This window comes from Vanessa atalanta, chromosome 2 (assembly GCF_905147765.1).
Source record: "Vanessa atalanta chromosome 2, ilVanAtal1.2, whole genome shotgun sequence".
Taxonomy (NCBI): Eukaryota; Metazoa; Arthropoda; class Insecta; order Lepidoptera; family Nymphalidae; genus Vanessa; species Vanessa atalanta.
Window position 1 is genome coordinate 11,430,468 of NC_061872.1, and position 268,827 is coordinate 11,699,294.

Below are 268,827 nucleotides of genomic sequence, written 5' to 3' on the forward strand. Positions count from 1 at the left end.
TTGTGCCTGTAGTTACATTGGCTCACTCACCCTTCAAACCGGAACACAACAACACTGCTGTTTAGCGGTATAATATCTGATGAGTGGACGGTACTTACCTAAACGGATTAGCACAAAGCCCTTCCACCAATTAAAGCACCAAAATTATGATACAAAAAGAAAACTCTTTCGACTTACAATATAATTCGCAGAAATAAAGATTCCTTTCAGATAAATCTTAAATTTACCATAGAATAATAAATATCCGATTTTTGATATCTGTTTAACAATTAATAAACTAATAAAATTATTTAAATAAAATTATTTGATGTAATATATAAGTAAAAAAATAAAAATATAATATCACAGTACTAAGCTGGGTAGCTTCCAGTAGATAGTAGGGTTACTATATACTGGAACAGAACGCTTGGAGATAGGTATACCAACAAACTACTCCAATGTGGTATGGTAGATCCTTGAAAATATAAGCTAATATTGGACACGTGATAGTGGTTGCCCGGGGTTGTCACGGCCATCTAAACTACTACTATACGTGTAAGTTTCATCATTATACATCGAGTATCGTTTCATCTATAAAATCAATATTTGCCTTTTTATATGAGAAAAATGATTTAAATAAAGCACCAATAAAATATGTTATTTATCATAAAATGATGCAAACGGATGTCTGCGTAAATTCATCATTAACAAACCAGAGTTGACTTCGCAACTTATTAAATGCCATCAGAATATTTTCGATGAGCTAACGGCGTCGAGTAGCACATATTGAATCAAATTACCGTGGCACCTTTGTGAAATTCGAAGCGGGTTCTTAAATATTTATGCACCGTTCAAGGTCCCATAAATTTGTTCTACATTCAGCCAATGAAAAAATTTATATGGACGACGGGAACTTTTGATGTTACCGCCTGCACCTACATTTATTTTTGTATAGGACATTAATTAAGTCGCCTAGTTTAAATTAAATATTGACATTGAAAGTATTGATTTTGTCAAATTATTTATTTATTTAATTAATGATCATATATTTGAGTCACGTCTCCTCAGATCACTTGACAACTAGACTCCGTTACCCATGTATGTTTCGCTCATAAATATATTAATTAAACTATATTCTAAATCCTGTATAGTTTGCAAATACTGACCTTAAAAAATTGCTATTAAACAATTGGACATAAACATTGGAAAAATCCAAGGCTCATAATTTCGACTAGGTTAGACTAGTTTGGTCACTTATCGTGTTTATTCCGTTTTTACAAATTACATTCGTCAATTTTTTTTCCAACCAACAAGCGTGATGATAACTCGACACTCGAAAATCCGACTTTTGGAGCAAATAATAAAATCGCACATTTTGGTAAACTTAAACAAAGTCTACAACAGTCACAAGATTTTAACTGATGAACTGTTACATTAAATTTGTTTTATTGTTACGACTTGACTTGTACTTTTAATCAAATTGAAAAAGATTCAATAAAATATTTTTTATGATGCTCTGTTTTTTTTTATTATCCGTTCCGATCCGTTAAAAAAAAACCATCATTCAAATTCTAATTTTGTCAGCTGTCATCTGTTTGAATTTGTTGTTTGAATGATTGTCAACTAAAATCAAACCATGTGAATCCGTTATTATTGAAAGTTGATTCAATACTTATTATTTTACAATATTCATAATATTATTATTTGTTTACTTTCTGCAATGCCTGTATCTTTCTAGTCGATAAACTTGTATCTAACCCACTTACTAGAACTTGAAATAACGGTACAAACAACTAATATCAGTAAATGCGTTGGATATTTTGTTCTATATATAGATCTAAGAATCGTTCATGGTAATAGAGTCAGATTTGTTTTCGTAAATAAACATTGTATATACTAATGACAACATTAATATTCCCAAAACGGTAATTAATAGGTAATCATTTCCACAACAAATCAACAGAGAAAGCAAATATATTCATAAGTAAATAAAATACTTGAATCATTTATATATACAATGTCGCACTACGGAAGAACTAAAACATTTTTTTTTAATATCTTGGTTTGCGTTATACTACTTTACTAGTGTGCGTGTACTGAGTGGTCAAATATTGGCCATTAATATATTTATTTTTTAACTATTTTTTTTTTCTAAAATATTAGCGTCTGATTTAGTAATTTGACTAAATTTTTAACACTCATTGGTCGTATATACATATATATCTAATTATATCTATTATAAATATGTCAAATATAATATATATAAATAAATTGTTATAAATTTCATTTCCATATACAATATTTGTAACAATATTACGGTAGTTCCAGACTGATTTTCAAAAGACTTTAAATATAAGGCCGTCGACTTAATATATTTTTCAATTGTTTTCAATTTATGACGCCTATTGTCTATCCATAGTCATCGTGTCCGTGTTAGCTGTCCCACTTTATATCCCGATGGGCAAAATGTCACACATATCAGACCAGTGTAACGGAAGCACGCGCGTGCTCCGCTAGCCTGATTACTTCAGACCGCGTTTGACCCGCAACTTAATAATTAACCCTATTCGATTTGTGGATGTTTTATTATATATAACAATGATGAGAAATCATTAAACACTATACTATAAAAAATATAATTTATTGGAAAAACAAAATTGCAAGTGTTATTCTATCTCTATAGAGTAATCTTTTCGTATATATCGACGTATATACAGGTGTAACATTGTGCTTAGAAGATATTGCATGTAAATATCCAAGTCAAACATTTAATAAATCAATATTTTAATTCAAATATAAGAATAAACTGTCACATGTGAAATAACATTGTAACATTTAATAAGTTAAATAAACAAGATATGTATTAATTACATACATATTCAGTAAAAAGAAAAAAATATTCACGTATTAACAAAGAAAAAAATTACTAATATTTATGTGGGTTTCTTGCTGTCTGCAAAAATGCCAACTACGCGTAATGTATATTACATCAAAATCTAGTGATATTAATGGATAAACAAACGCACTTTCACTCCATGTAATAATCATTCAGAACTGACTAGAGAGTTCAAATACTGTTACTTAATCGTCTCATTAGAGGCGTGGCTCTTATTCAATAAAATATTTTTATGATGCACTGTTTTTTTTTTAATTATCTTTGTATTACTGACAATGATGCACGGTTTTCCTGCGATAAAAGTCACTGGATCGCACACGTAGGTCATAGCATAATGTAATTTTTTAAATAAGATCGTTTATAGTCTAGGCCGAATTTACCATCTCTCTAATAAATTAATTATTATACAATACACAAATGATGACACCCCTGCATCATAATTACTCGATATTTTTGATAAAAATAAATAAGAACAACATTTTTTTTCTTTTATTTATAGCTATATATTCAACTGAGAAGCCCCTTTTAAGTTATAAAGTCAACTCGTGTTAAGAGTTACACTGAATTCTTAAAACATACTTTACCATACCACTCAAGCTATGAACAGTTAAAGTTTTATCTTGAGATAAATCTCTAAATCGATACAATTTATCTTCTCGCTTTAATCTTCTGATGTGTGCCCATAGAAAATATATATAAATAAAATAATCGGAAAAATAATTTGCTACCCTCAAAATCTAGGTCAAAATATGTACTGAATATAAAAGGTTTACATTGCAAAATCATTTTATCTGTAAACATATGTTTAAAAATGGCTTATTCAATTGTTTGAAATAAATATTTTAAATTAAGAACCTTATTCGAAATCCTGTTACTTTTGTATTATTGTTAACCAATATTACTTTATATTACTTGGAACTAGCGTTATCATCGCTTAAATGGTAATATACAACATGTTATGAATCACAAAATTTTGTGATTGCCAACTATTAACTATGCTTGTAGTAAGCATTGGTATCTTGTGTCACCGATTCTTGGAACTAGTTGTAATACTTTTCCATACTAGTTACGGCCAGCGGAATCATCTATTGCAATGTATAGGTATTGCGTTACTGATATAAACAGCGATACAAACATACGAGTGTTTACAATATTTTAGTATTTTATTAAGTACTAAAATAAAAAAAGATTTAATTAAAAGAAGATTTATTTAGATTCTTATCTTATATATAGTACTTTTCATATCAACAAAGTACGATTTAAGATTTTGAGGAATTTATTTAGGAAATATTAAAGAATGATATTAAAATAGTGAATCGTAATTGTATAAACGTAAATCGAAAATAAAAATAAAAAGACGTGAATGTTAACTGATGATTATGAGCTCAAACCCGGGGCAAGTACCACTAGACGCATGTGCTTTAATTTGTATTTATAAAATTATCTCGATGGTAAGTGAAAACATTGCGAGGAAACCTGCAAGTGGTGGATGATAATCTGGCACGTATATCACCGACCCGAATAGGAACAGCGTGGTGGAGTACATTCCAGTCCTTTAGAAGAAATAAACTTTTGCCTAGCAGTATTACTTTACATTTCCTTTTTTTCAGTTAGTAACAGTTTTCTATCCAAAACAAACTTTTTTCTAAAAGACTTTCACATATATATATATACAAATATATATATATATATACTTATATATATTTGTTAAATCACAACTTATTTTACATTTTTCAATAACAAATGGTTAACTGCTGCATGATTTTAAAAAAAATTGGGATAGCTTTTTCTACATTCCTGTTAACTAACACTGTTAATATATAAACATAATACATAATAGAATTATTGATTTGAATGTAGTCATTGAAGCTAGATGCGTCTTTTAGCGGTACATTTTCATTAAAATATTGCTTCTGGAATTAGACGTCAGGAAAATAGCCTTGATCGGTAACGCAAAACGTCAAATTTTTGCAACAAATATTAATTAAACTATATTAATCATTATATTACCATCAGAATCTAATTTCATTCGATACACGCAATTCAAAATAGTATAAGGCTTTGCAGCGATACCCGTGTTTTTCTCATTACTTAATTATTAATTTATTTATAATCAAATTTAATTGTTTTATTGTATTATTATTACAGAAAAAATATACTTAATAATAACGTAATCATTTAATTTTATTATGCCACCAATCAAGATATTAATTTATGGCTTAGCGTAATGCATTTATTACATTTTTGCGCGTATCTTGAAGCGGATATCAGATTAAATTCACTTTCTCGTTTCTTTGTAATTTGAATAAAAATCTCGTAATAATTCTCTGTGCGTCCAAATTTTGTACGACTCTTGATTGTCTAAATGTTATCTGCTTAATATATCAGTCAGATTTCGTTCCATTCAAATAGGAATACAAGATCCGATTTCCAGAGAAATCATACTAGAGGTTTAATCGATTGAAACACCAGTGTCGGAGTGAAATGATTCAAAAATTAATTAAAATCTCTGCAAAAAATAATTATAAATAACTAGTCTTTAGTATACTGAACAGTGTAAATGTTAGTTTATTATTATTGTGTTTAGATACTTTATATAAATTTTGTAATCCACCACCTTCCCACGTGTGCGATTTATTAACAAAGAAAAGTGTATGATATAAATATAATTTATACCTTATAAAACTTAGAAATAAGACAATTTTTTACCATTGAAATAAATATTTAAAATGTATTATTAGTACCCGAAATTACCCTCTATATAAACAATCAAACCTTACCTCTTTAAAATCTTAGTTATAGATTTATATATCACATAACTTAGACAAGCCTGTATTTTAGACGATGATTAGTTTACACACGAAAATATGTATTCATGTTCATTTCTGGTCTAACTATTGTATATACTAAAATATTCTCGTTTTTAACATCTCACGCATGTACACTCCCATAAAAAATAAATATTAAAACTTATAAAACTGGTAACCAATTGGCACACGCAAAATTGTATAATCATTTACCTGTTTGGGATTCCACAATCCGAAGAAGCATCGTTATGCAATAGAGGTCGTATTTAGATTCAGGGGACAGGCGAATTGGCATCGTATCGAACATAAGCAATGTGATGAAGTGGATACCATCTCGCCCACGGAAACTATAATCGAATACAATAATGTGTTTTTTATATTACTGAGACGAATTCGACACGATATCTCTGAAATACTTTTATATCCTTATTTTAATTAGTTTTTTATTAAATCATCACTTGATTTATACAAAACACAAATTTAATTATGTATAGCTTAAGGTTTTAACATATTATACAGCTATCATATATTATATTAAAGATCTCGTTGTTTTTTCGAATATAATCCAATGAGATGTCATCTTATTGATAAGTTCTATTAAAAAAATCCGTCTCCAATAATGAAAATTGGGTAAAATATATTTGCAAATAAATTGAAATTCGAAATAAAAGCTGTTGATGTTAGTGAAAAAGTTACCGTATACTTATACTTGTAATTAGCAGAAAATAGATAATGAACAGAAGATAGAAAAACGATAAAACTGACTCTGCACCAGTCATCCAGTACCCTTAACTGCTTATTTTTATATAGAACAAAAAAAATCTAGAGGGTTTGACAACACAATCTAATACCGTATTTGATACCATATAATCAACTAGTCATTACTATTAGCTATTTCAATTATTGATCTGCCACGTGTGATTGTGTGATTAAACTTCAAAACTTCTCCTCAAAAGAAGAGCGTCTATCATTTTCCATCTATCTTAAAACGGCTAAAGACCTATACAATTTTAAATAATATTTAAGTTTTGTCCTAATAATAATATTTTAAAGATATTCCTGTAGAACATTAACTGTTTCTAAATAAATAAATTTAAGTCGCAGTGCATAATAAATCGCACTCAGTAAACAAGACCCATTGAAATCGCCAAAATGCGAGGTCGGCGACCGCTCGGACTCCCCGTAACACCACACTTACATAATACTTTATGTTGGCATACATTCATGTTATCGCGTTTAAGAGTTTTGATAAATGTATTTTAACGTATTATCTAATATAAATTATAAATATAAAATATACTTTACCCTTAAAATATTACTAAAAACTTTATTATACATATATTTTTTTTTGTCGCACACTGAATGCGTATTTTTTTAATTATTATTTTAGGAAGGCAATTAAAGGAAGTGTCTGTTGACCTAGACATATTCATTACTGGCACTGCAAGAAGTAAAAATATATAAACCAATCTTTTTATAATTAATGCGATGTCAGCTGTTTAATCTAGCATATTAAATCCTTTGCAATTGTGATTTATTGACTGCCTCGTTAATCTAATGGCTAGACTTAAGGCCACAGATTACGAGATCCTAGGTTCAAACTCTAGGTCGGGCCAATAATACATTATATCGAATAACGTACTATTGGCCCAACAGGGTGTCAATAAACTCTAAATAACAGGGCAAAGTATGGCAGTTGGAAGTGTGTACACTCCCATACTTCGGAAAGCGTAAAAAGTTGTTTGTTTTGCGGCTGATCTACTTCCGGTCTTTTAAAATTTGCCGTCCGTGAAATTACAATTAATAATTGTTATTTTCATTAAAAGAGGAAAACTACTACGTCACTTTAGCATTCAAATTTAAGTTGACCTTATTGACAGGATATCAAAATATAGAAGTGTATTCGATATATTTAATTTTCAGAAATATAAATAGATAAACATCGATGTATTCTGAAATTAAAATACATTTAAATGTCGATTTAAGTAGACTTCGATTGCTGATGATTACCCTGTTCACCTTAATTTTCAACTAACTCTATTTAAAATTAAATAACTTGACATTAAGAAGGTCTAATATAAGGTAGAGCAACATATTTATGTAATAGAGATTATTGCTTCCGCTTAAAAACAACCTACTATAATAATCAAGTTACAAGCTCATATTAAGTAAGTACATTGACCTACATACATAATTATTATTTTTGAGTAACGACCTTATTGATATACTTTCGGTAATCAATAAATTTGTATTAAAAAAATAGCCGTAAATATATTTTATATTCATATTAAATCCAATTAGTAGTACATTGGTAGTACGATAAATAGATCGTTTGTGGTTTAAATAATCCTTTTATTGTTGGACGAATTCCAGTTTTTTTTATACACATGTTGCATTAAGTTTTGTAAAAGTTTCATCTCATCGTTTTATAATAAAAACATAATAGACAATTTTCAATTAGTACATATTTTGAATATATATTAATATCGCATATAGTTGAAATAGTTTTTAATTATTTATTTTTGTGTACAACTATACTATCGGGATACCTTTTATGTTCAATAAATTACATTGATTTTACAAAAAAAAAAAAAACTTCTTCATTAATTGGATTTTTATCTATTATAGATAAAACAATTCTATGATAATTTGGTCCCATAAAATTTAGATATTTTTCATAATTAGCTTGTATTCAAAATTTAAAGAAATTTTGATAAGCAGTTTTCAATTGACTATATATATATATATTTTTTATTTAAACATTTTGATCTTTTGCATTAATCAATTTAACAAAGTGTATATTTATGAATGTTTTCTAATCTTACGAATGTTAATCCTTTATATTTACTGACTATGCTTCACAAAATAAACGGTAGTTAAAAAGAAAAATATTTTATAAAGCGACAAAAGTAAAACTGTTAAAACGTTTTACATTCAAAATTAGGTAAAACAATTTAAGCCACAAAACCGTTACAAAGCAACCGAATTGTAGGAAACAAACTCAAACGGTATCAAAACTCGGTTACGTCTTTTTCAATTCGTCACTCACGTTACGGTGATGTGACAAACAGAGGCGGATTTCACGGCCCTCTTCACTTGGCAAGAGACAAATGCATGCGGGTGCTTCTTCGAATACGTTCGAACGAGAAAGCTTTGACGGCATGCTAAAATGCCTTTACGCAACGCATCTGCACGTTGCGTCACCGCAGGGAGCGCAGACATGCCATTTGTAGGCAGTGAAGTATATTACTAGATGAAAACCCATCTTCGCTCGTGTAAAATAAAATAGAACTAAACAAATACGGTTTCTCATTTAATTTTCATAATGTTTTCATAAACTTTGTGATTATCAAACATCTATATAAAATCACCCGTAAACGTCAAACATGGCTGCCCATTGAACTGTAATAACATTGAACTTTATGGATTTAATATCAAACTATCTCAATTATACAAATTTTGCGGATATATGTTGTCGACAAAAAAAATATTATTTTTTAACTATCTTTAATTTTGGATAGGTTTCCATCGGGTCTACCATAGACCGCACGAAATTATTAATAAAGATCTTTAAAGATTTGCTATGTATCTTATAATTTTTATGTATAATATATATTCGAAAAACTTTAAATATCTCAAAGACCTTAATTGATTCTACTCGTATTATGAATTTAATTTAGAAATTCACGAAATTTTTTAGTCCTCCCTGATTTTCTATAAATTTTATTAATTAGTAGTTTTTCGTTAAACATTTCAACGACAAAATTATAGTAAATAAATAGTGCTCCTGAGTTATTTTTATGCATAGCTTGAAATAAAACAAAATTCAAATAATAATTAAGAAAATAGCAATTCAATTGTATGTTTAAAAAAAGGTTACAGCTGAAAGTATTGATTTTTTTTTAAGCTGAGTATTACTCTTCTTTTTCAAACATTACCCCATATAAATGAGTTTATATATATATACATAGTAATTTAGCATTAATCTAATAAATATAATTAACCTCCACACCAATAAGATAGCAAACTGAGCTCTATTAAAAGCTACTCACAAATCGTTAACAGTTGCACTTTTGTCCTTATTTCATAGGCTTTCCCAATTTTACCCAAGTTGGCAACAGATGATGATTCTTTTTCCCGGTATTTAGGTTCATCATGACATCTGTAATAAAGCGGTAAATTTAACAATTGCCGTACACCAACGCCTGCACGACGCGGGAGTTTCGTCAATCGCTCAAAACAAATTGTTACCGTAATTGCGGAATATTTTAATATTACATAAAAAATAATTGCATTTTTATTTCAACATATATATTTCATGAAAAAATATTATTTCATTATGTTTTTTTTTTCTACAATAAAGTTACAAAAATATTAATACTATATGGTTTGACCTTGGATATACAAATTAGTTATAGGTAACTTGGAAACTAAAAGTATCCAGTATGGAAATAACTTGAATTTATATTATAGCAGTAATCTGGATAATCGTAAGTAGATATGTATACGAATTATAAATGTCCTGTTATAAATATTAATGAGAAATCAACTCAAACTGTATCTTGTTCATATTTAAAAGTTATTAAATGACTGCTTAGATAATAACATTTCCAGAGAGACTTTGGCTTTCATTCATTATCATACAAATATAAAACAAAGAAAACAACAAACAATAGAAAACATTTAGGCAACAGATGTGGGATCTGTAACCCAATAGTTATGCTGTCACCACCTAAACAGATGACTAAGGAATCCTTGAATTGGATGCAAGTCTAGCATACATTAAGTTGTATCCAAGCTTGCGACATGAAATCCTAGCAATTACTCTCTGTGTGCAAATAATTCTCCCCTCTACGCTTGAGTAATAGAAATCAAATTCACGTGTACCATTTTTGCTATTTTTATGCACAGCTGTGTTTCTCCTTACAGTGATATTGCATAGATGGCACCATTGTTGTATCGAACAATGCATTTGGACACCCACAGACACTCTCTGTAAGCTAAGCGATCGGTACGCCCTTGTGAACTCCTCTACGCGATTTCGTGACTGATGACGTTCCTATCTCGCTATAAAGTATTCAATAAAATTATTATTGCATTAGCATCATAAGAAAGTAAAAAACAATAAAAATATTATAGATTAATTTATAAGTATAATATTTATAAGTTAAATGCATTTAAAGTCACGAATGAACTGAACCAAAAAAAAAAAACGACAAATGTGTAGTATTATTTGATTTTAATGTGGGATATGTTTAACATAATAAGTAATATATAATAGAAGTATAAATCCGTATAAAATTAACTATTGAGTTAGTTTCTTCATTTGAATCTACATTCAGAACTCCTGGTATGGTTAAATTGATATACATATATGTATATAATCTACTTAACAAACTTTGTTTTTATTTTATTATAAAATATAGAGCAAAAGAATGCTCTTTGACTATCTCTGTAGAGTCTGCAATCTATAAAGATAATGTACCAGTTGTAGTTATAATAATGAGAAATTGAACTTTTTTTTTTTAATCTCCATATTTCTTGATCAAGATAAATAAATTCAGCCAAGATCAAATATGTTGTGTGCAAAAAAATTTATAAGTAAACATTTCTAAAATTTATATAAAACAACTTATTTTTTAATGTTTTAAGTAATTATATTTTTTTATATTTAGTTTAAGGGTAGGCATATATTGTGTATAGTGACACATAACAAACCGTGAAAAAACACCGTTAATACGTTTATTCTTTTTTCTAATTGAATTGTATTCAACTGTCACTAGATTGTTATATATTAGAACAGAATTTGTAAATAGATGAAACTGTTATGTATTAGTAACAGTTATAGTGTTTTATTGCTAAGGACAGTCGTAAATTAATTTGATTCGAATAAGGCACGTCTAGACATCAAACTGAAATCTGTGTCAGTGCGGAGTCATTGCACCTGAACACTACTGGAATATTGACAAGGCTGTTGATTATTGACACAACTTATAAAAACTGATTAGCTGTATCACTTTTTATATACACATTTTTTTTTTACTGTAAGTAAAACAAACAAAGGATTTATGACATCCATTATCACTTATTCTTTAGACAAATTTACTAATCCAACTCATTGCTCATTGGTCGCCTTTTGAGTCATCGACCAATAATAACCAATAAAATCAATTAATCTGACTTTAATCAAAGTTTATGAAACTGGAGCATCAACAAAAATCTAGCATCATTATGCATCTAACCTAGCATCATCATATAATATCTAAAGTCGTCGTGTGAAGTAATTTAACTTTACTGTTTACGCTTTTATTAGCAACCAATAGTTTAAAAAATCTAGAAAAGCTATCATTTATACTTTGCGCTATATAATCCACACAGTAAAATATTTTGTCTTGAATTTATATTTTTAAATATATAAAGTCGACCCAACTTTGAAAAGGCTGTTATATGATTGGATAATTCACAAATAATCTGCGATACTGTAAATAAAAACCCAAGCATTTAGATTTTTTAACAAAAACCAATATTATTTATAACCTAAAAAAATATATCTCAAACATTATGATAGTAACTAAAACTAGTAAGTGTTGCTTCTGATTTTCTCCTTGACGGATACAAAAAATATTTACTTTGGTTGCATTTTTTGAACTGATACCTAATCCTTGCTTTGCCGCCTAAAATTTCTACCCTGCATAGAATACCAATTACCTACTTCAAAAGATTAATTAATATAACAACAACAATAAAAAAATACCAAGAGTCGTCTAAAGTCAAGAATGTCCACTCGATAAGTGAATTTTTAACGAAGGTCGTAAGATCACAACCTTGCAACTATCTCTGAACTGGTAGACTTATTTACTATTTATCTTCTACTTGAATACATTATTCACACAACCCATATACGTACGTCCTCAGTGGAGCCGCGGTAGATAAGCGTCGAATACTTAACCAGAAGAGGTATTTGTCACTTGAATATTTATAGACTCTGACTTACCGTGAATCTTTACAAAAATAAAAAACGCTGTTTTATAATTAAAAGCGAATTTTATAAAATAGAATTAGTTTCATTTGTTAATGTAATACAAGAAGAATCATTTCTCGTATTGAAAAATATATTTAATTATTATTATAAATAAAATATGTTTATAATTATATAAATTGTATTATATACTTATACCTTATAGATACATTATAGAATTAATTTTTTGAAAAATATACAAGTACGTAGAGACGTAACAACACCAAAATATGTTGTCGTTACGCACACGAACAATGTTGATTTAAAGGAGAACCTGTATTGCAACTATTTTGGCTGTATGATGCTTTAACGTCTAGATTTCTGTCGTAAAGTAATAAGGAAGATAATAAAAACGATTCAGCATCTGTTTTTAACTCATCATCGTTACCGGGAAAATATGGCACAGAGTAAAAAAGTCAGCATTCACGGATGTAGATAAATAAAGGTTTAAGATAGCTTACCTTCGTTTGTAAAAAAACATTAAACTTATAAATTGAGCATATTTCTTTATTGCTGATGTCAGATAAACTGGTAAATTGCTATTGCATTATGGATGAATAAAAAAAGGAATGCATGATCGTGCACAATTTAATTAATTGTGTTATTTTAAGCGTATAGAATATATACAAGAGGAACAGATGAACAGATTCCGAAATGAATCATTTCAAACCAAACTATGAGCCCTTTTTTCAATCGTCGGGTAACCTAAATCATTAAATTTTTAACTATGACAGTTTGTATAAAAATGTGCAAACTTTCTTCTCGATTAATATTTAATACAATTTTAATAAAATCAAGTACTATAATTATTTATTTCAAATTGTATAAAAGCATTATAATTCTGAAGACATTTATTCATGGAAAAAATCTTACTGTCATATATAATTTCAAGGTGAAACTCCACTTCGTTCCCCAGGACCTTCATAAGACTAAATTACATTTACGGCATGAAAAAAGACCCATCGTTATAATTGCGATGAAATATAAGTACGAAATGCTATACATCGTATCGAATTCCCATTAAAAGGTCGACTGGTCAGAGGCGCCGGCGTGAGTTATCATTTTCAATTTATACAAAGGCTTAAAGACTCCATGGTACATACATACTTCGTTTACATAAAGCATTTTAAATAATAATAATAATAAAGGCAAATAACCATTATAACAATAATCAGGATGTTTAACGAATTATTTATATATATCGTATATATATAAGCATTAAAAACTGAAGTCATTCTGTCTAATTGCGTTCAATAAAGCCATAAGATACTATATGATATTTCTGCAAAAAAATCCTAGGTCTAATAATTATATTTCTGATTGGTATTCCATAAAGAATTTACAATATTTATTTGTTTTACAACTTGTAAAATATTACAAAATGTATTTTTAAGTATATGTAACACGATGAATGCCTCGTCTCGGAAAACAATGAACAATTCAAAGATGTACTTGTAAATAATATAACGCTGTCTTCCGGGATGTTATCTTTATTAAAACCTCAAAAACAAATTGTTTCTTGTAAGAGATTGCCTATCAAAGTAATTTTATATCAAGATAAATGGTATTAAGATTTATTAACTTGAATTTACTGTTTATTAATTTAAAGTATATATTGATATAAATGTATTTGTAACAAACTACTAACATTATATTCTATTAACACAGCTAATTGAGTAGAGTATCTTATTAGTAAATCTTAATATTGACATTTTATTTGCTTAATCATTTACGTTGCTTGGCTTTTTTTTTCGAAATACTCACGGACTCGAAGGTTGAAAAGTACAAAATATTAAAATAATGGAAAACAGTGGCAATAACATTAAATATTTTTTTGGTAACCGCCTACTGTTAGGTACTGTTTTAGATTTAAAATGCTAGTTGGTTTTCAACAATTGTTTCAACTAAATTGGGCTTAGTTCGGCTCATTAGATAGTGGTTGTGGTAATGGGAATATTATAATTCATGACTGTTTGCCACGAGTGGTGGTACCGTTACGTGGACAATGAGGATCCTAAGGGACTCAAACCGAATTTTAATTCGACTGACAAATTAGACTCTACGTGGTCAGTGGTTCATACAACGATATGTCGAAGTCATGGTATTGTTACACTTTTTAACTATCGGTTTTTCTTATACATTACTAGCGATCCATCCCGGCTTCGCACGCTTGCAATTTATTAAAGAAGCTTATATGATATAAATATAACTTATACCCAAAAGAAATATGTTAATTTCTACGAGTGAATAAGTTACCTCTTTATTTTACTTCAGTAAGATATTATACTAATGTTATAATATAAGCTGTTACCTTTTCACATCAATTAGTCTTAAACAGGAAATAGGTTTCTCAATTATTATTTTTTTATATACATATATTGTTGTTAATCATGTCGTATTATTTTACAAATGATCAAAAGAAACAAAAACCCGCCATTATGAGTATCTGTCAATGTCCATGTTGCCAGTTCTAAAAATGTAAAATGTTTCTAAAGTCACACGCACAGATAATATTTGATAATAATTTGTATAAAAATATATAGAAAAATATTTCGATTGCCTTAAAGAGATAATTTATTACGAAAGGCTATTTTTTACCTGCTAGTAAATGTTTGTACACGCCCGTATGGGTACAACCCAATTATCATATATTCTGCAGCAAATCAGTAATGCTTACTAGAATAGTAGTAGTGAGTAGCATTTCGGTTTCAAAGGTGAGTGAGTCAGTGTAATTACAGGCACTGGTGATACGAGGATGATGAATATTCCTTACTACTACACACTACAGTACTAGTTGTTTATAGTCTATCTTGACCACTTTTTACGAGCCTATATGAAATAATAAAGATAATAAAAAATACCTATTAAGAAGTATTAAATATTTCATATAAATTAATTAATAATATTAAGAAATGTATTGAATTATTAATATGAATCCAAGAATAACCTATTAAAAACCCAATACGCTTGAATTTCACAAATATATTTAATAAAATATATATTGTAGGCTTTTACCTCACAGGCCGCGTACATATATTCATTATATTAACATTATTCTGCTTAAAACTTTAACAAAAGACTATTTTTACATTCTGCCATCGATACCGAAACAATGGCATTGCATTACAGACATTACATTATTTTAATATTGATTAAAATCAGAACAAAAACCGGAGCTTTAAATCCTTTAAAGTACACGTACCTTCGTGTACTTATACGCGAGATATTATATATGCGAGTTAAACGTTATTTTTTATATTATGTATGATTGTCAATTATAAATTACATATATACAATATACTATCATGCTATGTCGAGTAAACATGCTTATAAGTATTCTTAACAAACTTCCCACTGAATACATTAATTCCTTGTGGCGTAATATACAAAAAAAAGAAAAGTGCGTGATAGTCCGCTAGAGACTCAGACTCACTTTTGGCGCGAAGTTTGCGTTCTTCAGTCATACAATTACTGTGTCATAGATTTTTTTTGTACCTTTTCAGTTGATTTTTATTATTAATTATAATTAATTTAAAGCAATTAATAGTTTCCCTCATATAAAGCACTATCTCTATATATCGTATTATATGCGTTAATAAAAGCCAATTTGAAAACATCTAATGTATTTCATCATAGGCCGCCATTTTTTTTTTCAATTGCAAATAAGTATTTTCAAACTCAAAATATCTATTTTCATTTCATTTACCCTATAAGTAATATCTATCTTATGATACAAGTTGTAATCGTTCCCTTCTAAAGTGCTATTGAACTTAAAGAAATCACGTTCACACATACGAAGTATTGCGTGTTATTTGTATTAATGGTCAAATTAGTCTCATCACGTAATCAGATTTCGATCAGTATAGAGTGGAGTAATTTTATGTATATTTACGATAGACTGTGGGGATTTATATTTAATGGGAATTTAAAAATAATATATGGTACGTGACGTACGTACGACGTCACGTCAGTGCGCTTCCGCTCCCTCTTCTCTCTTGTAACTCGACGTCACTATTAATTAGCATATCATTATTTTAATTCATCGAAAAGATCTCAAAAGATTGTTCGTTATATATTTTTATGTGATATTTCTGAAAGGAAATCATGATTAGGATTTTGACTTTATAATAACATTTTTCTTTGTACCAAGCGTAAATCAACCTGATCGTATGTCAGTCATATTAAGAAGTTTACTTTGACCTGCTATACATAAATGCTGTAATTAACCTTCCTACCATAAGACGACATACAACTTTTTTCACCACTATGAATATTTATTGTTCATTCAAAACTTAAACAACATTATAAGTGCTACCGGTGATTCTTAAATATTTAGCTTCTACAAATAAACGATAATCTTATTCACAATAAAAGAATCGATTAAAATCACTGTATTTTAAAAAAGAATATGTTTTTATTATATCGGTAGGTAGACGTATAAATGGGCCACGTGGTAAGTAATCACCACCACCGTTAACCTTGGGAACTAAGATATTATGTAACTTGTGCCTGTAGTTACACTAGTTCACTCACCCTTCAAACTGGAAGATACTAAGTACTTATTGCTATCAGGCGGTAGAAAATATTTTGAGTAGATGGTACCTACCCAGATGGGCTTGCATAAAGTCCTACCCCTAGTACCAATGTTAACTATCTTTACATTTATTTATTACATCATATTTATCGTTGTTTGTAGTTTTTTTTTTTTTTATTTCAATAAAAATCAGTTCGATTAAACACAAGTAGAACCAATGCAAAGAACTAGTGATTCTATTAAGTTATACTTTTTACTTATTAGAATTAATAGTTGGTAAAGGTTTTTGTGATTCTTAACACAACACAGCTTTCGCAAAGTGCAAAACATTAGCAGTTAAGTATGGAGAGGCTTTCCCGCTTACAACGGATGCTCATAATTCTATTCCATAATAAAATACATTCTTTCCCTATCATAATAAATCTTTCCTAAAATGATTTAGCTATTTAACATTAAACAATACGCTCTGAATAGGTTATATATATATACATACTGTGTCCATATTGATTACGTTGTTTAAATATCAATTAGTTAGTAAAATAATTCAAAAAATACAAGTTCAAAGTTCAATCGCTTATTTTCAAAGACCGTATGTCTTTGAAAATAAGCGATTGAATTGCAGGAACTCGTAGAAAACGCCAATATCTTAAAAAATATATTTTTAGAAGCGTCTCAATAAAATATATTAAACATAATTATTTTTTATTTGATTAAAATCAATAATCATAAAAGAGAAAGTCTTTGACAGTTTACATCAAAACTATAAATATAAAATACAAATGTTAAAATATTTTTTGATAGGATACTATTACTTATTTCGTAATCCACTCTTAATAAATAATCCTTAAAACAATTAAAAAACACAATTAGACATATTATTGTACTCTATCATAGTATGAATTAATAAAAAAAAAAACCAATATAATACTATAAAGGATGTCTCTTTACTAACAAACTCCTTTATAAGTCCTAGCATCACTTCAGGATTCAAAGACCCTCGGACATAGGAAGTGCGTGATGCAATCATACAATTTCCGGTCGGCATTGGCTCCACACTTCATTTATAGCGAGGTCATTCAGACGGGTTGTCACTTTCAACGTTCACCGTGAAATAGGTCTTACACAAGGAACATACATGGCGTCCGTGTATCTTAATTGACTGACTTAATCAGCGATCATTAATAAAACATCCTGTGTATTATAAAAAGTCACTTATGTAGAAATTTCAAGTATTACAACTTCATATCATTCATACTATCACTATTTCTAAGTAGAATTTTATTATTATCTGTGGAATGGAATGCTGTTTTTAAACTGTCTGCAAAAAATATTCTTTATTTATTTTACGTATGTGTGCGTTTATAATTGGTTTAATTGTATGTTGGTAACGGTTTTTTTTTTTCTTTTATTTATTATATATTTAAATTTTGATTTTTCGAGTAACATAAAAATGAAAATATATATATATTTACACAAATTGTAAAGCTGAATATGTTCAAAAACATCCCTATGTCTTTATAAACTATATTTATAAAACGTAAATTGCATTGTTACAAAAAAAGGACTTAGTATGTAAAACAATAAAATTGAGAGTTAAATAGATGTCAAATACGAGAAAGATATCACTGAAAAACTTTTGGTCTTAAAATCGATGTATTAATGACAAAACAAAAGACTTATTGAAATCCATTTAAATTTTAGTAACGTACAAAACAGGATACCACATTTAAGACGAGGAAGTGGTCTTGTACAATTTGCGATACAGTTGCATCTCGCTGTACTGAATATTAATGCAAAATAACGCATTTTACAGACGTGAAAGTACATGTAGATATTGTTACGAAAGCCAAGTCTTATTCTTTCTTTTTTTATATAAATTTCGTAGATGTACGAGCTAATGGGCCACCCAATGGCAAGTGGTCACCATAGTCATTGGCACCGTAAAACATTACCTATTTATTCCTTACAACACCAATGCACCGCCAACCTTGGGAACCAAGATGATGTTACACTGGCGCACTCACCCTTCAAGCCGGAATACATTACTGAGTATTGTTGTTTTTCAGCAGAATATGTGATGAGTGGGAGGTATCTACCCAGACGGGGACGGAGACATTAGCAGCCTATAAATTTGCCACTGCTGGGCTAAGGCCTCCTCTCCCTTTGAGGAGAAGCTATGGAGCACATTCCACCACGATGCTCCAATGCGGGTTGATGGAATACACATGTGGCAGAATTTTTGAAATTAGATACATGCAGGTTTCCTCACGATGTTTTCCTTCACCGCCGAACACGAGATGAATTATAAAGACAAATTAAGCACATGAAATTCAGTTGTGCTTGCCTGGGTTTGAACCCGAAATCATCGGTTATGATGCACTCGTTCTAACCACTAGGCCAGCTCGACTCTTCGGCACAAAGCCCTACCGCCATGTAATTTACTTACATACTATATCAGTATCTACACTGGGGCACAACTTACAGTATATTAAAAATGTATAGTAATATTTTTTATAGCGCAATTTTTTTGAATTTTCTCATATATAAAAAATTACAAAAATTTCGAAGTGTAGTCTCTGTAAGTCAGGAAATTAGTTATAAATCAAGTACAAAACTTCACCTTCACTGACATTCCCTAATGCGAGTTCATAAAGTCCTAGTATAATGGATGTTGAAATGTTCGAGAATTATTCTATTTGAGACTTCGACGCTATTTGACGATCTCCACTAAGGTTGGCAGTAAATAAATGACTTTTTCAGGATATATATGTACATATGACTTTTTTCTTTGTGCACATATCACGTGAAAACTACTGAAATGTATGAGACTGATTAATCGACGCGGTGACGCGTTTATAATATTATAATTTTTGAATTACTTATATTTTGTTGATACTTCCCCCTTTTTATTTAATGTCCGCGAAATGGGTGGATAACAGCTAGTAGTATATACAATGATACATTTAGTAGCACAGTTAGGATACCTTTACAATATGTAAAAATGTATTGTCTATATTTTCTTCTTTATGTATGTATTTAAATTAAAACCGATTTACGAAAGTAAACTTATTCTGTCTTATTCTTCTAATTTCATGTAAATTATTGTACTCAATGTAGCGTTTCTGAACATATATTTATTATTTATCAGTTACAATGACTACTGCAAAGATATTGGGAAATACTGCAAATGTTTGGTGCACGTTAAAAGCAAAGACGTCAAATAAATAATTAAATTCATTTGAGCGATGTAAATTTTTGATTTAAACTTCTGTTATAAAGTAAATATAAAGTAAAAATAAAATATAAAGAGCCGAGATGGCCCAGTGGTTAGAACGCGTGCATCTTAACCGATGATTTCGGGTTCAAACCCAGGAAGCACCACTGAAATTTAATGTTCTTAATTTGTGTTTATAATTCATCTCGTGCTCGGCGGTGAAGGAAAACATCGTGAGGAAACCTGCATGTGTCTAATTTCAACGAAATTCTGCCACATGTGTATTCCGCCAACCCGCATTGGATCAGCGTGGTGGAATATGCTCCAAACCTTCTCCTCAAAGGGAGAGGAGGCCTTTATCCCAGCAGTGGGACATTTACGGGCTGCTAATGCTAATGCTAATGCTTCTGTTATAAAAAATAAGCAACGCAATCTAAGAAAATTTAACATTATAAGATTTATTTTATAAACATTGTAAAAATGCTGTACGAACATAACTAGGTAGGTTCGAACCCGATCTTCGGTTAGGGTATAAACCTTAACAGAAAATTGCCTTCTAGCCATTGGCCTATTACAGGTCCTCCTTTTTGCCCTCTCCATACAAAAGACTCAGTTATTGGTAACTTATTTCGTAGTAGAGCTTTATGCAAGCTAAGTACCAACCACTCATCATATATATTCTACCGTCAAACAGCAATAATTAGTATTATTTTATTCAGATTTAAAGGGCTAGAGATTCAGTGTTAATACAGGCACAAGGGACGTAATATCTTATTTCGCAATGTTGGTAACGCATTGGCGATTTACTTCGTTGTAGGGCTTTGTGCAAGCCCGCCTGGTTAGGTACCACCTACTCATCAGATATTCTACCGCCAAATAACAGTACTCTGTATTATTGTGTTCCGGTTAGAAGGGTGAGTGAGCCAGTGTAATACAGGCACAAGGGACATAATATCTTAGTTCCCAAGGTTGGTGGTGCGTAGGTGATGTAAGGAATGGTTATATTTCTTACAGCGCCTTTGTCTATGGGCGGTGGTGATCACTTGTCATCAGGTGGCCCATATGCTCGTCCGCTAACGAATGCCATAAAAAAGAAGTAATTAATGGTTAATTATTCTTACAGTGAAAATGTCTAAGAGCAGTGATGATCACTTACCATAAGGTGACACATTGGCCAAGCTGTCTGCCTAATTTAAACAAAGGAAATGCTGAGTATATTAAATCTTAAAGCTTGATTTATGAAACTACAATGCTTCAAATTATTTACTCGACAAAATTATCATTCGGACATATCCTAACATAATTCACTTCCATGGCAGCGCAACATTAGACAAGCATAATAAAATCTTACTTCATTACATATAATTTACATTTGTACCCCATTACTCATACATTAGTCACAAAATATTTGAAACATGATTTACTTTAATATCAAGGACTATTTTTTTAAATTTATGTAATAAGATTATATTTAAGAACAAGTTCTCGATTACGTTAATAAATTAAATTTATGACTATAATAACTAAACACATTATAAACTTGGTATAACGACAGTAACCACACTTCATTATTACATTAAGAGTTTCTAATATTACAGTTATGTATTATTTTGACTTTCACGTTATGTAAATAGTTTCTTTACATATTTTGCGTATTTAATATAGAGACATAGTTAATAAAAAATAACCACAGAAAGAGAAGAAGTTGCGATGACCACAGAAAGAGAAGAAGCCACAAGCTCATCTCACTACTAAACTCAATCAAAATAATATTAAAATAAGGCGACAAACGACGAAAGAAGAAAAATAACGTATCTGGAGTATTATAAGTTGGAAAAAAATATACATCTTTGGAATACCGGCTACCGTTCCTTTTCGCCCCGTAGCTACTAAGATTAATCTGATATAAATAATTAAAACTTACAATAAATGAGGGGAAAATAGTAGAATAATATTAGTAATTCCTTAATTAATTTGGGGCATTGCTAGTCTTAGTTTAAAAAAATAATCGTGCTTTATGTATTATCGTAAAGGAACTGATTATACTTAGACCTATTCATACCTAATTGGTCCTGTAACTGAAATACGTCTAAAATTGCCTCTAATGCAAGTTTTCTGAAATGTACTTCTTATATAAAAAATTACTGGTACCAAAAGAGTTATCATTTAAGTAAATTTTGATATAAAACAACAATTTGATCTCCGATCCCGATGATCTAAGTCATATTTCGAGTAGGTACGTCGAAACTTACTTAAATGTTGAAATCAGTCAGCGCCATCTAGACAGTAACATACGCAACATAATAAAACAGCTTAGGAGCGTCATCTAGCTTCTCGATTAAAAACTATTTGAATGTAATTTAAAGTTCATTTCATAGGTATTTTAAAATATTTTTAAATAAGAATCAAACAAAGCGTGAAAATTAATATTTAGCAAAACCTTTTTATAATTTTTGAAACTCTATTTACCCCCACGGTGTAAATGGTGGACGTAACGCCATCTAGGCATTATCTGCAAGCCTTTATACCAATGCGTTTACGGTGGCGGCAATTGTTTAAAAATGTTTTAATAAAAGACAGTACGTTTTTGTTTGGAAATTTGACGTTTTGCCCAAATAAAAAAACTACTTAACTAATTTACATGAAACTCACTCGAAATGCGCTTTGGAAATTAACTATTAACGTGACAAGAGTGAATTTCATATTCATGAAAATATATCCGTGTGCACTTAATACACGAATATGTACTTAATTATGCAAATTAACAACATATCCCATTTTTTTTAATAATAAGTAATATGCTTTATTCATAAAAAATTAATTTACGGATAATTATAGTTAAATGAGTTCCGTGGTTCTTGTGATAAGCAAAAGTCTGTGCCACAATGAACCAGTCTGCACCATTATTTACTTATTAAAGCTAAATTATACATATGAGAACTTAAGCAAAATATACATAATGAAAAAAAAATTCAATATAGTGTTCCATTTTAATAAAAAGCGTGTCACTGTCATTTAAAACGAATTTAAACATGATTATTGTGATAAGTTAGAAGGGAAAAAATCGCTTGGCGTCAATACCTATTATGTTATTAAAGCATTTTCTGCCATAGAGTGGTTTTTCGAACCAAATCGCTGGCGGTTTTTCCAAACTGATATGATTTGTGATCCTTAAAGAGCCTGCGCATTCCTTAAATGATGCAACGACGACAACGACGAATTACAAGTCCCTGGTGTTGCAAATGTCCATGGGCGGACTTTAAATCCGTTTGCTTACGATAACATAAAAAAAAAATTATATTTGACAATTTATTACTCAGCATCAATAGTAAGTTATTGTGTTTTAGATGCGTATATAAATACTTCATGTAATGTACGAAATCATTCGATATACATATTTACAAGACATAACATAAAATTATCACAAAAATAAAGCATTCTCAAATATTTTCAAGCACCTAGTTTTAGATATAAGTTTTATTTAAGACTAGCTAACCTCTCTCGGCTGCACACGGGCAGAATAAGAATGTACGTAAAACATTTACATATATCGTAATGTACAAAACTATATTTATTGACTCAGCGCACACCAATAAAGATCCCATTGGGTATGATTTTTTCCGGCATCTTCAGTTATAGACGACATGTTTCGTTCGATACTTTATTAATTTATCGCGTTCGACCATAAAGACAAACGGCCTTTGTTTAATAATACGAAGTGATTGATTAAACTTCGAAAGAATATGTGCGTTATTTGCTTATTAAAAGCATTTTCCGCTTAGGTAATTTTGAGTTTTACGATAATAAATTTTAAATGCCAAAAACATAATTTTACACTATTAATCGATTAATTTCAGATTATTCTTATCTCTCATTTACAGTTGTCGTTTCCAAGCTTGAATATATGTATTCTTATAACTAGTAAGAATTCTTCGGCATTAGAAACAGTTTCAAATTTAAAATATATTATAATTTCGTGTTAGTCGACGCGCATGGAATATTATACGCGAATCAAGAAATCAGCAAGCAAAAAAACCAAGTTGGCTTAGTGGATAGAATATGTAAATTTCAACCGAAGATTGCGTGTTCAAATCCAAGATCTTAATCTTAATTTGTGTATATAAGTGATCTGAGTGCTTGGTTCTTAAGCATCGTAACGAAATCTAAGTTTATGAAATACGGGAGTATTGAACGCGTATGCCCATGATACGCGACAGTTCGTTTTCGATATAAAAAAAAATACAATAACCTAACTTAATTTTTACAAAAAGATTTTCTATATTAGTAGTATTATATAGTCTTATTCGTGCTCAAAGATTTAGAGCTTAGTTTAAAAAAATTAACTAGAATTATGTTGTCATTGTTTCAGAAATCGTTTTGTATAGAAATGGTTAATAAGCATTAAAATTTATTTATGTCTATGAATATAGCTGATAATTATAATAATTAATCATATTATCCTAGTAGCTAAGCATTTTGCTTTGATTGAAACAATAGAATCGTGAAAATGATATTTTTAAATGTATCGCAATACTAAATATAAACTTTTTAAACATTTCAAATCAATATTTTTGAAATAAACAATATGATTACGGGTATGATCATGATTACAGGGATCGAAAGGAATAATACATTATATTGTTGACGTTTATTTATATACAATTCATACATAAAACATTTAAACAAATGATCTAAGTTATTTCATTAAGAGTCTCACATAGTGAAATGAAGCTTACTCTCTTTAAACATTTTATTACAAATTAGCGAACAGTACAAAATTAGCTAAGCATTTTTTTATTAAATATAGTTTTACTTTATTTTAATAATATTCTTGAATAATATACCTAATGGCAACCGAAAAGATTCCTGAAGCCACACCTGTTGTGTGAATATTACATTCTTCTTGTGATACATTCTGATATCTTGTATTAAAACCAAATCTACGCCCTTCAAATGATTTCACCACTTCTGGACTAATAACTGTAGTACCAAAGCATCCAATAGGCTTTTGGAAGTATAACATATGTCGAAGCCAGGTACGACGTAGGAATTGAGCGTGCCCTTCCAGCGAGCAAAGACACACTAAAACAGTGAAATTTTAATTTTAGTACTCAGTACCCATTAGATTATAATGCAACAGATCCTGACGTCATCGTTTCAAACATAGCCATTTATTAGTTTTCGTTGGGAATGTTCATCGTTGCTGAAATCGGTCAGGATGCCATCATCATCAGACGCTCTTTCTGACCTTATAAACAAATATTGTCTTATCAAGCATCACTGGTTATGCTTGTCTTTATACAAAAAACTCTATATATAATTATATTTCTGCTACCAATAATATAATCGGAACTAGTTAAAATATCCCTTATACCTTCTAAACTTAATAAATTGCTAGCCCGCCCCGGTAAGTTACCCACCGGGTAGGTCACCCACTGATCAGATATTCTACCGCCAAACAGCAGCACCCAATGTTGTTATGTTCCGGTTTAAAGGGTGGGTGGGTAAGCCAGTGTAACTAAGGTACGTGTCACATTGGCCATGTGAGAAATGGTTAATATTTCTTAAAGCGCCATTGGCGCGCGGGGGTGCCCATTGGCGTCGGATGGCCATAAAAAAAATCAAACTACTATCTGAATAACAAAACATTGATATGTCTATAAATACTTACTAATTTCCATCATCAAATCGGCAATTTCATAATTGTTTATTGCGATGTATTCCACTTCAGCGTATGCCATTGAACAGTATTTGTACTTCAGAGCTTTATCCTGTTTTGGAGAGAGTATAGAGCAGCCACGACCTAAGTCTGCCACTAGTAATAACAACAACCTGAAGTCATAAGGAGATAAATGTTTCAGATTATATTTATTAATTTTTTTCACATTTATTATACAAATTTCATGTTTAAACAGCGAAAAAATAAGCTGTTCTAAAATTTATATAAATCGCCAAACTCCATTTCTTTGATATCATAAATGGTAAAGGCAAGAGGTTGTACTGACTCTACACGCAAAAAATACTGTACAAAATCGAATCGTCTAGTCAAAATCTAAGCTCATATCAAAACTCAGATCAATTAGAAGTATGGGGCTGAACGAAAGTTACTATAGACATCAAAGGTATACCCTAAACATCCAAACCCGGAATTTGCTTGAAAAATAATCACTAGCGATACGGCATACCATACTAAAATCTTAAACTTATGGCTTTAATTTGGTTCCTAGGTGTATAAGTTTTAATATCATATTCGAACAAAAGTTTGATGATAATTAATTCTATTCTTTTTATATTTTGGTCTTAATTATAATAGAAACAAAACTGTCGGAAAACTCTGTCTGCTTTGTATTATGTACTAAAACCTTCTCCGAAACGCGATGCATGCATAAGTTTAAACATAATAAAGAAATTGATTATTATTTTTTGTTTTAACTGTAACCTGCTCGTTGATAAATTCATCCGATGTTAGTCATGTACTTAATTCTTTGTAATATTTTGGTATTAATAGTACTCTGCATTACATTACAGATTATTTGTTTTATTTGACTTTAGATAATTATATGTTCCGTTAATATTGATACATTAATTATCTAGCATTATATAAATGTATAACTATTTATATTATATATATATTAAAATGGCTTACCTATGAGTTAAGGCGTAACCGAAATTGCTCCCTTCAGTCAACATTTCGTAGCAAGAATCTTCTAAGGAACACCATGATTGAGAGCCTTTATAAACTATGTTACTAGAATATAGAGAGATCAGGCACGAGTCTAAAAAATATAAATAACTCATATAACACAGTCATATTTTCTGCCAGACACGATTATTAATAAAAATATAAACATATTTTGTTAACTTATCAAGTACCTGAAAGTTCAGGGTCCGGCGTCCATTTTTCTTTATTCTTGACGTCTTGTGAATAATACTGCCATGATGGATATATATCTTCTAATTCATTTAAATTATAAGAGTTTAGATCCGTCATAACCAAATTCTTTAAACGATCAACCCACTGAGAACTATTAGTAAATAGTTTAAGTACTAAAAGGTAAAAGACATACCCAAATTATAATGACGATTAAATACTACATAAACATTTGTATAACAATAAACAAAATTTATAAGTTTAAATTTTATAATAATATATAAAAAATTTAAAACACCTTAACCAGAAACAAGGATTTTGTGTAAAAAGGCTTTTATTTGTTTTATTTCGTCAGGCTAAATAATATGTTATACAGTGTTCTACTATTTAAAAGATATTATCCAGAACATTTTTATCATGAACTGTTACAATCTTAAGTACATAAATTTATCTTATTAATAATACATAACATCTCCACATATGTTAAATAAATTGTAATTAGTATACAATATATAAATTAGAAAAATTAACTTAATAAATAATAGCGCGACTGCCTACGATAGCTAAATCTTGAAATTTAGCTTTAACTTGGTTCCTTGTTTAGAAATTTGAATTTTACGTTATCTTAAGTGTAATTCATAATTTGTTCTGTTTTTTTTTATGTTTTATATATTTACCTTGCTGAAATTCCGTCGTGTTATACGTAGTATCATACTTCGTTGATTTCAGAAATTCTTTTAAATTTTTATCATTTATCCTTACAATTTTTTTGAGCTTCGTTTTGATTATGTATGGCAGACCTTCTTTTTCCCTAAGAATACGTTTAAAGTTTACTGAAAATACGATACGATATTATTTACATTTTAAAATAAGAATCAATTTTATAAATATTGTTTTATCGTTAAAACTTTAAGAAACTTAAATTTTGAATGAGCGTTGGTATGTATAGAGATACACCAAAGCTCTTTTAATTTTCTATAATATAGAATCAAAACAATAAATATGCAATTTACAAAATTACTTAAACCACATAGTTTACTACATAATTTGCTAAACAGTGCTACACATTCGTAGCAAATCTCTCCAAGTTTTTTTTTTTTTTTGTATTAAAATAGTAAAAATAGTTTAAAAATGTCTAGAAAGTGGTTTATTATGTAACTTTTTGTTTAAAAAAAATGATTTGATTGTATTACGACCTTAAAGTTACCGCAATAATTTTTTTTTTTTTTTTCACTACTCAGTTGTATTTTAACAAAAAATCTTACCGTTGGCCAAAAATATACCAAATGCGTAATTAATATCGATTTTGTTTACGTTTTCAGAACAATAAATAGTCATGAATTCTATTGTTTTTAAATATTTCAACAAGTCTTTTTCTAAAGGTAATTCATAAGCCCTCAAACTAATTACATCATTATTTACTTTATTAAATTTGGCAATTGAATAGAAGAAATTTTGAAAAGTAAACAGACACAAAAATATTTGAATACACTGAAAACGTAACATTATACTTTTTAATCAAGCGAGGCTTATAGCTAAGACGACAACTGGTCGTTCGAAGAGCAAATCTCGACTGGCTATTTTTACAAATTGTCTGGGCTTTTATTTATCAACAGCGAGAAAATACTTAATGTGATTTGATACAGGTTAAATTAGTACAGCGATTGAAATGCACTTAATTTAACCAGTCCCTTCATAACTATTCCAAAAACAAAAACTAAACATACTAACTATCAATACTGCATAATTATAATATTAGACCATTCCTATACTTATTCAGTTTGTACTAAAAAAAAAAATAACGAATGTTTTATAGAATAAAAATATAAGGATACAGTTAATCCGTTGTTGTTGTAGTTTAAAATACTGACATGTGATTTGTCAAGCATAAGTTAAATCAAATAACACAATATAATTGAGTAAACCAGTTGTACCATTGACAGTTTTCCCTTTTTTCCTAGTGGCTTTTATGTCTAGATAGCAATAGATACAGAATAGAAGATTATTCTCAGTTTTAAGCATGCATTATTTATTTAAATATTTTTTTCCATATTATATTTATTGACAAAATTCTAATATATTCATTTTTAAACTGAAAATTAGAAATAAAAAATTAGAAACTCTCTGAGATAAAAACAGGTTTCTCTCTCTATATATATAATTTCTTGCAAAAACTTAAGTAATACATATTCCAAAACATAATCAGATATGGAACATTGCTAAATATTATGAAGTATTATCATATTCATAGTATAGTTTGTAATTAGTACATGTATAGTATGTATGAATGATGTACCTAATCATTGTTTGGGAAAAACAATAAAATCAACCTAGTTAACGAAGAACTAAGAACGTTAGGGTTTTTTATACATAATAAATATGGACCTTACATCACAGAACTCATTTATTCTAAAAGTGTTTTTCAGGTGTTTTGAAAATGTTTCTTAATAGGTTAGAAAGTTAAGATGTTATGACATGGTTGAATTTTTTTTATGATATAGGACGTGCAAATGTGCAACCTGATGTTAAGTGGTACCACCGCCCATAGACAAAGGCGTTTTAAGAAATATTAACCATTCCTTACTTCGCCATTAAGCCACCGACCTTGGGAACTAAGATGTTATGTCTCTTGTTCCTATAATTACTGATGATGGTTGAATTATAAACTATTGATGTATAAAAAAATTCAGTGGTGATTTGACCAAAAGCACACGCATTACGAGTCAGAGTCAGACGATACCCATTTCCGAGAGGATATAATATTTATATTGCTCTCTCATCATAATACGCGTCTACTATAAAACCTTTTTTTTTAATTGTGTATTCACACGCACTTACATGTGTGTGTCCAGAATTGAATTAATTTGAATTAATTTTAAAAAAGTAAGTGTAAAGTCACTTATTTACTTAAAACCAATTAAAGATGTTGTAGTAAAACCTTGTACCAATGCTTGTTTAAAACTGCGTAATACGGTTGGTCCTAATGACCTCTACAGCGTGAGGTGAGTAAGTAAACTAAAATTCTTAAGCTCAACCTCATATAATTAATTTAATAAATGAATTTATGATGTCAAATTTGGGTGCTGTGAGTGACGAACAAGGTGAAAGGATCCATCAGGAGAAGCGCTATCAAGGGGAATGGAGCAGAATTGTTTGGTGGCCCTTGTATAATCATAATTTGATATAAGATTTCATATGACAAAAAAAAAAATTACAAATTCGTTGACCAGTGTTATTTGCATGAAATCGAAACAACAGCACGACTCAACTCAGTTCAGGTAATAATAAAGGTAAACAATGCCGTCCAGGTAAATGAACAGCTTACACGAACTAAGAACCTAAGGGAATATTTGTGAAAATGGGAATATTAACAAAATATACATAATTAATAATTACTATTATAGTACCATGCCTTCGAGCTATCGTCAAAAAATATTGTGCATAGAGATCTTATTTGCACCAGATCTGGATTTATTAATTTATATTCCCTTATGTACATACTTTATTGAAAAAAAATAAAAATAAGATACACTTTTTATTGATATATTCTAAAAGCAGAAAATAAGCCTTACATTTTAAAAAACTCATCGTTTTGTTACATTATATAATTTTATGGAATAAAAAGCTTGTCGCGGAAAATATTATTCAATAATTCCCTACTACGTGTATTTATTTAAATAGACCTACGTCTTGCTTGATACAAGTTAAAATACAAATAAATCATATAAGTATTTTTTCTTAAAAAATATACGAGAAAATCTTGCACCTTCTGCTGATTTTACCGCATTTAAAGCAACATAGGATTAGTCAGCTCCAAAGATCTATGAGCCTAAATTAACAACAGTACTGCCAGTATTGCCCTGCATTTTGTGTAGCGAGTGTCGTGACTATATTTTGCTAATAATTACAGATATTTGGACTACATAACGTGAACACCAAAGATGATACTAAGATATTGTATCACAGATATAGATATTATATTCGATAATGTTAAAAATATCACTTATCCCAAAAAAAAAAAATACGTATTTATGATATAATGTGTAATCATTACGCAGTTCCTTCGTCAGACATAAACCCTGAGCGCAGTAGCTTTTCATATAGAACGACTATCGGCTATTAAATTCGTATACGAAATTTAGTGCCTCTGTTGTTAATTGTTCCGGAGTATTTCATCCGGCGTCAATCCTCGGTGCGTAACCAGGTCATGCTTACCATAACATCGTTATCGGAACTGAAAAGTATTTTTTAAATCAATTATGGTTCTAGATTCGTTTTGTAGGATTCCACATAAACAAACTAATTTACCCTAGCACCTACTACTAGAGTATCAAATATTAAAAAAGTGCCTTACGAAAATTTACGAATTCATATTGATTTACAGGAAATATTACATGACGATGCGGTGTCAAAAAGCTGGAATAAAAAAACAATTAAGTATATTATTTTATGTAAAAAAACTGATGTAAATAGCAAATAAATCATAATCTAGGAATTGCTTCGAATAAAAATAGCAAGTAATACTGTAAATCAAGCTTATGTAGAAAAATAGATGTAATTTGCGTGGCTCAACATAAATAATTGCGGGCTTAAACTTCGCCACAGGCGCTTTGCGATTGCCTACGTAGGTTTCAATTCGAAAATTTCTACGAATTGAAGTAGCTGAAGTGGTTATATAACAACAGAAAAGTTTATAATTTCTTTTTAAAATTTATAATATTAATTAAATTTATACTATATATTAAAAACGATAATGGAATAAACTATAAATAAATATCTATCCTCAACTATTTTGGGTAAGTATTTATTATTTCAAATACAATATATATACACTAATATTGAGTTATCGTTTTGTATGGACATTTTGATCTGATTGGTCAAATTTGGATGTAGGCCGATTTCGATAACGGCGGTCAAACTCATGGGAGACCAGACAACTACGCAGGATATTTTTTTGTGAACAAGCGTGTGCACAAACACAAATGCACTTTCTATTTCATCACTCTCATCTCCGATGGGACGGCAAATCCGACACGACCGGCAAAAGTTCAGGCGCAGAACCAACGGCTTTTCGTGCTTTCATGGGTGTGTACACACTCCGATTTATTTAACCGAGAATTTCTCGAGCAAAACATCCAATAATTTTGAATCGACTGACCTGGGGTCTGAACCCAGAACCTCGAGATCTGTGGCCGTATATCAAGCGACTAGACCAATGAGACAGTCATCACTTATTCTACCGCCAAATAGCTGTACTCAGTATTATTGTGTTCCGGTCTTAAAAGGTGCAACTACAGGCTCATGGGACATAACATATACTTCCCAAGGTAGGTGGTAATATTTCTTACTGAAGCGAAGCATAATGTGCCAAAGAAAGGAGCAGGTGGCGGTTTGACTCATATTGGCAGAGGCCTATAATATTATTCTATTTCTTGTACGCCCATGTGTAAAAGTGATGGTATTAAGTTAAATATCAATTTATCAGGTGATAAAAATATATTCAGTTATTTTTTGTACTACCAGTCATACTTTTATTATTTTATTAAAGTTAAAAGAGCATTAAAAATATAACTTTAATGTCGTTATTAAAAATTATTGTTTGACGAGTGCCACAAGAGTAATTATTAATTAATATTCTCTTTAGTGGTACTTCTGTCAGTAGTCTATTACTCATCGAAGTCGAAGTTTTGTGTACTCTTTGGTTACCAGTTTTATAATTATTGTTTATTATCTATGGTCAAAGTTCGGGTTGACAACCATTTTGAAGTATCATCGTATATATCGTCTGATTGTTGTCGTTACTTTCATATTTTAGTATCTAGTGTAAATAACAATGGGTTTAGCTACTGTAATAGAAAATGAAGCGCATTTTCAATCTGAAATGGCTAATGCGGGTACAAAGCTGGTTGTTGTAGATTTCACAGCGACTTGGTAAGTATAACCTGACTTAACGCAATTCTTCCAGTCATCGTTCAAAGTATATTTTATATTCACTTAACTTTTTCAGGTGTCCACCGTGTCAACGAATTGCGCCATTTTTCGAACAGCTTCCAGCTAAATTTCCCCGAGCAGTCTTCCTGAAAGTAGACGTAGACAGGTGCGCTGAAACAGCGAGTGCACAGGGTATCAGTGCTATGCCTACCTTCATATTTTACAGAAACCGAGTAAGTTTACCTTTAATATAGATATTATATATGTTAAGGTTTAAATTTTATAAATCATAAAACTTTTCAAATTCCTTTGTGCATTTGTACTTGCGTTTGTGTAATGTATCATAATATAAATTAAATATATTTTTTGCAGACACGGATTGATAGACTACAAGGTGCGGATGTTGCAAGCTTAGAGAATAAAGTGAGACAGTACTATGGCACCGAAGACACTGGAGATGATGACAATGCTGTCGCCGGACATGTAAGTTTTTTAGTAGACTAAAACTAAAAAAAGATGTTCTTTGAATCAAGATAGCATAATAGTAATCAATCATAGATCACTTTTCATTTCAATCAAAATAAAAATATGTATATTGAATTATCAAAAAATATGGAATAATATAGACACCAGGAGAACAGTACTTAGGTAAATAAGTTACCTAGCTATAGCAGATTTTTAATCCTGGTCAGGATTGCCAGGATACTAGTGCCCTACATTATTATGGAAATATTGTATTGTTATCAGTATGGCAGCTGAGATGGCCCCGTGGTTAGAGCCGAGATGGCGTAGTGGTTAGAACGTGTTCATCTTAACCGATGATTTCGGGTTCAAACCCAGGCAGGCACAACTGAAATTTCATGTGCTTATTTTGTGTTTATAATTCATCTCATGCTCGGCGGTGAAGAAAAACATTGTGAGTAAACCTGCATGTGTCTAATTTCAATGAAATTCTGCCACATGTGTATTCTGCCAACCTGCATTGGAGCAGCGTGGTGGAATACGCCTAAACCTTCTCCTCAAAGGGAGAGGAGGCCTTTATCCCAGCAGTGGGACATTTACGGGCTGCTAATGTAATAAAAAAAAAAGTGTAACAATTAAACAAAAAAAAATGTACCATTGGTTAAAACTAAGTTATTTTATTATATAAAATAATTATTTTTCAGATGGACTTGGGAACATTCATCGTGAAAAATGAATGTGAATGTCTGAATGAAGCCGATGACCACCCCCTAGCACAATGTCTAACCAGTGGGGGAGGATACCTGGCTAGTGACTGTGATGAACAACTTATCATTAACATCTCATTTAATCAGGTAATTTTGATCTGACTGTTCATTTAAATAGTTGATTATGATCTTTCTTTCTTTATATTTGTCATGATTAAGTAATAATGAGAACAAAATTTAATTGTTACAAATGACCATTTACATTGTCAAATGTTATAATATGTTTTTTATATATATTTGAACTTTATTTGTCTATTAGATTAATATTATTGTTGTTGAATTTATTACAGTCATGATATGTTTTTAATATAAATAATTTTATCATTTATCTATGAATTTTGGTTGAATATTTAAGGTGGTGAAACTTCATTCACTGAAAATAAAAGGTCCCAGTGACAAAGGCCCCAAGTTTGTGAAAATCTTTATCAATCAGCCAAGGACGCTTGATTTTGATCAAGCAGCTGGAAATGCATCAATACAAGATTTGGAGTGAGTAATAAAATTTTTTCATGCTTATGTATTTTGTATTGTCTATTATTAATTAGTATTGGTAACAAAAGGATAGCTGGTAGATATTTTTGGGTAGGTATTTGAGGGATTTGGTCTTTCAACTTACTCTATAAACTGATAAATGCTACACTGGCATGGCAGGTAGACTGTTCCAGCTAAATGTATTTTTCATTTTCTACATACCCTTCAGTCATGTCTATATTATTGTATCCTGGAATACAATGTTTTGAACAATTTTACACTGCCTCATCTACCTACCCAATAATATGATGATAATAAGAAAGATCTAATAGACCAAGAGCTCTACCAGCTCTTGGTGGTATCTATCTTTCTTCATTAAATCCTAGAAAATGTAAGGTTTACAATAATCTAATTTGACTACTAATATAATATTAAACTGTTATTTTTGCAGAATAACTCCAAGTGATTTAGAAGGAAATCCGATTCCTGTAAAATTCGTGAAATTCCAGAGTGTTCAAAACATTCAATTATTTATAAAAGATAACCAGTCAGGCGGGGAAGTAACTCAGATTGATCATCTCGCTTTCTATGGATCACCCATATCTACAACTAACATGGGCGAATTTAAACGTGTTGCGGGGAAAAAGGGAGAAAGTCACTAGCCCAGACTTTTGCAGTGTTGTCGTTAGTTTATTTCCTTGAAGCAAAACATGCATTTTATTTAATTTAAATTAATAAAAAATATTTAGAAAAATATTATTACTAATCTATTAATTTTTTGCTTTAGAATTTTACTCTTATTATGGCTTCAGAAGGAAAAAAACTAAGATAACATATTGCAAGTAAATGTGAAAGACTACTTCAAGTGTGGTAGTTATATTTAAGGCTAAGTGGACAAATAATAATGTGTTTAGATTTAAAAATATTCTTGGTAATATAATTATTGTTCGTACTGTGTCAAATATATAGCAGCCCTAATATATTGTCATATATTTATCTGGTAGTTGTGGTACATTCTAATTATAATTATGGTTACACTCAATTCGATGAACTCTGAAATACAACAATTTGTATATTCAATAAATAAAACATATAATGTCTTAATACTATTTTATTTATTTATACATTAGTCCTGCTTTAATTCATATATTTGTATATAAGCTTCAGTGAGAGTGATCATTTGTGGTAAAATACTTGTTACATGAAGATCTTGCATTTCATACCTGTAACATATTCACACTTATAATTACATTAGTAAATAAATATTTTATTCGGATTTTAGCCATGTTCATCACTTTTTTACTATAATTTCAACAGAGTTGCATGTAGCAACATATTGTGACCATGGCAAATAGTCATACAAAATAAAAATAAAAGGTTTTATTGTGGTTAGAACCTGAATAAATGATATAAAATGAAAAATAATAAGCTATGCGAAAGTTTTAAAGTGAAAATAAAAAAATATTTGGTTTAAATAAACTGTTTTCCCTTTAATGTTCATTAATAACATTTTGCTGCATCACATACATCTAGTTTACACATCTCATAATTTAACTTTATTTCATTCATAGTTTTATTGTAAACAGCTACCAAGAACATAGTTAATCGTCAAAGTCCTGAGCATCAACACTGTCAACTTAATTTTTAATGATAATGTCTCTATTATAAATGTCATGTGCTTAATTATTATTCAATAACGTACCATTGTTGTGTGGGCGTGTGTAGAACGTGAGCCCTATATGTGCCTTTTTCTGGAGTACCATCATGCACTATGTTGCCAACCAACTCGTATGTTGTCTTTCCATTATGCTTCTCCTTTATTTCTGGTGTTAAGATATCACCAAAATCAACATTTCTGGGAATATGATAAATATTAAAAATTGTATGTTTATGAAAGCAGATTTTACTTCTATTAGCAGATTATTTAAATTTATTTTAGTTAGTACTTACTTAACAGGAAAGTTCACAACAGTAGGATTCTTTTCAACAAAAAATGTGTTCTTAGTAAACCTCTTGATATACAATATCAAATAAGGTGGAAGTTGAGTAATTTCAAATCTCTTCAAAAAGTTTTCTTTATAAGTTTTATACTCCTTGGATGTTTGTCCATTAAACTTGGATAGAAGTTGGTACAAATTAACCTGTTATAGGAAATAATTATCAAATAACTTGATTATCAAAGAATAAAAACCAAGATATTTACTCTTAACATTACATACCTGAGGAATAATATTTTCTCTGAATTCATCAGTAAAAAGTGGTGTTGGGGGTAAGTCACAAGTCAAATAAAGGAATGGTGATTCAGTTATCATCTCTGAGTACTCTTCGCTATTTAGATCTACCTTAGCTGCATCATCTGCATCTGGAGGTGGCAACTTCCTAAAAATAAAAAAAAATAGATTTTTCAGTTCTGTGATACTTTATATAAATACCTGGTTTTTGTTTTATACATTTATCTGTGAAAACTAGGTAGTAAAGATTGCTCAATAGCATGTGAAAGTTATTGAAATTGTAATGTATGTATTTCTTACCGTGTATATATTCTCATATGACCAAGAAATGACTTGTATATAATTGAACTATTTGGTTTCTTCGTTCCATTAAGAGCAATGTGTAAGGAATTAAGAAACCACGAAAGAAAATCAATTGGATCACCTGTAAAAATAAGTACAATATCAAATATATTCATTGTTTAATTTATTTATAAAGGATTTATTATATAAAAGCACTTTATGAAATATAAAAGCAAATTATTATTATTTATTATATAATGGTAACTAATATTATAAATGCAAAATCAGTCTGTTTGTTATGCTTTCACTTCTTAACAAATCAACCAATCAGGGGTACAGATAAGCACAGAGTACCTTACACCTGTCTACACATCACATGTGGGCAAAGAAAACGAGTTAATTAACTTACTTTGTTTAATAAACTGAAATTTTTTCTTGGACCAAAGCACTACAGCTTGTAGCATTTCATGAGGTGAAACATGTGCTTTAAATGCTCTAGGATTCCAAAGTTTACGTAAGAGCTCTCCAAATCTCTGCACCAGCAAAAATGATGAATCTCCTGGTGGTCTCTTTACACCAGCATAGTTCTCTTCTCGCAAAAAATAATTACGAAGTGGTCGAACTTGTGACAAACACTAAAAAAATAATTTAAAAAATATATATTGTTCTCATTGTATTTGTAATTATAAATTGTATAATTTTAACTTTCATGATGTATATTAATCTATTTAAAAAATATATATTTGGGTTTATTTTATCTTTATATGATATTCAAAATGATATCTATCAAAGCTATAGCTTTAGGTTATAACTTCTAATTTTCAAAAAACTGTGTAAAAACTAAAAGTAATTACTAGATAAAATCAAAAATAATATCCTATGAATACCTGTAATATAACATTGCAGTAATCATTAGCCTTGATGTTGTTAAGGCCTACAATACCTGGCATGTACATTGTACCGTCTATTGCTCTAGACATTTTTGTGCTTTGATCCAGCTGCTTTATCTGGTCAGGTGTGAAGATTGGATTCAACACATACTTGATATCATTTAGAGAAGAATCTGTAATGATTATTTTGCTATTTCATTTATATAAGTAAATATGTAATTTTATAGACTATTAGGTGGTATATTTTTATTTAGTTTTTATTGAAGAGGACTATTTTTGTATGTGCAGTATGTGCCACCTGTTGGTGAGTGGTCACCATTGCATTGACTTTAAGAATAAATGTTATTATTTAACATTTACTGAATGCAATACAGAGTATTGTTGTTTTTTCACAAAAAACCCACCACCAAATACATATGGATGTACACCGACACGAATAAACATCCTTCTAAAGATCAAAATTAAAGTAAATAGTTTTTTCCAAGTTTAAACTACCAATTGAATGCTAAGAAAAGGAAACAACAAAAAATTGAACTATGGAATTCATAATTACCTATAACTTCATAATTGTCTGGCAAGCAGTAGAATTTTAAAGTATGCAAATTAAGAAAGACATGATGACTTTCAGCCACTGAATGTGTGTATGCATGTGTATTAGTACCTCTACCCTGGAATGTGAAATAATAAATAATTTATGCCTATATTTTAGATAAGAATACTATTTGATTGGAATTATAAGTTACGGTTATAATGATTTTTCTTATATTTCTGGAAAACAGTATTTTGAGGCAAAAAAGTGGTATTACCATGATCAGGTAACGAACTGCTACCATAACTGACACTAGGTTTCCCTAAAATCATACAGCTGTATACTTTGAACTATTTTTGGGAACTTTGTTTTAAATACTTTAAACAAGTTTAAATAAAATATTATTTACCAACACAACAACAATGAATTTTAGGAAAATATATTTATTTATTCAATTCTTCAATATCTAGTTAATTAAGATTCATAAAATTATATTTGGTCATCTTGGCCAGATATATCCTATTTAAGACCTACCTGGAAATATTTACCACACACCAGACACGCATACACATTTATCCTGGTAAGAGATACTGAACAAAGTTTCTCAAAATCAAAGTCCAATACATGTCGGTTTATTGTATCCAAATACGGGCATTGAATAGATGTTATTGAGTTTTTAATGGGCAGTTCTGAAAATCAAGTTGAATGGTTTTAAAATCAATTAATTATTGTATTAGCTTTAAAAATTTAAAGGTTAGTTTATGTTTACCTGAAAAGTCTATACCGTTTTCATCATCGCTCAATTTCCGTTTTTTAGCTCTCTCTTCATTCATTATAAAGAAAGAGCAATAATATTTATTTCAATTAAGTAGATGTGATATTTAAAATCGCGGAATAAAACTTAAATCAATAAATCGCTACTTTTTAAATGTTTAAATTCGACTAAACTGTCAATTTGTCAGAAGAAAATGTCATTTGTCATATAAAATAGCCATTTTGCCAATTGGCTTGCTATGATATTGAACCATAGATATAAAACTGGGCTACACGGGCAATAACCATAAACCTGCCACCTACACGGTATAACCAAGGTAAAACATAGTATATTGCTACTCGTTGGGTAACAGATATATAGATAATTTCTTAATATCGGTACAGAATTGATTGTGTTTCAAATATATTTGAAAATATATCAAAAGTGAACTTTTAAAAATGTTACTGAAGATTGTTCACTAATTTTGACTTTTATCTTTCTGTATTTCTGTTGTTAAAATACTTGTGAAAGATGTATTTATTTCGATACATCAATGAGCAATCCATTTTATGATAAAAGCAAAGTTTATGGTTTTCTTTTCTTTCTATTTTTTATCGAATTCTGAACTAAGGTTCGACACGTGCGTGGTCTGCAGTTCGAAATGATTGTTATTATGAGGGGAATCCCTTTATATGTCTCAAGAATAATAAATACATCTACTTCCTGAATATCTACATCAACTTACTTCCTGTAATAAATCATGTTTGTCGTTTCAGAGTGACCGATGGTCTATAACAATGACTAATGACTACAATATAAAATATGGTATTGCACTCTGTCGTTCTAGTCTCCTCTTTGGTAGTCTGTGGCCTGTGGTCTGCGGACTGCATGGAAGTAATATATACTACGTATAACTGGAAGGTTCACTGTCAACCAAACGCGAGCCGAGAGAGAATGACTATTAAGGCGTTCTGTCTCTCTCTAAAACTGTACCCATGATTTCAGAGTTCCTGATACTTTTTGAGAATATTCACATCTCATGTGAGAGGTTCTGGGTTCGAAATACCCTATAAGTAAATTACCTATCATTAATTTCATAGTAAAAATTGCCACTAGCTTTATGACGAAGAAAATGAAAAGCATCGTGAGGAAACCAGCAAATCCAAGAAACCATCAAGTTTGAGGACTTGTGATATCCAACAAGCAGAAGTGGGCTACAAGTTGATGTGTATTGTGTAGACAAAATAAAGCAAATAAAAACATGTTAAATACCTAACAATTTATTTACTACACTGAAAACTTAAATATTACTAAACAATATTGTTTTATGTAATTTCTGCCGTAATGTTGCGCGATTCCCCAATAAGTTCACGGTCTTATTTTTGCCATAAGTCGTCATTCTATCAGTTAAATATTTATTTAATAAACATTTTACAAGTGCAATATCGTGCCTATCTTCACAAGCAATTGAAATAGTTGGATGTGGAGGATCGAATAAAGATTCTAATTTATTATAAAAATTTTGCACGACCAGTACAGTAATTTTACTTTTAGTTGTTTTTAACAAGGAATCCGACACCATTATTGTAAAATTTTTTTCAGTGTAACATATTACTTCAAACGCAAATTTTGATACAAATTTTAGGCCTCTTCTGTTAACAAATGAAGTAAATGAGGAGTTTGAATCTATATCAAGAACATAGTCGTGTTCTGTATTTTTTGGCCTGTCACTTAATAAAGCGGTTTCACAGTGTTTACATGTAATTTTTACTCCTTAGGGATAATTTTCGGCAAAAGTGAAGGAACTGCTTCAGGTTTTAGTTGTTTTCTAGCTTCCGTTATATAATCTTCAGCCTTAAAATGTGAGCTGCATACTACTGCATATTTGGATAATTTTCCAGATATATTCAGTACCTCAGTACACCTTTTTTTAAAAACTTGATTACTAGGAAATCTGAAATCCACAGAATAAGACAGCTATGAATAATGTCCTAAAATCTAATGGATACCCTATCTAGTATTTTAAAACAAAATGTCGTTACCTGTGAAAGGACAGCCCATAAACGGGATATGCCTCTTTTTTACATCCGTTCACAATGCAAGTTTGAACCATTTTATATTAGATTATTGGACTTACAAGAGATTTAGATTACAAATGAATAAACAAATAAAATACTCAGCACTTTCCGGAATCACAAAAGAACCGCCATGTTTGTTTATATCGTAAACTGGAAGTGTTACCAGAAAATTGCCGCTAAATAATTATTATCTCTATTAAAATTATACACTGGCAACTGTGCGACAGAGACACCACGCCTTAAAAGTAGGTCTTTCTCTAGACCGTTCTTAAAGTTTAAAAGAAAGTAGACCTTAATCACGTGGAATAAGGTTTAGTTTATTTCTTCATTAAACATGCAGTGAACCTTCCAGTTATACGTAGTATATAATACTTCCATGGCGGACTGTGATTGAAACAGTGACAACAGAAAATTTTTGACACTTCGCGAATGGTCATTCTCAAAAATGGCTGCTTCGGGAGGAAATATAGAATGGTCTACAGCGGTAAAACCAATTTTAACAGCTCTTTACGGCCCATTTTTCGATAAAAATGATGCCGTAGAAATAATTCAAGCTATTATTAAAAGGTCGGTAAACAATTTTTAATTGTTTAGATAGTAACGTAGTTACAGTTAGTCATCTTTCATTATTCAGCAATCAGCATTTATTTATTTATATTTCATTGATCGAATGATATGTTTGAAAATAAGTGTTTGTTTTATCTACGAATATTAAAATAGGTCACGTTAATTTAATTTAATTATACACAGTTAAGAATCCAATTATATTTTTCTAATATGAAGGTAAAATCATAATAATTATTTATACTTTTTCAATTTGTTTTCATAGCGAAAACGAATTCGAAAATCATGAAGACGTCTACGATCTGTTCTACACCTGCTTTGCGTGTCTTTCAGCGCACTTTATCAGCATCAATGCAAATAACTGTAAGTACAATTATTGTTATAAATAATTGTTCTAGATATGTTCAAATCTTGACCATTTCATAAAATGTAACTTATCAACTGCTAGTTTTCGCTCGTGTTTTAGTTGGTCATGATTGTTTCTTGTAGTTCTAAAAAATGTCCTTTCTTGGGGTTCAAGTTTGCTTCATACCAAATTTCATCAAACTCAGTTCTGTTGAAACGTAACACACAGAGTTCTTTTCGCAAATTAAATAATATTGGTATAATTTTTCTAATTATTTCTTAAATTTATCATAACTAAACAAATGACCAGAAATGATAAAATATATTATAAATACACTAAATGTAGAAATAATAATTACCAAGTGTGAAGCATATTATTTCATTATTCTAATGGATTAATTATTGATATACACTTGAAAAAATCTATAGATAAAAGTTTTGAGAGATAGATTGTTATGCACTTCATAGTAGAATAGTATGACACATAGGGTATTAACAGACATAAATATGTTGATAAAAATTCAAAATAAAAAATTGTAGAAATCATACTTCAATGCATACATTTTATAAGTTAACATTTAAATTTTTAAGCTTACTTATAAAATCTTAAGAATAAAAGCAGTTTTTAAGCTTTCTTGTAAATTTTTCATAACATTATGCAATTGTGCAAACAATATATCAAACAATATCTATTTAAATAATAAATGACTAAGCATGCCTTTACTCAAACAGTACCAGCTGACCAGCTCAGCACAGCCCATGATGCCTTCAGAATTATGCTACGACATATTCTCAAGAAGATTTCTCAAGCCGTCTTGACTTATGACGACTCCATTAACATGGCTGCACCCAAAGTCACTTTTAAACAGGTAATGCCTCAATGAAAACAAGTACAGTGTAAACTCTTTATAACGAAACTCAAGGGACTGAGCATTTTTTGTCATTATGGAGAGTTATCGAGGAGTATATGGAGATAGAGTGAATCAAGAAAACTAATCAAAATTACAAGAATTTGCTTAAAAATTATTGTTTACACATATAGTCTGATAACTTTGTTTGACTTTTTTGCTATGCCAGTACTTCTTTTGTATTATTTTACATATTCTATTCATATCTAGATATGTGGTGGAATCATCTTAATAAAACAACAAAAAAAATTCTACCAACTTAGTTGCACCTAGGGCTTGTTGAATTGTTTGTGGTGATTCGGCTTCGTCAAGGCAATTAAGGATAACAAAAGCTAGACGAACCTCGGATGTTTCAGAGCTTCAAAGGCTTTTGTTACCTGATAACATAACATAAACTATAATACCGATAATAAATATATACTGTCTAAAAATGTGAACACATTTCTTCGTAATAGAGAATTGCTGTATCGCTATAAAGAGTGTATCAATATGTGGGTTTTTACACAAACCAACCAAGTTGTGCTCCCTTCTACTTTATAGGGAGTTTATCATTATAAAGGATAATGTTATAAAGAGTTTACACTGTATATGCTATAGAAAAATTAATATGGATTATTAAGAAAGAAAATTATTGTTTATTAACATTACTTTGCTAATATATTAAGGCATTTTTTAATTTTTTTGTCTTTAAAAATAAGGTAAAAATAATATTCCTATTAGAATCTCTTTGTCTGAAAATGAAATGGAATAAGTTCCATTACTTATTTTCTAGTTAACTCAATGTCACTTGATAGTGTTCTTATCAATAGTTCACTTTTATAATGGTAATTACCTTATTACAGCTGCTTTTGCCAATTCTTGGTCTGTGCGGCATTGATGGTGGGGGTCTCCCACAATCAGAACTTGCAATATTGACATCTCTTCTCAAGTCATCCAAACTTCCTGCACATGTTAATGCACCAGGTATTAAGAGGATTTTAATAATATTATTATATATGATATTTTAATGCTATGTAATTTGGGGTATCAACTAAAACACATATTTATTTTAGAAACTCAAACAACAAAGTCATCAGTGATACCGAGCCCTATCACATCTCTTGCATCTCAATCAGCAACAACAGAGAAGCAGCCTCCATCAAATGCTCAACGTAGGTCAGATGCATTGCTGGAGCAACTGACCCTGCCATTAAGGAATACAATGACTTGTCTAACCCAGAATCAGCCAGCTACAGGGGTTGTGTCACCCGGAAGTAAAGATAGTTTGGAAAGCACCAAAGATGGGAATGCTTCTCAGCAGGCTTCAATAGATATAAAGGTAGAGTTGTTTTTATTTGTTGAAGTTGCCAAATCCAGACATGATTCATTTAATTTGAATGATTGGTTATGATGAATTAATTTACACAATATTAGAAGTTATCCATTTTACTATTTTGTAGAAGTGGATGTATGCAACTTGTGCATCCCTTTTAATGGAGCTCCGAGCTGGACCCATGTTACTGAAGGTTTGCTCGTCGCTGCCCTGTCTGTACCGCTACTTGACCCGTTGGCGAGACGCTAAAGAAAGCGCCATACCACCACAATTTAACTCTGAAGTCAAACTGTAAGTACAATAACAGCTAGATAAATTGTTCTGAGAACTATCCATAAAAACATTATTTGTGTTTTACATTCTGTAGTAACACAAAAAACTGTGAATTTGATATGAATTAACAGAAATAATTGTAATTTTTTACTTGTACAATTCAAATATAATCAATAATTGTATATATCATTGTAACATAAATATAATGATAAATTTTCGTTAGCCTCAACTTCTTGATGAATGAAGCTTATGTGTGTCGAATGGCATTATCTTTGCCGTGTCTCGAGCCCTTGACGCCGGAGCGCATTGCTCTGCTCAGCGACCTCGCCACCGCCTGGCTCGTGTGCGCAGTTACCGCGCAGGTACTTAATATTTCTATATTATAACTAACTGTACATATGATTTAATGACTAGAGTGAGTGAAAGTGAAAAAAATATAAAGTTTTAACAGTGAAGTTTTTTAAAATTTACCTCTTTTCTGAAGGCAACTCTTCATCCAAGAGATGATGAAAATGAGGAAATGACAGCAACTTTAGTTGAGAGAGCACTCGGTCTCTACAACACAATTGGAGAAACTTTCAAGCAGTCCACTCGGGCCGGTGGCTACGTAAGTAGTATAAACTTTTTGTACAATTATTAGATTGAAATTAATAATTAAAAATAAAATTGTGAATCATTGACTCTTATACTAGGTTTATCAAAACCATCTGATGATCGGTGCTTGGGTTCTGCTATGCGGCTTTCACCACGCGCTTGGTGGAGCACCTGGAACTACTGCGCCGCGGAGTCCTGCCAAGGCACCCTCGCGACCATACAACCTCACTAAAATGTATGTAAATGTACACATTTATACTTATTAAAAATTATTTTAAATGTTTTAGTGAACTCGTACAATTTGTGGTTTTGTATTATTTAAGGATTAGATGATTTGTCTCAGTTTTTATGTTTAAAGTTTTATTATTACTCTCCCACAAACAGGCAACAAAGTCTGAGCGTGGTGTGGGTGGCGCTGGGGGACCGTTGCCTGGCGTGGACCGGCGCGCTGCTGTCGGACGCGCGGCTGGAGGCGCTAAGCGCGGCCAGCGCGCCCGCTGCCGACACGCCCGCGCCGCTGCAGATCCTGGCGCACCACACGGCGCACCAGAGAGAGCTGCGACTCGCTTCGGCTGCACCCTTGCACCAAGTACACTTTATTTCTAATTACTTAAAGAATACTTGTTTCGGTGCTATTTCCATTTTTTTATACATGTATTTGAATTAAAAAAATGTATTTTATTCAGTTGCTGGTATCGCTGGCTGTGGTTTGTTACCGCAAAGCGACGAACTTAAAGCGAGCGGTTGTGCAGAAGCAGAACCAAGACGCCGATCCCGACAGATCCGATTCTACTGTTTACTTCCAGGACATGATACTCTGCTCCGAAGACTCTGAGACTGACGATGGTAAGACTCATAAAATACAACATAAAGTATGAAATTGTAATGCACCTTAGTCTTCTCTATTAGTCCAGAGAAATTCAGCCGCTTACTTAATAGTAATATTAGTAATAATAGTAACAGTAAAGAGCATTTTACCACTATGTTTATTTTACAAAGGAACAACACAAGATGTTTAATATTTATAGAAAAACATTTACATATTATGGCATATAGTGATAATATTATTATTATTATTGTTTCTGTATATATTGACACATTACTTTTAAAATTTTTGAAATGTTACCATAAAGAGAACTGATTTTTGACATTTGGTAGTTGTTAAGTACTATTTTATAAAATATAAGTATGTTGATTACAAGGAGCAGCTTTATCGTAATGACAGTTAGTAGAGTAATAAATTCTCACACTGTTAATTGTATTCTGGCTCCCAGAAGACAGCGAGCCACTGTTCGGGCTGTGGTTCGAGTCGACGCTGGTGGCGCCGGACGCGCTGGAGAGCGGCCTGACGCGCGCGGGCGCGGCCGACAGCGACGACGTGCCCGACGACAACGCCGCCGCGCAGCAGGCCTTCATGCTCGACAAGGCGGAGCCCTACTCGGTATTATTAACAATTATTATAAACCACTTCAGTTATCAAAAACTAAAACTGTATAAGCAGTAACGAACAGAAAAAAGTATCTGTATATTTTGTTTGTATTTAAAAACGAAAGCGAAATTAATGTTAAACATATACAATAAGGTGTACTTTAATTGACCAATTTATTATAACCATAAAAGACACAAATATAATGACTTTCCTTTCTATTTTTTTTTCAGTATATAACACTGGCTACTGAAATATTTAATCTATTAACTGAAGAAATAATTGGCGAAGGTGTAGAACGACTGGGAGCTACATCACAGCAATTGCATGAAGCACACCAAGCATTGCTGGCTGCACTTGCAAAGGATCTCGATAGAGAAACTGCTAGAACTGACACCGGTATAATGTTTTTTTATTATTTATAATAAAATTACATGTAAATTTATATTATTATACCAAGTACACTAAATTGCGTAATTTTTATAAATTATGAGCTTAATTTCAATTCAAAGAATTCTAAGTAATATTTAAATATAGATCTTATACCACAGGGACAATATCGCCATGTTTCGGAGCACGTCTCGGCGCGCTGTACGCCTCGTTCAGTTCCGCGCTCGTGCGATACTTGCACAACTTACAGCCGCTGCTGCAGCAACAACTCATTTCCACAGGCTCCGATAGGAACAATATGACCCCTCTTCAGGTAAAAAATAGATTTAGTGATGAATATAGTCCATTTATTAAGAAGGTTAAAATAAAATGTTGAAGGAATCTGCACTTTGCATAGCTAGTTGTGATATATAGAGTAACTTTATGAAATATATAATGATAAACTCAATTTCTATACAAAAAACATTTTATTAGTCTATGTAGCGATTATTTACTAAGTATTGTAATTACTTATAAAAATGGTTATTTAAAGGAATCTTCAAAAGGGAAATATTGCAATATAGACAGTGATCTTTGACATTTATAAAAAAAAAGTCAAATGAATGTACTAAAATAAATTTCTCATTTTAGGTTGGTCCCAGAGTAGCGAAGCTGCTTGGTGGTATGGTCCTCAGTAAGGTAGCTGCGGACCGTGAGAACAGCATCCTTGTGATATGGCATAAGATCATCAACACTCTTCAGGAGTGTGCTCTACAAAACCAACCCAGCCAAGACCACGATTATGAAGGTAATTAGTTAACTGTTAATATGGAGTTGACATATCATAAATTTGCTTGACAATCTCAAATAATATAAATAGAATTAAATAAATAACAAACACATCTTAATAAACAAAAAAATACTTATGGTAAAAAGTGTACATATGTGTTATTTATTATCCATTTATAAATTTAACCACTCACAAAGGTGCATCTCTCTATGTTAAATTATTATTAGCCTGCCTGGCTCATAAAATAAGGTATATTATTCAACACAAGACTAAAGAGATGATAAAAAAGTGGAGCTTAATACTTCTTGACTTTCAGACATTATACATAATTTTATTTAACTGACATAACCTTGTATTTTAAATGTTGCAAAAAGTGTAACTACTGAGTTTCTTTTCGGTTGTCCTTGGTACCAGTGGTAACTTTACGTGTAATTCAGTTCTGAGAAATTAATATTCAGAAGTGTTTGTGAAAGCCTACTTGACTGAATTATTTAATTTTATTTTGCGTAAGTGAAGCTCGAGTGCGTGACAACTACGAGTAGACATAAAAAAATAATACTAATTAGATTATATTTTTTTTAGACAAACTGAACTAATATAATTTTTATACAACATATTTTTCTCTATACATAATGTAGGTCATGTATGTAATCTCTATCTTTAATTCGATAGAATCTTTTGAATTAATTTTATTGTTGTGAGTAGCTTTTATGAAACGAAATAAAATATGTTGACATTATTTATATTACAAAATCTTGTTTCAGACTTGAATGTTGAACATGCACAGCTTCTTGTGTACTTATTCCATTCTTTGACACTGATGCAGAAGAAATCTGTATTGCTAATGACGTCAAATGCGATTATTAAAGTAAGTAGTAACAATAAATCAAATCTTTATTATTAAAGCGAAGAATATTATTAAATACGTATTTTTTTATTTAGGTTGTTGAAACTCTCGGTATAAGTGATAGAAAACGAGCTATGAATCTGGCGCCTCACCAGTTTATGTTGACAACGAGACTGATGCTTCTATTGGAATATCTGATGAAGCACCTCTATGATGCACCCCAGACCTTGCTACAACAGGTAAATTAACTACTTAATACAAAACTAAATTTTGACATTTGCTCAACCAAGAGAAAATAGTTTCAGCAGAACTGTCTTTTATTGCTATTATTGTATTTCTTTGTTTTTAATCAATTTTCGTGAATAGATGATTTCCAAATCTTGTTTAATACAAAAAATCCGTTTGTATTTTCCTTAAATTTAAAAATATATATAGTGATCATATAAGACTCTTAATCGGAATTGAATCAAATGATTCGATTAAATTATAATTCAATTTAACTGAGCATATGATTGAATATATAATTATTGTTTTTAGATTGAATGGAATCTGGTAATAGCGCCCGGTCTAGCTCAGCGTTCGTCGGATGCGACTACTACAGGCGTGAAGACTACCACAGACAACGGCCAACTCAAAACTCGTATATATTGCGAAGTTCCTTTTATTGAACTTGCTTATAGGACACCAACGCAAGACGACACTTCCATGAGACCTAGGTTCTACGCACTCACTAACGCGGAGATTAATAACCAGGTATTTTATTTATTGTATCACTTATTTTGTTGCATCGGAGACCCTTTCCTTAAAACATAAGTTTACAAAATAAAGGTTGAGGATCGATGGTATTAAAAATATAATAAATTACTTTTGCAGGAAAATCCGAAATTAGACGGTCTGGCGTGCAACTTCGTCCTGGGAACTCCGCACAAGTTGAAATATCCCTTGTTGTTAGACGCATTATTGTCCTTGTTGAACTCAGCGTGTCTCTGTGACAACCCGCAGTACCACAACTCGCCGGCTGCGCTCGCCGCGGCGCATTACTGTTTTCAAACTGCTTGGAGGTAATATCAATTGGCAATCATTAAAAAAAAAACATTTTATTCTAATTTAATATTACTTTTTTTTTTAAATAAAAATCAATGAATACATCCTACAACTGTATTGTTATTTATACTATCCGCTCGGCAGTTTGGCATTGACAAATCAAATTGACAAATTAAAAACAAATACTGACTACTACTATAAACAAATACTACTCCGGTACCCCAGACTGGTGATAAGCATGCCGCCGGCCACCCCGCACATGGACAAGCTGCAGGCCGGCATCGCGGCCGAGCTGCCGTCGCCGCTGCCGCTGCACGCGCTGGTGTGGGCGCCGCGCGCGGACAACAAGAAGGTCTTCAACCCCTGGCTCAAGGATGCGCTCGTCAAGCAGGGCATGTACACGCAGGTGCGAACGTCTCGAATAAGTTTTTGGTGCTTCAGAAGAAATGTATGACCCATATACATATATTAAACGTTTTACTTATATTGCAGTATGCGGAAAATTTACTGGCTGGTGTGAGTGCGTCGTGTGACAATATCAAATACACAGCGTGGCTCGCTTCTGAGACTATGAAACACCTGAAACAAAACCTTACATGTAAGTTATCTTCGCTAAGCCTCAATTAAAAATTGATTCAATTTAGGGTAATGTCAGTTAAATATACATTACAATATTAAAATATATTATAATATTATGACATTCAACTATAACATTGAAGCAACTAAAAGTATTTTATATTTGATAAGATTTTATATTTATAATACACGATTTTTACGATGTACGCGAGTCATAGGAATTGGTGACGACTTTTGGGTGTGCTCTAATTTAACTTATTTATTTGTAGCCGATGGTCTGCCGTCACTCCTTGATGTAATATCATGCGACGCAGCTCTGATGAGACTGAAGGTCTGTCTCGTCGACTCTGCAACTGCGTCGGAGGCACATCAGTTCATGCCCGACTTGCTGGATTTGCTCGAGACTATTCTCGAATGCTGCCGGTCAGTCAAGTGTCCTCAATACGTAACTAAAATATAACAAATATAGTAAATTTATTGCACATTTGTGATTGGGATCAATGCAATAAAATGTTTCCGTATTCTTCACCAAGGCGGAAACACGATTAGAATTTAAATGAGATGAAGCCGTCAAATGTGTCGGTGCTAATCCGCCAACCGTTTCCGTAGACTGAGCGTGGGTATCGAGATCGAAGGCTCGGCGGAGAGCACGAGCAACGCGTCGGACGCGGCCGTGTCGTCCGTGCGCCTGCAGGTGTGCGGCGCGGCGGGCGTGGCGCGCGCGGCGGGCGCGGCCGGCCCGCCCGCGCTCGGCACGTGGCTCAAGGCGCAGCTGCCGCCCAACGTGGCCGCGGCCGTCGAGGCCTGCGCCGTGCCGCCGCCGCTGGCCGTCAACGCTGTTAGTATCATATGGTCTAAGTCTCACTCTAATGTAGCCACGTATTGTCTAGTACATTTTTCAAATAAATAGCCAAACCTGCAGGAAAAAATACCACTAGTAAAGGGAAAGAACAATGTGTACTATACTCTATTCCAATCATTAAAAAAAACACGTGAATGCGCAATATAGCTGAGCTATTTGCAAATCGCATGAAATACGTAAATTTATAGTTTGTTTTTTCCATTAAGGCTGGTTTTTGGTCATTAAGTAGCACATACTTAATGTGCAACTTCCTATAACCTATGCCATAGATGCAATTTAAATTTGAATTATTTTTTACATCTTTGTCCAGACCTTGTACGAGTCCCACATCATACCATCCGAGAGCGCTGTTCTGCAACTTGTGTCGTCCCACAGCGAGCTAATGATTGTCGGTGGGAAATACTCCATCGGAGCATCGTTGACAATGCTAGCCTATTCTGCTGCAAAGCTTCTAGAAATTGGCTCTAGCAAACTAGCTGAGAATACAAATCTAACTAAAAAGACCTTGGAGTTAATTGTTCCCGCCCTGGTAAGTAGACATTCTAATTTAAAATAAATAAAGTATAACTTCTTATGACAGTAATTATTACAATTTTGTTTTTGTACAGACCGATGGCAGGCTTCAATTCTTGGCAGAACCATTAGCAGCAACATTGAATGCTTTAGTCCCACAAGTCAATAAAGCGGAGCAGCTAATCCACGAACATATTTTGAAGACTACATACTCTGTGCTTGTTGATCATTTACAGCCTTCCACAGAGAATACCTTAAGGCACATGGTAAGAACACTTTATTCATTAGATAAAAAATCAAATATTTAGAATTTTTTGAATTTGATTCTAATATTGGTAAACAATTAAATTTTCATTTATACAACTTTGTAACTATTATTATTTTTAAACTCTAAATAAAAACCTTCATGAATATAAATATGTGTATAAAATAATATGTACTTTTCATTATAATTATAGTTACATTATCTTAATTTTTTTTTTTTAAGTTTTTCTAACTTTCTTGTGTTTTTGTTTAGCTAACATTGTTTATATTTAATTTGTGCAGGTGATTTACTGGGAGAAGATTCTAGATCGTCCAGCAGGTAGAATAGCTTACGAGAATGTATTCGCAGATAACTCTGGTTACTCTCTCGGTAAAATACTCCTAGCTGCACCAAATGGAAAGAGTGCATTTACTGAAAGGGTCATAAAGTAAGTTATCTACTATTCATTTAATAATTTTGTACCATTTTTAAAAAAGTTATATAGCTTTATGTATTGTTAAGGTGTAACCACACAATACGAAGTAACATTACCTCATTAATTTCACCTTTATTTATAATCCACTACCATTCCGTAAAAGAACTGCGTGTTATATAATATAAATAATATTGATAATTTTACATTAAAGTACATAGCAATACCATTTTTTTTATAGTCAACCTAGGCTACTACTAATATAAGACACTATTTTACAGACTTTTCATTAAGATATTTACCGGTTGTGACAACTCCGAACTGAACAGCGCTTTATGCGTATCAGTTTGCAAGTTCATCGGCGTCGCGGATCAACAAAAACTCCTCAGCCTACTCTCGCACATTTGCTTAGTCACACCAGGTAAGTTGACATTTTCAAGCCAAGTTGATACAACAAGTAAATTCTTTTTTTTTTTTTATTCTTACACTAATTATTACGATAAGCGGCCTTCGTCTACTTTTACGTTGGCGTAGCGATATACCAATCGACTATGAGTATTTCGAATGCCGCAGCCCCCACGAACGGCAACGTGGGCACCGCGAACGCGTCCCCGACGGAGACGGAGCTGCCCACGCCCACGTCGTCGGCGCCCGACGGCAACCCCGCGTCCGTGGCGCTGCGGAACGCGCTGCGCTCCGTGTTCCGCACCGACGACGCGCCGCGCAACGACAACGCCAACAGGAACGACCAGGACTTGCCCGTCTTCGACGCCCCGTTAGTGTGCTGCTGCGTTCTTCTCGTCTCTTAATATCGAATAATAGAAGCTACTATAATTTTGCTTATAAAATATTCAAATCATTTGTATGTAGGTAGTTTTTTGAATTAGGCTCATCCATTAAAGTTTTAAAGAACCTACTTGATTAAATATGAGGAAATAGAAATAGTTTTATTGTTTGATTACTATTTTAATTTATTATGTCAATTTTCCTCAGTATACCTGCGCCTAGACCTCCGTTAGAAACTGTGCAACAATCTAGTAACTCAGGTGAGAGACGATATCTATTTATTTATAAAAATGTTTGTTTTCACTCCACCACTGTTCAAATAAATAAATAATAGTATAATAACAAAAATAATGATAAAATTTTAATTGCATATAGAAAATGGAAGTTGGCCTGAAGGTGGCAGCAAGGAGAATACAAACGCGGTAGTCGTCAGCACCGAAGCCGGCAACCCCTTTGATTCCTCTAACGATAATGCCACATTGCTTTCTTTGCTTTGTAAACACATCGTCCATCACGGGTAAGTGTCGATTTAGTAAGAAGTTTGGTGTAATTTATTCGATCTCACAAGACTTCTGCAATATCTGAAATGTCTTGTTTGTATTAAGTAGTTATAAAAAGTATTTTATTGACTTAAATATTCGATTACTAGAAACGCTAGTCTAATAAATCAAAAATTCTTCTCAAACCAAGATTCACATATAAATAAAAATAAAATGTATTAGTGGTGTGGATTTTATTGAACAACGTTTGTCCGTAGCGGCGAGAAGGTGTGCGAGCGCATGGTGGGCGCACTCATCAACGTGAGCGGGACGACGTGCGCGCCGGTGCTGCTGCGCGAGCTGTGCCGCCTGGCCGACGCGCACGCCGGCTCTGACCACCGCCACCTGTTCCCCGCTGCACTTGGCTGGCTGTCCACCTGGTATACCACAAAAGCACATTATGATTGTCATTGATTTTATCAAACATTTTTTTCTAAACTATAGTATTGAGTAAATATTAATAGTAATTTGTATTTCTGCAATAGTGTGGAGAACCTTAGTAGTCCCGAGGTGTTAGAGAAGTTGGAAGAAGGTCAAACAGACGCTAATATAACCTCGCAGATAGAATCAGCATGTGTCCTTCTATCTTATCTGACCGATGCATTGCATACTATTGGTTCTTCTCAGCCTCACAGTAAGTATATGTTTTTAGATTTTTTTTCTCAATGGTTGTATAGAAATTTTTGTTACAATACTTAAGCTTTATTTAAGTGTCGTGGTCTTTAAACATCCGTGTACAATATTATTGTGCTTACGGTTTTATAAAAACTAATAATTATTGCAGCTTGGCGCTCTGTTAGTCCCACGTGGGAATCTCCGTCGGATCTTGGATTTGACTTAGATTACGCAGATGAACAACAAGACGAAGATGATACGAGTGCTGATGATTCCGTACGTACCTTTGAAATTCATAATGCATATACTAATGATTACAAACTTGACACCTTTTGAACCTGCTTTATGCAATAGTGCTTACGTGTAGTGTCAGAAAAAGAATTTAGTCAATCGGACTGAGTACTAAATAGATGTTAAATAAAGATTTTCAGCAAATATTGGTAAAATGATTGAATGAAATACCTAATTATGAGAGAAAAAAAACTTTAAATTACTTACCTTTTTTCTTGCAGGATGAAGATGCGATGCTGCAGTACAAACTATGCACGTTCACGGTGACGCAGCGCGAGTTCATGAACCAGCATTGGTATCATTGCCACACGTGCAAGATGGTGGACGGCGTGGGCGTGTGCACGGTGTGCGCGCGCGTGTGTCATCGCGGACACGACGTTTCCTACGCCAAGTTCGGGAACTTTTTCTGCGACTGTGGTGCTAAACCAGACTCTAGGTAAATTATTTTTTAACATATATATACTGAATAAACATATAATTCTAATTATATGTTTTTTTATTATACTTCTATAATAATTTTTGTCTAACATAATAATCTATTTAAACTGAAAAACACCTTTTTTAGCTGTCAAGCTCTAGTAAAGCGGTCGGTGACCCTCGGTGGAGCTCGCGGAGCTACCACCGGGATGGAAGAAACTCCACCTGCGCCTTCTATTAGACGTCGGCCCTCCAGCCCTACGCCCCCTGCGTTGCTCGCACCTCCACGTCGACCAGTCCTCGCCCACAACATTCAAGGTACTGAATAAAAGGAGATTGGGAAATCAAAATAATAAACATTCTCTTATTTGTGTAACAAGTTTAAAAATGATTTAACGTTGTCGGTCGTGTAGGATGCCGCTCGTTCCTGCTGTCGTACAACGGCTGGCCCGGGTGCCTGGAGCGCGTGCGGCGCCTGCTGGGCGCGCTGGCGGGCCCCGTGCGCGCGGCGTGTGAGCGCGGCGCGGCGGTGGGCGCGCACGGCCGCGCCCAGCGCGCGCTCGCGCAGCTGCACCTCGGCGAGAAGCGGTTCACGCACACCGATACGCTCATGTTGCCCACACTAGGTACGGATTCACGTTCACTATTATTTATCGAAACTATTTCGATAACCACAAATAGACCCGATGAACATGTTGATAATAGCTATTCAAAAATATGTCCATGTTAAATATTTATAAAGTATTATAAGAATTACTTTTAAAATAAGCTGTGTATATTTGTCGGTGTAGGTTCGCAAGAAGGTGCATTTGAGAACGTGCGCATGTCGTACACCGGTGAGAACGGACAAACGATCCGACAGTTGATGTCCGCGCACAAGCTTCGCCGCGTCGCAATGTGCTGCCTCGCCTCGCCGCATGGACGACGACAGCATCTCGCTGTATCACACGAGAAAGGTATACGTACAAAAGTTGTTTTTTAATTCTATCTTGACCTTTCATTCTAACTTGTGTTTGTAAATTCTGTTAACAGGAAAAATCACAGTTCTACAACTGTCAGCGTTACTGAAACAAGCCGACTCATCTAAACACAAGCTGACACTGACTCGTCTGTCTTCTGCGCCTATACCGTTTACCGTGCTCAGTCTCAGTGGAAACCCTTGGAATGAAGACCTGTTAGCTGTGTGCGGCTTAAAAGAGTGCCACGTCCTTACGTTTAACAGTGGTGGTAAGTAATAGTTCTGATTTGTTGATCTTATTTAACATCAAATAATAGAGTCATCAACAGGTTAAACCTATATGCTAATCTAATTTCATGTAGTGAAAACATGGTGAGATAATCTGCTCGATGTGTCGAATGATTTTTTTTTTAAGTTGCGTTAGCCATCAGTGTATTTGACCAGCGTGATGGGATTAGCTCCGAAAAGTCTCCCCAAAAGAAATGAGGGGACCTTAATTTGGTAGTGGGACCGTTACTTGCTAGTATCAATTATATAAATTAATGTATATCCTCAGGTGCTGTAGCTGATCACTTTGTTTTAAATACGGGCTTGGAAGCAAACAACTACGTGATCAAAGCAATCTGGTTGCCGGGATCGCAAACACAGCTAGCTCTGGTTACCTCTGACTTCGTTAAGATATTTGACCTGAGCAAGGATTTAAATAATCCGATGCATCATTTCCTTGTGCCGAGCGGAAAGGTGAGATTTAAATCTATAGTTAAACCATCATAGGTCACCTTTATTTGAACAGTGATTTAATAATAAAATTAACTTCAGGTCCGCGATGTTACCTTTGTCAATCAAGAAGATATTATGCACATGTTGTGCATGAGCTCTGCTGGCCACATTTACTGGCAGCCCATGAGTGAAGAGTCTCGGGCCACTCTGGGAACATTCTATGTTACCAACACCCTTGAAGTATTACATCCTGAGATTCAGGTGAGTTTTAATTTATATTTTATGACTATAAATTAAATGGTGATTGAATCACTTATTAACTTAATAGTTTTGTATAGCCTGTAATAGAATAATACTAATGATCGATATCAAAATGAATATTACTGAACTATGAGGATATTGTCATTAATATATTTTTTTCTAATATAGGACGTCGCTGGATTAGTTGGAGGTGGTGGCGTGTCGATATACTACTCGCACATATTGAAGATGCTTTTCTTCTCATACGCTCAAGGAAAGAGCTTCCTTGCACCACTGAACACCGTCGAAGACAGTGTGAAAGGTATAATTGATTCCTTATTCACTTTTATATTTATTTGTACATTTTTTTATAATAATAATGTGCCTACGCTATTGTTATTGACAAGTATATATAGAAAAGTAAAAGTTCTTCTTGTTGTGTATTAGGAATACTCCTTCCTATGTTCCTATTACCAGGTGCCCCATTTTTTTGATGTTTGGATTTGAACTGACGAATAAATTGTTCGTTGGCGATTTAGGCACGGCGATGATAACGCTGTCGTCGTCGTCGGCGCAGAAGGAGGGCGGGCGCGGCAAGCAGGGCGGCGTGCAGTCGCTGTGCCAGTGGGCCGAGGTGCCCGGACACCCCGGCCTCGTGTCGGCCGTCATGCAGGCCTCCAACAACCCCGTCGTGCTCATGCTCACGCCTTCCAACATATACGTCCAGGAGATCAAGGTGAACCTTTATTCTAATCCTGTATTTTTGTTTAACCCACAATATTTCTCTCGTACATTTATTTATAGTTTTTATTAAATACGCTCCATGCATATAGCATATAAGTCTTCTAATTTTTTTATTTACCCTATAGGTTGTACCGGCGAAAGCAAAAATAACAGATATGGTAGCCGTCCGCCATTGGTGTGGAGGCGGCGGAGAACAGAAGAGCACGCTTATATTGCTGTGCGAGGACGGTAGCTTGCGGATGTACGCGGCAAACAATGAACACACAGGTTATTGGTTGTCACCTGCCATACAGCCCGTGCACGCACCCAGACGGAGACCGAGACTCCTTACTCATCACACGAAGGGAAAAACTCAACAGGTAAATTAAAATACTTACTGCCCTAGATAGCTGAATACTTATAAATTTAATATATTGTACAAGATATAGTATATATACTGCTTAAGCAATTTATATGGTTATGACCACCAACTAATTATTTCAGGTTGTGACAAAATCGAATTTAAATGGAAGTTCACAATTTCCGATTGACTTTTTCGAGCATTGTGTCGCTATGAGCGACATCGAATTCGGCGGCAATGACTTGCTTCAGGTTTACAACACAGCTCAAATTAAACATCGTCTAAATACTACAGGTAAGAAATAGCACCATGACAAATATACGTATATATTTCAACATTGTTGTCAAAGGAGCTTATAAGAATGTTTTCTTTTATCTAGGTCTATATGTAGTGTCAACAAAAATGAGCGGCTTCTTAATGGAAGTTGTCAATTCTGATCCTAACATGGTCATTTGTGGAATAAGAGTGTTGCTGGGCAATCAAGACCTTGCCAGGACGCCGGCTTATGTCGAGGTATCAAAAATGAATTCATTATTTTTACAGCGAGTAATGTTTAGAACTGTATTAATGAAGGAACTATTTTTTTCAGATCCATGGGAGATCGATACAGACAATAGTAGTCAGAAACCGTTGGTTTGATATTCCTTTGACTCGTGAAGAGTCCTTGCAGTCTGATAAGAAACTTGTCATAAACTTTGGTCCCTCTCAAGACCCCGATGGTGTTACAATGGTTGATTCTGTGAAGGTATACTTACAAACAAATACATTGTATATTATATATATTTAAAATCTAGTTCATTTGACGTGATGTTTTTATTGTAGGTCTACGGCAAAAATAAAGAACAGTTTGGGTGGCCAGAAGAAAACGAAGACCCCTCTACTTGTGCTTCATCGAGCAAGGTTGCTCAGGTAAAATTAATTCATACTATATTAATATTCATAAAATTTCATAGAAATATTTTTTTAATCATTTTAAATCTGCATAAGTCAATTAATTAACTGAATCGTGTAATTCAATCTAGGAATCAGAAAGCAGTAGTGGATCATGGAAGCCGAGTTCCTTGGAGCGCTTAGCGTGCGCGGCTCTGGAGGCACTGGAGCTAGGCGCAGGTGCGCCCGCCAGCAGCGGAGCAGCGGCAGGAGCGGAGGCTGGCGCTGAAGCTGCTCGCAAGCTGCTGTGTGCACCGGCCTCTGCCCATTTGCACGCAAGAGCGCAATGTCTGCTACGAGCCGTTCATCAGTCGCAGTATCATCAATTCAAGGCTAGTGAAGAAATCTTTATATTATTATTATATTTCTTGAGCGTGTCTTTAAATTATTGTGCATTTTTACGAGCTAGCAATAAGTTACTCCCCCAAACGTTCGCACGTCAGTATGAGAATAGCGATTAGAGGTAATTTTCTAAATTACATAAGAATAACCAACCAATATGCGTGATTGCATCTGTGACCTTAACTACCGTTCCTGACTATGTCTGTGATGGGAAAGTTTAGTTTGCGGGTTTGATATCTTATGTCTTTATAATCGTTAAATATAAGTGATGACAAAAAAAGTTTGTTTGCAGTTACTTAACCCTTTAAAAATGAATGCGCATAAACCAATGTTAAATATATATAATGAAACGTCTATTACTCGCAGGACCAAGCAATCCTCAAATACATATCGATATCTCTTCGGGAGCTGCGCGACACGACGGACGCGCGTAACATCGACCCCGAGGCGTACTTCCGCCTCGTGCTGCTGGCGCGCGGCGTGGCCGTGGCTCGCCCGCAACACCTCGTCAAGTACAGCGCGCCCACGCCGCCCAAGCCCGCCGACGGTATACCATATCTTTAATTTCACAACCTTGCCCATGTCAATCAATAACGGCTCGATTGCTAAGTTAGTCAAAACTTGACTATGGCGAGATAATAATTCAAATCATAGAAAGGTACTTTATTGTTACGTTGTAAGTGGCACTTTTTGGGTATTGCTATTCAACAAAAATTTTAATTAATTTTAGGAGACTGGTCAATGCTATGGAAATCCGAAGTACAAGAAGAACCGGATCGAGAGCCGCATCTATGCGCACTATTGAGCAGTGTGCTGTGGAAGCTAACTGCTTGTCGTAGTCAGACCACGGGCCCGCCCGGCATCCTGTCGTACGGTCTGCGGCATGCCGAGCACACCCTACACGCACTCGCTGATACCATACATGCGTTCCAGCTGCATGGCGATTCTGATTGCGTAAGTATTTTGATATCCATCGAATTAATTAACATTGTTTTTCTTTGGTAGTCATTTAAAATAAATTATAACAAACTAGTAGTTGTTATTAAAGAGTTGGTCATCAAATGTGAAGGACACTTGGAGTTCAAGGTTGCTTCATACCTAATTTCATCAAATTCGGTTGAGTCGTTTGGTCGTAAAAGAGTAACAGACAGACAGATAAAGTTACTTTTGCATGTATAATATTAGTATAGATTTCGATATTCAACTATTGTTTTTTTTTTTTTTCAGATTGACTTTGGAAATCAAATCTACTTATCTTTACTGTTAGCCGAAGATCAAAGTATAAGCTTCGGTGCCAAGGCTGCTCTCATGCGGGTGCTTCGTCCACGTGTTAAAAGACGTAGAGTCTATATACCGTCACCTCCAAATACTCCAGGTATTTAGAAAATAAATACGTTTGTATATAATTGTAAAACATTAGCATATCCTAGTTAAATTAGTTATGTAAAAAACAAAGATCGATCTACAATAAAAAAAAAGTATATGACAAATTTTAAAACATAAAGAATATATGATATTATTCACTAGGTGCTGGTTCTTCGGTAACAACAGCTCAGCCAGCCAGCTCAATTACTGAAGCAGCAGTGTCTGAGTCAGAATTGAGCGCAAACCGCGATGATCAACAGGAGAACCAATATATGGACGTAGATGACTCACTGGAACCCATGGTGCTGCTTGCACCTGACGGAGGTCAGTTAATCATTACAAATTGAAAAGTATGTTAATGTATATAATTTCTTGCTGTGATGAGTTCCGTCACGTTTTTCTAAAGTTTTCTCTTACAGCATGCTTAGCAGTAAATGTAATGAGTATTTACACGCGCAGGTCTCGAGGCGTTGCTCGATATCCCCACCGACGCGGACGACGAGACCATGGTAGAGCTGGCCATCGCACTATCGCTGCAGGAGCAAGGCCGTCGCGCGCCGCCCCCCGCGCCCGCGCAGCCGCCCGCCGCCTCCGCGTCCGCCGCGCCGCACGCGCCCGCCTACAGCGACGCCACTGCGTCACCCAACGGGTACGATTCGAATCTTCATTCTCTGACAGGCCGTTGACGTTACTTAAAAACTCCTGTATATTTCGTCGGAACCGAGATTATTCCACCACGCTGCTCCAATGCGGGTTGGTCGAAATATACCTTTAACCAAACGGAGAAGTATATACACAACTTCTTAGTTTGATTTAATTGTTTATTTTTTTCAGCTCTGACGACGAAGGCAGTACGGCCGCAACAGATGGCAGTACATTGCGCACATCACCAGCTGAAGCCGGCGGTTCTGCTGCTTCTGACAGCGGTGGCTCCGCAGCTGATAGCATCGGTGGTGTCTCCGGTCGGAGCAGCGCTTATGGTAAAATTAAATTAACAGACTAAATTTAACTAGAAATATATACATAAAAAGCGTCAACGAAAAGTGCTTAAATTGTATTCCGCCAAGTAGTAATAGTTAAGTCACTGTTGTCTTTAAAATAAAAAACGTAACAAATTAAGTATTTATGTGTATAATTTAATTTGAAAGCGTTGAGTAATACTGGGCATGGCTTATGAAGATATGTATGCCATGCCGCAATACTTAATAAAAGTAGTTAATTATTTTGTAGTAGGAAATATAATGTTCATAGTTAATGTTATGGTTGTAATATAAAATAATGTAGCTGTAGCGAAATGCACTTAGCATGGATGTGATATGCTTGATATTGTTTGTGAGCGTACATCGTTTTGTAGGCGAGATGTCAGCGCCCTCCGGACAGCCGTGCTCTACTGTCGTTGAAGTGCCGGCAGCGGTCGCAGGCTAGTAGTAGTTTCTTTAATTGCCTATGTTTGTTTTTATTCTTACTTATTTATTTTAGTATTATTTCTCCTTGGTGAGAATAAATGATGTGAACATATAAGATACTAATAAAGAAGTTAAATTAACCAATAGAATGTATGGTAACAGCAGGTCCGTCGAGTTCATCTCAACCAATGGCTTCAACGTCCCGTGCCGTAGAAGTTGAAAACGAAGCGAGGAAATTGCACACACTACGTCTGTCGCTGCTGTCCGCTGCTTTGGATGCTGTACCAACGCTCAGAACTCTACCTGGAGTTCGCGCCATACCTTTTGTACAGGTTAATATGTATTCAATTAATATTACGACATAACCAAATATTAATTAAATTTAATAAATAGTTGTGGAATTCACCATCTGATTAAAATGCATGATATAATTATAAAAAAATGTTCGAAAATGATACTTCTTAAAGTGATCAATATCAGTGTTGATTTTATTTTTATGTAAAACCTAATCTTTATACAGGTGGTTTTAATGCTGGCTGGTGACTTAGACTCGAGCGCGGAAGGCGACCGAGTAGTCCTTGAGCGTTTACTGGAAGTACTCGTTGGTGAACTAGATATTCAACCCGTAGAGCCCACAAGTGGTGAAGATCGCACGGAAAAACGGGAGCTACAACTAGCTATAATGAGGCTCGAGTTGCTCGTCTCAGAATTGGATGCGCAGGTGGTCGAACATTCGCCGCCCGTACACGAGCGTACTAATAGGAGGGAACTGCAGCTTATCATTATGAGACTGCTGAGTAAGTAGTTTCTTAATAGCGCCTTACGTGACACTGTCCAATGGCATGAATTGCAATGATATGAAAATTACTTTGTTATAAATTAACATAGTTAAGGTCTGGTACCATTTTCCGTTTTCGATAGATCTCATCACATCGCTCCATACTCGAGTCAATAAGTGTGATAAATTTAAATCTTAACCAAAAAGTGTAAATACTGGCCTCGTTGTTTATTCTTCTCGGTAGAATCTACACCTTGAACCCGTGGGCTTTAACTTTAACATCATAACGTAATGAAAACCGTTGTAGGTGTGCTAATGGCTCGCTGGAAGACGTGCGGGACGGGCGGCGGCGGCAGCGTGTCGCGCGGCGAGGTGTCGGGCGCCGCGTGCGCCGCGCACGTGTCGCGCCTGGCGGCCGCGGCGCTGGTGCGGGCGGGCGCGCCGAAGCACTGCTACAACGTGCTCGCCGCGTTGCTGCCCTACTGGAAGGAAAAGATGTCCGGTGAGTTAACCTATGGAATATCTATAACTTGTTTCATATGAAATGCATTCAACAGCAGCCTTTTTCTTATAAGTAACATCTAATAAGTAAATAGTGATAGGCCAATAATGTAATGTATTATAATTGCATTTAAAGGTAAAAACTAAACAGATTACAGAATTAGAATTTTTTAGCATTAGCAGCCCGTTAATGTCCCACTGCTGGGATAAAGGCCTCCTCTCCCTTTGAGGAGAAGGTTTGGAGCATATTCCACCACGCTGCTCCAATGCGGGTTGGCGGAATACACATGTGGCAGAATTTCGTTGAAATTAGACACATGCAGGTTTCCTCACGATGTTTTCCTTCACCGCCGAGCACGAGATGAATTATAAACACAAATTAAGCACATGAAATTTCATTGGTGCCTGCCTGGGTTTGAACCCGAAATCATCGGTTAAAATGCACGCGTTCTAACCACTGGGCCACCTCGGCAGAATTAGAATTAAATATGTCAAATTTGTTTTAGCTTCCGGCACGACGACTACTGTTCAACAGTTACTCAAACCACAACCACCACAACCTCTACCGGATATGCAACCATTTTTTGTTAAAGAATATGTTAAGAGTAAGTACTGATTTTTATATGATTTATATGTTGCTTGTTCCATAACATCCTGACTACATAAAGGATAAAAATGTACTTAAATTTTTAATTGTTTTTGCACTTTAAAAACCTTTCATGGTTTATAAGAATATTTAATTTGTAATTAATATTTACAGGTCACGCATTGGAGGTGTTTGACAACTATCCCCAACTGGTGATGGAGATGGCTCTGCGGCTACCGTGCCAGATTCATAAGCACTGTGATCCGAAGCACTTTGATGCACGCTGGCGCACATTACTCTGCGAGTACATGATGAACCAGCAGACACCGCTTAGGTAAATAAATCATTTAATTACCATAAAAAGATTTATGAGCTAAAACTCTTGTTTAATACGTAACTTTCGACTCCAATGTTATTTATAGATAAGATCAAGTTGCAGCATATAGAATATGTCATACTGAATACATGTAATACTGAATAATTAATGTTTTAATAGAAAACAAGTCCGTAAGCTGCTCCTGTTGTTGTGCGGAACACGCGAGCGTTACCGGCAGTTACGCGACGTACATGCGCTCGACACGCACCTAAATGCAGCGCGTGCTCTGCTCGCCACAGATGCGGCCTACGATAAGCTAGTGCGGCTGATGGATCATTTGAAGGTAAAAATTATTTTTGTTATGCAGTAAAATTAGTTGGAAATCTCCTTAGTTTGTAATAATATAATTTAATTTTGAATGTATCGTCATATCAGGCCTGTGCGGAGATCGTGTCGGCGCGCACGGGCAACTGGCAGCACACGTGCTCGACGGAGAGGCGCGAGACGCTGGGCTGGCTGGTCGGCATCGCGCGGCGACTGCACCCGCACGTGGCGCCCACCGTGCTGCAGCTGCTGCAGGCGGCGCTGTGCGCGCCCGCGCCGCCCGCGCCCGCCACGCCGCCCGGCCCGCCGCCCACCGCGCCGCGCCCTGGCCAGGATAAGGTCCCTAAATATTATCATTGCATTTCATACACTATATATATCAGATGTTAAAAAATATTATTATTATTATTTTTTTAATTGAACTATTTAAAATTATTTGGCTTTGTTATACCTTCAGAATGCGTCCGAATGGCCGGATCGCGAGCGAAGTACCGAGAGCGATGCCTTTGTATCTGACGGATCTAAATTCCAGGAACAGAAAGTTCCACTACTAGTGCAGCAAATATTGAAACAGGTAAAATATTTCACAAAATTAACTGACTATATTTGAATCATATTTACACACATTACAACTTTAATTTTTAAATTATATTTATGCAAGTGTATTGTCTAATAAATATTGTTTTTCAGGTTAATCAAGATGAACTTAAACTCTTTGTAAAAGCATTCCTTTTGGAAACTAATTCGACAGCGGTCCGTTGGCAAGCTCATGCTTTACTTCTCGCTATTTACAAGTAAGTAAAGGACATGTTACTGTTAATTATTTTCGGAAATAAGTTTTGAAGTCATGTTTTATAACATTGTCCACGTTTTTTTACAGCAATTGCTCACAAACTGAACAAGCTTCGCTTGTTTCTTTGCTGTGGGGCTTGTGGCCGACATTACCTCAATATGGACGAAAAGCCGTCCAATTCGTCGATCTACTTGGTTACTTCACACTGAAAACTCCTAACGTTGATAATGAGGTGAGTGTATTACGTTTCTTAGTCTTTAAAATAATCAGCTATCAATATAAAATCTTTCAATCATCAATGTTTTTATTAATTAAATTGAAAATTTAATCGCATGTCATCTATATTTTGTTATATAAAATAATACAAGTTAAGAATAACAAACAGTTATTAAGTTGTACCTAAAGCATAAGTAATTTCATCTAAGTTAACGAATAACAATAATGCTCTCGTACAGAAATACATCGGTAGTGCCGTAGAACTGCTTCGCAATCAGAACCAACTGCTCTCGTCCCACGGCAACTCGGCGCTGTACGCGGCGCTGGGCGCGTACGTGGAGCTCGACGGGTACTACCTGGAGTCCGAGCCTTGCCTCGTCTGCAACAATCCGGAGGTGCCCATGGCGACCATCAAACTTCCAACTATTAAGGTTTGTAAATGATTGCTTTCTTTACCACGATTAATGTACTCGGTTCTTTGGTCAAGAACTGGTATGTTAATATTCATTTATTCTGAGCACTTCTATTTGAATATTCTTTCATCAATAATAAATATTGTTCAATAAGTAATAGAATTATCATTGTGCTTTTACAATAGACACAAGAAAAAAATATATATATATAAAAATAAATTATTTATAGAGACCGTCAAAATTGGTTAAATCATAATTGGATTGAATTTGTTTAATTCTGTTTGTCAATTAATCAAAATTGAATTTTATTACCTTAATATATGCAATATATTATATTAGTATAGGTAATTGGTTGCATGTAATAAATGTGCTTATAAATGTAAAACAAAAATTAGTTCGATTCCTAAATTATTTCACAAAATGTATCGCAATCGTAAATGATGTAGTTAAATTGTATTTCGCAAGCACGCTTAGTGTTGTTTATTTTGCATGATCGATGTCAAGTAGAAGTCGCACGTTACCGCTGTTCTTTAAGTCCTTGCTTCTACCAAATAAGAGCTAATCGCATATAACTGGCGCAGATCGACTCGAAGTTCACGACAACGACGCAGATCGTGAAGCTGGTGAACAGTCACATGATAAGTCGCATCAGTCTGCGCATCGGCGACATCAAGCGCAGCAAGATGGTACGCGTCATCAACTTCTATTACAACAACCGCACCGTACAGGCGGTGCAGGAGCTCAAGAACAAGCCCAGTGAGTACCTGCTATAATACCCGGCACGAATCTTGACTCTGCGCAGTAACAAAAAATAGATGTCGTTTGAGGTGCGGTCTGAGGCGAGGAGCGCGTTACTATAGCAAACAAGGCCGCCATTACTAGTAACCATAGCAACGGGTGGATGCGTGGCCCCGCGCAGTGCCACCGCGTCTCCCGTCGCCCGCGCATGTTCCTGTGTTGTCTTAGTGTACGCTCATTAAGGGGACTACATGAGCTAAATGCAAGTTTTATAATGCAAAAAAGTATATGATCCAATGCAGTAAACCAAATGAAAAAAATATATGATAATCTTCAGGATACATGCTAAGTATTTGTTATTTTGAAAACATGATGTAATTAATTTGGTACGATAGAAAAAAATCACAAAGTCACCTCTAAAAAGATCTTCTAATCAATAATAACTATACTTATATACGTTCCATAATTCTGGTTTTTTGTCAGATTATTCTACAAGCAATATACTATTTAACCTGGGTGTCACTTTTTTAGTAAAATCAATAGATTTTTTTTAAATCCGATATTCTTATTTTCGAACAAAATGCGTACGCATGTGTGCGTAAACGCCGTGTACAGACAATGCCGGCCGAGGCCTGATGCTATACAGACGTGTCGATCTTTTCGCCGCATCATTCATTACGTTACGAGATATTTATTGTAATTTTAATTGTAAATTCATTGTTTCATGTTTTCTTATAATAAATTTTATTCTTTCTTGTAAATAAATATATTAAGATAAAATAGTGTAGTAGTAATTAGGCATTTATTTTTTTATTATATTATTTGTTATAAATTTTAATTGTGTAAATATGGGAAATTAAGTGAAACGCGTGAGGAAAACTAAAAAACGTTTATATAAATCAAGCGCCGAACATACATATGAACGATATTAAAAGGTAAGAGTATTTAATTAGTAAACATATTTTTTTTTATAAATTATGAATATTGAAAACATCTATTAGAAAAATGTGCAATCAGTTCGCATATAATCAGATTTTTCGAGCCATTCTTAATAATTACGATAGAGTATTTGGTCAAAGGAAGGAAAACATCAATTGACTTTCATGGGGACCAAGTGACTACATTCGATCCCCATGAACTAGAAGCATTTTTTTTCATTATAACTACTATGACATATTAAGATACATATTTTTTAAATACATCATTTTATAATTAATAAAAATGTAATTACTAACATATATTTATTTTTTACAGAATAAAGAAAGTCGAAAACAATAACACGGAAGCTATTTATATTGCGTAAGAGTTTAATTTTATCGATTGTTTATAATAAGAATTAAAGTTATGTATGAACTAATTTTAATAATAATAAAAAAAAGTAAAGTCGTAACAAAAAAAATGTAATTGTTGTGAACCAGAGAACTAGAATATTTAGAAGTGTCATTTGTACGTAATTCATAAAATTTAAATTTTTTTGTAACGTCCGCCATATTGGATTGAATATAGCAGCAATTCATGAATCGTGCATTGTCATCGAGATTAAATATGTGTGCCAACTTTCAGCTGAAAGTGGGTGTAATATTTATACCAAGATTCCAGGACATATGTAATAACATTAATACATACAAGTGAAATTAAATAAAAAAATTAACACTAAATGTTTTTTTTTTGTAGTACTAAATATAAATAAAAATATTTTAAGTTTAATTAAATCAGTTTTATTTTTTAATCATTTTCGAATAACAGTCAAAAGCAATACAAATAATTCTAATACCCTATCTATTTTTATGAGATTTATGATTAAACCTATTATGATTAACCTTTCATTCATCAATGATTCAACCAAATCGAATTGACAACATTTTTTTCTAGTAAATATTTAGATTTTTTTTTTTTAACTTGAATATATATTTTTTCTTTATGAACCAATATTAATAAAACGAACAAATACTACGCTATATGTTACCCCACGGTCACTACACTACAGATTTCGAACATATACGATTTCATTATATAAATAGATCATTAAACTTTTATAAAATGTTAAAAATTGGTATGTTTCAATATTTAGTATAAGAACTAATTGTGGTATAATAATATAAATAATAGAAAAAAAAGGTTTAAACTAACTGTCTATTTTATTGTATACAAAATATAAATAAAAATATTGTAAGTTTAATTGAATCATTTTTATTTTATAACCATTTGTTAACTAACATCGAAAGAAATAAAAATAATTCTGTTGTCCTATCTATTTTTTATGAGATTTATGATTGATCTTACGTCGCTCGGTTTGGCGCCATCTATTAGAATATTTGGGCGTAATCTCGTTACCTCGCTTAACCCTTAGTACACGGGCTTGCCGTTTTTGTCGATTTTGTAAGTGTGTGCGTGCGATTCTCAAGGGCACTTAGCTCTTGTAGTCCTCTTAACATAAGTTATTATTATATAACGGTTTTATTGTGTAAAATTGTGTTTGATTATTAACTTTGTTTTTGTATTGTTGATTTTGTGGGTTGTTTCTTTTGTTATTATAGTAAGATTTTAACGAAGTATACTAAAATGCCAAGAAAAAATAATATAGTTCTAAAAAGACAAGCTCGGAAAATGATTTACGATGTTTACTGTTTTTTAAAAAACGAAGCTAATGGCAGAAGTGATACTCAAATTAAAGAGAGAACAGCTGAAGCAACAAAAACCTCTCTATGCACTGTTCGGAGAATCGTAAAAGAAGCTGAGCAGTCAGAATTTCTCACAGTATTTCGGACGCCTGGAAAAAAACATGCTAGATCGAAACCTGTAACTGGTATAGACAATTTCGATCAAGGAGTTATCAAAAGATGCATTCATAATTTTCATTTAACAAATAATGAAATCCCAACAGTTACGAAACTTCTGACAAAACTGCGATCGGATATAAATTATCAAGGATCTGAACGGAGTCTTCGACGCATCTTAACGGATCTAGGCTTTAAATGGAAAGCAACAGAAAATAATAGAAAAGTTCTTATTGAGAAAACCAGTATAAGATTACAGCGAATCAAATATTTAGAAGCAATACAAAAGTACAGACATGAAGGAAGGCCCATAATTTATACTGACGAATCGTATGTCCACGCTTCGCACACAAGTTCCAAGGCGTGGACGGACGGTTCAAAAAAAGGTTTAAAAAAACCGATATCCAAAGGTCAACGGGTAGTTATGGTACATGCAGGGTCTGAAGCCGGTTTTATACCAAATGGTTTATTAATGTTTAAATCCGGAGCCAAAACGGGCGACTATCACGACGACATGAATTATGAAAATTATTCCAAATGGTTAACTTCACAATTAATACCAAACCTACCACCGAGATCCGTCGTGGTAGTAGACAATGCATCCTACCATAATACACAATATAATTTGGCCCCAAATTCAAACTCCAAGAAATGCGACATGCAAGCCTGGCTGACTGAAAAAGGAATTTCGTTTGATCCAACAATGTACAAGCCACAGTTGTACGAACTAATAAAAACGAACAAAGAAAATTTAAAAAATTATAATATCGATAGATTATTAGCACAACACAATCATAGTGTCCTTCGCTTGCCGCCCTATCATCCGGATCTGAACCCCATTGAAATGGCGTGGGCCGCAATCAAAGGTTACGTTAGCAGCAAAAACGTAGCGTGGAACGTCACACGCGTTATGGAACTGGTGAAACAGAAGGTAGATGCTATGGGATCAAGTGAATGGCAAAAGTTATGTTCAAAAGTAAGGTCTATTGAAGACGACTATTGCAAAAGCGACCATGTAGTGGACCAGTTGACAGACCAACTTGTTATTCAAGTGGGAGATTCAGATAGCAGCAGTAGTAGCGATTGGGAAGTCTTTGATGATGACGAACCCGGTCCGAGCACCAGTACCAACCCCAGTACCAATCCAAGAACTTCGACTTCATTTGCTGATTTTGAGGGTTTCACACCGTTGAGTGATAGTGATTAATTTATTTTCTAATAATATTTCTAAATTTTATTTCTTTTTATTTATTTATTGATACAATAATTACTAAATATACAATAATTAACCCGTTGTGTTTTATTACGTACCTACCCTTTAATATATTAAATATTTATTTTAAGCTTTTTAGATAGTACGTGATTTTCGCAAGGACTGTACCTGCGCAGAGGACGCCATGTTAGGTCAAGTTTCGTGCCGGGTAGTATAGTCTTATAGACAGCAAAATAATTGTCGTTACCTTGCATATATTTTTGGAACGAATGTTTTTTACGCGGCTTACTAAATCGTCACGTAAAGGAAAAAGCGTTATGCCTCTTCAGGCGACCTATGCTTTTCTTTCTCTTTCTCTCTTTTTATTTTATACGGTTTTATTTATATTATAATATCGAAACTTATTTTTTTTTTGTTTTGTTACTGTTTTAATACACTCGCGGTTTTAATACACAATTTTGTAATTGTCAAACGTTGTTATATTTTTTTATAGTGAAAGAATCTTTGTTCCAACCCACGATATCTCCTTACAGTGCCGCCTTACTCTCAGGCTTCTGTCGTCGTGACAGTCAAATTGCTTTGCGTTACATTTTATCCAATCTAATTTTATTCTTGTAATTAATCTTCTAATATTAAATTAGGAATTATATTAAAATTACATTGTATGATTTAAATCATTTGTAAAAAGTGTTCCCAATATTCGTAATTTCTTCTCAGGTATGTGGCACAAAGCTAAGCGTGTTCAACTTCAGTCTGGTCAATCCGAAGTGCGTGTCGACTTCCCACTGCCGATCGTGGCCTGTAATCTCATGATGGAGTATGCTGACTTTTATGAAAATCAACAAGCAACGGGTACTTGAAATTTATTCAAAATATTTTAATTACAGAAATGTATATCATGATTTAATATTATAATACTATTATTTTTTATATAATAGGTGAATCCCTGCAATGCCCGCGTTGCTCTCAATCGGTACCGGCGAATCCTGGAGTGTGTGCTAACTGCGGTGAAAATGTCTTCCAGTGTCACAAATGCCGGTAAGTGTAAAATTTAAATAAAGTAAGCTGTCAGTCAATGATGTAGTTGTGGTAGGCATAGGCATTAATAATGAAATGTTATTTTTAGTGCCATAAATTATGACGAGAAAGATCCGTTCCTCTGCCATGCCTGTGGGTTCTGCAAGTACGCAAAGTTCGACTACACACTGACAGCGCGCCCCTGCTGTGCCGTGGACACCATCGAGAACGACGAGGAACGCAAGAAAATGGTACAGACCATTGGCGCTCTGCTCGACAAGGCTGACAGAGTCTACAGACAACTTATTGCCAATAAGCCCATACTGGAGGTATGCAGTTCAATTTCTAAACATTATTTGAATTTTCTTCTTTCTGGTACTATTTTATTGTGTTTTATTGTCTAATGAGAAAATTCAAACCAACGATTGACGATGCATTACTGTTTTGGAACAACAGTCGCTGGTTCATAAAATAAGCGAGCACCGCGTGGAGGGCCGAGCCGACGAGAACTGCAACGGCGGCGGCGGCTCCTTCGGCGGCGCGCAGATCAACCGCGTCATACAGACGCTGGCGCACAAGTACTGCGTCGAGAGCAAGGGCCACTTCGAGGACCTCTCCAAGATCATACAAAAAGTGCTCGCCTGCAGGTGCGTGCGATTGCATAAAATTTACATTTCAAAGATGGGTGATGTGAAAATTGTATATTAATGAATATTATACTTGTGTAGAAAAGAGTTGGTGGCCTACGACAGATCGCAAAGCGAACAACTCGAAGGAGATACTTTACCAGTGTACGCCGGTTTAGTACAAAACTACGATGGTGATGTTACAAAAGGTATGTTAATACATGTAACTACACTTATATTTATTTATTTTATTTACTGTTGAAATAAAAATACCATAGCGGCATAATCACAAAACAAAAAAAATTATCACCACTAGACATTTATAACTAAGTATCCAAAATAAAATTCGTAACAATTTCAACTTTCAAGACAGATATACTGCTTTTTAAGTTATCGGCTAAATGGACGCGATCGCTCACTGCACTCGTGTCAAGGTCATAAGTTCCGTTAACATTTGGTCACAAACCATGTCGTCGCAGAGAGCGGCGGCGGCGGCTGCTACGGCTGCTCGCTGGCGTGCGCCGAGCAGTGCCTCACGCTGCTGCGCGCGCTGGCCTCGCAGCGCGAGCACCGCGCGCGCCTCGTGCGCTTCGGCCTCGTGCACGAGCTCGTGCACCACAACCTGCACCGCGGCACGCCGCAGGTACCGCCCCTCTCTTACCGATGCAGCAGCACCAGTTTTACATCTCGTGTCACATTGAGTCCTATCGTGAAAGTCTTATCCACGATCTGAAAGTCGAAAGCTATACAATTCAAAAGTAGATATGAGGCTTTGACTTTTTAAATGACTGAAGACTTTTCTGTTTTAGTGTCAAGACGAAGTTCGCTCCCTTATCTGTCTAGTGACTCGGGATAATCTTCCCGCCACGAAGCAATTGTGCTATTTGCTTTCGCAAAGAATTACTCTGTCGCTGATGGGTCATGCTGCTTCACAAGATCACAACAATTCCGTAAGATTCATCATAATTATGTATTAATTTTATATTTGTACAATGCTAAGCTGATGTAAAGCTAATGCTTATATAAATATTTGTTGTAGGTGCGGCCTCTGGTACTGTTGCTGGGTGCATTGGTTAAAGTTCAAGACTCTGTGGAGTGTTGGGAAGTGCGATTGCGCTGTATTGTCAAGCTGTGGGTTTGGTAAGTATATATTTTTTTAATAAAATATTTATATATAAACAAAAGATAAGAAATATATGCTTTATTTTTCGCAAAGGTGCTGTCCCCAACTGACGGAGGTTGTAGGAATTCCACCGGCAGCTACAGCCATATTAAAATCTGAAGCACTATCTGGAATACCAGGAATTAATACATCTTCACCTAACTGTAAGTATGAGTCGATTTTAGTCGACTGATGAAAGAAAAAGTAAAAAAAAAATACCCTATTACAACCATAACTGGACAAGTAAACAACATTTGACAGCAAATTGACGCGATATCCTTGGTTGATTAATCTATGATATTCAATATGGATTCGCGAAAAAATGGCGTTTTGAACGTCGACGAAACTGTTATTGGAAATATGGGAGTAAAATTAAAGTGGAAATGAGTAGTTAAGTGTAATAGTATTGTATTATAAATAAAGATATATTAATCAAAAGCTCTAAGGTTTGTTTATCTTTATTCCTACTTAGATTGGAATAGGCTATAGAATTATCTTGTCATTATAATTTAACTTGAGAAGGAAAGTTCTGTATGTGTTTGGTTGATGAATGACTGATCTAAGTAGGATTAGTAATAAGGATAGGTTTTATTAATTTTCACTCATAAATATACATTGATGGAATATAAATTGGATTTAACTTCAACTGGTAGAGAAGGCTAAAATAATATTTAAAATAATATAATAAAATAAGATAACATTAAAATACAAAAATATCGAATCAAATCGAATACGAAGAAGTAATCTTCTGAAGCGTCATTTATTTGCGACATTACTTATTATACGATCGTCAAGCTAATTCTGACGCAAAGACAAGTAACTGATCTCACGTTCCGTGTGTCCGCGTGTCCGTGTGTAGCGCACCAGTTCGCGCTGCAGCAGGTGGCTCTGCCGTGCCTGCGCTACATGCAGGAGCTCATGGTGCCCGCCGCGCCCGCGCCGCCCGCGCCCGCGCCCGCGCCCGCGCCGCCCGCCGACGAGCAGGGGAAGGATGATAAGGTATTTTCCTTACTCATCATACTAGGCTCTCTCACTCGTCTGGATAGGTCACGAGTCACTGTCTGATGACATATTCTACCGCCAAATAGCAGTACTTAGTGTTCCCGTGTTCCTGTTTAATGGGTGACAAAATATGGAATACTTATGTATTGATGAAATCCTTAATAAAAATAGTTTCCAACGTGTACTTTATAACAATAACTACATTTTTATAGCTATTATATCTTTAAAATAATCGGAAAACACATAGAAAGCATTATTATTATTATTTAACAGGAATCTACCCAGCCAACAGCACCTCCACCGATCGTTCTACAGGCGAATACTGGCAACTTAGTGGTAGATTTATCTGCATGGCTAGCCGGAAGAGTCCCGCACAACCAGTGGAGGAAACTGGTCGCTAAGAACGAAATACCACCCGCTGATACAACTCTACCGACGCGTGATCTACACCTCGCTCACAAGTATCTAGGCAAATGGAAGGAAAAGGTAATCTCAAAATAGTATAATATTTAAAAAAAATACATAATTTTAAAGTGCAAGATGTCACTGGCGGAATATTTACTTCAAATCCACAAAAAATAAAACACTTTAAATTTATGACTAATTGTAGCAATTTACTTAATTTCGGAGTTAAAGTTTTTTTACATACAATTTCCTAAAGTTTGCAGTATTTGCTGTGAAGTTGACAGAAATTGATTTTATATTCGTTTAAAGTAACGTCCAAAAGATGACGTATAATGATTCTTTCTAAGCCTGTATTTTACGTTCGATACTTCGCTCAATACAGGATCTATTCACTTACGAAGGCGCTCTACATTCAATTATTATCGGCTGCATTAATAAGTGAATTACGTTTACTAAGACAATTATAAATAATATAATAAAATAATAAAATTAAATTATATTTTTTAAGTTGTTGTTGTTAAATAAAAATGTTATTTAGATAAAACAGACAAAAACGACCCAATTTACATTGTCTAGGCATACTGATTTGACCAGTGATTACGAGTATCATCTATCACACCATGAATTACTTATTGGACATTTACTATTTACAGATGCTGTTGTCGCACGGCATGCGTACTATATCGCTGGACGAGGGTGGCTGGCTGCGACCAGTCATGTTTGATCCCAGTTCACGTATCGCACGTGACACTGCTTGCCAGATGGTCAAGTCGCTCTGTGACTCTTACGACAGGACGAAGGCGGTATGAACCTTATTCAGCTTTTAATTATGCTTATAAAATCGTATCTATGTAGAACTGTATTCGAGAATGAGTAATGCCCAAACGAATAGTTTGGGTTTAGTTGACACAGCGCTGTCAGTGAAATTATTCATATGTATGTTTTTATTAACCATACACTGGATGATAAGTTAATAGTTTGTATTCAAATGTATGAAAGAGTTAGGAAAGTGCTAAAATTACTTTAAATATTCACAGGTGCTTATATTATTGACGAGCTTCTTACCTGAAGTTGGATCGGCCGGTGAAGCGAGCGAACAATTTCTGCTTCTGTATCAAAGTAAGTATATCACTGATGTGGAATGGATAAAAATTTAGACAAATGTAACACATGACTAATAATCGGAATTCGGTTAAAGGTCTAGCGTCCGAAGCTCCATGGAAACAGTTCCTGGCACTGCGCGGTGTACTGCAACAAATAGCCGATTTGATGACCAAAGAGATCGAACAGCTACATCGTCTCGAAGAAACAACACTTACATCTGATCTGGCTCAAGGTAATGAGACATTTTATTGTTACTATATGTTTTATTGAATGTCATACATTGAGGTTATAGGTGGGATAGAGGTCGGATGTAAATTCAAACAGAAATAAAACTTATGTATCAATAACCCAGGCTACGCCCTGAAGCGCCTGACGGAGCTGCTGGCCATGTTCCTGGAGGAGGCGGGTGCGCGGCGCGCTTACAAGACGCGGCTGGTGGGCGCCGTGCTGGGCGGGTACCTGTCGCTGCGCCGCCTCGTCGTGCAGCGCACGCGCCTCACCGACGACACGCAGGAGAAGCTGCTCGAGCTGCTGGAGGAGATGACCACTGGTAACTCGGATGCCGAAATGTCGCGGCCGTGATTGTAATTGTCCGAGGACTATTTGTAAACATTTGCATTGTATGTGTTCTAGGCACGGAAGCGGAAACGGCAGAGTTTATGACGGTCTGTATTGAGACGGTGCAGAAGTACCCGCTACACGATTATCGAACACCCGTCTTCATATTCGAGCGACTCTGTTCTATCATCTACCCCGAAGAGAACGACGTCGGAGAGTTCTTCCTCACGTTAGAGAAGGATCCACAGCAGGAAGACTTCTTGCAGGTTAATACGTCATTAAGTTGTTACACCATAAATACCAATAATATATAAAAACATCTTGAGTAAGTCAAAACAATGGTCTGTAAACTAGTCTATTCCATGGACAGGAACATTGATAAATATTTTACATGCGATTTGTAAATACATGGTTTGGTACTATTGTTTTTTTTTTTACCGTTGTAAGTAAAAATATTCTTCAGTACCATATGTATTTTCTTTTGTTATATAACATCATTTGACTTAATGTTTTAAATTAATTCTTATTTCTATACATGTCAACATATTTTTCGATTTAATAGGATTAATAATTCGTAAGAAAATAATAACTTAATAAATTTGCAACGAATTTTAAGTCTGGCATCCATGAATCTATTCTTTTTCTCACTCATAAAAACCATTTTTTTAAATCTAGGGTCGCATGTTAGGCAATCCGTACTCATCTCTCGAACCAGGCATGGGCCCACTTATGCGGGATGTGAAGAACAAGATCTGTACGGATTGTGAGCTGGTTGCGTTGCTGGAGGACGACAATGGCATGGAGCTGCTCGTGTGTAACAAGATCATGTCGCTTGATTTGCCAGTTAAGGAAGTATATAAAAAGGTAAGTCAGTTAATTACTAAACTATTATAGCTAAGTGAAAAATTATTCTATCTCATTTACATCTTCTTTTAAATACTGCTGTAGTAGTAACATATTATGATTTGACTTTAGATGTGTAAATAAATTTAAAAGTTAATAAATTACTCATGAAATACAAATCGTTAAATTGAGTTTAAATCTAACTTTTATAAAAATTGAATAAACAATAAATTTCGTCACAGGTGTGGTGCACGTCGGGAGAGGGCGTCGACGCGATGCGTGTAGTTTACCGTATGCGCGGTTTGCTCGGAGATGCGACCGAAGAGTTCGTGGAGACCCTCAGCCAAACCAACGCGGAAACAGTAGACGACGAACAGGTGTATCGCATGGCGAACGTACTCGCCGACTGTGGTAAGTGATGACCGATGTATATTTATGCCTTAAATTAGCATAAAAGGAGTTGACTTATTTAAAAATCAAACTGTTTTTAGTTCTGAGTAACAAATAAATATATTATTAATGATAATGGTCAATATGTGCAGGGGGCCTGGAAGTGATGCTGCAGCGGCTGGCGGCCATCGGGCGCGTGGGCTGCGCGCGCTCGCTGGTGGGCACGCTGCTGCGGCTGCTGGCGCTGTGCGCGCGCGTGCGGCGCTGCGTGCGCGTGCTGACGCGGCCCGAGGCGCGCGCGCTGCCCGTGCTGCTGCACGCGCTCAGCCTCGCCGCCGCCGACGAGCGGGAGATGCAGAGGGCGCCTCTAGTTTACCAGTTGCTCGAGGTCATTTCTATTACTACTTTACAACTTGTCCTCATTTTAAACGATAGATAATATTGCTTGCTGTGCCACCATTTCAAGTTAAACGATAAATTATTTAGTAATATTTTTATGTTGTTACAGATAATGGAACGCATTCTTTCCGTCGCAGCTAGCGAAAGTCTCGAATCGTTTTTGCAATTCTCGCTCACTTTCGGTGGGCCGGAGCACGTGCAAGCTCTACTCAATTGCACTGAATGCCCAGGTGAGATATCACAGTATTACCACAATAGATATACCTTAAAAAAGATTGATAGATAAAAAGATAATTGTAAATATATTTTTAACAGGGATTCGTAACAATTCCGTTGCACTCGGACATCTCACTCGTGTACTCGCCGCCCTCGTTTACGGCAACGATCTAAAGATGGCAATGTTAGTGGATCACTTCAAACCTGTACTGGACTTTAACCGACTTGATTCTGAGCAATGGAGCGATGAGGAGTTCCGTATGGAGCTGTTCTGTGTTCTATGCGCTAATATAGAACGTAATTCCATCGGTGGCACACTCAAAGATTATTTGATTTCGCTGGGCATAGTTCGTGATGCTTTGGAGTATATTGTGGTTAGTATAATTTTCGCCTTTTACTGTCTGTACTTGTTATATCTGTTGGAGTTTCGTTAGTATGATTACGTCACATACGCAAACGTTATAATAATGCAATACAAATTGGACAAATTCAAGATAATATGTTTCTATGTTTATGAATAGTAGTGCGTTTCTCTGTCATATCATGTCCAGTATCTCAAACTGGACACGATTTATTATGGTTGATATGTAAGAGCTTTATGTCGCGTTTAGAAACAAAAATTTATTCAAAAACGATTTATACGAATAACTTTGATATACTTGATACTATTAATGTTGATTAATATTACTGTGCGACCTGTGATTTCTTATATTATAAATTGAATGCTTTTATATAGAAACATGCGCCGTGTGTAAAACCGACTCTCGTGTGCACGGACTCGGACGAGTTAAAAGAGTTCATCAGTCGGCCAGCACTGAAATACATCCTGCGCTTCCTCACCGGGCTCGCCGCAGATCATGAACCTACCCAGGTAGCGTCAACTTATTATATCGTAGTTTCAAAAGTGAACAATTTAATTGGAATAAGGCTTTTACGACGTAAGGCAATTAAATCAATATTACATACTTCTGAAGATTACAATCAAAATAACATTACTATTTGTTAATAGATGCTAGTATGCGAGAAAGTTATTCCGATCGTACATCGCCTAGAGCAAGTATCGTCCGGAGAACACGTAGGTTCTCTCGCGGAGAACTTACTGGAAGCGCTACGCTCTCAGCCGCAATGCGCCGCTAAAGTCCAACAAGTTCGAGACTTCACTAGACAGGTAAGTTGTATAAATTTTGGTACAGCTTGGTGCTCTAAATTGATACATAAACGGTAACCATTCGATCGTGCCAGTAAGCGATACCGGTTTTGGTACTATGATAAATCTTATGCCTTAATTTCCTCGTCGATCAGGAGAAGAAGCGTCTAGCGATGGCGGTGCGCGAGCGTCAGCTGGGCGCGCTGGGCATGCGCAGCAACGAGCGCGGCCAGGTCACGGCGCAGTGCAGCCTCACGCAGCAGGTGGCCGACCTGGCCGAGGAGGCGGGCGCCGTGTGCTGCATCTGCCGCGAGGGGTACAAGTACCAGCCCACCAAGGTTCGTTAGTCCTCCACCTCTATTGTGTTCCATACAAACTCATTTTCTATTGAATAATTAACTTTCAAAGATAAAAATATACACATATGATCATTTCATATGTTTTGAATCCCGGTTGTCATATAAGGATTCAATTTTCATTTATTTATATAATTAAACAAAAGTAAAGACTTAAATTATCAATGAACACTTCTCGTGAAGTATTGCTTAAAAGTATTTAACAAACTAAGATATCTTATCTTATGTAATATTTGAACTGATCGTGATAAAATTTAACGTACCGATGAGAACTCAGTAAATCTTATATGATAGATTTTAATTTGAGATATTATTAATCGAATGTAATTCACCCTACACACGTGCAGGTGCTCGGTATCTACACGTTCACGAAGCGCTGCCCGGTGGAGGAGTACGAGGCGCGTGCGCGGAAGACGCTCGGCTACACGACGGTCTCGCACTACAACATCGTGCACGTCGAGTGCCACATGGCCGCCGTCAGGCTTGCACGTGCTAGGTAGTAAACAAGTGGAATGGGCCTTGAAAGATCCTTAATCTCTTTAATTGATTAAATTTATAAAGGGAATCAGAACATTCCTGACTAGCTGATTAGTAAAATTATTAAATAATCTTATATTATTTGTAATATTTCCTTAGGGATGAGTGGGAGAGTGCGGCATTGCAAAACGCATCGACGAGATGCAACGGTCTCCTACCTCTGTGGGGGCCGTATGTACCCGAGTCGGCGTTTGCCTCTTGTCTCGCTAGGCATACTACATATTTACAGGTATTTGTTCAAAATAGATTTCTAGTGAATGTCGATTAAATATAATTTATATTAATTTTTATCCATCTACGATCTCTTCCCTTCTCTACTCCATCCGTAATTTATATGCCCGTGTCCTTATCCACTTCCCAGGCTTTACCTCTATGTAAAATTTTTGATCGGTTCACTGTGTTATATGTTTAATTGCTCTCATTAGTCCTTAGTTGTCGGTCGCGTTTTAGGGATCGGTCCTTAAGTGTAATGCGGTCAAATGGTTTGGCCGTGAAAGAGGAACAGACTTAGTTACTTTCGAATTTATAATATTTGTATAGATAATAAATATATTATACGCCTATGTAAGATCATTTATTTTAAATTTTTTCATAGGAGTGCACCGGACATCGCGACATCGGACACACTTGCACAGTGCACGACTTGAAGTTGCTCCTCCTGCGTTTCGCCCGCGGCCTCAGCTTCCACAACGACACCGGAGGCGGCGGCCCGCTCTCGAACATGCAGCTGGTGCCGGCGCTCATGCACATGGCACTCTACGTTATCAACACGTGAGTTGTTACCATCCATATTATCCCGTCGTTAAAGAAGGACCAATAGAAAATAATTAAGTGTGCAATTAATACACGATGTATATAATATATCCTATATTCGGGATCCATTCTAGCTACATCGTGTATTAAATTGCACCTTGTTTTGTCTTATAACTTGTTTATCTCTAACATAAATTAAACGCAGGACCCGCGTGGCCGCCCGTGAGGTGTCTGCGTTGGAGGCGAGCTTGGCGTGGCCGCCGGCGCGCGTGCTGGAATCGGCACAGGACGCAGATGGCCCGCTGTACTTCCTCACACTCATGCTGCTACTGTATCCGCATGCCAAGTATGTCTCATTTAAAAGTCATTATCGATGATTCCATATTGAAATTAAAAACATATATCTGAGCTTCGAGGTAAATAAAATTATTTGCCAAAAAGTAGATTACCTTTATGAATGACAATGTAGAGTTATGAAGTTGAGTTTGGCTCATCTTAACACGAAACTTAATTTGACATTCGTCTGATGTATCACTATTAAATCGAATACAAAGTTCGGAGCCTGTTCTAAGTGAGCCCCGACTCCCGTGTCACTCAGATGGCGCGCGCTGCGCCTGGACATGATCAAGCGCATGCTGCTGCTGGGCCACGTGCGCGACGTGACGCGCGGCGGGCCGGCCGTGCGCGCGCTGACGCCCGAGCAGCGCGCGCCCTGCACGTGGCCCGAGTACAAGCCCTACGTCGTGTTCGTCGCGCTCGTAGACCAGCTCTACAACGTCATGTTCAAGGTCAGTGGACTAACAAACTGCAACAGTGATGTTCCTTATCTTTGCTCTTCTCCCTTCCACTTCTTCCACAGGAGGCGGTCTAATAGTTTGCTAATATTTTATAAACGTAAATAAATGTATTTCAAATAACGCTAATATCAGTCTCGTACTAAATACTTTTACTAGTCATAGTACACTAGTTTTAACAGTAAACTTTGACGATAACATTTACCATATTTAAGTAAAGTTTTAACTTACTCATATTTGAAACCTAAAAACCAGTAAGAGTAATTGTAAAGTGATAATATTAGTATGACATTTTAATCTCTTAATAGGACATTAGTTTACTTATTCAATTTATAAATGTAGCTTAAATATTTTTGATAACGGAATCGACAAATTTAACTTTCATACTTTTTTCTATTTTTTAATATTACTAATTTATATAACCGTAGAACGTGAACGCGACGACAGTGGAGCAGTGGCCGATCAAGCTAGCCGAGTACATCCGGCACAACGACGAGGCGAACGCCAAGGCGGCGGAGCGCGTGGTGACGACGCTGACGGACGAGCTGCTGCCGTGCGACTCGTTCGCGGAGTTCTGCGACGCGGCCGGCCTGCTGGAGGACATCCCCGACCCAGACGCCTTCCTGCGGGCGCTGCTGGACGAGCAACCTTGAGGAAGGCCTTTCGCGCCCTACTGCCTCAGCTACAACGGGTGCATGGCCTGTTGAACATAGACGGCGCCGAATTTAACACGTGAAACACGTAGACAATCGTTGGACTTTTGACTTATAACAGTATCCGCATATTAAATTTTAGTAATCACTCTTCGTATATTAACCCATATATTCCTGTTTATCACGATTCTGGCGCTTGAAATGTATTTGCTTGTTTGGCTTCAATAAATAAATAGTTTTTCGCTTCTATAATGTTGTTTTATTCATATTTAACACAGCGTCATTATATAAAAGGAAAGAAACAAAATAATATAACTAATTAAAAGTTAGGTAATAAAAGGTAATGACGAGTGTTTTACTCTCGTTTCTCGGGAAAGACGTAAAGCAGTTGGGCCTGCGCCGGAGACCTCTCCAATCGTGACGGATTTGTTTAGTTTATTTATTTAGTTTGATGGCTGTGTTATGATGCACGGAATTATGTATTGTCCAAAATTAACTACATTTTTTTATGATAGGTGGCAAACGAACAGGAGGCTCACCTGATAGAAAGTGATTACCGCCCATGGACAAAAACCGTGTGTGTTGCCGGCCTTTAAAAAATAAAGAAAAAAATATAAGTAATATGTAGGCTCTTGAAGGTTCCCAAATCGTATCGGTTCGGAAAAACCGCCGGCGAAAAAACAATGTTCGTAAATATTATTAGTGATATATATATATAGTGAAAATATAGTGAAAAACAAATATGTAAGTTAATTTGTACTATTTTTAGTTATATTAAAACGTTAATTTACACGTCACCATTGAAAATCAGAAATGCTCACTAATATTATAAATGTGAAAGTGAGTTTGTTTATTTGTTTACGCTTTAATTTCTTGCCTACTCACCCGACATTCATGAAATATTGCATACAAGGTTTATGCGCAATTTCAATGCTCACCCCCTCACACACGAGGACGAAGCTGCTGGCAGAATTTAGTAGATGTACCATATGTTGACTTTATTTTTAAGTAACTTTTAATTAAGCTAAATTACTTCATAACGGTTACGATATCATTTTTGTTTTTGTACATATTCAAATACGATATATTGGAGCTAGAGCCTTTTCGGGATGTTTTAAGAAAGTAGGAATACTTCTGTAGGTAAATACACTATACCCGCATTGGAGTAGCGTAGTGGAATATGCTTCAAACCTTCTCAAGGGGAGAGGAGGCCTTAGCCCAGCGGTGGGAAATTTAAAGTTTGTTTATGTAATGTAAATATACTATGACGCAACTGTATACGTCATACTATATTTACGATAGTGCTATTTTTATTCAGAACATTTTGATAGATTCAGTGATAATCACTGCAAAGAGCTTATCCTTACTTCTTTTGTTACTAAACTTTTGAGGTACCATTTTTTAATACTACTTCCTATGGTAACTCGTTTTCCGTTGTTGCCGCTCGCCTATGGAACTCTCTTCCAGATAATATTTTCCATAATAATGTTACAATAAGATCGTTTAAAATCAGAGTTAAGCAACACTTTCTTGCCACTTAAGTTTAATTTATTTTATATGTATGTATATATATTTTTTTGTATCTATGTAAGTTGAATGTATATATATATATTATAGATAATGGTATATATTAATGTATTTATTTGTATTTAGTGTGTAATATATTCATTTATCGTTAAGTCTACTTGAATTTTATAATATAAAATTAATTGATATTGTACCTACACCATAAATATGTATTACAAATAATCTCCACTAGATTCAGGGTTTCTGGAAGAGATCTCTTGTTAGAGATAAGTTATCCCTTTGTACACATTTTTCATTTATATAATTTTCTGTATAATCTGTTGGTACATAAATAAATAAATTAATTAATTAATACATATGTATGAACACGAGAAGAAAGGATAAGCTTATAACGCCAAGTTTCCGACTCCGCAAAGTCAATAACAACTTCTTGGGGCAAGGTATTTAGCTTCGATACTAAAATTCTGCAGACATTATTAACTTTGCCGATTTAGAAATTCGAACCGCTTCTTAAAAAATATTAATAAATTAGGCATATAATTTAACACCAGATCGTATTGGCGATAAAAAGCTTGCAGCTAATGCTTGTTGACTTTCCTTTCGGTAGAATCTAAATTTCGAATTGGTTATAGCCTTTCGTTTAATACAATTTTATAAAACAACGATTCCAAGGTGCTTGAAATAGCCAACTCGAATAAATTGGCTTTTGATTTTGACAACAATATTAACTAATATATTACTTATTAACTAACTAACTAGTTAATAAAAGTATAAGTATTAAAAAACCTTGTAAAAGATTGTTTGTCTTAATTCTATCATAGAATTACTTCTCAAATACAAGTGTCACTTCACTCTCTATTTGGAAGACATCTTAACCTTGAATTATTCTTTTAATATGTAAGAAGAACATTACAATCGACATCCCACTATGCTTGGCGAAGACAATACTCGCCGAAGAAACTGACCTTGACATGAGAACGACACATTTTTAATAGGATCGGTATTGCGCAGGCGCGAGTGATATGTCACGGGTGATTAGAGCGCGGGACTCACGACTCTTGCACAATATATCCAGTGAAGATTGTGAGACGTCGTGATGAGAGATAATAGCCGATAGCTATTCTTATATTAAATAAAATGAATTAGGTCTAGGTAATTGTGTTGATACTAGTTCTTGATAATGAAGTTATATTCTGACATTAAGGCATTTTGATTTATGGGCGCTTGACTTTTATTAAGCACTAACTGCCCGTCCCGGCGCTGCACGAGTTGAATAAGGGTCTACATAAAAAGATTTTTTTATACAGACTAAAAAAATCTTTTAAGTTTAGGGTCAGTGACTTGGCTGATGTACGAAAAACAGCTTACCAAAAGTTTCATTACATTCGGATTAATAGCTTAAGATAACAAAGAGGTCACACAACCACGTCCATATTTTTTTTATTTAAGTAAACGAAATTTAACACAACATAAGTAAAAATAAAAACAATTTATCATTACGAAATATACAGAATATTTTTAAAAAAAAGTTATAGAAAACGTATGTGCAGAATTAATTTATACATTCCAATATCATATATATCAATACGAGTTGGTAAAAAAAAATTAAAACATGCAGCGACCTTGCATGCATACAACCTACTCGCTAAACTCGCCCACGTCTGGTATTGTTTTAGAAAAAAAAAATTGCATTACAATGTATTTATTATTTGTATTTATTATACAATTAATCCATATAATTATGTAGATTCATAAGTTTAAAGCAATGAATGAATAATAAACATCTCATCCCAACTTGCACTGCCCTATTGCCAATTTCAGATTTAAAGACCTTATTTTAAAACAACATTTATTTGATAAATAATCAACATATTTATTTTCTAAATCAGGAACCCTATATTTTTTTCTTGAATTATTAGTGACCAAGATATTTTACTTTCCTTGTTAAGTTAGCCTATTTTCTTGTGCCGTAGTAGTGTGTAGGAATTTTAAAGTAAATATTCGTATGTTTTTTTTAATTTAATTAATAACAATTAATATTGTGAATACTATTATTATTCATAAACTTATCTTGTGTAGGTTTCGAAACTTAAAGTTTCATCTCTATTTGACAAGAAAGTCCTGAGTCGTAGGTATATTTTTTTTTTAAATGGTTTATTTGATAATTTCGCAGTTTCTCATAAAACTATGTAAAAAAATTACTAGCATAATCAATAATAGGTTCCATCAGAAATGTTGCAATAAAATCTCATAGCGAGCAGATAAACGGACGTATTTAATGATTTCTGAATAAATATACATTCTTGATAATAATAATTGTTTATACCCATACGTTCTTAAGATATCAGATTAAATTAAATGCCGAGAACATTACATGAGTGAACTTTGAGAAATAGTTTAATACAATAGTAGGCAGTTGTGTACAGACTACGGAGTACGGACTGTAGTCTACATTGACACAAAATAATAGAGACAGTTCATTGAACCTAATGCAATCAAACACGATTACATTGTTAATGAGTCTAGCATTAATTATGGACTTAAATATTTAGGTTAATATTATGTGGGTTGAATGTTATACCGTACATTGCATTATTCGTTGTAATATGTAGATATGACTTTTTATTTTAAACTTAAATCAAAAATCTGATTTTCTTTTTCAACTAGGCTCAAAAACGCACTTTTGATTCGTCATGCTGTCAGTGTTAAATGTACCACAGGCTAGGAAAGTAGATTCTTCCAAATAGAACAGGCAAGAAATTCAGTAGTTACTCAATAGTTACTTTTTTCTTAAGATTTAGAGATGGTAAAATATAAATTTTCTTTATGTAACATTTGCATTGTGGACAATGAATACCAACAAATGAACATTAGACTATTAAACTATCTACTGTACAAATCATCTTATAATGGTGGGAAGTATGCTAGGGATTAATCGCAAATTCGATTATCTGGCGTAAAAATGATCCAGTCATGTCCTCAGTGGTGGCAGGGTTGTCAATAGATTAGATTTTCTTCTCACAATATTTCTCATTACTACAAGCTTTATAGTACAAGTCTAATAAATAGTGACGAAATTTTCACCGTTTTTTCTTCAGCATTCCACACTGCATCGCTCTCTGCTCTTGATATTGTCCCTGACTGATAACGCAAAATTCCCTAGGCGAATTATTTAAATTCGAATAATTTTTTGTTATTTTTTTATGAAGTAATTTGCCATTTAGTTTTTGCAACATTAACTTAAAAAAAGCATGAACCGATATATTTTTTTATTTCAAATACATTGATATAATATCTATAGCAACCCCATACTAGAAATAGCATCTTAAAAAGTATACAATATTAAAAATAAATACGTAATTCTGAAACTATTAACTATCATAATAGTAATGTTCCTTATCAATTTGATTAGAGGTGATTATACAAACAAAACATACAGACAACGAAAACTTATATCTTTATAATAATATAAGTATGATATATGATCGCCTCCTTAGTCGAGTGGCTAGCTTATAAGCTTCTAGAACCCGATGTCTGGCGTTCAAACATCTAGCCAATAAAGAGTTTTCATGTCGAGACGTTTAAAAGTTGTAACTTGTAAAGTATGGACTTTTAAGTCCTGCTGAGTCCATCTGATTATGAGAGGGCTTTATAACTTTTTTTGTTCAAGGAGGGTTTTTCTTCAAGGTAATGGTTTAAAAATGTAACATTTCAATGGACTCAAAGAATAAATTGTAGACATCGTAAACATCGTAACCCTTTGTCTTATTTGTGTCATCGTGTTAAGTAATCTCAATTTTATCGTAATAAATAATATAAATTAAACAATACAAAGGATTTTAAATTAACATGGTTATTTTTATTGGGCACTAACAGTATTTAAAACGGGATATTTACCATGTTTTTTATTTTTATTTGTTGGAGCTCGATATTTTTTTTGTTTGAAATACTGTTAGTAATACAAAGGATTTAGGAAAGAAAATGAAAATACATTTTAGGATTAGTATATATTTCGCAAGTAACATTTAGTGAGTGATGTCTGACATACGACATATTGTCCTCACGTTGCAAACCACAGACGTTCAAATACAAACACGTTGTATTATCCTTAACTTAAATATTCACATAAATAAACTTAATACTTTTGTAATCCCTATCTTATATAAATCTAAATAATATAATTTATCTTATATACGACCGTTGGAGTCTTTGTATGGTTGTATTAATGGAGAATAAAAGGCGCTAAATATAATTAGGAATATGTATGAAATTATAAATGATATTGTTTAAACAAAATCGTTAAACAATATTTCCTTTGTACTTGCACCAAAATATTCACCATTAAAATATAATTATAAATTTCGACATTTCGTTTCAAAATTGACTTTGGAATTATTATTTATATATAAAATAAAGAAAATATAAGCTCATCAATAACACATAACTTGATACTATGATTATATATAACAGTGTATTCAAAAAGTTTCTATTAATGAGCTTATAAAGTAGAAATCTCTCGCATAAATTCCCCAAATAATATCAAAAGTTTATATAAATAAATTGATATTGTGTGTTTTTATAATGTTTGTAGCATAATCAGATCTTTCTTGTTATTGATAATTTATTTGAATACAATAAATTATATGAAAAAATTCGCTACAATAGTGCATTTGTTACGCGAGAGACAGCTAAGGCACATGGTGTTGATGCGCGGGCGCATGTAACTTATAAATCGTATGAACCGCTGTCACCTGTCTTGCCGATACGTAGCACGTACTTGTAAAGGAAGCCTGCGATTACACCTCCGACAATCGGACCCACCCAATATACCTAGAACAAAAAAAAAGTTTATAAATATACTTACATAAAACTAAATGTCCGTATGTACACTTGGTGGTAGGGCTTTTGAGCAAGCCCGTCTGGGTAGGTACCACCCACTCAACAGATATTCTACCGCCAAATACCAGTACCCAGTATTGTTGTGTTCCGCTTTGAAGGGTGAGTGAGCCAGTGTAACTACAGGCACAAGGAACATAACATCTTAGTTCCCGATGTTGGTGGCGCATTGATGATGTAAGGAATGATTAATATTTTTTACAGCGCCATTGTCTATGGGCGGTAGTGACCACTTACCATCAGGTGACCTATTTGTTCATCCGCCTACCGATATAATAAAAAATATATATTGAAATCAATTAAATGTCTGACTGACTAAAATATATTAATATTTAGCGATATACTGGAAACGAAATTCGTTAACAGAAACAGAGATAAGTTAATGTTAAAGACTGATCTCCTTATTATTTACAAAGGACTGATTAATAATAAATTCAAAAATTCAATCTGTCTTATAGGTTTAAATTTATAGAAAAATTGTTAATACAATTTCAATCACGATAATTCGTGAAAACTGCAAAAGCTAAGTAACTGCTATGACGCATTGTAATAAATACATAAAAAACTTAAGTGTGTGTCATCTATTTTATAGAGCGACGTTAAATATTTAATTTCCGTGGACAATAATTCGTAACATACGTGGACGCTAACAAATTTGACCTTAACAAATTATTTGCTAACAAACTAAACTTAATGGGATAAACTAACACACAACTATCAATATGTTTGTTAAAATCTAACGCCTTATATAATATTTATTTTGTGGAAAACTCCTGACCTTGCACTAATTTACACTGTCATGGCGGTGTTTACATTTTACACTGTCATAAGTTTACAGGAGAGCATGTCTTTGTCCGACAGTGGTAAACTGTTTCATATTTATATAGGTAATTATTTTCTTGAAATATAATTGTTGAAATTTAACATATTTATCTTTTTAATTCGATTGTAACTCTTTTGTAACAATATACATTAAATAGAATTATCGTATGAAATAAAAATCGCAAATATTTTTAATTGCAATGTATATTTTAAATTGTCTAATTTTAAAGTCTTATTTTATATAAATAATATTCCTATGTATGGAATCTTTATTCAGAATACTACAACACTATTTATTGGGTATTTATTTTGTGAATATTTGATTAGCAGTTTCAAGTACTTATTAATCCGAGATATAAATAAAAGTGGTTCTTAAAGCATCTATTAAATGTAGTCTATAAATAAAAGTGTAGAAGACATAATTCGACATGCCATTAAAGGTAGTTATTGACCAATTATTTTATAAAATATTTCGTTTCTACAATTTTATGCGTATAAGTGTAATAATAAACGCATTATACCAAATATATAGTATTAATTATATTAAATATCATTACAAAGGTTTCGCCTCTACAGCACAATGTATGAGATTATGGCCACTGTACACCTGGTAGTTAGTTAATTATTAAATCGAAGCTAATTATTTATTAGAACCCGGAATATTCTACCGGAGAAAGGTAAGGAGATTACACATTATATAAGATGTTTTATTATGTCACGTGTGTTAAATCGGAAACACGGTTTGTACATAGATATCTACATAATGTGGTCGTTTGTTTCACGTGATGCAGTGAAAGTAATGGTCAGTAACAGGATTAGCTCGACGTCTCACGATGCAACTGGGCTTTCATATCATACCAACTTTAATATCAGATATAACGTGTGTAAACATTGACGTCTCTGATGCGGGCGATGTGCATATGTTTTAATGATTTTATTCAAAATTAATATCGCCACGTCAAATTAAATTAGCTCCAACAATATTGAACGCGAAACTAAAGTTCTCCCTTCAATGTATTTAAAATAAGAACCCGTCGTAATAATCCCAAATTACACATATACTAAATGGATCCATCATAAAAAAAGATAAAATTTCACGATAAAACCTTTTTATGTCTTAAATTGGGTAAAAAACTTGTTTTAAACTAAGCAACTGATAACTGTGTCGGGAATACAGATTAATTTATTAAGACCAACGGTTAACTGCGCTTTCTTTACTACTTACATAAATATAAACGGAAACGAGTGAAAGGCTTAACAAGCGTAGTAATCGCAGTTCTATAAGCTTATACGTTTCCTTTTAAAATTAACTTCTTCGTAAGTGTCTTCACTTTACGTTACGTTTTACGTTACTTTCATTATTTTACGTTACGTTTTACGTTATTATCATTAATCTATGTCATTGCTTTTTTCTTCATTTAATTTAATGAAATCCTATAAATGTTCTGTCAGTCTCGTCATAGTTTTAGTCCTTGTTAAGTATTCTAAAAGCCTTCAATAATTGCATTATTAATAATGGCAATGATTGGCAGCCTAACAGACTATCGAGGCTGACACTTACAGGCACAATAAGTATTCATTCGGACAGCTGAAGCCAATGATCAGTTTAATAATGACACAAATTGTAAACAACTTCATACTTTCAGTGTTATCGTAATCAGTTATTCAAATTGAAAACGATTGTGTTTGCGAGTGTATTCTAAAAATAGCCTGCGGCTAATTTGCATACAGCCTAATACAGTTTATTCGGACGTCAATCATATTCAAATGTATTTATCAATGACATATAGATATATATCAGAAGATATTTCTGTATCATAATTTTGTATCTTTGTGTAAAAACATTGACATACCCAGTGAGAAGTCCAATTGCCCATGACGAGGGCGGGGCCGAATGAACGCGCTGGGTTCATGCTAGAGCCGGAGAAAGGTATCTGTTGAATAAAACACATATTAGTATAAACTATGAACACTTACTTGGTAGTAGGGCTTGGAGCAAGTCGGACTCAATAAGTACCACCCACTCTTTATTTATTTTACCACCAAGCAGCAATTTTTAGTGTCCGTTTTGAAGATTGAGTGAGTCAGTGTAACTAGGCACAAGGGAATGTAACATAAAATCTCAATTAGCAAGGTTGATGACGTATTGGTTATATTAGAAATGGTTACAATTTCATACAGCACCAATGTCTACGGGCTGCAGTGACTACTTACCATCATGTGGACCATTTGGCTGTCCGCTTATATGTGTAAAAAAGTATATAAATCTAGGCATAAGCAGAACACTAACTAAAATAAGGAGATCTTTATCTGTATCTGAGCTATGAAGTAATCAAATCTTTTAAAATTCAAAGATTAATTATATTTAACTATAAATTAACCCGCAACTTCGCTTAATAAGATAATGTATTATGAACTCACGCAAGCAGCGTGGCAGGCCGTGATGCTGAGTCCAATAGCTAGAGGCGCAGATCCTTTGAGGTCGTTGCGGCGCGCGTCGCACACGCCGTGCACCACAAGCACCAGTACGAAGGTAATCAGTGCTTCTATAAGTAGAGCCTGGACACAAAAAAACAGTAAGTTAGGCATAAGATGGTCTAAACAGAAATAAATACAATATAGAAAATATGTTTGGTGTATATATTTAGTTTTGTATTTTTTTTACATTTTCATGTTACAAAACATCAGTTATTACTTTAGTTTGACCTTAATCTAAAATAAGCTTATATATCTTCATAAAATCCACGGTCATAAAGATTTTGTTTTTCCTACAGAAAATATCAAATACAAGTTTAATTTTATACATCATTTATATTACCTGGGCGTCAGTGACATTCGCTCCGGGTAGAGTCATTCCGAAAGACAGAACTCTATCTTCTGGAACAGCCAGCTGTGACAAAGAAAAAAACATGCTATAGTAATTGATTTATATTTATTTTTATTTAATTCATCGTCATTGTGCTACATCTAGTGTTTTTATATATGTGTACATGCATGCATCGCCTAAGCATATTGTACACGGTTAATTTGAGCATAAGTTAATTCTTCGTAATAAATGAGATAAATTATATTTAATACGAGTCGTGATCTATTAAGTTGATGGTCTTTACTTGCTCTTTGCGAGTAAAATGTCGCATCTTAAACATTGACGCGAGGTCGGGCCACGATGATTTTGCAAATATTAATTGCATCTTGACAATAATTAATGAAACAGTTCAAAACAGTTAAATAATTGAATGTATTTAAACATTACAAGCATTTATTATTAACACGTATATCAGTACGGTTTTCTTTTCAGATAATTATAAAATTCGTCGCAATTAAAGCTGTGTAATCGATCTGAATAAAAATCGTGTTAATATCGTCTTAATTGCTTGCTGTCCATCATTTTTTTTATCATCGGTTTGATATTTATATAGTAAAGTGTTCGCGATGGTCGTAACTTATAAACTTGAGGAAATCACGCTACATGAATGTTAAAAACATTCTTTGTGTACTCTTAATATTCAATTGTTTATTGAAATGAATAAAGTTATTGTTTAACAAGCAGAGGAAAAAAAGGTATTGAAATTTTTTATCTTTGCCTATTTACGAGTATACTTTATAGAGTAAATTATTTCTGTAGGTATATTGGTATTAGATTTTGTTTCAAGTCTTGATGTTAATTATGTATTTCTAACCGATTCCGGCCACATTAGACATTCTCAAGGGAGTCTAGAAAATCCTAAATTAAAAATTGCCCAAATCTGTGCGAAAATTCAACTTCCATATATATTCTGACAGTAATGGTCCGATGTGACAACGAAACCGACGCGATCGAAAAGAGTTGGAATAGTTATGTTACAATTATTTGAATTTACGATCAAACAACGCAAATCTTTCACGCTAGTCGCCATAAAATAAATACTGTGTATAAATACTTAAGCCGTAGCTTAAGCTACAACTGAATTTAAATTTCGTCTGTCATTCCAATAACTTTTCAATCAATTAATTTGTATTAAATTAATGCTGTCATTATAAATTTGATTAATCGTAATATTGTAAATGAAAAAAAGTAGATCGGCGAAGTCCATCTTAGTATAAATAATTCAGGTATATTTTTTCTCACGCGGATTTTTTTGTTAATGACAAGCTAGCGAAGGCCTTTGCAGATGTTTCTTTATTATGAGACCATCAGTGTCACGGCAAGCAGCACTTTTTCACTTTAACACACGATTATGGCGGTGCTTTAGAAGGAGATTAGAATGTCGAGCGCTCTTGACTGTATTCAGAAAGGAAATTCATAATTACCTTCTTCAAAAAAATACAATAAAAACGTTATAACTGTAACGCTAGTATCTTGAATCGTAAATTTAAAGTACTTTAGCTGTTTTTTTTTTTTTTTTAATATTGCTCATGTAAAGTTTTTATCATAAAAATACAAATGTATACGAATATATTTCGTGTGTAGAATTAAATATAAGTTTGTATAATAACGGTTTCTTATAATAGCATAATATCTAAACCATGTGTAGCCGGTATATATGATGAATATATGTGCGAACTTATTATTCTGAGTATGAGTATTGAGACTAAATTAAATCGCACTTACTCTAATGAACGCAGCTCCAGCTGTCGCCCCAAGGCATTGCACTACGATGTAGAATATCGCTTTCAACAGTTTGATGTCACCCGCTGCAAACAGGCCGAGGGTCACCGCCGGATTGATGTGCCCACCAGACACATGTCCTATACCCTGAAACAAAAGAAAGTTTAAATTAGATTATTTTGAATGATTTAGAAAATTCGGTCGTTCTTATAAGATAAACCTACTGTATAGGTGATATTATTGCGTGCAAACAGAACTTTCTATGACTTTCATAGTCCGATGGGATGGCAATCCGAATGTTGAAAGTATGCTCACGATAAAATAATGATTTATATCATATTTATATTGTTAAGCGGCACAATTACGATGTATCTATAATCATATGTATCAGAGCAACAAAATCAAAACATGCGATGAGGCAAACGTTCAAGACATACGATATATTTTAATTGATAAATTATATATTGTTTAAGATTTTTATAGGTCTTAATTTAAATAATCAATATAAATATTGAGGCAATTGTTAATCGTTATCATATAAAACCGTCATAAATCACTCCATCGACATTTAACCAGCTCTCAGAACCGATTAAATGTCCTGTCAGTTACGAGTTCACTTATATATGATTGCTCGTGTATTGAATCTGTAATGGTGCAGGCAAGTCTGATTGTTATCGAAATATTGTAAGCTGTTGCAACATATATTTATAGTATAAGCGTATTATATCATTATTCATCTATGAATTGATACTATGAAAAGTAAATCAGATACTGTCTCTCTATACAGTACATGGTTTTTAAGTGTATTAACATGAGTGTTTAGAACGATGCAAACAACACTGAATTTCGATGTATTTTGATATTAATTTGCGTTTATAAATAATCTCGTGCTCGGCAGTGAACGAAAATATCCTGAGGAAACCTGCATGTGTTCTGTTCTGTAAAATTCTGCCAGATTAGTACATCCACCAACCCGCATCGAGCAGCCTGGTGGATTTAGCTCCAAAAGAACTCTTCGAAGAGAGAGGTTCTCTACCCCAGGTGGTTACTTTTTGACATTACGTAACATAAGTTTACAGCCTAAAGACTAAAATTTGTGTATTCATATGTAAATTTAAAATTTAAATAGTGATGCTGATTGGAAATATTAAAACGCTCCGGTAAATAAAAAAAAACGTTAATCAAAACGATAGAAAAGCTACACCAAAGGTACCGACAACATTTGTTAAGTTCAAAAAAATAATTACAACAAAAAATATATGCATAAGTCCTGGTAAAAAGTAACCTTTTTTGTTTAGTTATTTTGGTCGTCACGAACTTATCCTATAGAGAGCTGTATAGACACCGTTACTTCTCAATTTTACCCGAATTGTTAAAGTATACAAATCTATTTGCGATGCAATATAAGTATCATTTTATATTACGTAACAACTTTACGATTACGGTGTATGTTATGTACAAAGTATGTAATTTAGTAAGGTTATAATGTAGATAAAATCACAGGGAATCTACTACTTACTCGTGACTAACAGTGTACATGTATTAGCTTTAGAACAGCACTTATGACTTGTTCCTCAGTCTTAGGTCATGCCACAATGAAATTCACACACGTAAGTAAAGTTTATTGACTTGTTACTTAAATATATGCCAAATATTTACTAATAATAAATTATTTATTTATCTAAATGATCTGTCACACTATAAAAGAACCAAATCATTCGGGCCTTTTTTATCTTGGTACGTAAGAGCTATGGTTGACATCAAACGTCATACTACTTTAATAGAAGCCAAAAGTTGTCCACTATTTTATTCGATGCGTTCTCAACTTTGACAGTCAATCTAGACATGTTATAAATTATCAAAGGATATATTCATTTTTCTTTTAAATGATAAGTCTAGAAACTTCTGTATCTGGGCCAATGTTTTGCTCCGTTAATTCCAATTTTGAATTTCTAATACACTATATACATATCTATCTCATATAATATATATTGACAACCGATGATTTATTACAAATAACGTAATTTTACTTTCGAGCTAAGCGTTTTCATACTGGTCAAAATAAACTTTTCTTGAAGGTTAGTGGTCAGATTAAATGTTACGCTACCACCGGTTGATTAATAGACATTGACTATAGAGAGAAGATATAACTAGAAACATAATGGTTACACATATATATGTTGCATTAAAATCAACAAATTAAAAAAAAATGTGTTATAATATTTTATATTTATAATTTTTTTGACATTTAAACATATTAATTCAAATTAAATGAGGGCGCTCAATTCTGTTAATAGCTTATTTATCGTGTGTTTAATTGCAATCGGAAATCATAAAGAAATTTATATTAGACAAAATCATCTCAGCACAATCATTGAGCTGTCACAAATAGCAATTAATTAATAAATAATTTTATTATATTACAATGAAAATGAAATAAATCACAAAATTCATATTTGTAAAAATGCAATTTGTGGGAAGACTGGATATACTAAAATTTAACATTTGATACGTTAAAATAGTTGATAAAAGAATAACACACAATTTTTATATTATAGATTTACACAATCCTAATGATATTATATATTTTATTATATAAATAATAGGATTTGTTTGTAAAGTTCAATTTTTCTTATCTAAATATCAGGTTGGTCGTCAGGTTAGGCATTTAAAAGTAGCCTATGTCCTTCCTTGGAGTTCAAGCTTGCATCATATCCAATTTCATCAAATTCGATTCCGTGGTTTGACCGTGAAAGAGCAACAGATAAATAGACCTAGCTACCGTCGCATTTACAATAACAGTAAAGAAGTATAGATGACCATTCTTAGCGTTAAGGATTTAAATTATTTCTATTTAAATCCGCACCACATTATTATTATTTTCATGACGATCAGCTATATAATTAAATATGTAATAGATCTCTTCAATAAAAATTACGGATAAACTTTTATAAATTTGACAAATGCTTGTTTTTTAAATTATGATTGAAGTTTATTGGTCAGTAAGATGAACTCTTAGTACTAGTATGATGAATAACAAGATAGGCAGTTTTACCTCAAGATATAAACCTTCAAACTATACAAGCAAAGTCGAGACAGATGACTAGTTTATAATAAAAGTATTAACGTAATTTGCTTAACGTGAATACATTAAAGATCAATGACATTTCCGAGGTGAACAGTTAGTCTAGCCGTGACACTGCAACGTAGGTTATATAATTTTTTGAATAAATTAACCATTAAGCGAGTTATACTGCTCTTTGAATCGATAGTGGTCGTTCAATGAGTGTTTTTTTTTTTAAAGTAAATCTCGTACAGCCTAGTCACATTTGAGCATCGTTATAATTTATTGGTAAAGGTTGACCAGTAGATCTCCTCGACTTCAGAACGACAATTTAATTAATTGTAATGTTCTTTATACGGTCTAATTATTTATAAATTAGTAACAAACTGATAATTACTTATGTTAATTAATAGCATTTTAAAGTTATATAATATTAGATTTCGTTATTAAATGTACCTCTTTATTATAATATCGATACCTTGAGATTCAAGGGATGTCATAAAAGTATGTTTTTCTAGAAGGTAAAACGTTTTTACAATATCCATTTTGGGTTGAGAGAAGTTTACCTATGGAAAATTTTAATAAGTTTCTCCGAAAATACTCCGAGACATCCGAGACAGAAAGGTATATTTATAGGTATTTTATAATAATTATGTTTTATTTTTTTACATATATATTTTTTAATAAAGATACTTTATGTTATAGTTAAAAAAATAAGACATAACATAATCTTCAATCCAAAAATATCTCAGTTAAAAAAACAGAACTTATAACTACATACATACATTTGTTTACAGGCTGACTTTGTTTGTATTTACAAGTAATACTTTAAAAAAAATAACGCGAAAGAAGCAATATACTCACTCAATTCAGTTTGTCAAGTCAAAGAAGTTACCTATTTTATCAACAACATTTCGTTTATAGCATGTCGAGAAAGAAATTATAAATCTCTTTGAACTTAACTACTTATGATTTTTCAGTACTGACCTAAATACTTTATACGTTTTATTTAATTTCAATATTATTTATGCACTAAGTTGTTATCATATGTTATGTTGCGTGTATCGTAACGGTTCACCCATGTGCCATGCGTACAGCCTGCGGTCACCGTACGATCAAGGGCGCCTACAATCCCTAAGGTGACAGTGGTACAAGTAAGAAGAAAATAAAACAATAATTACAAACTTTTCTAATTAACTATTATATATATTAAATTATTGTTTACGAATTATGACACTAATATAATATACGCGATTGTAATATTGTAAGTGTAGTCTAAGCCTAACGACAGTCTTGCCACCTTAACAATATTAATAAACATATTGAATTTAGATTAATTTAATTCTCAATTTTAAAATAATTCCGTAGTTTTATTTGGCACAATAGATTACAATAAAGATTTTCTTTTGATGTAATATTTTTTTTTAAATAGAAAACCAATTTTTTTTTGTCTTGTTCATAAATGTAGTTACAAAGATTTGATTGATAAAATGTTACATTAAAAATAAAGTCACATTTAATTTATATTTAAATTAAAAAACGCTGTAAGCCGATAACTTTCATCAAAAACAACGGTAACACACATTACACACACGATTCGCTCGGCGCTGTATCCGACTGCGCCCGCGCCGGATATATTAATCAGTTTCCAGTAATCTAATAACCATTTAATTCATAATGTTTTGAGAGGGCATTGATTTACGCCGCAATTAAACAAATCGTGCTATAACTTTGTAATCGATGTTCGTATGATGTCATTCAATTTAAAATCAAATTTCTTATGATATTCAATTAAATAAAAAGATAATTGTATAAACAAAATAAGCCTTAATCGTTTTGAACTTCATTTTTATGCTACACTACAGTACAGCTATAGAACGCGTAGGTAGTTGGTCTATAAAAAAAGTAACATTGATAAAATCAAATGTAGGTAAGTTTGTATAATAATTAGTCTTCTTTAAATAGCTCCGATATTGGCCCGTATAACGCTACTATTCTTTATAGTAATTACATGTACCCACAAACTATTAAAGTTAACTAACTAATAAACATCCAAATAATATTAATCAATATTAAAAATGTAATAATGGCATTTCAATGTCAAAGATTAATTAATTCTATCGAGAAAGCAATTCCGTTGAATCTTAACAAGCTTGTTAATTTGACTTGTAAGTTTAAAGTAACAAAATATAGCAACACTACAAATAAAAAAAGAAACACGGTTAGTATTTGAATATTTAAAGTTATTGGGATTTTGCATATGGAGCCCAAAACAACTCCAAAGATTTAAAAAAAAATAGCCTTGTATGGTCAATGGTAACCTAGAAGAGTAAGTTAAATGTGTATTTAATTTAAATATTCTAAACATGTTTTTATATTTAATTGCCGTACTCTTGAATAATCTTTCTCATAATAAAATGCTTTGCTAGAGATAAGTTATAAATCCATACAAGGAAAAACATTAAATGTACTACAGTTGTCAGTGTGGGTATATATGTGATAATTGTAGGCATAGGATTTGGGTCACACAAGCCCACATGTCGCGGAGAACGCAATTATCAACTACAAACAGGCGTACGCTACACGCCACGTTAATGATAACAATGCAATCAATTCAATTACCGTTTGACATTCACGATAATGAACTGATCGGAATCAGTTGTTTTGAACGTAATTTTGCTTATTTTAATTATCTCGTTTACCAAAACCGTATCTTACAATTAACATATACAGTTTTGATTTGCGATGGAGTTACACGAGCTTTATTATCATATATCGACTTCTTTTTTTTTAATAATTAGGCCATAGATTCCTTAAAATTTATTTGCCTGTATTCCCTGCGTTCCTTTTTTGAAAAAAATAACAATAAATAAGAAATATTTAAAACATAAGTTCTAAATAAATTCATCCCAGGCTTAAGTTTTTTAATGTAGAACATTATGAAATATAGTGTGGTATATTGAATTTATACCTAATATTGGCATATTTACTATCATAATAGGTTTAACGAATAAAGTACAATTATTTCTAATTGTAACAAAATGCATAAAGCAAAACGAGATTATTGTATTACTTTAATCATTTGTTTTATTAAATACAACGATGATCATATTCAAATTGTGCCAAAATGCACAGATTATTTCGCCAATGTCACGTGCGATAGACAAAACACGATATAGATTGATCGGTACAGTCGCTCTCGACTGGACCGATACGTCCGTACAGGCTCAAATTATTTTTGAATTACTATTAAGTAGTTCAAATTTTAAAAATGATGACGCGATTTAGTCTTTTATAAAGTACCATCAGAATATTGATCCGTCAAAGTTAATGCGATCCTTTCGCTACGTAGGGTATTTAATTAAATAATTCTTTACTGGTTTCGAGGATATTTTCATCAATGAATAATTTTTAAGGTGTGGATATTATAAATAAAAATTAATTTGGGTTACATTGATTTTTTTTCTAGTAATCGTTACTAAAAAATCTTGTAAAAAGTATGTAATATCCTCTTCTCCAAATCATATAGAAGTAATAGAAAGATGCAAAGAACCTCCTAAATATATTATGTTTAGCTTTTTCTTTCTAAACTATTTTATCACAAGATTTTTTTATTCACATTGTAATAAAAAGTAACAGAATACCAGAGCAACCTCTAGCTTATTTTTAAAATATATCTTTTCTAATATTTTTTTATGTAATCGATACGCGCTATTCGCGATGTAACCCCAATGCATTTGTTGCCTTATAAATTGCATGACGATAAGTTGTGAACGGACGTAGGGCACAGGGTATTTATCAGAAACGCCCAATCGAGCTAGGTCAACGACGTATATCAACCTCTTAATATAAAGAATGAAAACTGCCAGCTGGTTTGATTAATTCATGCCGCGTGTGTTTGCGTTAAATACTTATTAAACGTGTGTAACCTGTTTTAGGACACTTTCCTACTTGCATTTAATTGCAAGTAACTTGACTTCAAAATTGTGATTGATTGAAATAACATTTACTCTAGATATTCATATGTGTTTTAAATATTTATATGTTTTTAGTTGAGTGAGTTGAAATAAGATGAGTTTTGACTTTGGTTAATAACTTAGGCTAAGTAAATGATTGACTCTGTTCATTCAACATCTATTTTTTTATCAACCAAGTGTTCCTTGTCATTTTAAGAGACTTTATGTAGAATTATTTATAAAATTATAAATTTTTTTCAAGTTTTATTTATCATTTGAAATATTGTGATAATTATATGTACTTGCACTTTAAATTTAAACTAGACAAAAAATCTCGAATACACTAGTAATTTAGTTAAAAATAGGTCTGTGCGATTATTGAACGCATGTATCATGTCTGTCTATATAGTTGCGTCTTGTTTTTATCTTTTATTGTAATGTAATCTTAACCTACCAATACAATAATTGTATTATTTTAAAATATGAACAATATTAAAGGAAAAAACATATATTAAATTGTCAAAAAAGGTAAAATTGACACCGCCGCAGATACCTATATAAATCTACCGTAATGACGATTTGTATGTTAAATTAAGGTAACCCACATTTTTAAGAATCCATTGCCTGCTACTGCTTCTAAAAGCAATTGTGTTTGAATTGTAAATAAACTTGATGAAATGCTTGCGCATGCGCCCACTGCCAAATTGCATTAAGATACAGTTATATTAAACGTTCTAGATGTTGAACGCTCTGTGGAATAATAAATATTTGTAAGATAACGGGTGTTTTTTTCTAGAGTAAATAGTCTCGTTACAAAACATGCATATTATTACTCCCAAGAAATGTTGAATAGAAATTGAAGTCCAACTCAAAATAGCCGTGTAACAATATTATTAGGATATTTTAAATTAGTAGCATTTTAATCGCAGTGTATATATTAGCATATAAGATTCACTTGATTATCTAAATAAAATATATTATTTTTCTTTCCATTTTGTATGAAAGCTTTATTATGATAGATTTATAAAACCTGGCAACCTGGACACTAGGAAAGAATATCTTGGTATAATATAAAATATCAGTATGATTTGGATTGTCAAATACTTATTGGAGTTATTTTTGAAAGACGTTTAAAAACAAACTTATAGAACTGAAATAAAACTACAAATCATTATATTCTTATAATTAAATTTTACTAATGGCGTCGTTTTGCTTTAGATTTATTTCAGTATTAATTCCGTAGTTAATCCTTATCGTAAATTAAAAGCAATTACTGGCCATAAAGTGTGTGCCCTTTAAAACTGAACAGCCGCCAGGGGATCTTCTACAAACATACTATGATCGTAACTAATGGTTTAAGGTTATCGCGCGCTGTCTGTGCATCGTAAATTCAAAGCTGATTGCTGTTACATCTAACCAAGTGCGTTTACATATTCATCGTGGCCATTTTAAGTGTATGGTAACCCTTATAAACGCTTTTTAACGAGCATCAAGGCTTAAGAATAAATTTAAATTTATGTGTTGTTTTAAATCTAGTGGTATTTTATGAGATATACTTTTACTATTTATTAAAATTGTTTTAATTTTTATTTCTAGCAACACTATCAAAGTTATAAGATTACAGATATACTATTACTACTTATTATAATATACATCGATTTTAAATCGTTTTACAATTTGTCTCTTTCGATTCTATGTGAAATTTAAGCACGGTGTAAAATTTGCTATTTTTTTAATTGTAATAAATGTAAAATATGATTATATCTTCAGGAATAACGGAAGAGTGTTAATGACCCGACGATTTTTACATACTTACATGATGTTAATGTAAGTTAAAATTAATAACGGATTATCTCTTATTATGTAATAGTAATATTTCAGTCACGTAATACATTAGCGAGCTTATAAATATTTATGTTAACAGTTGTAAAACGTTCTTTTTGTAAATATTCTCATTTCCAAAGATCCAACTCCAATTTACAAGTTATAAAATAAATATATCAGATGAAAAGGAATAAAACGAGTTTATCGAGTTAAGGAAATAAATTTCTCTGAACTTGGAATAATAAATGTCCGAAGTCTACTTATTTCTGCAGTTATCGCTATCGTTAAATTAATTTAAGTAAGTCAATGGACACATACTGATTAAACAAGTATATAAAGATAATAATTGGATTCCAAGACGCTGAAAACAATTTATAACGGTTTTTAACGTCATTTTTAATTTTATCTTAATTATCTGTGCCAATGACTCGATCTTATTTTTTTTTAATCAAAGTCAGAAATTGTTACCGGTACAGCCCAATGCGAATAATCCATCATATTCCATATTTTACTTAAAATAAAATTACGTTTTTTATTTTGTATAAGTTATATTAAAATAATTGCATTACAATTTATAAGGTAATTCTTTACTTTTTTAATATTTTAGTGAGTCTGGTTTCATTATCTACATTCTACAACATTTTACGTCCATTTTCACGACTACGTACCTATTTGTAACAGCTTGAACCCTTTAGAATGCCTTAGACGCTGTGAGCCCGTTGAACTTCAATCATGAAGTCCTTATAAGTTCGATTTGTTATCATTATAATATAAGTTTATTTCACTCATTAACTTTTAAAAACGTAACTTATTTATATAAATCTTATCTTTTCAATAGAATAATCCAAAAATTGTTTTCATAATTGACTACTAATTCCATAATAAAATTAATTTATATGATATGCTTAATCTGAACGCAGTTAAAATAATATTAATAACGAAACCGCATAAATATTAAAGACATGACGTACAGACGCCCTCAGCCAGATTGACGCCGTTGAGAAGCAAGTTGTATTGAGCAATTATTACTTAGGCTTAATACACATGATACATGTACTGTTCGTGCATATATATTTTACAATATGACAAAACTTTAACACTGGCGTCATTCATTTAAGGATTACAATTTATTAAGTTTTATTTTTCTTGTTACATTTTCTAGATGAATGTTTTTTCTTTTCAATGTTGTACGTAAACAAGAATCTTAGAGTTAAATGTGTTGTAACTCCAACAATGACTTCCTAATGCTTAAGACGCCGCACTCTTACGTAAGACTAGCTCGGAGAATGGAATGTTATAAAAAATAAGCTATGGTTAATACTTCCAAAGTAAAAGTAAAGTAAAAGCCTACAGTCCTACTATTGGGCCACCGCGCTGCTTCAATGGTTGCATTGATTGATTACATGTGGCATGTGTTGAACATGCCTTTCCCCAGGATTATTTCTTACACCGGATGGCACGTGATGGTTATACTAATTACTAACATATGCGTATAAATCTATACTAATATTAAAAAGAGGTAAAGTTTGTTTGGGTAAACGCGGCAACAAATGAACTAATTCTAAAAAAAAAAAAACAATTGCCGAAAGCTTTATTATTACCAAGTGCTATAGGCTATATACTCTATATATATATATATATATATATATATATATATATATATATATATATATACGCTATAACAATTTTTGTATAACAAGTTGGAAAGAAATGATCTAAAACAGAAAATATCTACTTATTACGTGCAACGAAAAAATCGTTCGCTGCGAAACGGCCAGTCAAATTCATGGCTGTAACTATAAAAAATATAACCATTTTTTTATTAATAAATTGCACCCGTGCGAAGCCAGGGCGGGACACTATTCATTTACATATGTACATATAAACATAGCATGTCCAATATCAATTTTATTTAGTCGAACTTATCTCGTTATGAAGGTAAGTACGTAATATGTATTAAAAGTAGCAATGTATTTTACATAAACAAACCACTAACAAGTGTCTCTATGCCTTATTAGGGGTAATATATGCGGGTATGAAAATTTAAACTAAATCGACTTTAAAGTAACAGTGCAACGGTTTTGGATATAACGGAGTATTGTGTAGCTTTTAACGTTTTGAAATACTTTATCAATGTAATTATTTTATTTAAACTAGCAACCAGTCGATTTACCCATGGACGAAAACGGCAACACTTAATGAACGACTTTACTTAGTATTATTGTATTCTGGTTTAAAAGCCAGTGTAACTGTACTCTATTCCAACCATTTCAAGAGAAAAGCCAAATAAACAACATTTGACAGCAAATTGACGCGATATCATTGGTCGAGAGCTTGATTAATCTATGATATTCTATCGATTTGAGAAAAAAATGCGTTTTGAACGTCGACGAAACTGTTATTCGAATTTATAAGTAAAATCAAAGAGGATTGGGGTAGTTAAGTGTAATAGTGTTGTATTATAAATATAGCTGAGCTATTATCGAATCGCATGAAATACGTAAATCTAATGTTTGTTTATCTTTATTCCTACTTTGATTGGAATAGCCTATACAGGCAAAAGGGACATAACATCTTAGTTCTTAGGGTGACAATGGCGATGTATGGGATTCCCATTAGTATATTCGCTTACTTATATAAAAAAAAAAACAAGTAAATGTTTAAATAAAGGGTGTTTTTCTTTCTATTGAATTTTAAAGTTACGTTTCGTTTATCTGATCGTGCTAACGGTACGCGCGACGCCGTTTGCGTATCAATGTCTTTATATTTAAAGGAACCGGTATTAGTACTAAGTATCACACTGACATACAATGTTACCTCGATCTGAGTAGATCTTTAGATAGTATCTCTTTATAGTTGACTGACGTTTATTTTTTTCTAAAATACTAATTGATATTTTATGTTAATCATTATATGATTATAAATCAAAATAAAAAAAAGTGTTACAAGCAAAAAAAAACTTTGTATCGTTATTTTACAAAATTATATTAAATGCAAATCTGGCTTAGGAGATGAAAAATCTATTGTTGGAAGAAATGATTTAGACTTACTCACTCAGATGGTACAGATGAGTTAATTATTTTATATTGTATTAGTTGTTTGGGTATACTAATTAATATTGTAAAGTTAACGACATGACATGACATACTGACTAAACAATAACATGTTAACCATGTACTAAAATAAAAATATTAAACTAATTTTTATTAGGAACGTTTATATCATTGTACTAAAAGCTCTCAGTCGACATGATTTTTCCCGACAAGATCGGAGAGATTGATTAATACATCTTAAACCTTCCTCATTAAATATGAAATGAAAATTTTATGATAATCCGTAGGTAGTTCTTAATTTGAGTTTTCTGAAAAACTGTGTTAAAACTTTTTATTTTACTTCTTTTCTAAATACTAAAAAGTCGGTGTCTAAAATTAATTTTATACTATTGGAACTAATATTTACGTATTATACAATTGCTACTGCGATTATTTAACTCACTTGAAATTATCATTAAAAAGAATCTTATAAAAATTAAACAAACAAATCTATTTTTCATCAATGATCAATGAAATAGCAATTTTTGAATGTCGTTTAGAAATCTACGGAGCATTTGTAACTTATATTAAATGATAATTTTTTAAAGGATATTATCGAGTTTTTATGTAAATTTTTCTCGATAAAATAGACATTGCAAGGCGCCAGCAACGCTCGACGATTAGAGAGTAGATCGAACTCGTCGACTCGAAAAAAAAAATGTGTTTTTTTTTTTTAATTTAAATTAAGATTAACCATGTATTTATACGAGACCTTGGAACATATTTCATTTAAACACGATTACTTAGTTTATCGAAATTATCTACAATATAATCGACGCATTAATATTAAAAATATAAAGGATTATCATTTATACGATTTAGAGCCCGACCTTCACATTCCAGGCCAAATAAATGACAGCAATATGACAAACGAGATACAATAAAATGTTTAATATGAGTGAGTAGCTCGCAGACAATGGTGTGTGGAGCGATTGCCGATTAATAATAATATTATCATATTAATCTATCGATTGTTTCGACTAAACTACGAGAGTTATTATATAATCCGCGGCGACTTGCGGTTTTAACCGCGTTCAGTTTTCATTATACACGGCTGTTTCATCCACATGATGAGCATGTGCATTCTGTCAACCGTTTTAAACTAGTTTTCTAGTAACTAAACTACGGGTATAAAATCTTTCCTTGGAGTTCAAGCTTGCTTCATACCAAATTATATCAAATTCGGTTCAGTTGCTTAGCCGTGAGAGCGTAACAAACAGGCAGACAGACATACCGATAGGCAGACCGACAGACAGACAAGAGTTACTTTCGCATTTATAATATTAGTATATAGATATATAATTTCTTGAAAAATACAATTTATGTTATATTATGTTTAGGGTCACTGCTCTACTCGTGAGGATCGTAATGTGGAGTTATATTACCTATCATCTACCTCAATAAACGGTTTATCTAACGCAAAGAGAAATTTTCAAAGTAGACTAAGATTTGCGCTTTCATCCTTATAAACTTGGAGAGCTTTTTAATTTAAAAATAAATTCTTCGTCGATTATTATCGAACAACATTTTATATATTGTTAATATGTAAGTATCTTGAGCTGTATGCAACGTGATGTGATTAAAGTAAGCTCTTACTAACTTATTTGATGGTCACTTTAAGAGTAATGAAGCTTCTAGCGAGTGTCAATATGGATTCGGCCGAGATGCTTTTATCCTATAATTTATACTGTGTTATTTATTATCAATATATTTATGATTCTTACAATAAACCTTCGACTATCAACTGCTATATCTTTTATTTTCTAACGCAGATTAACTCGCTTCATTAAATTTATTAATTAAAAAAAGAAGCAAATGATTTATAATTATTATATGCAAGAACTACTTAAGTGCAGGCTAGTTTTTTGTTTTTTATGATTAAATATTTAGTTTTAGAAAGGCTGTTTTATGTATATTTCAGGAGAGTGATAAATTTGAAAAACTCTATAACTTTCAAATATAAACCATAGATAAGAAAGATAAAACGAAATGGACCTGTTTGACGTCGAGAGAAAGTGCATCATATCCTACTATAACATTACTTTCACTGTAATAAAACTTAACCGTCTGTCGGGTTTTTGTCTATCGGTAAAAAGTAGGGTCATTTGATGTTTCGAATAGGAAGAGTTCCGTTCGGTTGAAGCGTGGACCGGTTGCATGTAGGTCAAGTGTACTCGGTGGCCCGTAATTACATCATATACACACCGCTTTAAATTGATCTATGTACCGTTATAATCAAAATATACTTTATATATATTTCTGCCTGCATAGCGAACGAATTTTACATATATTTAATGACGTGATAAATATTGCGATGATTTATTTATCAGTATTTTATCGGGTTTTTAGGAGATTGAAAAAGTAAGATACATTCCATAGACTATAACTAATTTTCGACGGCCGCGAATGTAGTTTCCAATTCTTTAATGTTTTCATTTTTAAAAGTTTACAAATTGAGCTATCAAAATCGATGTTGCGAATATTAGACTTCAATGGATAATATTTTTAGCGCAAAAAAAAACAATCCAAAAAATATATAAATAAAATTGGAATAACCATAATAAACTTTCTAAATCAGTATATCAAGCACGTAATGAGGTTAGTTTTTGTATTTTTTTGCATTTGTGACATGTTATTAACTATAGTTTTATTTAATAAACTCGCGACCCTACCCAGCTTCGCTCAGAGGCAATTCTATAACACTCAGGAATAATGTAGGTCTCTACTACTAAAAACAATATTAGAATTTTACATATCCAAACAACTAAACAAACAAAGTTTACCTTAATATTAATATAGATAAATCATATATAATGATTATATATTTCAATATTTTATTTTCAATAAGAATATATATATTATCTACTTATAAGTAGACTAAAAAAAAAATTACGTAAATATTTCTTCTAATCATCGTAAAGCTTTTCGGTTGCGTTTTATCTTTCAATATATTGTAAACTGACGGGTCAAAATTCTATGAATTAAGTGATAATATTTGAATTATGTTTATTTTGGAAGAAATTGCACCTTATATACTTAAAATTAATTGTTTTTAAGCATTATTCTGTAGTACTATATTGTTGTGGGGCTCACTAAAGTGTAAATAAATAAAAACATTAAACTACGAACATGGCTGACTCGCAAAACAAATTTAGCAACAGGTTTCACAGACCATTGTCGAACGAGCCCTGAGGCAACGTATAGAGTATATTTTAATATTGCTATTTTTATTAAAATAAACAGATCAGACAAGGTTACGTCTAATTGCCGAATGTAGTTAATTCATCATTAATTAAACTAGACATTATCAAGTAATACGAAGATCCTTAGACGTTGCAATGCATAATGAGTTTTGAAATTAAATTTTTTGATCGATTGATCGAGCCTTCACCTATTTTTAATTAAATAAATAAGCTTAAATATATCAAATGAAATATATTTATGCATAACGAAATATATAAAAAAAAAAAGAACTCTAATAAAATGTTGTTAGATTATTAAAGTATTAGTTATACTTAAATAAAAATCATATACGCCATATATTTATATTATAAAGATATATCAAATGTATGATAAATTGATTTATTATTGAAAGAAGTCGGGTTAATCCACAGCGCTTTGTTTTGACGTGCGATGCCAAATTGATATTTGTAAATTCTCTTAAAGTGTAAATAGGTTTCGAAATATTGTATGATCATAATATTATCTTATAATATATGTTATATATTGAAAGCGGTGATTGTAATAAAGGAGCAAAGTTTATATGGAAATCAGTATTAAAGGGTTTTTTGTCGCGAAATGATATGTTAATTATCACGCTTACACGAAGCTTAATGGTTTCAAATTAAATGTTTGATTTTACAATGAAAACGTCAATTTAAAACTGACGTATAAATAAGCGCTTATTTGAGCGACTGAAAAGAAAATGTCCAGTAATCCTTCTTTTTAATAGACGCGAATTGAAAGTCAGGGTTGTCTTCAACATTTAAACGCTACAAACAGACCGACATACACATAAAGTGTGCTAGCAATTAGCTATAGACAGCCAACAAAGCGTGAAACGTTGATTGATAGTCATTTTCGGCACAAACATTTCTGTATATTGATGATATAAATATGGCAATTTTTTCATTGAAGTATCGATTTCAAGGATTAGAACATTACGTATCTAGCACAGTACAAGCACAGTAAAATGAATGAAGGTATTTAGCTACCTACGTATTAAAAAAACTTATTATAATCGTATTTTATTCTTTTGAAACAACAGTTCTTCGATATTCGATTTCGAATCTGCAAATTCTGAGTGAGTCTAAGTAACTATGTAAATTGTTATTTATAAAATGTTCTCCTGACCGGCTTTCGGCGACGGTTACTAATCTCAAAAGCTAGACAGGATTTATTATAGAAGTAAATTTTTTGATTTGCTATATTAGTTCTTGTGGATAAAGATATAGTCATATAATGTATCTCTTGGCTTATTTCAGTAGTAACTGCTACAAAAGGGATAAAACTTCGCTGTATAATATTATTACTAGCTGTGCCCGCAACTTCGTGCGCGTTTGATTTGGCAAAAAAGTTATTGTTGTAGTAAGTTACTCCTTATTACATCAGCTATCTGCTAGTGTAAGTCTCGTCAAAATCGGTCCTGCCGTTCGAGATATTAGCCGGAACAAACAGAGAGACAGACAGACAAAAATTGTAAAACAATGTTATTTTGGTATATATACTGTGTATACATAGACAGACTTAGACACTCCAATTTTACTATATGTATATAAATAGTTGCTTCAGGGGTACTGGACTGTAAACATTCCCATCTTCTCCAGTCCAGGCTTAGAATTTCTTGTCAAGAAAAACCCAGTAACTTTTACTGAACGGACCTGATTCAAACTCAACCTCCGGGTCTGCTACCATATAAACTAGTTACTATGTAAATAAAACAAATATCAATCTTATTACAGCCGTTAATATATTATAATAAATGTTATCTAAATTAATTTATGCAATTCTTTCTTACACTGGACCGATTTCGATCGTCACAGTACGAAAGCGATCCTGTGGCGCCCGCTGAAAAGACGGAGAGTATACCGCTGGTTTTTTAGTGGGTTATCCGGTGTACTTAGCGCAGTCCTGGGCAACGGCGAGTCCCACATACTCCCCCATCTTACTGGGCGAAACGCGTAATGCGTGTTTCCAGCGAGAAAAAAAAGAAAAAGAAATGTGTGTTTTAAGTGGGTGGTTAGATTTGACCCGGTAGGTTGCATCTGGGAAGTGAATACATTTCTTATTTCACCCGGACGAAGTCGGTACGGACTAGTATTATCATAAATATTATAACAAAAGTCGTAAAATTGCACAGTGCACTCTATTTGGACTCACATAAATTATTACGAGATTACAAATTCAATTAAAAAAAAACGTTATAGCTGTAGACAGTTAGTGAAAAACTAACGTCCGTATTATAATACTAGGTTAAGAACGCCGTAATCATCTAAAGTTAATTTTTTAAATGTCACTAGGTCATTTACTCCAACTTGCAATCACATGACTAGAAGCCGAATCGGCGGATTAATTTTGATCACACGCGGAAGTACAGTTGCGTAAAGAAATCACGAGATTATAAATATTTAACGTCGTTTTGTTACGTACAATTAAATAAAACATTTTATTAACGTAATACGTTTCACATATTGAAATTATATTCCAATAAAAAAGCAATTAAAAAAACTAAAGTGTCTGATTGTCAGTTTTGAAATTAATGTATTACAATATAAATAAATGTTTTTATTGTAGCAAAGAAATACAGTGAAATAATTGTTAATAAAATAATACCCAACTGTTATTATAAAGAATTTTTAAAGAGCTTTTAAGTTTTTAAACAAATGAAAATAATATTGAAAAACTTATTAATGCAATTTTCACGTCAGACGGGATAAGGTCAGTCATTTAAAGGTCAGTGAAAAAAAAATCACTGAATTCGAAACACTACAGACAAATAAAGTCACTTCGAACGTCTTTTTTTTACAGTTTTTACGCAAATGTAGCGACCGATTCCAAGCCTTGTTTATTTGACGAGGAGCAAGTAGCAAAATAAATTGATTAGTTACATTGAAGTTCGGAAACGACAAACGATCTAGGTTACTTTCGTACAGGCTGACAAAAAATTGTAAATATCAGTCTTTGCTTTTTATTTAACGGGTTGTATATTGAAAATACGATACTGTAATCGAATTGCAATGACAAGACGAAAATGTATTGGGTTTTTAACTCGATTTTCAACACTGTATAAATAGATCTTATTATTACTAACACCAACGTCAAGAGAAAAAAATATTTTAACTAGTTTTCGCGCGAAGTTTTGCGAGCGTGCGATTGGATAGTGGGAACCCTGTTAAGACAATTCAAAAGTTCATTGGTTGAACAGTTAAGACGCGAAAGGGAACAAACAAACATTTGAAGCGAATAGTTAAACGCAATTGCTTACCGCCTCCCTGTCGCCTAACAATGTAAAAAATCGCAGAATCGATCCTGAACCCATTGGCTATTGTCGTACCCACTCCTAACAACAAGACAAGCAAGTGACAAGCTAAAAAGGAGAACTAAATAAGTATATTAGTAATTTCTTAATTAATTTGAAGCATTGTTAATATTAAAAAAGGATGTGTTATATTAGTGTAGTGGACTAAGTATCAAAGCCGTAAAGATTCCATTTCGAGCTAGTCGATATGTACGCTTTTAATTGCTGTAGATATATTATTACACCAAGTGATCATTATAACAGTACAACAAGCCACAGTTTTTAATAATACAAACTCATTTCTAGACGATCCTAGCATACATATACAAAAGATTAACTTAACGGTATTAGTGCGAAATCCAAATTACTAACTCTAAGCTCGCGGTCAGTCGTACCATAATTATGTTTTATGACAAATTCTTCTAATATTTTCTTTTGAACTGATTTACCTATAAGTATTTATTATTATATATAATTACTTTTTAATTATGATTAAGTTCTTCTTTATAGATATAATTTATGTTTATCTATATATGTAATTAAAGAAACTTCAAATTAAGTTTACATGATTCGATATTTGAATGTCGCGTTAAAAATATATATTTGTAACGTTACAAATTAAAAAATATATACTTTATAAAAGTATCAATATTTACTCTTTGACTGTGAGTTTGTGTTAAAATAACTTTTATTTGAAGATATTACTTTTAGGATATATCTTACTGTCTGTCTGTCAACCGGTCTACGGATCAGTCGAGCGGAGCGGACACGTGCGCAACCTCATACTTCATTACCCTTGAATTGACAAATCAAGACATTACCACGAACAAGCTATTATTATTTTCTTTGCGCTTGTGTTCAATTATTGTATACGTATTTATATAATTCAAAGAAACTATAATCAATACCAATAAATCCTAAATATATTTTATTTTAATGCTTTATTTGTGAAATTTGTATTTGAGTAGGTTTGCAACTCAATCCAACTTAGTATAGAACTTGATTATGTTATAGAAATCATTAGATACTTTTTTATTTATTTTTATTCAAGTGATCGGTTGTACGATTTATGTATATGTATATTTATATATGTATTCGTATATATTGTTCTGACAATGGTAGCGGATGGGGAACAGTTAGTTCTAGCTAACAAGTTTATAGATAAGTTTTAATTGTAGTATGGATTATAGAGGAAAATATTTCAGATATTTCAAGATAGTTAATGAGCCTGCAACGGTGTCGCAAACTTTGATTATTTATCTGAACACGTCAAAAACATTAATTTAAAGAACGCCGGTGAAAAGAGGCCCTGATTTGCAAGTGAGCAATCATTAAGAGGGTGACGAAATCGGAGCGCTATAGGGTTTGTAATAATACACACCTGATTTTATAAGCTTTACAAGTTTTCGAAGGAATCTTGCGAAATAAAAATGTCACGGTCGGGTATCAAAATTATTCGTACGGTACAAAAGGGCATTTAGTATGTACCATGTTAATATGCAAAAATTTCTTATCTCAGTTATTACATGAAAGATTTATTATACAAAGTCTGGTTTGAAATACTAATTAATTTCGTATTTAATGGAGTGCGTTCAGCGCGGTTCTTTTTTCAATGACGTATGATATAAATGCTTATTTATTTAAAATATATATATTAATATTACAAATATTTAAAAAAAAAAAAACAAACATTTTATTAATTTAATATGATATCACCGTTGAAACACTGTTTTTTTTTTACAATAAACTTTCAAAAAAGGTCTTTGTCCTGTTAATGATGATATTAAATATGGTAACTTCATAAAGTTTAGTGTTAATTTTATAAATGTCTTGTTTGCAAATAAAATATATTTTATTTAAAATGTAGAAAATTTAGAGGCGATGCTTTAAATTTCGGTAAACTAATAATGTACTTAATAGTATTGATAGGCAATTTGTTAATGAATAATTAATGAATCTACACTAATGTAATGATTAATGATGTTATGATAAATTATTATAAAAATGGCTTGAAATCTTACTATTAATTAGTAAATTATTGTGACATTATTTTAAACATAAAACTGTACATCTAGTTACAATATGATAAAAGTATCATAAGATTTCTTTCAAATTTGGATTTTTTATTTTTATTAAAAGTACAATAAGGATTTAATATATTTTTAAATTACATAATTTAGTGTTTATTGTAGAACTCTACTATTAACAAAATATAACGCGATTATTTCAAATTATTTTAGTATCTGTAACCGTAACCATTTTAGGTACACAATTCACTGTCACGAAATTACATCGTGCTGGGAGTATTTAAAGACAATAAGAGTCAAGGTCACCATGATCTGTTGTCTTATCTATTTATCTGTTTTAATAATTATATGGAACAACATGACGAGATGTAAAAAATATCAGTATTTCCACAGATTAAAAATAGTTAATTGTATGCCTATTTTTTTTTTAAATATACTTAGCTCGTCTATGGATTTTTCTATGGGTAAAACAAATATGTTTTGTTTTATTGATTCGTTTTTTTTAATAAAAATATTAAGCCTTATTGTTAAAGTTTTCGATATTTTTTTTTATTTCATAATCTAAACCAATGAGAATCGTTAAGAAATTAAGCGATTCGCTTCCTAGTTACACCGCTAACGATGTATTGTGTAAATACAATATAATAAATATAGATTGTTTTTTTTGTCCGGGTACATGACCTCTAAATTATTATTACACATGCACTAGTTCAAGAAACTGTTGTACAGCAATTTCGTATCACAATGAAGATGTCAATAAAACATTGTGATTCTTGGAATATAAATAAATTTACAAATTGCACAAATGTCGCACTGCTGGGCTAAGACGTCCTCCCATTTTTGAGAAGAATATTTGGAGCTTATATCACCATACTGCTCCAATGCGGGTGGGTGAATACACGAGGCAGACATTCATTCGCCATATGCAGGTTCCTCACAATGTTCAGTTACCACTGAGCAGGAGATGAATTATAAACACAAATTAAGCACATGAAATTTTAGTGGCCTGGTTTGAACATCCAATCATCAAGATTCACGTCTTCTAAGCAACAAACCATCATGGTTAACAGAAATCATAGTCACATGAAATTCGTATGAACACTTTTTCTATTTATAAATTTTAACGAAATATTCGTACAGCAGTAAAATACGGTTGACGAATTTGATTTATGATATTCGTAGGTGTATATTTAAATGTGATTACAGTCGTGCAACGCCATTTCAAATTAATTTTCTGTTCTTAGAATACGATATGCGAATTTTATAACAGGAAAATTTTGAACGCGACACAAAAACTAAATTATACACTTGAGTTTAACTGTAACAGCTGCCACATACTGGTGGTGGGACTTACAAATATCACAATCAATTATGAAGCCACAAGTTGTCTGGCTGCTTGCCTGTCACTGGTTTAGTAGCTGAACTGTTTTGCTATTGATCAATTATAGTTCCAAGCTGGAAAGGATCAGGTCAAGGATCGGGATAGAGTTTTTATAGTCAAGGAGTTTTCATGCACCGTGCTCCGAAAAACACGTAAAACCATTAATCCTCTCACCGATCAAGTGGAATTGCTGACTCAAATGAACAATGAGATATGACGCTACACTTGTGTACGACAATAATTCCTGCGCATATAATTTACCGGTTAAGAAAAGCCGCCGTGATCGTTTTTTTGTTTTATTATATAGGTAGGCGGACAGGCAAATGGGCCACCTGATGGTAAGTGGTCACCGCCCATAGACATTGGCGCTCTAAAAATATTAAGCATTCCTAATCATCAATACGCAACCGATCTTGGGAGAAAGATAACTACAGGCACAAGATATATAATATATCTTGTGCCTGTAGTTACACTGGCTAACTTACCCTTCAAGCCATAATACAACAATACTAAAAGTATCACTGTTTGGCAGTTGAATATCTGATGATGCACAATATTAACGCCAAAGATATTTATATATTATAAAACCGTGTATTAGATCAAAGGATAAGTGTATCCGAATAATCTAGATTTACGATGTAATATGTACAACTTAAGTATTGGCAGAGCTTTACACTTAGAATTAGAATAGGCACCTTAATCTTGTTACAATAATAAAAAATATGTACGAACATTTTACATTATTAAAAGAAAGAAAAAAAAACTATAATGATTTTAATAAAAACGTATCTGATAATTAAATCTTAGCTACGAATAATATTTATTAACACAACTCTTTTGGAATGCATTTGAATATAACACGTGAATTATTGTCATTTCCTTTACAACTAGAGATAAGAGAAATAAATTAGAAAGTTCAATGTATTAGTCTTGTGAATTATGAAATCCAGGCTTTGATAGTTTTTATTTACAAATTAATTGACTTTGGACTACATTTTGCTAGTCCAAGATTAACTCTAAGGTCATATACAGATTTACAAAGATAAACTAACATCCGTTTACGAAATTATTCCAGTTCTTATTTGACATTAACGTTTTAGACATTTTATGAAGTAAATAATTAATGATATAATTTAAAGCAATGCTTACAAATAGACAAGTCGTTTGTTTGATAGCGAAGTGACTTGTTTTTTTATTAAGCCGAATTATAGTAAATTTAGTTAATTTTAATTGTATGTGTTAAATGTCACGCCTTTTTTTACGTCTATTGAACAAATACTTATCCTTATTTAATAATATAGTTTTAAGTTGGTATGTATGGATGTTTGTTTGCATTCACGCAAAAACTACTAAATTTTAATGAAACAACATCAGTATACCTGATACATAAGCTATAATTTAAAATATATTGTGTGAATACCTCACAAACAACAACTAGTACAAAATAAATGTTCTACACATAAAATACGTTTTAAATAAGACGTTTATTTTGTTTATTGATATTGATCTCACATATTTTACAACTAGGCCGCTACATAAAGGTTGCATATAATATATCACTACTTTATATAGAGCCGCAGTACACCTAGCAGAACTTTGTACATTCCGATAGTTTATTATATATTTTACATTATATATTAGTATATATAACGAATGTTTGTTGAACGATATGTTAGGATTTTAAATATACAAAATATCGTAAATACATTAGTACGTTGCGCAAATAGGTAAGTTTTTTTTAAATATTTGCTAAGGGAAATCGTTTTTCCGGTGATGTCTTGGTATTTATGCTAGAATTCTTAAAATGATTAGTTAAGGCGACTTAATACAACAATAACATTAAATCCCGATAAGTTAATGTCTTGAAATCTATACTAATATTATAAATGCGAATGTTACTCCGTCTGTTACTGGTACCTCTTCACGCTTATACCGCTGAACCGATTTAGATGAAATTTCGTATGCAGATAGTTTTAGATCCGGAGAAGGACAAAGGCTACTTTAATTCATCCATTGAGGGGGAAAAGTCAGATGTGACGTTTACGATTGTGACGCTATAGGTAGTTATATAAATTAAGCGCATTTAAAGACGGATCAGCTAGTTTTAAATAAATAATATATACATTTAAAATGTCATGTCATGTTACTAAAACGAACCATATTTTTACGTAAGCTATGAAATTTTAAACAAATATTTTAATACTAATATATTAGTTACGTTCATTAATACAAAGTTTTGATATTAAGTCATATTTTACCATCATGCACCATTTAATAAAAATTAAACTTATATAATTAAAATGTCATGTCATGTCATGTTGCTTACATAAAAAAAACCATATTTTGATATAAGAACGAGTCGTAAAAACCTAACGGTGAACTACTCGTTTCAATCTTGATTGGACTATTGTTGTATCTACGGTGGTAGCGGTTAAAGCAAAGCTTAACTAACAATGGTTTTTTTTTTCACTATTTTAATTAACTTCGATACCATAATGTACAAAATTTTGTGATGTATCCGGATATTTTTTGCCGTTTCTCTATAAATATCTTTAACGTACAAACATTATGAAAATCAAAATTAAAGATTAACTTTTAAAATAAAATAATATTTCTATCTATTGTACTATTTAATAAAAAAATAAATCATATCAAAAAACTGTTTCAAAAAATGATTTCGATTTAACGTATTACGTATTAATTACAAGTATATTTTTAAACGCAGATCGGTTCCTGCGCTTTAAAATAACAGCCTGACATGAGAAGGGAATGAATTCAACTCAAGTGTGTTATGATATTATAATATTAAAACTGTGCCTAATATTATATTGTGTGGCACAATAAACTCGTACGAGTGACATTGGCTGCGCGGGCGCAACACGCGCGACAATCGGCATTTGTCCGCACCATTGTGATGTTAATATATGATTGACAGATCGTCTTACGCAACACTAGAACTGACGCAATTTGATTTGTCTCGGAAATGTATATTAATAAAGTAAAGCGAATTGATAAATGCTTGAAGGTAAACAGTTGACAGTTTCAGAGTCCATCACGATGCGTTTCCTTGTTTACTACGATGATTATATAAGTTAACGGTAACACTTACGGAGATGTACGGTATGTAGTGTTAGACTGCGGATTACGGATTTGATAACATTGCCACGTATTATTATCTAATAACGTAACAATATTAAAGTTATTTTTTATTTTATGGTACGAAAACGGTGTAGTGATAGAAAACAATTCGCCATTGTATTTCCTCACAATAGTTTCTGTCACCGCTGCGCGAGATGAATGAATAAAATAATTAAACATTTTAATTTATTACAATTCAGTAGGGCTTCATGTAAGCTTATATTGAAACATATGAACTAGTTGTCGCTCATGGCCTCGCTCGCATTGGCGTATATAAAAACCATAGGCTAGTTTTTATATCGAGAACCTGATGATGTTCTTCGTTGGGGTTTCAGCTTTCTTTATTCTGAATTTCATCAAATACGGTTCCGTGGTTTGGCCGTTAAAGAGTAACAGAGAGACAGACAGAGTTATTAGCATTTATAATATCAGTATGGATAACAAGAAAGTAGTATTAGTTTTCAAGCACACTTTCAACTTATTTATTGTTTTAAACTACAAAATATTTTTGAACAGTTTTCATTTCTGTACTCTTTACTGCTAAGGGATTAAACCCAGAGTATAACAGTATTAATATATTCTCACTCACTAATGTTAATTAATTTCCTTTAACAATTTCGAACGATAGTTTCTCAATCGTTCGCTGTCAATCACGATACAAAATCTCCGTAATTAAGCAATAAGTGTTATTAATGATCAAACAAATACAAAGTGACAATCAATATCTCACTATTATCGGCACGGCTCAGTGGACCGTAGTCCAATTAATCGTTTCGATCTTATTCTTATCTCTTATCACTGGGACCCATAGCTGCTGGACAGCTATGACACTGCATATTAAATCACATTTAAACTCGCACGATGGTGATTTGCAAACTAACACATTTGGTTGTGTATCAACTAATGTGCAAACATTAATATATTTCTTTAATAGAACGTCTTACGTTGAATCGGCAACGTGGGTTCACGTTTCAAACAAACAATTTGACTATAATCCGCCTTAGGAATGATAATCTGGTTCACAGATCGGATCAAAAAAGTAAAAATATTGAATTTTTCGGTCAAGGAGAGTAGGAGACCAGAGTTTGAAATTTAGTGGTTTTGACGTTCAGCGCTTGAAGTCAGACATATCCGATACTCTTCCGATTGGAACATTATGTGAGGGAATAAAAAATTAAAAAAGGAAAGTAGATCAGAGCATCATTCTCATAGACTAGCTATGAACAGAAGATAATATAGAGCTCATATGTGTGCTTACATTCGTGTATCAGTGTCAACAGCTTTACGTCCTTTCCGAGGCTTTAAACTGAAGAATTACTGACTCCGAATTTAACAACCGTTTATTGAGCCGTCATGGTAATAAAACCCAGAAGAGTGCCTCTTGAATCTAGATCTAGATTCAAGAGGCACATATAAGCTAGTCTGTTGACCAATGAGATAGTTGATAATATTAAAAGGATAAAAAATACCCAACGCGATACGAAGCGGGCGCTCAAATAATCCATTGGCTAAGGCTTGTTGATTCATCGACGTCTTTAGGTAAACTGTTCAATTGCTCCTTTTTAGGCTTGTTGTTTCATTTTAATTCTTTGAAATACGTCAATTCATTAATCTGTTGCTATAAAATCGATTAACTCAATGTATTTATGTCTGGTTGAAAATTGGCCTTCAACTATTTTTAGCATTGTTAGTTTTTTTCAGTTACCTACGTATAAAAACTTACTAGAATCACCTCACAGTCAATACAAAGATTATTTTATGCACATATGTAAAATATTACTAACTATTAACTGTAAAAATTATGTGCGATTCACTATCCTAAAGTCTAAAAACTTTTGCTAGTCCCGGAACTAAAATCTTTCCGTGCAGGATAAAAACTCGGAATTGCAACCTCTTCCAACAGAGTTTCAAAATAATGCTTTTAAAATACTGCGTCAATTTTTTGTGATATTTTTTAAAGATATTTTATGTTGCAGTTTTTACTACCAGTTTTAATGGTTGTTAATAGTTTATTTTAAACACATCAATATGTACTAGGCACCTATTTAAAATGGCGCTAGGTTCTGGCTTTTCCCAGGCTAGATATGAGCTTTATTAATGCCATAGCTTAACAACTTCTTAAGATGTTGTTGTTTGATTCCTCTAAGGATTACTATAAAGTAAAGTAGCAGCTTACAAATGTCCCACTGCTAGGCTATGGCCTCTTCTACCTTTAGGGAGAAGGTTTGCAGCATATTCTACCACGCTGTTCCAATGCGAGTTGGTGAATACACTCGCGGCAGAATTTCGTTGAAATTAGACACATACAAGTTTCCTCATGATGATTTTCGTCACCACCGTGCACGAGATCAATTATAAACACAAATTAAGCACACGGCAATTCAGTGGTGCTCGCCTGGGTTTGATCCCGCATACATTAATATATATTTTCCGTATACGTAATATACGTCATAAAGGCAATACATATTAACAAGTAACATTTCTAATCCCCATCAAATAAAGTATAAATGAATTTTGTAAGCCGACCTTAAATATAATAACATCGTCGTGATAAATATGGAAATGAGTTACGAGATATTACAAAACATTACTTAATTTATCAAAGGTTTATAAATTGTCATCAAACCCTTCATTAAAAAAGCTCTTGGCCAAGCTCTTGGCCCAATTAAGTATTACTAGTTAAGAAAGTCCACCAAGGTCGATTACAGTAAGTTCATAGTCACTAGTCACGAATATTAAAAATTAATTTAATAAACAAATACCAAATTTATGGTTTAGCGGTAACTTCGCCGTGTACAGGGTTGCCATCCTGTTTTGTATTTATCGTTAAAATAAATCATTTTGCGAATGTTATGTCCGGGAAAAAATTACCAAGAACCTTTTTTGTATAGTAGCTACGGTTCCACACTAATTATTTATATATAATTCTTTAATTTTATATAGAAATATCACAAAATTAAGACTAATCGTAAATTGAAATAACTACATCTATAAATAATAATCATGATAATGATAGCGCTGTCGCGGAAACCTGATAACTTTCCCTTGGGCTCTGCGGAGTACAACCTAATAATGGCGATCCATAATAGAAAAGCCGTAATGACCTAGTGGCTTAAACGATGATTCGAACAAGCACCACTAAATGTTCGTGCGCTTAATTTGTGTTATTTATGTTTATAATTACTAATCTCGTGTTGTGAGGAAACCTACACGAGTGATTATTGGAAAAAATATTGTTAAGAACAGCATATCGATTTAATTTTGTAATTAAATTACGTATGCAAGATTATCCTACAAATATATAATTATATAATAGAATCATAAAATTAAGTAACAAAATTGTATGAAATTTTTGCACTTGTTGCGCAGTTTGAATACAATTTCATTGCACCTTAAGGAGGAAAATTACAATATAAATTATAGAAAATTGTGATGCATAATTCTGCACTTGCGATTCTCGGAACGAAAGGATCGGCAAAATAGTATGTGAGATGTCAGATGTCGATTACCTGTATTCAATATGATTAATGCGATTACAAGCGAATGTTCTAATCAAATAGTTAACGTTTGCTGTTTAATTTTCACAGACAGCTTGTGTCTATTGGAGATCACGCGACTGTATTTATTGAACTGCCCTTGTTAGATAAAATTATAGTCAGTACATTTTTTTATCTGTAACTAGTTTTTCTTTGCGCTGAAAATTTAATATATTAAAAAAAAAGATGTCGCTTCGAAAATACTAAGATTAATATAAAGTATTAAGAAAACTTATTATCAGTTAAATTTAATCAAAAATAAAATTTCTAATTATTATGTAGTTAGAAATGCAGCTTTATTGCATTAATTTTCAAGCATTAACTTCACAAATATATTAAACTTTAGAGTTCGTCTTGGTTAATTTTAGGTATAAAATAGCGATGTGTAAATATATTTATAAAACAATTAAATAAAACAACAATTTATCTATAATCTAACGAAATAATTGTATTCATATTTTGATCGCATAAAATGTCGCAATAAAACCTGTCACTGTTGGGAATATACACGCGCTACAAGTTATTTATTTCCCTTGACTTTTAAAAAAAAGTACAAACACAGCGGGATCGAAAGTGGAACATGGTGACGCCTTTTATTGCCAAACCAAAGTACATACGAAGATGAAGTACTAAACCATTTGTATATACCACTATGTTATTGTTGATCCGTACTCTCGCTTTTAGATATTCAGGGTCAATTATTGTGATTACACACGTACAACCTTAAATCTCGATGTGTGGTCTTTAATTTTAAACGATAAAATAAAAGCATACGAATTATTTTGATTCAATATAATTAAAAAGAAGGTCAGCATTTACTTTAAATTAAAATATAAAGATTCGATTTAGATGCAGTTAAAAATAATACTTATTCCGAGTTCAGAATTGATAACATAAAAATAAATGTAATCCAGAATAAGGATATTTGTTATTCTCTTCAAAACATTTGTAATACAACTAACATTTGATAATGCAATTCGAAGAGGCAAATAATGTTACGTTTTTCAATAAATATAGATTATTAAAACTACAAGGTAAATATTATAATATTATAATGAATAATTAACAAGAATTACAGTTATAAAAACGTTATTAAAGCTCATAATACAATAGTTCACGTATGTAACGGGTATTATCAACATTTGATCGAATTGCGCAACGCCCAGTGTACGCGTGACATACAGATGCATTTTTCGTGACCACTCAGTCCTGATAACACGTTTAAGATCATTTAGTTTTTTTGTTAATATACGCGAAATATGAGAACAATTGTATTTACAGATACACACATAAATAGTAAAATATTTAAAAAACATTCATATCTCTTACTCGTACTCTCATTAAACATACGTATACAGTACTAGTTTCTGCCCGTGGTTGTCGTGTATATTTAGTGTTTTGTACCCTATTTCGTCTTTGTACCCCTGAAACAAACTCTCTGTCGTGTGGGTTTATGGCTGTGATTTTATTAATCAGTATTTTGCGTCTCACGTTTACCATCGTTTATTCCTATATACATAAATAAAATAATAATAGCGCCGAATAATTTATATTTTTAATGGCAGCATTATTCTGACACGTATAATTACAATGTCAATAAACTTACCATGCCTGTCGATTCTATTCACCTCCATTAGTGAAATGTGGTACAGAGCTACGATCGTATGTCAAGGTTTACTAATTCATCTATTTTGCATATTGGCCTTTTAATGATATTGAACGGAACATGTGTAATACATTTAACACATGAGCGATTACGGGTCCGCGACCGCGTGGGAAAGGCCGGCCATTGGCTAAATTATCCTTTTCTACGGTATTGATAGCTGCATTTAATGATGTTCATAATTTATTCTACAATATATATTATATAGGTCATGTATTACGTAACAGAGGTTGCGAATAATGATGACCAAATTAACGGAATAATCTTTAGACAATTTAACCTCGATCAATACTGTCTATATCTTATTAAATATAGTAATAAAGTTTCGCTTCTAATATAGAAATATGATCGAAATAAATAAATACGATAACGTTGAAAAAAGACAAGATGGCCAAGTGATTAGAACGCGTGCGTCTTAGCCGATGATTGCGTTTTCAAATCCAATCAAGCACTACTGTATTTTATGTGCTTGAATTCTGTATATAATTCATCTCTTACTCGGCGGTGAAGAAAAACGTGGTGCGGTAATCGCGAATGTATCTAGTTTTAATGAAATTCTACATACATATGTATCTTCCAACCTGCATTGAAGCAACGAAGTGGAATAAGCCTCAAACTTACTTCTCAAAAGGAGAAGAGCCTTTGACCAGCAGTGGGATATAATGTTCATTTGGAATAACAACTAGTAAGGAAAGACGCATCGATTTTAAATAAATATAGACAAAAATATCGTGAATGTTCGTTGACACCGAGAAAAATCTTTCGAGCTAGAAAATTACTGTCAACAAAGAGTTAAAATGATTTAAGTAACAATTTATCGCTTAAAATGCTTTGTCAAATTATTATTTTGTCGTAAAAGTAAAATTTGTTTATTTGAATGTATATTTTGTTTATATGAACTAATAATCCAAATCAAATTTTTACATTATTCTTGAGTTGTATAGGGTATGAATTAAATTTACATCATATCATTTTCATCATTAATAAATTGCACCCGTGTGTAGTCAGACACAAAGGAAGGAAGTCGCGTGTAAATTTTTATGAAAATAAGACGTTTTATATGTTAGATATATATCAGTATATGTATAAATCATTTTCCTATAGCTATGTAATCGTTTACTAGAATATTTTAAAGTTTTAATATCTGCCCATTGAATTAAAAATAACATGACGTAAGGTAAATCGCTTCGGTCGTACTGATATGAAAGCTTAATATTTGCCTATTTTTAAAATCTTTCAAATATACTAACTAACCCCATTTTACTAAAGCTAAGCTAAGTTAAACCACAGTGTACATATACTTATCTGATTTCACAAAGACAAAACGAAAATTTTATAAATTTTCTAATTATTTAAAAATTTATTATTCTTACTTAACCTAAATAATCTGTGATAGGAAAAATGTATGTTCGGTCTTATTTTCGTTTTATTAATATTATTTAATTTAATTTGATTTACATCATAAAGATTTATTGTTTATGACATTTATGTAATAACGCGGCATTTAAGAATGTTAAGCAATGGTATCTATCGACTTAATCCGAATTACAAGTCTTCTTTATAATTTGTATATAAAAATTCATAACGCATGTCTTGTGTATAAGATTACATCTTAGTTTATCGTTATGAAATACTTTATGCATTCAACTATTATATTGAATAAATCATGTAACATAAGCCTCTAACCTATTTATATTTTCATATACTTAAAGAAATTCGAAAAGATTTACATATTATATTCTTAGGTATTGTGTACATGAAATCCGCGTATATCGTATAAAGATATTGGAGTGTAATATTAAAATAACCGCTTTTTACTAAATGCATATGTATGTACACATTTTTGTCTGTCTGTTTGTTCTGGCTAATCTCTGGAAGGGCTGGACCGATTTTGACGGGACTCTCACTGACAGATAACTGATGTTATAAATGATTAACTTAGGCTACAACAATAACTTTTTTGTTAAATTCAAACGAAGCCGCGGGCACTGCTAGTAATTGAATATAGTTTTAAATAACGAAGTTACGGAGCAAAGACTATTTCTAGTAAGTAAGAAAGACTAAGTAAGGTGATATGGTTTTAGGGTTCTCTTAATTATAAATATTATTGATTTTTTTTATCTTTCAAGTCTCCACAGACTTGTTTCCCATTCCCATAGTGAATATTTATATTATTTGATTGAACTAAGTAAGTTGATGTGTTTACTTGTTTTTATTTCTAGAACCATCACATTCGAAATTTCTGGATTTTTTTGCTACCAACCACTTGTGGATTATGTGATATTTTTATTTTATATATTCGATTGTCTAAGGCATCACTTTAGTTATGAATTAATTTAATTTCATGGATGTAGGGAGTAATCACGGGAACTAATGATCCAATACTAAAAAAAAAACAACTTGTTAACAGCTACACTACTTACAATTGCTATATTAGCACTCCTGTTAAACCGAGCGGATCGCAAGCTTATGTATAACATACCTGGACAATAGACCCGACGAGTAGACCGAAGCAAAGAGCAATACTAGTGACGATTGGTGCATTGGATTCAGTGATCGCGATACAAGAGGCCACACCGATGGATGTCAGCAGGAACGTGCCCAACAGCTCCGCGACCAGTTGTCGCCAGATCAGCTTATTGTCTGTGATATCGGATAAGCCGATTATAGAGCTGGTTCCTGTGGAACAAACAAATACATAAAAATAATAACATTGGGGCAAACTTACTGAGCTACCAGTAGTCCTACTATCGTAGTCATAGTATCAAAGTCAGTACGGCTCGTTCGTAGAAATTAACATTAGGTACACAATGTCCGAGCAATGGGTACAATATTTTTAAATATTTCGATATTAATATGATTTTCTAATATATTTCTGATTTTAGGTATATGACGTAGAATGACCAATATATATAATATATAATATTTTTATTTAAAAATAAATTCAACAAAAAATTATTAATTACAAAAAAAAAATCATTCATTTATATCTAGACTTTATCTATCCCCAATCTAGAGAAATATGCCGGTTTACTAATATTGTTTATCGGAAAATGCTTGACATGTTTCGGTAAGACTTCAATTGCCAGCATCAAGGAGCAGCGGACTCGTAAGATATCGAAAATCCGTGCTTCAGCGACTTTTTCCCGATACACACGTATAAAAAAATCCAAATAAATAACATTTTTTTTTTATATATTTGGACACTTTTAAATGATTATACTAATATTATTATTAAATATTATCGCTTTATATTTACGCAAAACATTTTATTTTATTTAATAATACATTAACAATTATTTATATCTCAGGGCTGTAAAGTAATTAAGCTAAAAATAAATAAGAGTCCTTTTTTTATGATCTTAAACACGTTATATGTAACTACATATGTATTTTATAATTATTTTAATAACTTTATATGCAGGTATGTTAAAATATGTCTTATAAAGTGTATGAGAAGTATTTGTTACATTATGAAATTCTTGAAGAAGGCTAACTAAAGTGTACACTTTTATTTCAAAATTAAGATAATAATATTATTTTAACTGTTCAAATATGATACCCAGTTCTGAAACAATGTCAAGCGTCTTATGTAAATAATAAAAGATGTTTGTACCACATTGATATCATTCGAATATACACTTTGAATAATACTTATTTACATTAGATTTTTTATTTTCCAATAAAAGTATAAAAATGTATTATTTTTTTTCGTTTTTCCTTTCGTTTTTTCGTTCGTTGTAGAAATGAATGATTAAAGTAATGTGCTTGGCTAATTTATGTTACACTTGTTATTTAATAAAACGCACCTATAATAATAATGCAATACATAACAATGCTCTTTGATCTTAACAACATTGTTAATTACGTTTAATAAAATAATAACATGTTATTACATATGTACATTTAATTATGACGCACTATGCCGCGAAACTATTAATAAACAGTTATCATAAAATAAACTCGATTTTATAATAGATTTATAACATTTAAAATAAGTAGGGAAACAATCGAAAAGCTCTTTGGGTCAGATTTTTTGTCGATATTAAAAATTCACGTTCATAATCACTGTCAATGAAATTCATTTATAATAAAATATAATTATGATATGATGTATAATTATGTTAACTATAAAGCAAAAATATTAATAAACACGTTTATTACACAATTAACTTGGTATTATAGATTTGTAACATACCATTTAAAATTTATAGTGAATATTTAAAAGGTTTCTTAGGCAAATAATTTACGACAGTTTTACGAAATACTTTTAATTTTGATGATATTTTATATGATTCATGATCTTTTCTCACTTATTTTTGTACTATTTTAATATATGTAATATTATGTATTGTTAAATTATCGTTATTATATATTTCAGCATTTTCCCGTTTCTCTGGCTTCTCGTTTATAAAACAAATGAATTTGTTCATAATGTACGTTTAACTTTATAAATAAAACTTTGTTTAACTTCCGAATTCGAAATTTGATTTATCTTGAATTATAAACACTTTTTTAGAAAATACACTTAAAGGACAACGACCAACGAATAAACTTTCTTGATTGATTAAAAGTTACATAATATTATTCTTATTATGTAAACGACTTAATCTAAAAACGTATACAATGAGGCGTTTACTCATATATAGATATATGATATTAAAAAAACTGTAATATATACTAGTAATTTCCGCAATTATTATAAAAACATTAACAGATAATACAACATTAATCGTAGCAATAAAATAAAAAAAGAAACAATAATTATAATTGACATTCGTTTAGTCACATATAAAATTAGTATTCCAATACATGCATAATTTAGAAAAAAAATGATAATTTTAAATAAAACCGCATGTCTAATCGTTTCAGTGCGTTATTACTGAATCCTCCTAACTTATACGCATATGCGCTTCACTAAGATACATCACCGTTATCACGATTATGACAAAATCGCCCTCAACCCTCAGTGAAATTTCCAATAAGCTTAAAACTTACTCTTCTGCATTTCATCCATCGGATAATCCGTCTTCATTTTAAATAAAATCACTTTCTAGTCCGATTAGCTAACAAACAGCACCTCACTGTTGCGACAGATAGAAATTACCGCAATTTATTTTATTTGTAATTGAAAATTCCTTATAGTTTGGAGGAAATCGTTCGTGAAGAATGTGTACGCTGCGCCGCACTACCTTTCTGTAACGCTTCATACACTTGAGTGTGGCGGATGACAGCGGACCAGTCGAATGCAACTGACTTTTTATTCCGAGTGTGTTTCTTGAACGATGTTTATAAATTAATCGGCTATTTGATATTCATCACTATCTCCCATTGCGAGGAAACCGCAAATATTTTGAGGGGAACAGTACGAAATTCTCATAATTTGTTGAAATCAAATTACCTGCACGCTGTTTGAGAAAACGTTTAATAAATTTCTTCGTCCGTCTTTTTTTTTCAGTTGAACTAAAATTGTAAATTGTGTTTTTTTTTTACATTAGAATTGTTCCTTGATATCTTTTTGTACTTTTTGCCAGAGCTTAAATTACTAAATTAGACTAGCTCATTTAGTCAATAAAAAATATAAGCATTTTTAATTATACCAGTTTATGAATAACGACGTGATAATTATTTTACGACGAAAAAGAGAAAATACGACGTCCGTAACTAGTATTTTATTCACTCTAACTTCAATATAAAATGACTAATAAAGTTGCGTTAAAGTTAAAAATATCCAAGATAGAAGGGAATTCTATTTGTGGGAGAAATAAATACTATTCTCGGGTTAAAACCCAGTGCAATAAAAACTTGACAGGGATTCTTACTACGTAACTGGTTCTAACTGGTTTGTAAAGGACCTGACTATATTGAACTGCTTTTTATTAACTTTTTAAAAAAAATTGTGTACAGAGTAATAATAAAACGTAATAGTATTATGTGTATCGTACTTATCAACCATTTCATCGATTATTTAAGATTGTTGAACTGCAGGAGTGAATTAGTTATTATATATTTATGTAACAACTTTAACTTAGTGGACAAATTTGATTCCGTAATAATTAAATAAAAAAAATATTTATTTATATTTTAATTATTGACATTAGTTTTCAATTCGCGTTTTTAGGTTATGTGTATTTTGTATTGTTCATTACAAGACAAATTAAAATGTTTTGGTTAGCTTAATATTGACGTAAAAATACAATTAGATAATTAATGTTACTACATAGAAAAAAGTTAATAAAAGTAGTAAGAAAAAAGTTTAATTTCATTCATAATAATATTCTAATGATCTGTAAATAAAGTCTAGTATATAAATATTAAAAAATATATTAAATGAAATCGTGATAAAGAACGGATAGTGACTTATTCTTCGGGTATTTCCTATAGGAAACGTACGGCCATAGAAACAATTAATTTCCATATTAAAAATATATTATATTGCGAAGTAAAAATATTCCATTAAAACTTCGCGGTATATTTAAATTAATATGCAGTTCTTAGGTTGAGTTAATATTAAACTGACGTCAATGTTTTTATACATGTTTTTTTTTATAATTATAAATGTGTAGCTCAAATCTTGCAACTGAATTTTAAACCGGTTTCACCCGAACGATTGCGATGAAATTATACACACCGTTGGTGCTTCTCACAATACAATCTATTAAAATATAATTCATTTTGATTTATTTATAATATACTTAAATAAACAACGTGCTGAATCTATTATTTTGAATTAAAGTTTTTATATTTACAAAACTAACCGACTTAATACGGATAAAATAAGAATATAATTATATATAAATTTAATTTAAGAAATCCAGTTACCCGAAATTATTGAAACTTACCGGGTTCAATTCTAACTACTTACTCAAACATACACAAAAAAGCATCCAAATCGGTCAAGTATTACTCTGTCAAGTTTAGGAGTTCAATGACATACACACACAGAAGACTATTTTTTCAAAAGAAGATTAATTACATATATAAAGATAAAAGTTTTGAGACTTTAGCATAGGAAATAATCGATTCTTAGTAGCAAATCCTGATAATATCAATATATTATATTTATATATGTACAATGTACATATATAAATAAAACCCCATTGGCAGAGTTTCAAATTGATGTTTGCAATGCCAAATGGTTTTCCGGCTTTAAGCCTCAATAACGCGTTATAAAGTAAACGAGCTTGTTCAAAGAATTTAAAGCAGAAAAAAAGTAAAAATGTCACTTTATTTTAATAGAATAGAAATATAAAGTTTACAGTATTTCATTTAACGAAAAAAAAAACAGAATTTATTACTTCACTACAACATTTAAGTACAAGATTTAAGTAGTGAAAATAACCTATATAATAAATGTAAATAAACATTAAAATGTGGTTTTTAATATATCACATATGTTTATATTTCCGTATTGTGTTTAGGTAGATGTATATGTCAGAGCGTTTTCTTTCTATTAAATTTATTTATTTTTCGCTTTAATTTCTTAAGGCTGGTAGAGAATTATTTTAACATTAAGTCCAACTTTTGAATAAAAAATAGAATATGAAAAAAATAAGAATTTCAAGTGAATAATATTCTGTATAATGACACATTCAATTCATTCAATATTTTAAATCATAATTTAAACCTCGTGACGTAGAATAACATGAAACGGCTAGCTCTTACCATACGGTTATCAAAAGAGGTTTTAGTTTGATTACGGACAAAGCGAAGGCGTATAAATATTATTCAGGCATGAAGGTTTTATGCATATTTTATGAGCGAGTCGTAAAGCAGTGATATTTATACTGCTGTTATCGGGTGTAAAAATTCAGTAGTTGTGTTAACAAGATAAGCCTCGGGGTATTGTCTCAGCCTCGAGTTAATGCTGTTTGTTCGCCACACTTACGGCTCTATGAGGCGTACGAGTGCCTTGCGCTCGGTTAAAATAATAATTTTCTCATCACAAATGTTGCTTAAAGATCAACAAACCATAAAATGGCTTACTAATGGCACGTCCGGTCTCACCTCGGTTTTGATTTAGAAATATTATAAAGGTTTATTTGTACAAATATAAAAATATTTTTATGTTTGTCCTCTGTATTAAATGATGATAATTTGGAAGATTATTCGGTGTACGCATATACAATCATCACATGTTCGTCCTTCAAATTTCTAAATTTTGTTACCCTTTTTCGGGACGGGTGAGTGTACTACTACCCGTAATAAATATTTGATTACTTTTTAAAGGCTGTGGACTGTGGAGCTTAGGTATTTTATTTAAAAGTTATTGTTAATCAATTCTATTGGATTAACTTTTCATGTTGATTTGTGTTTATACGATAAGAGAATCAGAGAATGAAAGATCTTAACCAAAATTTAATATGGACTTAAGTCCGAGTAGAGATAAGATATTTTGTCGTAAACAGGAGAGAAGTTATTTGCTCTGAAGTGGACATCTAATGACTGTTATTATGAGTGTAATCATCTAGATTTTTATTAATTAAACGCTAAAAATTGTGTATCCAAAAAAATGTTAGAGAACGAGTGTGTGCTAAAGGGTAATGTTAAGGACTCCGGGCCGTTTCAAAAAAAAATTTACCACTGTCAACACATTCTGTCATCAAATTCCTGACAAAAAAAAACCTACTGATTTGCTTTCGCTACTTCTCAGGTGGAGGTGTTTCTTTCCGAATTATTTCCGAACCGGTGGTACAATTTAGACAATCAATATAAAAGTGTAATCTATGTTGAATAAAGATATTGAAATTTGAATTTAAAATTTAAAGTAAAGTACCGAAAGTCTGTAATAATATGAAAACGCTGTTTGGAAGAGATCCAAGCGATACTGTTACAGTTACAAGAACAGGTTTCGAATATTCCTGATACAAACAAGTATCGCAAAAATATAATCAACAGCGATTATTTTCTTGTTATACGAGTTCCATCACTTACACGAAATCCGTTTTACTTTCTACGTCAAGAACGTTTAACACGCGAGTATTTAATAAACTAAATACATATATTAAAAATAATATTACGAAGACGTTGCTATTCTTACCCATGCTTTAAACATACAACCTAATATAGTCTTAAAAGTTTATACTCAAAACATGTGGCAAACTTACCGCAATGTACAGTTAATACTTCTGAGTGGAAGGTTTGGGGTATATTCGACCACTCTGCTCCAATGACACTTGGTAGATGGACGTATACGAGTTATATAAACACGGTAACATATTGAACCCGTGATATTTGGTTGAGATGCACATCTTTGAATTACTGGACCACCTCGATAATTTAAAGATAGGAATATGTTTATTTTTCGATTTAATATATTTCATGTGATGTGGGATAGAAAATGTTCAATAGTAAGTACCACTGATCAAATGTTGATGTCGTATTTTGAATTAATCTCACGCTCAGTTGTAAGGTACGAACATCGTTTGGAAACCTACATAAATTGGAAGAAATTCAGACTTATATATACAGCCACTCGCTTTGAGGCAGCATGTGAAACACTTTCCAAGTAATCTTTACCCAGCAGTTATACAGCGGTTACCCATTTTTACATAGCTAATCGATACTTATTTTATAAAGAGGTAAGATTTGTTTACATTTTTTAGGGGGTAACCTCGGTGACTATAAATTAATAATAAAATTTTCTTTATTGAACTGCACCCATGCTAAGCCGGGGTGTGCCTTTTTTTAATAGTTTCTTATAATCATTTTAATTATAATTAATATTATAAATCACCAATAGCTTGTTGTTTTGAAGTGTCAAATATAAAGGTTTTATCTATAAATGTGTAAATTACCCCCGTGATTAAGTCAATGCTGTATCTTCTTCTTTCGAATATAAAATCAATAATGACAGAAAGAGAGACACTGTTTGTGTTTAAATAAAAATCTTATAGAGATTTTATCGGTTATTACAAGCACAGTAAATAAATCATCGCAAAACGTAATTTAAAACCACCCTAAATTCCATGATCGTTAGTATATTAAACCTGCTTATGTGCCTACATAACATACATACATGTGCCTGTTATTGAGAAAATCCATATATCGATCCTACATGATAGAAGTTAGTCCCGATACTAAAGATCTCATATAGTATATAACTGAGAAAAATATACATGTTATCGGAGTTTACCGTCTAGCTGTCTACGCGTCCACGTGCTTAATCTCAATAATAAATTCTAACAACAAACAATTTTTAATATATATGTGCCCGTATGATGCACAATTTATCTTAATACTAGTAGTTTATGTGAGCAGTTTTTTTTAAATGATGTTTGAGGAAGTCTATTGTGTATTTTTTTTTAATTCTCACGGTAGTTATTGGCAATTTGAATTGTAAACGAATTAGATTCAATTAAAATCTTTTATCTTTGACTTCCTTGAAATGGTTTCATGATTTTTCACGACTTCCGTGGTTAATGGTAATTTTTAACACGATTTTCACGCGGTCATGCCTTAAGCGAGCTCTTTTAAATTTTTATTCAACAAAATATATATTTATACAAATATAATAAAAATAAATTTTTAGCTTAAAATAGAATAGCAGGTCATAAATATCATATTGTTATATTAAGTCTGTATTAGAGGGACATTGTTTAAAGCCCATTTCCTAATCTCGAATACTACCGAAATTGCGTAGGTGTTATCTAAGCCTGTAAAAGGTTGATTGTGATATCAAGTTGAATTTACTACCATTATCATTAGGTGTTATGGATCGGGTAAACAAGTGTGCCAAGTTTATGAACACAATGTACCGCATAATGTTCAAACACAAATTAATTAACTTATTGGAAAATGGTTCAGCAGTATTGACAGCGTACTAGCAACACAATTAATGCTAGTGTTATTTCTAAATATCAATAAAAGACCTCTTTTCTATTATATATATTAAAATGAGCAGTTTTTTTTTTTGTAATAATTAATAGAAGTATAAAATTATTTTATGAGGTACGCTTCGCAGTTTAAATCGCTTTTAATTTAGACTTTTGACGTGACAAGTGTGAATTTCATGTTCTTGTTTTACAAATTGTTAGGTATATATATCGATTTCATTGTTTTTTTTTTAACTCGTATTGTTTGTTATTCAATACAGCAAATATGTTCTTTATTTAAATCTATGTCGACAAAATTTAATAAAAATATTCATTCGTCAAAATACCTACTTACTCGATAATTTAAATATGGAATGTATTTTATGTATATTTTTTTAATAATTAAATACAAGGTAAAGGTAAACCAACCTATGTGAAATCAAAATTATTTACGTTTAATTTTTTTTTATTTCTCATAAACTATATAGTTAGCAGCGCAATGCCAAAGTATGATATAAGCAAAGGTTACCATACCTTGTTATCTTCTAATCGATCGTCGTCAATGTATAAGAGTTGCGCGTTTATGGGATCATTACACGTACGGACAAACATTAATTAAAAAAGAAAATTATTAAAAATACTGAAAGTATTATTACTGTTCTTCTGACTAAGCCCGAAGTTACATAAATATTATATATGTTGGTTTATACAAGTTTATGCATAATGTTGCTGGCCGTTGTACGTAATAGCAGAAACCAGAACTGTCAAATGGAAGGATAACAAGAAAAAAAAGCATTTCTTTTTTCTTAAAAATGCATAATCACTGGATTACACGCTGGTCAACAATTCACAAAAATATGCCAAGGATAATGGATCCATCCATAAAAAAATGTTTTACTCTAGAAACGTACAGCTATGTACATGTTGTCAAGTTTTTCAACGAAATACTAAAAACTAACGTATCATATATCCATCTTAACTTCTTCGCAGAAACTTGACATTGCGCGCACCTTGGCCGTGACGAGTACAAGAGGTAATAGAACAAATTGCTACCTTTATAAATGCGTCACACGATTGTTTACATGCGAAAATTAACTTGTATTCGACTACGTCTTTACGCATTATAAATAATTTAAGAAGCCGACATCCTTTGTTTATTTAATGCATTCGATGACAGCTGTAATAAATAACTCCTTGGGTTTATAAATGATATGTAAACTACTATTAACAAAAAATACAAGACAGTTTTATTTAATAAAATTATATGAAAACTCAAAATGTTACTGAGATTGCTTTGCCCGCATGAAATTTATGAAACTTTATAGCAGACGAACCTTTATCCCGGCTTAAACTCCTCGATGAGTAGATTTAAAAAAAAATATAATCTTCCTTCCCCAGAACTCAAACTATCAACATACTAAATTTCATCTATCAGGTTAAGCGTGATGACTTACACATACAGTTACTTTCGCATTTATAATATTAGTACGGATTTAATAATACTTTAATGTGTTTAGTATGATTTTTTTTTTAATATTGTGCTACTATTTGAAAAATCAAATTACTACCTCAGAATAATAAATTTATAAATAAGCTGTTTTGTCATACATTTTACAACGAAAATATAAATCATTCATTTTACAATGAAAATATTTACACATTTTCATTGACATTTAAAAAATGTTAAATAAAAAAAACATAAATATCTTAGTCAAAAAGAACATTACTAACACTCGATAATTATAACATTTCGTCTGAAAATAAATTGTGTAAAACATATCAGCAAATAAAACGCGGAAAATTATCACCGGCCGTGACAATGGCGTCGCGGGCGAGCGCTAAACAACAAAATTAATATAACATCTTGCCAATTGGAACTGCTTATACATATAATTATATAGCGTAGCTGACTTATTCTATATTCAAAATTATTACTTGTTTTAATTAACATATGTGCATGGAATATTTAATCTGTTGAAATGTAATAACATTTGTTAAAGAACCCGCATGAAACATTATATTTTTCAGAATAATTAATATATTAGATACCCTTTTAAACTTGTTATATGCGAAAACCACTTAAATGTATTATTCGACGTTATCAACGTAATTATATCACATCACATAATGAAAACTTCATAACGGGAAAAAGAATTGTTTTGTATTGTCTAAAGATTATAAAATCTCTACATCAGGTCTCGAGAGAAAGTCTCGTAAGCATTTTAATAAAATTGTCATGACAAAAAGAGTATATACAATAAACATAGTCGAAACCTTCACGGTTAGAGATGAATGTATGAAACGCCATTATACGAACGTAGCCTTGAATCGTGCGTCTTTGTACGGTCACAAGAAACAAGCACAAACGATTAATTGACGAATTAACCCTTACGACAATCACTATACCTATTTGTCATCACCTTTAGTCTATTTGAACCGAGAAAGGACAAAAGCCAAATAAACAACATTTGACAGCGAATTGACGCAATATCATTGGCCAAGAGTTTGATTAATATATGATACTCATTCTGGATTTGCGAAAAAATGGCGTTTCGAATTTCGATGAAACTTACATCGGAACTTTGGAAATAAAATTGAAGTGGATATAAGTATTGCAGTTGATGTAGTTGCATTATAAATAAATATATTTTAATTAAATACTCTTAGTGGTGCACAATATAGCTGAGCTATTAGCAAATCTAAGGTTTTTTATCTTTATTCCTACTAAGATTGGAATTGGCTATATGTACGTTTATAGTCATTTCTACGCTTTTATAAAATATCAAATAAACATATCGGTATGTTTTTATAATGCAGTACTAATTGCAAATGTTATTCTTTATATTTTTAATTTAAATACATGAAAGACTTTCGAAGAAAAAAACTTTTCGCATTATTGCTGTAAATATGGACATTGCCATACGATATAGTTTAATTTAAAGTACATAATATTTGTGTAAATGTAAGTTACTAAATGTCCAACTGCTGGGCCAAGACCTGTTGTCCTCTGGAGGTAAACCTTTAGAACTTATTTTGTTATATTACTTAAGATGTATATCGATCAGTTTATCATTCGACCTATTCAGATTTCCTCGCGGTATCTATCTTCTGTACTATAATGTAACGAATTTATATATTTATTTCTTTAAAATTAGAAACGAAATTAAATTAATTATAAAATTATGATTGTTTCTGTCATCGTTTTGTGCACACTTCGAAATTAAATATATCTATTTCACATAAACTTGGCCTTCGACTGTTTGACTTTGAACTAAAGTTTTTTTTTTTAAAAAAAAGGACTAGTTCTATAAATCGCTAAATACTAATTATTTTCCCGCTAATGCTTATCTCTTAGGTCTTTTATTTTAATATGCAAATTGCTGGTCAATGCATGACATTAGTGAGAAATGCCACAAAATGCGTGAAGACTTGTACATTACTTTAAAACCTAATAATATAAAATATATTCCCCAAAGTTACTATATCTGAACTGTGTAAAAAAAGATAATGATATAGGCAACCATTAGTGTTTTAAATTTATTATAATTGTGTTAAATCTATTAAAATTAGCGGCTTCTCATAGTTTCGGCGAAAAATATTTTTGTGCACCTCCTATAAACTATTACTTGGATACCAGGTACTAAATTAAATACACATGTGGCTTATCTCCAACAAAATTCAATTTTAATTGGGCGATTTCCTATGGAAGCTATCTTGAAAGATACATTAATAAGCTAGGAAGCGTAACATTTAGAATCTCCTAAGATCTCTAACGAGAATTTATATGAATTAATAGTTATTATTAATAACAAAATAGGATAAGATTTATCTATTATATTTTTCCTCGGTAGTTTTGTATAGTTGTAATTTAATGAGCGCGTTAATTATTTACTAGATATAATTAAAAATTAATGCTGTAATTTTACATTTAAATAACTATAAATACACACATCAGTGTCGAGTGTCAACGCACAGCGCCGCGTCGCATCGAACAATTTATTTCGAATAAAAATGGATGTTGAATTAAATTAGTTTCTTAGGCTTGTAATAACAATGAAGGCTAATTCATAAAGCTATTTTTATATAACGCTAGTAATTTAGTACACAATACAACATCAAATTACAGAGCCGGTGGTCATTTGCATGTGATTACTATTCTTCGTTGGATGTTATCAAACAATGGAACATCGGAACATCTCCCGTGAAAAATAAAACAATGACTTATTCCGGTTGGTAATGATCTTTAGATGGAATGAGTTTTAATATTCTGATAAAGAAAATTTTTTTCGATAAGATTTTCATCTAGTATTGGTTCATTTGTGTGTGTCGATTATGTAACGTATACACTACGTAATATACCTATTCTGTAAGTTAACAAATCAAGTCAAAATAGGGCTCATAAGTTCAGCCCACATAATATGACCAAGCCAAGTTAAACTATGAAACGACTTCAAAGGAAATGCTGCTAAGGATCTGACTAATATTAATCATTTAACAAAACGGCTCAGGCGTTTATGTTGTAAATGCTAATGTAAGTAATTACATAAGGTAAGTGTATACTGCTACTATAGTATAGTACTATCTAAATCGTTTTATCGAGCAAAACTTTTGCTATTAGGTCATTTTATATGTGGTTTACATTATCTTGGTGTGCGTGACAGCTATGCTTGAGATTCGCCAAACGTCACACTATTCTACTAGTATGCGTGTACTTAGTGGCCAACAGTTGTCCATTATTTTTTTTGACGCGTTCTCAGCTTGGAATCTATCAAGACACAAATAATCAAAGACATATACCGAAAACATCGCGAAAAATCTACAAGTATCAGATTCATTTGTGTCACACGTCTCCCACAATGCAGCCGCGTGGTAGAATAGGCTCCAAGCTTTATCCTCAAGAGAGACAGAAGATAATGTTCAACACTGGGACATACAGATTTACTCTATACTTATCGTGTTTGCTTTTTGGTTTGTTAACGAACAATAATATAATATAAATTCATATAAACAGGGAAAAGGTTAGTGTGTCCGATTCCGAGTACAATTTATAAAAGCCATTTGACACACGAGATTTAAAGAAAGAGTCCTACAAAGCCATAGCAAGTTGCCAATAGAAGGTACTTCTGAGAAGACGATTGACGTCTACCCACGTAAATTAAAAACTTTTGTAAAGCAATAGATTTTGACCGAATATATTATTATGTGAGGCATAAGGTTTAAATTGCAACAAAATATATTTTAATATTAAGGTATTTCTTAATGATTTAAACTCGAGATAAAACGAAACGAACTTGGCACGATTTGTGGCTGTCCATTAAATATATGTATGTGAGTCACAGGAAAAGCCACACAAAATGGAAAGTTTAACTAATATTATAGAAATAATAAGGATATTTTTGTTATTTGTACGAATTTTTTTTTACGAGCATGTATGTTTATTGTATAATTACAGTAGACAAGATTAATAAAAGAAGTTAAGGACGTCATTTAATAATTTAGAAATCTCAGTCTCAATAAAAGAGCCCAATCACATCAATTATACGCACACATCATCACACAAGCTTTAATACACACACAAACGTACATATTTTATTATTATTTTTTTATAAATAATTAATTTATTTAAATATATGTTTTTTTTTTATTATGTATCGGTGTGTATTCCTTTGACATATTTGTATAAGTATTCAATTAAAACGATTATTGTAAGTCCTTGTAAACATCAAATCGAAGAAACGTCAAGATAAAACCGTACCGAGTAACCGTTAATATAACATTCACGTTTAATCTAATACGCTATTATCTCGAAGTCAATAAATAGAAACGCGTAAAAGGATCGCTCAAATAACATCTGAATGGGATGCGAGTCAGACACCCACGTGAGGGCATTGCCACAGTTTTTGCACTATATAAGTAATGGTGGGTATGACTTGCGATTGCTTTACAGACGCCAACCTATCCGTTGACGACCATTTTAATAAATTGCGGTTCTTGAGGTTATTGACATGATCGAAACTTATGCAACGAATTTAAGTATTTGAACTAATATTAAGTATATCAATTCGTACGAATATTTGTTTGCTTTCTAATAAACATATATTTGTACATTATACCGATAGATACATTTTGTTCTTACATTAATTTTATTTATAGTATATGAAAAGGAAAATATAAAATGTAATTAGAAGATGAATCCTCATATAAGAACTCTTTCCTCATTTAATGTTGTCTTAGATTTTCGCGATTATTACACATTGAAGTCTATAGTCATATATCAGTCTGAAGTCAGTCATAGTCTGCCCGTGACCACGAACACTCCAAAGTGCTCGAAACGTCGGGATGTTAAAATAATTAATATACGCGATTAAATCCGTTAAAAACTAGTTTTCTTTCCTCATTATGCGAAACGTTAAATAATTATATATTTTTTATACATGTAATATAAAACTGCCATCCGCTATATAATCTGAAGTCATTGTGCAATTTGCACAGATAGGATTTGCCACTTGACACAGAGGATGTTGATAAAATAAATACACACAAGTAGGTCACAATTGGTCAGAATTGTTTTCAACTCGCGTGGGTAACTGTTCTGTCCAGCGCTTCCTCTATTTCGAGAGACATGATCTAACTGGACAATTTGACTGATTGTGGTTGACTAAAATAGCCGGCTATTTTCATAACAAGTCTAAAACTGAGCTGAATTATATCAATTTAGTTAAGCGATCGTCTGAAAGCCATTGAACGTACTCAAAGATATAAATTATAAAGCCTCGTAAAGGGTTATTGAGCATGTACACTTTTATCCGTTGGTAATCTGTGCCGTAACATCCTATTCACGACTTTATTTGCGTAAACATTGAGTGATCATTTTCAAAAGGCTAATCAAATTATCGATCGCCCATTGCAAATCAAATATTAATTATTAAATTTTCAGAAGTTTAATTAAAGTTATACAATAATTATGTTAATTTTTTATTAGCCCATCATTGTGAGTTTATGTACCGTAATCCGATTGTGACGTAACAATAATAATTAACCGACAATATATTTGACAACACGTTAAATTATAGTAACATCAATCATCTGTTGGTCAATTTACTATCAGGTTAATAACTGATTGGATTTTGTTTTAATTAGTGAAGAATTGGTTGAATGCTATTCGGACATTTTTATATTTAATAGTCTTTTGAAAACTGTCGTATATTATTTCGATGATTCGAGATAAGCTCAACACATGTACATACCATATCTAATGTTAATTCTGTTAAAACATCTGGTTTTTATGATTCTTTTAATTTTCCGGGTCATTACGTATTCTATACACGTGCGTGCTCCAAAAATTACATTTGAAAATTTAATCTGTTATTACTTTTGATGAAAATAATGTCGGCAATAATTGTTTTTTTATGTATAAAAAATAATGACATAATTTTCAAGATATAATTTGAGAACATTTCAAAATAAATTGCTTAGACGGCAAATTTCACTTGTTCTTTTTTTGTTCTAGATACTCAATTTTGGTAAAAAATATACTAGTAATTATAGTTTAGGATGGCATACTTAAGTCACTATTTCGTGTATGGCTAACATAATAAGGCATCTTGAAGTCCCGGATTCAATTCCCGGGACGAAACAATAAATAGTTTATTTGCCAAAAAAATTTTTTGTAGCAGTTTCGAGTTTGGAAATTGACATCGTTACATTTCGGTGACTCGAAAATGTCGTACTTTGAAAGTAAAAAGTCCTACTGTCTCTTCGGGCTATGAAGTCGAAGATTTAATCTTACGTGTACTTGTGTTTGCACATGCATTATTAAACTATATAACGTCTTGCGGAGTTCGTAACATTTAAAAATGGCCGCAATGTCATTTAAAATATTCTATATTTATTTATGTTGACGTGCAACTGAGTTATGTAGTGGTAAGTGGTCACCATTGCCGATACATTTGCACCATAAGCAATATTAACCTTTCCTAACAGCCTTGGTAACTAATGTGTTATGACCAAAAGTGAAAAATAGGTGGTATTTAGCCTTTATACCATATTGCAAAAAGCTCTCCGGTTGTATAATTGACTTTATAACACTAAATATATAGTGACATGTTAGCTTTGTTTAATAAACCTTGTATACTTAAACAAATGTTGTGATTTAAACGTATTTGTAACGGCCTGCTTGAATATATTTTAATTGATTGATTAGATGAATAATTAAGCTATACGGACAAGACATATCTATTATCTACAAAGATATCTATTTTTTTTAATAATATTTTACTATTACAACGTTATTAACGTTACACAGTGACACTGATGCGGCGCTGGTGCGGCAGTGACGCGACAGTGGAGCGATTTCCATAACTTGCGATACCATGTAGAAAAAGTTTAAGGCTTACGTGACATTAATGGTACTTTCATGAAGATTTACAAGTTTTAAGCGTGACAGACCGTGATGTCTGAGAATTAATTAATCATAAAGATAATTAGGCAGTTGTATAAAGATAAAAGTTCATTCGACCACATAAATCATTTTAAAAATTATTACCACGCGTCTTAATTAACGCATTCTTAAGTAAAGTATCATAAACTTTAATAATGATACGTAACTAACTAATGGTATTTATTTTAAGACGTGGATGTATATGTGTAATTGTTCATTTGAGTTACCCTACATTGGTTTCTTTTTTTTTTGGTAATCATTATCGAAAATTTTTTTATATTTATATATGTGAACCTACATTATATGTAGATTTTTCTCTTCTTCTCAAATAAATATTTAGCAGTAATAGAAATTATTTTGCAAAGTACAATCTGAATTATCATTAGCTTTTTTCCTATGCTATCTATCACAACATTTTTAGTTACGTTGAAATATTAAGTTCTAACTAACATCGGGATTATATTTGGTGAATCTATTTATTAATACTTAACAAAAATATTACGTAATTGATACGCAAATCACGATGCAACACCTCCGCGGCCATATAAATCAGTGCGGAACGAGACGTTGTGCTGTATAAAACTGTGACTCTTTTCTCCGCAAACACGGGACACTGGGCGTGTGAGATTTCGACGCATATTTATCAGTAACGTCCAATAGAGAATAGTCAGTGACGTATAACCACCTCTTGAAGGGACTTTATCTAATGTCATAAGTGCGATTTTGCTCTTAGCGCTTATTGTAAATAATAAAACACATTTTAATTATACAAACGCAAAATGGTAATGTTTAAAAATGATTTGGATTTTTCTGTCTATTTCTAACACTATCACTTGGGTATTTTTCTCCTGTTTTTGTTTGGTGTTTAATATGTTATAAAAAATATTCAAAAATGGAATGTCATATGCAAAAATAATTCAACAATTCCAAAATGATGACATCTATAAATAGTGATGCCATATTTTTGTCGATAGCAAATAAATAATATGCAAATATATTAGAATTAAATACGCTTTGTTCTAAATTCCCAAGTGAAATCAACATCCTTTATTCTAAACTCCCTTTTCGCAGTACGAGACCTTGGCATTGGCTCGGCCACTGATCATACTAACTGATGGGACGTGCAGAAGATTTTACGATAACGCTTTTACCGTGTGCGATCTTAAGAACAATTTACAAGTTGTACACTTTAAGACTTGCGTGTAGCATACGTTTGGCATAAACGGTTTTCTATGTAAAATGAGAAAGTAGTACAAACAGTCCTATTCTATTAAAACTCACTTTGTATCTCTCTTGTAAAATGTTGAAAACCTACTAACGTATATACTTAAAATTATATAATTATTATTATATTATTTTTTTTGATATTTTGCAAATACAAATTATTATTATTGTCAAAGTTACCTATCACATCGTACATCACGATCGTGTTCTGCGGTAAGTTCAATTTTATTGGTACAGAATAACTCTTCAGTGAAAATCGTTTTTAAATTATACGTAATGTAATGAAGATTCAAGGCAGCAAGAAATTCAAATCGAAATGTCTTGATCGAGTAAAAATATAGTCTCCCGAGACCAATGTATTAAAATATTTGTGAAATGATGGTTCCTAAGATTTTGCCGAGCTATTAATAACGGCTAATAAGTAAATAATTCACAAGATATTTTGATTGATGTATACGTCAATCTGTATTGAATCAGCATGATAAACAAACCTTTATTAAATCTTAACTACACAAAAGATAATATTAATTTAAGGATAAACAATCATTAATAATCTACGCTATTAAACTACGTTATACTATAATGACTTAATCGATGAACAATAGTTGAACTATACCACACTACACTTACTGCAATTAACGCCACCGTGATTATTTACAACATTTTACCTTTAATTTTTTCTACTCAAAGAGCTATAATTTTTTTATATATACTTCAAATACATGTATACACAAGGATATTCTTTTTTTATGATATCGGTAGGCGGACGAGCAAATGGGCCACCTGATGTTAAGTGGTGACCACCACCTATAGACAATGGCGTTGTAAGAAATATTAACCTTTCCTTACGTCACAAATGCACCACCAACCTTGGCAACTAAGATGTTACGTCCCTTGTGCCTGTAGTTACACTGGCTCACTCACCCTTCAAACTGGAACACAACTATACTGAGTACTGCTGTTTGGTGGTAGAATATCTGATGAGTGGGTGGTACCTACCCAGATGGGCTTGCACAAAGCCCTACCACCAAGTAAAGTAATTGATTAAAAAAAATAAGCTACAGTTTTATGTACAAAGCTTTATAAAAATTGATCCATAAAATTCGTAAAAACGCATACATATTAAGTAAAATACTATCATCTATTTAAAAGAAAATTAGCTTTTTGTATCATTGCCCTCAATGCGTTTCCAAACCGTTAATCCTTTTCTATTTCTATTCTAACATTGTTGAATTATTCTGTGTTCGTCCAGAAACATGCTTGGCTTTAAAAATCTATAAATTTTCTTGTTTGTTTATATCTAGTTGTAAAATAAGATTAATATTGAATACGGCAAAGGTCGGATGTCTTATTGCATATTAGATAATAATCTGGTTTTCCACGTGTACGGCTTGATTGTTTCCTTCCAATGAATTGTAATTTTATGTACTAACTATTAAATCGACTATAATCATGATAAATTAGTGTACTACGTAAAATACGGAAATGGATAATTTCTGAGCCTCTAAATTATATCAATGTGTAATTTCTGTTATTTTTATTGAGGAGACTTTTTGTTAAAGCATCTAAATGTCCACTATATCCATGATATGTATAGTCACTGAACTATAATAACGCAATTTTCTACCTTCACATATATAAATATAAATACAGTTATAGCCCAAATTATGTTTTTATTTATTACGACTTACGGAATACGAAACTGTAATAGTTATTCCCAATATCCCTATGCTTGTACATACTTCCTTTTATTATTTAAAAAAAAAAAAAGAATTAAATATTTTATTGACATAAAACGATACATTTTTGATATTCTAAATTCGTAGTCAATCAAATAAAGTCAATGTTCTATACACGTACCTACATGCTTATTATTTATTCGTAGCGTACATGCATAAATGATTAAAAACGTCATACATTATTGTAATTTGATGTAAATTCGACTATTTGCAAATCTTATGAAGACGTACAAGAATTGATTGAATCTTGTGAAAATGTATTTAAGATTTATAGTTTGAAGCTTTTAGATGCGGATTTGGAATGATAAAGTATATTAATGCATGTGCAATGTATACGTTAAACCGTCTTTCATTGATAAATCTTCGTTTAATAAATAATTTATGATTGTAAGTTATCACGCTATTTGTCTGTACTTGTTCTAACGAACGCTATTACGTTTATAGGAAAACAAAAGAATAATTATAATTATCAACGACTGTTATTATCAAATTAATTGATAATTTATTATTAACAGACACATTTTTTATAAGAAATATTGTCGATTATTTTTAGATTATTACTAATATGAAGTGTGTATTCAACTGATATATCAATGTTTTTTAAAAAAAAAAAATGTTTACCACTAAAATTAGAATCTCTGTGATTTCACAACTAAAAAAAAATATAACGTCCTCCTGGAGAATTTTCATATGCATTCGTTACTACTATTTTATTCCTAAAGACCGCCTGGAATTTAGGAATATAATCGTGATAATTTCTTCTTTAGTTTGGGTTCTGAGGTTGTATCGCGTACAGGGCTTATCCATTAGACGGTTTAATTGCTATCACAATTATAAATAACATTATTTTGTGGCAGAAAAATCAATTTTTGAGGAATTTAGGAAAGCTGCCCAAGACATGCATTGTCGAGAGGGCCGAGATAGTTAATCTGGCCCTGATCTTCTACACATATCATACTATACCTCAATTGCTAAAGTTCCATCCGCTAATCCTAAATAAAACCCAATTAGCTACATTTATTGAGAGTACCATACTCGCTATCCACTTAACATAACAAGAAAAAACATTGACGAGCGGCGTTAAGACGAAAACATGAAATTACAACCAGATACATAAAAAACCAGATGAATAAATAATTTATCGATAAATATATGTAAATACAATAAAACCTCTTTTGTAATTGAACAAATTATTTGAAAAATGAATTTAATTATATTTTTCAATATGCATGCCACACTAGTGAGTGCATTCTATGACATCATTTCATATGAGCATAGTGTTGTAACATCACAATGAAATGCTGATAAATGATGAAAATATAAACAAAAATGTACAGTGCTTATGAGACATGATTACTAGTTTTGTTTGCGTCAACCCAATGTGATAATTCTTATAATAAAGTGCGTATGTTCCTGTGGTATAACATGCTATGCAAGCTTAACCCGTATTTGTATATAGATAAACGTCACATCCCCGTGCCCATGCAGGCTTACCGAGAGGTAGGCGTGCAGCCTTTGTAGCTTGCGCCTCGGGTTCAGGCGCGGGGTTCGCATTGCCGCTTTCTACATCTGTAACCATATTTACTGCTGAAACTATTCATACACAATATGAAAGAATGCATAACTTTTCTTAAAATGTTACTTAAATTCCATTAAGTTAAAATTAACTTTTTCTTCAGAGTAAATTTACATTACAAAGTTGAAAAAGATTTTTTTAATGTTTTGTTCTGTCAGTGTGATTTGTATAATTCGTATTGCATTGAACACTCCGTTTATTGAGAGATATTTTACGAAATAATTTCATTTAACTTCATGCTACGACTTTAACGAGTGGAACAGGATATTATAAACGTGAAGCAATACGACAAACTGTATAAAACAGGCACACATATAATATCCATATTGAACGCAAATAAAACGAATCAATAATCAAAATATTATTTATACAAAGTAAACTTTTGAATAATTGTATTACAATATTTAATTTTTAGCTAACATAGATCCGAAATGTAGGTTCTACCGCCTATGACATTAGTAGTTACTCTCTTTCTCAAATTAATGAAATCGACGAATACCACATTTTTTATAATCTCTAAATAATAACTCACATGGTACATTAATTGTTCCGTTGTACAGTTCTACTAAACTTTTATCAATTTACAATAGATACGTCACACAATCGACAAATGTTGCCATTAGTTTGATTAACTCCCAGCCTTAAGGAAATATTTATTATTTCCTGCAGCTATGCGGTGAATTATAATGATGGCTTCGATTAATTAGAGCTTGTTTACAAAATGAAAAACAAATTACATGATAAATTAATAACCGCATAATACAATGAACATTACGAATGAAATTATTGAATGTGAAACAAATTGTTATTATTATTCAGATAAACCTTTTAACATTTAACTTGTTATCTATATTAATATATGTAATAAATAGGTAAAATTTGTAAATTGGGGGTAATTTCCGGAACTAATGATCCAATACTATATTGTTTTCATTGGTAGATACAATATTCCACACATATTATTCCTAAGTGCATTTTATTAATAAAGAAAATTCTTTATTAATAAAATGCACCCGTATGAAGTCGGGGCAGGTCACTAGTATATTAATTCGGTGCTTGGAGTAACCACTAATCTTTGGAACTACATACATGGTCTGGCATACTTATCAAAGCGTTGAAGTTAAGCGTAGTCAATTATTCCATGAAAGCAAAGCTACGCGATCTACCGAGTACACTACATGACTACAATGCTTTTTTATTAAACAAATGCGTATTAAATTATGTGACTGTATCGTTATATTGTGTAACCACAACTTCCTTACTTCTAGAACATTTAAATAAAAAACAATAAGTGACCAATTGACTTTCAGTTTCACAGGGTCACGGTGACTACGGAGAACGTTATTCAGCCAAAATATATAAATATACATTAAATTCTTATTAATATTTTATATATTTTTAGCCAATTATGATCATAATTTTCTGTACTAATTACGTGACATGGACAATTAATTATCACTTTCTTTTAATACGACGATTAATATAATTAATTATTTTTAAAATACACATTATTTGTATAAGAATATTATTTTAATTTCGACAATAAAAGGAAACAAAACATCAGAATTATAAAGGTGTTAGGTATTTAATTTAATGTACCTTTGTCTCAATAACTACCAGACTAATTTAAAAAAAAAATGAAAAATGTATTTGAATATTATATTTGTAGGTAATTAAGTACAAAACATTTGATCTTTTAGATCCTATGTCGTTTCCTTATTTTTACCAACGGTTTTTATTGTAAAAGTAATTGTATATTTTTAAATAAACTCAAATAAAACGAACAAAAAAAAAAACATTTATATAAAAACATATTTCTGCGTCGAAGCTTATCCGGTTGATGCGTAGTTTGGACAAATCACCCGGATTTGATCGGAATACAGATGAGCCTATTTACGTATTGCTCGTATCATACATTATTTACTATTGCACTTAATACATTTACATTTTAATTGTATGCTTGTGTAAATTTCGCATGTTGTTTTAATGATTCTAGTAAACACGATTTCAATATATAGTTTTATTCGCGTCATTCAAGATCTCTTGTAGCGACTGATTCCGTGATTGCGTTCGAAATTCGAATCAATTTTTTTAGTCGTATAAATTTAACTATTCCGATATTCTATAATTTGTCGTATAAACATTGTTCGTATATCTACGGATTTGGATTAATTTATTACAGATCCATCAAAAACTTAATTTATCTATTATTGCTTACAATATAGGTGTTATCAAAACCGATTCTTATTACGTGGTCACGGTTCGTTAGCATGTAATAGCATTAAAACGACTGTGGAATGTTAAATCACAGCCAAATAGCTGGGCAACGCTCTCCTCCGATTTATATAAGGCAGGATTTACACATGTTATTGTTATAAAAAAATATGTTGTCAGAACACTATTTTTTTTAAATTCATTGTAAAATATTGTGTATGACATTTCTGTTGCTCTATTAAATAACAACATGAGACTAGTATATTAATATGATAAATGCGAAAGTAAATCTGTCTGTCTGATTTTTATGAAATTTGATATGAACATAGTTTGAATGCCTCGGAAGGACATGGACTACTTTTTTTCAAATCACCATCGAGGGAATAAAAAGGGGGGGGGGGGGGGGTTATATGATGTAGATAAAGTTTTAAAAAATTCGTGGGGATCTATTCAGCTAGTATTATATGTAAAGAAATAATTGGCTTCGCAATCGTAGATTGTATAAAAAAAATATATCGTCACTTTATTCAAATAGAATAAACCACTAGAATAATACAGATACGTTCCATTATCACTAGCTTGATAGAAGACATTAAATAAGAGTTACATTAAATCGAATTCAAGTTCCTTATTGAATACAAAAAATACATAATCAATAACTAATATTCCGATAAGTTATTTCATAGCATACAAATTTACTAACATAATAACATTTAACAACGTAATACGTTTTACGGCGTTTACAATGTACATTTAGCATTATGCCAATGTACGAATATCATTCGGCCGCAATTTAAATGTAAGTTGTATTTTTAGACAATTAAAGTTCATACGCAGTTTTTATAAAGATTACCCATTTTTTTAGTTTATTAATGTTATCATACTGAATGTTTACATGAAAACATTTATTATAATGGAGTCTTATGTTATATAAAACACAATACAACTACAATCGATTTACGACATTTGGCGCTTATGTCGTTGTTTCTTCGAATTGTATCTATTTTCTATGAACTATTTAAGATGAACGTACTTTTAGTTTTTAATTCATACTTTGTTCTACAGTACAATATATTCCCTTCATCCTCATCCCTTCTCCTCTGTGTTACTTTCGTTCCTAATATACGTAACGTACTATATATAATATTGTGTTATATTTTTTAAATTGAATTATTTTTTGGCACTTTTGCCTATTTTTCATGTTGAAGGTTATATTAAGGTTATACTAGATAGTATAATATCCACTTTTATGTGACACACCACTGGACGGCGCCGCAACTCATTTATAGTCTATTACAACCACAAGTGGACAGAATCCAAATAAAAAATGTCGACAAAATAATTGTTTTGCTTTGCAATTTGCTTGAATATTCATTATGGATTTGCAGAAAAAATTTTTTGAACGTCAACGAAACTGTTAACGAGACTTCGGAAGTAAAATTAAGAGGATATTAATAAGTAGACAATTGGAATAGTGTTGTATTATAAATAAAGATATATCAGTCAATAGCTGTTAGTAGTGCACAATATAGCTGAGGTATTAGCTAATCGCAGGGTATAGTTAAATCTAAGGTTTGTTTAACTTTATACCTTTCAAATTCGAATACTTTTGGTATGCATCTTGAACATTAAGAATATTTTAGCGAATATATCATAACTAAACATCATACTTACAAATCTATATAAAGGCGTAGCTAGTACATTACAAAAACACGACAACATTTGTTTATTAACAAATCGTGCCTTGGTGTAATATGAATAGTATCAAAACTGATATCATACCTCACTGAATCGTAATTCCGATTATTATAATTGCAAAAAATTTTGACAACATTCTTAAATATTATCTCTTAAAAATATAATACCGGTAAATGAAATTATAATCGATAATTATTTATTATTAAAATTGACATACATGAGATAAAAATCGTAACACACGATACTACATGATAAAGAATTTTCTGGGATTAAGATAATACATAAAGTATTAAAGTTATTATTAGAAAGACAAGAATAATACGATAATTCACATCAAATTGATATAAAAAAGAAATAATCTTAGGACATTTTAAAAAGTATGTAATTTAAACACAGATTTTGTAAAAAACGGCATTTTTTTATAGTATTTTTAGGCGAATTGGATCACTTCCCATAGACATTGGTGCCATAAGAAATTTTAATTTACCTTATTTTACTAATGCACAACCGACCTTATGAACTGAGATGTTATGGCCTGTGTGCAGTTACAATGTTTCGCTACCGCTATTTGGCGGTAGATGTTAGAATATGTAATTAATGATACGGGTGGTATATTATGCATTAAATTTAGAACTGCGATCATTAAACACGAGAGACGAGGAAAGTATAATATTATTGAATTTTATTACATATTTTTTATTCGGTAGGGCTTTGTGCTAGCCCGTCTGGGTAGGTACCACCCGCTCATCAGATATTCTACCGTCAAATAACAGTACTCTGTATTGTTGTGTTCCGGTTAGAATGGTGAGTGACCCAGTGTAATCACAGGCACAAGGGACATAACATCTTAGTTCCCAAGGTTGGTGGCGCATAGGTGATGTAAGGAATGGTTAATATTTCTTAGAGCGCCTTTTTCTATGGGCGGTGGTGACCACTTACCATCAGGTGGCCCATATGCTCGCCCGCCAACCAATGCCATAAAAAAAAATGTTTATTAATCATTTCAGTATTTTTTCATATTACAATAACAATCGTCTTTAGAAAACATAATAAGTGTCATTTTGTATATTGTATTTGGAAACTGCGATCATAATTGTACCTTATTTACGAGTCGTTTTGACGGATAATAACATGACTAAACGAAAAAGCGCGGGTACTAATAATAATATGTATAAATAAATATACATCACAAAGTTAAGGCGTAACATATGTATGATATTTAAATTTACAATTGAAGGATTTCATGCGTTTATTATTTTATATTAAACGAGTGTGTATTTAGTAATATAAAAGGTGGGTACGTCGAAATAGTTTCCGTAACATCTAACTATATTTCACATAATTGTACGCATGTCTTAAAATGTATTAGGTATCATTTAAATATTCATTTACAGGCATTATTAACCGTCTATTTGAGAAGCTCATGAGTGCAAATTTATTTAGTATTATCACATGGTTACATACAAATGTTTCCTTTAATTCCTCTACTTACAAATAAGTACTTATGTATAACGTTATTCCAAATTTACTTTTAAAATACAGTAATGAGACCGCACATTACAAAATTTCAAAACGATAATGAACAAATATTTGTTTTTTTTTCTGAAAATAAAGTAAATGCTCATTTACTGACTACATAAATAAAAATGAATGTTTGTATGTTCGTTCTATAAACTATTGATCCGAATGTAATATGTGTGTGTGTGTGTGTTATGTGTTTGTTTTACGATATTAAAGTTCTATGTAGACCCTTTTTCTACTCATGCACCGCCGGGACGATTATATAATTTTGCTACAAAGTCATTTAGTAACTAAAATTATTAATTCTTGTAATTTTATAAAAAGTTTATTGATATATATATTTGATTGTTAATATATGTAGTTAATTGAATATGTAAATTTACCTTAATCTTCCGTAAAATTACGAAGTCTATACCGACTGTCTCTAATGGTAACAGAGGACACGGAATAGTAAAAAAATGCTGCTACGAGCTGATTCATTTTTATCCTTACGTCAACCGTATTTTGTTAGATTTTGTAATTATATCCTGTGATTTTTCGTAATGAAATGTCAAAATAAAATTACATAGATACGGTTACATCCGAAAGATTCTACATTTTTTTGTTGAAATGTTTGACATTCAGATATCTTGGATTGAATCTTTATGATAAAAATCTTGGGTTAATGATTTATATAAAATTTAAGTATTCGTAATATACGTGAATGATAATTGTAAACATTACTACGATAACTCAGACGCAAAAAGAATGCAACGAATCGATGTTTGATAAACAAAGTGACGGTGACAAATTACTTACATATCTTTACAACGATTTGGGCAATTATCTTTTGAATTTCGTACATTTAATTGGCTTTGTTTCGAAGAAACGTGTTTTTAAATATTTTACTTCGAGATATTCGCTCATATTATTACGCAAATTTTTTTAATGTACCTTTAAAGATTGCGTAATATTTTATCTAGTTACAAATATAGCAATAACAAAAACAATATTAAATATATTAGGAAGTATCGTTCAATTCTTTGTTTTTTTTTTCAATTTAAATGTGTATTTCATTTTTATCGATGGTAGTGATTAGTTCTGACCCAAATTGGTAGATAACAAAACCCACCAGTTTTATTTTACCACCAAATAGTGATACTTTGTATCGTTCTCTTCTAGTTTCAATGTTCAGTGTAAGTGTGGTTAACGGTGCATTTACAGTGTAAGAAATGGTTAATATTACTTAAAGTTCCATTTAAAATTATTTATTTAAAACGTAGACTGGCAACACGGCCACCTAATGTTAAGTCATAACAACCGTCTATTGACAGCAATAACACATTAAATATTAACCATCCTTTATTTAGATTCGTGATACCTTAAAAAACCTAGCACCAAAAGCAATTACTATGAAGGTAGAATCCCTATTTTTCAGTCTATTTTATAATATATCTTTATACATATAAATTTTCATTGCAACTTAAAAGTGCTGAGGGTAGTTTTACTATATCCTGCTATTGCGATATTGCATATTTTTTATTAAGTGTAGTTTTTTTTTTTTTAATATTTAAGATAATTTACTTGTGGATACTCAAAAGAAATATTTATTGCAGCGGAAAATAACAATTTTTAAAATAATGTTTCGTTAAATAAGTTATTTATTTCGGACAATTTTATAAAATTGAAAGGTATGATTAATATTTCAAATATATTTTATCTTAGATTCCTATTTTAAGAGTAGAAATAAAGTAAGTCAATTTTAATTATGAAATAAATATAGTTAACATAGAAACTCGTTACGAAATATATATTTTAATTAAATAATTATCACAATGTGTAAAATTCTCCAAGAAAAAATGTTTACATGGTTTTTAATTTGAAATTATTATTATTTCTATCCATACTAATAAAATACTTACTTTGGACGTTTTTGGTTGCCATCTTCGCGTATCTCGATTCGAACACAAATGATCTACTCGCACTGCGTACGCGCACAAAACTCGTAGACTGCCGCTACGTTGTTGTGCTACGAGATACCTATTATTAGTTGATTATATCGGATTAATGGCACTGTAATAATAATAATGATATTTTTAAAACGCGACCGGAGCGGGCAATGTTCAAACTGTGAATGACATCCCGCCCTGTTTTCGCTTAGCTCGTGATAAAGTGGTAAATTGTAGAACAAATAACGTCGCGTATGGGCCGATTCGCTTACTTCACTGCCTGGAATAAGTTTAAAGATTTTATTTAATCCCACTAGTCTGAATTGTCTATCTGTCATTTTGTGTTAGTAAGGCAATATATTTCTGAAATTTCTAAATTCACATTTTCGACGATTCAATTAAAATCAATTATAGAAAGAACTTCGATTTTTTGATGATAATTAAAAATTATATATTTATAAAAACCGGCATACATCTCTGAATTCTTTCTACATACAAATACATATATATTTGTTTATTATTTACATAATGAATCTCTATCTATGTTACAGATTGGAAATTGAGATGCTTTTTAAAATTTGGCAATTAACAATTTGAAATACTTAATTTGAAATTTCTACTCATAAATTATTAATAAATAAAACAATGAAACGGATATTGTTTGCTATATTCGTACTAACGCAAGTTTCAACGAATTCTTGCTCAAATATTTTTTTGTACGTACTCAGAACTTTGGCGCGGGAGACAAAAACAAGTGTTTTGATAAGGGTAATTTTGGTGTAATTATTATAAATAATTACACCAAAATTGCATTACTTATAAGGTTTAAAAATAAACCTTAATCTCTTTCTTAATAATAATAAATAATTATTCTATCTTTAAAAAAAACTACCCACTCATATAAATACTAAAAAAATATAGATTTATAAGATATACATTAAATATAAATAAACTATATATAAATGTAAATATAAAGTTTTAATCTCTATAAAAATGTTGAACGTATAATTTTTTTGTTTTATGCATGTTGTTATGAGTAATCGTTCGAATAAAAACAGACAGTTTTTATCTGTTACGTACAAGGGTTTCCCAATTAATTTAAATTTAAGTCGCAATTATATACCTCTACTGTAATTACAATTATAAGTAATTTAAATTAAATATAAAATCGATCTAATTAAGTGTATAAACTGTTTTTAAAACTTTAAATAAAGAAGTGTAAGCTTTTATTTTTTTATTCTATCATCCTTATCAACCAACGTTGTACATCGATTGGATAATTATACAATATTTTATCTTCTTCTTTCGAATGTCAAATTACGAATGACCAAAAGATAGAAATCGGTGCTACAATTCACTCGCATGCGATCATGTTGAAAACTACGATTCAATTTTCCTGATTATTTAAAAGGATCATAGTATGTATCGTTATGAATTACTTTTTAAATAAATTACTTTCGTTACTTTAAAATATTTCGTACGGCGATTAAGTGGCGATTTTTTCGTCCAGCAACATTAGACTAGCTCGAGGTCAAAACACAAATAAAGGACGGAAGTAATAATTATATAAAGTAGCCGGCTCGTATAAAGACGTAATACCAAGTACTTAGATGACTCTAGAACTTGAATACTAAGTCATATCTATATATATAATTGTGCACGTGTGTATGTCAATGAACTCCTCTTAAATGACTCGAGCGTTTTTTTTAAATCAAATTATAAAAAATAATAAAAAAAGGTAAGCGTTATTGATTTGGTACTTTTAAAAAAAATTGTTTGTGCTAATAGCCAATATTATTTCCCGAATGTAACGTGGTCTTTTTTTAGCTGGAAAAACGCATTTACGCGTTTCCCCCACATTATATGAAATAGGATGTACGTGGGGTACGCCGGCGCCGAAGGCACCAAGCTCCATCTTCTCGGGGGACGTCACTGGATCTATAAAATCATGGATTAATAAATGAATGAATAATAGCTGCGACGGTGGTTAGTGTATATTACAGACGAAATCTGTTAAAGTTCTTATATTTTATTGTTTACATAACTTATAATGTCTTGGTCATCAAAATAATAATTCCGTATGAATATAAAAAAAGACTTTTTTGATGTTATCAGATCTGTTAGTTTATTCTTTAAAAATACTATTAATCAGATAGACAGAAAGACCACTATAGATAATATTGTCATAGTTTATTTATTTGTTTCATATTTAATCAGTAAAGATAAAAATCAGCCAATCGGACACTTTAGGAAGGTTATAATAAAAATATCCATTATACTCGTATCTAATTTATTTTTAAGACGCCACGGATAGACGAGTAAATGTACCTCCAAACATCAGCTTTGCTTAAAAAACACGCGCTGTAAGAAACATAACATAACATAACCTAATGAAATAAGACTAGTCTTAAACCGTACGACTGAGCCTTGAGGAACATTTATCAAAATCATAAAAAATAATTATTTATTATACAAAAACAATAAAATAATACAATTTGTAGTAAGCGGAAAAAAACTTACAATTTCATAAAATCGATGTTGAATAAAGTACGAGAGGGTATAATGAAATTTTTACTCAGCGGTCTTATAAACGGGATCGTCAAGGCAGATGGAGTTCACGGAACGTTGAAGTTACAGCAACAGAAGTAAATACAAAATTAATAACAAATATCAATTACCGGTAGTCTGTAGTAGGTTTATTTCTTTTATTTTAAAATCTGAATCCTTAGTAATTTTTTTATATTTTTGTAATTTTTTTAATTAGAAAAGGACAGTCTTATACCGAATGAATGAGACGTTGTACGTAATAATATTAGTAGGTAAATAATATATTAAAATACAAAATGGAATTCACGCTTGTCACGTCAATAGTCTAAATTTAAATCACCATCATATGTATTAAAATCTATTTCGTAACGCGTTGCTGCTTCTGGTATAAGTTTTACATATGTACATTGTTTTATATTATATAAGTAGGACGGGCATAGATAATGACGCTGTAAAAACATTAACCATTTCTTACACCGCCCATGCGCCACCGACCTTGAGAACTAAGATGAAATGTCTCTTATGCCTATAGGTAGGTTATACAATAATCTGTATTAAGTAGTAATTAGTTAATATGTTTAAGATAATATACGATATCGCTTATTTTCTTTTTAAGGATTCAGTTAAAGTAGGATATTAATATTAAAATAATAATATTTATTTAAAACAAATCTATTTTTAAAAATACGTATTATAAAAAAGAATTCTATGTATTGATGTGAAACTGTGGCCAGTAAATATTATTATAAACATATAAAACATATATATAAATAAACAATAATATATATGTATATATATATATATATATATATATATATATATATATATATATATATATATATATATATATATATATATATATATAGGTATATATTATATATTTGGTATTGTTTATAACTGCTATCTCGCTTCTTTATATGATATCTATAATCTTTAACATAACGCATTAACCTCAAAAATGACTAATTTTAATCGAACATTAATCTATGATTTTTCACTATTGAAAATGTTTTTAACGCTGACTCGCAATGGCCCAGTTAACACAAGGCATAAATCTATTGATGATACCGAGTTCAAACCCCTGGCAAGCACCACCGAATTCATGTGCACAATTTCGGAAATTTTTCGTTTAAAATTAATTTCGTTCTCGGCGGTGAACAAAAATATCATGACTATACGTGACAGGTGGATCTCCCAGGGGTATCTACTAACCCGCATATACTAAGTGTTCCAATGGGATTCCCTTACAAATTAGATCGTCGTGATTCATAGGATATAACCCTGATGGCAGAATTTTAGAGCGGAATTTTATCAAACGGGAAAAAAATTAATTAATGTTTAATTAAATTCCTTTGTTATCTGCAATATCGGCTCCACGCACCACGAGTAACAACCCATTGTTTACGCATAGGTACTAACATTAAAACCATACTAGGAATGTAAGAAATACATATGAATATCAAAAAAAGAGATAATTGTCTATAACTACTATTAATACACTATTGATAATAAAAAAAATCTTACAAAAGAGATTTTTAACAATTATAAATGACATATTACTGTATCTAGACACGCGGTAGCGTGTCAGCCAAGTTCTAGTAACAGAACTGGCGAGCAGCACCGTGTGTAATATTACACGAACCATTTGGAGCCACTTTTGACCTCCTCATATCTAGACACGCGGTAGCGTGTCAGCCAAGTTCTAGTAATAACAGAACTGGCGAGCAGCACCGTGTGTAATATTACACGAACCATTTGGAGCCACTTTTGACCTCCTCATAACTCAAAAACTATTTGACATAAATGTGTCAAATTTGGCTCATATATTGAGACTCGCGAGATACATATGTGTTCTAAATTTCATAAACGCATCTCAAATGGTTATTTAGATAATAACGTCTAAAAATCGTCATTTTTATCACTGACTGACCTATAGATCAAAACTATAACCTACTTCCAGGTGACCTAGAAAGTTCAAATTTGGCATGCAGGTAGATAATTAGGCCAATATAAAGGAAAAAATCTGAAACTGGTAATTTTTTATCATTTTATTATAATTTTTCATTTTATTGGGTCTATAAGGAACACTTATATACTTACTTAGTTCCTGTAATAACTGTAATGTAAAAAAAAATATGTAAGATCCAGCAATCAAAACTTATTACAGCCGGTCTTAATGTGGATTTTCTTCACGTGAATATAAAACGAGTTGAATACCACCCTTAATTTTTTTAAATCCAAACATCGTCGTTTTAGTATTTATGAGTATAGTCGACTTTCGTATTTATTACGTTATTAACTGGCATTTAGCGCACATCAATGGTGTAAAATCATTATACTTTAAAAAATAACAATATTAGGCATATCGGTACACGGCGCGCGACGCGACACCGCTGCAGCGAGATAGGTGCTTTGCGATAAATCCTTGAAACAATATATTATCCCAAGTTATTTTAAGTTTAACGATAACGACTAATCTAATATTCTTCTTATTATTAAACAAAGCCCACGTCAAATGTTACACTAATACGTAGATATTTAAACAAAGCACCTAATGGTCTTGTTAAATGTTTAATTGATTCTTTTTCTCAGTTGTATCGAGTTCGTCAAGGTACGAATCTCATGATACATGATATCGCTCATTTTCGTTTTAATCAAGCGGATGTTGTTATTAGAACTGATAAAATTGTGTAAATTTCGTGATGGATTTATTAATAGATTGTCATCTTTAGATATCACTAAAAACTGTGATAGCGTATTAACTCCATATAATATAGTATTAACTGTACTAAGTACGGGGATCGTAATATAAAAACAGCATTAAAGATCGGCGACATCGTGGTTATCGAAAAGAATAGAAGGTGAAAAAATGTTGGAACCAATTATGTCACTGAGATAGTGTCCTATATATAATTGTCTCCTTAAGGGTATAATATAAACTAAAAACCGACCAAGTGTGAGTCGGAATCGCGCACGAAGGGTTCCGTACTATTATTTAGTAGAAGGGCAAAAAAAATAGCGTTTGTTGAATGGGAACCCTTAAATATTTATTTTATTTTGTTTTTAGTATTTTTTATTCAACTGTCTAGATACCGCCTGGTGATACCGCCGTTCTTAAGATACAGCCTGGTGAGTACTGGTACTGTTTATACCCTTTGGGTAGGGAACCCTAAAAAATCAACAAAATAATAAACTCGAAATTTGCCAGACCCAAAAGTCAGTAACAACACAGTATATAATTAAATAATATTACGATTAATAAGTTATCATTGTTAAATAAAATTGATAAAATTAAAATTATTGAATGATAATTTCTATAAATATAAAAAAGTGGACTGTTTTTCTTTTTAAATTTCTTGATAAGATAAAACAACATAGTCAATTATAAATATTACTACTGTAAGATAATTATCGATAATTTAGGTATAACTTTATTGTTCTAGTGTAATCATTAATACTAAGTGGCGGATTAACACATTTTACACATATAGTCTTTATATATTTTGCCGCCCTTGTCATATATTATACTGCCTAACAATAATTATTAGTATAGTTGTATTTCAATTTAAAGGGTGAGTAAGCCAGTGTAACTTCAGGCACAAAGGACATAAAATCTTAGTATCTATCCAAGGTCGGTGGCGTGTTGTCGATGTAAGGAATGACCACTTAACATCCGGTGAAACATTTGTCCTTCGTCTACCTATCTTTTAAAAAAAAAAAACAATGTCATACAATTATTATCAGTTCCCGAGTGCCTAATTTATTTTAGATGAAATCGTACGAATAATAGTTTATGAATCTCAAACGCAATAAGAGGGAAGCAGCAAATAATATCCGTTATTATATTACACTTCTTTTCTTAAATACTTAGACGTCATTTTTTTAATTCAATTTCTATATATGTAACTATACATTTTATAAATAAATATAATTATTCAGCCTGGGGTCATGACTACTCAGTCTGCTGGTAAATCTGTTCTGAGTACGATATCGATATCGATAGTTTTTATCTTTCGGTTTTTTATAACAACTTTTCAATAGTTTACAATCATCATATATATGTAAATTATATCTATGTATCATTATAAATTGCTTATTTGAATTGATAGACTAGATTTGAGTCAATGCGACTGGCTGCTGAGTGCACTGTCGTAGGTTTGGTCATAACCAATATTTAGGTCTTGGTCTGTGTGCGTAAAATTAAAAGTAGGTATAATTTTCAAAAGAGGTAGAGTTACATGCATATGAGGTGAATTTCGTTTTCTGATTTTTGATTCCCTACACAGGATCTTCTAATGAGAGCCAGTGAGTGTGGATTGAAGCTATTGTTAAGAATATAATGTGGGCGTATAATTTGATGTTCTGCGGATATAAACATTCTCAGAACTCCCACGATGTACACTTTGTTATATAAATTGAATTAAATTAGATGGAATTATATATGATATGATAATAGTATCATATTTAAATTGGTTTCATTTCAACATAATAAGGTAAAACTAATAATGAGGTGTACTAAAGTTGAAGGTGTTTCTGAGGTATTAGAAAATCGCTTTTTTTTCCAGTGTAATCACAGGCACAAGGGACATAACATCTTAATTCCCAGGGTTGGTGGCACATAGGTGATGTAAGGAATGGTTAATATTTCTTACAACGCCTTTGTCTATGGGCGGTAGTGACCACTTACCATCAGGTGGCCCATATGCTCGTCCGCCAACCAATGATATATAAAAAAAATACTTATTTTTGTGTGTGAAAGGTATAATAATGAGTCAATAATCAGGCGTATGTTATACGTTCACATTTTAACGAAGTAACTCCTTGTTTAAAGTTATTAACTAATTGAACGTTGCCATGTTGAAAAATTAATGAAAAAATATATTGCAAAGACAATAATTAAACGCAGTGGTAATAAACGTACGACCATCATTTAATAATAAAACAATTTAGAAAATAGTATAATAATAATCATAAAATGGAAATAAAAATGATAATGTCTAAATTATAAATGATAAAGAAAACGTGAAATATTTAAATGGTAAGACAAATGAGATTCAACGGAAAGCGAGGTAATCACTACTGAGTTTCTTTCCGGTTCTTCTCGGTAATTCTGAATTTTCAGCCAGGGGTAAACGTAATATCCTACTGCTGGATCAAAGGCAAAGACCATTTCTCCCTTTTTGAGGAAAAGGTTTGGAGCTTACCAAGCTGCCCAACGAGATGAATCATAAATACAAATTAAGCACAATAAATTCAGTGGTGCTTACCTCGGGTTTAAATTCGGAATCATTACAATATTCACATCTTGTAACCACTGGACTTCTGTAAAATTACTCAAAAGTACTTGTAAAAGCCTACTCGGATCAAGTATATTCATTTTATGTGTAAGTCTATTTTTTTTTTAATATATATCTGAAGAATGATACAGTGATAATCATTTGTCAATATTTAAAAAAAAAACTAATTTATAAAATACTTTTTTCTTTTCGTAAATTATTTGCTGAACTAAATGTTTCACGATAAATAGTCCCAATATCATCATTAATATGACATCTTATTTATTTAATACATTGGAGTTATAATTTGTGAGGAACATTTCTCTCATCTTTTAAATATTCGTGTGACGTCCAATCGAGCTTATAGGTACCTAATACCAGTTTTTGATAAATATATTGTAAACATTAAATGAGGAAGTTTAAATGTAAGCTATTTTTAACATTCCTCATTAAATTTAAAATGAAAATGTAAACAATATTTATTTTTTGTAACGTAGTACAAAATACAAAAAGTTAATATTTAGGGATAAATTCTGAATGTTTTTTCTGGGAGTGGTTCAAGAAAAACTACTAATCCGTTGGATATGTAACTTACACGCTGTTATAGCTTATAGTGTAGACAATCATATATTTTATAGTTTGTTTACCAAGGTTTGTTACGTAAATGTAGTCTGAGGGAATAGTCAAGCTTTCCAACCATCTATACCGATAGATATATAAACTATAACAGATACACGAAAACTCTATGAATAATATTGATAAATCTCTAAAATGTCTACAGAAGAGTAATCTAGAGAAGCCTAAAGTAGATATATACGTTTAGAAAATTGTTTAATTTGAAAACTAGTTTAATTTATATATTTACGAAGTATTAATCCGTAACAAAATTAACGAAAGGATAATCTTAAGCGTTGTTTGTAAATAAAATTTACTGTTTTTTTTTAATTGAGGCAGCACGGACGGAGAGATCTCTCTTTCTGGCCAATCTATTAATTAAATAATATATATATGTTTAATTCATAGATTGGACATTAAACCACCCAGTAGTAAGTGGTCACCATATTCATTGGCACTGAATGAAACATTAATCATCCCTTACAACGTGAATGCGCCAGCCTTGATAACTAAGATATTATGTCATTTGTACCTTAATTACACTGGCTCACTCAACCTTCAAACCGAAACATAACAATACTGAGTATTGTTGATTGCTGGTAGAATAACGATTTAGAAGTATTCTTAATTTATTAAGAATAACTTTAACCGAAACCGTGCAAAATCAGAACGGCTCGCTAGTTTATAGAAACATATTACCTAAGACATTTATGAACGCATCCAAGTCTAAACATTACCCGTGTAAAGCGAGTAATAAAAATACATCGTAATTCTTTACAATCATTACGTCTTATCATAAAAATAACATTGTTCTCGCATAAGATCATCTTTATAGCACATAACTGAGGCTGAAACATCGTCGGACTCCCTGAAGTGAAAGTGATCGTGATAACAAGAAGTCTACTGATAAAATGTTTCGCAACATACCGTCGGCGCCATTGTAGTCACTATCATGTTCGGAATGTAAATATTTCTCTTGGCGCTAACTGAAGGTTAGATAAGCCTTTGTTTGGTTACTATGGTCAGGGCATTTTAATAAGACGTAAAGGTTAATTGCAATGGTTTTTAGCGACGTTCTACTGGCAGGTTAACCGGGCTAAATTTCGGCCATACTCCGGACTATTTTATATTGCTAAACTAACTACTTGTTGCCCGATGCTCGCTGGTGTTTTAGGTGTTGGTCGTAAGGTATTTGGCATAAAAAAGTAGCCTAGGGGTTAGAAAACTTACATTATTCCAATTTTCATCAAATTCGTTGCAGTGGTTTCATTTAAAGAGCAACAGAAAGACTGACAGACACACAGAGTTGCTTTCGCATTTATAATACTAGTATCAACAGTAAGCTCCATATTCGACTCTGACAACCTTGATGTTGGCTTCCCTGAAGAGTAGGCTGAGGAGGCTGATCGAGGGCCTCACACTGTGACGATCGCCAAGTCCTAGAAGGAGGCAAATTTTGTTATTATAAAAAAACGATAGCAGGCTGGAAGAAACTTTTTATGCATCGTTCCATATGTCTGTTAGACGAGGCAATCTCCTTGAACGGGCGGTCGCTTCTCGTTTGTACGGTATTTTTGATTAAATAATGATGTAGTTAAAATTATAAACAAATTCTTATTTTAACTAGATGGTAAATAGAATAACACTTAATTTAAGAATATTATATTGGTACCAATATATATTATATATGGATTACTTATATAAAAATAATGTCCTACATCACCAATGGTTAAATCAAATACATCCCCGGTACTATTTAATAATATAATTGCGATTATAAATAATTGTTATGTTAATGTTGTCATATTTGCGGTCGTTAGTTGTAAAATGATATAACTTACCGCAGCCCTTATGGTAAAGGTTTTCCTTATTGTTCCAAGAAATTTTGATAGAGAAAAACATCACTACAAGTCGATGTATCGTTATTGTTCACAAGATGCCAATTTCCCACCAATATCTTAAATGCTATGTTTTTACTAAATACTATGAATCATTTGGATATACCCAGTAAAGTTATCAAGAACAAATGGCAACTTCATAATCGACTTGACTTTGAATTTCGTGGACAATGGAAAATTGAAAAAAATGCTACTTGCTCGTCATCGTCATAACGATGTTCATAATTACATGATGATTTTTGAATACGACGATGATACGAAATGCATCATTAATAATTATTTTTTCTCACACGTAGTGTAGGTTCGAATCTTGTTTCCAAAAAGGATCAGAGAGGTAATCGTTCTGAGAGACTGCAATCAACACTCAGGCTCCGAAGGCATACATACATATTACTTAAATTTAATTATGACAAATATATTATACTAGTTGTGGTGCATTCTCTCGCAGTTGGTATAGGGAAGCCTATGTCCTCCCGTGGAGTTCAACCTTGCTTCATACCAAATTTCATAAAGTTCGATTCAAATTCGGTTTGGCAGTGAAATAGCAAAAGACATACAGACAGACACACAAGAGTTATTTTAGCATTTATAATATCAGTATAGATAATACATATTTATCATGCATTTCTTTAATAATATTAAAATTCCATTGAACGTATTATAATCACATGAAGTTTAAATAATTATTATATACTAATTATTTAAACTGTACCCGGCAGGTCTATTAATAATTAATAATTCATATTAGTCAGATTCTAAGTTTGATTTCCTCTGTAACACTTTTTTTCATGGAAAATATTCTTAAGAACATGATTACGTAAAAAAAATATATATCTTTCCGGTGCACAAAAAAAATGACATATCATATTAAAACTATCATCGAGGATTAACTTTTATCTCTACGTCGGTGTATTGTTAATATACACAAAACTGATAAACTCGTACAATACGAGTATGTACAATATTCCTTATCAAAATTAATTGTAATATAAAAAATATAAATATTACTTAGCTTTATTCGCCATAATTTAAAAAATAATTGTTATAATTGATTGGAAACATATTAATCTCAACAAATAAGAAAATTCATGATACCTACTTCAAAGGAGTTAAATAAAAATTTTTGCTTCATCACCAGTTTTAATGTAATAAAAAAAAAACATTTTGTTACTTCTGTCGGTCCAGGTACATACAAATACTAGCTTTTTTTTTTACAATAATTTCAAAGAGTTTAGATTATCAGAGGAAAAAAGGCCATCTAGTTTGCAGATACATTTCAATATTTATATCTATAATGTACACATTAAATCGGCTAGGAATAAAAAATTAAGACCATTTTAAATCACTTACAATTAACAAAAGTTACAATAATTAACTTAGAATTAATGTTTTTGCGTCTAACGGGAAACGGGAAAACAATGTAACAAATTATTTAAAGGAAACATGCCGTCCTGGACAGTGAATTCTAAAAGTATATGACGATACAGATGAATATTGATTTAGTACAAAACAAGGAAGGTAAAGGGAATCGAAATTAAATTGTAGATTTTAACAATGCCATAGAGTCAAAATAGTCTTGACCGCGTCTCGACCGCATCTCGACTGTATAGTCGAGAAGGGTATCCTTTCAATTAAAAAAAAGTTTTAATGCTCCATGCCAAATGTTTACAGATTTAAGAAACGATTTTATAATAAAGTTTCAATATTAAACCTCATTAAATTATTTGCAACAAACGAAATAATACGATCTTATGATATTTATCGTAAGTATTATTTATACACACGCGAAACTCATTTTTCAGAATATAAAAATAATAAACTATATTTTTTAGACGCAGTCATATTTTACATTTGTAAATAACATAATTTAGATGCACAACATACAAAGTGTTTATTGAGTTTTTGTATGAAATAATTAAAGTTAAATATTTTAACTACCTAAATGTTATTGAAGAATCTATCGTATTTTTATAAGCTGTAATCACTTGAAATGTTTATTTTTTTTAGATCAAACTAAAGAATTTCCACTTTAATACATAAATCAGTTAACAACGCTTAACAATTTTAATGAGGCATCTCAATGTAAAATTGTTATAATACTGCTTTCTTGGTTTCATTTTATTTATAATGTATTTATTAAGTTTTTTTTTTATTACTATTTAGTATAATTACTAAATACTAAACGTATATTGAACAATGATGCAGGGTTCTATCATGGAACAATAAAAGATTCCTAAGGATAACAAAATAACATGTAGCAACATTTTCAAGAAGCAGTGAGCTGACGTTTATGTCAAGGTGTTTATTATAATGAATATACTGTCTCCTTCACTTCCCAACTGCATTTATTTAAAGCCACTTGTTTATCAACCATGATATTAGGACATCCTCATAATCTTTTCCCGTTGACCTTTCGGAGGAACCTCAAGCCACGCTTCCGTCTACAATGGACATATTAATAAAAATAAAATCATACAATAAACGACGCAGCATATTGCATATTAACCCTGGCCTGTAACCCTTAAGTATATTTATAAAATGCAGCAAAAGTTTGTAAAGTAAATTACTAAACAAATATAATTTTGAATATTAACATGACCAAATATAATAGATAATGCATTATGTTTATTTCAATTTGTTTTCCATTTAAAAAACGCCATAACTTCAAGACTAAATTATATAATATTTTTTTTAAATATTCTCATTTTTCATTATATATAATATTAAAACATATACACTATACAGCCATCGGAGCTAATTCCATGATAGCAATAAACTTAAGAATCCGCAGAAACAGACCCTTTTTAAAAGTAAAACTAATTAGCAAGTTTATATAAATCATACCAATATTAAAATTTGGTTTCGGAAGTATAGCTGTTACTTGATAACAAAGATTATTAATGCTTGATGCGTACGCGCATCTTCGGGGACATCACTTAGCGAAACGCCGGATGAATACCGACACGCTCACCTTGCTTATGACATTGTTTATGACATTTCATTGCATGATTAAAAGACATTAAACTTTTAATAATTATTATATTCATAATGTTAAAGTACAATAACTTTTACCATATTTAGATGACGGCGTTCGTGTTAGGATAGCAGTGATAGTTTGTTATTAACAATGCCAAGACTAAACGTAGCACAGAATATATGACCGTTGATCGCATAGGCCTTATGCTGAGCCCAGTGGCCAATTAACTTCGTAATTCAATAAGATTATTATCAAACTTTAATCTTAACTTCTGTGTAGGCAAGAAGTTTAAACATAAGATTCAGAAATATGCTTTTGCGTTTTTCAACTTAAAAACTTTGGCACTTGGTTTTAGTAGCGACAGCAGTCATGCTGTGAATTTGTACGTGACAACGAAGCAATTAGCTCTTTTTATACTTGTAACTGATCGAATTTGACGATGTCTTCTCAATTTCTTCTTATCAATTATGTCTTTGATATACAAATTATCCTTAAAGTAAATATCAAAAGCGTCTTTTATTATTTATATATGTTTGTTTATTTGGATTATTTGTATATTATGTGCAGTAATAATATATAGGCGAAAATTATCGTGTCCCTAAACTAAGGAATCGAAAGTAGCTTATTTAAAATAAATAGATAAATGACCACGTACAAGATAGATAAATATAAAACATGAAAATAAATAATAAAATGACCTAATATATGTTTTTTCACCTGAAATGTTAGTCTTTTTTTAATATATATAAATACACAGGAGAATTCACAGGGAATAATTAATTATTATTAACGTAACGTAATTCTTAGAGATGCGTGTTTTATTACAATTACGAAGTGTTAGTTTCTATGATTCATAAGATTTATCACAATGCTCTATAAGGTAATATAATAATCCCGGAACATTAAACTATTTGTAAATTATCAAGTTATAAAATGTAAAATTACGCAGAAATACATACAATATTTTTTTCTTATTATTATAATTATTAATTATGTTGAAATGTAACACAATTAAATTGTTTTGTAGTGAATGAGTAATACTGTTCATGGTTGAACTACCTCGTTTGTCGAATGGCTTTCTTATCAATGTTTGAAATCCCGGGTGTACCAAAGAAAGCTACTAGGTTTTCCCATCACAAAAATCTCACCGGCAGCCTGGTACTTGAAGGTATATAATTCTAATTAACACTCCTATCGTGACGGAGTACGATGCCATCTCATTATAAGAGTAAGGGAATGTGTACACATTTCCTGTGGGCAAGTTTCTTTTCAGAATGGCCATTGTAGCTGAAATCGGTCAGAAATTCGTCCAGAGTTGCTCTCAACTCATCTCGTTTTCTGAACGGTGAACTTATTCAACGTAACTTAACTAAAACGTCTTAAACGTGTTTTAATACAGAGTTACATAAAAAAAAATCACAAATAATGCTCTTTGAAATTTTTCTCTCATTGCGGTAAACGAATTTCCACATTACTACATAAATCATTTAACAACACTCAACAATTTTAATTGGGATTTCAATGTTAAATTTTCTTACAACTTTCTTGTTTTCATTTTACTTTCCTAATACAATTAGTAGCAATTAGATGGCAAAGCATTTGACAATACGATTACTCATCTTAGCAGCCTACACGTCTTATTAGAAATACACTGTACTTATTGATCTGATAAGAAAAGTCAGCTTGGAATAAGCCACAAAATTTTCATGGATTATTAATTTATTTTCAATATATCATATTATATACTTTTAACGAGGCATTTGTTTTTAGTCGCAGATATCTTATAGTAACGTCTGAGTATCATAACAAAAGCTTACATAATAATACTACTGAAGATTACCTAGAATATATTCTCAAAATGAGCTATTATAATCAATTTAATCAATTAATCTCGAACACACAGTGAGTAACACTTCAATCAAACCCCTACTTAATAAGTTGTAAAATAAATCAGATAAGCATACAAGCCATTATAAATCTTATGCTCTGGATATATAATCTACATTTGATTGCAGTGTTATTAAATAAAATATTATACTAACTGTATTTTCTATGTCACGACTTTAAGAAAACACTAGTCATAATAGTATTTGTTATGCGTATCACAGATGGACATAATGAGAATTAAATCCATTCCGGAATATTCGCATGGTGGATAGTCGTGAATCGATTCAATCTATTGATTCATTGCTATTCTAAGTCCGGTAGCGCCAATATACATAGTTAATTTATTAATTACAAAGCGAGAAATACCCACCTATGATTAATGCATCCACTGCCTGACAGCACAGATAATTTTAATTATGAGAGTAATTAAAATATTATAAAAAGTTGTTATGATTTCGAAAATTAATTAAATCTCAAATGTCGTATTGATTAATGGTTTCAGATAAAATAAATCGAGGAAGCCGGCAACCGTAGTAAGATTGTGTTCGGAGAAATTCCACATACGCATGAATGGAACAGACGCAACACGCGGCACGGAAGAGCAACATATGACACCAATGATCGATCATTGAAACGGTTACATATGCATTATGTAAAATGTGTCTACATGTAGGGCAAAAAGAAACTAGAATCCTTATCGTGTTACACTTCAGGTAATATCGACTTTGAGTTTATAACGAGTGCACTATCTATTTCAATTATATACTAATATATCTCTTCGAGCAATATGTAATCGCAGACCTCAAGATACCCTTGGCGGCAAACTTTACACTAATATTGATTATTTTAGTAGACACTATTTCTTACACCCATTATCTGAGCAAGAGGAAAAAAGATTGATTACTTGGATTGGATGATTAGATTACTTGGTGGTAGGGCTTTGTGCAAGCCCGTCTGGGTAGGTACCACCCACTCATCAGATATTCTACCGCCAAACAGCAGTACTCAATATGTTGTGTTCCTGTTTGAAGGGTGAGTGAGCCAGTGTAACTACAGGCACAAGGGACAAAACATCTTAGTTTCGAGGTTAGTGGCGCATTGGTGAAGTAAAGAATGGTTGATATTTCTTACAACGCCATTGTTTATGGGCCGTAGTGACCACATAGCATCAGGTGATCTATTTGCTCGTCCGCCTACAAATATCAAGTTTCCAAGTCCGTGATGTCCTTTGTAAATTTTTTTTCACATAGAGGTGATCTTCCCAAAATTCCTGAACCTTATAGCCTGTGAAGAACTAGGAGATTATGAATAGATAGATAACGCTGTTTTTCTTGCAGTTGGAAGAAATTTTACTGTAAATATATTACGAATTCACTTTTTACTCGGATTGGAGCAATGTGGTGTAGTAAGCTGCAAAACTTCCCATCTTGGGGACAGCAGGCCTTATGTTAACGGTGAAATGTAAACAGGCTGCTATTTTAATTTTATTTGCTTATAAGATAACGTCAGTAAAAGTAAGACAGAGTAAAGTGCCAAAATGGTACAATGATGTTTAAATTAGATTAGTAAACCTCATTTTCCAAGAGCTTGGAAAATGGAACCTTGGCACTTTATCGTTTCTTCTTTTCCACTCACGATATATTCTTACATATGTCGGTGATTTAGTTGATAAAAAGTGTACTGAGTAAGGGTATACACATCAAACCGTGATAGTTTGCTCGGATAAAGTATATTTAAAGTTTTGATCATGCAACTCAACAGCGTCGCTACAGAATGTCGTGGCTAACAAATACATTTCTTTTATAATCTTGTAAAACTTTCACATGAATGCAAATTCGTATTAAATGTTTGACCGTATGATTTAGACCATTGGAAAGTTCAACGAACTCAAGACTTGATATAAAATTTAATACAAACGTGAGAATATCTCAAAAATATTATATACTAAGAAGATGGCAATTTATAAATGTATAAACTTGCTTTAATGCCTTTCCCTATCTCTTCAGTAGAATAGCTTTATATAGTAATATAAAGCTGATGAGTTAGTTTGTCTGAATACGCTAATATTAATTATTATATCAGATAACTCTTAGATAGCTCTTAGATACTATAATTATAAGTAACTATATATACTATAAGTATTAAATGGAAAAACACGCAGACACAATAAAATAACATAAATAAGACATAAAAATTGCACGGACAGCACGTTTGTGGAAATACGAAAATATATAATTGTTGAGTATTCGTTGTTAGAGTAGCTTTCCAAAAACTGAAATCTTAAGTTAGTTTCTATTGCGAAATAGTTTCTTCTCGCGTGTCGCCCGTACACAGATTTTGGCGGGTACCTTCTAGTTCTACTTCTGGTAGTGGGCCCTTTTCTATAGCCCACATAACGTGTAAGCATTTCATAATAATCGGTTAAAGCGTAAAAGTTTAACAAATAAAAAAAGTCAGACGTATTTATAATATTGGTTAAGATTACGATGCGAAAAGTACAATTATAATATTATAATTATAATATATTTTATCTTAAAGTCAGAATCGGCAGTGTTAGCAAATAAAGGAATTAGTTACCTGTATAATTTCTTAAATTAAATAATAACCAACGACAGCTATGCTGAAATAAAAACTATCTATAAATTAACATTTTTTATAATAACATTTAATATATTAAAAAGCAAACACTAACCTACACAGAAATCCATAATTATCCTAAAGATAATATTATCTTACTAATACTACAAAAGTATATGTTTGGATGTATGGCTGTTTGTTACTCATTCATCCCAAAACGGCTGGACGTATCCGAATAAAATTTGGCACAAAGATAGATTATAGTCTGGAATAGCACATCTAGAATCCTACATGGTATTATCAGCTTATTTATGATACAAAAACGTAGCGGTACTCATTCTGACTAACACTTATATGTAATTATATAATGTTCAGTATTCTAACAGAGTATTCCTACATTACTTTTTGTATTCTTAAATAATAGGTAATTAATTGTTGAATTGTAAACAAGTATAATATACCTTCGTGTTTGGGCTTTTCCGCAACGAAAAAAACGGGCCATTGTTGATATGAGTCAACGCTCTCAGAAAATTCTAGAAAGATCGTACCAAAAAATTGATTGTTCGTATAAGAATGCATCGAGCCGGAATCCAGGGGCGGTTAACTACCTAAACGAGATGGTGCGTAAAACGTTATTTTTTGTGCGATGGCTACTCAATTTTTTTCGGGTAACGATAATTTTAAGCTACACGTGGATTTAAATCCTGTGAGATTTTTTTTTTTAATTTAGTTACAGAATTCAGTCTTATGACATCCTCTTTGATTTCGTTTTTATTATTAGTACTGTACACGTCCTTACCCACATTAAAAGTAAAATTAATAAAAATATATAGAAATACGAAATAAAAAAATATTAATGATAACAAAGTAAGTGTAAGGTACAGTCGGTACCTACTTATTCATGTGTAATATCTATCCGCCTGTGCACACATTAGGTATTGCGTAAATGGCGCCGGATTTAAAAGACAAATAATAAAACTTAATCGCTTAAAGAACAAAAGCAAATACCTGCCTCTGAACTTATATATACTTAATAACTATCATACTCTACATTGTTAAGAAATTAATCATTTACTAGTGGGTCGCACGCGAAATTTCTCGTTTATTCAACAGATTTTTACAAAATTGCCACTGACAGTTTTCTACGTGGTCAGTAACTTTTTCCCGCTCTCTAAAATTAATTCATTTCAATTTAATAAATTTCAATCAAGAATCCTCTTTATTTTTCTACACATCTACGGCTGGAGCTCTTCAAAATGAGACTATAACAGATTGTTTTTGTGCAGCTATCATCCCATAATGACTGGGACAAAAATCGGCTTACACTATTAAAATATTAAAATGACAATGAAACTTTGTATTTTCAATAATTCTCTGCGTGAATTTCAAAATACGTGAATACAATCTGTTACACAAACACGAGTATTTCAATTTAAAAAAGGCCTACAACCTGAATTGATAGAATAAAAAAAAACTATTTCTCTAAATATTTTTTATTTATTAAAATCCTATGCTATATTAAGGAAAACCTCCAAAAGCCTGCTTTTATGGTGTACCTACAGCTTTATTCGATGATCCGGAGGATTCATGGATGGATGGACTTGACCTTCACGAAATTCTTCCTATTCGAGGAACTCGTCCCATTAGATAACTATGTTGTAGATAATAAGAGTGCACTAACTGAGATTAGACTTCATTACTTAGAGCTGTCATTTTTATAGCTAGGTTATTTGTAGTCATGATGGAAAATTAAAAATACTACATTCAAATGACTTTTAAAATTCTATGGCAACTATACTTTTTTATAACATGAAAAAACCCTTACAACTTACTTACGCCGTAAGTAGCTTAAGCGTTAGACCCAAAATATTAAAGTTTTGTAGATCATTATGTTTAATGTCAACTATGTAGATATATTTTGTAAATGTAAGCTGTATGTAACTTCAAATGTAAAGAATTTATTTTAGTTGTCAAAACAATTAAGCATTTGAGTTAATTTTTACTTTTTCTGTCTATCTTTCTTTATGTTACAAGGTACTTTTGTTAGTCGACTTAAAAAATAAACGGTTCTGCTTTGTGAAGTATGTAAATAAACCCAAATCCCAGTGTTATGCTCAGCCAGACATCAATTATGTAAAAAAAAAGAACAATATACGTTTTTAGCAACACTTTTATGATACTTCGAAATCATTATCTTTATAATTATAAAACCGCAATTTGAAGGCACTTTATGTTAATACAGTCATATAAAAACATACCACTATTCTAACGTATTGAGATTCTTATTTTCGAGAACGACTAAGATGAGTTCATGACACATAATTTTTCCACCGATAGACGTAAAATAAAATATACAAATAAATAGCTAATAAATATAAGTTATTATTATTGGATATATACTAAACCTACCTAAGAAATCCGGTTAATCTATAATATTAAAGTATACTACTTTTTTCTTAATAATACTGGTCTTGATTGTCATTTCAGTTACTACATAATACTAGAAATAGTATTATGTAATTTAAATTAACGATGTAAACGTGAAATGATCCGAACATCGTTCTGAAGCGATCAACAGGCGAGTGCTCTAAATATAAAAATAGAAACACAGAACAGTCGTCGACACGTTGAGCCGGCTTTCTTAAAACAGTGATTAACCTTAAAATTAAATGTATTCCTGACAAAAATCGCTGTAACAGGTTTTAAATAATATTTAAAGAAAAACAAAATTCCAAGCCTTAATACTGAACCATGACGCAAGATATTCAGGGATTCTTCAAGAAGTTTCATGATAACATAAACAACGCAATAGACGACGTGACAAGAAATAATTTTGCTAATTTAGAATCGAATTCAAAACGGGTTTCTTACTTGAGCTCTCTACCATTTATTAGAAATTACGACCTTTCAACTGACGTACGTGAAGTTCAAGTCGGAGGTGATTTTCCAGTTAAAAAGGAATTAGAAAAATCTCGAACGCTCAAAGATGAAGGAAATAAAGCTGTTCAAAAGGGCGATTGGATCAAATCGTTACAATTGTACAATCAAAGTTTATTGTTTATGCCACAAAAAGAAAGTAAGTACCTAAATAAACAAACATATGGAAACTAAATATTTTAAAATGAAATTTTTAAAATAACAAGAACTTGGTTAGTTTCTTTTTTGCTAATCACAAAGATATAACTTTCGTAGGGATAAATAATAAAATATCTTAAATTAGAAAGAAAAAATGAAGAGTAACCTCGTTGTTTCACAGGTGAAGAGCTGGCAATTGTATATGCGAATCGATCAGCAGCTTTAAATCATTTGGAACAGTTTGAAGAAGCTCTCTCAGATATACAACGTTGTCTCTCTTTGGGTTATCCACGCCACTTACGGTATAAAGTTTATGAGAGAAGAGCCCGATGCCTACTCGTTTTAAAAAGGAACCAAGAAGCAATTAAGGCTTTCCAGTAAGTTCACGATGCTTTAATGATATCAGCTCACTTTATCAAAATATATATTTCTAAATACAAATTGCAGGGACACAATCAGTGCTTTGGATGAAGCCAACAATTTAAATAAAGAAAAAAGACAAAAATTGAGAACAGATACAAAACTCATGTTAGAAGTTTTGAATAAAGGTCTAGTACTGGCTGGGAATCCAAAAGATCCGGAACCATTAAAGAAAACTCCTCCGAAACCCAAGCTGCCTGGAAAACAAAACTCACAATACCCAGCTGCTTCTGATGCTATACAAATTGATTATGATAATGATAAGGGCAGATTTGCTACAGCGAGTAAAGACATACAGGCTGGCGAAATTTTACTGGTTGAAAAACCTCATAGCGGCGTTTTATTGGGTGAATATTGCAAATCGCACTGTCAAAACTGTTTTATAAAGTTAGTTCACTTTCTCAGTTATTTCATTTAATATTATTTATTGTTTTTCTTTAAAACCGCATTTCAATATTTTCAGATGTCCGATTCCCATACCTTGTCCGACATGTCCGAATGTAATATTTTGTAGCGAAAAATGTTTAAAAGTCGCCATCCAATCTTATCACGGATACGAGTGCCATATTTTGCCACTCCTGTGGAAATCAGGTTGCTCTGTAACTTGTCATATTGCTTTAAGAATGATCACTCAAAAATCGAAAGAGTATTTTACGCAAATATACAACGATTTAGAAAGTAAGCCATCAGGGATATATAAAACTGACGATTACAAAAATATATATCACTTAGTTGCACACGAAGACAAAAGGACAAAGCAAGATTTACTGCACAGGAGTCAAATGACGATATTTCTGCTTAAACTTTTAGAATTAAGCGGCTATTTCGAAGTTAAACACAGAGAAAAAGAAATAAATCTTGATGATATTAAGACATTGGAAATCGGAGAAACATACAGCGACGATATCGCTTTATTTGGTAGCCTTATTTTAAAGAATCTTCAAATACTTCAGTTCAATGCGCACGAGGTATTTGAGTTGCATTGCCCTAAACCGAAAGTGGGTCAATATATCATAAAACACGATGGAAAATCTACATTTTTAGCAGGTGCAGTATTTCCAACTCTCGCACTGTTTAACCACTCTTGTGACCCAGGAGTCGTAAGGTAAAGTACATCAGTATCAACATCTAAAATAAAATACTCATATAAATTCTCATTCTAAGTACTTTGACCTGTGTTGTAGATATTTTTGCGGTCCCTACGTCGTTGTACGTGCTGTGAAAAATATAAAGGCAGGCCAAGAAGTCGCTGAAAATTATGGACCGATATTCACGACGGTTCCAAAACAGAAACGTCAAGCTGAACTCAAAGATCAGTATTGGTTCGATTGTAGCTGTGTACCTTGTGAACAAAATTGGCCCATGTACTCAGAGATGACGGAAAATTACATGAGATTCAAGTAAGAATTCTAAATCCATTTTTTAAAAAAAGCAAAATATACATATACTGGGTATATAAAGTGTAAGCAAAAAAAAATGTGAATTCTCTAAATTAAAATATAACCTCTTTCAGATGCGACTCTGATCGCCCTTGTCCCAATGTTATACCAGTGCCTTATGACTGCAAAGAATTTATGGTGCAATGTGGTCTATGTCAACAATATACCAACATTCTAAGAGGATTAAAATCGTTACAAGTAAGTTAATGACAATAATTACGTATCCGACCTTTTCCCTAGAAACAGGTTTGAGGAAAAAAGATAACACTTAAATTACTTAACGCACACACATAACAAACATAATTGATACAAAATACAAATAAATTAGAGCATAATAACTCTTGTTTCATAATAATAGTCATAGTAAAAACGGTTTTATTGTCAAGCAAAATGCAATAGGAAAATTATTATGATATTTTAGTACTATATGATATCATTTGTGTATAATGTATGTAATAGGTATATATATAATAATATCCGCATACGAAAACTAAATTACGAAACCGTTGAAAATTGGAGGACAAATATTGGCGCGTATCACCAATATGTCTGAAGCATGGGAGTTTAAATTGATATATTGTTAGCAAGAACGTTCAAATTAAGCGTTAAATTTTTAGTCACACACATTTTTCGCAAATTAAATTAATTCTTTAAACCGAAATAGCTCTGAACATTTTTTATGCGCTTATAAATTTTTATTATGGCCGGTTCTTTCTAGACGGAAAAATATAGATATTTTTTATTTCCTGGTAATAAAAGTTTAAAACTTCGTCAATGTTATCTATAGAACTTGTCAAAATGAAGCAAGTAAGCATAAATTTGACAGGCACCAGGTTTTCATTAGCGATTTAATAGATCCGCCATACAATCAGCTTAATGGTACGAAATTATTGTAATGTCATCAGTATTAGGTACATGTAAATACAAACTTGCAAATCGATATAACCATTAATAATTAGGTAAGAATAAATCTACATTCAAAATTTGCTAATCCAATAAGGTATACAAGAATAAAAATATACATTTAAATTTGTTTATAAAAGCCATCATTGCCCGTGGTATAATATCTACTAGTAGATCATAACCAAAATTGGCGGTTTCAACGAGACCACTTTTACTACTGATTTATATATATTTATGAAAAAGTATAAATCACCTCGTGATAGGTAGTAAAGGAAAATATCGAAAGAAAAACCTGAAAAACATCTGTAAAAATCCTGCAATATATGTATTCACTAGCCCGCATTGGCGCATTGGGTTAAAAGTGATGGAATAAGATTCATCTAATAAATCTTAACCATTGAAGAGAAGCCAACCATTTCCCAGCAGTGTGACATTCATTCGAGTTGAATTAAATACCGTAAGGAAATTATCGTGGATTAGAATATCAAATATTTTAGTTTAATTTAAGCTCAATTCGACGTCAAAACAACAAAATTTAATCAACTTAAATAAAACGAGCGAACTGCCTTTGTTAAAATCATTAGGTCACCATCGCCTGTAGACATAACATTGACACGATAAGAGAAGAAACTACGCGTTACACCGTCAATGGAGTCTCGAGACATGAAATGGACTAATGTATTGATGCACTCAACCATACCATATGGCTTTTTGAGCTTCAGCCCAGGGCCCTGTGGATTCAAGGGAGCCCTAGCTTAGTTAAGTCAAAGTCAAAAATAGACGATAATGCGAAAGAATTCATAATTTTATTAAACAGATCGTTTGGTTTGCAGCTCTGCGAGTTCTGCAATTAAAGTAATTTAATTCAAGTCTACGTTCAGATATGTCTTAGGTGGGCCCCTAAATAGTGTTCGCCCAATGCCCCTAAACTTACGGTCTGGCCCTGGATGCACTGATAAACCAGAGTCATCCAGCATTTAAGCATCTCCTCCCAAAGTATTCACATTTAGTGTAAACGAAAAAGAAAATCTAATACGTAACTTGTATTATACGATCACAATATTTTATTTTTATAATTGAAAGATAAGGCGCTATCGAAATATCTCAAACACTTCCATTGAAAATAAAAATTATACATAATCCAATACCGGTTTCCAACTGAATGCTATCATCTCTTAATACACTAAGAACTACTAAAGTAGGACATTTACTTGTTTCGCTACACTAAATAATTTACTCCTTGATAAATAAAATAGCAATATGTATCGTACAACGAAAATCGTTATTCTATAAATTAAAAGACCATTAAAAGTGTCGATTTAGTTTATTACTACATAAAGTATCTGTTGTAGATACTAAATAAAATATTAAGACTAGAATACAAAAATCATAATGCAAGATCACTTGCTTCATGTTCCTAATACTATAAAAAAAATCGAAAACAGATGAAACAGTTAACGAATACCGACTACGGGCTATTTCATTGCATAGAAGCAAGAAGTCACCAACTATATATATCACCAGCCAACACTCAAGACTTGCATAGCACATTACGGTTCCAAGCCGAACTCGGCTGTTAAAACTGGCCATTTTGGCTATCTAATAATAATATATACAATTATAAATTATAATAAATAAAAGCTTGTAAAGAGATTTATTATAATTACATTACATTTATTAAAAAAAAAAAAAAAAACAATTTAAAAATATACATGACGGTTCAATTCTTTAGATACAGGTAACAATATTCGATTTTTAAAAATATTTCACCGCACCCACATTTCTGCAAACTTGAGCTATAGCCCAATCAACATCAGGCAGAGCCTGACACAGCACACACACACACACATAAATGCATTGTCTTCCTTCGCTGCACCGTAGTCGGTTTAAAGGACTAATTACTTATTAATACTTCATTTACTTTTTATTACAATAATTATATCTCGTAATATACACACATCAATACATATAAACGCCGTACACGACTGTGTGGCAGAATATAGTATCGTTGCGAAACAATTCATCCGCGTAGTAATCTGTCTCGGGATCCCAGATGCATCTTTGTCCGCATTTAAAGCCAGCGCCCTTCATCTCCAGTAAGGTTGTCTGAACGAGGATTTTGTATCTGAAAATATTTCCAAAAAAATGACATATTATTGCGACATCTAGTGGCTTAAGCAGAAACTACTTCTAGGTTACAGGAATGCCCAATAGTCCAATCATTACGTACGCATCTCAGAAATGGGTTCATCATCTTAGGCTGGGTTCACAGTAATTTCAAAACGCATGTGAAACAACTTCTACTGGGCTAGAATTCATCGTGAAAATATGGGTGCAATTCTTAATTTATTAGTTAAGTTTACAGTTTACATTATTGAAAGAACTTGTACGCGCCATCACTATTGTGCTCGACGCGTTTTTTGTATTGATTCTGATTGCTTAGTTTTAATTTGACTAGGTACATGTGATAGCGGTGCAGCCAAAATGAAGTATGATTGGTACTTCAGAATACATATAGAATCTTATCATTGGATATGTAATTTATAGGACTACAAGGTACTCTTTCTTATAAAAAAAACTGGGCTATAAAAGACTATTGCCCAGTTTTTTTTCTACCTAAGAAGGCAGCACTCTATAATCCAACAAATTCGACAGTCCGACACTGTAATAATTTATTTCCAAATCAATTTTTATTGTTGATTCGATAGTATAATTATGCATTTCAACAAGTGTTCATTTATGTCGGCCATGCTTTTTACTCATTTCATTAGTTATAGCAACATATTAAAACAAAATAGCGTCACTTAAGCTCGTCTCGTTGATCTAACTTATAAAACCAGATCTCGAGATATTTGAATAAAACGCCGGGTCGTTTCAATTAAAAAATATTGGGTGCTTGTGTCAAGAAACTCTCAGTAGAAGGGGATTCTTCTGACATTGAGAAATTCGTATGAAAAGCCATCGTCGTGCGACTATAATTTTTCCTGCCTAGTGGGATTTTTCGTTCCATGGGATTGTGACATTGTGAGCGCACTTGTGCATGACAAAATGTTCTGCGCCGTTGGCGAATCCACCCTTTTGAATGGTTGTCGTAACCGAAATCGATCAGGAAGACATAATTTGGTATAAATTTATTGTTTCCATCTCATACATAACTACACATCGGGTGAGTTTCAATGAGTCGACCGTCACTTATTGTACGTCGATGATAAATGATGATTACTATGCCAGCAACCTTCAAGCGAAGAGACAAACACCATACAAGATATAAATTCAACGATGCATAAACAAAAACGTACAATACATACGAGGTGTAAGAACTGAACTTATAGGTCTGTACCTGAAGGTACCCAATTTATTTTCCAAATAATTGAACAATTTTTATAAGCCGTATTATATTATACATACTATTAAACTCGTATTTTAGTATATCTACATACATAATATGTATATATTATATTAAAGTTGCTTACTCGTCGAATTCTTTAAAGTTCTATATCATCTACTTATATCAACTTAATGCAACACATCAACAAAGGCTTTAAATAACGTAGTGTAAGCTTAAAATCAAATTCCTGGTCGAACCGATCGTGATCCGCAGCCCAGCGGGAGCTACGACCTCGTATCTGGCCACCAATATTTCCTACCTATTATGCATTTGTTTTAAAAATATAATCAGTCTACATCCATTCCTCACTATCTAGGGTAGATTAGAAACATAATAAAGATTGCATATTGCAGCATTGTTGGTCATTTCTATACATTTATTTCAACAATACTTAAAACTAAATATAACTCGTAAATCGCACAGCACACATACACACGCTCATTCACACAAGTCAAAGTGTAAACAAAAGTTATACACAAATAACTAGAGAATTAAGAAATAGTTGATACAGCTAAGTTACCTCTTCATATCAAGATCTTGAACTCTTTGCCTGACTGCGTTAGAAATAATTTTAGCCCAACGCGGTGCTTGATCTGCTCGATACTGGCGATCTGTCAATTGCTCTTTCATTGTTGATAATATTATCGCCTTCACATTCCGAGCTTGAAACCTATAATTTAATTGAACATAAATTCTACTATCATTGACAGTATATACAATTTACAAGGCGCCAGGTTGCCATATGGGCGATGTCTATATACTGTACCAATGATTTGCTCTTTGTATTTTTTTCTACCGGAACACATTGTCATCATTTCTACTTTATAAGAATGCAGCACAGAAATATTTAGACACAATTAGAAACAAGACCTTTTCACATTGTTATAAAAAATATTTTTTTAAAATGTGGCTTTTATTTGTGCCGAGAGGGCACAGCCAATGTTATGTGCGAAAAAAAAAACACATTAAATTAAAATATGTTTATATAAATATTATCTACCTGCCTACAATATAACTATAAACATCAAGAAAATACATACTTATGACCCAATCGTGGTCGAACTTCATATTTGGGTGGGGCAAGAGGTTTCTCTGCTTCCACAGGACTAAGTCCTGCTTCACTATCACCACTTCCAACTTGGGCTACTTCTGGCTCCTCGTCTACAACTAAAAATTTTAAAATATTATTTTATGCATACATTTTAAAAATAAAAAAAATTTAATGCACTTCAAATCAATTTCAAACCTTCTTCTTCATCAGCCATTTTTGAAATTGTTTAGTTGCCGGTTTTGTACAAAGAACTGAAAAAATAAATAAACAATCAACAATAAAAACTAAAAAATATGTTGTGAAATTAATCAGCATAAACCCATAAATATTTTTACCTGGTCCAGATGGGATCAAATTGAGAAATGCATTACACTTAATTTTAATAACATAGGTATATTACAATAATTATATGCATGTACAAATACAAAGAAGTAATGCTAAATGTAACTTAATTTTTTTTTTGCTCCGTGCCCAGGACACAGAGATTATGTACAAACTTGGCCGTGCAGCAATGGCAGAAGGGAAATATGGTGAAGCCATGAAGAAATTCATTGAGATGTTAAAGCTCTACGATGCTACCTTATCTCCACCATATCAGTCTTATTATGACTGTGTTCAAGACCTCAGACGCTGTATGCTAGCTTTAGGCAATTATAGTATTGTTTAAAATTTGTTCTTGTTGATGTGTGCATAACAATAAAACTACTTTATATGTTACTAATAAAACTTAGATGATAATGTGTTTAAAGTTTAAACATTAAAGCAATAATAAAATAGTTAAATCTTTCATTTGCAAAATAAAAATACAACTAATAAATATCATATAAACACTAGTATGAAAATTTATGTCATTTATAAAAATATCCATAATATAGAGAGAAATAAATTGTACGTAATATTTTGAATATTTTAAATATTAATATTTTTTGGTTTCATACAAACAATGTTGAAACAAATAACGGATAATATGTAGTATATTAAATAAATACATAACAAAGATACGTACATGTCAGTATGTAATTGTATATTGATCGAACGCGCAGATACTTATACTTACTACATACTACTTGTATACTAAAGATATACAAAAAATATAATATGAAATAATGTTATTATGAATATATAAACTAAATTATATACAAACCTAAATTAAAAACGTTTCTATGGCAACAAGTGGCAACAAGTAAAGTAAACGACAGAGTTGTGTACTGAGAACTGACAGGCGGAATATGGATCACGGAGACGACGGACAACAAGTACTTTTAACTTTGTTAACAGTCTATGGCAAATAAAAATAAGAGAATTCTAAAAAAAACATTTCATCCTAAATGAGGTATACAACTGTAAATAAAAAGATAAAAACTTATTATTAGATTAAAAGTAACTTTAAATGTTGATATAAATGTAGTGTACATTACATTTACATGTTGCTCCAAAATTTAAGCTTAATCTGTATTATCTGTATCTAACAGATTAAGTATTTTTGTTTAGAAGTACTAGGTAGTCGTTTTGACATATGTCATGGGTATCACGCTAAATTTTTGGATAGAAAAGCATAAACTTAAGTAAAATTAATTTAATTAATATAAAAAAACCTCTGCAAATATATAATGGCTACTTACGACAATAAAGCCTGGCTACTTAAAAATGTACGTGACGCGTTTATTGCTACCGACGACACTGGTCTATGCGAAATTGTCATGGCAGGTGAAGATTTCTCCAAAATATTTCAAAATAAAGCAATGGAAGAGAGGAAACGTGAACGGGATAAAATATTTTTTGAACCGAGTACTAGTAAAGGGAAAGATACAGGCACAGATGATGATGAGGATAGAGATTTAGTTACTCGATTTGATCCTTATCCCGATATGGAAGACAGTGATGAAGATGAACCATGCCCCAGCTATCCACGATTTACAGACGAAATGGCTCACAGGTGAAACTAATTACAATAATTTTAATTAAACGAGTTAATGACGACATAGTGTTTTTAAAATAAGAACTCATGTTTTTTGGTAGCCCAACTATTCTAGTTCTCAATATATTTTAAAAAAGCGCTCTTCTATAGCTTTCAGATATTAATTTAATATTTCTATCCACGCTGTTTTGACATAATTTTGATGTTTTTGCAAACTATCAAAATTTATCATAAATACTACTTGTTTTAACATTTTTATTATGTATTATAAACTAGACAAAGATCTAACACAGCACAATGGCTGGATAAAAAGGAACTAGCTTTAAAAAAGGCAGCTAAAATTAAAGTAGTAAAATGGGAAGATCCAGTATCACCACTCACCCCGGAACAGATGGCAGAAGTTTTTGCAAAAATTGAAGTGAAAAAACCAGAAAAAAAGAAATCTTTGTTAGCAGAGCAACTAGAAAACTGCCCTGATCTTCCACATCGTCAATATCTGGAGTATGCAAAGTTTGATGGCACAGCACAATTAGGACTACCTATTAAATCTTTCAAGATATTTATGACAGTCATTCCAGAGAAACATCAGAATTACCCATTAATTGTATGTGTCATAGCTAATGCTAAGATTAAAGATCTTATTGGTTTCACTTGCTACAAATACAGGTATATCCTATTATTTGCTAATTCCAATTTGTTTATTATGATAAATATATCTATTTATTAATAAAAAACTTTAAATATTTTGTAGCAACTCGTATACAATACATTTTTTTCAGCATAGACCATCCAGAAGTAACACTTGGATCTGTGCATGACTATGGGCTTTGTATAGCAGAGGATGACGGCGAGGTTGACTGGGCATTTCCTTGCCTCGACAACAATGAACCATGCTCGAAATTTGGTTTCACATGTCTTGGACTAATAGATGTCAAACGGAAAGAGAATATAGTACATTGTCCTATACCCTATGATTTGAATTCAGCATTCCAATGTTTTCCGAAAGCTTCAGTATCTGGACAAAGTCATGTAAATACTTCAAGACAAAATACAGGGGGAAGTGACACATCTGAAATTATAAAAGCTATGAACACTGTTAGTGAAGGTAATATTCACATATTAATTACAAATACCATCAGTACAACAACTTTATATAATTATTATGTATCAACACATTGGAAAACTGTTTTGGAGCATAATAAATACATATTAGAAAAATGTAACCTTTAGCTTTAGCTTTTCTTACAGGTAATAAAGCTATTGGACATCAACTGAGCATAGATGCTTCACAGGACAAACTTTATAGAGTCCAGTTATTACATAAAGTGCGTGCAAACACACCCGTCCAACTTGGAATCACTCTAGATACAGTAGAAGTGGTACCACTAGTAACAAATAAACATGCTTTCTGGGTAAGTTTCTGTGTGTTTGATTTTAATATTTTTATTAAAATATTGCATTTTTGGTTATAGGGTTTTTATGGTTATAGTATAAAAATGTCTATTGCTTAAAAAGTAAATGCAGGAATAAAATGTTTTAATGAATTATTTACAGGCACGGCCAAAGTACTTCCTACACAGCATAAATTCAGTAGCATGGTGTCAAATATTAGAGGCAAAAAGCAACAAAACTATATTTAGAATAGTTTATTCACCTACTCATGATACAGCATTCAATGATAGAAATACTACAGGTAATTCATTTCTCTACTTTTTATAAGAAAAAGAACATGTTTGATAGCCAAAAACATTTTTCATTTCACATACATTTTTAATCACATGAATAAATATATATTTTAGTTTTAATGTTACATATCATCCATACAGCCACAAACTTGTGTTTCATTATAACAGTGGGTTTCATTATATAATAGGCATGAATTTGCTTTAATTGTAAGCAGCAATGTCTCTATAATTTATTAATATCCATCAAGTTTCCTACATAATTTATCCATTCAAAACTTAGTGCACCCTTACATCCATCCATCCATCACGATTGGAAAATTTTCACAAAATTTAAGTAAAAATTTTTAAAATTTGTATGAAAAATTAATGAATAATTAATGAATTCTTATAGTTAATGTGAGTCCATACACAAACACAATATACAAGAAACATGATTTTGAGACTGAACATGATACTGCTAGAAAAATTGTGGAGAAAGTGAATACAATTCTTGATCTACGAAATAGTCCATGTCGTCGAGAATACAAGATGGTGAAAGAGAAAAAACTACAGACCAGAAGAAGTTTTCACACAAAGCATCTAAGTTGAGTGATGGTGTCCTTATTGTTATTAAGCTGAAAGTTCCTGAACATTTTCTTTTTATGACTGAGAATTTGAGGTACATTTAAAATTTCTATCAAACCCCATTAAGTCCTAGACGAGCACAATAAGCTTAATGTTTATAAAACAATTCAATTCTTTAAAAAAAATATTAGTTATCAGTAAACATATAAAAATATCATAATTCATATTAAGATAACTAGTCAAAAATTATTGTTAAGAAAAATATGTATAATTAAATTTCTTATTTCAAACATAAGCTGTACCTCTAATTAGCGATATTAAATAGTTGTAATTATTGCTGCCAGAAGAAATTAGTAACTGCCATAAATTTGCGTGCGTTTAAATATTCCTTTTAATTGAATAATTACACTTTTTTTTAATTTGTATTGAAATATAACATCTAAGTAATTGTAATATTCAAAGGACTTGAGAATGGTCTGAAGTATGTACAAAATATTTATTTGCATTTTTTTTTTTTTAATCTATATACATATAAAATGCAGTTTGTATTTGACCCTTAAAAGGAATATTCAACGCACACAATCTAGTGTCCAAATATAAGAAATGGTCCATATTGGTGCCTCAACTAGGAAACAATGCATTTTAGCGAGGGTGGAGCCCTTTGCTGGTGTTGAGTACACAAGCAAACATTAACTGATTTAAATGATATTTTACTATGAGTTTTACGGAGACAACTGTTAATGTGTTCATAAATAGTGATAAATTAAACTTCAAACAGAATACTTAATTTTAATAATTATATTTTTTTAATATGACTCAATTTCTATTCCTATATACAGAACTAAAACGTTAAATTTAAAGCAATTAATTTTTAATAATCTCCTTAAAACTTAGCGTAGAATATATTGAGAATTGTAAGTAATTTAACATAATTCTGTTGATGTTGTAAAATTATACATTTTTATAATTTTGTAATATTTGATGTGTAATGTAAATAATCGTGTGGGTTATGTTGTTGCTTAAGTTGTCATAACTTATTTTTATTTTTAAGATTATTTTTCCTTTATTTTTTTAAACAAAATTCAACACTATTAGATGTAAGATTCTCTGTACTAAAACTTGAATTTCTAATCTTACAGGTAATTAAATCATTGACATTTATATTCAGTTTCAATTAAATTTCTTAAATATTTTTAAAAATGATGCAATTCTAATTGGAAATCTAATGAAATATAATACAAATCTAATTATTCAAATATCCTGTAATAATTATAATCTTAAAATGTAACTTTTAAATGTAATTTTGTCTAGTGTTGTCCATATTTAAAGATATAATTTTATTATTATGTTCTATGTGAATCAACTTGTATGAATCTAATTATATATATAAATTGAAATAAAATTGTTATGAATGATTATTGCAAGTTTTTAATTAAATTCACCTGATTATGTAGGTATATAAAAAATATAAATCTAACAAAAATTTTAAAAGATCCACACAACTAAAATTTTATTCATACTTGTGACAATAAATACAATAGTTTTAACACAGCTTATTGTAAAATATTTAAATTAAACCTGTGTTAAATATAACAATAACTAAATTATTTATAAGTTTGCATGAATGTTGTTTTTGTCTGTTTTACCCCTTATCATAATATGTCTACAAAACACACAATTATTATGTATTTAATTAACTACATATATGTATTTTACAAATACTCAGTGGATGACCACATCCACTGAGTATTAAGGTACTGGTAAGAAAACAATTGTTAGTATTTTTATATATTTACACCATTACAAAGTACTATGTACAATATTTGTACATCTTAAACCTATATACAAGTTAAAATAATTTTATTTTTAAATCCTCATCTTCATTAATCCCATGTTAATCAGTTCTAAAAGTTCACTGATATATAATTGTATAAATACTAAGAAATACATTTAACACTACAAAGGTACGGAAATTTCCATTTTTTTCAATTACATATTTTTTACATTCTATTAGAACCTTATCCAAATTATCTACAATAGTTACCATACTTTTAACAATTATAATTAATATTACCAATAAACAAGAAAATATTGTAACATCTAGATAATTGCAGAATGTTTACATTCTTAAAGATACTTTGTTTATTGGTCGAAAAGAGCTATTGATATAAAGACTTGATATATGGGCTTAGCAGGCAGCATGTTGAATATGGCTATTCTATTTATTAACTAATATATTTAATTACAATATGACATAAAAGTTTTTTACAATTGAACCAAACGTAATTTAGTAAGCAATTTAAAATAATTTGGATTGTATAAAAATTTAGTTTGTAAACCTACACCTTTTACTAACTAATATCTGTAACCAAGCACTTGTCATCTCTAGTTTAGTGATCCAACACAGTTATACAAAGATGGAAAAGGTTATTTGTTGCAATCACGTCTATGGAGAAACATGCTCATGTCATGAGTAGGTTTAAATATTTTGAATAATATTAGTTATTTTCTTGAAATTACAATATTGGTCATTCTTTGGGTTCAATTGTACTATTTTCTAGAATATAATCGGTAACTTCATTTACTTTCTCCTCACAGTGATTCAACAAAACATTATCAAGTTCCATTGCTCTTCTGTACAATGCCTGTGTCTCCTTCACACTTTGGTGTAACTTCATCTGACTATCAACAATTTTCGTTACATTTACTTTTGCTTTTAAAAAATCTATATCTTCTGTGGATAATGATGAATATGAAATTCTTGTTCTACTTGGAGCTTTTGTTGCCATTTGATACTGTCTGAAATTATATTGTTAATTTAAAAAAAGAGTTTAATTAGGCAGAAAATATGGTAACCAGTTTTCATAAAATTAATGAATACTCACTGTCTTAGATCATGATATTTATTACGTCTGTTATTAACTTCCATCTTCCACTGTTCTTTTTCAGCCAAAAGATTATCGTGATACCTAAAAATATCATATAATGTTTATATGTTAAAATATCATATAATGTTATATATATACTAATATTAAATTGCAGATTAATCATTGCTCAAAGATGTTAGAAATACCTTAAGAGGTCTTGAGTATGTTTGTCTTCCATTTCACTTAACTTTTTGCAAACATTTGAGTCAATATTTTCGGCAAACGCCTGTGGTACTGAAAAAAACAATAAATACCAATTTATTGTTTGATACAATTTATCACTTTTACATCGTAGTTATTCCAACTAAAAATAAGAGTAATATGAACCAATTGAACACTCTTCTGAAGTACAAACCAAAAGAATCGCGTCTTTCGAAGAATGTCGAACGTCTCCGTCGGGGCGGTGATCGAAAAGATTTTTGTTCATCGTTTTCAGTAACAGAATTTTCCATTTTTCTTATACGTTTGTAGTCACTAAAACTTATAACAAACAAAACTATTCGTAAAATTCAAAATCATAAATACAAACTGACGTATTTAAACGGACGCCGTTTTTGACATTACACATTTCACGTTCAAAAATATGAAGTCAAATATACAACATTATTTTATTAAAATCGTTAAGTTCAAAGCAAATTTATAAATAAAACAGTTAAATTTAAAGTGATGCAATCTTTTTTATATAAAAAACAATATGTTTAAAATAAAATAAGTCTACAACAACATATACTATATAATAAAATAACTATATACTTTAAACTACGAACCTACATTGGCTTTGTAAATTGTATGGATACGTTCAAGGTCGGACTTCAGGGCTCCTAGGCAATGCCCGTCTTTTGGTCCCTTTAGTCACCTCTAACTTTCGAAAAAAACTTTTTTCTATATTATAAATGTCAATCATCAATAGTGAAATTTAAAACCATCTGTTTTCAATTTAGTTTTTTTTAAGCAATCAATCATGGTTTCCTCAAGCATAGCAAATCTTTTTAAGTTTTTTTATTCTTAAATGCTTACAAAATATACAAATAAAAGCATGAACATTTAAGTTTACAAAAGTCATAGTATAATAATAATTATAAGTTCAAAATATAGGCACATGGTTTTTTTTTCTATTATAGACTGAGTACATGAAAGCTAAAGTTAAATACAATAGAGCAAGATAAGAATACATATTATGAATGAGATATCTATTGTATAAAATAGCGATAAGGTCTTTTCATTTAAAAACAATGAAGTGGGGAGAACGTAGTACATTTGTCTGGAACTTCAATATCTACCTGAATATTTAGTCCTTACAAATATTATCTAAGATTAGAATGTACTCAAGTAACGCGGCCTATCACGTAAGTAATATATTTTATTATTTGTTTTAATATTTAATATGCTCAACAGCTAAAATTGAAAAAAAACTAATAATTCTTCGTGGAACGGATTTTTATAGCCTGACAATTTTTGACGTTTCTTTGCTTCGAGTGTAAAATACAACAGTGATCGCTATTTCTTCGGTAAATATAAGTACATCTATCTACCGCATTGAGTTTTAATCGTGTTTTTTTCTTTGCTTTTGATAAAATAATTGGTTGTTAAAATGTCTTGTTCTCGTAAGAGAACCTAAACATCGATGGGTAAGGAAAAACGTTTTAGTTTGTATAGGTTTTTTATTTAGTTATACATAATGCATTGATGTTTGTAATTTGCCCGTGGTGTTTTTCAACAGAATACAGTGATGGAGTTCAATGAATGTCGTATAAATGAGGTATCGGATCTGGTAGGCATTGAAATATATTCTGATCGATCTCAGACTCCAAGCCCGACTCCTGTGCTTACAACAAATGTATGCTGCGATCTAGAAGACATATTGAGCGACGTACGTAAAAGAACAAACATATCTGATTCATTACAATAATTTCGCTTCAAGAATTCTAAGGACCTTGATTACAAAGTTTTAATGAATAAACTTGATTGGAAATCAATAAGTACTTCTTTTTAATTGCAGTATTTATAAAAGTATTTTTCGGCTTACATTTTTTTTACAGATTTAAATCATTAATAATACATTTATTTCCATGTAAGAGTAAAAACAATATGATGTAATGTTAATAAATAAATATATTTCATAAATATTAATTAAAAAATAAAGAAAATATGTTTTTACATATGAAAAAATATTAAATAAATCTTTTGAAATATAGGTATTTAAAATAAAGGTAAAACAAAAAAAGGAGATTGTTTTCATCTAGGGCTTCTATGTAAAAGCAATCTTTAAAATGATTGTTTAAAAAACCAACATTATTTTAAATAATTTTCAGGCAATATCAGAGTCTCTTCAAAGCTCCCTCAGAGTGAGTCGCAGTCAGCTGATAAATCAAGAGTTGACAATCCGTCCAGAGGCTAATATTGAATCAAACATTCCAGAAGGTCTAGATCTCTACAAGGTTATATTTGAAGTGGAAAGTGATTCAGATTTTAAAATGAGTGAATTAGAGGGAACAAGTCAGACTAACACAGTTAAGAATCCGGTAAGTTTTTTTAAATTTTTATTAAATATAAATCTGTAATACTTTCAAGTAGACAAATATACAGTTATATTCATATAGCATAATATAGTTATAAACATTAACAAATGATCTTAATAAGAGAAATCTTATAGATTACAAAATAAAGCAGTTAAGCAAAGGTCTGACTGTTCGGCTTTGCCTGTAGTCCTTTTCTCTTAAGGTGAAATTATCACACTGTTCCAGTGCTGTTGCTCAAATAGCAGAACGACATCCAAGATATGTAGCTTTCTAATTTTTTTTAATTTAAAGCTTTAAAACTGTCACCCTTAATTGACCCTTGATTCAATTAAAATACATATTTTACTATTACTGTGATACCTCTGATCGTGAGTAGCTTCATATTTTTTTTAAATGATTCTTAATTATTTTTAACTGTATAAAGAAGTTTTTTGTTTTTACAAATTAGTTATATATCTCAACATCCTTCTCTTTTTATATAAATCTCTATTCCAAATTTAATCCAAATCGACCCTCGGCAATTGGCCCTTCAGTTTTAGTGTGAATGAGTAACAAATATCCCAACATACAAAATTTTCACATTAATGATATTGTTGGAATAGTTATTTTGACCATAAATATCACTATTTAAGACAAAGGCATGTTTTAGTCTTAATTTAAAATGTTTCTTTAGTACATGTTGGTATATTTAAATGTGTAACCATCAATTTGATATTATATGATTGTAATATTACCTTTAGTATATACATACATATATCTATATTAATAAATTGGTAGACATTTTACATAGCCGAACCGAAAAAACAACTTAACCAACAACAAAAATATACATAATGCTTATACCAGAAGATAGTGTTTTGGAGGTTTTAGTAAATAATATTATGTATAAAAATTTACGCTTTTACTATTAACAAGTAGGAATTCCATGTTCATGTATTATATTGTTTAATTAAAATAACGTTAACTTTACATAATGTAAAATTTTAACAATATATAAATGAAATTTTGTCATGAATAGATGACATTTAAGTCCATACATGGACACAATATGAGTTTATTTGACCGTAAACTGTGGAACTGGGTCGCCAATTCCCGCGCCAAATTGGCTGAATCGAGGTGACAAACAATACATAGCCTATACAAAGAACATATAATAAGCATAAAACTTCGTTTTCAAAGTTATATAACTGATTCAACTGAGTATACTATTGTTTAAGACATGTGAAGTAAAGTGACTCTGAGTAGATTGGTTTGATTCTTAGAAGGTTTGGAGCGTATTCCATCACGCTGCTTCAATGCGTGTTGGGTGGAAAGATATGTTTCAGAATACGATTAGCCAAGCACGAGATTCGATATATACACACAACTACAACATATATATGCAAATTTACTACATGAAAATTCAGTTGTGTTTCGACTCGGCTCAGATCAATTAATATTTTATTATTAATTCGTTAATTTAGAAACCACTAATTGATATCGTATTAGCTTAGTATTTAAGTTTCTATATGCATATAATATTATCAACGAAATGGACATAAAATCGTAGGTAAATGTGGTGCGTAATAGGTCGTATTTACATTGTAGAATATGCATTAGGTTTTCCTAATAGCGGCGGTATCTTGCGCTTAATTATAGCACTTTTATGATAACGAGATGACAGAGAAGATGACCCACCATATCATTAGTGGTCAATTACATAGCATTGTAACAGTAATTTGTTATTGTATATTTTCATCGCGTTACTAAAGTCCTGCCAAATGTAGGACTGTACTCTATTCTAACCATAGCAGGAAAAAAGCCAAATAAACAATATTTGACAGAAAATTGACGCGATATCATTGGTCGAGAGCTTGATTAATCTATGAATTCGCTATGGATTTGCGCGAAAAAAATGGCGTTTTGAACGTCGACAAAATTGTTATCGGAATTTTGGAAGTAAAATTGCAGTGGAAAAAAGTGGTTGAGTGCAAGTGTTGTGTTAGAAATAAAGATATATTAGTCATAATCTCTTAACAGTGCACAACATAACTGAGTTATTAGCAAATCGCATGAAATACGTAAATCTAAGGTTTGTTTATCTCTTTTCCTACTTCCATTGGAATACGTTGTCATATCGACTATGTAACGGACATAGGCATACTTATATATATTTTACTAACCAAATTCAATTCAGTTTATCGTTTTGAGTTTTTTTTTAAACGAACGATATGGAAGATTGCTTAATTTGTATTTGTAATTCATCTCGTGTTCGGTGGTAAAGGCATCATCGTAAAGAAACTATTAAATATATATATATATATATATTCTAAAAATATTGGAGCTGCGTGTAGGATTAAACTTCAGAAAGCTTCTCAAGAGGTAAATAGCCGTCTTACAGGCTTTTAATATTTTATAAAATATAAAGAAATTTACTATTTCGTTTGCAATCTCTTGTACCGTAAAATGTCTTAAATTATCACGACACATATACCGATAAGATTAACAGGCTAAGGTTAATACCTCAGCCTGCTACATTCATTTGACTTGTACTTGCCTACATAACTTTATTTGGTACGAGGGCTTTAGGGCCGGATTATTTATTTAAAAATAGAAATTGCCAAATGGTTGACATTTATAGTAACATTTCGATTCTAACAATCACTCTCTCGGGTATAAGCGTAACCATATAACTTTTCCCAGTAAACGCAAATGAAATAATATTTTTTTAAATCGACGTGATAGTTACTGAGATAAGCGGATTCTACAATATAAACTCGATTTTTACTACATAACTAGATAGATATATAACTTATCTATACATTTCGAGATCTAATAATATTTTTCCAACCAAACAAACAAACAAGTATAGCTCCTATGTATTATGTTTGATATGATTCAAATGTGTTGTCGTCTACAATTACGCAGGTTTCTTAGTTTATAGTTGGTTACAGAGAGTGAGTACTTTTATCAATCTACACGAGATTGATAAAAGTAACTTAACGCAAATGCAATAAAATCTGCTCGTAATCTGGTCGGGTAACAAAACAAATGTCCTATAAAATCTGGTAAACCTTTTGACCTGTCGTTATGTAAGTAAGTCAATTCTAAAGTTTCCAACAAGACGCTTAGTAGTCTGGAATCAAAGACGTAAACTTTTTCACGGTAACTTGAATTCAAAATCTTCGTATTTCCGTAAACTACAGAAGACTACTAGAGAATACATTTAAAATTAGTTTTTCTTTATTTATAAATCAAATACAATTAATGAGAATTTTTTTAATTGAAATAATTACGTGTGTCAATTTATATCTTTAATATCAGACATAAAATTTAACTTAATATATGTATAGTATTATAAATAAGTGTTCTATATAGAAAGGACCTTTCTGCCTTGAAATTCATATGTTGACAAGAAATTCATATGTTTGTGGTACGATTTTATTTAGGTTCTTTTGGATGGGTAGCACCAGTTATCCTACATTTTATTTCTGTGTTCCGGTTTGGATGGTGAGCAAGTTTATTCACAGGCACAATGGACATATAATTAATATACCATAGTGAGCAGTTCATATATGGTGTCAGAAGTAGTTTACTAAATAAAAAAAAAAACTTCAGAACCGAGATAGCTCCGAGATAAGAACCCGTGAATCTGTAAGTTAGATTGATGATACAAACCCAAGCGCTACTGAATTTTCATGTGCTTGTTCTTTTTTTTCTTGGTGAAGGATAACACCGAGTGTATTGGATGGAACTTTACCACTTATGTGGTGTAATTACTGCAGATCTAGTTTTCAAAAAGTGAAGAGGCAGTCTTAGTCCAACCGTGGGATAATAACAGGCTGTTCCTTTACATTAATTTGATGACCGGTACGTCCTTGAATAGCTGAAAATGTTACGCATTGTTGAGTAAATTGTGTAATGCGTTATCACGTCTAAACACTTGAGGTCGTATGACTAAGCCTAACATGCTACGAATTTTTGTTATGATAAAAATCTGAATGTTTCTCAGTATTTAGTGCATCACTTGTATAATTAGATCCTAATTGAAGTTTTAACTGTTGAACTTGATAAGAAAATATATTTGAAAAGGTTGAGCGATATCGAATGTTAAAACATTTGTATTCGAATATTTTAATCAAAATGTCTGAAAGTATCAAAGGCCATATAAGTTTACGAACTTTACTTTTTTTTAGTCAGGATTTATATTAACAGTGTTATTTATTGAGTAATTGAACCAATATTGTTTTTATTTTTTATTTTATAGGAATTCATTAACAACAGTTAGAGCGCGTGGAACGATAAAGTAATTTTTATTACTCATAAATATTGTGAGAGCAATAAAATTACGAGAACGTAAGTTTTCAATCAGTAACAGTTTATAAAACAGCAAACACGTGCCGTATATTTATAGCCTTCACTTATTTTAGTTCAATTTTATATGAAAACACTTCGGTGTGTTAGTAAGAATTGAAATTATTCGTAAAGAGAATGAAATTACTATAGCCTATTCAATTTATTACCCTGGTTTGCCCACCCCCCTTTAGAACAGTACGGATATACTTTCACCTTAATTTTTTGGGCTGTAATGATCTATTAAATAAAAGGACGTAGACCTATAAGAATGTTTCGTTTTTAATGTACCATTTTATCGATCTTGTTAATTAAAAGCTGGTTAATTTCATAAAAATCTTCATAAGAATTTCGCCACGACATACCGAAGTTCCATCGGTCATCCAATCCGTGCTTATGAACGTTAATTGTCAGTTGTTTTGGTTTCGTCCATTGTGAACGCATTCAGCGAGTTACTGGGGCGTCTGCGCGGTCACCTTAGACGCTATGATATAAATCTTTGTGATTATATTTCTTTGGAACACGTTGAGCAACCAAAAGCCAATTGAAAGGAACCTAATTAAATATACTTTTGATTTTAGAACACATGTTTTATTTAGTCAAAACGAAATAGTGAAGAGGGTGGGGTGGTGTGTAATATTTTATCTGTATTTATATATAATATGACTTAGAATTTTGGTGAGGATTGTTAACTATGTAGGAAGTGATAAGCATTATGTCAGTAAAGGTGAGACGTTTTGTAATGTTTCTCGTAATATTAAATAACATAACTATTACAATAATATTTAACTTCATGAATATTTTCCAAATAAATTGTGAGCACAAAATGAGTTTGAATTAATTGCACTTTTATTGATCTTTATTAGATAACTAACAATTTAACGTTACTTTTCAGTGACATTTACGAAGTCTCGGACTATTTCAGTTGACATTTCTTAGTAATTGTCCCTAATTCAATGAGTCTCTAACAGACTAGTATCATACTTTATGTTTTTATTTTTTTACGTTACCCATATCGGCCAATAAGGAATATTCAAATTTCGTCTCTTGTATCAATGTTATAAGATCATAGATGAAGATTATCATTAAAGTACTAAGATGATTTTGTTTGCGTGAAAAATTAAGTTGTAAGGTAATTTTTAGTATCGGTAATTTTGTTTAATTGTATTGGTGCTTTGCATAAATCTTAGCCGAAAATCGTAAAAATTAAATTATTGAAGAGTAACTTTAAGTAAGAGTAAGAGTAACGATTAAATTATTATTTTATCTCTTATCGATTAAATAATAAATAATATTAGGTAATTGTTATGTTTATTATCTTCATAGCGCTTCGTGTGGCTTATAAATATATAAGTGACGTATGTATGATTATTCCATATGCCTACTCGAACGATATCTCGATGTCGCCAGTGGGCAGAGTGAATCATGAAACCTGCTCACTGTTTAGTATTCAATCGTTGTCCGCCGTGCAGGACGAATATTTTAATATTTTATAATAACACATTTTAATTAACTTTTTTTTATTTATCATTCGGTGGTGTGTGTAGTTTGACTACAATGACTTACGGGAAAACATCGCACGTTATATACAAGGTGCTCTGTTTGTGTATCGTTTTCTCAAATTGATTGTTATTTAAGAACAAGCATGTCCCGTCTTCGTATGGTAAAATTTAATGTTACCCTTCCGATAAAATCCTTCCTAAGGGAGCGTCTACGTCGCGTAGAGTCTAAGTCTAAGAAACCGGAGCCCCGATTAACCTATAATTTCGAAGATTTCTTGAGGAGCCGTATTTCGCTTTTCCATATACATATATAATATGTAGATTATTTTCATACATAAAACAAATTTTAATATATAATAATGATTTGGTGACAACATTTTTGTCAGACATGGGTGCAGTTTACTAAGAAGGAAGCATAAATACATAAAATTTAAATATTTCATCATATTTTGTTACGTGGACGAGATTCTACGAACTATTTAGCAGTGTCGCACATCCCTTGGAAAGCAAGTAAAGCTAGCGGTCGATCGTACTGTATGTAAGTGAGGCTGTAGAGAGGCATCCTGCACTTGCTTGCACACATACTTGTGCACATATTTGTGCCATGCAGTTGGGCAGTCTCTAGTAAACTCTTGCAACTGAAATTGAACCAGTTCCATTCAACCGATTCAGCTTAAACTGTACACAGTTTTAATGCTGGTTACAATACAGTATACTAATAAATTAAATTTGAATCATCATTACCTGAAACTTTTATACAAAGTGTATAGATTTAATGAAGTGTTCTTTTTAAATAGTTTATTTATGTTTTAATATATTTTTTTCACTGCATTCAGAATGACACATTTGAATAAATAATATAAACAAAATAATTGTAATGTTTTAAATGTTTTCCTCGTTATTATTGCTGTGTCATATATTATGTATTAATTGTGTATCATTTGAATAATATTATTTACATCAATATAATGTTACTCAATTTCAAATTGCATACATAGAGATTGAAAATATATTTAATAGTTATGTAAGACAAAATCTTTTGTATAAGTAATTAATTTTATTGTACGTAATTTGTTGAATGTTAGTAATTTTATATTGTAATGTATGATTACCTCGCGCTATATTTAACGCTTCTTATTCCTAATTATGTAATTAAATGTTACACGAAATCTAATATTGTACAATTGTGTACAATATTAGATTTTCGTTCGAAATAAATTTCGCTACAACAAAATTTTCGAATTTAATTTTGGACGTCGAGTAGAGATATCTCATTGGCTAGAAAAAATAAACCTTAGCTGATGATCGTGTTGAACCGCGTTGAAACCTAGACCAGCACCACTGAATTTTCATGCATCAATCTCGTGTTCGGTGGTAAAGATAAACATAGTAAAGAAACCTGCATGTGTTGGTTGAAAACTTGTCACAAATTGGTATATCTGCCAACCCCAAATTGGAGCAAAGTAGTGGAATAAGTTTTAAACATTATCCTCAATAAATATATAAAGCATCCCAAGTGGGACAGCAACATTGTTGCCTTAATTTTTAATATATTATTTGCAGGTACAACGAGAAATGTGCTCTAATATAATATGCTTAAAGATAATTTTCTTCCGTGCAGGAGTCGTGCCGGCACGTCGGCGGATCGAAGTTCTACGAAGTAGTAGACGGAACGTCAGCGGTCACATCAACACCGTCTCCAACAGAGAAACAAGATCACATGAAACCTATCGAAAGTGATGATGAAGGTGATTGAGAATTCTCTGTAACTTATTGACCACTTATTGTCGACCGCGGCTTTGCTCGCGTTTAAAAATATGGTGTTTTTATGTGTTAAGTATATAAAAGGATTAAGATAGTTTCATACCAAATTTCATCAATGTCGGTTCGTAGGTTTTACCCTAAAATAGTAACAGACAGATAGACAGAGTTACTTTCGCATTTATAATATTAGTATAGATTACGCCACTATAGAATACTAAGTTATTAATAACCTATGCTTAATGTGTGATAGGTGTCTACCGTGTAAATGGTCTATTTTACCGTAATTTGGTCACCATAGATATTGACACTTGGGTAACTTGGTTAAGAACTTCATTAAGGAGGTTTTTCTCTTCTAATTTGTTATGACTCGCCACTAGATGGCGCTGAATCATTACAACTATACAGTTCAATTGAAAGCCATGATTGCCATTGATATAATATATACGGACAGAACATTTTTCGTATTTAGCTAGTATTTTATAAAATATAATTCGTTTTTCTATTTTAATAACGTCATAGATGTATGTATTCCAATCAATGAAGGAGTCAACATTAACAAACTTTTGATTTATAGTCCATGCGATTTGCTCATAGCTCTGCTGTATTGTACTACATTCAATGCCAACTATTCCACTTTAATAATACTTTACTACTTATATCCACTTTAATTTTATTTCCAAACTTAATGATAATGAATATCATAAATTATTTGAGATATCGACCAATGATATCGCGTCAATTAAATGTCAAAATTGTTGTCTTTCTTTGATTTTATTGTTCTTGTTGTTGGAATAGATTATAATATCGTATATTATTATTACTAATGAAGTATTTTTTCAGTATCAGATGTCGACCAAGAGTGCACAGTGTTCTGCGGAGTCAGTTACCTCGGCGCGCAGAACATAGCTGATCCAAAATCGGAGACTGATATACAGCGTATCATGAAGGAATTGAGCTCGATGCCAGAGAACCGAGATGGTATCGCCGTCTCGATTTCGATACCAGTGTGTTCCCAAGGTCTGGTCGTGTAAGTACTTCCAGATTTTGAGCTTCTTTTACATGTTCCTAAAAATATCATACCACTTAATATAAAACAGATAAGTCAGTTCGTAAGACTTTGTACAAGTCCGTATGGGTAGGTTAAGTCATCGGGTATTCTACCGCAAGACAGTAGCACTTAGTATATTATTGTGTACCGGCTTGAACCAGTGTGAACCAGTGTAACTACAGGCACTAGGGACGTCTTAGTGCCCAAGGTTGTTTACGCATTGGCGATGTAAGGGATGGTTAATATTTCTAACCATTTGCCCGCCCGCCTTCATGTATCCTTAAAATAATGTGTGCGTTTTATGTGCTCAATTGCTCATGTGATTTGATAAAAACAAATGACTAATTTTCATTTAACAAACTACTTTTAGCGAAATTACGAATCATTTTTTCATCTCTATACAAAGTAAAGATTCTTTAAATAATTACCAGACTCACTTTTTAGAATACTTGTGAATCGGCTTCACAAATTTACGAATTAGGAAAGTGATTTGATATAGATATCATTAATAACACTCAGAAATTGTGTAGCTTTCTTTTGTATTTTATTTTCTTTCAATGAAAATATTTTAAGAATTGGATCTTTGCTTCCGGATTTTCCCTCTACATACTCACGAACATATTTTATACCCTTTATGATCCTAGCATAGAAGTTTAGATTATTTAACAAACTGATTTAATAATAATATTGTTTAGAATAGAACTGTTTTTTTCTGTGAAAAGTTTTTGGCACGCTATAGCGTATTTCGGTATACCGTGATTGCTAAAGGCATGACGTTCTCGACCCACAACCCGCATTAAATTCCACCAACCCGCATTGGAGCAGCGTAGTGGAATATGCTTCAAACCTTCTCCTCAAAAGGAGGCCTTAGCCCAGCAGTGGGAAATTTACAAGCTGTTAATATGTAATGTGTATGACGTATTCGTATGCTGGTTCTCTGTCTCTCCCTCTCTCTCTGCTCTCCTCTTTTGTGTGCGTAACGCTTATATGATATGTCAATATTATGAAATAAGTCGTTGCGGTTATAACTGATATAACAATGGCTACAGTGAGTATTGTTCTAGAAATATTCAAAAGATATGAGGAATCACTTGACCTAAATTCGTTTAAGGGTTTTGAGGTTTCATTAAACAACAACTGCAGCAATACTTACAGTATTTCCGAATAAATATACACAATATTTATATATCGGCTAACACAGTATTTCCGAACACGAAAACTGTATCGAGGTGGCTTAATATATAAATTTGATCTTACCAAATTGTAATAACGACTATTAACAAAAAAAATATTTAACCTTGAGAAACTTGGCGGCAGGACTAAATATCCATCACGATCGGAGCGACAGACGTCAATTCAAAGTAAAAAAGAAGTTTTTTTTAATGATATATTTAGGCATAGGATATAGATGGGCGGACGGGCAAAATGGGCTACCTGATGGTAAGTAACCACCGCCCATATACGTTGGCGCTGCAAGAAACATTAGTCATTCCTTACATCGCCTATGCGCCACCAACCTTGGTAACGAATATGTTAAGTTCCATGCAGTCTGCATGTTTACTCACCATACAAACTGGAATACAATAATACTGAGAATCGCTGTATGGCCGTAGAATATTTCAAGAATCCAGATGAGTTACTAAGTTACCAAGCTCGATCACCTAGAAATTTACAATAATTAGTAGAAATTTATAATTTCTCAATAGAAAAACTCAATAATCTTTCATTGTCCGACTCTCGACTAGTTTTGAACGTGAACATAAAATTTACTCGGTCTATAATTTCATTTAATCGTGTGAAATTTCAATGCTGTCCGGAACTTAAAACATGCAAAAACGTCAAATTACGAAACCCATTTAAAACCATAGAAATGTAGACTAAAATCACGGACAACATGAGAAGATTTTAACTTAAAAATCGGCACCAAAACAAACATGTGTATTTGTATAGTAATTTGTGTTACGTTGCCCACAGATTATACCAAGCGGACACAAACAGCGTGATGACGAGGTACGCGGTGAACAGGATATCGTTCTACGCGCGCGGAGCGGCCGGCTCGCCCGTCGCGTCGTGCTTCGCCTTCACGTGGTCGCACGGGGAGACCAAGGAGTCGGCCGTGTACCGCTGCCACGTGTTCCGCTGCCACATCGCTGAAGCCGTCAACCAGGTTTCGAGTGAGTGCTCATGACTGTAACAGTGATGCCAACTTTGAGTTTTCCCCCTAAATTCAATGGGGAAAACCCCTAAGTTGGTAAATTTATACAAAAGTAAAATATAAAAAATATTATATGAAAAGAATAAGAGGAAGGAGCAAAAAAAATGAATGCAAATAAAAGTTAAGAAAAACTAAATTTAAAATGGTTTACACTTATATTTGTAATTTCTTCTCGAACATTATCAGGGGAATTTGAAGTTGGTACTTGGGGAGTTAATCCATATAACATGGCATCACTGGACTATTTAAATTGCTTGTAACGGCATTTCTAAGATGGACAAGTCGACGCTGACGGGCGTTGAGAATCGAAATCTAGTCAGAATGTTCTTTATTCAATTAGGCTCTAATAAGTTTTGATTCGTTGATACAAGATTTTCTCAAAACTAATATCTATTTTTTATTAAATGTACTGCATATGGATTCTATTGAAAATAAATAAGTAAGAATGTCGATATTTTTACATTATATTTTCTCTATATTCTTGTCTCAAATTAGAAACATAGTCGATTATACATAGTATTATGTGGTATTATAAAGACATAGTATTACAAAAAGCTCTATGTTTGAAGCGTCTATAGCGCTATGGTTTACGGACCGCTTAACGGTGTAAAAAGTCACAGGATCGATCCTGACCCCTTGGGCTATTGTCGTCCCCACTCCTAACACAAGCGATAAACTTAAAAGGAGAGGTAAATAGGAATATAAGTAATTCCTTAATTATTTTGGGGCATTGCTAGTATTCTTAATTTAAACAAAAAAAAAGTTACTCCCAAATAAGTATAAGCGATTCAAGAGGTTTGGATGAATATGGACCATTTGCCAGATATTTAACCGCCAAACATTATTTATATATGTATGTCTTCTTAGAATAATTAAGAAGTCGGCAAATTCACAAAGTTTGATTGACGATTATTTCATATTGATCCATATTTATTCCAATCGAAGAAGGAGCCTTAATTTACGCATTTCATGCGATTTGCTAATGGCTCGGCTATAATGTGCACTAGTAACCGTTTTTTATTAATATGTTCTTATTTATAATACAATACTATTCCCCTTAGCTACTTATATTACAAAACGGCATTTTTTTGAAAATCCATAGTTAATATAATATATTGTTCAAGCATTCCACCAATGATAACGCGTCAATTCGCTGTCGAATGTTGTTTATTTTGGTTTTGTCCTTTTGTGGTTGGAGTAGACTATAAATGTATATATTCTATATAAAACACCTAAAAATTAACAATTGAATATTTATTCCTCCGACCTCTGTGGTCGAGTAGTGTGTACACCGGTTTTCATGGGTACGCCACACCGAGGTCCCGGGTTCGATTCCCGGCCGAGTCAATGTAGAAAAAGTTCTTTAGTTTTCTACGATGTCTTGGGTCTGAGTGTTTGTGGTACCGTCGTTACTTCTGATTTCCATAACACAAGTGCTTTAGCTACTTACATTGGGATCAGAGTAATGTATGTGATGTTGTCCAATATTTTAATTTTTAATTTATTCAGATTTTATTTTAAAAAATGAAAAAAAAAAAACCTATATATTTGCGTAAATCTAAATCGTTAACGTATTTAAAAATATATCTTAAGTCGTTTTATTAAGTTCTATTTTCACTTGAGTTCGGTAACAAACTGAGAGCAGCTGTTTGCACAATCATTTATTACATATGATTGAAATGATTTCAATATTCATGTTACAGTTCACGAGCTGTCCAAATAATTAGGAACAGTTATCGTTGTTCCGTTCAGTTTTATACGCAGTTTGGAGTGTTTTGTGTTATGTGGTTTTTGTAATAACAAGGTAAGATTAGTTTGGATGTGATTTCATGTAATCCGTTAATACTTATTACCACTTGATTCGATTACGTAGTATGTTTATTATGAGTAGACGTTAATTGCTATCATTTCTTCTTATAGGCAGTAGAGGTGATCTGTCGTGAAATGTTGATAAGTGAATTATTGTTATGTGCGGTTTGGATGCGTATCTTTGAAACGTTATCTATGATATCGGCGGCCAACCAATCTCAAGGGAGACCAGCCAACTACGCAGGATATGTCATTGAACACAAGTGTGCGCAAATACAGGTGCACGATCTTTTCCCCAACAGAGTGTGTACACAATTCCAACTTCTAGACTCCGGGTGGACTGAGAATTTTTCGACAAAATAGCCAAATATTTTTTTATAGACCCGATTTGTGATTTGAACCTAGAACCCAGGAGCCTTGGGATCAGTGACCTTCTCTAGCCACAAAATCAACAAGGTAGTGATGTTAACAATGCTAGCATAATGAAACTGAAGAGTTTTTATTTTTATTTTGTTAAAGCGCGCTAAATTTTAAGGTATTTTGTAGGCTATTTATTATCACACTACGGCCCGCTAGGAGCAGAGAGTATCTAATTTTGTTTATCATAGCCTATGTCGCATATGACTTTCTGTAATTTCGCAATCGTGTTATGTTTTCAGCGTAAATAATTTCGTGACGTACATTACACCACGAACTTCAATAGTATGCATGTTTCTAATAATAATCAAGAGAAAATTGACATAGCACTATTGTTGGTTGTTTTATTTATGTATGTTAGTAATGTATTTTATAGAAATTATTATTAATGCATATTTTAATACTTTACTGGACCTACGTTGCTAAACGTTATAAAAGTTGTTGATATTTAGGTGGAAATAAATAAACGATTACTTAGAAAAATGCAACGAATGTATATTGTTAGTACAAAAGGTTACAAGCTTACATGTCAATCACCGAATATGAAAAAGAAAAAAATTATTAGTTGTCAACTAATAACGGTACAAATAAGGTTGCGTTCTTATATGCCAAAAAAAGTAAATCCTGTTCTTTATATAATGAAATGAAAATAAATTACTAGTTTTGCTCTAGATAAAGTTTAAATTTTATGTTGGAGTGGGGATAATCAAACCTAAGTCAGGATCGAATGCGGGTCTTTTTTGGTAACTCGTATACGTTATACTCGTTGTGCTGATTCCGATTATGTTTTTTTTTTCGAAAATACATATTAAATTTCATTGGTACAAAAAACGGCCAGGTTTCAAGCATAAAGTCGAAAATAATGAGATCAATCAGTCTCAATCAATCTTTTTATTATTTCTGATTTTTTATCGGGATAAAGGACCCCATAGAAATCGTGTTATCAACGAAAATCTGTTACACTCTAAATGTCGCTTTTGTTATAGAATTTTAAAATAAATTGTATTATGTATATTATTTGTTTAATTATTTTCTTTACTCACCAAAACCACTGGGATAAAAATAAGGATTGATGCCCGAAGCCATTATTTATCAGTCAGCCTAAATGTTCTCCATCACTTTAAAAATGACTGTTTTAGTGAAGAGATTTACGTAAATGTAATAATAGATATGCATACACGTATAGTAAAAAGTTACAGCCCGTAAATGTCTCATTACTGGGCTCGTAGGCCTTCTTCTTGTGCTTCTTTACCGCCGTGCACGGCCTAAAACTTCGGTTAAGATTTACGTTATATAACCTTCTGCGAGTCAAACGTCGTTTATTGATTACATAATTTAATGTTTCGTAAAGAAAGCAAAAATAAATGTAATAAATAAGCAATGGGTCTCTGACTGGCAATGACTCATTTCTTTTTAGGCAAGTTTCGTAAAGACGAATATCAACAGTTGGCTTAGTATTCATACATTTTTTTAAATATCTTGTGACATTTTATTTCGCGACAAATCCTCAATTCCGTCATGACCCAACATGGCATGACATTGGACTATTATCGTTTCCACTAATAGCTCTAGCAAAACGTTTGTAAAAGCATTTGGAACTATAGTTATGGTAGCCTCAGTAGACAAAAAAATCAAAGCTTATGTGTTTTTTTTAAATATGGAACATTAGTGAAGCGTTCGATAGTGTTGTTGTTCTATTTCAGGCGCGCCATAGTTATGTAGATAACGTGACATTATGTTACAGTGCGTCCTTATTCTGTAGTGCTTCGATGTTTTATTAAAATGATAAGCGTTACGACGTACCTGTATTCGTATTTAATGACGATTTTATGTTTTTAAAATGAATACATATTATATACGTTTGTTTTGGTTCTGACAAATATTGTTTGATGGTAAGTGGTCACCACTGGCTACTAAACTACATTGGCACAGTAAGAATCATACTTTAGATCGCAATAGCTCCAAGAACTTTGGGAACCGAGTAACTAACTAATTCCACCTCGGCGTAACTACTCTCAGGTAAAAATAGGTTATACATAAAAAAGAGTTATTATATTTTGTTTTCAAAATACGTCTCATCAAAATGACAGTAAACATCGACAATCTTTAACTATTAGTTTTTTTAATTTATGAATAGAAGAGTTGCTTACCTAATCTCAACACGTTCTTAAAATATAAATTAATTTCACTAATAATAAAATCTAATTAACGTCAAATTAATTCTATTTATAAATATATTTTTATGAAAATATTACAAAAATAATTACAATGTAGCGATCTAGAAATGGAAACGCCGTTTGATTGATCATGTACCAGAATAAGGTCGATACTCTCTTATCTAGATATTGGATTGTTCGTTTCATAAACTCGCTGGCTTTAGTTTTATACGGCTGTCTGTATTTTTAATCATCAAGTTTTTACGCGTATCTGGTATAATGTGATTTCTTTTGTTTTGTTTATAAGATTTTTTGTATATATTGTGTTTTATGTCCGTGTTTGAAAGTTAAGTGAATATAAACGTAAAAAAGAACAGGTATTTCAATGTCTTATTATATTCTAAAGTAATTTTCAAACTGGTCTTTAAAAATCTTATGTTTACAAAGCGATTAATAGGCTTGTTTCCACTAATAATAAATCGGATGGCTTTGAGTTTCTAATGATTAACCATGATAATTAGTAAATAAAAAAACAACTTTTCTACAAAAATAATAAAAGATTAATTATATTTTTGGAAAATAAAATCGACAAAATGAGGCATTTAATCACGTGACATTAAACACCAATCAGAGTCGCGTGACGTCACACCTCGCGAAACAAGCGCGGAACGCTACGTTGTTGCTATCAATTATCATTATGGCAGATAAACTGGGGGTACTACTTGGTTCTGGATCTTTCAAACACTCTGCGATTATTGACAAACTTTGTTTTTTCAACATATATCTTCTTGGCATTCGAACTTCGTTGGTATACAACCTGGTTTCATGCGCACTTGTGTCTTTACCCATAATATGATACTCTGTATAATTAGTCATATCATTTGGCAACTAAAAAAATAAAAAGAGTTTGAATTATTACATTTTATAAAACGAAAATAATATTTTAACTCAAACAAATCATAAAATCCTATTCTAGTCCTAACATTTTATAGGTTATGTGTGATATATTATATTTGCTAAATTCATTTCTTTTACTATACATTTATAAATAGATATATAAAGTTGTATTTAATACTTACATCGAAATGATCTTCACAGAAATAAATTGTGGAATTAGTTGACAAAATAAGAGCATCTTGCCTCCATGCCATTTTTAACCACTTTATTCGTATTTATTTATTGTTTGGTACGTATATGAATAATTTGTCTGGCGTTTTTATCGTTGTACTTTCACATTGGGGCACCATACAGTATTTATAATACGAGGAATTCATTATTTATTAAAAAACACAATTGACTGTCATACACAAACACGGCTGTTTCGCGAGGTATGACGTCATTCAAGACGCCATGACAATCTTGGCCTTTTTCGCGGTCAATTTCAAGTTCATTTCTAAAAACTCAAAATACTAACATAAAAAACCTATTTTTCTTAAAATAGTATATTTTTGGGGTGAAATAGATGCTAAGCTATAGTTTTAAACTAATTTCCAAATTTTGTCAACTAGCCTATTATACGGCGTTATTTATAAACGTTCTTTACTGGGTGTTCAGTAATACACTGATTTCTCCCTTTCTGACATCACCGATTTGTCATTCGAATGAACGAGACACGGTATTGTTTATCAAATCAAATCAAATCAAATTTCGGTGATTGCTTTGTTTATATATATTTCTATGAGATATTGAATTTATTTGTTCAACGTCAAACTATAGTTCGTTGTAGTTTACGCCCACATAGCTGCTCATAATTATTCGTATTAAGAGGATGTGTCAGTTACGATAATGTGTCTGGGAATTAAATCATTTCACGTCATTAACGTATGTTCATGTAATTTTATTTAATCAAATGTTGTTATAATTTTTAACTTCAAATATTCGTATTTTTTTTTATTTATTTATGTTAATGGTTTATGGGTTCAAACCCGGTATTGAAACATTAAAACGCTGTTACACTCCTGTACCTCTTATTATAATTAGTAACGACCTGACGATGTACTCATTCCAAAGATGTGCTGTCATCTATGAAGTCATTAGGAATAGATATACATATGTAATCGAATCAGTGACAATCATAATATAAACACGAGATATAAAGATAGATAGATAAACTTATAACGCAAAGATTCCGATTGCACTTATAAAATTGGGACAAGGTATCCGTTTCTATAGTACAATTACGATATATTATATTTTAAAAAACACTTTATTTTATTAAATAATTTTTTTTTATTGATGATAAAAAGGCGCGGAATTAATACTTGTTAATTATCATCGTACAGGATTTATAAATGTAAATTTTTAATGAATTAACATACCTATTACGATCGAAGGAGTAATTTTAAACAGTCCTTAAGTAACTAGTAAGTACTAACAGTTTTTGATTAATATATTGTTATTTATAAATTAATTAAAATTAATCCACTTAACTTTTTATATCCATTTTAATCTTATTTCGAAGTTCCGATACTAATTTTGTCCACGCTTAAAACGTTTGCGTATCCAAAATGAATATCAAAGATTATTTAAGATTTCGACCAATGATATCGCGTTAATTCAATTTCCAAGTTGTTTATTAGTACTAAACATATATAAAAAAGGTTATATAAATCATTCGTATTCGAAAAAATTTAACATTTCTTAGTTTGAAATATCTTGTCTTGTAATATGACGACATTGTCATTCATCATTGACCGTAAGATTACAAAAATCGTTACGACTACAATCTGACGAGATAGATCTGTCGAAATATTGTGAACTGTGAAATATGATTGTAATTTAACGCATTATTTTTCGCTATATATATCACCGTAAGGTGACATATACATTAAATTAGTTTTCTGTACCCTAGGCGACGTGTCTGCAATATTTCATAATGTACTGTGTACTATTAATAGTTCTTGATTAGTATATATTTTGTTATAATACAACACTATTCCACTTAACTACTTATATCCAGTGGCGTAGCTAGGTGGACAAGGGCCCCGGTGCATAGAAAAAGAAACGGGCCCTCAACCCCTCTTCAACTTATATTGCCCTTCAAAACTATAGATAGCAATAAGAATAGGATACAGGATACATTGAGATTAACTTATCATTAGTAGGCTAAATCCATATGTCATCTCTATTCAAAGCTTAGGTTAGAGGGCCCCCCTGAGCTCCGGGGCCCTGGTGCACTGCACCACCTGGCCCTACGATAGCTACGCCACTGCTTATATCCACTTCGATTTTACTTCTAAAATTCGGACAACAGTTTCAACGTTATAAAAGTAATTTTTTCGCAAATCCGTATTGAACAGCAAAGATTATTCAAGCTCTCGACCAATGGTATCGCGTTCATTCGATGTCAAATTTTGTTCATTTGGCTTTTGTCTCCTTAGGGTTGGAAAAGAGTAAAGGATGTTCTATGATTAAGTGTAAATTTAAGTAATGATGTTTTTTCTTCAGGTTGCTTCGCTAAGGCGTTTGAGCGTATACCGCGTTCGATGGCGTCGTCTCTGGTGGGAGACTTGAGTGCAGCGCCATCTATGACGGGCTCCCTAACTGAGGGTCTTGGGCCCGCTGCGCCACCCATGCAGCTGATGCACGTTCTCGAGTGCACTGTGGACATCAAGGAGACTGATGCTAAGGTTGGAAAAAAATTGTTTGATTAATATGTATTATATGCCATATAAAGCTATATCTTCATCAATTACTATACTTGGTGGTATCGCTTTGTGCAAGCCGGTCTGGCTAGGTGCCACCCACTAATCAACAGTAATTTATAATATACGTTTTTTTACAGGGTACATTCAGCCATGTGCCGAAAGAACGTCTCGGCTATAAGTTGCGCGGTGGTATCGATAAACAAGTGACCATCAACGTGACGCAGGTCACTAACAACGTGCAGGCGGAACCGGATGACCCACAGGTGAATACTGAAATTAAGATTAAAGAATATCAATACCCATTACCTTACTTTCAAATGAGTGAAAAACACTCAATGTATCAAAATATTAAAAAAAAAAACATATTTCTTTTTATGTCCGTGCTGCCAAACCCTTGGCAAGTTGTGCAGCGGAAGTGCCAATGGTTTTCTTTCTATGTTTGTCTTGCAATATAAACTTTATATATACCCATATAGCGAGTATTTTATAGATTAGAACTGTTTTGTATATTGTTGAATTTGTTTTCAGTCATCCTACACAGGAGGTTTGTACATAGAGAGGTGTTTTGGGATTCTCCTCGCACCCGGACGGAGTGTTAAACATTCGGACATGCAGTTGCTTGAAATGGTATGTATTGGAATCTCGTAAGAATCAATTTAATGTGACCGTTCTCGAAGGCGTGTTAGTAAAGGCGTTCTAAAAAGTATGCATGTATAATTGTATGTTTGTATGTATTTAAGTTCAACACAAGGAATTATTTATATTTCGCGAGAATAATTTTGGGAAAATTTAACTCGCTTTCTGCTTATTAATTATATCTCTGCATAAAAATAATCGTAAAAACATAAATCTTAAATAATAAACAAACTAATCATGACCAAAATCCACACTAACAAACAATAAACAAAGTCCCGCGAGCATCGACGCAAGTTTGCCGACGACACCGCGCGTGTCTCAGTTCCAAACGCATTTTATTTTATCTCCAGCCTTTAGACTAACATCTGCACCCAATATGCCAACGAGAGACATATCGCATATCTCAATAAAACATCGACATAATTCAGATTTTGAAAAAAATAATGCTTATTGTAAAATAGTGGCTCAATCCTAAAGGGTGAAATTACAAAACATTTTTTTGTGATTCTGATGAACGAAAATACCTTTTTCTTTACTACAACGAAAAGAGGTTGCATATTTAAGACATACATGTTGTTTAAATTTTGTCTTACGATTATTAGTTACAATTCTAATTGCTATCAATTTCATAATTATTTAGTAATAATGAAATATAAATTAGCACAAGTTAGTGATTTTGATTCCGGGGAGTAGGTGATTAAGAGTGGGTCGATATAATGGGTCCCGTCCGCGCGCAGGTGAGCGGCTCGTCGGGCGGCTCGGGCTGCTCGGTGTGCGCGCTGTGGAACGCGGGCGAGTCGGCGCTGGCCGCCTTCAACGTGGCCAGCGGGGACGGCGCGCCCGCCTACATGTCGCTCGCGCTCGACCTCGTCATACGCGGCATCCGCGACCCGCTGCGGTGCGTAGCCTCGCCACAACCCCCTCCCCCCCTGTCCCGTCCCGTTCCGTCCTCCACCGCTCCCCAGGGCACTACTTTGCCCCTAATTGTCGAAGCCGAACTGGCAATCGTGGCTCTTATCGTTTCCTCGTTTATCTATAAGAACTTGTGCATTTACCGTATTTGTAAATATTTGTTACGATAGAGCTGCAACAGGCGTGAAATGGAATTTATATTGATGATATTGGTACTATTTTAAATAACTAACAAATGAGCTAAGGCCCGCTCTCCCTTTGAGGAGAAGGTCAAATATATAATAAACGTGTGGTAGAATTTCGTTGAAATTAGACACATGCAGGTTTACTCACGATGTTTTTCTTCACGTCAAAATTCAGTTGAACCCGCGATCATATGTAAAGATGTACGCGTTCTAACCTCTTGGCAATCTCAGCTTGAAAATATTATAAGCTGACCAATTCATCGTTATCCATAACAGCTACAGAAATAAATTTACAACTTTCATTTACAGATTAGTAATCGAAACACCAGTCAAAGTATATCCACCAGCGGAACGATTTTGGTACTACTCCAAGCGACCACTCGTACAACAGTTCTATATAAACTTGAGAGAGGTAAACGTCTATCTTCAATACCTTTAATCATTGTTAATTTCTTCTATATTATAGTCAAAGATACAATAAGGAATAAAGATCCTAACTTATGCTAATCTTTGCCTTATGTTCGATCTTCGGATAAGATTCCAAAATTTTGTGAGACTATTTCTTATATAAAATTTGACTTGTAAAAACAATTAATCTATTGAGTTATCAAGTACATCTTTAACTACGGGTTGTTGTTTAAATCACACATTACACATTTCAATTGAATCTTATGAGTCAAGAAAAATGTCCGGATGTTCGAACAATTTTTCGAATATCACACTGCCCAATGCAAGTTACAACAATATATTTCCAGTCGGTAGACTCTCTGGGCCAGCTACAGTACGAAGTGGCCAGCGTGGAGACGTCGGGGGAGCTGGACCGGTCGCGGCTGAACCTGCCGCTGTCGCTGTCCAGTCTGTTGCCGTCGCCGCTTTCCGCCGCGCCTGCGCCGCCCTCGCCCTCGGAGCCCGACTCCGGTAAACATTACTATCAAATTGCTTTAAGTGCACAAATTGAAATGATTTTTGAAATAGAATATATGAATCTCATCTTTATCTAAGTTTCTATCTAGGACCACTCTTTTGTGCATAATTAGTGCTTATAAGACATTTTGGGCTCGATCGTTAACGGAACCCGGCTAAGGATTTCCGTATTGGCTTCACTGAATGTAAGCTCTAAATCCTATACTGATATTTGACCAGTCGGGATTAGAGTTGTCTCATTTGATATGCCATCTAGGAATTTGCCTGTTTATTAAAAGTCAAACTATTTCGATTATAACCAAATTTAAAATGTCCTTCGCAGATGGCGATGAACCGCTTCTAAGTGGGACCGGTGAGGTGTCTAAAGATTGTGGCGTAGACGTACTTGAGAATTGGGCACAGGTCCTCAGAAAGTAAGTGTTTTGTCACATACCTATATTATTTGTATTTTCAGTAATTATTCATTAGTAAGTACATAATTTTAAGCTACAAAATAATATTCGATCACCGCGTGTTTCACATATTTCGCCAATATGGAATTATTAAACGCTTCCACTACTCCACAGCTGGATCGGACCCCGCCCTCGCGCTCTCAGTCAGCTCGTGCGCGTGGGAGTGCCGGAAGCGCTCCGAGGCGAGGTGTGGCTGAGGCTGGCCGGCGTCGACCAGAACGATAAGCTCATGGAGACGTACCGTACGCTCATCAGTAAGGTACGAATATACGGTTATTTATAACGGCATAATAGGCTATTTCACAATGCGAAAAATAAATTGTCAATTATTGTAATCAGTATATATTATGAGTTTAAAAATGGTTATTTATTAACGAAAGTTGAAAATAATAATTAATATATTCAAAAATCCATAAATAAAATTGCATTTTTTAAACGCTTATCAAGTCACACAAAACGCTCCTGATTGGTCGGGTTTATGATGACATCACTTGTTTGTTAACCTCGTTTGCCTACTGTATGTGGATTATATGTGCCACAGATTATAATACAGGATAGTCACGTTACCGATCCCATTGCAGCGCTATATTGTCAAAGTAGCGTTTTCACGCGCTATTTAAATATGGAATTATTAATTTGATATTTTTCAACAAATATGTACTAGAATAAAAAAAAAACAACTTTTACTGGGTTCCTTAACCTCTACTTAATAATATAAAATGGATTTTAAAAACCAGTCAAATAGCCTATTATAAATGGATCGTATTTACGATTTGCTAATACAGAAGTCTACATAGTCGATAAAAGGTAGTAGTTGTTCGGTAACGTAAAAGATCTGATTGGTTCAATTTGATTCGATTTATTTAAAAAAAAACACAACCGACTATTTTAAAATAAAAATCTATATACCTACATATATTGTATCGAAATTAAACAATAAATGTAATTTCGAACTACGACGGCCACGCGTACTCAATCGGAGCACATTGCGCCGCAGGACTGCCCGTTCGAGGCGGTGATCCAGCGCGACATCGCGCGCACGTTCCCGGCGCACGACTTCTTCCGCGAGGCGGGCGGGCTGGGGCAGGACTCGCTGCTGCGCATGGCGCGCGCCTACGCCGTGTACGACGTGGAGGTGGGCTACTGCCAGGGCCTCAGCTTCCTCGCCGCCACGCTGCTGCTGCACGTGAGTGTCGTCTCCGCTACCTTACTGCTCACTCACTCGCGCTGCTAGCGCTGAACTCATTTCGAAATGGTTACTTTACGAAGTTCGTTATTGGGGAGGAATTTTGGATGCAAATTCAGGTAAAACTTCAAGACCAATTTGGTCGCGATTTCACTTCATCATGACATTATTTGGTTAAATAAATAACTTACCTGAAGCAGCTTAAAATGTTAAAATTTAAAAGATAGATTTAAATTATAAAAAATCCTTGCTCAACCCAAATGACTTAATTCTACAGATGCCAGAAGAGCAAGCATTTTGTCTGCTGGTTCGTTTGATGTATGGATATGGATTACGAGAGTTGTACAAGGATGGTTTCGAAGCACTATATATGAGGTTGCACCAGTTGGACAGATTAATGGAAGTAAGTTAATTGGTTACTAAGTTTTTTACCGTTCATTCTTATTCTTCATAGTTGGCTTCACTTAAAATAACAATATGATGGTCGAAAATAGTATTTTTTCATGATTTTCTAAAATACATGACATTCAACTTTACTAAGAATTATTTGACAAAGGTATTTAATACCTGCAGATCTTGAGTCATATTATTAATAACAAGCGGATATAAGTCTGATCTTTAAAAATGTTAAAAGTTTAAAATATATTTTATATTTTTATAGGCAGGTATATGAAAATAATACTTTTTGATCCTTCGAGCCGGATTTATATATTAATGAGACGCTGTTTTTCTTAAAGGAACAACTGAACGACTTACGTGCACACTTTCAAGAATTGGGCGTTGAACCTCACATGTTCGCGTCGCAATGGTTCCTTACAGTATTCACTGCTCGGTTTCCTCTGCCGTTGGTAAGTTATGAAAGGAAAAAAAAAACTTATAAAATATTATTAATCGATAAACGACCGAACATTGTTACCAAAAAATTTTTAAGCTAATGTTCTTTTCGATGTATTTCTGTGATATATTATAGCGAGTGTAATATAACAGTTAATTTGCGATGTTTGAAAATATAGTAATAAAATTAAATTCCTTCATAGGTCTATCACATCCTGGACGTATTTCTGCTACAAGGAATGGACACCCTCTTCCAAGTTTCGTTGGCACTGTTGAGTCGTGCACGAAAGGATCTCTTGCAACACGACTTTGAAGGTGTACTCAAATATTTCAGGTATTTTAATTAATATTATATCAGTTTCTTAATATGTTTCAAATAATGAAAACCAATTGAAAACATTCAAGTACGTAAATGTCTTCAGACTATATATCGGATATGTTTTTTTGGTAACTAATTTCAGTTTCATAGTATGTTTGGTAATAATGTAATGTTTAATTTATTGTTGGAAATAGTGATTATTAGTTCAATGTTATATATTTATTTATTAAGAACACTTTTGCGGGTTTCAATTTTAAATGTTGGCGTTTAGTTTATTTTTATTTCAATATCTTAACTTTATAAGATTTACAAGCATACAACAAAAAATATGTTATTGAGAAAGTTAAAATCACTTTACTTGATGCGTAAAGTGTCTGTTTTATCAAAATAAATTTATTGATAAAGCAGATTAAACTTATAGCCAATTGACTTCTCTGTTATCTTTAAGTTATGTTATTTTCATATATGTACGTGGCTAAAAATGATGAATGATCTAAAAACGATTTTCGTATGTTTAAACTTATTTTTTTTAAATAGAGTAACATTACCAAAGAAATGTCGCGCCGAGGAAGCTTCACGACAGATAGTGAAACTAGCTTGCAGTATTAAAGTCAAAAGGCTACAGAAGTATCAACTGGAATACGAGAAGTTTATCAAAGGTACGTAATACATACACCAAAATATACATCTACGTTATATGCCAATTTTATTACGTGCGTAAAATTCAACAACAATATTTAATTGTATATTATTTCGATAATAACAACACTGTTGTGTTATATAAAAAATTAAGCCTTCTTAATTTTCTACTACAGAATCGGCGGAAAAAGAAAAGATCAATGTGGAACTGGAAAGATTAAAAGTTATAAATACACAACTTCAACAAGAAAAAGATATGTTCGAAAGTCAACTTAAACAGGTGATTTTATTACTGATTATTATTTAACTATTTTGTAATATAACTAGTTGTTTGATATCAGAGTATTACATAGCAATTTTCAGTAAAAGTAAAATATTAATAATTTCATATTTTCTTACCCATATATGTGTATTGTGTATATTTATTAAGCACTAGTTACCACTCGCGGCTTCGCTGGTGTTAGGCATAAAAAAGTAGCTCATGTTCTTCTTTAGGGTTCAAGCTTGCTTCGTACTAAATTTTATCAAATTCGGTTCAGTGGTTCAGTGAAGGAGCAACAGACAGACAGACCTTATTTTATTATTATTTTAATTCTTTTAATATCAAAGATTATGTACAATAGGTGTAATATAAAATAATCTTGTAGCGATTTATATGTTTGATTTTATTTTTACGATGTTACTGAAATGTTTGTAATGTTAAATATCAGTTATATTTTATAAGATAGAGTAAATCGATCCAAACACAGACAAAATTTAATGAGATGAATTCGTGTTCAAGACTCGAAGTAACTTGGAGGAGGCGCAGAGGGAGTCGGTGCACTACGCGGCGGTCGCGCGGGACTACCGGGAGATATGTGCGCGGCTCGACAAACAGCTGCATCAGATGCAGGCGAGTGGCAAATTCAATTCATTGCTATAACTCGTATCGAATTTAGTCAGTAGTAGGTAGTAAGACCTCGTTTTTATGCATTAGGATTTTTTTATTTTATTTATATAAATAATCTTTTTAATTATCTTTCGCTAGTTAATAATATGACGCTTGATTACAAGATTATATAGATGATAAAAAAGCGTGGCGTTAATGCTTGTTGACTTCCAGGCAGGAGACATAACATACATATATAGTTGTATTTAACTAACATGACTGTATTTTTAGATGTTGAAAAAGAGTAACTACTGAGTTTCTTGCCGGTTCTTCTCGTTAGAATCTACATTCCGAACCGGTGGCAGCTTTACTTTAAATAGTTCGTTAAATGACGATTCAAAAGTGCTTGTAAAGCCTACTTGAATAAAGTATATTTTGATTTGATTTGATTAATAAATAATAATAATAAAATTTCTTTCTTTTCAGGACTGTGTGAATAGCTGCGTCAGCTGCAGCGTGAAGTTAGCACAGAAGGACAATAAAGAGGGTATATATTTTTATTTTGTATTAATTGTTTATAATAAATATATGTAATTATATTTTATTAAAAAATAAGGTACATTGTACACGACAAAATAATAGCACGGATAAGGTCCAGAACCAATCAAGATGACATGATAGGCAGAAACCGTGTGAGTGTGTGAGTGGGCATGCGTGTGTTGCTACTTGCGAGAGTCTTTGTCAACTTGTACTTTAGTATAATATATGTCGTACATTCCACTCTCAAACTTCTGACTGTGTGTAAATACATCGGTACACGTCTGTACACTGTAGTAAATGTGTGCCAACAGTTTCTCCTTAAATAGTTAAGGAGAAACTGTTGGCACTTGTCTCTCGCGCGGATAAGTACACTAGCTGAAAAGGAACGACCTTTTCAAATTAAATTCCGCGATACAAATATTGCTCGTTTGCCATAGAAAACTAAGTGATTCATACGATAATAAAACGAATACCTAACAATACTTAACCTCTAACCAATCACAGAGCCTGAGCCGAAGGGGGAGGAGAAGGAGAGCTCGAGCGACACGGAGGCGCGCCTGAAGCAGCGCGTGCGGGACCTCGAGCTGGAGCTCGCGCAGGTCAAGCTGGCGCACGTGCAGGCGCAGTGCAGCAACCAGGTGGGCGATTAGTACTCACCATCGCTTATAGATCGACATCGTTACAAGTGTGAGACCACTCTTCTCACTGTCAGTACGTCTCTAAAAATGTTCCCAAAGCTATAAAGGAACAATAAATAGTACCTCCCCAGTAGTAGTAGTAGCCAGCCTTCCTCAAACTTCACTTCCGAGAGTTCTTCGTCTCGGGAAACATTCGATATGCTTGACCGGTACCGCCTCGCAGGAGCTGAGCCACCAGCTGAACGCGGCGCTGAGCGAGATGCAGGCGGCCATGAACCAGAAGCAGTCGGTGACGCCGTGGCTGGTGCGCACGCTGGGTAAGCGCTCCCCCCCCGCCCGCTACTCCCGCGCCGAGAGCGCCCTCATAGCCGTGGCGCTCTTCGCCTGCGACTATGCGGCCTTTGCTGCTTTCTTACTCTTCTTCCTTTTATCCGTTCGACATACTTTTTAACACGAATACTATTATCATTTGATATTTGAATGATTCTCTTTTTATCATAAATATAAGATCACATAAAATATTTTTTTAGTGTTTATAATACACACACGAAGTTTGGTCTGTGTCGTTTTCGATTAAAAGCCAGGAACATTTGTTGCATGCATGTGATGAACTGTTCCTGGTAATATTTATGTACCCGCGGCTTTGGCTTTCGTCAACATCGAGAGTTAACATTATTACGTCACAATCTTTCGGAAGTGCATTTTAAAAAATCGCTGTTAAAATAAAATAAAAATTGTACATTTTCAATATTATTACTGAAATATAGTATTTGAATTTAAAAAAATGATAATTGATTCTCATTCAAATAGTCAACCGATGAAAACATTTCCATTACACTTCACAGCAAAGGTGCTATAAAATCCACAAAAACACATTGCACCTACTAAGGGAAATCACTGATTTGTCACATCCTTTACTAATACGATTAACGCACTATACATCCGCACTGAGTGAGTTTTCCTAACACAATAACATTGTTTTTAACTACAGTAGCAGACATATGTACATTGTTGATACAATAACTTAATTGAATAATCTTTAACATTGAATTGAATAGTTCCAAATGTTTCTAACACCTGTAAAATGATGTATTCTTTACAAAATTACCGATTCCCCGTCAATTAGTGACGCTCCATTTCACGAATCGAATTGTTAGGGAACGAAATACTCGTACCTTATTGGTCGATGCGCGCGGCTAGAGATAAGCGAGACGAATCCGGCATGTAAGACAATCTTAAGAAATGAATTGGCCATATAAGGTCACGCGCATTGGCCAATGATCACACAAACTGAGCTCATTTCGTGGAATGGACTTAAGATAACTCACCATGCTTTGGTTTTTAATTTTTGTGCGCACTGTACTCATCATGAGGTCGCGTTTATGGCTTACAACGCTACTTTAAACGTTTGTACATTACAACATACCGCATAACATACACTTAAGGCATGTCACATTTATGACCATTACAAAAACCTATGATTATCTCATTTTAAATTTCGAATAATTATATTCTAGATACATATACAGACATTAAAAAAAAACAATAATTAATTATTGAAATAACACGAATGTATTTTTCTGTTGATTTATCGATTATGTTAATATATAATCGATTTTAATATATTGTAATCGATGGGTACCGTTGACTTTCCCAGTAATAAGAATTGAACTTGTCTCTTTTTTGTAGGTCATTAAAACCCTGTTTAATGTTGATTCAGGTGAATACATATTAGTAAATTATTGTAAGCTTATTCTGTATGTCTGTAATATAAAAACCAGTATCATAGGCATGTGTACTCCGTCCTAGACGCCTGAATGATGATGAGAATTAGTTCGTTGTACAAATCGTTACCTAATGACTAATCATTTCATTAATTTGTGAAGTATATTTGATCTCATTAATTACTCGCATGGTTTCTGTATTTGTGTTGTTCCTTATCTTTTAACGATTGAAGGCAAAATGTAAACAAAACTCTAATAGCTATCTTAAGTATTTTATTTGGTAACAGTATTTTATACTAACATTCGTATGGTATTAAGTATTATTTTTAATGCAATAAGTCTTCCAAAATGTTAAATGATCGTTTCTATATAGTTAACTATTTTTCGTTTTAGCGAAAAATTTAGTTACAAACAAAGTTTAGACTCTATATACAATTAGTGATAAAACTTTGGAAAATATTGGTACATGATATTTTGAAATATTTTTATGATAATAATTCTATTCTGTGCCATGTTGTCGTGTGATATTAACGTATTAATGAAAATAAACATATTTTGTGTTAAATAATTTAAGAGATTATCCCTTTCCTGTGTAAAAAAAAAAGCAATATTATATACAATGCTAGAGGAAAGCCCTCCTCAGCAGGAAAGCAGTGGGTTAACAGACTGTTGCATACTTAACTTCAATTCATGTTGTTTGATTTAATTAGAAGAAAATAATTAAACAAATGACAACTTTGTTTACATTATGTCCAACTTCGCTCGAATGTATTCATTGACATTTTATAACGCATGCTTTTCATTATTTGTTACATTTTATTTTATTGAATAAATAAAAATCCGTAGTTCGATGGCGTGTGTTGATTATTTTCACCTCTGTATGCTTAACATTCCTCTCATCTTAGATCTAGTATTTAGAGTTATTGTTTTTAGCTATACAATATAAATTATCATACAATGTTTTAACACTTTTACACATATTTCTCGATATTAATAATGTGTTATTGTGTTTGATATAATTTTTAAATAGAAACAATCAATTTATCTGTAACCATTTTGCCTCTAAGGTTCCATCATGGAAGCTGCGCAAAACCGACCATCATTCCAAACCTACCTTCCAAATTTAAATCAAGAGCAACAATCGCCGTCGCTTCATAGACAGGGTTCTTTTTCGAACACACAGGGACAGAGTCACGCAAATCTCGATAGACGTGTGTCCGAACCGTACAGTCCGGATGTTGTCAGAAGGAAGAAGGATCTCAACGCGAAAAGACACTCGATGCTCGTCGAATCGAATCTCAGCAAAGAGGCGAAAGATCTAAATCGAAGGAGTCACGACGTGACGATTGTAAAGAACCTGTCGATGGGTTGACAGAAACGTTCCATTTTTAAATATTGGTTGGTTTGAATTCGAGCGTTGCGTTCGCTGCTTTGTGTATAAATTATGTTCCCATTGATATTATCTGTGGTCTTAATGTGTATGCAGTTGTGAGGAGATTGAATGGTTAGATTTAAAGTGCACATAACTATTACTAGTCAGTATGGTATATAATCAGAGTTTATCTATGAACGTATCTTTTTGGAAAATTAAAAATCTTGCCATTTTCCCATTCCATATAAGCGTGGTTGAAACTTTTCGATTTAACATTTTAATTTTCGATAAAAATACCCGTAATAAAAATAACATATTTTATCTTTATGCTTTAAGAACTTTTTCGTTGCTTATGATTTTATTTTAGAACATATCTATTAAAAAAAAAAAAAATTATAATGAAAGTAGGCCTACGAAATTTAAAAAGTGTTTAGCTTCGCTGCTGGACGGCGGTTATATTAAAAAAATATAATTATTATTAAGCAATATTTTGAAATCTCGAATACTCAAAAAATATAATTTCAATATACCAAGTCGCCATACATTGCGTTGCGTTATAAAGCTTTATCGTAAGCCATAGTGCGAGTGCCTTTTGATTGGATAAGTTTATTATAATATTATCATAGGCATTGCAAAGGGTGGTATTACATAAAACCACTTAAATCGAATGAATATTCATATATTTCTAAATATAAGTTTCCATCACAAAACCGTTTTAACATATTATGTAAAGCAATATTTATCGTCTGCATTTCAAGGTCAAGTGCTCGAATTCTTATTGGTCAATCGAGTTGATTATAACTCCCCCCTCTTCAATGCCCTGCAAAACTGTGAAGTTGCTCTTGCTATATTCGCTCTGAATATACTGGACCCAATACAGTTTATCATCCCTTATCATCTAAAAGAGCTGATTTTTTAGGTTTATTTACGAGAAGTGAATAGTCTAATGCGTTGTCAGATCTGTTATGTCGGTTCTGTTAAGAGTGGAGAGTTGAGATCGTTGCTAATAAAATCACCAGGGCCTAGACCTTCGAACGAGTCGAAAAGATACAAGTTCCAATTTTTTACATACATGCCTGTTTTTTGCCATATTGATTGACATTTATTATTGCTCGTTAAGGTGGTAAATCATCGAAGCATTATTGATCTACTGATTACGGATTATTTCTATCATAAAAATAATTATCTAAATCGAACTGGGATTTTCCGAGATGTAAACGTTCAATCAATAAAAAAATACAAACTCAAGAGTTCATGTAAATTTAATTTAGATATGTATTAGATTTCTTAAACCAGTAAATAGCAGCAGCTATAGACACTAGCTGCTTAAAGCGTTTCCACCGTCGTTAAAAGCAGTAGCATGGCCACGTGTATATTTAAGTGCTGTAGGTCCGTGTTTTATACTTTCTTTATTTTTTTAAATTGGACCAGTAATAGGTCAGATTTTCGCATTTAAACAAAAATATTTTAATGCTTGATATAAATCAACAGGCTTAAGGAAAACATTTATTTAATTATTTTGAATAAAAGACATACAACTTGACGCTTACTTTTTTACGGAAGGAGAAATTAATGTATTTCTTTAATATTGGCGTCTCTCTCTCCTCTCTCTCTTTCTCTCTCTCTGTCTCTCACTCTATCGTACTGCCTCTCCCTCTCTCTTGTCGAGCATATTTTATATGAGATTACAATAATATTCATTTGCTTTAATTTATTTTATCAGTATGGCACTATATATATTCTGTTGAATTAGTCAAATTATCACATAGATATAAATCCTAATATAATAAATAAATCTTTTTTATATAGGTAGTTATTTTATTAATTGAATTCAAAATTCACAAAATGAAAATTACGCATATTATTCTGAAGGAATTTATTTATTATATATTAAACGAATAATAATAATTATTAATATAATTTGTTTCTTTTCCATTTACAATATGTGCCATTAATAAAAAAAATGTTTCATTGTTATCAAAATATTAATATATCGACCAAAAGTCATTGCAATATTTCAAATATATCTAATTAAATTAAAAATATATCATTTGACATATCTGTATATTTTATCAATAATTATTTATTTTATTATTATATAAATAATTATATTATCATTTAAAGATTAAATAAAATATTTGCCTCTTCAAAACTTAAATATTATGTATTTGTAATTAAGCTAAATAATAAGTCGATATTTATAAATAATTATATATATGTATTGAATATCTAAACGAGCTGGTTACCGGGACTGCACTAGGTTTAGCCACTGACGAGCTATCCTATCACCTATTTAAAGCGATTTCACGCCCCTTAAACTCCATACTCTTAAATTTACTGTCGTTTAAAAAATCACATAAACACATTGTTCTCTTAACATTAATACCGATTTATATTTACAATAATTATGTTAATTTATCTTGTGCTATAATAATTTAATATATAATTAAAATATAAGAGATTATATCACTCGCTTGACAATAATATGTTTAAAATGAGTGTCTAAATAAATATTTCCTTATTTTGTATTAAAATTAACAGTTTTATTTTTGTTTATTTATTTGATTGATTTATAAATATTAGTGTTTGTTTATATTATGAGAATGTGAATTGTATTTATTTTTGATCTCCAATATATGAAAAAAAAAAGTATTATTTATTTTTAACTACTTAAATTTATCAACATTCGATTGATTTGTACACCAATGTATGTCAGTGTTGCTACTATTTTGTGAAATGGTTTAATTAAAACTGTAATTCTTTGTGATTTAATTATTATTTTATATCGAAATATGTATGCACTATATTTTTTTAAGTTATTTGGATAATTTAAGTTTCAATAAAAGAGTTTTATATTTCTGAACTAAAATCTAACTATTCGACAGGACTAAATATTCTCATTTAGTCCAATCCATCACGAGTATTATGTTATCTGCACTAACTTTTCGTATTGATGTTTATTTGAAATAATTACATAGATCATCAATATTTTAATAAACATTAATGGCATTATAAATGTTTTATAACGAAAATAAACAATGCTGTATTCTTCTTTCGAACGTCAAATAAATAACGAATGAAAGAGACAAATCTATTTTGAACCAAACACCCGCTTAATCACATTTATATGTAACGCCGTATGTGGATAACAAAATATTATTAGTCATTGCGACTTTCATAGTAATGCGTATTATATGCTAAAAATAATGTCGAATTGTTATCGATGTTACGATTTGTGTTATTTATAGTGGTGTTAATATTACAAAGATTTCACATTTAATTAAAATTTAAACTATTAGTTAATGTTAATTATACATAGATATAATACAGACGAAATATAATACATTCTAATACCTAGTCCCTATCCAGCCACCATAATCATTTCTTGAAACTATCTTTGCAATAACTCGCTTTTAGTTGTATTGTAGAATATATGTATTATAATTAATAGGCACATTACTAGCTTTATAAATAACGCAAGGAGCATCAGATTGTGATGTGAATAGAGTGAGCTATATTATGCGGAGAAGTGTTGTTTTAGTCTTATCATTTATGGAAATAAACGTTTTATAAATTATTGACTTTTATTGTTAAAAAAAGTAATTTATCTTAGAAAGATAATAGTGAATAAATTAATATTAAGAATGAATTGCGATGTCAATATTGCAATACTTTATTAACGTAGCGCCACCTTGTGAGGAATGATGTCAACATTTTATTTACTAACTACATCTAGTGGAGAGTAGCGTTGATAAAATGTACATATAGATGTCGCTTTGTGTATCAAAGATTATAAATATTTATTAACAATTAATTTTACAAATATTGTAGATGATGTCCGCTTCGTAGATATCGATCACGGCGTCTATTCTCTAGGGAAACAAACCAGCTGTTCGGAACATATTATAGTCCAAGAGTGTGTACTCAAACAAAAGCTCTTGAGCCTTGACTGTTAATATTGAGACATAGCATGCTATAACTGCTAACTTTTAAAGTTGAGTCTGCTAAGAATTTCTTGTCAGAAAAGTCTAGTATTTCTGAAATTGAACCCAGGGCTTGTGGATCGAGAGTCATTAAGCTAGCCACTAGACCAAGGGAAAACCCAGAATTTCAGTATTAGCTCATAATTGTTATGCAAATAATAGGAACTTACATACACATTAAAAGGTAATTACTGTATAGTGCTAGTTACTAGGGTCTCGCACGAGTGGGTATACATATTATGTTATGTTGTATGTCTCAACTTTCTGTTATTATACTGTCGTGTTCTGTACGTGCAATTACATATTTTTTTCTTTAAAAAATGCAATCTCTATGCCAGGGAAAATTAAAAATTTAACAACTTAATTAACTGTTTAATTAAGACACTTAGTTTTCCGTAAGAAGTCATTAAATCTATATTTATAAATGAGGTGAAGTTATTTTGGTTCTTTTTCTTAAAAAACGAACGCAAGTAATATACCTATGTACATAAAACAACCAGACGACGCAGCGAACCTCAGAGAAGTTTTTGTTGTATAATAAATTTTATATTTTGATTGGAGATCGTAGAATTTGAAACGTCACTAATATGATTTGATATAATTACTCTCATAATACTTTTTATAACTACAACAACAAACGTAAATCCCACGCATCAAGTTCACGACAGCCAGCGTGTCGTGACGCAAACAGCTGATAATAAACAGGTGCAGAAATATTTACAGACTAGCCATGATAAAATTATTCTTAAATAGAACTAGGCATATTTCATACAAATTAAGTTAGACGTTAACTACCAGAGGTCTCTAATTTTTAGGTAGAATGTGTAGATTGGGCCGGAAAATTAAAACTTTAACAGAATTTTGAATTAACAAAATAAAATCAGTGTCACCTTCACTGTCACCTTCCAGACTCCCTGTTTGCGGGAATTTCTCTACAGAAAATAAAACCATTACAAAAAATATACATGTACGAAAATAGATATGTGACATCTTAAAAACGATAATGGAAACATACTAACTATTTTACTAATATAAAAGTTGCCAAGGTATCATTAAATGGTTTAGAAGCTTATATTAGTTAAACTGCAACCACGTCAGTCCAAAAGTGTGCGAGTACATTCAGTTAGATCTCTATAGCTGGAAAATTGTTTGACCATGTGTAGCGATCCTAATACTTAAATATAGACAGATCCATGAATCAGTCTTTATACTGTTTGTTTATATACTGTTATGTATATATACTGTTAGCTGGCACTCGTTTCGTTTAAAAAGTAGTAAAATCTACTTCGTCTGATTATCAAATCTCTTTTTATGGTATTAACCGCGACAATATTTTCCATTCAAAAATATTTTTATATATTTTTTAATTTTACGATTTCGTTTGCGTTGTCGTTTAACGCAGTAATACATATTTATTCTAAGTTTTTATATTAAAGATCTGAAAAGGCGCGTATTAAACTGTACGTAGTATAACTTGCGCTTTTTGCGTCTTTATTGATTTAAATAAATAAAAACAAGTTTTTTGTTTGAAACATGCATAGGGGTTAATCAGTTGTTTGTTGTATCTATAAGATAGATACACACACCAACTAGTGAAGTTAAATAAATGCCTGTAATAGAATACATTAAAGATTATATTTATGTATAAACGATGCTATTACTTGTTACTAATTTGGTTCTAGAGACATAAACATGGCTGAATAGGACAACGCTTTGGTATTCTATGAGATAATAATTTATCTGCGATGCCGGAACACAATGGTTTCGAAATTACTTCGGAATGTCGGAGGATCTTACGAATTTCACCGTTGGCGAGAACATGAGACTTCAGTAATTTTACTTTCTAGATAAGAGTATAATTATCTAATTATTTTTAATTATAAAATGAACAATATTAATACTTTTTTTTCTTGCAATAATAATTGTAATCTAGACTTGATCATATTGTCGAAAATATTGTAATTTCAAACATATTCATAGTTTTCTAAGACATTTTATTGTGCACATCAAGTAATGTACGTATAATATGTCATTTATAATAAACTAGCGACCCGCCACAATATACAATATACTACAGAATGTTTTACAATGTTCACAGTTTTTCAGTCGTTAGACAATACAAACCGCTATGTCCCTGCTTTTTAAAACTGTAATATCTTTGCAAATATTACATACTATAAAGCGCCTTTATTAAATGCACAATGTATTTAAGGTACTTAATTGGAAAACGATTAATACTGTATTGTTTAAAATCGCTTCGAAAATCAGCCATTATTTCTCGTAAAAAGTAAACTTGACTTTGTTTTATACTATGTAAAGAAAGACATTTTTTGAATTCAATTGGTTATTTAATTATGTTAAAATATCTTTAAACGAAAAACTTATACATGCAATTAATTGTAAAACTACTAGCTAACTAGCAAATGGCTTGTTTATATAACAGCTCGAACGATGCAATACTGAATATCTGTCGAAGATTTGATGGAGATGTCTAGAGAATTCGTATATTAAATATAATTATTTACTTACCTGTAACTACAGGCTCGAGGGAAATAAAATCGCAGGTGCCAAATTGTGACTACATACGATTAGATGGCCCCTGTCTCCGTCCGTCTGACATTTTATAAAAAGCTGTGTTAAAATTGTCCTCATATGTTTTAACATAATTGCCTTATACAATAACGGAATTATTATTAATAACCTTTAAAAAGTTTTTATTTATTTTTACATAATACTATACAAAGATATATATTATTATAATTTTATGAATGAATTATATTAATTATTAATTTATTCGGTACATAACAATCAACCTAATAAAACCTACACCAATGTACGCGGTAAAATGATTTGAACCTAAATGGTCCAGTTCATAAAACACTTGGATAGCGAATTTAAATCCGATATCAAAGAGTTTTAAAAGTTTAAATGCATTCCATTTGTGTATCTGTGCTATTATGTGCGATAGATAAAAACATTCCGAGTAAACATGCACGTGTACAATTTCTACAGGTGTGTATCAACCAATTCTCACTTATTGCTTTAAGAGTTAATTTCAAATATGAAGTTCATTAAATCTTATTTGTACATATATAAAGTGTTTATGATTTACGCGCAATTGTAAACATACGACTTCCTATGAATGTCAAAGGTTATCAGAATGATGGGACCGCTCCCATACAGAACACGGCGGCAGGTGATGCCACGTGAACAGATGTTTCGCTACGATTCCCCTATGAATTGTTGTGTGAACGGAAGTACTCCGTTGGTAAAAACGTGAATGCTTAAGTAATGGACCGTAACTTTTCCAGGCGGTAAGTTCTGCGTAACAGTTAAATATATACAGGTTATTTTATTTACATAACCATATGAGCATAGTAGTGAATATTTATGTGATGAAAAAGTACTTTTAATATAGTGTTTTTTTTTATTACTTCTCAGCACGACTATAGTTTTTTTTTTTTATATTTTTAAAGACGAAGTAGCAACGGTTGGGAATCGATATATATTCTACTGAGAAAACCGACAAGAAACTCGGTATTGTTTTCATTGATCTAATGTTATATCAATTATTTGTAATAATTGAATTCCACGCATTTTTCTTCTCATATGATAACATTTTATATGTTATGAGAATGAACAAACGAAAACTCGCAGTAAGGATATATAGACTTTTAATTAAAGTTTATTTTTATCGTCTATATAACGTTGATCTCTGTTAACAATTAAATACTCAATAGTATTTCAGATATAAATGTATTAAACTCGATAACATCGAATGATCGCTTCATGTTGTAAATTGGCGGCAATGAAGTCTCATAAGACTACATAGCCGCCGAATTAGAATGTATTAGAAATTCACGTTATAGACATATACTTTTAATGGATAATTTTCATGACAGGAAATTAGGGCATGTTCCGTCAATCTCAAATACGACCGGCTTCCTTAACTTACATCATATAATATTAACTGATATTGCGTAGAACGCGATTCATAGTTCACGTTTACGTAAGTTTAATAGCAAACTTTTTGTTGGGTTTCAAAATGCACTTTCAATAGTCTAAGTAAGCCAATTAACTTTGGAATGCAAGTGTTTACTAATGGAACTCACTTGTATCTCGTTAATGTCATATACTATACGATAATAAAAATCTTAGTAGGGGAAAATATATTTATGAGTCGAACCAAAAAAAACTGGTGTAATATTCTCTCAAAACCTCAGAGACAGTCGGAATTCGGAAGTTGAAATTTGACAATGCTTACATCTCGTGTCTAGAAAGTCACGTGAATCTTAATTTTTAATTTAAGTAATTAATAAAACACGATTTAAAAAAAAAACCTGCCATGTTCGAGTCGAACTCACGCACGAAGGATTCCGTGCCATTGACTAAGTAAACAACATTAGGTACACAAATTTCATATTGGGTACCGAACCCTAAAAAAGTTCTTAACGCGACACACTAAATATAAATAATTAGTCCGTAAAATATTTAATTGTTAAATAAAACTAAATATTTTGTAAATATTTCAAGCGTTTACCTAGTGCTGATTTTAATACCGGGCAAAAAACGACAATAAAATCCCTTTTGTCGTATGAGAGCCCCCGTAAATATATTTTTATTTTAATTAAATTATTTATTATTAATATAAATATACTATTTAGTATTTTGTAAATATTTAAAGTCAACCTGTCACCATTTATTGATATTGAGTAAAAGTAGGCAAAAATATTTATTTTATTTTGTTTTTAGTATTTTTTGTTATAGCGGCAACAGAAATTCATAATTTGTGAAAATTTCAACTGTCTAGCTATCGCGGTTCTTGAGATATAGCCTGATAACAAACAGACGGACGGACAGAGTCTGTCTTAGTAAGAGGGTCTCGTTTTTACCCTTTGGGTACGAAACCCTAAAAAACGAAAGTAAAAAAATACTGATTAATTTAAATGGGTGTCTCTAATGGTCCTGCGACTAAATCTTTCAGAAGGATAATTGCAATACATTAATAATAATATGAGTAGGTTCAGGTTCAGGTCATTAAATATTTGGTGATTTCGTTTATAAAACTATAATATTAATGTCAATAATGTTGAGTTATATTTATAGAAAGTAATAGTGATTGTGAAACCGTATTAAAATAAAATTTATGATTTTCGATTGTATAATGTGTCTTTTATTGAAAAAAAATTAATGCCCTTCCTTAGCACTTAAATTGACTGATAGATGAAGTGTTCACGATTCAGAGCTCTTACGTCATAGAAGTACCTACATGCTTTTTAACTAAAATGCTTTGATGAAACTTTTTAATGTGTATCACGTAATCGTTAAACACGGTGGTAGGGTCTAATACAGGCTGGTCTGGATGAGTCCCAATTATATTGTTCAATTATGAGGCCCAACTACACATATGTTAACAGTTAAGAGATAATCTACTGCTAAAAATCAATACTTTCTATTGGCTTTGTATTATAATATAATATCATAAATCCCTTGGTTGGCGACGCATTAAAAGAATTGCTTTTATTTCTTGCATAATGAGCATCTACGGGCGAAGAAAGCGGCTCGTCAGCATCCAAGCACGAGAACAATTTAAAATAAATAAATAATAATAAACACTGCCTTGACGTTTTGTTCCGTCTATATATATAGAGGTGTACTATTAGTGTCCTATTTCTGTAAAAATAACTAATTCTTACAATGTCAACGCGGTGCCAACATTGGGAACTAAGATTTTATTTACACAGCCTCGCTTTGTACAGCCTTTCCAACCGGAACAGAACATTACTAAGTATTGCTGTTTGGCGGTAGAATATGTGATGATTGTACCTACCCAGAGCTTGTACAAAGTCCTACCGCCAAGAACATATACGTAATTATCGATCAATAACAATAATATAGGTACAATGCTAGTGCTAGTAATATGCGGTTGAAATTCGACTTAATTTTTTGAAAGTATAATGATTCTTATAAAATACGCAGGACACATCCATAATACGTGATAATTTAGCTAAAAGGTGGATATTCAGTGGAACTCTTTAATGGGTACAAAACATTTCTAGTTTAGGCTCATTTGGTTTGTTATGTTAAATCCCTTGCATTACTCGATACTATAATTATCTGTCTTCCGTTGCTACCATACGGCTCAACCACAGAACAAAATTTGATGAGATTTGGTATGAAGTAATCCATCTAAGGAAATGGGCTACTTTTTATGGCGAACACCTTTTTATAAATAAATATAAGTTGATGTTTTGAATCTACAATGTTATTTGTTTGCATATAATATATACACATATACACACATATTATTAACATTGATAAATTAATACAAACAAACCTTAACAAATTAAATATAAGATCAAATTTGAAATTTAAAAGATATATTGTTTTTAATTAGTTAGAAACTCTTTAGTCTTTGACCTTTTTTAATTAAATTGTTCACGCCACTTTCTCATTCCGATGGACTTCATACAAATGCTGTTTGTAATTAAAAAAACAAACCGTTTTTCTGAGCTTTGTTCAAATTTAAAATATTTTCATTTCATTAACTTTCTAACAGGAAAGATTTAAATTAAAAAAATAGGAATAGCATTATTAACATTTAATGAATACAATTAGTTTCTTATAAAAACAACGACTATATTTTCGAGTCCGAGTTCAATAAAACTTTCATCTGAGCAAAAATTACAAATAGATAAGATATCTACATCTCCGTGAGATACTACGTTTCCGAACAAAGATATCGAACGACTTAATTGCCTATTACTTTTTCTATTGACAATACTTAGCAGATTAATGGCGACTGTTTAGTACACGATGATATTGTTCCGACATGGATTTCCCTAGAGATTCGCACGGACAAACTAATGAGTGAAAATTATTGTCGTCGTCATAATTGTGAGTACTTTCTCACGTTCACGATCAAGTAGCGAATACGAGGCGAGGTGGCGAGGCAATCACTTTGTAAGATTAATTTCGTTGCGACAGTACTGAATAAACTTGGTGTTGTATTTGGATTAATACTGTTCATATTGTAACAATTCATATATAAAATGTCGATCTCAGCACATAACTGTTGGTTTCCAGGTACACACAAAAACATCAAATCCAATTGTGGAATATTCATACATATATTTCCATGGTGGTAAGCCTTTGTGCAAACCCATTTGAGTATTCCTACACCCACTCATTAGATATTCTACCGTCAAACAGCAGTACTCAGTATTGTTGTGTTCCGGTTTGAAGGGTGAGTAAGCCAGTGGAACTACGGGCACAAGGGAGATAAATAACATCGTAATTCCCAAGGTTTGTGGCGCGTGGTGGCACATGTACTATGTAAGGAATGGTTAATATTACTTAAAGCGCCATTGTCTGTGGGCGATGGTGACCACTTCTCATCAGGTGCCATTTGACCGTCCACCAACCTATAAAAATAAAAACTGTTGTTTCAGACTGAACTAATTGTAGTATGTCTTTATAGCATATTGCTTTAGTTATCCATTCTTATGACAACGCAGTGGGAAAATCAGAAAATTGAAGATCACAAGGATTTCAAGCTAACGCTGTCAAAAGTTTCTTACGACTTGATAAACGAAAACGTAACAATAGTTGTATTAAAGGTTAAGTTGCGACACATTCAAGAACAAATGTCATTTAAAGGGTTTTTGTTTTGATATTTGCTGTAGTATTCTTTATAAATTTGATTTAAATCATTCTTGAGTAAGAGCGAGCAGATTTAGAAGCGTGGGTATGTATGTATAAAGATGGCTTCCCACGGCCTGAAATTAGTCAGGCTTTTCAAGTTAACGACTTTTAGTGATTTCGAGGAGCCCTTGCAGGAGAGGTTGTGCGACTACGCGATCCATAAGATGAAGCAACATGTCTGTCGTGGAGGACCAACTTGATAACCTCAGGACTTATATTTAATTACAATCACACCTCAAATATTTACTGATAAATAAATTATATTTAGGCCGATAGGTAAACAACAATTAGCAAATTTAAGATAACGCGATATTTCTGAACAGTATTTATTCGGACTAATGATGTTTAGAAACAAACGATTTTATTCTATAATTCTTAATTATTAACCGTTATCTCTCTTTTAATATCTATGTTTAATTATAACAAATATTAAGATCTCTTGACCGAATTTCGGCTACGAAAGTCAATTTCAAGGACAATTCAACTGCACAGGAGATATGTCAAGTGTATATATGTATGTACAATTGTACTCGTTTGTGTGAACGCAATTATCTTATCTTATCTATATATACATATAATAGAATTGGAGTGTCTGTTTGTAATATTAAAATAACCGCTTTTTACTAAATGCATGGTACATATTCCAAAATGTCATTTTTTACAATTTTTATCTGTCTGTCTGTTTGTTTCGACTAATCTCTGGAACGGCTGGATCGATTTTGACGGCAGATAGCTGATGTAATAAGGAATAACTTAGGCAGCAATTATTTCATAATTATAAATAAAGTTACGCTGGACATTGTCCAAATACTGTCCAGTAACGCGCGCAGCCCTCGCCCATGTCACCACTCAGCCGTCACGTTGGGTGCCTTAATATCACCAAAGCTGCCTAAATACAGAATTAATAATAAAAAGTTATAGTAGAATCTATGAACTGAACAATACTTTTTTTGTTAAATTCAAATGCGCACGAAGTTATAGTTTCTTAATATAGTTCGTAAGGACGACAATCCGCCACGACCACAAGCAATTCAGTTGCAGGTGCAGGAGCAACATCTTTGAATGCTTTCACTTTGTTAGGGAGTGTAAAACTGCCAAGTGCCAACTTCCCAGCTCAGGGATACTTATTCGGAATTTAATCTGATTAACAACTAAACAAAATGTTCATAGGACCACTACCGTGTCTGTTGTGGTCCTCAGAATCTACTGGACGAAAAATTGATGAAATTTGATACTCGAACAAAATTAGGTGACCCAGTCCCACATTCCATCCCGCAGGAGTACTTAAACAAAGCGTCAAGCGTCATTTTTACAAATACCTTTGTAGTTATTGAGTTATAAAAATGAAATTTTAGCAATCTTAAGTGGTGTTTATCAAGTACATGTGAGGTGTGACCTTTGATAAAGACACACACCGCACACCTGTCCTGTACACACGACGATCTTGACTAGAAATAAGTATCGTCTTACTATACCAATATAAAACAACTATGGTTACGGATTTGCGTTTACTTAGATTTATAGAGGCATATTTTTTAATTTTTCTAAAATGTTGTCTACCAAAAAGTACCTACATAAGTATAAAAAGACTTCCTGAAACATACCAAGCATTCCAAACTAATATTTTAATTGCGAAAGTGAGTATGTTTATGTGTTTGTTACGCTTTCACGTCTTCATTACTAAACAGATAGTCATAAATTTGTAAGGTACCTAATACCCCCGTACGCACGAGAGATAAGTGAACAATTTAAAAATGAATAGAAAAGGGGAGTTGTTACTTCGAAATCCGCGCTCTTACCCTCCAAGACTCTATGGAGAAAGAAGAAAGAAGATGAAGACTATTTAGAGCGCTCCCTTGGCCTTCACACATTTGAAAAACACGAGCCAACGGTAAGAGAAGGATAGACCGGTCGTTACACTAGCTAACTTTAAATCACGTTGTCGCGATCAACACGAGAAGTACGTCATACGTCAAAATACCATGGAAAAAACATTTCAATATAAGAATTAACCTGAATACGATACAACGCCCCTCCCCCTTCACACACGGGTGAAACCGCGGGCGGAAATTAGTAGTTAATAATAATAATATTATGAACACTTCTGGTTCATTGTTCCTTTTGTAACATAAAAGAAACGAAAACAAAGGAAATCGATTAGATGTTTTCTATATCACCCGAATAGGAACAAAAAATACGGTACACTATTTCTAACTGCCCTTTATGAATCACCACCGTCCAATAAAAAGAGGCGTATGTTGTTGTTTTGATCTCTTTTATTACTCTTGGGCAATCATCTCTAAATAAATCCAGACAGACTCCGTCGCCGAGACGTTTCCTCGTTTTTTGTCGGATTTGGAAATTCTCGAAACTTCAGACGAGTATCGGTATGATTTTTTTGGTCGCCTTCACTGTAATTTGCGAAGTTTTTAAAATTTAATTGTAAATTACTTTCCAATTTCTACTAATAAAGAAGTCTAGACAAGAGTTTTTATGAAAATAAATCAGTGAGGTCTTTTTCCTTGTGAAACTTCGGCTGCTACGAACGCAAGTAAACAGGCATTTCTCATACCCTATTCTGTCAATCAATTTTACTTGATCAGGAATTGTTGATTGAAAATTTAAAACGAATAAAGTGTGCAAATCGTTTGTCATTGTTTATATTCAACGGTGAGTTTGTTCAGTCGGGTCAAATAGTTATAAACTTAGCAGTTGATTGACTATATTTTACTCGTGTGAACGTTTTAGCTATAGGCGAATGGAAGGCTAATAAGTCTCTATGGTAGAATAATAATTCACTGAACATGAGTAATTTATAAAACAAACAAAGCATATATGTTTTAGTTTTATAGTCCAAAATTTGTAAGCATAAATGGTAATTCTATGGTTCTGTAAATTTAAAGTCAAGTAACAAAATGAAGAAGTAAAAAATTACTATTACTTATATTTAAAATCTTATAGTAGTTCAATTAAATTTAAATGAACTACTAATAATATTACTATGATTATTATTAGTAGTTCATTTAAAGTTAATTAATATTATATTACGATTATTTTCCACTCTCAATCTTAAAAAGTTGGCAATATTTTTGCTTTAGTCTGTCATCGTTATTCAAATAAAGATCAAATGACGTGCGAGTGAATGAAACCATTAAATGACGTGCGCGTTTTCATTCATTCCAATAAATATTATCATATTTTTGTTTTCGAAAACATATTTACTTTGAACATTTTACTACTCTATATGTTTAAATGAAATCAAAACAACACGTCTGGTCATGGTCACACTGCTCATCAAAGACCGTTTCTGCGCATAACGAGCAGACTAAGCACATATTTGAATATACTGCTCTATGTGTGTGTGTCAGACTTTCATACAACACGTACGGGATTAGATATAAAATAAGCACGTAGAAACGCATTGGTGCTTGCCAATATTTGAACCCAGAATTGGGTTTTATGCAGTAGTCCATCTCGGCATTTTTTACCTACATGGGCTTATACGAAGACCTATCACCAAGTAAAAATTATACGTTGAAAGATTCATACTTATAATTAGAAAACTTTGCTGGCATAATGTTCGATACATAATTTGTTTTTCCGTGAAGTGTGAAAAAATAATGACGGTTAAATTGATTGTCATTTTTAAATGCGTGGTCACAATGTCAAAAGTCAAAATCTTTGTAATGTAAATATGAGATATTTAACGTCAAAAATCTTTATTTAATCTATATTAATATTATAAATGTGAAAGTAACTTTGTCTGTCTGTTGCTCTCTCACGGCCAAACTGCTGAACCGAACTTGATGACATTTGGTATGAAGTAAGTTGGAACTCCAAAAACATGGGCAACTTTTTTTAAAGAAATAGAAACTACCACTGATTGACATTCTTTTTCTTCATTTGAGAATAACCGGCGTAAGAAACTCAGAGGGACTTATTTTTTTTTCAAAATTAGGTATAATTGACGTAGCTACATGAGTTGACACCCTGGCCCCGTTTCATATCAGAGAAACAACGCGGACAAAAGCTGAAGCGAACAAACGATCCAAATACTCATGTCTTATTCCAACTAATTTTTTTGTCCCATTTTATCTTGAAACATTTGGACCTTGGAGTAGTAGGGCAAAAAGCTTCAATATAAATATAAATCCACGTCTTATTGACTCCACTGGTGACAGGAGGGCTGGTTCCTTTTTTGCCCAGAGGATCTGTATGGCGATTCAACGGGAAAATGCTGCTTGCATTCTTGCCATCATTCCACGTGGTCATGATTTATAGATAGATAGAGTAACTATATTTAATTCTTATTTGTATATTCTTAAGTACTTAATGTTAATAATACTGGATAACGTAGTATATCAGTATAGCTCAGCTGCAGCATTTCCTTGAAGCATGTCATAAGCGCAATGTGTCGTAGAGCAATTGTCCGTCTCGTGTGTCCGGCTATTATCAAATGCTAATGATCGAATTGCGTTTTAGGAAGAGGTAATTAACTGACCCAGTTACTTTATTGGCGTTTGACCTTTTATCTCAATTTAGTGATTAAGAGACCGGCATATTGAAACAGTTAATCATACAAACAAAGGATGTGAGATATATTATCGAAGAATTTCACAAATTGAAATTATTTATCTCGCATACCTACTTCATTAATTACTTAAGAAATTATATTTTGTTTTAAAATTCTGTAGTTTTGCGTGACAATACGAACCGTATATTATCTTTTTCTTTTTCATTTGTCATCTGAAATAATCAACTTCTTTATCATTCGTATTCTTAATAAGATTATCGTTTAGATTACGTAGGTTCACATATATTTATTTATTTATTTATCTTTATATTTAAGGCGCAGTGTGGCCTTTAGTCATTCAATAAACATACACGCAGTCATATTTACTAAACGGTAATTTAATTTTTACATACAAACTTTTGCAATGACAATTTCTTTCGACGTTTTATGAAATCTATATAAATTCCGATTTTATTGTTATTTAATTCAATTCAGTTTATCAGTTAAGGTAAAAAAATATACATTTTGTCTCTATACTATACCCATTAAAGTATTATTGTAACTAAAGTAAGTAAAAGTGTAAAGGAAACTAACGCACCATGTTGCTCCACGAGGGTTGGTGGGTTTTGTCATGATGTTTTCTTTCATCTCCAAATACAAGATGAATTATATATAATATATATGTGGTGCGACCTTAGGTTTCAACACACGATCTTCGATTAGAATTCCAGTGTTCTAAGCAATATCCCATTTCGGTCCTGTACCTATAAATATGTAGAAATAGAGAGAACTGATTTCAAATTAATTGCGCGTCGATCAAAATTGTAAGATTTAATTATGGGCTTAAAATAGGTCGATACTGGATCAGCTATCTGGGTATTACGCAAAGATCGATTATGTTATTGTCTGAAGCAAATTACATTCTGTCAGCACGCAGCGGGAGGTTAAAGAGTATTAGCATAGGTTGAACAAAAGCGCTTTATTGAAAATGGCATCAGGACGCCAATTCTACAAGCAACGTCTACGTCTGCTTTTATTTGTGGTTTTGTGATAATATGTCGAGACTTGATTCGTTTATGTTTCTTTTAAATGTTTTAACTATTAATTTTATGACAACTGTATGACTATGACTGACAACTTCCTCAATAATAAACAATAAAAAAATTATCACTTTATCGCAATCGAATCAAACATGTTGATGGTCAGCTGTTTTCCTATTCTACTAACACAACGATTACGTTGCGGTTCAGTTGAAGTCGTATCGGAATATAATTGGCAATCAGCTACGATTAAGCTAAGTTTTATATTTTTAAGAAATAGTCGACGTTGGATCCGTATATAATCGGGAACGCATCATAATCGTTATATGTTTGAATTGGCCCTTAGTGTATATTCAGGGAAACCGAAAATATTATATCAACTAGTTTCCATATTACGTTTCGCCCACAAGTGTCCAGACTATGAGCGACGTATCTCTTTTTTTGTATACCTGTTAGTTGAAAGTTAAGAAGATAAAACATATCAGACAAACAAAAAAACAGGCTCACTTTTGCATATATAATAATAGTAATTTATTTAGTTAATACGATTTGTGTTCTATAAGAATATTAGAATAAATAATGAAATAGGATTGAACGCATGTTTAATTCAACCGTATGCAATTTTATGCAGTCAATATTACAAAACGATATTGTAAAAGGGAATAAATGAACAATTGAAATTAGAACGGATATGTGGGTATACAATAACACAAAGAAATGTTAAACATGAACCGAATGAGGCGAATACGAGCTATTGTTGAAGAGATAGTTAATACGGCGGCTTTTACTATCTCTGTGTAATGATTTAAGGTGGAAGGGATTTACGCTACAAGACTAAGATTTACGTAACACAAAACGAACTTAAATATTAAATCTCAGCAGACGTACTACTGAGATTTCTGTTAATTTTCGAAAGCATCTTGTGTTATCGTACTATGTAACATTTATGCTGTGAAGGCAGACGTATAATGAGGTACCAATGGGTTAACCTAGGTAAGCTATGCTCGGGGTACATGTCAGTCACCTCCTCGTGGTGTACCCTTGGCAACGGGGCCGGTTGAGCTTGCTCGTCGGCCACGGCTAAGACTGGTGGGAGGGATGCCGTGGGGCTGCTCCTAGTACGTCCCTGATCGGTATCAGGGTGAACCATACCGTGGCCTCACCACACGGCGGTAAGCTATGCTCATAGACTGAATATAAATCTATCCTAAAATTAATGAGCGGTCGATTTCGAAATTCTATGTATCTACGTAGGAATCTAGGATTCCTATGTCGGTAACACTATCCGAAACGCAACATTAAAGATCAGTAGATCTTATGTTTGATGGTAGAATTGTAAAAAAATAGTAGAATGTGAGTTTGCTTCGGATGTAAAAATAAATTAATGTTTATGTATCTCATAGTTTGATTTATTTCACTGATTCAATAAATATATATATATATATACGCTGGTAATTATTTAACAAAACTTTAACGTTTCGTAAAGATTGATTTAATTACGATCAACTCATTTGTAGCATAGCAATCCCAGTTCCCACTCTTGTACTCACACTTCACACCGTTACTCTAGCGCCTCCGCAATTTTCTTTACTCGATACAATAAAAATAATTACTAAACATTTCACTGGGATTGTACGTGCGTTATTATTAAACCAATATATATACTGACAATTATTTACTAACGATGAAGACTAATTAAAATATATAATGCGTTGTTAAGATTACAAAGTAAATAAAATAAGACGTATTTGAGTCGAGTCAACGAAGAATGCAAAGAGACGAGGCGCCGGCGACGGCGGCAGTTAAAATACCATTTAATGTTACCCTAACTCTTTTCTTTTTGATAATTATTGATGCTTTATGGCTAAATTTTATCAAAGCATTTAATCTTAAATATTAGCCAACAGTACACGAAATATTTTAATGCATGGATGTATGTGTATGTATGTGTGTGTGATCAAATACATGTGATCTCTATTTTGCACTCGTATCCATAACATAATATTGATGGTTGATTTTAATAAAATATAAAAAAAGAAGTACAAATTATTGACTTAATTTTTTTCCTTTCAATTCAAATGGTATCAAATGTGAACCATCTTGTACTAATATTTTTCCAAATCGGTTCGTAAATAACCCAGTTCTGAGGTAGCAAACATAAAAAAAAACATTCGCATTGATCTCCTTATTTTGAAATCGGTTAAATAGTGTATGCTTACATAATATAAGATCAAATAGATCTTACATTAAATATATTATCGCAGGATTTCAATTCTTAGTTTAATGACTTTTAGTTGCGCCGACAGGGCACAGATTATATCGCCAATGTCACGTAGGATGGAGAAGACACGAAAGAGATTGATCGGTACGGTTGAGGTAACAAACTCAATTAAATTTTGGAGACTAGCATAGTAGTAACAATTTCCTTGTTAATGCTTAACCTAGAACAACACAAACATTAAGGGTTAATAATAAGGTAAATTAAAAATAATTGTTAGTACTCTCAACTATATATAATAAGATATATCACTCAGTGGGACTATTCACAACTTAATTTTATTACAATCGCAGGATTTTTCTCATGCTGATAATGGCACAATCTTGTCAGCAGAGCTAAATAATATTCTGTCGACCCAATCCGGTATTCGGATTTGGAACTTTAAATTCCGCAGCCGTATTTCAGCCAATAGAACAACGAGACAAATATGCCACGTGATATTTAATATGTTGTTTATTATAAATTAATATTCATGTGAAATATTGTTTATTAAAAAAAAAAGATATAACTGTTACATTGTTTATTTAAAAAAGTTTATACGTATAGACAATGTCAGTGTATTTAAAATAGGCATTCAATTCAAATCTAAGTGAGTTCAGGCATGCTAATTGGCGGATATTGTTTGATGAATGCTAGTGGAACCATTTTAATGGCTATAATATGTATCGTTATTTATATAAAGACAGGTGTTCATTTATGGCCACACCTGGCTAAATTATGCGTGGTCGTAGTTATTATTCAGAATTGTCAGTACAATTGTCTTGCTAATATTAATGCAAGAGTTTTTGTGAGTGATATGTGTTACTCAATAACAATCAAACGACAAGGTAGAACGAATGGATTTAAATTTTACAGTATTTTATTGGTGTTTAGGCGTTGGGCCCGTCTGGGTAGGTACCACCCTCTCATCAGATATTCTTCCGCCAAACAACACTACTAATAATACAACTAAGTATTGTTGTGTTCCTGTTTGAAGGGTGAGTGAGCCAGTCTATAGTTACACTGGCTCACTCACCCTTCACCCACCCAGGCAAGGACATAACATCTAATTCCCAAGGTTGGTGGCGCATTGTTGATGTAAGGAGTGGTTAATATTTCTTACGGCGCCATTATCTATGGGCGGTGGTGACTACTTACCATCAGGTGGCCCATACGCTCGTCCACCAATCTATACCATGAAAAAAAGTATTAACTCAGTGAGACATTTATGACTTTTTATATTTTAAAAATTGTCATGCAAAAAGGGTTTTCCTAAATAAAAATTATACGATTAATACGTTGAATTGAATTTGATAAGACTTAATTTTAATTAATTAGGCATATTTTTATGTTTCGTATAATTAAGGATAGTATAAGTCTGTATAAATGAGGATAGTTGCCTGTTCAATTTGTAGTTTTGGTAGAACAACAAATGTAAACTACATTTGTTGTTCATAATAAAAGTATTAGTAACGTAATTAATTTAATTCCGGCCACTTCTTTGCACGCGTGTGAAAAATGAAGAGGGAGGAGGGGTCGGACATATTACACGTAATACAAGATTTTTTCTAGATAAAGTAAAACCTATGCAATTCAAGACTATAGTTTATATCTTTCTGCCTAATTTCATTCGGATCTGTTCAGCTGTTCTGGCGTGATTGAGCAACAACATGCTGATCCATCCAAACTTTTACATTTATAATATTAGTAAGAAATAACATTTTAACCTAAAGAACATATAAAGAATTAAACGTAATAAACCACCATGTATGACATATTAAAAAAAGTATAATTTATATATTTTTTTTTAATTAAATACTTGGAGCATAAATATTATATATAGCTAAGGACACGAAGGTTAAGACGTTGCTGAACTTTTTCTCTTCTCACAAAGTAAAAACTTTTTGCATGTTTGACACATTATAAGAAACAATATTGACCCACTCGTGATGAAGCGGCATTATCATCCTCATGTCATCGTGATCCGTGTGAGACATTTCGCTAGGCTCGTGATCTCACGTCGTGACCCATCGCGCATTCAACGAAACAAATGCAACAAAACACTTTTTACATTTGCAGAGATAATCTTATTACTACTGATTTAAGGTTCAAATTTGTTTGACACTTTCCGTTTTATTTTCTGTAGATCTTCCACGGAATTCAAGGGATTTCAAATACCGATTGCGTGATAGTGTACTTTGTTATCAATGATTTTTGAATGGATATCTTCGTTCGTGGTCTGTTGATTTTAAATATTTTTATTAAAATATTTTTTCCAGTTATTAAAGAAAAATTAAACAGGGAAACCACTTTGAAGGGTAAGTGCGCCAGTGTAACTACAGGCACAAGGGACATTACATCTTAGTACCAAGGTTGGTGGCGCATTGCTGATGTTAATAATGGTTAATATTTGTATAGCGCCATTATCTATGGGCGGTGGTGACCACTTACCATCAGGTGGCCATATGCTCGTCCGCCAACCTATACCATAAAAAAGTGCCTTTGAATATACATTTATGAAAAATTATGTTATTCGTAAACTGTGCAGAAGATAATGTTTTAGATCATTAGTGAAATATTCAATCGTGGATATCAATTTGATGAAAGGAAGTACTTGGTAAAGGAAATATTTTTTGGAGCATATTAATCAAACATTGTATAATTATGTACAAAGTACTTTATGTAGAATTTATAATTTTTTTCAAAGAATTCGTGAAACTAATACAAAATGATCTTTGAATTGATACACGTATTCCCGATGCAAAAAATATGCTTTTTGATTTAAAAAGACAGAAACATGATTATTATTCAAAAGATTAAAACGTAAACCGTGTAATTATCTCAATAAAACACGTTCACATCGTAATTTCACCAATATCACGTTTATTTCTGAAGTTATTTTCCTTGACCGTATTCCATTCCGTTACGGTAATTTCTTAGGAGCGTGTCAGTCTCGATAAAAACAATTTCACCGACACGCCGGCATAGTTTAAATAAGTATAATCTCAAGTCTTTGATATATCAATCAGTGATTAGTAACGCGCGTGTAAGAAGTCGCTACACAAATGTAGGTACGAGTATCATATATTATGAACGAAGCTGTAATGACACTAAAGAATGTGTATCTTATGGAACTAATAATGGAATTATAGTTCAAGCGTGTACGTTACATTGTTATGCACCAGTACAATTTATTTCAGTAGAATGTTTACAAAGTTTAAACATAGAATGATAAGTTTTTAGATAAGCAAAAATATTCCATAATCCGATTACAATATAACAACCGATTCATAAAATTGCGATCTTTTATTATAAGTCGATAACTTTTGTATAATGTGAAAAATATTCTTTCTCTCAATTTGTATCGATTAAACTGATATCGAATCGTGCAATGTCGCTATAACCGTAATGCACTATTTGGTTCTTTCTTCAAGTCCATAATCTTCAGTAAATGTCGCGTATAACTTTCTGTCATTTAACGATGGACTATTTCGTCGATACCTGAGTTTATTCACTTTACTTTATTAATTTTATTTTGAGGTCCTCGAGATCATTTTCATGCACTCCTTTTCCTTTTATTTTTCTTCACAGCATCAATGCTCAATTTGATCCTCAAATATAAGCTAATTTAATTCTTCCATGTGACAAATTAATTTTAATGCAGTATTTTAATAATTTCCGTTATAAATCTATCCGTCCGGGTTTCCTTCGGAAAAAGTAAGAATTTATCCCGTAGTATTTATTCAATAAGAAAAAAACGTTCAAAACGAATCTTAAATATATCTATGTGTCATGATCGTCAAAGATTATTCCGATCTATACAACTTTGTCCTTTACACGCAAACACCAGTGATATAGTCTTATTACTGAAAGTTTTACGACTCTAAAACACAGAAATAAATACACTTTAAAACTATAAAAACTGTGATATAATGTTCTTTAACTGACTACGTATTTTTTTAACTTTTATTATTAATACAACATTAGTAGATGCTTTAAAATAATTATTTTTATTACATTATTATTTATATGGATTATGTAACGTCTGTTTCAACTAAAAAAGTGTATGATTTTGTATTATTAAGACTTATTTGAATTATTTTTATCGGAGGAAAAGTCCCCTATTCAAAACTTGACGAAAAATAAAGAAAATAATATTTTTATTAAAAAAATATTACCAATAATGACGTCGACACCCTCCGCTCCGCATAACTGAGCCAGCGAGCGCAGGGCTCGCGTTATGCGGAGCTCGTATCGCTGACTGCAACGTTAATAATTTCTGTTCAGCGAGAGTTTTTATTTTACGATAAGTCCTAAGATATTGATTTAAGTTATAAAGGGTAAAGGACATATATGTTCTGAATGAAATATACATATTTATTTTTATTTATATGAATACTATATGAAAAAAAAATATGATGTAAGTAGTTTGTATTCTTAGAAGATATATATAATATATTTCATGAAAATCAATTCAGTTTAACAGACAGTTAACAGTAGTTACTTTCACATTTATAATACTAGCACAGATAATTGTGGCGATATATACGAATAGAAATATTAATTTCGATTTGACCCATTCAATTATCATTGCGGAATGTTGTACAAATAACGAATTTATTATATATACTCGTATATTATATTTACAATCTTTATTGTTATAACAAATCGATTTTATGTTTCTTTTCGATCATTCGTATTTCTTATGTGCATTCTTTCGACAATAATCGATTACATCATTGATTTCTTCCGAGAAATAATCGAGATGTTATCGAACTAATAACAAATGCTGTAAGTTTACCTGATATAATTGAGATATTATAGTTACTCCGTACATAGTGGACTACTTTGCAGTTATATAATATCTTCAAATAGCATAAAATGATGTCGCTTTATTTCATTTTGTGGATTTTGATGCGGCCTTTACTAAAATTTAAAAGATTTATCCTAGAATTACTATTATGTATAAAAATTACTAATACTGAAGAAAAAATTATAATGAGTTTATTAAATAGTGCCTTTAGGGCAGGCTGGCATGTCATACGCTAAGGAAAGCATGACAGATGTATCAATGGCATTGCATTAACTATTAATTTGAATTTTAAAGTAAAATTAGTGCATTTCTGAAAACAATAAATGATGAAAGTATGCTTATTCAGTACAAAATAGAAAGAGATCAATAACATCGAAAGAAAAGCCAAAAACAAAAACCCTAGAATTCATCATAAAATATGCCAAATACATAGGTATGTATTTCGGTGTCAATATTTTTTACAAAAAAGAATTAACCAAACTAAACTTGGCAACGTTTAAAATATTCAGAAAATAAACCCGTTGGATATTTATGATTGCTTTTAAATTTTTATTTTATCGTCATTGTCCAACTTAGGTAACTAATTTTTTTTTTAATTTTTTTTTTCGTATTAACTACTTGTCTGATTGAATTTCTTAACTTATATCATAAGGTTTTGGGACGGGATACTAAACTATTATATTTATTTCTAAAGAACGATACTTATGAAAAAAATAAACAAATCCCACTCAAACGATAAAATAAAAACAAACTTCAGAGATATGTCTGGGGCAAAGTACCAGGCACGCAGACAATGGGCGGCGGTTACTCGCTACCTTCCTGAGTGAACGGGAACAATGCCCATTGTGGCATCCGTTACCATTTCACTAAATACGTACTAACTACTATGCCACCGATACACGATGTAAGTTAGCTGTACCTACAGACTTATTTATGCATAGATCACTATCTCCGTAAGATATAGTATTTCAGTTGTAAGTTTATTTTGAAATTGTATTAAATTATTTCATTTACTAGATGAAAACTCAGCTTCGCTCGGGTAAAATAAATAAAACTAAACAAATATAAATATAGTAACTACGGTGCAGACACTTTTTGGATGCACCCTTCTACGTCAAACATGGCCGCCCGTTGAACTTCAAGGATTGAACATGACCGCCATTTCGTGAGTTAATATCGGAATATCTCGATTATACAAATTTTGCGGATAAATCGACCTAAAAAACTTTATTTTTAAGCGATCTATAATTGTGGTTAGGTTTCGATCGGGTCTATCAAACCTGAATATGCTGACAAAATGATATTTAATTGATTTGAAACACAAACAATAGTTATCCATAGTGCAAAAAAATTATAGTTTTTGCTTGTAATCAGTTGCCGTATTATTTTAGCCATAGCAGCCAGCTTACCTATTTTTTAAAGTACCAGGCGAGTATAACAATGTTGGTAGTGGCGTCACCACTTAATTAGTGTGAAGTTACCAGGATAAATAGGTCTTTGTTCTAACTCGTACTTATAAAATGAGACTGCTTTCTTTAATAATTAACGCATAGCTTGAAAGGATGTGCATTGTTTGCTTTGGGATACTATGTTTTAATTAAATCACACATTTACACACAGGTTCTTACTGGTTTAACTGCAAAACAATACGAACTACCTAATCACAGTATGGTTTTAATTTATAGTAACATTATGTGCATTTCAATTCACTTTCAATATATTGTTAAATAGTGTATACTTTAAAATATATACATTACATTACATAGATATATACATAGGAACAGGTTTGGAGCATATTCCACCACGCTGCCCCAATGCGGGTTGGTGGAATACACATGTGGCAAAATTACGTTGAAATTAGATACTTGCAGATTTCCTCACGATGTTTTCCTTCACCGCCGAGCACGAGATGAATTATAAACACAAATTAAGCACATGAAAATTCAGTCGTGCTTGCCTGGGGACTTGAACCCGAAATCATCGGCTAAGATTTACGCGTTCTAACCACTGGGCCATCTCGGCTCTCATATAATATATACATAATATTTTAAAAGTAATCTATTGATATTATAGGGCAAAATATATTATAGTAGTAGTATTCGACAAATGTTACAAGCGCCGTAGTTGTCGTTATATTTCAAAATCGAATAACAACGACAAATCGATATTTATTTACGTCATGACAGTCACGATCGTGTAATGATAATAATCGATTCGAATGTTATTGTCCCTTTTAATTACGTCACACAAAAGAACGAGGAAGGGACTGCAATCGCAATTCAAGTGAATACCATTACGAATGTCTCGGGTCACTGATCCCAAACAATCGTTGCGACATTATGTGTAAGCAAATAGTGAAATCGCAAAGTATTAGAAGTGTTTAAACGTGTAGAAAGCTGAAACTGAATTTAAGTAACGGTAAATATTTTCTAGATCAAAGGATATTTTTTTAATGACGCCATTTAGCTCCATTGCTTGTAAGAAAACGGTATACGAAAATTGCTACGCCCTATTGACCGATTTTGACCACAGAGGCAGAGGCTCCTTAATGGGGTCAACACAGGGGACATTATTTTGCCCAATTTTATGCGCAAGATCATGTACACTAGGTACTACCCATACTTACGCTCATGTTCCGATGGGACTGCAATTCGACGCGACCCAATAGCGCAACCTAAGCATTGGGTACAATCAGTGGCGTAGCTATTGTAGGGCCAGGTGGTACAGTGCACCAGGGCCCCGGAGCTCAGGGGGCCCTCTAACCTAAGCTTTGAAAAGATCGGGTCAGCCATCGGGTCACCAGCTCCTAAAGCTAGAAAACCTCGACTCTGCTCACAAGATTTATTTTTACTTTCCTATCTATCGGCAATATAAGTTAAAGAGGGGTATAAAGAGGAGGTTAGGGCCCGACTCTTTTCATATGCACCGGGGTCCTTGCCCACCTAGCTACGCCACTGGGTACAATTATTAATAACTCAAAATAAATAATGTCGTGCATAGTTGACCAGTTTTCTTCTAGGTGATAATGGCCGCCATGAATCTGTTAGGAAGATGTCTTACAAAAATGAACTAATATATAAAACAATTTTAATAATTTCATGAGGCTATTTTTATAAACTATTTAATAATAATGACTATTACAATGTTCACAATCTAAAAATACGATTATGAGGTAAAGTACGTGTCATTCTGCTAAGAATATTATTTTCTATCAGACGTTAATAATCCACGATAAGATTATGTTCCTAAGGTAGAATAAAGAAAGTGTACTTTCCCGATATAATTTGGTGGTCTTTTTATCTTTACTCAAAATAACTTGAAGGTAAGGTTGTATTCCGGTGTGAGTCAATGAGACTATTACAGGTACAAGTACAAGAGACATAGTTGTAGTACGAGAAGACATGTTTTAATTAGCTTTTTAATTTAACTACTTTCTTAGTTAGCAGCTAGTTTAAAATTGAACAATACTTGCAATATATTCACGTGATGATGTAAATAAAAATACGTTGAAGCAATTTAAAAATAAATAAATTTTAAGGTAAATTTTTTGAGATATAATATTTACGCAAAAAATGTGAAACTGCAAATTTCCATCGCCATTGCTAACAGTATCGTTTAGCAATCGTCATTTATTTAATTGTGTCTGGTCACGCATTGCAATGCAACATAACTACCGCTGAATGGTATTTAAATTTGTACCATTTGTAGCTATTTTTTTGTTCTAATGTTTTAAAACAATCGAATAATAGACGTACGAATGTCAACCAATAAATAATAAAGGAAAAAAAAACACAAAAAGGATTTAGATTTAAGCTAAGTTTGGGCGGCTATATAGAGATGACCTGTTTTTATTATTCGATTTTTTTAAAAATGGAACTAATTTTTGGAATAGATAAAGAATTTCAAAAAACTAATTCGAAATCGAATCGAAACATGCTCGCCGTTCAGCCGTTGCTGGATACTGGATCGGAATACATTGGGTTCGTAACAAAATCGATTTAGTACAGTTGGTTGGATACATATGTGAATTTCATTGAAATGAAGACATGCAGGTTACCTCAAGATGTTTTCCTCTAACGCCGAGCATGAGAATAAAACTCAATCTATTTCGCATATGTCCATTTATTCGCTCATATACTCATTAATGAATGAAGTATAAGTTGCTTATTTTTAAAACCGCTTTTTTCAAAGTTAAATAATCATTAATAAATCATTAACAATACCACGAAGTAAGTTAGTTGCAGGCCTAATAAATATAAAAAAATACATAATTTAAAAACGTATTCTTTTAAATATTTAGAATAATTCTGATAATGTAAATCAAAATGTTGTAGACTTCGTTTCGATTATGTATTTTCCTTTTTAATAGAATAAAGATGAGAGATTCTATAATTATACAACATTTATAATAATAAATGTGGTAAAATTTCTCTTAAAAATATTTTTAACTAGAAATCCTCGTAAAACCGGTTATATAATTTATAATGTTAATCCTTATTCAAACAACACTAAATCACAGCCAAATTTATTTATTTATTATTCATTCATTCAATAATTCTAATTTTAAATTACATTTGATGATATTTTTATGACAAGACTTAACACTACCTAAATAAAAAAGAAAAATTATAAAGAAAATAAGTTTTTTTTTAAAGGTCTTTTACAGAGGTTTTATTGTGTTACTACATATATACGCCTATTTCCATCAAAATACTATTCACACTGATTTTCGTGACGTATACAGTATGTTTATTCTTTCTAAACATTTATACCAATGTACTAAATCATAAACAACATGATGCTTAACATCAAGCAAGACATCTTATTATGGGTAAAAAAAACATATCTAAATTCCTTTTTTTTATATACACAATATTTATTATTTAAGATTGATTTCTACTTTGCTTGTTGACTAATAAAATAAGTGTATAGAGTTTAATTTTTCTATTTAAACTTGACTGTATAAGATTGACCCTTTTTTGTCTGAACAAAAACACTCGTCCGGTATTACGAACATCAATTTTATATTTTCCTTAACATTAACCTTGACCGAGTATTGACTTTAATGAAATTTTTCAATACGCATTGGTCCGTCGTGTACTTATTTACTATCAAATCATCACTATTGCGACATTCCATCTGTCGAGATAGTAGCCGATTGTTTATTTTATCCGATGACAGCTGTCTCGATAACATACATAATGGACTTATTTTTTTCTCAGTAGCATTTATTATCAATTCACTTCTAGATGATCTCTGAACTCGTTTCGCGATCTGTCTGCGTTATGATTTCTCTAAAATGTGATCGTATTGATTATTTATTTTCTTGTATTTACTTGACTCTCATCCTTCTCTTCCTTAAATTTAATTCAAAAAGTTTTATAAGTTAATATAATGCAAAATAGATAACATACTTACAATTTTATAAAACAAAATGATACTTTATTGAATATTTGTCTATCGACGTATGTAGGTACAAGATATTGTATACTAATTTTCAACCTCGTGTTTGGATAAAAATATCCTTCTTTTTGATTCAAGCATGATTTTTAACATATTTCATCAAATTCGGTTCAGGGGTATAGCCGTGAAAGCATAACAGAGAGACTGAGGTATTTTCCCATTTATAATAACATTATTATAGAATTCGATATAAAAAAGGCAATCTCCAAAATAAATTAAGATAGCTAACTTAAAACTAAACTAAAAAATTCAGCCAATTAAACTTTCAGTAACTAACATAGTACTAATATTCGTAAAAAATAATAATAATAATGATATTCTGTGGTTAGAGGAAATATTATTCACAAAATATAAATATGAACTCTGCAGTAATAACGTTGTTGATGACATTTTTTTACCGCAGACAGTAATACGGTTCTTCGACTCGTTACGACTCGATTACAAAAATGAAAGTGGATTCGTTTCCTCTCTTTTATGAATTTGCAAGTTTTTTAGTCGGAAACCGCGCTGATATACGCTTAGACCTATTCTGTTACATTAATTATAATTAAAAAAAAAAAGTAAAAAATAAATATATTATTAGGAATTATTAATCCAGATGGTATTTCTGTAGGGGTTAGTTGATTTTATTACCTTAAAACGCGTCTAGTAGTCTAGTAGTAGTAGTGATAGGCATAATAAGCATTCCTTGGAGTTCGGTTAAATTAGGTTCAGTGGTTTGGCCGAGAAACAACAACAAACAGACATACCGATTTATTTCCGCATTTATAATATTAGTATATATGTATTTAAACTTTACTGCATATTAGAAAAGCAGACAAACAGTCTTCTTTCGATACATTAAGACCAATTTATAAATAACATTAATAATCATTTATATACTCTACACGTTTGCATAAGTAAGATTTGATGGGATTCAAATGTTTTACCAACTCACTATTCAGACATGAAATTAGATAAAAAGCGCATTAAATTGAAACATTCATAAATAAATATATTATTTTATAGAAATTTAAATAAATAACAAACTTCGTATCGCCTTTGTTATCTCCTAGTTCAGTATCTATATTAAAATGTCCACTAGTCCTTTGCACCGGAACACGACAAACGTTTAAGTATATCATAATATAGACTTATGTAAACCTACATGTCTTAAAATTGGAATTGAAAATGAAATTAAACATCATAAATGTTTATAACGGAATTAGTATTCCATTTTTCATTTAAATTTCAGTTTTTTTCTTTTTTTAATTTGTATCCTTAGGCTATATATGTTCCTGCTCAAGGTCCGAGTGTCAAAACTACGTGCAATGTGCATATCATCTGTTCAGCGGACAGCGATTATTATTAACAGTGATATTAAAACATTTTATTTTAGATACGTTTGTTTAAAATCTATACTTATATGTAGAGGTAATCTCCGGAACTAATAAATTAATTTGTTTCAAAAATTCAATGGTAGAAAGCTATATAATAGCTGAGGCCTGGGGCTATAGATGAATAAATGATGATGTAATAATAAAGGAGAGACCTATCTTTATTAAAAATTGCACCGTCGCTAGTAATTTAAATAAAAAACTAAATTCTAGCAAGCATTTTTTTTTTCAGAATAAATTAGTCAGAATAGAGCTCTATCGACTTTCCAATAGTCTTAGCATCCGTATCGTTTTCAATCCGGTAATGTGAGCTCTAAGCTTATTCCAATCATTATCCACATACTTAAAAGTCTCTGATTTATCGGAAAAAAATACGAATATTTTAATTAAAGATTGAATTATAGTGTGATAATATATGTATTTTGCTTAAAACCAAAAACACAAAAAGTTAAGAACGAAATATTAATTTCAATTAATAGTTAAATAAAAGCTTCTTTAAAATCAAATAATAATGAAAATTATTGTATAAAATACGATGTCGTAAAATATGTTTTCGATATTTAAATAACGTTTAAAACCAAAGTTCCATAATGTATCACTCGACAACAATTCACGGCTTTTGGCATCACTCCATGGTACCCACGACCTGTACCTAACGTCTAATAAATAATTAATCCAACTAAGCCTTATGTATATGTAGACATGGTTTATTATGGATAGAAATATATTATTCCAATCTGGTTGCCTACCGTATGAAGTCTTATTGTAAATCCTATTTATTGATAGTACGTTGAAGGCAGATCTTTATTTACCGAGTATCAACATTGGTTAAATGTGTAGACACGTGTTCACGTGACCACATTTAATTTGCACTAGTACGAAATATAATAAAATGTATATATATTTCAAATCAAATCAAAATATACTATATTCAAGTAGGCTTTTACAAGTAGTTTTGAATCGTCATTTAACAAACTATATTAAGTGAAGCAACCACCGGTTCGGAATGTAGTTTCTACCGAGAATAACTGGCACGAAATTTAGTAGTTACTCTTTTTCAACATCTAAAAATACAGTCATGTTGGTTAAATACAATTATATATGTATGTAATAAATCCTATCCTACCTGGAAGTCGACAAGCATTAACTCCACGCTTTTTTATCATCTATATAATCTTGTGTCGAATAATATGCCTTCTTTACCAATGTATTTTTTACAAATGATTTGAAGATATGAAACGGCAAAGCTAAAAATGTCTGTTTTTAATATATTAGTTCCTTTATTTGAATATACATTCAACAGCTTTTGTTATTAAGAACATAATTTAACAGGAATATTAAATCCGCTCTTGTCGCGTCAACAATATGAGTTTAAACGAGTAAATAATAGGCTAGTTGACAAAATTTGGAAATTAGTTTAAAACTATAGCTTAGCATCTATTTCACCCCAAAAATATACTATTTTAAGAAAAATAGGTTTTTTATGTTAGTATTTTGAGTTTTTAGAAATGAACTTGAAATTGACCGCGAAAAAGGCCAAGACTGTCATGGCGTCTTGAATGACGTCACACCTCGCGAAACAGCCGTGTTTGTGTATGACAGTCAATGGTGTTTTTTAATAAATAATGAATTCCTCGTATTATAAATACTGTATGGTGCCCCAATGTGAAAGTACAACGATAAAAACGCCAGACAAATTATTCATATACGTACCAAACAATAAATAAATACGAATTAAGTGGTTAAAAATGGCATGGAGGCAAGATGCTCTTATTTTGTCAACTACTAATTCCACAATTTATTTCTGTGAAGATCATTTCGATGTAAGTATTAAATACAACTTGATATATCTATTTATAAATGTATAGTAAAAGAAATGAATTTAGCAAATATAATATATCACACATAACCTATAAAATGTTAGGACTAGAATAGGATTTTATGATTTGTTTGAGTTAAAATATTATTTTCGTTTTATAAAATGTAATAATTCAAACTCTTCTTATTTTTTTAGTTGCCAAATGATATGACTAATTAAACAGAGTATCATATTATGGGTAAAGACACAAGTGCGCATGAAACCAGGTTATATACCAACGAAGTTCGAATGCCAAGAAGATATATGTTGAAAAAACAAAGTTTGTCAATAATCGCAGAGTGTTTGAAAGATCCAGAACCAAGTAGTACCAAGTTTATCTGCCATAATGATAATTGATAGCAACAACGTAGCGTTCCGCGCTTGTTTCGCGAGGTGTGACGTCACGCAACTCTGATTGGTGTTTAATGTCACGTGATTAAATGCCTCATTTTGTCGATTTTATTTTCCAAAAATATAATTAATCTTTTATTATTTTTGTAGAAAAGTTGTTTTTTTATTTACTAATTATCATGGTTAATCATTAGAAACCCAAAGCCATCCGATTTATTATTAGTGGAAACAAGCCTATTGAAGCGCAGCTACTCTATATCTATATGTATGTATTATTATCTATAGTAATAGTATAAAAAGGTGAAATTTGTTTGTTTGTATGTAGGGGGTAATTTCGAGAAATAATGTTCCAAATCTATATTTTATTACCAGGAGAAAATAACATTATTTCGTGCTATAGGGTATAATTTATGTCACATCATTTTTTTTTATTAATAAATTGCAATCATAAAATAAATTGAGTCTATAAAATAATTAATTTATTTTGTTATTTTTATTGTTTTAAAATATTAAATAAATAAATATTTTATAGTCTATCTTAATGTCAAAGTATAAACGAACAAAGCCAGTTGGAATATTTTCATTTATAATAGCCGGATGTAAACAAGCCATATCAGATTCGACCATGTTACTTAACCGACCATTAGAAAGACTAAAACAAAAGCCATTTTATTATATTGATGAAGATATGAGATCTCTGTTTCGGATAGGAGATTCTTTTTTTAATACAATACTATTACATCATATGAATTTAAAAAACAAAAAAAAAACAAATACTTAATCGAACTTTTATCAATGTTAGTACTACCAGACGCGACGATAAGATTGCATTATTTCAAAAACTATCACTAATCTATACGAATACTAGCTGAATCTGCTGCTTTACCTGCGCGAAACACAAACTTCTAATCTCCGTTTCACCCACTTAGGGGTGGAGTTTCGTAAAATTCGTTCTTAGTGGATGTCTACACCATATAAGGGAACTTACCTGCCAAAATAGATACACGGTGCTTTCACATGAAAAATTTATATATTATATAATACTTATATTTATATAATATTTATAGTGCTTGCACGGTCTTTAGAGCACAATCGGTTACTATAAATGTATTCTTACTAGGGATGTTAGGGAGCTCCGTAACCGTAACCGAATCCGAAATTAAAATTTCGGATAATATTGAATATCGCCTAGTTGACACACGTTATGGCAAGTTGTTTTAAACGGCCGGGCGCAGCCGACACAGAAACCGCGCGCATTGTTTGTTTTCTTCTGTTGTCGCCTAATCATACTTAATATAAAATAACTAACTAACTTGTGAGCAATTTTACATTCACAAATAGTTCGACAAATTGAAACAAAGGTACAAGCGTCCTAGCTGAAATATTAAGTGTAGTGACGCAAGTGACGAAGAAAAGCAAAATATGGGTGGTGATGATGACGATACAATCCACAATAAATTAATTGTTAAACAAGCATTATTAAATGAATGCAATAGAGAGAAAAGGTTGACACTCAGTGAAAATTTACTTTTATGGTAGAAAATGCATACCAAGTACAACAGTTTAAGTACTTTAGTAAGACAGTACCTCGGTAGGGTCGTTTAGGGTGTACCGTTGACACCACTTCCTACCAAATGGTGACATATAAATAAAACCATTTTATTACCTATTTATATTTTACTTTTAAAATTCCTTAAAAATTTAATATCCGTAACCGAATTTATCCGAAACTAACGGATAATCCGAAATAATTTCATATCCATATCCGCATCCGTATCCGGTATAATAATCATTCCTATATCCGTATCCAATCCGTATCCGAAATTTCATATCCATAACGTCCCTAATTCTTACCACTGGGCCATCTATGCCTCTTATATATTTATGTACTATTAAAGAATATGGACAATAGATATTAAGACTCTATTACTATTGTAGTTTCGTAATACCATTTAGATTTGATTAAATTTATGTTTAAATATGTAATAATGATTAAAAAAAACTGTTAGGAATAATACATATTTGTAATATTGTCTATGTCTAAAACTCATTGTCTCTAGTATTGTCTATGCCGGGAGACTAGTGTAAATAGTAACTAAACTAGACTAACAACTCAATAGTGACAATAAAACAAAAACATTTTACACCTTAATATTATTACTTCTCGTCGTGTTATTTTATTGACGATTAAATATATGTATAAAATTGATTTACACGTAAAACTTGCGCATGGCTCGCGCTGGCGCAACGCCAGTTCGCGGGAATGTAATGGATCATGTTTCAAGTATTGTCTCTTAAATTACTATTAAACCAAATTATATACACATAAATATCCCGTGAACATTAATTATTAAGATGACAAAATAAGTTTTTGATCGTGATCAATTCATAAAAAAACAAGCTTTTCAAATTATTTTATTTATTAGGCAATATGTATTGTTAAGTTTGTCTTTTTAATCTGTTGTCTACACTCTACATGGCAACACTCCTTAACAAAAAAAAGATGTAGGCTTTGTAAAAAAAATAGTAAAATATTTTCGCTTAATCTGTACAACATATAACATTTCCTTTCGAACAAACATATAACATTTCCTTTCGAACTCTGTGCAAGCGTCACGGGTAAACCGCTGCACGAATTTAAAATAAGTCCTCAATTTGATAAAAAATTGTTATTTTATTATTTTTATATTATTATAATTAAAAAATCCATTCGTCTCGTCTTAAATGAGTTCGCAGCTGTATCATATGTAGTCTCTTGACCAGGTGAAGGCGAAAGAAAAATCATTAACATTAATTTACATACTGTGACTCAGTACTAGCACAAGATTTGCAATTTTGATAGTTTTAAATGTGCATATTAAACTAACTTATCAGTTTGGATACGGAACCTAGAGCTTAGGGCAGTTTATCTCGACAAAAATCTGGCAATTTTCTTCTTGCTCACATCTCTGGTGGGGTTCATTCAAAGTTAGGTACGTATAGGTTTGTCTGGTCAAATAGATTAATCCAAAGGATATTAACATGCAAACTAATTACTGTAATATGACGATTCAAAATGCTCATCATATTTAAAAAGAGATTTTTTTAAGGATGAATAAATGTGTTCTTTGTTCCCTTTTACAATTAATGCAGACTTACAACAATTTTCATGGTTAGTTCGATAATTGTGGCAATTCTGTTGTAACTACCAATTAAAATTAAATCAATATGTTCTATATCTCTACATTGTATAAAACAAAGTTTGGTCGTTTGTACGCCTAGTTCTTTTAAACTACGCAACGAATTAAAATGCATAAGCAGAGCGGTTCAAGAGTAAGGTTTATATGTAAAATACATGCATATGAATTTTAGTAAAGCCAAGAATTTCAACATTCCTAGCCAGAAAAAACCCTGAATTTTTCTTTTGATGTTTGTCCTTTAATCTATATAAAAGCTGTATTTTTATACCATTCTTTTTTACCCGTGGGAAGCCGAGACGGAAGTTAAGCTACCATTTTAACTAAACTAATATGACCAGACTTCAAGTTTGCTATCTGTGAGGAGTGGGATTTTCATTATAAAAATCATTCAAATAATATTTTATTCGTTATTTAATTAATCATTCTATTTAGTTGTTACTGCCAGACATATCCACGTCGTACGGCTAGCAAGTGCATCTTAATTATATTCAAGTTTTATTTATGCTCGGACATCGAACTTCGACTTGGCAAGCAATGTGCAACAAGACACGGCTCGATTGCTTCGAATTATTCTTTACGCGTTCGCTTTTTAAATCCGTTTGCATTATCTGTGGCCCGGTTTAAAAAGTTAAGCATGAGTGGCCTGTAATATTGTCGTCCTCCTTTGTGTATGTATCTATAATAAATGAATCTATCACAAATATATTTATAAAATGCCTGTAATACTATTGGTGGCAGTTATATAGCACAACATTCAAATTATTAATTACTAGCTGCAACATGTTTTACTTATTCAAGTTTAACACCAATTTCCATATTTTTACCTTAAAAATGACGAACGAATAATAACATTTTTCTAATTTCATAACACCGATCTCCATAATTCTAACAAAAGACATGAAGAATTTTCATACAAAACTTTCGTCCCCAATTTAACTCCTTAGGAGAAGAATTCTGAAAATATTAATTTACTCTTAGTAAAAAATACATCTTATTAGATCGATAAGTAAAACCTCTTTTGTCAAATAATAAAAAAAAAAAAACAATTTTATAAATTGTATATATATACTTTACGTATTTCAGTGAATAATTAAACATTATGTTAATTAAATGTTTTATCCGCAATTATGTATCCTATTCATACGGGCGTAACAAGGCCATTTTGATATATTCATTTTTATTTCTTATGCAAGTGACAGGATAATCGTTTGGTATACATGTTAAATATCAGTAAATAATGAATCGAGATTTCTTTAATTGCAATGATGTAATAAAAGTTGCGTTTCTTTAAAAGGGAAAAACGTTATAACAAAAACCAATGGATTAGTATACATACGGAACTAGTGTAATCATAATTCACTAGTTCATGTTAATTTATTATTTTTTTAAAAGTTTTAATTATTATGCACACCATACGCGACACAAAAAACATAGATAATATTTTAAACGGGGCTTATGATTTATATTTAAAACATTTGATGAATACGCTCATTTGACTGATTCGTTATGTTAAGTATTCAAGTGTATATAGTTAGACCTTCTCATTGACAAATAGATTTTTGAAGACATTTTCATTTCTCTAGTACCATAGACAATAGCATTATTATAGGCCTCTTTTAAAGTTTTCCTGGAATGAAATTAAAAAAAAAAAGACTGCTGTCGATGAATAAGTACGTAAGAAGATTTATATCATGACATAACGAAAATATTCTAGTCACGCGTCCATGTATTTTTGTTACGACTTTCTTTTCGAATGAATTTTATTTAGGCCGGTGTGCGTGAGAATGACCATTATTGTTAGTGTGGGAATTTTGGAGAGTATGTATGATGAGTTAGTTACATGAGTATATCGTAATTATGTTCGAAGATCTTTCAATGTTACGTGAGAAATTATTGTTTTACTTTCACGATTCATGTTTTAACACATTTCATTTAGCAAACTGTGTGTAATATTAGTTAAGAGTTTATTTGTACTCGATTGTCTGTATGTTATACTAAAATCTAATTTGGGATTACATACTTACGATAGCGTATGGTAATTACTATAATATAGGTATTACATCTCTTGGTAAAAAACATCGATGATTTTTATAGATCTGACAAAAATTGTATAAATACAAGAAGTAAAAATAGACTTGTCACGCCAAGTTTTCGCTTCACTAAGTCGCATCCTTCCTTAGCACTCTAGGGTACTCCATTCTATAATGGAATACGTAGACCAATTACATATGTATGTTGATTAAAGACAGAAAGTATATTCGGGGTTTCATGCTGTTCCTTCTCATTCTCTGAACCGGTGGCAGATCAAATGTTATAAACATTTTCAGTGTAAGAAGTAATCCAAATTGAATTTGTAATTGTAACTTGTAACTCAAAAAATGTTTAATAAAAATATTAGAAACAAATCACGTGAAATACTTAAAGTCAATAAAAATGTTGTACAATTATTGAAAAAAAAAATATTCAACGTCTCCAAGACCCGAAATATAATGCACTTTAAATGACACAGATTAAAAAGATATTCATAGATACATCTGACAATTCAATGTTGTTAGAACATCCAAACATTATTTTTTTAGAATTTAAGCGTAATAAAACATAAATTGAAAGTCATATATACAACTCTTTCCACTAACCCGCATTGAAGCAGCGTGGTGGAATATGCTCCAAAACCTTCTCCTTAAAGTGAGAGGAGGCCTTAGCCCAGCAGTAAGAAATTTACAGGCTGCTAATGTATGTAATGTATGCAACTCTTACTCAACATAAGTGACTGGAGTAAAATCAATTTTCAGACATTAAAACGACGACGACCTCCATGGTCGAGTAGTGTGTACACCGGTTTTCATGGGTACGCCAATCCTAGGTCCCGGGTTCGATTCCCGGCCGAGTCGATGTAGAAAAAAGTTCATTAGTGTACCGTCGCTACTTTTGATTTTTCATAACAAAAGTGCTTTAGCTACTATATATAAAATGCGAAAGGTTAATAATTACATAATATTACGATATTTCACTGTCGAACAAAAATAAATTACTCTAAATTAAATTATGTATAAGTATAAAGAGCAATTATGTGTTTATTTGGTTCGTGTCTGCTAAGTTAATGCCTCTCCAAATCACGTGCTGACACGATAGCGTGTTCTGTGCGACTATATTCAGATTATGTGCAATTAACGTTCTTTATTTGCATATTTTATTTTATTCAGTGTTATAATGGTGAATGTTAAGTGTGATACTTTCATTTTTTACGGCTTTTATGTGTCAATAAATGTAATAACAAATTATCAAGTCTGTTTATTTTTAAATCAGCTGTTTGGAATAACTTTGTATTAAAATTATTAAAAAATGTCTATGGTAAATGTTTAAATAGTTCACACGTTTATGTAATGTTTCTGATACAAAAGAGTTTAGTTTAGAGACTGCTATTATGTGTGATAATATATGTATATGCTACATAAAACTTTATATTAATCAAAAAAATCTCTCTTTACTCAAATTCTTCTTAAGTAATAAATGGGTATAATATATCCCTTCTCAAGTATCAAACTATCTCCAAAATTGCAAAATTCCTTAGCACCTATACAGGTTGAATTACTTCCGCATACATCATACCGCTGTGCATCAGCCACAAGGGAAATTTCAATGTCCATTTTCGATAGTGCTTTGGCAACGCAATTCGTCTTTACATAGATAAAACAAATGCGTACATTGAAAAATAAATTAAGCGTTTAGAAGCTATGGTCAGACTTGTGCGATCATTGTTCAAGTAGACTTTTCTGTTTCACCGGATCGTGTGGCTATGAAGTGTGTTTTTTAAGAGATCACTAACATTTTGAAATAAGTAATGCTAAACAATTTAGCGCATAATGTTACTTTTTACATCAGGATTGTAAGTCAATATTTTTTTCCTATAAATAAAAATCAAACACATCGAGTTGAGTTGAAAATTTCTTTCAAAAAAAGAACACGAATCAATTCTGAAAACTTAATACAATAGTGCACACGGTCGTTGATTATAATGCCAAACACTTAAAAATATAAATAATATTATTCTTTTAATAAAACCTATTTAAGTTTAAAAGGTTTGTCGCCCGTTGGAATTCGATGTTGTATTTTGTAAACAATGTTGTAATCCCATCAAGTGGATGTCTGGCGTCGAGCCAGTGAGGAAGCTATGTAGTTATAATCACTATTTTAATCTTACATATATGAAATGTTCACCTTTAATAGATATTTTGTAATAACTACCGGATAAATTATACATGGGCTAGTTAGGCTAGGCAACTAATCGATTTTAATAATAAAGTAGACATTGATTTATGGACAGATAAATATTCTGAGAATATAACTTCAAATCAAAATTATTTCAAATATTAACAACAAATATTTTTATAACCATAAAATAAAGGGTAATAAATGAGCTGAGATAGCCCAGTGGTTAGAACGCGTGCATCTTAACCGACGATGTCGGGTTCAAACCCAGGTAAGCACTACTGAATTTTCATGTACTTAATTTGTGTTTGTAATTCCTATCGTGCTCGCGGGGAAGGAAAATATCGCGAAGAAACCTGCATGTGTCTAATTTCAACTAAATTCTGCCACATGTGTATTCCACCAACCCGCATTGGTGCAGTGTGGTGGAATATTTTCCAAAACCTTCTTCTCAAAGGGAGAGGAGGCCTTAGCCCAGCAGTTTTTACAGGCTCTTAATGTAAATTAATAAGAAACTGGTTTAATAAAAATATATTAATAATAATTTATTAGTAACATTTATTTAATAATTCAATGACCTTTAAAAAACAGGGTAGTCACAGATTCAGACTCACAGATTTATATAAATATATTAATAATACGTCGAGTCCTATGCCCAAAAGTTGTTTATAGCTAGACAGTTTTTTACCGATAAGCCTAACGCCTTAATAAATAATTCTTTTTTTTTTATTCCGGCGGTGTACAGTAAAAATAATTTGTATCGTATTTTATTCACAGACAGATTCAAAACTAGCTTTAACTACAAAAATGTTTCGGAGATGTGCCTATAGTTCGATGATAATAAAAAAATCATTATTGAATAATAATTTCACCCTTAGGGTTTAGATTACATATAATATATAGTTATAATTTGAATTTCGAATTAATTGAAAGCCGAGGTAAATATCACCGTTGAATAATATAATTGATCACCTGACCTCGGATACATCGCGTGACATTAACTGAAGTAATTGCAAGTAATATGAGCATTAGCTTCGTTTTATGATGGACGTTCTCTCCTTATAGGGTATGCTTTCATAATACGGATCACGATCGTTTGCGTTACTCCAGAACTTTCATAAGAAAAATTAGGAGAAAGTATAATAACGTGCACACGATAATGTGACCTATTGCGTAAAAAAAAATACCTACCGGATAAGGCATTCGAGATTAAGAGTGCGTTTATACATATAAAAAAAAACAAATTCAAAATATACTTTATTCAAGTATGTTTTTCCAAGCACTGTTGAATTTAACAAACTATGTAAAGTAAAGCTACCACCGGTTCGGAATGTAGATTCTACTGAGAAGAACCGGCAAGAAACTCAGTAGTTACTATTTTTCAATATCTAAAAATACAGTCATGTTAGTTAAATACAATTATATATGTGTGTTATGTCTCCTGCCTGGAAGTCAACAAGTCAAAAAGTATTTATTAAGAATAATTAGACCTCCATACATACATACATATATAGAAATATTAGAATAATATATTATACAGTATGATATAATATAGGAAATGAATACATTAAACGGTTAACACTATATTCAATAAAATTAAATATCATTGCAAAAAATATATATGTACACTGTACAGTCGGGGTAAGAAAAGGTTCGTCACCTTAAGGTCTATTTTCGTGTGCGCAGTATGAGCGATAATCTGCTTTACCGATTGAGTAGGACATATTGCGTTGCAATGTACACGATTTTGAACCTAGTTATCATACTATATTAGTTTAATTTTATGTGCAGTTTCTTGTTTAATGCTTTCGTTTCAAAATGTACTAAGAGTTTACGACTTGATAAAGGAATGAAATTGAAAACTGACGAAGGTTTTCTTACTCTGACTGTACTTTAATAATTACATAATAATATGTCATGCGCAAGAACTGCACCTGCGACCTTTCACGTTGAAGGTAGATAAGCTGAGAAGTGACCTCATTAATTAATATTTTTAGAGGTGTTAATTAGTCGTATTTTTTTTTACAGTAATTGGTTGCTGTATTTTTAATTATCATTTGATACTATAGTAACAATCGGTGACTGCCTCGTTGGTCTTATGGTTTGATATAAAGCCAACCCGATGTGCCGCGTTCAAATCGCAGGTCGGGCATTGGCTTCGTACTAAAAAGGTTATTGGATTTTTCTGTCGAAAATTTCTCAATAACAGCCCGAAGCCTGGATGTTGGAAGAGGGTACACTACCGTGCCTCGGAAAAGACTTAAAGCCGTTGGTCCTGCGCCTGAACTCTTTCCAGTCCTTACGGATTTGCCGCCCTATCGGATGATGAGAGTGACGGAACAGAGACCACACAGGTACACTTTAGTACGTCCTGCGTAGTTGGCTGGTCTCCCAAGTGATTGGCCTCCGTGACTGAAATCGGCCAGACGACGTCACCAATTGGTATTGATACTTAATACAATACCAATGTTGTTTTAAATGTTCTCTTGCCCTGATCTTCCCTCGATACAAAGCAATACATCATATACAATAAGTAACTAAGTTCTGAGGTAACAAATATCAAAAAAAGTTAAAAAAAAAAAGAAATAGTCGCCGTTTTAAGAGATTACTAATTTTCCTATTTATCCATCCATTTAAGCTGAAAGCTTGTGCTAGGAGTGGGAACCACGAAGGGGTCAAGACGCTTGAATACAATCGAACTGACACCTGAACTTGACAACTTTTTCTTTTTGTTAAAAAATGTTGTTTGTCAGTGGAATGAGTGAACAGAGGAAAGTATTGAGACTGGCTTACGTGTACAGCTCTACCAAGTTATGTTGTTTACTCTACGGTATAAATAATATGAATATTGTTAATCCCGTTGTAATTTCATATGAAAGTAACAGCGGAACAGCGTTGCGTGTTAGGTCAAGTGAGCATTTTACTTGAATCTTGTAATCATAATTACAGATTCTATCTTTAAGGTGAATGAACTTTGACTTTTAAAGGCAGATTATGATCTTGTATATAAACAAAAAGTTGTCTGATTTACGATAAAATTACTTTTTATATTTTTATGGAAACAAAGTTTTTATTATATCTATACGATGGTTTTAAAAGCAATTCAAATTTGGAAATATTATTACTTGGATTATTATATTCAGTTTTACTTTCGTTCAGAATTTAAACATTTCTTTCTGAGAAATATGTCCGATTAATTATTAAATAAATTAATTGTGTATGGGATTTTAGCCTTTATGATTAGATATAGTAAGTAGGATTGTTGGATGATAATGTTAAATATCTTCCTGTATATATCGATTCTTAATACATAATCGAGACTTGAGTTGAGTTCATTAACTTAAAAATATTTTGTATGGAAAAGGGCATACTGAAACACCCCTCTCCCCTTATCCCCTTACTAGTACTAGTTCTTGATACGTTGTAGAAACTGTAGTTCTGTAGGTATACGTCAGGTGCATTTACACGAGGCATGTGTTTTGTGGGCGTGCGCCTACATAGTAAACGAAACGCGAATTGTATTCAAAAGAAGGCGCCGTTAGTTTGTATCATTTATTTGAATCTAGGTTTGGCACACTCTATTTAAGTTTAAGTTCGTAGCGTGTTAAGTTTAAAAGATGTTTTCTTGGGCAGCTATAATATTTAAGTAATTCTGAAGGATTAAGATCATCTATTTTATATTTATTAATTTAAAAATGATAGATTCATCGATACAATTCTATTGTATACTAGACGATACTAATTTTATAATTATGAAAGTAACTCTGTCTGTCTGTCTAGCTGTTGCTGTTTTACGACCAACCACCGTAACGAACTAAATTTGTTCAAATTTGGATGAAGCAAGCTTGAACTCGAATATACTCGACATAAAGTACTTTATCTTTATAGCTTTTTATCTCTAACACCTGACGACATCTTCCTAAAACGCAAGCGAATCCGCTGGAAACAACTATTAAAATATATTTCAAACAATCATGCGTGTCGTAT

The 268,827-nt window shown here is 31.9% G+C and overlaps 10 protein-coding genes across 23 annotated transcripts; 5 read left to right on the plus strand and 5 right to left on the minus strand.

The window, feature by feature from the left end:
- Positions 1-25,180: 25,180 nt before the first annotated feature.
- On the minus strand, positions 25,181-28,059 carry LOC125069532. The gene is made up of 6 exons (XM_047679054.1): positions 27,997-28,059; positions 27,322-27,495; positions 27,095-27,224; positions 26,120-26,280; positions 25,293-25,530; positions 25,181-25,187 (listed from the first exon to the last, which is right to left on the minus strand). Exons 2-6 carry the CDS (start codon positions 27,437-27,439, stop codon positions 25,181-25,183), a joined length of 654 nt encoding a protein of 217 aa, XP_047535010.1. The 5' UTR covers positions 27,440-27,495; positions 27,997-28,059.
- A 5,008-nt stretch (positions 28,060-33,067) lies between these two features.
- On the plus strand, positions 33,068-36,054 carry LOC125073398 (thioredoxin-like protein 1). The gene is made up of 6 exons (XM_047684218.1): positions 33,068-33,250; positions 33,327-33,483; positions 33,623-33,733; positions 34,417-34,566; positions 34,835-34,968; positions 35,402-36,054. The coding sequence occupies exons 1-6, from the start codon at positions 33,153-33,155 to the stop codon at positions 35,610-35,612; spliced, it is 861 nt and encodes a 286-aa protein (XP_047540174.1). The 5' UTR covers positions 33,068-33,152; the 3' UTR covers positions 35,613-36,054.
- LOC125073389 (U4/U6.U5 tri-snRNP-associated protein 2) lies at positions 35,951-39,846 on the minus strand. Its single transcript, XM_047684205.1, has 10 exons — positions 39,652-39,846; positions 39,417-39,571; positions 38,907-39,021; positions 38,351-38,526; positions 37,873-38,098; positions 37,482-37,605; positions 37,170-37,329; positions 36,901-37,091; positions 36,653-36,805; positions 35,951-36,173 (listed from the first exon to the last, which is right to left on the minus strand). Exons 1-10 carry the CDS (start codon positions 39,713-39,715, stop codon positions 36,077-36,079), a joined length of 1,461 nt encoding a protein of 486 aa, XP_047540161.1. The 5' UTR covers positions 39,716-39,846; the 3' UTR covers positions 35,951-36,076.
- A 2,277-nt stretch (positions 39,847-42,123) lies between these two features.
- Positions 42,124-83,373, plus strand: LOC125068654 (protein purity of essence). Of its 4 annotated transcripts, none has more exons than XM_047677920.1 (97): positions 42,124-42,281; positions 42,544-42,641; positions 43,356-43,492; positions 44,374-44,494; positions 44,584-44,849; positions 44,971-45,134; positions 45,340-45,478; positions 45,601-45,723; positions 45,809-45,945; positions 46,095-46,299; positions 46,397-46,556; positions 46,985-47,151; positions 47,370-47,535; positions 47,688-47,839; positions 48,157-48,313; positions 49,060-49,163; positions 49,238-49,381; positions 49,680-49,895; positions 50,016-50,203; positions 50,412-50,592; positions 50,679-50,784; positions 51,032-51,185; positions 51,372-51,600; positions 51,935-52,153; positions 52,233-52,403; positions 52,684-52,829; positions 53,096-53,235; positions 53,388-53,589; positions 53,808-53,860; positions 53,976-54,117; positions 54,358-54,519; positions 54,625-54,773; positions 54,924-55,030; positions 55,267-55,481; positions 55,611-55,780; positions 55,876-56,088; positions 56,254-56,418; positions 56,495-56,689; positions 56,977-57,161; positions 57,240-57,401; positions 57,570-57,702; positions 57,920-58,116; positions 58,250-58,483; positions 58,608-58,758; positions 58,844-58,977; positions 59,054-59,209; positions 59,287-59,373; positions 59,487-59,726; positions 60,103-60,283; positions 60,467-60,690; positions 60,964-61,111; positions 61,264-61,425; positions 61,561-61,750; positions 61,936-62,081; positions 62,456-62,521; positions 62,670-62,839; positions 63,028-63,304; positions 63,593-63,787; positions 64,293-64,391; positions 64,547-64,706; positions 64,869-65,031; positions 65,124-65,351; positions 65,470-65,586; positions 65,703-65,806; positions 65,893-66,037; positions 66,261-66,452; positions 67,016-67,190; positions 71,880-72,014; positions 72,101-72,200; positions 72,289-72,508; positions 72,636-72,826; positions 72,908-73,014; positions 73,285-73,448; positions 73,615-73,755; positions 73,845-73,945; positions 74,022-74,131; positions 74,827-74,966; positions 75,243-75,455; positions 76,028-76,177; positions 76,412-76,493; positions 76,573-76,710; positions 76,831-77,028; positions 77,112-77,302; positions 77,712-77,900; positions 78,122-78,290; positions 78,422-78,657; positions 78,778-78,898; positions 78,984-79,258; positions 79,621-79,755; positions 79,894-80,052; positions 80,187-80,369; positions 80,735-80,883; positions 81,024-81,153; positions 81,520-81,695; positions 81,883-82,023; positions 82,276-82,465; positions 82,900-83,373. In XM_047677920.1, exons 1-97 carry the CDS (start codon positions 42,160-42,162, stop codon positions 83,122-83,124), a joined length of 15,765 nt encoding a protein of 5,254 aa, XP_047533876.1. In that variant the 5' UTR covers positions 42,124-42,159; the 3' UTR covers positions 83,125-83,373. The 4 variants fall into 4 exon arrangements, with proteins under 4 accessions (XP_047533876.1, XP_047533883.1, XP_047533893.1 ...); XM_047677927.1 differs by having other exon boundaries at positions 62,673-62,839; XM_047677937.1 differs by having other exon boundaries at positions 46,988-47,151.
- Positions 83,374-88,643: 5,270 nt separating this feature from the next.
- On the minus strand, positions 88,644-156,504 carry LOC125070845 (aquaporin AQPAe.a-like). 3 transcript variants are annotated; one of them, XM_047680837.1, is made up of 8 exons: positions 156,283-156,504; positions 148,867-148,941; positions 127,638-127,834; positions 94,961-95,104; positions 93,188-93,259; positions 92,791-92,928; positions 92,223-92,303; positions 88,644-89,481 (listed from the first exon to the last, which is right to left on the minus strand). In XM_047680837.1, the coding sequence occupies exons 1-8, from the start codon at positions 156,302-156,304 to the stop codon at positions 89,377-89,379; spliced, it is 834 nt and encodes a 277-aa protein (XP_047536793.1). In that variant the 5' UTR covers positions 156,305-156,504; the 3' UTR covers positions 88,644-89,376. The 3 variants fall into 3 exon arrangements, with proteins under 3 accessions (XP_047536793.1, XP_047536809.1, XP_047536801.1); XM_047680853.1 differs by lacking the exon at positions 148,867-148,941; XM_047680845.1 differs by lacking the exons at positions 148,867-148,941; positions 156,283-156,504 and adding an exon at positions 130,154-130,364.
- Positions 156,505-176,707: 20,203 nt separating this feature from the next.
- Positions 176,708-185,117, plus strand: LOC125073677 (SET and MYND domain-containing protein 4). Its single transcript, XM_047684627.1, has 7 exons — positions 176,708-177,162; positions 177,343-177,538; positions 177,609-177,968; positions 178,045-178,686; positions 178,766-178,981; positions 179,095-179,218; positions 184,838-185,117. Exons 1-7 carry the CDS (start codon positions 176,838-176,840, stop codon positions 185,027-185,029), a joined length of 2,055 nt encoding a protein of 684 aa, XP_047540583.1. The 5' UTR covers positions 176,708-176,837; the 3' UTR covers positions 185,030-185,117.
- On the minus strand, positions 181,229-185,613 carry LOC125073682 (dynein light chain Tctex-type protein 2B-like). The gene is made up of 5 exons (XM_047684641.1): positions 185,507-185,613; positions 184,558-184,613; positions 184,352-184,478; positions 183,832-183,981; positions 181,229-182,048 (listed from the first exon to the last, which is right to left on the minus strand). Exons 2-5 carry the CDS (start codon positions 184,574-184,576, stop codon positions 181,883-181,885), a joined length of 462 nt encoding a protein of 153 aa, XP_047540597.1. The 5' UTR covers positions 184,577-184,613; positions 185,507-185,613; the 3' UTR covers positions 181,229-181,882.
- Positions 185,614-185,871: 258 nt separating this feature from the next.
- On the plus strand, positions 185,872-189,417 carry LOC125071476 (stress-activated map kinase-interacting protein 1). 2 transcript variants are annotated; one of them, XM_047681742.1, is made up of 6 exons: positions 185,872-186,298; positions 186,557-186,946; positions 187,060-187,385; positions 187,517-187,692; positions 187,835-187,973; positions 188,357-189,417. In XM_047681742.1, exons 1-6 carry the CDS (start codon positions 185,973-185,975, stop codon positions 188,551-188,553), a joined length of 1,554 nt encoding a protein of 517 aa, XP_047537698.1. In that variant the 5' UTR covers positions 185,872-185,972; the 3' UTR covers positions 188,554-189,417. The 2 variants fall into 2 exon arrangements, with proteins under 2 accessions (XP_047537698.1, XP_047537706.1); XM_047681750.1 differs by having other exon boundaries at positions 187,529-187,692.
- A 988-nt stretch (positions 189,418-190,405) lies between these two features.
- LOC125073450 lies at positions 190,406-191,993 on the minus strand. The gene is made up of 4 exons (XM_047684290.1): positions 191,812-191,993; positions 191,603-191,690; positions 191,415-191,498; positions 190,406-191,328 (listed from the first exon to the last, which is right to left on the minus strand). The coding sequence occupies exons 1-4, from the start codon at positions 191,906-191,908 to the stop codon at positions 191,058-191,060; spliced, it is 540 nt and encodes a 179-aa protein (XP_047540246.1). The 5' UTR covers positions 191,909-191,993; the 3' UTR covers positions 190,406-191,057.
- A 946-nt stretch (positions 191,994-192,939) lies between these two features.
- On the plus strand, positions 192,940-225,960 carry LOC125069971 (rab GTPase-activating protein 1-like). Of its 8 annotated transcripts, XM_047679643.1 has the most exons (26): positions 192,940-193,084; positions 193,177-193,326; positions 193,769-193,978; positions 201,431-201,557; positions 202,414-202,600; positions 204,596-204,795; positions 212,666-212,847; positions 213,003-213,128; positions 213,394-213,492; positions 214,239-214,399; positions 214,908-215,010; positions 215,354-215,516; positions 215,845-215,935; positions 216,089-216,233; positions 216,972-217,160; positions 217,438-217,563; positions 217,898-218,008; positions 218,198-218,328; positions 218,851-218,972; positions 219,129-219,232; positions 219,734-219,844; positions 220,307-220,367; positions 220,865-220,998; positions 221,222-221,315; positions 222,688-222,718; positions 223,790-223,914. In XM_047679643.1, exons 2-25 carry the CDS (start codon positions 193,186-193,188, stop codon positions 222,693-222,695), a joined length of 3,126 nt encoding a protein of 1,041 aa, XP_047535599.1. In that variant the 5' UTR covers positions 192,940-193,084; positions 193,177-193,185; the 3' UTR covers positions 222,696-222,718; positions 223,790-223,914. The 8 variants fall into 8 exon arrangements, with proteins under 8 accessions (XP_047535599.1, XP_047535571.1, XP_047535589.1 ...); XM_047679615.1 differs by lacking the exon at positions 222,688-222,718 and having other exon boundaries at positions 223,790-225,960; XM_047679633.1 differs by lacking the exon at positions 222,688-222,718 and having other exon boundaries at positions 202,420-202,600; positions 223,790-225,960.
- The last annotated feature ends 42,867 nt before the right edge of the window (positions 225,961-268,827 follow it).

Bases quoted from the DNA above. Each gene is read 5' to 3' on its own strand.
- LOC125069532 (XM_047679054.1), bottom strand. From the start codon at position 27,439: ATGACGGATCTAAACTCTTATAATTTAAATGAATTAGAAGATATATAT. The intron at 27,225-27,321 runs GTACTTGATAAG...TATATTTTTTAG, and splicing joins GCCGGACCCTGAACTTTCAG to ACTCGTGCCTGATCTCTCTA. The intron at 25,531-26,119 runs GTAAGTATTTAT...TCACTGTTTTAG, and splicing joins CGATTTGATGATGGAAATTA to TGTGTCTTTGCTCGCTGGAA.
- LOC125073389 (XM_047684205.1), bottom strand. From the start codon at position 39,715: ATGAATGAAGAGAGAGCTAAAAAACGGAAATTGAGCGATGATGAAAAC. The intron at 38,527-38,906 runs GTAATTATGAAT...TAATCATTACAG, and splicing joins AGACAATTATGAAGTTATAG to ATTCTTCTCTAAATGATATC. The intron at 37,606-37,872 runs GTAAGTTAATTA...TTATTTTTACAG, and splicing joins ATTTCAGTTTATTAAACAAA to GTGATCCAATTGATTTTCTT.
- LOC125068654 (XM_047677920.1), top strand. From the start codon at position 42,160: ATGGCTGCTTCGGGAGGAAATATAGAATGGTCTACAGCGGTAAAACCA. The intron at 47,840-48,156 runs GTAAAAAATAGA...TTCTCATTTTAG, and splicing joins ACAATATGACCCCTCTTCAG to GTTGGTCCCAGAGTAGCGAA. The intron at 62,840-63,027 runs GTTAATATGTAT...ATCTTTATACAG, and splicing joins GCGCCATACCTTTTGTACAG to GTGGTTTTAATGCTGGCTGG.
- LOC125070845 (XM_047680837.1), bottom strand. From the start codon at position 156,304: ATGGCAACCAAAAACGTCCAAA. The intron at 92,304-92,790 runs GTGAGTTCATAA...TTTATTCAACAG, and splicing joins CGGCCTGCCACGCTGCTTGC to ATACCTTTCTCCGGCTCTAG. The intron at 89,482-92,222 runs GTATGTCAATGT...TTTTTGTTCTAG, and splicing joins GCAATTGGACTTCTCACTGG to GTATATTGGGTGGGTCCGAT.
- LOC125071476 (XM_047681742.1), top strand. From the start codon at position 185,973: ATGGCTACTTACGACAATAAAGCCTGGCTACTTAAAAATGTACGTGAC. The intron at 186,299-186,556 runs GTGAAACTAATT...ATTATAAACTAG, and splicing joins ACAGACGAAATGGCTCACAG to ACAAAGATCTAACACAGCAC. The intron at 187,974-188,356 runs GTAATTCATTTC...GAATTCTTATAG, and splicing joins CAATGATAGAAATACTACAG to TTAATGTGAGTCCATACACA.
- LOC125073677 (XM_047684627.1), top strand. From the start codon at position 176,838: ATGACGCAAGATATTCAGGGATTCTTCAAGAAGTTTCATGATAACATA. The intron at 177,969-178,044 runs GTTAGTTCACTT...CAATATTTTCAG, and splicing joins TGTCAAAACTGTTTTATAAA to ATGTCCGATTCCCATACCTT. The intron at 178,687-178,765 runs GTAAAGTACATC...CCTGTGTTGTAG, and splicing joins TGTGACCCAGGAGTCGTAAG to ATATTTTTGCGGTCCCTACG.
- LOC125073398 (XM_047684218.1), top strand. From the start codon at position 33,153: ATGGGTTTAGCTACTGTAATAGAAAATGAAGCGCATTTTCAATCTGAA. The intron at 33,484-33,622 runs GTAAGTTTACCT...TATTTTTTGCAG, and splicing joins TCATATTTTACAGAAACCGA to ACACGGATTGATAGACTACA. The intron at 33,734-34,416 runs GTAAGTTTTTTA...ATTATTTTTCAG, and splicing joins ACAATGCTGTCGCCGGACAT to ATGGACTTGGGAACATTCAT.
- LOC125073682 (XM_047684641.1), bottom strand. The intron at 183,982-184,351 runs GTATGTATTTTC...ATTAAATTATAG, and splicing joins CGACCACGATTGGGTCATAA to GTTTCAAGCTCGGAATGTGA. The intron at 182,049-183,831 runs GTAACTTAGCTG...AAATATTTTCAG, and splicing joins CAAGATCTTGATATGAAGAG to ATACAAAATCCTCGTTCAGA.
- LOC125069971 (XM_047679615.1), top strand. From the start codon at position 193,186: ATGGAGTTCAATGAATGTCGTATAAATGAGGTATCGGATCTGGTAGGC. The intron at 193,327-193,768 runs GTACGTAAAAGA...AATAATTTTCAG, and splicing joins TAGAAGACATATTGAGCGAC to GCAATATCAGAGTCTCTTCA. The intron at 215,011-215,353 runs GTAAACGTCTAT...ATATATTTCCAG, and splicing joins TCTATATAAACTTGAGAGAG to TCGGTAGACTCTCTGGGCCA.
- LOC125073450 (XM_047684290.1), bottom strand. From the start codon at position 191,908: ATGGAAAATTCTGTTACTGAAAACGATGAACAAAAATCTTTTCGATCA. The intron at 191,691-191,811 runs GTTTGTACTTCA...TGTTTTTTTCAG, and splicing joins CGAAAGACGCGATTCTTTTG to TACCACAGGCGTTTGCCGAA. The intron at 191,329-191,414 runs GTGAGTATTCAT...ATATAATTTCAG, and splicing joins AAATATCATGATCTAAGACA to ACAGTATCAAATGGCAACAA.